At 53.3% G+C, this 275,712-nt stretch overlaps 15 protein-coding genes across 32 annotated transcripts; 11 read left to right on the top strand and 4 right to left on the bottom strand.

The window, feature by feature from the left end:
- Positions 1–40,119: 40,119 nt before the first annotated feature.
- ARHGEF18 (Rho/Rac guanine nucleotide exchange factor 18) lies at positions 40,120–97,175 on the top strand. 2 transcript variants are annotated; one of them, XM_068537121.1, is made up of 20 exons: positions 40,120–40,210; positions 71,136–71,274; positions 72,809–72,921; positions 73,079–73,219; positions 74,600–74,850; positions 75,600–75,725; positions 77,431–77,548; positions 78,441–78,689; positions 80,231–80,307; positions 81,823–82,001; positions 82,815–82,906; positions 90,619–90,801; positions 91,875–92,012; positions 92,421–92,545; positions 93,309–93,365; positions 93,456–93,506; positions 93,617–94,096; positions 94,481–94,814; positions 95,597–95,713; positions 95,800–97,175. In XM_068537121.1, the coding sequence occupies exons 2-20, from the start codon at positions 71,207–71,209 to the stop codon at positions 95,952–95,954; spliced, it is 3,054 nt and encodes a 1,017-aa protein (XP_068393222.1). In that variant the 5' UTR covers positions 40,120–40,210; positions 71,136–71,206; the 3' UTR covers positions 95,955–97,175. The 2 variants fall into 2 exon arrangements, with proteins under 2 accessions (XP_068393222.1, XP_068393221.1); XM_068537120.1 differs by lacking the exon at positions 40,120–40,210 and having other exon boundaries at positions 70,880–71,274; positions 93,459–93,506.
- A 2,850-nt stretch (positions 97,176–100,025) lies between these two features.
- On the bottom strand, positions 100,026–108,330 carry PEX11G (peroxisomal biogenesis factor 11 gamma). Of its 2 annotated transcripts, none has more exons than XM_068534976.1 (5): positions 108,172–108,330; positions 106,271–106,459; positions 103,689–103,867; positions 101,205–101,267; positions 100,026–100,591 (listed from the first exon to the last, which is right to left on the bottom strand). In XM_068534976.1, exons 2-5 carry the CDS (start codon positions 106,307–106,309, stop codon positions 100,360–100,362), a joined length of 513 nt encoding a protein of 170 aa, XP_068391077.1. In that variant the 5' UTR covers positions 106,310–106,459; positions 108,172–108,330; the 3' UTR covers positions 100,026–100,359. The 2 variants fall into 2 exon arrangements, with proteins under 2 accessions (XP_068391077.1, XP_068391075.1); XM_068534974.1 differs by lacking the exon at positions 108,172–108,330 and adding an exon at positions 107,820–107,907.
- Positions 108,331–115,996: 7,666 nt separating this feature from the next.
- On the top strand, positions 115,997–120,460 carry SAXO5 (stabilizer of axonemal microtubules 5). Its single transcript, XM_068534990.1, has 9 exons — positions 115,997–116,571; positions 116,992–117,007; positions 117,594–117,680; positions 117,820–117,920; positions 118,185–118,297; positions 118,379–118,488; positions 118,834–119,035; positions 119,627–119,712; positions 120,233–120,460. Exons 1-9 carry the CDS (start codon positions 115,997–115,999, stop codon positions 120,458–120,460), a joined length of 1,518 nt encoding a protein of 505 aa, XP_068391091.1.
- Positions 120,461–126,732: 6,272 nt separating this feature from the next.
- ZNF358 (zinc finger protein 358) lies at positions 126,733–130,667 on the top strand. Of its 6 annotated transcripts, XM_068537117.1 has the most exons (4): positions 126,776–126,795; positions 128,210–128,328; positions 128,505–128,610; positions 128,859–130,667. In XM_068537117.1, the coding sequence occupies exons 3-4, from the start codon at positions 128,538–128,540 to the stop codon at positions 130,589–130,591; spliced, it is 1,806 nt and encodes a 601-aa protein (XP_068393218.1). In that variant the 5' UTR covers positions 126,776–126,795; positions 128,210–128,328; positions 128,505–128,537; the 3' UTR covers positions 130,592–130,667. The 6 variants fall into 6 exon arrangements, with proteins under 6 accessions (XP_068393216.1, XP_068393220.1, XP_068393218.1 ...); XM_068537115.1 differs by lacking the exon at positions 128,210–128,328 and having other exon boundaries at positions 126,733–126,795; XM_068537114.1 differs by lacking the exons at positions 126,776–126,795; positions 128,210–128,328 and adding an exon at positions 126,857–127,070.
- A 1,565-nt stretch (positions 130,668–132,232) lies between these two features.
- MCOLN1 (mucolipin TRP cation channel 1) lies at positions 132,233–140,380 on the top strand. The gene is made up of 14 exons (XM_068537113.1): positions 132,233–132,440; positions 133,932–134,137; positions 134,675–134,842; positions 134,929–135,094; positions 135,714–135,822; positions 136,068–136,164; positions 136,388–136,487; positions 136,693–136,799; positions 136,904–137,053; positions 137,200–137,301; positions 137,718–137,840; positions 138,265–138,480; positions 139,922–140,052; positions 140,159–140,380. The coding sequence occupies exons 1-14, from the start codon at positions 132,410–132,412 to the stop codon at positions 140,193–140,195; spliced, it is 1,743 nt and encodes a 580-aa protein (XP_068393214.1). The 5' UTR covers positions 132,233–132,409; the 3' UTR covers positions 140,196–140,380.
- Positions 140,381–140,451: 71 nt separating this feature from the next.
- On the top strand, positions 140,452–163,322 carry PNPLA6 (patatin like phospholipase domain containing 6). Of its 8 annotated transcripts, none has more exons than XM_068537111.1 (34): positions 140,452–140,608; positions 141,787–141,855; positions 142,192–142,279; positions 142,451–142,533; positions 142,728–142,825; positions 144,586–144,726; positions 144,815–144,974; positions 145,464–145,544; positions 145,766–145,894; positions 146,247–146,327; positions 146,414–146,576; positions 146,921–147,004; positions 147,312–147,421; positions 147,563–147,718; positions 147,806–147,883; positions 152,905–153,110; positions 153,330–153,461; positions 153,550–153,673; positions 154,145–154,258; positions 154,529–154,604; positions 156,499–156,639; positions 156,857–156,920; positions 157,210–157,378; positions 157,576–157,758; positions 157,927–158,045; positions 158,233–158,389; positions 158,688–158,804; positions 158,892–158,961; positions 159,402–159,518; positions 161,111–161,412; positions 162,362–162,478; positions 162,602–162,704; positions 162,815–162,924; positions 163,030–163,322. In XM_068537111.1, the coding sequence occupies exons 2-34, from the start codon at positions 141,829–141,831 to the stop codon at positions 163,099–163,101; spliced, it is 3,972 nt and encodes a 1,323-aa protein (XP_068393212.1). In that variant the 5' UTR covers positions 140,452–140,608; positions 141,787–141,828; the 3' UTR covers positions 163,102–163,322. The 8 variants fall into 8 exon arrangements, with proteins under 8 accessions (XP_068393212.1, XP_068393211.1, XP_068393209.1 ...); XM_068537110.1 differs by having other exon boundaries at positions 147,551–147,718; XM_068537108.1 differs by having other exon boundaries at positions 147,551–147,718; positions 156,496–156,639.
- A 31,862-nt stretch (positions 163,323–195,184) lies between these two features.
- On the top strand, positions 195,185–209,697 carry CAMSAP3 (calmodulin regulated spectrin associated protein family member 3). Of its 2 annotated transcripts, XM_068534967.1 has the most exons (19): positions 195,185–195,332; positions 200,804–201,057; positions 201,357–201,479; positions 201,563–201,658; positions 201,842–201,874; positions 202,745–202,792; positions 203,052–203,190; positions 203,793–203,932; positions 204,020–204,113; positions 204,193–204,247; positions 204,398–204,471; positions 204,785–204,854; positions 204,940–206,395; positions 207,583–207,722; positions 207,801–208,057; positions 208,410–208,509; positions 208,943–209,055; positions 209,134–209,252; positions 209,338–209,697. In XM_068534967.1, exons 1-19 carry the CDS (start codon positions 195,185–195,187, stop codon positions 209,641–209,643), a joined length of 3,765 nt encoding a protein of 1,254 aa, XP_068391068.1. In that variant the 3' UTR covers positions 209,644–209,697. The 2 variants fall into 2 exon arrangements, with proteins under 2 accessions (XP_068391068.1, XP_068391069.1); XM_068534968.1 differs by lacking the exons at positions 201,842–201,874; positions 202,745–202,792.
- Positions 209,698–211,091: 1,394 nt separating this feature from the next.
- Positions 211,092–220,638, bottom strand: XAB2 (XPA binding protein 2). Its single transcript, XM_068537103.1, has 19 exons — positions 220,563–220,638; positions 219,311–219,459; positions 218,884–219,007; positions 218,453–218,650; positions 217,453–217,587; positions 217,209–217,373; positions 215,751–215,895; positions 215,145–215,296; positions 214,913–215,032; positions 214,663–214,794; positions 214,427–214,558; positions 214,210–214,323; positions 212,762–212,924; positions 212,474–212,664; positions 212,131–212,253; positions 211,875–212,046; positions 211,534–211,663; positions 211,299–211,402; positions 211,092–211,204 (listed from the first exon to the last, which is right to left on the bottom strand). The coding sequence occupies exons 1-19, from the start codon at positions 220,611–220,613 to the stop codon at positions 211,143–211,145; spliced, it is 2,562 nt and encodes an 853-aa protein (XP_068393204.1). The 5' UTR covers positions 220,614–220,638; the 3' UTR covers positions 211,092–211,142.
- A 248-nt stretch (positions 220,639–220,886) lies between these two features.
- Positions 220,887–222,412, top strand: PET100 (PET100 cytochrome c oxidase chaperone). Its single transcript, XM_068537101.1, has 4 exons — positions 220,887–220,947; positions 221,677–221,763; positions 221,915–221,947; positions 222,253–222,412. Exons 1-4 carry the CDS (start codon positions 220,921–220,923, stop codon positions 222,334–222,336), a joined length of 231 nt encoding a protein of 76 aa, XP_068393202.1. The 5' UTR covers positions 220,887–220,920; the 3' UTR covers positions 222,337–222,412.
- Positions 222,413–222,466: 54 nt separating this feature from the next.
- Positions 222,467–224,302, bottom strand: PCP2 (Purkinje cell protein 2). The gene is made up of 4 exons (XM_068537102.1): positions 224,252–224,302; positions 223,567–223,681; positions 223,194–223,318; positions 222,467–222,586 (listed from the first exon to the last, which is right to left on the bottom strand). The coding sequence occupies exons 1-4, from the start codon at positions 224,300–224,302 to the stop codon at positions 222,467–222,469; spliced, it is 411 nt and encodes a 136-aa protein (XP_068393203.1).
- Positions 224,303–228,782: 4,480 nt separating this feature from the next.
- Positions 228,783–237,231, top strand: STXBP2 (syntaxin binding protein 2). The gene is made up of 19 exons (XM_068534964.1): positions 228,783–228,847; positions 230,120–230,169; positions 230,450–230,531; positions 231,032–231,108; positions 231,236–231,314; positions 231,402–231,505; positions 231,913–232,061; positions 232,235–232,319; positions 232,407–232,537; positions 232,629–232,736; positions 233,024–233,081; positions 233,237–233,302; positions 233,398–233,478; positions 233,868–234,006; positions 234,491–234,600; positions 235,437–235,532; positions 236,390–236,475; positions 236,592–236,749; positions 237,073–237,231. The coding sequence occupies exons 1-19, from the start codon at positions 228,811–228,813 to the stop codon at positions 237,156–237,158; spliced, it is 1,782 nt and encodes a 593-aa protein (XP_068391065.1). The 5' UTR covers positions 228,783–228,810; the 3' UTR covers positions 237,159–237,231.
- Positions 237,232–249,740: 12,509 nt separating this feature from the next.
- On the top strand, positions 249,741–250,726 carry RETN (resistin). The gene is made up of 2 exons (XM_068534961.1): positions 249,741–249,858; positions 250,593–250,726. Exons 1-2 carry the CDS (start codon positions 249,741–249,743, stop codon positions 250,724–250,726), a joined length of 252 nt encoding a protein of 83 aa, XP_068391062.1.
- A 1,961-nt stretch (positions 250,727–252,687) lies between these two features.
- Positions 252,688–259,310, top strand: MCEMP1 (mast cell expressed membrane protein 1). The gene is made up of 10 exons (XM_068534989.1): positions 252,688–252,698; positions 252,815–252,916; positions 256,387–256,449; positions 257,010–257,125; positions 257,450–257,533; positions 258,110–258,232; positions 258,382–258,432; positions 258,509–258,655; positions 258,937–259,005; positions 259,127–259,310. The coding sequence occupies exons 1-10, from the start codon at positions 252,688–252,690 to the stop codon at positions 259,141–259,143; spliced, it is 783 nt and encodes a 260-aa protein (XP_068391090.1). The 3' UTR covers positions 259,144–259,310.
- Positions 259,311–260,629: 1,319 nt separating this feature from the next.
- On the top strand, positions 260,630–262,849 carry TRAPPC5 (trafficking protein particle complex subunit 5). 3 transcript variants are annotated; one of them, XM_068534958.1, is made up of 2 exons: positions 260,630–260,671; positions 262,227–262,849. In XM_068534958.1, the coding sequence occupies exon 2, from the start codon at positions 262,239–262,241 to the stop codon at positions 262,803–262,805; it is 567 nt and encodes a 188-aa protein (XP_068391059.1). In that variant the 5' UTR covers positions 260,630–260,671; positions 262,227–262,238; the 3' UTR covers positions 262,806–262,849. The 3 variants fall into 3 exon arrangements, with proteins under 3 accessions (XP_068391059.1, XP_068391060.1, XP_068391058.1); XM_068534959.1 differs by lacking the exon at positions 260,630–260,671 and adding an exon at positions 260,680–260,917; XM_068534957.1 differs by lacking the exon at positions 260,630–260,671 and adding an exon at positions 262,049–262,099.
- Positions 262,850–267,340: 4,491 nt separating this feature from the next.
- FCER2 (Fc epsilon receptor II) lies at positions 267,341–274,936 on the bottom strand. Its single transcript, XM_068534956.1, has 10 exons — positions 274,915–274,936; positions 273,735–273,854; positions 273,362–273,415; positions 270,729–270,791; positions 270,494–270,556; positions 270,306–270,368; positions 270,103–270,192; positions 268,014–268,165; positions 267,796–267,902; positions 267,341–267,479 (listed from the first exon to the last, which is right to left on the bottom strand). Exons 1-10 carry the CDS (start codon positions 274,934–274,936, stop codon positions 267,341–267,343), a joined length of 873 nt encoding a protein of 290 aa, XP_068391057.1.
- Between the last annotated feature and the right edge of the window lie 776 nt (positions 274,937–275,712).

The following is a 275,712-nucleotide window of genomic DNA, read 5'->3' as shown; positions in this document are numbered from 1 at the left end:
GGAGCCCAGGAAGAGAAGAGTACGAAGAGAGATGGAGAGAAAACCAAGGTTTTCAGGAGAGAGAGACAGCAAGAGAACGAAAGAGGAGGAAAGACAGTGATAAAGGTGAAGTGAGACAGAGAAAGATGGGCAGAGGCAGAGAGCAGCCCCTCCTGGGCGTATGATCCTGACCCCACCTTCCCCCAGCGCCGCCCTGTGACGGTGTCTGTGTGGGTCTCTGGGGCTCCCGCATCCTCTGTGCATTCAATCCCTGCTTAAGCCCCTCCAATGGTGCCCATCAATCACACCTACAGTCTGGGCTCCCAAGGTCCTGAAGGTCTGAGCCCCGCCAGCCTCACCGCCTCTGTCTCCACCAGCATCTCTCAGCCACGCTGGCCTCCCCCTATTCCTCAAACACATCAGACCTGCCTCCTAGCCTTTGTCCCTGCAGTTCCTGCCACCTGGAATGCCCTTTCCCCAGACCTTCATTTATACGCCTGGCTCCTGGGCACTCAGGTCTCAGCTCCCATGGCCTTCCCTGACGCCCTTCCCCCTGTCCCCAGCTAAAGCAGCCGCCACCCCCACCCAATCTCTGTCACATCACGATGTTTACTTCCTGTCACAGCAGTTAACAACATCTGAAGTTACCTTGTGGGTCTGTTTCCTGGTTCACAGTTTGCTTTCCCAATGAACCGTGAGCTTCCCCAGAACAGGGGCTGCTTCTGTCTTTTTCACCATAATCCCACGCCTACAAAAGTGCCCAGCATACAGTAGGCGCTCAATCAATGCGTGCTGCATTAAACAAATAATCAGCTGGTTGCAGGATGTGTCGTGCATGCAAATCTGTATGCCTTCATGTCTCCTCGGTTCCAAGTGTATCTTGCATTTGCACGTTTCTGTGGACAGTCGTGTGTGGGTCCCAGACGACGAGCACGGGGTTCTGGGTCAGCGAGGGTTTGTGTTGAAGGCCCCTGGGTCTGTGTACTTGTGGCTTTTGTGTGGGGGTGGGGAGGAGGGGGGTTGTGTCACAAGACAACCAGTGTGTCCGTGTCTCCACGTGTGTTCTCACAGGTGCCCAGCATCTGCCCTTGTGTGCATGTATGTGTGTGTGAGTCATTATGTGGCCCCATGTATGTCTAGGGGTGTGCACTCTGTGTGTATGTCCTCGTGTCCATCCTGGGTGTCCGCGTGATGGCACATGCTCACGTGTGACCATGTGTGCATGAGCACAGTGGTCTGTGTTAGTATCTCCTTGCCTGCCCCTCTCTGGATGCATCTCTGCAGGTTCATGTTTCCAGGAGTCCAGGAACCTGCTGTGCCTGTGTGTGTCTCTGGTGTCCTGTGGTGGGGGGGGCTCCTGCATTCATGTATGAGGTGTCACACGTGCAGGTGCAGTGGTGCACTAGTAAATGGCGAACAGCTGGCTCTCAAGTGCAGGATGCTGATTTGCCCATTTGCATGGTGTAAATACCCTCACTGTGTTCAACTTCAAAGTACCAATGTCATGTCACCAAATTCAGAGTTGCAGGGCTTCCCTGGTGGCTCAGTGGTTGAGAATCTGCCTGCCAATGCAGGGGACGCAGGTTCGAGCCCTGGTCTGGGAAGATCCCACATGCTGCGGAGCAACTAGGCCCGTGAGCCACAATTACTGAGCCTGCGCGTCTGGAGCCTGTGCTCCGCAACAAGAGAGGCCGCGATAGTGAGAGGCCCGCGCACCGCAATGAAGAGTGGCCCCCGCTTGCTGCAACTAGTGAAAGCCCTCGCACAGAAACAAAGACCCAACACAGCCAAAAATAAATAAATAAATAAAAAGATGAGTTTAAAAAAAAAAAAAAACAAACTTACTGTGCAAACTGCAGATCTGCTTCCTAGGAGAATTAGTCATGACTTCACTTCAGATGACGGTGAGATTGTCATGTCTTTCATTACTTCACTCACTTGGTCATCATCCTCAAGATGACCAGGAATGAGGGGGAAAAAATAAGTACAGAATTGCAAAGACACAGTCCAGTATACAAATATATATCTTGATAGATAGATGATAGATAGATCTATATAGACATATAGATATGGAATAGTGTATAACGCCTTTATATACTATTTCCATCAAGCAGTTTCAGTAGATATAAATAACCACAAGAGCATGAGTAAGACAACATAATAAAGGCCATATATGACAAACCCACAGCCAACATCGTTCTCAATGGTGAAAAACTGAAACCATTTCCTCTAAGATCAGGAACAAGACAAGGCTGTCCACTCTCACCACTATTATTCAACATAGTTTTGGAAGTTTTAGCCACAACAGTCAGAGAAGAAAAAGAAATAAAAGGAATCCAAATCGGAAAGAAGAAGTAAAGCTGTCACTGTTTGCAGATGACATGATACGATACGTAGAGAATCCTAAAGATGCTACCAGAAAACTACTAGAGCTAATCAGTGAATTTGGTAAAGTAGCGGGATACAAAATTAATGCACAGAAATCTCTTGCATTCCTATACACTAATGATGAAAAATCTGAAAGAGAAATTAAGGAAACACTCCCATTTACCATTGCAACAAAAAGAATAAAATACCTAGGAATAAACCTACCTAAGGAGACAAAAGACCCGTATGCAGAAAACTATGACACTGATGAAAGAAATAAAAGATGATGCAAACAGATGGAGAGATATACCATGTTCTTGTATTGGAAGAATCAACATTGTGAAAATGACTATACTACCCAAAGCAATCTACCGATTCAGTGCAATCCCTATCAAACTACCAATGGCATTTTTCACAGAACTAGAACAAAAAATTTCACAATTTGTATGGAAACACAAAAGACCCCGAATGGCCGAAGCAATCCTGAGAAAGAAAAGCAGAGCTGGAGGAATCAGGCTCCTGGACTTCAGACTATACTACAAAGCTACAGCAATCAAGACAGTATGGTACTGGCACAAAAACAGAACTATAGATCAATGGAACAGGATAGAAAGCCCAGAGATAAACCCACACACAAATGGTCACCTTATTTTTGATAAAGGAGACAAGAATATACAATGGAGAAAAGACAGCCTCTTCAATAAGTGGTGCTGGGAAAACTGGAGAGCTACATGTAAAAGAATGAAATTAGAACACTCCCTAACACCGTACACAAAAGTAAACTCAAAATGGATTAAAGACCTAAATGTAAGACGAGACACTATAAAACTCTCCGAGGAAAACATAGGCAGGACACTCTATGACATAAATCACAGCATGATCCTTTTTGACCCACCTCCTAGAGAAATGGAAATAAAAACAAAATAAACAAATGGGACCTAATGAAATTTAAAAGCTTTTGCACAGCAGAGGAAAACATAAACAAGACGAAAAGACAACCCTCAGAATGGAAGAAAATATTTGCAAATGAAGCAACTGACAGAGGATTAATCTCCAAAATTTACAAGCAGCTCATGCAGCTCAATATCAAAGAAACAAACAATCCAATCCAAAAATGGGCAAATGACCTAAATAGACATTTCTCCAAAGAAGATATACAGATTGCCAACAAACACATGAAAGGATGCTCAACATCACTAATCATTAGAGAAATGCAAATCAAAACTACAATGAGGTATCACCTCACACCAGTCAGAATGGCCATCATCAAAAAATCTACAAACAATAAATGCTGGAGAGGGCATGGAGAAAAGGGAACCCTCTTGCACTGTTGGTGGGAATGTAAATTGATACAGCCGCTATGGAGAACAGTATGGAGGTTCCTTAAAAAACTAAAAAGAGAACTACCATATGACCCAGCAATCCCACTACTGGGAACATACCCTGAGAAAACCGTAATTCAAAAAGAGTCCTGTAGGGCTTCCTTGGTGGCACAGTGGTTGAGAGTCTGCCTGCCAATGCAGGGGACATGGGTTCGAGCCCTGGTCTGGGAAGATCCCACATGCCACGGAGCAACTGGGCCCGTGAGCCACAACTACTGAGCCTGTGCATCTGGAGCCTGTGCTCTGCAACAAGAGAGGCCGCAACAGTGAAAGGCCCACGCACCGTGATGAAGAGTGGCCCCCACTTGCCACAACTAGAGAAAGCCCTTGCATAGAAACGAAGACCCAACACAGCCAAAAAAAAAAAGTCATGTACCACAATGTTCATTGCAGCACTATTTACAATAGCCAGGACATGGAAGCAACCTAAGTGTCCATCAACAGATGAGTGGATAAAGAAGATGTGGTACATATATACAATGGAATATTACTCAGCCATAAAAAGAAACAAAACTGAGTTATTTGTAGTGAGGTGGATGGACCTAGAGTCTGTCATACAGAGTGAAGTAAGTCAGAAACAGAAAAACAAGCACTGTATGCTAACACATATATATGGAATCTTAAAAAAAAAAAAAAAGGTTCTGATGAACCTAGGGGCAGGAGAGGAATAAAGATGCAGATGTAAAGAATGGACTTGAAGACACAGGGAGTGGGAAGGGTAAGCTGGGACGAAGTGAGAGAGTGGTATGGACATATATACACTACTAAATGTAAAATAGATAGCTAGTGGGAAGCAGTCGCATAGCACAGGGAGATCAGCTCGGTGCTTTGTGACCACCTAGAGGGGTGGGATAGGGAGGGTGGGAGGGAGACACAAGAGGGAGGGGATATGGGGATATATGTGTACATATAGCTGATCACTTTGTACACTTTGTACAGCAGAAACTAACACACCATTGTAAAGCGATTATACTCCAATAAAGATGTTAAAAAAAAAAAGAGAGCATGAGTAAGAGAAAAATGTAGCAAAATAATTAGGAAGTGATGAGTTTTTATTTTATTGCGGTAAAACGTCGTGACACAAAATATACCACTTTAACCATTTTGAAGTGTGCAGTTCAGTGGCATTAAGTACAAGGTGATGGATTTAAGTGGTTATTACTTTTGTTCTGAACAGAATTTATTTAACCATAAATTCATATCATTAAATTTTTATGATGCCTGCCTTTAAGAACTAGCTGGCAAAATTCCTAAACGTTTAAGAAGAGGCTCCTGTGAGCCAGGACAGCTGGCCCTGCCTGTCTTCACGTCCCATGACAGGCTCCTTCTAGCCTCAGCCTCCGGGTGTGTGTCCCCACGCGAGTGGTTCCCGGACTCTCCATGACTATGTTGTGTGTGCCTATGCACCCACATGTCTCTGAGTGCAAAAGAGCCTAGGTGTGCCTTGCACGTACCCAGGTGTGTCTGGCGGCAGACCGCTCTGTCTGCACATCCCCATGTCTTCGAGACCCACAGTTATCTACGCACCTGCGAGCTTGGGGGCCTGTGTCTCTCCGCAAGAATCTCCACTTGCCTGGGTACCCACTCCAGTGGCGTGCGGGAGGCAAGTCTGAGCATCTCTTCCTAACCCCACACCAAACAACCTCAGGTTGGCAGTTGAAATCAGCCACGATGGGAGTATTTACACCACAGGGATCTGCAAATGCTCACATCATGGCTCTTTTTTTTTCTTTTTCTTTTTGTGGTCAAGAGAGGTGGGTGTTAACCCTTTACCAACACACCATGGGGACCCATGTGCCCCATGTCACCTTGTATGTGCCCCCATGGCAGTGCATGTTCATGGGTGTGCATGAGTGCCTGTGTCTCCCTGGATACACGTGACTGGCGTGTCCCCGTGCATCTGTGTGTGTGTACCCACATGCTCGGGTGAGGCCCCAGCACCCCGTACCTCTTCGGCAGTTGGTTCCGCAGGAAGTTGTCTGGGTGGGGCGAGGGTGCTGAGGTCCCCCCCTGTCCCCTACCCCAGCTCCTCAGGACACCTGCATGCACAGGTCTGAGCGAAAGAGGAGGGCTCCCTCTTCTAAAACCCGGTCCTGTGCTGTACTCAGACCCCTGCCTCAGCCCCCGGCTGGGAGTAGAGGCACCAGCCAGGCAGGCGGCAATTGTGGAAGAGGAAGTTAGGGCAGAGTTGGGTCACCCTGCGGTTTACCCCGGGCTCTGGCCCACAGATGCCCCCCTCCCCGGGCAGGCTCAAAGCCCTAGCCATGGGTCCTGGGGGATGCAGGAGCTTGTAGCCGAGCTGGATACCCACAGCAGCGAGGACAAAGCTCCATCTGGTGAGTGACCATCACTGGGGAGTGCGGGACAGATGGACCAACGGGGACAGAGGGGTCTGCGGAGGAGGCCTGAGGGGCAACAGACAGACCATCCACAATTTCTGTCCACCTTCTGGTCAGCCCACTTCCCGAGTGGGTGGGGGGAGGCTGCTTGTTCTTCTGCAAAAGTCTGTGGTCGCAAGAAGTTATACCTCAGGGGGGTGGGGTCCATGATGGGCAACAAAGCCAGACAGAAAGATGGAGCCCCTTGTAGCCAAAGTCTGCACAGGGAACAAGGGACAGGGGATGAATGGGGGGTGGTGTGGATTAAGCTCCCTGTGGCAGAGTCGCCAGGGATGCTTTGCTTCTGAAACTAGAGGTCTGGGGTGAAGAGAGAGGTCACAGACCTCCCTGAAACAGAATCCGAAGAGTGGCGTTGGGGAGTCTGACATTCAAAACAAATTCCCGCTTAAGACTGAGGTCTGAGAGCCAGTCCCGAGGAGAGCCTCACCTTCATCTTCCAAGGTCATCCAAGAAGGAGGACCCTCCACCCGGGCAGCCCTCCTGGCTGGAGCCCTCCCGGTGGCCCACCGAGGGAAGCCTCACTCACCCGGCTGCCTGGGGTGGGGCGAGGTTGGGGGGGAGGGCTGTGGTTCCTTCTGGGCACACCCAGGCCTGCTGCTTCCTCCCTGCCCTGGTTGCCAACGAGGCCATCAGGCGGGTTTCAGGCACTCTGGGGTCAGGGGAAGGTGGCCCAGGAGCTGCCAGGAGGGGGTGAATTGGACTGGATGGCTGGAGCCAGGGACGATGGAGCTGGTGGGGTTAGGCTAGGGGGCACATCGGGGAAGGCCCTGAAGGCCGCACTCAGAGAGCGGACTCTCCATGGAGAATTCCACTGGCTGGGTCACCTGCGGTTCTAAGGAAAGGCTTTGACAACCAGTGACAGCCAAGGGGATGCTGTCCCTACTACCAGCCACCTTTGAGCTCCCTGGCCACCACCGCAATGAGTCTCTGTGGGAGGGCTTCCTGGCAGAGGCAGGCTTTTCACTAGACCTTGAAGCACCAGTGGAATGGCAACCGCAAACCCATCAGTGTATCCAGTCTGGGACATTCCCCACATGCGCCCTGGCCCCCCCAGCCCCTGACACAGTGCTGGACACCTGCCAGCGCTCAATACTGTTGTGGGTGAGAGGGTGACTGTGTCAGCCAGTTGTGGGTTCAAATCCCTGCTCCCCTGCCTCTGTGTGGCTGTATGCAAGTGACTTCACCACTCTGGGCTTCCGTTTGCTCCTCCGTAAAAGGGTCGTCGTAGACCTTGCATGTGAAATCATGGCGCAGTGCCTGGCACGCAGTAGGTGCCCTGAAACATTGTCAGCCTTGCCTGTTCTCTCTTATTCTGTCCCTGTCCCGAAACCTGGCTTCCCTGAGCAATCCCTGCCCATGCCACAAGTGTGCAACCTCAGAAACTTCCTGTGCCACACCTAGAAAGAGGGACTAATGGTGGGTCTCAATCTCTATCAAGTATGTGGGGTAGACTTGTAAAAATCATGGCAACCACCTCCTTGGACTCTGCTTGAGGTGGGCTCTTCCTCAAGAGGGGTGGGGTTTTAGCATCCACAGAAGCATTGGAACACAGCAGTGAGGTTCATTTTAGAAGATCCCTTGGGACCACACCCCCATGGAGAAGCAACTGGGTGGAAGGGGATATACTGGGGGTAGGGAGACCCTCTCAGGAGATGAAGGTGGCTGGACCAGGTCAGGGCAAGAAGGGTACAGATGCAGGAGGAGGACCGGGGACAGGACTTGGGGACCATTTGGTGGCTCTAGATGGTGTTCAGGCTAAGAGGGAATCCAGGACAAGGTGCTGATTTCCGCTTGAATGAGGGGATGGAGGTGATTTGAGAAGAAGCTGTGTCTAAGATGTTTGTTACTTACCCTCCTTGTGTCTCAGTTTCCTCATCTGGACAATGGGAGTGATGGAAGTGTCACTACTATCATCCCACCATAGAGTGGTTGAGAAGACTAAATGAGCTATTGATGTAAAACCTTTGGACTGGTGCCTGGCACAACATCAGCTCTTGTTAAATGTTGGCTTGGGTTGCTATTACTTCATCCCTGACCTTTAGGCTGGCATGACCCACACAGCTGGCCCCCTAGTTGGCACCACCTCCCAATGCCCATCATCTTAACCTTTCCCTACACCTGCCCACATGGACTCCAGGCCCACATGCTCTTCCAGAATCTTGCCTCTCCCCATCAAGAGGTGGAATCAAGGTGGAGTCCCTTGTGCCTGGACTTGGGCAGACCTTCATGGGTCCCTCAACTAATAAAGTCTAGCAGAAGCAATGCGAGATCATAAAAGACAAGGCCACTTATACCTGGCTATAGCTCTCTCTCTCTCTCTCTCCTTGGGAGCCCTGAGCCTCCAAGTGAGAAATCTGGCTTCCCTGAGGATGACATGCAGGAGAGACTATGAGAAAAGACCACATAGAGACGAAAAGAGATGCCCATGGAACCCCAGCTCTTTGAGTTTTCCCAACTGTGTGAGCAAAGATGCCTTCTGATGGCCTAGCCCCAGCCCATGTCTGGCTAAGATCTCATGGGTGACCCCACACCAAAACCACCCCAGTCAGGCCACTTACTTCCAAATTCCTGTCCCATGGAAACCTTGAGAAATAATAAATGATTGCTGCTGTTTTAATCCACTAGGTTTGGGGGTGATTGGTTATGCAACAGGGAATAACCAGAGCACCCTGCATTGCACCCCCAAAACACAGTAGCTTCAAACAATAGCGACTTATTTAGCTCATGGGTTTTTTTTTTTTGGTTTTTGGGTTTTTTGCCATGCCATGCAGCTTGTGGGATCTCAGTTCCCCGACCAGGGATTGAAGCCTGGGCCACCGCAGTGAAAGCCCGGAATCCTAACCACTAAGCCACGAGGGAACTCCCAAGTTCATGATTTTTTTTCTTCCAGTTTTATTGAGACATAATTAACATACAGCCCTGTCTATGTTTAAGATGTACAGCATAATGATTTGAGTTACATACGTTATGAAATGATTTTCACAATACGTTTAGTGACCATCCGTCATCTCATACAAATACAAAGTTAAAGAAATAGAAAACAAATTTTTTTGTGATGAGAATGCTTAGGATTTACTCTCTCGACAGCTTTCATGTATAACATACAACAGTGTTCATTATATGTATCATGTTGTACATTACATCCCTAGTAGTACTGATTTATCTTACAGCTGAAGTTTGTATCTTGTGACTGCCTTCATCCAATTGTTTAGCTCATGATTTGTTGGGTCAGCTGGGTGGTTCTTCTTGCCTCAGCCCATCTCTGCTGGGTTCACTAATGGATTCGTGGGACACTGTCATGGAGGCTTCCCTGGAATCTGCCCTTTCTAGGCGTCAGGACACCGTTGTGTCAAGAGAGTACCCTTACCAAGGGTACCCTTACCAAGATGGCAGTCACCATCAACAAGATGGTAAAAGACCTCACTAAAATGGCAGAGACTCTCACCAAGATGGTAGATGCCCTCACCAATATGGAGGCTATCCTTGCCAAGACGGCAGGTACTTCTATCAAGATGGGACACATTCTGGGACTTCCCTGGTGGTGCAGTGGTTAAGACTTCGCCTTCCTATGCAGGGAGGGTATGGGTTCTATTCCCTGGTCAGGAGCTGAGATCCCACGTACCTCGTGGCCAAAAAGCCAAAAACATAGAACAGAAGCAATATTGTAGCAAATTCAATAAAGACTTTTTTTTAAAAAATGGTCCAGGGACTTCCCTGGTGGCGCAGTGGTTAAGAATCCGCCTACCAATGCAGGGGACACGGGTTTGATCCTCGGTCCGGGAAGATCCCACATGCCGCAGAGCAGCTAAGCCCATGCGCCACAACTACTGAAGCCCGCACACCTAGAGCCCATGCTCCTCAAAAAGAGAAACCACCGCAATAAGAAGCCCGCGCACCGCAACGAAGAGTAGCCCTCGCTCGCCGCAACTAGAGAAAGCCCGCACGCAGCAACGAAGACCCAATGCGGCCAAAAATAAATAAAATAAATTCTAAAATAATAATAATAAAATTTTTAAAAATTAGAAAATTGTCCACATCAAAAAAAGAATCTTTAAAAAAAGAGATGGAACATAAACCATACCCTGCACCTCCATTCAAACTCTCCACCAGCTCTTTTTACTATTACCACCCAGGACCAGAAGACCACCCTTTGGCAGGCCAAGGGGCTATTTACAACTCACAGTAACTAGCACCAGGTTAGAGGAGGCAATCCAAGTGGTAAATGCCATCAGTGCCTCCTTCTGGCACAGACACAATAAAATCAGAGCACGTTAACCTGAGACATTCGAGGTCACTTGGCCCTCTGCCTCCAGTGACTCCCACCCATGCAAATCCACCCAGCCTTCCTCCTCTCCCCACAACATCACAGTCAGCTCGACACCTCAAGGTGGGAACCACTGGTTCCTAACCTAGTACTCAAGCAACACCATGTTCAACACTGGCCCTGATGAAATAAGAGAAATTGGGGGGTTAACCACAATAGAAGGCACCTCCCAATTCTACTCACTACATAGTCAGCCCTCCGTATCTACAGGTTCTGCATCTGTGGATTCAGTTAACTGCGGATCATGTGCTATGTTTATAATCTGCGGTTGGTTGAATCCATAAATGCGGAAGGCCGGCTATGGGACTTGAACATCTGAGGATTTTGGTATTCACCGCAGATCCTGGAACCAATCCCATGCAGGTACCAAGGGATGGCTGTATATCAGAACTTTCCGCTAAGTGGGTACCCTTGATACTGCCCATGGAGGGGATACCTGGAAATATCCCTTCCCCGTGATGTTTTACACCAGACCAACCCATCCCTGTGCCACATTCTCCTGTACTTTTCACTGCAGTATCTGTATCTTCTGTGGGTCTGTTGCTATTGTCGGTTTTTCTTCTGATTTTAGGTTACGAGACTCTATCTTCTGATGTGCTTCAATTTTGATTGAATGCCTGATATTGTTTATGAAAAACTGTAGATATCATTGGTGGTTCTTCATGGTGTTATTTCCCTCCAGAGAGGTTTTACTTTTGTTTCTGGCAGATAGCGAAAGTAAAGGCAGGTGACTTTAGTCTAATCAGGGATTAAGCTGACTTGAAGCTGGATTTTGGTCTGGATGAAGGTTGGTCCATTTCTGGTCTCCCCTTGCTCCTAGGGTATAGTCTTTGGTGACCCCAGCTCTCTCCTCTTTGTGAGCCCTGACTTCCAATGTCTATTTCTCCAGCCCCAGAAGATTGCCAGAAGCTACACTCAGTTTCTCAGCCCCTTTCTGGTCTGCTTCCCGCTTAAGAACTGCATTTATATCAACAATTTGCTTGTGAGGAAAAAAAAAAACCCAGCATTGCATTATGTCTACCTCACCTCTCTAGGATTCTGACACCTCAAACCTTGGTTGCCAACGCCTTCAAATTGAGGGTGTTTTTTTTTTCTTCTGCTTTTATCCAGCTTTTTTAGCTGGATTTACCCTGGTGGAAAGGTAAATCTGCAATAAGGTAGCCTGCCATCATTAGAAATAGGTATCCCTGTTGTTTTTTTTGTTTTGTTTTGTTTTTTATTTATGGCTGTGTTGGGTCTTCGTTTCTGTGCGAGGGCTTTCTCTAGTTGCAGCAAGTGGGGGCCACTCTTCATCGCGGTGCGCGGGCCTCTCACTATCGCGGCCTCTCTTGTTGCGGAGCACAGGCTCCAGACGCGCAGGCTTGGTAATTGTGGCTCATGGGCCTAGTTGCTCCGTGGCATGTGGGATCTTCCCAGACCAGGGCTCGAACCCGTGTCCCCTGCATTGGCAGGCAGATTCTCAACCACTGCACCACCAGGGAAGCCCAACCCCTGTTGTATTTTTAACACAAGATTTTTATCAAGCCTCCATTGCTGACTGTGCTTGACTCACTGTGTTTCTCTGTTTCTGGGCTCCTGGGTCCCTGCCTTTGTTGCCATCAGTTTGATGGAGGTCCCTCCTGGCTTCTCACTGCTTTTAATTTCCCTGAAGTTCTCATATCTGCTCTCCACCCAAAGGTCTGGAAGATCCAATAGGCATTTGTAGTCTGTCCAGGGAAAAGTATGTGGTGGGAGATGAGGAATTAAAACCTGGAGCACAGCAGAGGAGGTGATTTTTTAAATCTCCCTGAGCTGTTATCTGGATTTCTATGTATGTATCTGGCTGTTTGTGTATAATTGTGTGTGTGTGTGAGCATATGTCTGGCTATTTGCGTGTGTATGTTTGCCATTGTCTACATGCACTGGGAAGTGTATTGGGTGGTGTTGGTGTACAGAGTGTGTGTTTTTAATGTCTTTTTGTGAGTGAAAAATTTGAAGGCCACCTACTCATAATAGGATAGCGGAAGTGATGAGAGAGGTGCAGATGGGGTCACCAAGGCCAGTGGGGAGACCATGAAGTGGCTAAGGACAGAGCCCTGGGAACACAGAGTTTAAAGGTCAGGCAGAGAAAGGAAGAGGAGCCGAGTCAGGAAGGGAGACTGAGAAGGAACAGACAGAAGAAGAAAAGGCATGAGAGGAATGGATTTCAAGAAGAAAGTGGTCATACTTGTCCAGTAAATGTGAAACTGAAAAGCGCCCATTAGATTTAGCCCCAGAGAGAGCTAGAAGACTGGAGGGGATGGAAATAAGACTTCAGTGGATGCTGGAGTCCAGTAGGTATGTGTAGGTAAAGACAGACTTGTGGCTAACCCTTTGAGAAGGGAGGGTGGAGGCTGAGAGGTCACTGAAGAGAGAAGGGACAGCCAGGAATTTTTCAGACATTAGTGAAAATGCAAGTAAGGAGGCTTCCACCACCAGGGGGCAGCACTTGTACAGACAGGCGCTGGCTGGCACCCACACAGATGCACACAGAGACAAAGACACAAAAGTAGACACAAAGAAACCCAGGCAGACACAAACCCCCCCCCCCACAAATACCAGATGCAGATCTCCCCAAGTCCCAGATGAGTCATGTAGATACAACCCCACAGATACTGATGGGCATTCAGATACACACACACACACACACACACACACACACACACAGAGGATCACAGAGATTTTTAAAACTGCGTGGATAATATTATTCAGCCATAAAAAAAGGAAGGGAATCTTGCCATTTGTAACAACATGGATAGACTTTGAGGGCATTATGCTAAGTGAAATAAGTCAGACAGAGAAAGACAAATACTGTGTGATCTCATTTAGATGTGGAATCTTAAAAAAAAAACACCACCACCAGGGACTTCCCTGGTGGCTCAGTGGTTAAGAATCTGCCTGCCAATGCAGGGGACACGGGTTCGAGCCCTGATCTGGGAAGATCCCACATGCCGCGGAGCAACCAAGCCCGTGGGCCACAACTACTGAGCCTGTGCTCTAGAGCCCACGAGCCACAACTACTGAGCCCGTGCGCCACAACTACTGAAGCCCGCACACCTAGAGCCCATGCTCCGCAACAAGAGAAGCCACCGCAATGAGAAGCCCGCGCACCACAGCAAAGAGTAGCCACCACTCGCCACAACTAGAGAAAGCCCGCACATAGCAACGGAGACCCAAAGCAGCCAAAAATAAATAAATAAACAAACAAATTAATTAAATTAAAAAAAAAAAAACACCACCACCAAACTCGTAGAAAAAGAGATCAGATTTGTGGTTATCAGAGGCAGGGGATGGGGGTGGGGGAATCGGATGAAGAGGGTCAAAATGTACCAACTTCCAGTTATAAGATAAATAAGTCCTGGGGATGTAATGCACAGCATGGTGACTATAGTTACCACTGCTGCATGGTGTGTTTGAAAGTTGCTAAGACAGTAAATCCTAAGAGATCGCCTCAGAACAACAACAACAAAACATTATTTTCTCTTTTTTTTTTTTTTTTTGGTATCTGTATGAGATGATGGAAGTTAACTAAACCTACTGTAGTAATCATTTCACCGTATATGTAACACCTTCAACTTATACGGTGCTGTATGTCAATTATATCGCAATGAAACTGGGAAAAAAAACCCTAAAATGCTTATATACACCCCCCCCATAGACAAGTTGACACTCAAGACTTGAAAACACACACTCTCTGCTGACACACAAATGCACTGTCAAAAGCACAGAGACAATGACACACACACACACACAAACACTCAGATATTCATGCATACCCAGGTCCACCTCCGGACCCAGTCTATACTTGTTTTCTGAGGACCCCTCACTGCACCCTTCAGCTCCTCCTGGGAATGTCTTGTCCAGCCAGGGTGAAAAGCCTATAGGGCAGGGGAGGTGGGGGGTAGTACTAAGGACTTGGCCTCCTCCAAGGCTGGAGTCCCCGGGCCCCCCCCCACCCCCCGCCCCAGCCCCAAGCTCCCATCAGCTGATGCATCTGGCAGCCCCTGCAGACAGTCTCCGCCCCTCTTGCTGGCAGCCCCGTCCTGGCAGATATTCCCAGCCGATTGCCTTCGTCATCCGCTGTTCACTCACATGCTCGCACACACGGCCCCCATGGCTAGCTCAGCACTCAACCACTCCTGGCCGGCCCTCTCCAAGCTCTGGCTGAAGCGGTGGGCCTTCAAGAGAGGTAAGGGGGCAGGCAGTGAGCAATGGGCACCGGCCACCCAGGCAGGGCTCCCTGGACAGCCCGCCCACCATCCCACCCCAAGCCTTTCCTCAGCCCAGGGGCACAGAGTCTGCCTGAGACAGCCCCAAATTTCATGATCTCTGGTTCCCCAACAGAACATCACAGACTTGTGGGGTCCCTCTTGTCTCAGAGGAAACGTCTCCCCAGGCTCAGCCAGGAACATGTCTTGGGAGGTAAATCTGTAGGAGGAGAATCCACCCTAGAACTGGGGTAGCCTGGTGGCTTCCTGGGGGTTCCTGACGCTATTTGTTCCCGAATGGCTGCAGGACAGAGGTTCAGAGAGGCAGCAAAAGGAAGGAGGTTTGAGACTTCCAGAAATGCTGGTAGACACCTCCCTAGAACACACACACACACACACACACATTGGCTGGTAGCCCCCCTGGGTCCCAGGACTTCAGTTTACTACGTGGGGGCTGGAGAGACCCTTGTATCATATCCCCCAAGGTCTGGGTGAATTGCTTTTGCAAAAAGGCATTTCTTAAATCTCAGCAGGAGTTTAGTCCTGGAAGATAGCCAGATGGTGTCCAAGGCCATGGGGCATGGGGGATAGTGTGATAGGAGCCCCCCGTACCCCCTGCATAAGCCGAGTACTTGTTCATGAATGAGTTTCCATGCAGGAGAGCAGTCAATAAGAAGATTCATTAGCTTGTTCATTACATACACTCTGATTGAGGACCTGTCGTGTGCCAGGCGCTGTACTGGAGGAGCCTGGAATATCGAGAATATCGGGGGACCTGGAGGCTGGGGCTGGGGAGGGAGAAGGTGGCGTGCAGACTGAGATGCAACAGAAGAGCAGTCATAATAGTGGAAATTGCTGCCAGTTTTTGAGCCCTTGTGAGGTTCAGCTCAGAACGGAGGAGTGATGATCTCAGGGTCACACAGCAAGTACATGCTGAAGGAGCCAGGATTTGGAACCAGGTCTGTCTCAAGGCTGCCTCTGTGGTGTGTTCTGGCCAGTGAACAAAGCTACCAGTGTGGGCAGCTGGAGGGCTTGGGGAGGGTTTTTAAATCCACCAGTGGACGGTAATGTTAGAGAATTAGGGTATCAGTCACGGATCCCACCTGGGACCCAGATCCTTATGAAGGTCTACCCACTCTTGGCCGCCCAGCGCACCCTGTCTCCCTGCCCAGGAAGGTTGAAGCTGTGACTTATAGGCTGACAGGTTGGGGAGTGAGCTGTGGGAACCAGTGGTAACTCTTCAACCCTTTTATGGCTGACGCTGCAGGGGCTGCTGTTGGAAGAGTCTGCCTGGAACTTGAATACAGGCTGATAGGCAGCTCCTTAGCGAGAAGCATGGGGGTGGGGAGCAGAGAGGGACTCCCTAACCGAGTCCTTCCATTCTTTTGCCTTTCTGTGCCCTTCTTAAGCTCTGTAACTGGCTGTCTGGGCACCAGATGGGACGTCCTGGAAAAATAATGGAGTGGATTTGGAGAGGCAGACAAGACTATGGAAGTGGGGTTGGGACCTGCAGGAAGTTCCCTGGGGCAGAGCCCCACTGGCCCTTCCCCTCAGTTGCTCAATTACCCATTTCGGCCATACTTTTTCACTCATTCCTTAGTACATCATAAGTGTACATGTAATGTGTGCATTCTGTGTCTCAACTTGGTTTCCTTCTTGCCCGGCTTCTCTGCCACAATTCTGCCTCTTTCTATCTACGTTTCTCCCCTCCTCATCCCCTCAGAATACCATCTCCTGAATGCAGTGCATCACTGCCACTGGACACTGACACAGCACTTATCCCAACTCTCCACCCATTCATCCATCCCTGCACCCACACATACATCCATCCATTCGTCCATCTAACCATCTACTCATCCATCCATCCAACCACCTACCCATTCATCCGTTCAACCCTACAGACAGTCAACTATCCATCCATGCATCCACATGTCCATGCATCCATCCATCCACCCAGCCATCCATCTAACCACCCTACTATTCATCCATCTAAATATCTACTCATCCATCCATCCAACCAGCCAGCCAGCCAACTATCCATCCACGCATCGATGCATCCATCCCTCCATCTAACCACCCATCCGTCCATTTATTTAACCATCCACTCATCTAAACATCCATTCATCCAACCACCCAGCCAAACAACTTTCCCTTCAGCCAGGCAGCCAGCTAGCCAACTATCCAACCACCCATCCATCTATTCAACAATTCATTCATTCATCCATCCAACCATCCACGCTTCCATCCAACCATATATTCACCCATCTATCCATTCATCTGCTCACCACAGGATAGCTGTGTGGTTGTGAGCCCTTGCTTTGGAGCAAGAAATACCTGGGTTCACATCCCAACTCTGCCTCTTGCCAGTCTAGTATGACCTTGGATGAGTCAGTACATCTCTCTGAGCCTCAGTTTCCCCTTCCATAATGTAGGGACTCAGAGGGTTGTTGTGAGGATAGAAGAATGCAAAGAACAAGACAGGCTTAGCACAAGGCAAGGCATATTGGAACTGATCAACACACATAAGATTTTACCACTTGGGACTTGGGGGTGTAAAAGTGGGTTGGATACAGAACTTGCCTCACAATCTGGAGCAGAGGACAACAAACTTTTTCTGTAAAAGGGCAGAGAGTAAGTGTCTTCAGATTTGCAGGTCATATGGTCTCTGATACAACTACTGAACTCTGCAGTTGTAGCATGAAAGCAGTCAGACAATACGTACACGAATGGGTGTGGCCGTGTGCTACTAAAACTTTATTTATAAAATCAGGTGTTGAGTCAGATTTGGCCTGTGAAACTCCTGGTCTAGAGGCGAACAAGTAAGCCAGTTAAAGTACAACAGGGAGTAGAAAAGGGGTGCAGACGAATCCAAAGTCCTCTGGCTAAGACGGGCTGCAGAGGATCAAAGAAAGTCCTTGGTTGCCAGGGCAGGAAGAGTGGAAAAGGGTGGTGGGAACAGCACAGAGGCACACAGGAGAATAGTGAGTTAGGGGCTCAGGTGTGTGGGGCGAGTTGAGAGGGTAGACTGAAAAGGGCTCGAATGTCGTTCTAAGGGGAGTCTCGGGGTGAGGACCAGAGGAAGGGGGGTGACTCTGAAATGTCATGCCAAGAAGACATACCAGCTACTGGGACAGAAGAAGCCAATTGTGGTTGGCAATTGTTTGTGCAGGAAAATCTCAACAAGAGTTGTGGTTGTGTAGAAAGAGCTATAATGGAGACTGACATTAAGATAGTAGCAGAGGCAAAAAGAAAAGAGGATGCAGTAGAGAAATGTCGTGGAGGTGAAATTGTCAGGGCTTGGTGTCCTGAGGGGTAGTGAGGAGGCAAGGCTCATCTCCGGGTCTCTGGCAGGGTCACTGGGAAGAGGGTGCAGTCACACTGATATGGGGACACAGAAGGAAGAAGGAAAACAAGGAGTTTGGCCTTGACAGCTTGAGATTGGAGTGCGGGTGGGAATATCAGGCAGTCACCACTGGAGACAAAGGCAGAGGCCACTGGAGACAAAGTCTGGAGCTTGGAGGAGATAATCTGTCACCAGAGCTAAGACTCAGTCTGTACCTGGGGTCAGGGTTCAGCACATGATGAGGGTTGCGGTTCAGATTGTGGCTCTAGGATGGGAACTCAGTCTATGACACCAGGATCAGGGCTCAGTCCATGACACCAGGATCAGGGCTCAGTCCATGACACCAGGATCAGGAGTCAGTACATGACACCAAAGTCAGGGCTCAGTCAGTGACACCAGGTTGAGGTTCAGTCTGTGACACTGGGTTAGGGGCTCAGTCTGTGACACAAAGTTTGAGGCTCAACATGTGACACTGGGATCAGAATGGAGTCTGTCATCAGGGTCAAGCTCGGCCTGTTCCTGGGTCAGAAGCTTCCATGCAAAGAATAAACTCAGCCCTGGCCTTTCACCTTTAGCCTTTGGATCCCGGACTTTTAGGGTCACAGATGCAAGGCATAAGGTTCTGCCTTTGGCCTCTACAGGCTGCGGGAGGCCTCAGGCCTCTGTGAGACCCCTGCCCAGGAAAGCAGGCAGACCCTGCATCCTCTCCTGAGGCCCCCTGGGGCCTTGGCTGAGGGATGGGGCGGCCCCTCCAGGCGGCTCCCCCTCCCCTTCCAAGCTCCCATCAGCCTCCAGGACCCAACCCCACATCTGGCTTTTCTCGTCCTTCACAGCCTGCTTGTTGTGTTTCTACATTTCCCTGAGTCATAGAAGCTGCCTCGCGGGAGATGCAAGGTTGAATGAGGGCAGCAGAACAGAGGCTCTCAGTCAGGTTGGGAGAGGAGCTGGGCAAGTAGTGATGGTTTCTAGAATATTCGCAGTGATGGGAATTCCCTGGCGGTTCAGTGGTTAGGACTTGGTGCTTTCGCTTTCACTGCCAGGTCCGGGTTCAATCCCTGGTCAGGGAACTAAGATCCCACAAGCCCTGTGTTGTGCAACCATCACCACAATCAATTTTAGAACATTTTCATCACCCCCAAAAGAAATCTGTATCCTTTAGTCATACCACAAAGTTTCCCATTTCTCCCCAGCCTTAGACAATCACTAATCTACTTCCCGCCTCTATGGATTCACCTACTCTGAACATTTCATATAAATGGAATCGCATAACATGTGGTGTTTTGTGACTGACATCTGTGATGTCACATCATGTCTTTAAGGTTCATTCATGGTATAGCAGGTGTCAGAACTCCATTCCTTCTTTTTTTTTTTGCTGTGCTGTGCGACTTGTGGGATCTTAGTTCCCCAACCAGGGATTGAACCCCAGGCCTTTGGCAGTGAAAGTGCAAGTCCTAACCACTGGACAGCCAGGGAACTCCCAGAACTCCATTCCTTATTATGACTGAATAATATTCCATTGTATGGATGGACCACATTTTGTGTATCCATTCAGCTGTTTATGGACATTTGGGTTGTTTCCACCTTTTGTCTATTGAGAATAATACTGCCATGAACGGTCATGTACAAGTTTTTGGGTGGATCTGTGTTTTCCATTCTCTTGGGTATAGACCTAGGAGTGGAATGGCTGGGTCGTATGGCAACTCTATGCTTAATTTTTTGAAGAATTGCCAAAATGTTTTCCAGACTCCTTGAGTCTTTTATGCCCATGTGATACCTTTTCATTCATCTGTTTATGAAATGTGTTTATTTCTGCCTTAGCTATTTTCTGCTGTTCTTGCTACCTTCCAAAAGCCCCAGCAATTTTGCATTCACAATTTTGTATTCGTTTACTTAAAGAAGGCTCCCCAAATTATACAACTGTCGGCACCCCCAAAACTTGGGGCAGTGTTTGTACTTACACAGCTGGGAGGAGAGGGAACGTAAGTGGGTACAGAGAGCTCACCCCATGTTGGGCTAGAAAAGGACAGCATCACCCCTTCCCCTCTACCAGCTGCAGTGGTTATAGGCAGAGTGGCCCCAAAATAGATCACCCCACCTGTACCCTTTGGAGGGTGAAAGTGGGCTACTGTTAATCATTACTTGACTCAGTAGCATACACCAGGACTGTCCCCAGCAAGCTGAGACATGGGGTCACCCAGACACAGGGGACCCAAGCTAAGGAATGGATGAGGACCTAACTGCCACTGTCCAAAGGCATTGCCATCCCGCTCCCCACCCCCACCTTGGCCCTTCCTGAAGCTTCTATCGCTCTTACCGCAAATGTGCTGGTCAGTCTCTCTGGGTATCACCTCCATTGGACTCCTCGCCTCCACCTTCACCCATATCCTCCAGCCTCACCTCCAGGCACTCTCCCCTCAGCTCCCTGGTTTCAGCAGGACCCAGGATGTTTTTGCAGGGGGTGTGGAGGAGTGAAGGGAGTCCAGATGCCAAGGCAATGCAATGCAGTGCAGTGCAGTACAACGCAATGCAGTGCAATGCAATGCAGTGTAGTGCAATGCAATGCAATGCAGTGCAATGCAATGCGCGGGAGAGAGGCACCATAGGTGGGGGGTGGACGAAGATTTCTGGAGCGAAGAGGATGAGGTCTTTAGGCAGGCAGCCCTACAACAGGAATGGGGGGGCTCTTAGGCAGTGGGTCCTGCAGCGGCAGGGACAAGGCACAGAAGGCAGATCCTGGAGGACATCAGTGGCTGGACCAAGACATTTGACCTTCTTCCTGCAGGCGGTGGGTAACCTCCATGGGGATTCGGATAGGCAGGGGTGACGCGCTCTAGCTGCAGTGTAAGGGGCAGGGGGAGAGAGTCGGGGATGCCTGTTTCTCCCACGGCAAAAGGCTCCATCCAACACCCAAGATCAAGCCAGGGCACCCTCCTGACCTGGAGGGCAAGGAAGGTGACCAAGCACCCCAGGATCGGGCCCTGAAAGGTGGGCACCATCACACCCACCTTCCAAGTGAGGAAACTAAGGCTCAGAGAGGTGACTTCCCCAAAGGTGTGCAGCCATTAGGGGCAGGTCCAGGCAAGGACACAGTCTGGTTGACCCCAAACCCCTTGTTTTCTCCTCGATACCATGCCACCCAGGGGTCCCTGGAACTCAAAGTACAATATAGGGACAGAGACAGCCTGAAGTTCTACCATTGGAGACCCTCTAAGTGTGGGCACTGGGTACTTGCATTTGGTCTTAGGGATCCATTCTAGCAAATGAGGGCTTTTTGCTAGAGCAGGCATGACAAATCGATTTCATCTCTTGAGCTAACTCGGATCAGCTGGAGATGGCTTCCAAAAATGATGCACTGGGAAGCATTCCGAGGGGACCATGGCTCAGGAAGAAAGAGCCCTGGGACTGAATAGAAATATCTGTCCCAGGCTCAGCATGAGTGGTGTAGAGTGGTGTCATGTATGCTGGCTTAAAGAGGGAATTTCCTGGCGGCCCAGTGGTTAGAACTCATTCTTTCACTGCCGAGGGCCTGGACTCGATCCCTGGTCAGGGAACTAAGAGCCCACAAGCCACAGGGTGTGGCCAAAAAAAAAAAGATCATTGGGACCATCCTCCCCTGCCATCCCATTTTACAGATGAGAAAACTGAGGCCCAGATGCAGCACTCAGGCCCTGACTCTTCAGGCCTCCCACTCAGCCGTGACACCTTGTCCCTCCTTTCCCCACAGGCTCTGAGCCCAAGCCATGTGTCCAGCCCTTTGACTCTGGAGCTGCAGACTCAGCCACCAAGAGCAGCGGTGGACCCTGGAGGCCTGAGGACCCAGACTTCTCCGTCATGGAGGATGAGCAGGCATGTGTCTGACTGCTGAGACGGGCAGGAGCTGATGACGCCTGTGGCAGCAAGTACACTTTTTAGCACCTGCAGGAACTTTGTGTGCATTATTTCAGGGAACTCTCATCAAAACATGGCAGAGTAGTTATTATCGCATTCTACAGATGAGGAAATGAATCCTTTCTGGAACAAGAAGAGGGAGGGTGGGATGAGTAGAGGGGAGGGTTGATGGATGGATGGAAGGAAGGAAGGATTGACAAAAGAGATGGATGGATGGGTGGATGGATGGATGGATGAAAGAATGGAGGGAAGGGAGGGAGGGAGGAGGGAAGGGTGGCTAGATGGGTGCATGGGTGGGTAGAACAATCAATGAAAAAGGAAGAAAAAGCTCCCATGGGGACCTCTGAGCTAGAACAGCCCTGCAGAGTGGTCCTAAATCAGGCTGAGATGGCCAAGCCATTACGTCCCCACATCAACCAGTCGTGGCCTGTGGACTGCCCAGGAAGGGATGTCACTTCCCAGAAGGAGAATGACAGCCGACAGCCATCTGCTGGCAGCCTACCCCCGGCATCTGGGGCAGCACATCCTCACTGAAGGGGGGGTCTGGGTGGCATTTTATAACACCCACCACACTAAGGAAGGAGGGCCCATTACAGTCAAACCATATGTAGGAAATTCTGTGTATCTGCCCCTGTCATTTTATAGAAGAGCATACTGGGGTCCAAGCAGGGAAAGAATTGGCCTAGGTGTCAGGGAGAATCCAGGGTAAATAAAGACAGGACCAGGACTCAAGTTTAGTTCTGGATCCTTCCAGCGCTCTGGACCTCTTGGAATAGGAACCCTGGGCTGCAGGCAATTGGGCAGATAGGATGGCAATGGAGGAAGCGTGTACCTGGAGAAGCAGGGAGCCCTGGGTATATACGGGGAGGCTCTACCCCACCACCACCAAATAAGCCCTGCCACCGGCATCCGTGTCCTTATCTAGTTGGTCACCAGAGCTGGAAGCAGCAGAAGGCAACATCCTTGCCCTTCCCTCCCCAAGCCTTGTGAACACTACACCTGTACAACCCTCAATTCTGTCCATGTCTCTCCTTCCTTCTCCACTGCCCTGGTGGAGGCCACTGTAATTGCTCACCCAGGTGATTTGCACAGGTGTCTTCACTGCTCCAACAGCCCTGCCCCTGTCCAAGCCTATCTGGGCTCTGCATCTTGCATAATCTTTCTGAAGGCAAATCACAGCCCCCTGGCCTCCACACCACCATTGTTTGGAACATAAGAGATTAAATTCTTCCTTGGCCTACCAGGCCTGCTGATCCAACCCCATTCCCTCCCGCACACACACCCCTCCAGCCATAAGGAAATCTTGCCAGTTTTGGGGGGAAGCACCGTGAGCTCTCAAGCCAGCAGGCTTCTGAACATCCTGTTCTCTTAATGCCTGGAATGCCCTCACCCAGAGCCTCTACCTAGCTAACTCCTACACATTCCTCAGGGCTTCCCTCACTGTCACTTCCTCCAGGAAGCCCTCCCTGATTTCTTCCTTCCTTCCTTCTTTCTTTCTTCCCTTCTTCTTCCTTTCTTTCTTTCTTTCCTTCTTTTTGTCTTTTTTAAAAACATTCAGTAGGATTTTTCATTGAAAAAGATATATATACTGGTAAGATGTAAATTATTTTAAAATATATGCAACTTGACCTATATAGCCAGCTCAAGAAATCATTTACATGTCACATAGACACTATTTTATGTGGTTGGAAGTAGGGTTTGGGGGTTTTATTTTGTTACAGAAACTGTCTAAAGATGGTCTAACCTGTCCTAATTGAGTTGTCCTTAGTAGATTTTGCACACCAATGATTACCCCAGGGTTTGTCCTTTTTAAAAAAAGGAATTTTCTATATGATCTGGCTTAGAATAAATCTTATTTTTCAAACTTAAAAAAAAATTAAATTTAAGTTTAAAATAATAATAACAAAAAAGGGATTTTCTAAGTAGAACTCCAAACCAGAATTTCTGTCCCTTCAAACAGGGTCAGCTGGCCCCCCTTCAGTTCTTCTCCAGCCCATTTTCTAGAACATTCGCTCATCCTTGATTATAATCGCTGGATTTAGTCATCAGTCTACTCCAATTAGCTCCATCTGGCAGGGTCATCAATTTGCCCAGAGGAAAGGCCCTGACTCCTGAAGTATAAAAACAACAACCATGGTTTCAACAACCAATATCTGTTTCCATTGATCGAGGGCTTGCAATGTGTAAGCATCATCTCATTTTACCTGCCCAGCAATCCTACAAGAAGGCAGCACCATGCCCATTTTAGAGATGAGAAGACTGAGGCCCAGAGAGGGTTAGAAACTTGCCTGAGGTCACACTGAGCTAATAAAAGACACGCGAGGGATGCAAACCTTGACTAAGGCCTTTCTATCATTCCAACCATCGGAAAACTGTCTGTCCCTATTATTTATTTGCTCTTTTGTTTGAAATCAATTCCTTTTTTACACGATGAAATGGAACCAGAGAAATGATATGCTTGAAGTTGCTTTGGTGTGCTATTTTTTCTTAATATACAAGGAGATAAATAACTATTTACATGTTTTAAAAACGTTGATCCACGTACTATCTCAATCTGCACACAGCAAGCCCTTTGGTAGAGTAGGAATTCCTGGGACATCTCGTCTCTGGGTCTGCCATTGAGGGGGGACCCATCCCTCAAGGTTCCCCAGGGTTCCAGGGAGCAGGAGCCTGGATTTACTGTATCCTCTCTGGGGCATCAGGGCCAGCATACAAATGTTTAGGGAGATGACTGGGAAGGCCCTCAGCGTGCCAGCTCCCATTTCTGACCCAGGAAATGTTGGAGGAAAGATACAAGTTCCCCAGCAAAGGACAAAGCCCCCTCCCTCCCCCTCCATCGCTGCTACCTGCCACAGCTGCCCACCATCCCTTTCCACCCAAAGCTCTGGCGGGGTTCCCACTTCTGCCTCCTGTGAAGGAGGCCAGATGTAGGAGAGGGAGTGGAGAGGGCCCGGCCCAGGCCAAGAGGCTGTCCTGATGTATTTATATTTACAGGAGGATGAAAACCAGAGATGCAAGGAAACTTTTGGGGCCGTGGCAGAGGAGACAGGAGTTGGCAGAGGTTACTGAGGCACCAGGGATGGGATTGGAGTGATCTCGGGAAGGCTGCCGCTAAAGTCATAGGAGAACCAGGGGAACCTGGACCAGCCAGGGCCAGAGGTGTGGGTTTTTTGGACGGAGACTGAAGAAGAGGGATCCTGGTATATGAAAGATACAGGGAGGAAGCAGCAGGCAGAGAAGGAACAGCCAGGGAGGTGGGGGGAAGCAAGATAGATCAGTGGGTGCAGGCACTTCCCTGGCAGTGCAGTGGTTAAGACTCTGCACTTCCATTGCAGGGGGCATGGGTTCGATCCCTGGTCGGGGAACTTAGATCTCACGTGCCACGCAGTGCAGCCCCCCCCCCAAAAAAAGATCAGTGGGTGCAAAGGAAAGATTCAAGACCATGGAAAACAGTATGGCCGGGGCTCAAAAAGCCAATCAGAGAATTGCCGTACGATCCAGCAACCCCACTTCTGCAGATCTACCCAAAAGAGGTGAAAGCAGGGACTCAGACAGACGTTGTACAACCATATTCATAGCAGCATAATCCACAAGAACCAAAAGGTAGAAGCAACCCAAATGTCCATCAAAGACTGAATGGCTAAACAAAATGTAGTTTTGTTTATATCCATACAATATGGTCCATCCATACAATGGAATGTTAGCCTCTAAAAGGAAGGAAATCCTGATCCATGCTAAAATACGGATGAACTTGAAAACATTATGCTAAGTGAAATAAACTAGACACCAGAGGACAAATATTGTATGATTCCACTTATACGCGGTCCCTAGAATAGGCAAATTCAATAAGACACAGTAGAGTCGAGGTGACCAGGGGCTCAAGGAGGTGAGAATGGGGAGTTACTGTTTAATGGGTACAAACCTTCTTTGGAGGAAGATGAAAAAAAGTTCTGGAGATGGACGGTGGTGACGATTGCACAATAGTGTAAATGCACTTAATGCCACTGAGTTGTGCACTTAAAAATGGTTAAAATGGTGAATTCTATGTTATGTATACTTTACTACGATTTTAAAAAAGAAGGAAGGTGTCAAAACTGTAGAAAGCTCCAAGTGGCGGAGGTGAGAGAAAAAGCCAGACCCTGCATAGCTCTTCCACCCTCATTCCACAGCAGGTGTGGACACTGCCACCTGCGTCCTGCCAGCCAAGATCCGCAGCCAACCAAGAGCGTGGCTCTTGGCTGGCAGGTGTTCTCCACTTTCAATTGACTGCTTCTCTGAAAATTCCCCACACCAAGTGTTAGCAGGGACCTTCCTATTCCCCCTCCCCTAGTAAAGACTGGCCATGACCGGCCAAATGGTCCGGGGATAAATAGGGTTGCAACATTGAGCAGATAAAATTAAAGGATGCGCAGTTAGACTTGAATGTCAAATATTGTAATGTTTGGAATCTACTTACACTAGAAAAAAAATTCGTTGTTTATATGAAATTGGAATTTCACTGGGCGTCCTATATTTTATCTGTCAGTCCTATCCTGGGGGCCTCTTATAGAGCTCATGAAGGGGGCCAGGTCTTCTCAGTGGGCCCTTCAGGCCACCAATTGGGACAGTCCATCAAGGGCTGCCTGAGCTCACATAGATGTCTGGGGTCACATCTCAGGGTTGGTTTTGCATGGAGCACTGGTAGAGGACTCCCCACCTCCCCACAAAGCCCTATCTGAGGACAGTGCTAACAAAGGCCTGGAAAAGGACAGTCCCTGTCCTGCAGATCCTGACAGCCCAAAGGAGGGACACCTTATTTAGACTGGAGGAGTCAGGAAGGCAGCCTGGAGGGCATGCCCAAGCTGGGTTTTGACGGGTGAATAGGAGTTCACCAGGCTGCCTCTGGGTGGCTTGGGAGAAGAGGTTCTCCAAGGAGAGGAAAAAGCAGGTGCTCTGACTGGGGGGAAAAAATGACAAATAGAATGACTGGGAGGGAGAGAGAGGAAAAAGAAGAGTAACAAGGGTAAGAAAGAGGATAGAGCTTTGGACCCAGACAGATCTGAGTTTGGCTCTGTCTCTGCGGTTTACTGACTGTGTGGCCCAGGACTGTGTGGTCCTTTCTCCTCCCTGAGCCTGTCTACTGATCTGGAAAGTGGGACAACAACGCCCCCTGGTGGAGCTGCGGTGGCATTAGGGCTAACACCTGTGTAGTTCTGGGTGCAGATTGGTTGCTGCTTTGGTGGATGTGGCAATCATCGTCCACCCCTGTGTATCTTCCGTGTCTAACAGCGCCTGGCACATCGATGCCTCATGGGTGGGTTGCAACGTGAGGCTGCAGAGGGGCCAGAAGCGGGAGGCAGCCGACCCTGGAGCCCTTTGCACTGTGCTCACGAGCTCAGGCTTCTGCTGTCCGGGAGCGGAAGTTATTGCAGGGGATTTAGGAGTGCAGAGGTTCCAGGCTACCCTCTGGTAGGACGGAGCAGGGCCGGAAATAGGGGGAGGCAAGCGAGGTGCGGGGTCCGAAACTGTCATGTCTTAACATTTTGATAATTTGCTCATCATGGAACTCTTTGCACTGTATTGAGTTCTTTTTTTTAATATTGTATTAAAGTATGATTTTCTTGATTCCTGAGTTTTGGGGCACCCCCTACAATTTTGTGTCCGAGGTGAGTGCCTCACTTGCCTCACCCTAGGCCTGGGAGGGAGACTTAGGGTACAGGAGACCCATGAGTAGACACCCTAAGCAGCCCCGGGAAAAGACGAGGAGCCCCTTGGGACTTCCCTGGTGGTCCAGTGGTTAAGACTCCGTGCTTCCACTGCAGGGGGTGCGGGTTCGATCCCTGGTAGGGGAATGAAGATAGTGCATGCCGCGCAGTGCAGCCAAAAAAAAAAAAAAAAGACTAGGAGCCCTGACACTGCCTGAAATTCCACCAGTAGCAGTAGCACCGAGGATAATTTACCTCTGTGCAGCACTTTTACAAATTGCGTTCACAGGCATGATCTTACATGAGGCTTAAAACAAGCTGGGTGAGCCGACAGGACAGAGGTTATTTTGTCTGTTTCATAAGCCCATCAGACAGAAATTCAGTAAGGGAGGTGGAATCAGGTCTGCCAGCCCAGATTTCTGGCCCCTTTTGGGGGGATAAAACCTTGAAAGCCTGGGTTAGACATTGCACTGAGGGTACCACCCCCATTCTACCCCACCTGCCACTAGATGAGCGCTGAACCCAGGTTTGACGGGAGGGGGATGGGCAGGGTCTGGGAGTTGGGGGCCTCTGCTGCCCTCGGTCAATGCCTTTTCCCCATCCGTCTCCAGGAGGATGGAATTCCAGGGCTGCTCGGCGATGGCGAGAGCTCGGAGGACTTCAGCCTGGACTTGGGGGACCTTCAGGGCAGTGAGTATATCCAGGACCTGGGCCTTGAGGTCCCTTCACAAAACCAGTCTAGGGGGGCCAGGGGCAGTGGGCCCCCTAGCGAAGAAGTCGGAGAAGACTCGCCCTTCTCCAGCCTGGCAGGGTCCCAGGGCCTGCCTCGAAGACGCAGCTGGGAGAGGTCGCGGAGCTGCTCTGAGACCTGGCAGAGGTCAGTCGTCCTCCCCCCCCACCCCCAGCTAACGCCTTCCGGGACACACCCCCAGGGCGGCCAGGCCACGCTGTCCCCCTGCCTCTCTGTCATCTAGCACAAGGGCCACCAGAGGTGTCTGCATTGTCAGAAGGCAGCCCCAAAGGCCCTCTCCGGAGATGCAGGCCTGCACACAGAGCCCACGTGCGCACACGAATCCGTGTGCATGGGTAAGCACGCACACGCTGAAGGAGCGTGCACCAGCCCAGACTGGAACTGCGTGAACCCGGCCGGCAGGCTCGGACCTACATGTGCACACCCACCCGTGCACCCTGGGCGTACACGCCCACGCTCAACGCGCAGGCGTGCACCCTCCCCCTGCTCAAACCCAGAGACACATAAACATGTCACTTGCACATGCGTGCACAAAGCCACAGATGCACTTGTGATCAAAACACAGATGCGTGCTCAGTGCCACCCACAAACCACAGTGGCAGCCCCAAACGGTAGAGAGGGGTGCTTTAGCTGCCCCCTCCACCCCTCACAGGTCCCCCCAGATAGAAATCCAGTGTGTGTAAAATAAACAGTGGGAGGGAGGACTTCCCTGGTGGTCCAGTGGTTAAGACTCCGAGCTTCCAATCCAGGGGCATGGGTTTGAGCCCTGGTCGGGGAACTAAGTTAATACCACATGCTACTGGGCCAAAAAAAAAAAAGGTAAAAAAAACCCAAAAAACAAAAAACAGTGGGCCTGCGATGGACATGGAACTTCAGCCTCAAATCCCCCAGCCAGACTCCCCACCCACCTCTCTGGTACTGGGAGAGCTGGACCCCTCTCTGTGCCCTGCCCCCCCAGAGGGCTACCCACAGGTTCCCTCCAGGCCCCCATGCCTCACATGCTGGAACTGGGGCAGCAACCAGGTGGAAGAGACCCGACTCCCTCCCTTCCTCCACCAGGCTCAGCCTCGAAGCCCCAGCTGCAAATGAGGGGCCCTGTCTCCCTCGGACACTGGCCAGCCTTGCTCTGAACCTGCCAGGAGAGGGCCTGCAGGCCTGGACCCAAGGGTGTCTGTCTGGGGGCGGAACCCCCCCAGAGGCACCAAACAAGGTGGGTGCAACCTGAAGCCACCCCAGATGATAACACACCTGTGGGCTCAGGCGCTGTCTCTGCAGGTGCCAAGGAGTGCCTTGCCCATAGCTGGTGGGACTGCTTTATCATGGCAGGTACAGCCCGTGACTGGGGAGTCGCTGGGTCCTGAGATTGCAGCCCAGACCTGAAGGTCCTTTGCTGGGCTGGGCTCCTTGGCCATAAGTGCACCCCTGGGCTGGGGAGCAGGGGCATGTCTCCGCATCTTTGCAGCTGGAAGGAGGCCCTGCCTGCGACTGGAGTTTGGAAGTAGGGAGGGCTCGTCTGAGGTCTGAGATTTTAGCCCAAACCTGGGGAATGCATGCTCGGAGCTGTTGCCTCGGCCTGGGGCATCTTTGCCCATGACCATGACCTGGGGGGAAATTACTGGCCATGGCTGGAATTTGTGGCTCAGAATTCCAGAGCTCCAGCCCACAGCTGGGGTGGGGAGCTGGTGGTCTTTGGCAGGACTGCAGCCCGTGGCTGGGGAGGGTATGGCCCCAGCCCTCAGCTGCTGTGGAGTCCCAACCCTGTGCTCATGCCCCACGGCTGGGGGCAGCCCCTGTCTGCAGCTGAAGGCTGGGGACCCTCGACCCGGGGAGCCTGCCTGCAGCCTGGGCTGCCTCCAGGCTTAGCGAGATGCTTATTCCCTGCAGGAATGTGACAGCCCCGAAAAAAGAGTGAGGTCACGGTCGGTTCCCGTGTCCTTCGATGAGATCAGCTCCCTGGAAGTCTTTCCGGCTTTGGAAGTGCCCGCTCCAGCGGTTCAAGGTAGCCCAGCCTGGGGGTTTCCTTCATTGAAACCAAGTGGAGTAGGGGGTTTCTGCTGGAGGGTCCCCTGGATGGAGCTGGTGGAGGGGGCTTAGGGTCCCCTGGACAGCAAATGGGCAGAATGCTGGGGGAGGGGGTGGGGTGGTTCCTGCATCATCTGCCCTTCCCCCACCCCTACACCCCACCCACCACCCCCCAAGCCAGGGATCCTCCAAGGTGGACACAACACTGCAATGACCCGCAGGGCTCCCTCTTCTCCCTCTGACTCTGTCTCTTTCTTTATCTCCTTCTTTGTCTCTGAATCTCTTACCTGAAGAGCTTGTGTCCCCCTGGTGTCAGACAGACCTACAGGCCAAACCGGAATCTACCACTTTCTAGCAAGTCTCTAAGCCTCCTCAGCTTTCTCGCTGAGAATGGCACGATTAGTGTATCTCCTTAGGGTCGCTTGGCTTCGGGTCGCTTGGAGGGTTCACTGACCGCATATGTGTAAAGCGTTTAGCCAGTCGTTAAGCACTCATGACACGCCGGGGACACTTCCATCCCTGGCTCTCTGCCCTCTTTTCACCTCTCCTCCTCTGAGAGTGGCAAACCACATCTGGACAGTCTCCATTTCTGCAGGGGTGGGTTCAGGGGGCGCCATGCCGGGCTGGTCCTGCCCCAGGGCCCCCTTCACGCCTGTGCCTCTTGGGGTGGGGGCTGATTCCAGGCCTGGAGCCACCGGTGCTGGAGTGCATGGAAAAGGACCACGTGGAGCCGGATCATGTGTGAGTGTCCGCCCCTGGGTCAGGGAGGGACCCCCTGGACAGCCAAGGAGTCCAGGCTTGGGGAGGAGGGATGCAGGGTGTAGCATCACTGGCTGTAAGTGACCGGCCACTGTCCCCCTATAATAATCTCGATCTTCTCTACCACACCATCCTTCTCCCAGGAGAGGGACCCAGGCCCCTCAGAAAGGTTCTCAACAGCATGGGGAGGGGCTGGGGCTCCAGTTTAGGGGCTGCATCAGGACCCGGGAGCGGGTCGGGCAATCACGGCTCGCCTTGGGGAATGTCTGTCATGTGGGGCGACTGTGGGCTGTTTTTATCTGCCATGGCAGGCTGATTGTCCAGCAGGTGCTTCAAGAACTCCGACAGTACCATGGGTAAGTGGAAAGGGGGCTAGGTGTGAGGCAACAGGTATGTGAGGACAGATGCGGAGGACAGGTGTAGGGGGAAAGTGTAGGGGGAAAGGTGTGAAGACAAGGAGAAATGGGAGGAAAACAGCGACAGGGGAGGTGGGAGGAGGTACAGGTGAGCCCACATGTGGAGGGATGGTGGGATCTCAGACATGGCACGGGGGGCACACCTATCCACAGGAGCCCAGAGGGAGAGGGGCACGAGAGGGGGCATCTGTGGGAGGAAGGAAGGGCTGCTGTGTCTGTCCCCTCTGATCCTGCAGGGCCCGGCAGAGGGCTCGCTTGTCCATCAGCCCCGGAGGAGCCCACTCAAACCTCACCTGGTTTGAGTTCCTGTCCGAGTGAGTACGCAGAGCTGTTGGCGGGCCTCCACTGGATTCCCACAAGAGGTTACTGCGGGCCCTGAGCTGGGGGCAGGAGCTGGGGCCCCCATCCTCTCACTGGAACTGCCAGGGCAACGGTAGGGGTGGTAGGGGGGCTCCTCATATGTCCTGGGAGGGCAGAGGAAGACTTCTTGGAGGAGGTGACAGCTTGAGCTGGGTTCCGATGGAAGAGTAGGAGTTCAGCAATACGAAGAAATGAGGATGGGGAAAAGAAATCGGTGCCTTCCTCAGGAACAGTGTCAGGGTGGGGCTGGGAGGAGGGGAGGGAGGGGGAGTCAGCAGAGGCCAGATCACACCTGGGAAGCAAAGGAGCACAGCTCTGTCAGGGGTACAGACTGCAGGTACGGAATCTCCCTCCAGGGACTAGATTCTGCAGGGGCTGGGTTTCTTTGTCAATGACTTAATACATATTTATTAAGTGAGGGTGTGCCAGTCATCCAGGAGAGGCACGATCTGGGGCTGGAGCATTGGATGGGAAGAGGGAAGCCGGGTTTGACAGATATCCCACAGGAAGAATGGGCAGGATTTTAGGCTGATGAGATAGGAAGGGGGCATGAATCAGAGGGAGGAGGCTGAGATGGACACGGCCCGTCAAGGGACCTGAAGTTTGAGACCATGTCACCTTCCCCTCTGCAAACCTGGTCCCCACGGTTCCTGAAATTTGCAAACCTCTGTAAATGTTTGTTCAGTGAATGAGTGAGTGAGAGAAGGAGGGAGAGAGTTAGGGACCACAGCAGGGGTGAAACAGGATGAAGGGGCCTCAGGGAGACAGATTCCAGGTGGATCCCGGAAGCGACCTGCAGGACTGGCTCAGAAGGGCCTTCTGGGTCTGCTGCGCCCTCCTCACCAAATTTTCTGCCCCTCAGGAGCGAGGACAGAGCGGGGAAGATGGAGAGAAGTGACAGGCGTGCCAGGGTGAAGCGCAGACTTAGTTCCCTCCGATGCCGAGTCACCAGGCAGAAGGAGAAGGTCAGGGGGCCGGGCCGGGGGTAGGGGGGGAAATCCCCCTCTGCCTTCTGCAGCTTGTCAGGGTGCCCCTGGCTCCAGATCTCTCTGATTTGAGGCGAGACTGGATGCACAGGGCATTCTAAGGCCCGCCTCTGTCCCCAACAGGGGAAGAGCCCAGTGCTTCTGAAAGACAAAGGTCAGGATGCTCGAGAGCGGAAAGAATGTGTCAACGGGCACCAGCTGGCTCAAGGAACCTTCTCTGGCCACTCCAGCTGCCCGCTGTGTGGCAAACCTTTTCTGAGCTCTGGTAAGTCTGGTGGCCCAGCCCATCCCCCTGGATGGCAGCCACTTTCTCTCCTTCACTTCCCCTAAATCGCTCTCATGGCCTCCTTCGCTCTTTGCATACTCGTCCTATTTCACCCTTTCTGAGCTCGGACCAACGCTGGCTTCCTGGATGTCACCAGGGATCCATCCCTAAGAGCAGGGACCACTTGATTAGCTCGGCCCCCCCGCCGCCACCAAATTCCCTTTAAGTCTCAGCTTTCGTCGTTGCAAAAATCCTTTGGCAAAATCCAGACTCGGGCAGTATATTAGTTAGCTAGGGCTGCGTAACAAAGTAACACCATCTGGTTGGCTTAAACCACAGAAATGCATTGTCTCACAGTTCTGAAGAAGTTCGACATCAAGGTGTCAGCAGGGCCAGGCTCCCTCTGAACGTGCTAGGGAAGGGTCCACCCCAGGTGTCTCTCCTGGCTTCTGGAAGTCCGGTGGCTTGTGCCAGCAGAACTATAATCTGCACATGGCATTGTCCCTGTATGCATGTCTACGTCTGAAATTCCCCTTTTCCTAAGGACACCAGTCACATTGTATTAGGGGCCGACCCTACCGTAGTATGACCTCATTGAACTAAATAAATTGGCAATGACCCTATTTCCAAATAAGGCCACCTTCTGATGTACTGAGGGGGATTAGGACTGTAACATATGAATTGGGGTAGGTGCGGGGAGGCACGATCAGCCCATAACAGGCAATTTCCTGCCTCCCGGGGCTGTCTGGGGGGTAATGGTGTCTGCTCAGGAAAAAGTACTGGGTTCCAGAGGCCTTGGAGGGAGATGACTCTGGCCTTTTCTGAGATTTAGCATATCACCTTTTTGAAAACAAATCAGGCTTTGTAAGGGAGACAGAGGAGGCACCGGCAACTGCATGTTAGTTGCAAATTCAGGCTAGTGCAGGGTTCCTCAACCTTGGCCCTATTGCTATTTGAGGCCTAGTAATTCTTTGTTGGGGGAACGGGGAGCTGTTTTGTGCATTGGAGGATATTGAGCACCATCCCTGGTCTCCACCTACTAGATACATATTACCCCCCATCCCATGAGTCATGACAACCAAAAATGTCTCTAGATGTGGCCAAATGTCCCCTGGGGGCTAGGATTGCCCCGGTGAGAATCACTGGGGAGTGCAATAGAGAACTGGCCCCAGGATGGGCCGTGCCGTGAGAGCTGTCCCTCCACCTGCAGGGCAGGTGTCTTCCTGTGACCTGAGCCGCAGGTTTTGCATTTCTTCCTTGCCCGGCCCCACACGTGGGCGTCTTCCTTCTTCCTGATTCCTCCCTCTTTCCGGAGCACTGTTTTTGCTGGTGGTGGGACTGTTGGCCGGCCGCTCTTGTCAGGGGTGTCCCCTTCGGAGCTTTCTCTGCATCGGAAGATTTCCAACCCGCTTTCTGACACATGAGCTGTTTTCAGCGGAGGCCACCTGGGCTTTGCAAAGTCTTCGGCATCTTAAAGTCCTTTTAAGCAGCAGGTGACTTCCTGTTTCTGCTGACTTCCTAATCTCTTCTTCTGGGGGTCGGGGGGGGGGGCGGGTGAGGTCTGCTGGATACAGGGACTTCCCTGGAGGGCCAGGATCAAGCCCCACAGAGCTGTATCTCAGGCATCAAATTCAAGGGGCAAGTGGGAGGTTGGCAGGAGGAAGAATGAGGTCAAAGATCCGGGACTGGGCCGTGGACAGTACAGAAATGCATCCACGCTATAATGGCAGGGTTGAGTATTTCGCAGCATGCTCGCAAAGCTGAAAATATTTCCCTTACGGCTCTTTATAGCCAAAGTTTACCGATCCCCGAGCTAGCTTTCCCAGCAGCAAGGAAGACCCAGGGAAGTGACTTACAGTAGCCAACAGATCAATGAACCCCTTACACATCTGACCTTGAAGATGAGGTTTCCAACAGGGACTAATTTCCTGAAGGTCACTTTACAATCACAGAAGACTTTGTACAAATAGTTAGAGAGTAACATTACTATACTGAGCAGATACAATATCCCAAACACCAAGTCCTTTAAACAGATTTCCTCATTAAGCGTCACAACTCTGTAAGATAGGCACTAGTATTCCCCCTTTCTACAGATGAGGAATCTGAGGCCCAGAGGAGTTAAGTTCTTGCCAAAGGTCACACAGCAGGGTCTGAACTCAGAGCCTGAGCCCCTGATCACCAATCCACTGCCACATGATGCCATTTAATTTTTCTTTAACATTTTTTTTTTTTTTGATGTGGACCATTTTTAAAGTCTTTATTGAATTTGTTACAATGTTGCTTCTGTTTTATGTTCTGGTTTTTTGGCCACGAGCCATGTGGGATCTTAGCTCCCTGACCAGGGATCAAACCCACACCCCCTGCAATGGAAGAGGAAGTCTTAACCACTGGAGCACCAGAGAAGTCCCTATTTTTTGCTTAATAAAATTAACTTTTAATTCTTTTAGTTGTACCAAAGGCAAAATTTTATAGTTTAAAAGAAAATTAAATTACAGATACATGAAAACCAAAAGTTTAACATACCAAGGACACTCTGTTGTTTGACGTGCTTAATGTCCATATTTGGGGCAATTTTTTAAGGTTTTCCCACCAAAAAACGTCATTAATAATAGCTCTGTACAATAATATTTAGAATAATAGGAAGATGAAAACACTTTCATACCATATTTTTGCCAACTGTTCTAAAGACAGCAAACACGTGCTCAGTTGGTTTTCCTTCGCTTTGAAATAAGCTACCGGTAATCCTAAACCAGGCAAAAATGTATTGTTCCTGGATGGAATACAAGCGGTCATCCTTGCAAAAATGTTTTGCCATGAGTCCTTGGCTTCTATGAAAGCCCTAAAATAGTAAACGAGAGACTAGAGTTTATTTTCAGATTCTGTGACTGGCTTCCAATAATCTTTTATCAGTAGACTTACAGGCAAAATACCAGGTACTAAGGATCAGATTCCATTCTTTGGTATAAGCATGAAACTGTTGTGGATTGCTGTCCGTGGCTAGCATAAACCAACGAATTACCACGCGTAGAATGCAATGCAAGGCAGGCAGGAGGGATAACTTAATGTTTTGTTTGTTACTTAAAAAAGACCAGACCTGGGACTTGTAAGTGGAATCTTTAGCTGCATTTTGGCATTATACCCTAACTTAGAGTATACAACTATCTATCTGAGGACTCTCTTAACCCTCCAGCGGGCGGCAGATCCCTTTTCTCCCTGAAACTTTTCATTTTATTTTTTAACTTTTTTTATTTTTCTTCCTTTTTTTTTTTTTTTTTTTTTGGCTGCCCTGGGTCTTCATTGCTGCATGTGGGGTTTCTCTAGTTGCAGTGAGCGGGGCCTACTCTTCGTTGCGGTGCGCGGGCTTCATTGCGGTGTGTGGGCTTCATTGCGTGGCTTCTCTTGTTGCAGCGCACGGGCTCTAGAGAGCGTGGGCTTCCGTAGTTGTGGCTCGTGGGCTCTAGAGCGCAGGCTCAGTAGTTGTGGCGCAAGGGCTTAGTTGCTCCACGGCTTGTGGCATCTTCCCGGACCAGGGCTCGAACCCGTGTCCCCTGCATTGGCAGGCGGATTCTTAACCGCTGTGCCACCAGGGAAGTCCTTTAATTTTAGATTTACAGAAAAGTGCAGAGAGAGCCCCCTTACGTGGTTCACCTAGCTTCCCCTCATGTTAATATCTTATATGACCACAATATGTTTGTCACAACTTAGGAACCAACATTGGTACAGTACTATTAACCAAACTCCAGACTTTATTCAGATTTCACCAGTTTTGTTTTGTTTTTTCCATTAGTGTTCTCCTTCTGTTTCAGGATCCAATTCAGATACTACATTATCTTCAATCACCCTGTCTTCCCAGTCTCTCTGGTCTTTGAGAGTTTCTCCGTCTCTTCTTATTGTTCATGACCTTGACAGTCTTGAGAAATATTACCCAGGTGTCTTGTACGATGTCCTTTAATCTGGGTTTGTCTGACGTTTTCTTATAATTAGAAAGGGGTTATGGGTTTGGGGAACCTTCCTGGCTCATCAGATCGGGGGGACGTGCTATTGACATGACATCCCTGAAGATGTTAACCTTTAACACCTGGTTAAGGTAACATCTGCCAGGTTACTATTTTCCCGTTTCCCTACTCTCTTCTTTGGAAGCGAGTCCCTCAATCCAGCCTACTCTCGGGATGGCAGGAGTCAAGTTCCACCTCCTGGAAACATCATTTGACTTTCGGGACAACCCTTTGAGGTCAGGGAAGGTTGGAGTTCGTGTCACAGAAATGACGTGGCTAGCGCTCAGCGTGATGCCTGGTACTTAACAGGCAATGGTAGCACCTACTGACATCATCATTATTTCTTGTTGTTGAGGAGGCGAAGCTAGCATCTAAATCACAGACCCTAACCCTGGGCTCTGACCACAGCCCCACGCCTGTCTAAGGAAGCGTGTGAGGCCAGAACAGCTGTGTCTCGTTCCCAGCAGGCTGAGAGCAGGCACTGCCCAGGTATAACTCGTCACAAGCCTACCTCCCATCGCAGGTATTCAAAACCAGATGTTACTGACTTAAGGAAACAGCCCCACAGTAAGTTAAACACAACAGTGAATGAGTCACGCTCCAGGTAATTATGGAAGGTGCGTCTCCAGGGTAAAGCTGAGATGCTTTCCCAGAGACCAGCCCCGCTGATGGCACACCATTCCAGACAGTCCTGTTCCTGGCCTTGACCTCTGAGGTCCCTCCGTGGTCTGACCCTGCCTACCCCTCCACCCTTCTCTCCCACTACTCAGCCACTGGGATTGCCCAGCGCCGCCACCCTGAAGTCTTGTGGATGCCTGTGTCCCTCACCTGCGCCTTGCTCATTCAGCGCTGTTCCTGGAACTCCCTCTGCCACATAACTCTTACTCATTCTCTAAAACAAAGCGAAGGGCCACCTCCCCAGGAAGCCAGCATAAGGTGACTGTAAGTTCTGAGCGTCTCTGAGGCCAATTGCTGTCAGCCAAGGGCCATTTTGTCCCCCTAAAGAACATTTGGCAATATCTGGAGACATTATTGGTTGTCAGGACTAGGAGTGCTACTTGCATCTAATAGGAAGAGACCAGGGATGCTGTTCAATATCCTCTGATGCACAGAAGCCCCTGACGACAGAGAATTATCCAGCCCCAATTGTCATTAGTACCAAGACTGAGAAATGCAGCTATAGACATATAGCTCCTTAGCTCTTAGCAGAGTCCCTGGCCCATGATAAGGACTCAATAAAATGCAGAAAATGGTTGGATGGATAAAAGGAAGACAAGAGATACCTCTCCTTCCTGACAGGCCCCTTGAAAAGGTTTTAGGGGAGAACGTTGTCAACCTGAAGGTTTCTATAACCAAGGGGGCTACAGAAATAAGGATCATGCCATTCTTCCTGCTTACAATCTTCAATGGCTCCCCATTGCCTTTGGGATAAAGTCCAAAAGTCATAGCAATTCGGAGAGTGAACACTTACAGATCCATCGAGACCTTCAAATACCTGTGTCTGGGCTTCTGACCTCAATTGGCGGGGGGGTATCTGATGGCCTCAACTGGGGTGGGGTTCTTGCACTTCTGGACCCTCCAACTCCTTGGACATGCTCCCTCTCTTGATCATGAAGCCTAAACTTAAAGTGAAGGCAGGTCGCTTGGGGATTTTGCCACCCAGTGTCTGAACTGAGAGATCTCAACCACAGATTGTGTGTGTTTTGAGGTGAGTTTGGTTTGGGGCGACCTTGACCTGGTTGAACAACTTGGGCCTTAGGTGAAAGGTGCTTGGCCCCTCTCCTGGTTCCTGCCCACCCCCTCCACTTATGGGGGACCTGGGTTAGACAAGAAGCCTCAGGACCTGGATGGCTGATGGCACCTGAGGGGTGCTGACACTTGGAGAGACATCTGGCATGGCTATAGGTGTCTAAAAACATCTGTGTGGGGGTGTCTGGCATGTGTTTCAGACTCTGAACACCTGTTTGGGGGTATCTGATAGCATCTGTGTTGGAGGGTGTCTGAAAGTGTCCATGTGGGGTCTCTGGTATGTTTCTGGGTGTCTGAAAGCCTGTATGGGGGTATCTGATGGCTCCTGGATGAAGGTGTCCGGTACTTTTGAGATATTTGGCATGTTTTTCAGATTTTGAATAGTTTGGGGGCATTTAACAGACCTACGTGGGTGTCTGACCTATTTGCGGGTGCCTGAAAGCGAGTATCTGATGGCATCTGCCTGGGTGTCTGGTATGTGTTTGGGGTATCTGGTGGTACCTATGTTGGGGTGTCTGGGACCACCTGAGAGATATATGACTCATTTTTCCAAGGCCTGTAATCTTCACTTCCTGTAATCTATGCTGCCACTTCTTCACAGGAGACAGAGCTGTTCTCTCCATTTCTTGTACTCTCCCCTCTCAAACTTCTCGCCCCCGGACTCATCCCCCTTAGATGCCCCTAGGCTTCCACTGTACCCCAACTCCCGCCTCCAGACACCCCTAATTCCCCAAGTCGCCCCCCCAGCACTGCTATCTTCTCCCAGGAAACACCTCCCAGTCCCGCTAATCACCCAGGCCCCCGCTGACCCCACAAAACGCCCCCCAACCCCGCTGATCTCTTCTTAGGATCCCCTCTAAGCGCCCCCCAGTCCCACAGATACCCCAGCGCCCCACTGACCCCCTCCCAAAAAAGCCCCCCACCCCGCGGATTTCCCCTCAGGATCGCCCGTAGGCGCCCCCCTGCTCCACTAACCCGCCCCTCAAGGATCGCTCTCACCCTCCTCGCAAATACTCTTCAGTCCCCTGGGCCCGGGTAAACCCGAGCGAACTACCCCTGCCTGAGACCCCACGTTCAGCTTCAACCCAAGTCCTTAGTTACCGGGACCCACCGATCCTCTCGGCCACGCCCCCTTCCGGGGCCACACCCTCTGGTCCGCCCTCGGGGGCGGGGCGGCGCGTGCGCACCTCGCCCGCGCGGCTTCCCGCTTCCGGCTCCGGGCTGAGGGCGGCAGTGGATCCCGGGAGGCCGGGCGGCAGAGGCGGCCGGGACGCTAACGAAGCTGCGGGCGGCGAGTGACTTGCGGGGGACCGAGGTGAGGCCGGAGGGGCGGGGCTGAGGAGAACGGGGCTCGGGTCCCGGGGAGGCGCCGTTGGGGCCTGGGGGCGGCCTCGGGCGCTGGAACCCCGGGGCTGCCTCGGCCTCGGGCCCGGCCCCCATGGGCTCGTCCATACTGGCGGGCGGGTCCTGCAGGGCAGGCTGCCCCTTCCGTGCATGTGGGCTGTGTTTGGCGAATGCAGAGCGCAGACGATGCCCGCCGGTTCTGTCCGAGCCCCAGCGCTTGGGCGGTGCAACCTCCGTGGTTCAGCCGGGAAAGGACACGGGTTCCAGGTTCTGGAGCTCCCCGGGGTTAGGACCTGGGATGTGGCGATAACCATAACAATACCCAGCACCGGGGGACTTGAAGCCTCCGAGCAGCACTTTTTCCGCGGAGCAGACGTCCTCCTGACAATTGATCTGATCGTTGGGGTAACAAAAACATACGAAGTGTGTGTGCTTTGGGTCTTCCTTAGTTCTCTCTCCAGTTTCTCTCTTTGGGAGAATTTAGATGGTGCGGTGCAGGAATGAGAGGCTCTTGGTCTTGCACGGTTTGTTGTAGCTGTCTTCTCCTTTTCTTTTCTGCCTGATGCTCTGTTGAGATCGAAGCGGTAGAAGAGATGGCTGGCCCAAGGGGTCAAAAGTGTTCGCGAAGTTTTACCACAGAAGCGAAGAACAGTTTTTCCCCCTTTTGCCTCCGTTCTGGGAGAATGGAACTCCAGCCAGGAGCGAGGAAGGGCGGGTCCCTTCTTGTTGACTAGAGAGAGTTCAGGACAGGTGAACAGCCCTATGGCCAAGGGCGATCTCAGGATGATTTTGCAGGTATCCGGGTGAATGAGTAATTCTGGAGCTGTACGGAGAAGTGTCCAGAGCGCAGGCTTGAGTGTCAAATCAGATCTGGGTTCTGGTGCCAGTTTCCACCACTAAGTCTCAGTCAGTCTCCCCACCTTTAAACCGGGAATAAGGATTGGTTGGGGATTTGATGGGATCATATGTGTAAGGTGCATGGCACAGCGCCTAGCATATGGTGAATGCTCAATAAATGTTATATACTCCGTGCATATGGCATGCCCCCAATCCTGTATTTTAATTTTAATTTTTTTTGAAGTACAGTTGATTTACAAAGTTGTGTTAGTTTCAAGTGTACAGCAAAGTGATTCAGTTATATATATTCTTTTTCAGATTCTTTTCCATTATAGGTTATTACAAGATATTGAGTATAGTTCCCTGTGCTATACAGTAGGTCCTTGTTGTTTACCTGCTTTATATATAAACAGGTAAGTAACAGGTGTGTGTATGTTAATCCCAAATTCCTGGTTTATCCCTCCTCCCCCTTTCCACTTTGGTAACCGTAAGTTTGTTTCCTATGTCTGTGAGTCTATTTCTGTTTTGTAGATAAGTTCATTTGTATCATTTTTTTAGATTCCACATATAAGTGATATGTGATATTTGTCTTTCTCTTTTTTTTATAGATAAGATTTTTTTATGTTTATTTTATTTATTATCATTTATTTTTGGCTGTGATGGGTCTTCGTTGCTGTGCATGGGCTTTCTCTAGTTGTGGCAAGCGGGCGCTACTCTTCGTTGCAGTGCGCGGGCTTCGTTATGGTGGCTTCTCTTGTTGCAGAGCATGGACTCTAGGCGCGCGGTCTCAGTAGTTGTGGCGCACGGGCTCAGTAGTTGTGGTGCACGGGCTTAGTTGCTCAGCGGCATGTGGGATCTTCCCGGACCAGGGCTCGAACCCGTGTCCCCTGCATTGGCAGGCGGATTCTTAACCACTGTGCCACCAGGGAAGCCCTGTCTTTCTCTTTCTGACTTACTTCACTTAATATGATATTCTCTAAGTCCATCCATGTTGCTGCAAATGGCATTATTTCTTCCTTCCTTCCTTCCTTCCTTACATCCATCCCAGGCCTGTATTTTTAAGTTGACATTCCAAGTAATAAAGAGTCTGGAAAGTTTGAGCATCTTGGTTGTTTGGACTGGGTCAGAGTTTTATGCTTTATCAATAGCTTGCTAGTTCTATGGGTCAAGCCCTTTTGAGTGGGAAAGAAAAAAAAAAAGGTTGCTCTAAATCCCGTAAGAGCATACAGCCGGCGGGCATACTAAATTTAATTCTTGTAAATGTAACTTGTTTGGGGTTTGTATCACTTACATCCCTTTTCAATGGCATACCTGAGGGAAAGGAGAAAGGGATTCTTTGATTCTTTTTTTTCTCTTTTTTCCTTCAGTCGACTTAAGAATGCCCCCACGTTGAAAGTTGTGGTGGCACGTACGTTTTTCCTGGCAGAAACTGTGGTATAATTTTCATTCTTGTCACACAGTAACGATTACAGCTGGCTGCAGGGCCTGTTGCCCATGTCACCAGTGCCCGGGACTAGGGCTGTGGTCACCAGCTGTGCCTCCCTGGGTGTTTACCTTCCACGTGTTTAGCATATTTCTGATCCTTGTGTCAAGGTCTCCTTCATTTTTCTTCACTCATCCTGGGTCCTGTTTCCATTTCCTCAAATTCCATCGATGACTTTTTAAACACTTTCATCTAAACATTTTCATCGCGGCTCTCTTAAGTCATTTTAAGCCCCGAGGTCTTTGTTAGTCCAGCCTAATCACTGTTTCTTTGTTATTTGTTAGTTAAACTTTACTTTTCCCCTGAAAGTGGCAAAGAGCTGCTCTGTTTTGAAAACCCTCTCTCCAGGTGCAAAACAATTCCAAGTCACAGCTCTGGAGCAGCCGGTAGGAATTTTTCTGGAGGAGGAATGTGGCTGACGGGGGAGGGGCAGAGTGATTAAAATAATGTCCTTGTGGAGGTCTCAGGGAAAGGACCCCTGCAGCTATGCTCATTTTTTGTGTGGTTAAAATTGCCTTGGGTGTAAACTAAATTCAACTGGCGTTTCTTTGCTTTTGTTCTTAGGTAGATTCATAGTTTACACCGAGATTAAAGTAGCGTTTGGTTATGTTCAAAGTAGCAAATACACAGCTGATTTGCCATCCTATCTTGAAAAAAAAATATTCTAAAGGTTTAATTTAGAGTATATACAGTTGACGCATTGTGGGTGGTTACATTTTATTTTATTTATTTATTTATTTTTTTAATGGCTGTGTTGGGTCTTCGTTGCTGCGCGCGAGCTTTCTCTAGTTGCGGCGAGCAGGGGCTACTCATTGCGGTGGCCTCTCGTGTTGCGGATCACGGGCTCTAGGCGCACCGGCTTCAGTAGTTGCAGCACGCAGCCTCAGTAGTTGCGCTGCATGGGCTCAGTAGTTGTGGCGCACGGTCCTAGTTGCTCCGCGGCATGTGAGATTTTCCCAGAGCAGGGATCAAACCCGTGTCCCCTGCATTGGCAGGTGGATTCTTAACCACTGTGCCACCAGGGAAACCCTTGACCTGTTTTAGACTTCGGGCCTCCGGAACCGAAAGAGAATAGATTTGTGTTGTTCTCAGCCAGCGTTTGTGGTAGTTTGTTACAGAAGCAATAGGAAACTCGTACACCTGGTTTTCCTTCTCATTTGACTTGGGAGCCTCCTATACACACCCCCGCGCCATCTCATTTCCCTTTCCGTCTGTCCTTCTACCACGGAAGCTTCTAACATTCCAGGCTTTTTAACATTCCCCAGCAAGCCGCTGTCACCACACCTTCGCTGACCTGCCCTGCAGCCCCTTCTCTGCACACATAGCCGTGAGCACCGTGAACAACACAGAGGTGGCAGCAGGGAGCTCAGGTCTGCTTCCGTGGTATTGGAGGTGCAACGAAAACTCTCTAATCCTCAGTTTCCTGTCTATCAAATTAGAAACATAATACCACTCCTTATTTCCTAGGGTTGTCATTGCGTGTGGAGTGCTCCTGCAGTGTTCCGGTGTGTTCGTTCATTCATTCATTCATTCATTCAGCAGATTATTACCTGGCACCCTCTGTGAACCAGGTCCTAGGGTTACAACAGTGAACACAACTTTGCTTTTTTTTTTAAAAAAAAATAACTTCTTTCAAAACAAATATATATCTACATATATATATATATATATATATAGTTTTTTTTCTTAAACAAAGTATAACCACAGTGGTCTACTCCAGAAATCCGAGGCCCAATTATAAGTCACATCTGGTAAATCAGTGCTTCTAAATTTGTCACCAGGTTCCCCCCCCACCCCCTCCCTGCTTATGATCAAGAAGCTAAAACCTTCCTTGTGGTGTTTCTCCCTCTTCTAGAATATTCCCAGAGCTCTGATCAAAGGGGAAGGCCCCCAGCTTCCCCACCTGCTGTGCATATAATTGGGATATTATAATTCATATACCATAGCATTCACCCTTTTAAAGTGTATGAGTCAGTGGTTTTTAATATAGTCAGAGTTGTGCAACCATCACCACTAATTCCAGAACATTTTCATCACCCGAAAAGGAAATCTCCTACTCATTAGCAGTCACCCCCCATTTCCCTGTCCCCAGGCACAAATCTATTTCCTGTCTCTATGGATTTTGCCTGGACAACTGATCTCTAGTCAATAAGCAGAGGGAATTCTCTGGCGGTCTAGTGGTTAAGACTCCGTGCTTCCACTGCAAGGGGCGCGGGTTCCATCCCTGGTCAGGGAGCTAAGATCCCACATGCCGCAAGGTACGGCCAAAAGATAAACAAACAAACAAACAAACAAAAAGCAGAAATGGAGTTAAGGTGAAATCTGAAGGCCTTCTAGATGGTAAAACTAAACACCGTCCCCGGAGATTTTTAAAAACTGAGGTTGCTTTCCGTTGGTCTGGAAAGTTCGCCTTGTAGATGGGCCTGGATATGGGGGCTTCTGGGACACTATTGTGTGTTTGGTTTTGACCACGATCATGATGAAAACTAACATTTTACACAGTGATGCCATAACCATGCGCACACGCGCACAGACACACACACACACACACACACCCCCATGGGATCCAAAGTTCTACTCTGGTAGTTTCTATTCTATTTTATTATAAACTGTCTTCCCAACTCATGAATGGGCCTGGTCCTCAACTGGTCCTCAGTGTCAGAATGCCACCCTGGGGTCCCAGTGCACCAGATGTTAAAAAAATGTTTAGAAAAGGATGAAGCACTTGGTGACACAATAACGCTGACTTTTGAGGAACTGTATTAGTTTCCTAGGGTTACTGTAACAAATGACTACAAAATGGGTGGTTTAAAATGACAGAAATATATTCTTTCATGGTTCTGGAGGCCAGAAGTCTGAAATCAAGGTGTCTGCAGGGCCATTCTTCTTCAAAAGGCTTTAGGGAAGGATCATTCCTTTTGATGGACTCTTTCAGCTTCTAGAGGTGGCCAGAGGTGATCTTTGGCTTTGGCCATCATTTTTTTAATTTTAATTGAAATATAGTTGATTTACAATGTTGTATTAATTTCTACTGTACAGGAAAGTGATTCAGTTATACATATATATATTCTTTTTCATATTCTTTTCCATTATGGTTTATCATAGGATATTGAATATAGTTCCCTGTGCTCTACAGTAGGACCTTGTTGTTTATCCATCCTTCTGCCTCCATCTTTTTTTTTTTTAATAAATTTATTTTATTTATGTTTATTTTTGGCTGTGTTGGGTCTTCGTTGCTGCGTGCGGTTTTTCTCTAGTTGCGGCGAGCAGGGGCTACTCTTCGTTGCAGGGCGGTGGCTTCTCGTTGCGGAGCACAGGCTCTAGGCATGTGGGCTCAGTAGTTGTGAAACGCAGGCTCAGTAGTTGTGGCACGTGGGATCTAGAGCGCAGGCTCAGTAGTTGTGGTGCCCGGGCTTATTTGCTCCGCAGCATATGGGATCTTCCCGGACCAGGGCTCGAACCCGTGTCCCCTGCATTGACAGGCGGATTCTTAACCACTGCGCCACCAGGGAAGCCCCTGCCTCCATCTTCACGTGGCCTTCTCCGCTCTGTGTGTCTGTCTGTCTCTGTATCGGTGTGTCTCTCTGCGTCCAAATCTCCCTCTTCTTTCCCTTATAAAGACACCGTCCTTTGGATCTAGGAGGGCCCACCCTAAATCCACGATGATCTCATCTTGAGATCCTTGACTTGATTACATCTGCAAAGACCCCGTTTCCAAATAAGGCCACATTCTGAGGTTCCGGGTGGACATGAATCTGGGGGGGACCCTATTCCACCCCCCTCAGGAACTTTCTATTTCCAGTGACTTGTAAACGAGAACAAGTTTACGGGGGTTATTAGTACTTCATTCTTACATTCTTTAGAACACACTGTAATTTTCAGGTATTTTAAAGTGAAGCGTTGAACTTCAGCTCACTCTCGGGAACCCAGTAAGTAAGAAGAGGAAAGAGGAGATCTTAAGGAGAACTAGTTCCTTGCTTGGAAGCTTCTAAATCTGAATCCCCTGTGAATATAATTTGCTATAAAGTATAAATAGGTGCCTAATATATTACAGTGGGTCAAAATGTCTGGCTCTTTGCCTGTACTCTGAATAATCTGCTCCTTCTCCATGCGTTCAAATACCACCCTCATCAAATACAAAACTCTTGGACCTTAGAGAGGGAAAAAAATGTTCCGTCTGCCTAGCCCTGCACCTAGCTTACATAAGTGCATGAATGTGTTTTCTTCCTGACCTTGAGACATGAGATATATTAAAATATATTCTAGCTCACACCATTGCAGCACTAAAAGGAATACTAATGAAGGTTTTGCAAGGTTCTGGAATTTTCCTAATATAGGAGCTGGTTAGAGCTGGCATTCTTAGGACGGTGAGGACCTTGAGATGCTCAGAAACCCACCTCATACCTGTTTGCTACCAGCATGGGCTATTTCAGGGCTCTGGAATTCAGTAACGACTCCACACAGTTCAGCCACTTTGCTGCTTCCTTTATTCCATTCCCTTGTGTGTGTCGGGGATTAAAAATGGGAGCTTCCCATGCCCCATGGGCCCTGCTGGGTGCATCTTGATTGTTGGGAATAGGCCCTCCTTTCCAAAACAAACCAATGAGTTACAGTAGACCAGGGCTCAGCAGACTTTTTCTGTAAAGAGCCCGATAGTATATATTATAGTGTCTGCAGGTCACACAGCCTCGGTCACAGCTACCCAACTTGCTAAAGCAGCCCCAGACTACGCGGAAACAAGTGGGCATGGCTGGGAGTCAGTAAAACTTTATTTACAAAAACAGGTGGCTGGCCCACAGGCCAGAGTCTGCCACCCCCCGCAATAGACTCATGACTTTTCCTGTTCTCCTTCTAGGCCCATGATTCTGATCTTGTAAATTTGGTGAGGGACACAGGTGCAGGAGGGACAGGAGTTCCTCGCAGGTGTGAGTTTGCACTGGGAACTCCCCATGGAGGGTCTTGCTAAGCCTCACCTACCCCTCACACCATTTCGGTTGTCTTTTGACAGAAATGCAGTGCCCTTGAATAATTTCCCAGGCCATTGCAAGCAAACAGGTTTGTTTGTTTGTTTTTTCCTGGCATTGTAGGTGCAAGTTTTTCTTTCCTCCCTTCCGCCTTTAACAGAATGCTTTTTATCTGCTGAAAGAGAAACCCACTGGCCTCTGTCAAGTGTTTGATTTCCTCTGCCCTCCTTCCAGCCACCTCTTGCTAACATTTGCTCTGTGTTTCCTGCATTAAAGGTTTTTAAAATAGTAATAATATATAATAAGGCCAGTTGGGGTTTTCTGGAAGATTTCAGATGTGTAGTAGCTACACCTGAATTAATCTTTTCAAAATCATCTGTTTTCATTAAAGTGTTTTTCAGTCATGTCATTTTGATTTCTGGACAGTCAGTTGAATTAACATAATTGTTTAAAACACGCCAATGACGAAAAGCCGCTGCCCTTCCTGGCGGGGCCTAAGGGGGTGGAATGGTTTTGCTGGGGCCAGTACAAGCATCTGGCCTTGTACTCAGAGGGACGAGAAATACTTACCCACGAGGCATATGCTTTCTTAGGGTCTGAACTCCCAGTGGATGAGACTGAAGGTGCCTCCTTCCTGACACCAGAAAGTAGTCTGAAATGGAGCAAAGGGGAGTGGATAAGCTCTGGGACAAGCCTGGACAGTGCAGGGGTGTCCTCCTCATGTTCTTTCCCAGCTGTGTTCATGCCAAAGTGTCAGGGTCATACCTCTGTCCTCCCGACCAGATTTGCCCTTTTTCAACCTCATGTTGGAAGGCCATTTCCATTGGTGGTCAATGTCATCCTTTAGGTGTGATCCTTACTAGTTTACTCTTTTTTTTTTTTTTAAATCACTATAGAATTTCTTTTTAATTGAAGTATAGTTAATTTACAATATTGTGTTAGTTTCAGGTGTACAGCAAAGTGATTCAGAAATATATATTTGTGTGTGTGTGTGTGTGTGTGTATATATATATTCTTTTTCAGATTCTTTTCCATTATAGATGATTAGAAGATATCGAGTATAGTTCCCGGTGCTATACAGTAGGTACTTGTTGTTTACCTGGTTTACATATAGTAGTGTGTGTACGTTAATCCCAAACTCCTAATCTATCTCTCCTTCCCCCCCACTCTCCCCTTTGGTAACCATAAGTTTGTTTTCTATGTGTGTGAGTCTATTTCTGTTTTGTAAATTAGATCACTTGTATCATTTTTTTAGATTCCACATATAAGTGATATCATATGATATTTGTATTTCTCTTTCTGGCTTACTTCACTTAGTATGATAATCTCTAGGTCCATCCATGTTGCTGCAAATGGCATTATTTCATTCTTTTTTATGACTGAATAATATTCCATTGCGTGTGTGTGCGTGTGTGTGTGTGTGTGTGTATGTGTATATCTCACATCTTCTTAAGCCATTCATCTGTTGATGGGCACTTGGGTTGCTTCCATGTCCTGGCTATTGTAAATGGTGCTGCTGTGAACATTGGGGTGCATGTATCTTTTCGAATTAGAGTTTTCTCTGGATACATGCCCAGGAGTGGGATTGCTGGATCATATGGTAATTACTAGTTTACTCTTGGTAAGAAGTTCCAGGGACACCCCCGCTTCCCCGCTCCTCCCCCCCCATGCAGTGGTTAAACTTGTTCAGCAGAATGACTCAAAACACTAAATGGAGCGTTTTTTTCCCCCTTATTTCCGTGAACCATCCTTGTCAAATGCTAAGGGAGCTCTGAGGAGTGAGCACTACAGGGTGCCTTCCAGGCCACTTACAGGGCACTATGGGGGTCCCTGGGTGTCGGAACCAGTTCGTCAACGAAGCTCTCAGGGTCCCATCCATCACGCAGGACAGCTGTCAGTAGAGAAGGAGGAATGACGTTCTTAAGTGCTGTCTGAGTCTGTCTTCTGTCCCGGGGATGTCAGGTTCGTGGGAGGAGGTTGAAATCCACGATGGTTGAGCAGCACGTGCTCGCTCCGCAGGTCAAGTCTCCTACAGCTCTAGTTGTGCTTTTTTTTTTTTTTTTTAAGAAAACATTTTAACCATTTTTAAGTATGGATTCACATTGCTGTGCATCCATCCCCTCCACCCACCTCCTGGACTTTCTCATCTTCCCAACTTCTGTCCCCATTAAGCGCTGACTCCCCAGCCCCCTGTCCCCCACCATTCTACTTTCTGCCTCTAAGAATTTGACTACACTAAGTCCCTCGTATACGTGAAGTCATGCAGTATTTGTCCTTTTGTGACTGGCTTATTTCACAGAGCATCATGTCCTCACCCAGGTGTAGCAGGTGTGAGAATTTCCTTCCTTTCTAAGGCTGGATAATATTACATTTTACGGATGTAGCACATTGTGTTTATCCATTCATCTGTCAGTGGACACGTGGGTTGCTTCCACCTTTTGAGTATCGTGAACCATGCTGCTATGAACACGGGTGTGCAAATATCTATTTGAGTCCCTGCTTTCAGTTCTTTTGGGTCCATACCCGGAAGTGGAATTGTTGGATCATATGGCAATTCTGTGTTTGACTTTTCTGAGGAACTGCCACACTTTTCCATAGCAGCTGCACCGTTTTGCATTCCCACCAGCAACATATGAGGATTCTAGTTCCTCTACATCCTCACCAACCCTTGTTACTTTCCATTGTACCATCCTAGTGGGTGTGAAGTGGCATCTCATTGTGGTTTTGATTTGCATTTTCCTAGCAGTAAGGATGTTGAGCATCTTTTCACGTGCTTATTGGCCATTTCTGTATCTTCTTTCGAGAAATGTCTATTCACGCCCTTTGCCCATTTTTGAATCAGATTGTTTGTTTTCTAATCGTTAAATGGTAAGACGTCTCTACACTCATTGCATCTGACACCAGAGGGTTGTAAGAACTTAAAAGCAAGTCTTAGATACCCATGACCTCTGACATCTCCAGGCATTCCACCAGATGACTGGCGTCTGGTAAGTATGGTCCCAGGCCTGGGAAGGAAGCAGAAGAATTGGCCCAGGGCAGTCTCCCAACTAGAGACCAGCCAACCCGCTGTCATCCCCCAGTCCCCCAGAAGAGTGGGTTATCAAAGCTGAAGTCCTGAGCCTGAAAGCCAGCATGAATCATTAGGAAGAAATGGTGTCACATCAGCCTCATTTCCTCTTCTGGCAGGTGACCGTCTAGTCAGTAGACCAGGAAAACGGAGTGGAGCGTGGGGAGATGGGAAGCGTCAGATCGGGTCCTGGACATCATTCTTGGGGGCAGAAGTGAGAAGCACACAGAGATGTTACAATAATTCTGAGCTAATCACCGTTTGGCCAGGCTTATAACTAGTTGGATGAAAGTTCCCAAAGGGCGTTAATTAGTGAGTTAATTAGAGGGAGATCGCCCCCCAGGTTCCATCCTCTGCTCTGTCCACCAGTCCTTTACCATGTAATTTTTTTTTTTTTTTTTGGCTGTGTCTGGTCATCGTTGCGGCATGCGGGCTTTTAGTTCCCTGACCAGGGATCGAACCCACGTCCCCTGCATTGGAAGGCAGATTCTTTACCACTGGACCACCGGGGAGGTCCCTACCATGTCATTTAGAGAAGCAAAGATGTGGAAAGTTTGCTTATCAAAGCTGGAGGGGTGGCCTCCATCTCTGTCCTAAAATCGGGGCCCCCCAAATCTCAGCGACTGAAGTAGTTAGCTGAAGCCAGCGAGGTGGGCTTCGGGGCAAGGAATGTTTCGATCCCCATGCCTGGATCTCACTCGGCATTTCCTGGCCTGGACGCCGTGGACATTTGGGGCCAGCTGGTTCTCCGTGGTCGGGATGCCGAGTGGCATCCTTGGTGGTGACCCGCTTGACGTCAGGAGCACCCCCCCATAGCCCCTGGCAGTCATGATCAAAAATGTTTCTAGATGCTGCCAAATGTCTCCCAGGGATCTGAATCAACCACTGGTCTAAATAAGCAACTATGGACATATAGGATGGGAAAATAGGACTGAATGACAGCCTGTGAGAAAACCTATAGAGCTTTCAGTTGATAATAATAGTTTGAACTAGTGGTTCTGAGATGAACTACTCCTCGCCCCCCTTTCCTGTTCCGGTACTACTTGCAACAAAGCAGGGGCCCCTCAGGGCTGTCATTTCCGTGTCTTGTCCCATTCAGTCCCCAGGCAGCTCTGCAAAGCAGTCTCCCTAGCCCTGGAATCTCGTCTACTCCTTGGCTTCGGGTACCGTCCTCTGCCCAAATCTCCATCCCTCTTCTAAACCTGTCTCCTGAGCGCCCCACTCCTGTGTCTAGCTGCCACCTGCCATCACCCCGAGTCCTCCCAAGCAGCTTGGGTCAAACCCGCCACTGCTCCCCCTCCTGGCCCCAAGTCTGCCCTGCCCGTCCCCCACCCCCGGGTCGGTGGCCCTGGCACCCTCCACCCTCGGCCCCTTCTAGTCTGCTGCCCGGTCGCATCCGCTACTTCCAGAGGCAAATCGGAACTAATACCCTCATGCATAAACCTTTCTGTAGCTTCAGTTTCAAGGATAAAGTATAACCCCCAGGGGCCCCCTAAGGCCCACCACAGAACCGTTGCGCACAAGGCATCCCCTCCCCGACTGCCCCTCCACCCCACTTTGTTTCTCCTCGTTTCTCTCTTCCAAACCCCAGACCAGGCCACCTCCCTTACTCCCCTGCCTCTCTCTCTCCCTCCCCCGAGCAAATATTTCTTGGGCATCCACCCCACACCAGGCCCTGTGCCCATAACCAGCAACACAGAGGTCCCCACCTGCGTGGAGTTTCCTAAGTAAAACATGAAAATGCAGTACCCTCCTCATTATTTGTGGGTTCTGTATTCACGAATTCGCCTACGGGCTAAAGTTTATCTGTAATCCCCCCAAGTCAGTGCCCACAGCGCTTTCTCCGCCATTCAACAGCGCCGTTCCTGGCTGAGGTTGAACTGCACACTCCGCCTTCCCGCCTACCCCGTCTCAGCTTGTTCTGTAAACAAGCATCCTTTTTGTGGTGTATTTAGTGCCACATTTTCTGCATTCTTGTGCTTTCTGTTGGCAATTTCGCTGTTTTGAAAATGGCCCCCAAGCCTAGGGCTGAAGCGCCGTCTAGTGTCCTAAGCCCAGGGGGGCTGCAATGCTCCCTCTTGGGGAAAACACGAGTGTTCCACGAGCTCTGTGAGTTACAGAGCTGTTGGCCACGAGTTCAGGGTTAGTGAATCAGCGGTATGTATTCAGTAAGTCGCCTTTCAACAGAAACACACATCACACAAGGTTCTGTATTAATGGGTTGATGAAAATATGACTAGAGGCTCTTGGAACCTAACCCCAGATTTGCCCTAGAAGCAACGGCTTCGGTATCCACTAACTCAGCGTTCGCAACAACTTTACAGACGTAGCTACTGCACGAGTGGGTGCAGAAACCTCCCAGATTGGGCCTCCTTGACCTTCCCCTTCACTTCTGCCCTGCAGGTATGTCTTCTCTCCAACCACGTTTGTCCCCTGCACCCCAGGGGCATCTGCAGCCTGGGATCCCCAGCCACTGTGCAGGGAACTCCTCACCCCCAGCCTGTCTCAGGAGCACGCCCTTGCCCTGAATTGGAGGCCCTGCCATGCCTGCTGCAGGACAGGCATCTGTCTCCGAGTCTTACTCTCCCGACCCTTGCTCCTCCAAGCCCCTTTTCACTCAGGACTCCTCATTCCAAGGAGCCACCCCAGCTTTTCCCCATGCTCTGGACCAGCCCGCTGGAGGAGGACAGGTTCTCGTGGGACATGAATGAGTCACACGGGAGATGTGGGGCAGAGCCTGCCCTGGTGGTCCTTACCTTGTCAGTAGGGGTTTTCTGAACTCCACACGCTGCACGATAGGTGGCTGCCCGCGGGAGGACCGAGCCCAGCCCTGGGCCTCACCTCCAGCTTGTGAGTGCTCAGAGATGATCAACTCATCACAAAAGGCCAGCATTTATTTTTAAAAGTCATATGCCTTCAATAGTTAGCTTAAAGTAGATAAATGTACTTTTATTTGCCTGTCTTTTGGTGTAGACCCAACAGCCTTTTTCCACTGATGGAAATTTGTCATGTTTCTTGAAACCAGACCTATGGTAGGGACTCTGCTCTCTAATTTCCATTTAATCAGAAATTTAAAGAAACCTCCGGCCATCCAACTGCTGAATCCTTTGAAATAATTTTAGATTTACAAAGAGTTAAAAAAAAAAAAGATCATGCCAGGTATTCCCTGGCAGTCCAGTGGTTGGGACTTGATGCTTTCACTGCTGGGACCCGGGTTCGATCCCTGGTCAGGGAACTAGGATCCTATAAGCCGCGTGGCACAGCCAAAAAGAAAAAAGATCGTGCAGAGAGTTCCCACATACCCTGCACCCAGCTTCCTAGCATTAACTTTTTTTTTTTTAATTATAAATGTCATATGACCATTGCAGAAAATTTGGAAAATAGAAAAATGGGGGAAAACACCCAAAATCCCTTGCAACTACAGTTAGTTGTCATTTTGTTGTATCACCTCCCAGGATTTTCTTGCTTTACCCCTGTTTTCCTGCAGGGTTGTCCTTGGTACAGTCATTTGAAAAAGCAGTTTGGTGATGCATATCTAAAATCATAAAGCATTTCTAACCTCTGCCTCCGCAATTCTGTCCCTTTGAGACGTGTGTGTGTGTGATTGGAATGCATACGTCTGACATCTGACAACAGGGAAATGATTAAAGCAATACTTACAAAGACCATAGCAGCATGCGAAACTTGGAACGTTGGTATATTCACCGTGATGACAACTGTCGTCGTATACACCCAGGCAAATAAAGATCGGGGCACAGTGACATTTGTAAATGATGGCAAGAATATTGGCCGATTTTCATTTTCTTTTAATTTTTCCTTTAAAAAATTTTTTAAGTTCACTCCTGTTCACTATTAATTGAGGGATCAAATTCAGGTAACAGTGACATAGGTGACATTTTTTTCATGAGCCCTTACCAGAGTTTCACGAGGGCCGTTTCTTATCAGCCAGGAATCTTTGCAGGTGAAGAGTTTGTACCACATTTGTTCTTCAGGACCATAATATGCAGCTGGCTGGATTTATGCCCAAGAATGTTCCGCTTTGTTCTTTTTTTTTTCCCCCCTGAGATGACTCACCACTAGCAGTTTGCCTCAGTTAGTCCTTATCTTTATTAAAGAAGAACAATTTAGAGAAACGCCATCTTGGCATTAGATATTAATCAGACATGTGCCTTATTTATCTATGGACTAATTAAGCCGGTGCCCACCCCACCCCAAAAAAAAAAAAAAAAAAAACCTTTGAGGTTAAGGTTTATTAAGAACGCTCGCTAAGGGCTTCCCTGGTGGCTCAGTGGTTGGGAGTCCGCCTGCCAGTGTGGGGGACACGGGTTCGAGCCCTGGTCTGGGAAGATCCCACATGCCGCGGAGCAACTGAGCCCGTGCACCACAACTACTGAGCCTGCGCTCTAGAGCCCGCAGGCCACAGCTACTGAGGCCCGTGCGGCTGGAGCCCAAGCTCTAGCAGCGGGAGAGGCCACCGCAGTGAGAGGCCCATGCACCGCGGTGAGGAGTGGCCCCTGCTCGCCGCAGCTAGAGAAAGCCGCACGCAGCAGCGAAGACCCAATGCAGCCAAAAATAAATAATAAATAAATAAATAAATATATTTTAAAAAAAAGAACACTTACTAAGAATTCACTCCTAGGCAGTACACCAGCTACTTAATTGACATCTAGTGATTTGGGCACTAAAATCTAGCTCTCTGCCTGACTGTCCCATGCCAACCTCATTTTTTCCCTTATGCAAAATCAGAGTAATATTTTTCTACACATCGTGTCACCGAAATTATGCTAGACTGCTTGAGGGATCACGGGGACGGATTGGCCCATTTCTGCTGGGATAAATGTCTCCCATGAATAGTTAGCGTATATTTTGTGCCATGAAGCGTCCCTGACTCTTAGATGTCCCGGAAGAAAAAGCAGCTTCGAACAGTTTTCATGGAAGGGTGTGGTTTCTCCCCACGCATCTGAGTTTTTCTTTAGTGTGCCATCAGAACTTTTTAATCAGAGGTCACCTCGCAGTGTGGAAAGGTTCTGCAGAGCCTCCTGCATCTCTCAGAATTCTGGGGCAGGAGGAGCCCCAGGGAGACCGGGTCCTGATCTGGGGGGTTAGAGATGAGACCACCCACGGCCCCGCCCTCATCTTTCCCCTGACAAGCTAGAGGCCACCTGGCCCATCACCCCGCTTCCAGACGGGTAATGGGGTTCCGTCTGGCCTGCTTGCAGACACAGAACTTTAAAACCTGCCAGGAGGGAATTCCCTGGCGGTCCAGTGGTTAGGACTCCGAGCTTTCACTGCCGAGGGTCCGGGGTCGACCCCTGGTCGGGTGACTAAGATCCCACAAGCCACACAGTGTGGCCTAAATAAATAAATAAATAAAAATAAAAATAAATAAACTCTGCCAGGAAAGCCCACCCTCTGGGGCCAAGGGCAGTTGTGTCTGCCCAGTTCCCAAGGGTGGGAATGTCTTTGGGCACCGTGCAGAGGAGGAAAGCTGTCCTCATGAAGTCAGCCAGGGTAGCAAGAGGGCCACGGAGACCCCAGGAGAAGAGTGGGCTTGGGCAGGGGGAGGTCAACTTTCAGGGCGCACAGGACGGGACAGGTCCTGTCGGGGTGATGCTGGCTCAGTAAACGACAGGTCTGGGGGTGAGAAAGTGCATAAGGTTCTGGGGCGGGTGGGCGGGTGGGCAGGGAGTTCATCAAGAGAGGAGCCATGGGGGTTGACAGACCCTCATTTCGTTCCCCCACCTTCCAGCAGAGCCCAGTCTGTTCCGTGGAGATTTTTTTTGTTTTTTAAGTGGAAAGGTGATAAGTTGTCTTTAAAGTGAAATAGCCAAGGACGGGCTCGCACCCGACCCCTGCAGGCCTCACCCTTGGGTGTCTGCCCTTGACCTTCCTGGCAGGGACGAGGTCTTTCTGTGTACCTGTGCCGTGAGCACAGAGATGGCCGGTGATGTCACCCTCGAGGAGGTCAAGGTTTGATGAGGCCTGAGGCAATGAGATGGAAGCAGTGTGTGTAGGGGGGTGGGGGGCAGGTAACGGAAGCGCACCGGAAAGCCTAGACCACGAGGGTGGGGAGCAGGGCAGGGCAACCCAGAGGGACTCTGACCTGGCCCCAAAGCTGGCCGAGCAAAGGGGCACCTGGGCCGGGGCCCCCAGGGACTCCAGGGCTCCCCAGTGCTGCATGACAGCACACTTGGGGTACAGGGTGCAATTGGTGGCAAGAGGTGAGGCCTGGGAGGGGCCCGAACCCTGGAGAGTCCAGCACAAGCAGGCCAGGGAGTTAGGACTTTATACCAAAGCCATGGGGACACCGATCAGGTGTGCGGGAAGCCGCGCAGGCAGCAGGTGGGGAGGGACCGGGGTGGCAAGTCTGGACGGGCAGCCACCCAAGGAGGTCACAGCCTTGGCTAAACGGCCAGGACTTGTCCCGCTGGCACGGAGGGAGGGCCCTGCACAGAGAGGGGCGGAGGCTCCCGAAGAGCACGGGGAGGGGCCCCGGGGACAATGCGGGGAGAGAATGAGTGTGGGCGGAGGGGAGGCCACCTCTCCTGGGAAGTGTGTCAAGTCCAAGTTCCCTGGTGGGGGGAGGCCACGTGCTCCCAGCTCACCACAGTGCTCAGCAGGGCTCTTTTTTTTTTTTTTCTTCTAATTTTTATTGGAGTAGAGTTGATTTACAACATCGTGTTAGTTTCTGCTCTACAGCAAAGCGAATCAGTTATACATATACCTATAGCCACTCTTTTTTAGATTCTTTTCCCATCTGGGTCATTACAGAGTACTGAGTAGAGTTCCCTGTGCTATACAGTAGGTCCTTATTAGTTATCTATTTTATATATAGTAGTGTGTCTATGTCAATCCCAATCTCCCAATTTATCCCTTCCCCCCGCCCCCCCCAAAGAGCTCTTTTGAGTAGATCTAAAGTATCTGAGAATCCAGACCCTCGACCCTGCTTGCAGAGTGCGACCCACTAAGCTCCCCGGCAGCTGGGCATACAGCGCTCGACCAGACAGCGGCCTGCTCTCAGGAAGCTTCCGGACAGGCTGTGCTATGGTGGGGGAAGATGGACTGTGGAAACAAGGGGTGGGAGACCCGGCTGCTAAGAACTTATCTCAGGAGAGTATCCATTGCTGATGAAGTGTGTCACGCAGACGTCCATCACAGTTTAATTTACAACCACGGGGAACGTTGGAAATACCCCAAGAACACGACATTAGAGGAATGGTTGTGTTTAATAAGTGATTTTACAGCCATTGCAAAAGATTTCCATAAGAAAGCTGTTGTAAAAGCTTTACACAATATATTTGACAGGCTGGCAGAATGTTTATGACACATCTTAAGCAGAAAGGCAGGATGTAAAATTAAGTTTGGGCAGGAGCTCACCCGTGTATTAGGTCAAACCGTGGGAAATGGTCATTTTTGTAGGTCGCAAATGGTTGTTTTTGTAGGTCAGAAATGGTTGATGGTTGGCGACCGTGTGACCTCATTGAAATGAACCGAAATAAGAATGGAAAGGAATGTGCTAAAACAGGAGCAGTGGTTCCATCTGGTTTGTGAAATCCCAGGCGGTTGCTATTTAATTATTATGGAAAACTAGAAATCCCTCGTCTGTGTTAACGTCACCTGTTACATAGGGGAGCCCCCCAGGAGAGCCCACTTCCACGCCCACCCATGAGCCAGCCCTTCATGGGGACCGCCATCCTGGACTTCCTTTCCTCCAAGCATCACCCCCATCCTTCGGCCCCTTCCTCTCAAGTCACGGCTGGGACCCCTCAGTAGTTCTATAAGCTCTGCGGGGCATACCCCACTCAGCCCGAGTTGGCCCTCATGGGGGCCTCAGTCCGCCTGCATCCGACCCTCCATGGTACTTATTAGAACACAGCTTTCTGGGTGCCACTTCCAGCCAATGAACTCACTGAACTTGGCCCAGGCCCTAGATAAACTCCAGGGCAGGCTTGGCCGGCCAGCAGCTTGGCCCTCCTAGCTCTGGTTATCGCACTGATACTGCTGTGACCTAAGGTGACCCACCCTGTGTGCACTACACTGTTGGTTTATTGAGCCTGCCTGCAGGCACCAGAAACCCCTTTGGTTTTCTCACCTGTGCTGCTGCTACAGGTGGGAACCTCCCATGGCCCCCATCTTTGCTGAATCTCTTGCTGTTTCCTCCATAGTAGCCTATCAAGATGGTTTTGTGTTTGGGAATTCCCTGGCGGTCCAGTGGTTAGGACTCGGCACTTCCACTGCAGGCGGCCCAGGTTCGATCAGTGGTCGGGGATCCCGCATGCCACGCGGGGCGGCACAAAAAAAAAAAAAAAAAAAAAAAAAAAGGAGCTTTGTGTTACTTCATCTCTCTGTCTTTATTTCCAAACAAAATCTGAGGCAGCTTCTCTGCCCCATGTCATCTGTGAATTTGATAAGCGAGGCTCCTATGGTCTCATCTCAGGCAAGACCGAGGACAGAGCCCTTTGGCATTCCACTAGAGACCCCCTTTCTACGTAAGATCGGTCCATTACCAAGCTTGACTGTGGATGCCCAGTAAGTTTTAAAGTCGCCCAGCCTGCACTCATCAGTTCTTAATACCCCTGGAATTTACATGGATGTCATGAGGGATTCAGCCAGCACCTAGCTGATACCCCAGGGGCCCGTATCCACTCTGTCTCCCCACTGTGCCCAGAGCCACGAGGATTAGCGACCCATTTGCTGTAGTGGCTATAAACACCTTCTCTCTGTCTACTCTCCTGTAGGGCTGCAAAGCACACCTCTCAGAGTTTAGTCTTGATTTGTTCCAGGAAACGGGAAACCCAGGATTCACGGCCTATTTCCCATCCCCACAGCCCGTAAGCCATTTTCTGCCAGCGATTTAACATCGAGTTTGTAAGATTAACTTCCTTCCTCTTTTCCAATCAGGATCGCTTTGCCCTTCTGTTGTTTTCTGTCACTCTGCCCTCCCCGGCTCCCCAAAGGCACTCCACACAAGCTCAGCCAACTGTCTCCGTGTCTGACGCAAAAGTTGTCCAATCTGGTGACTTTAGTTGGTGCCACCCGTGTCCCTGGACAGCCATGTGCCAGGTACTGAGGAGTTGAGGTCAGCTACACGTCCCTCGTCCTGCATTGAGCTTCGACGCCCTTCTCAACGTGTTTTCTCTGATCCTTCCTGGTCCAAGTGCCATCTCACCAACAGAGGAGACAGAAGGAAACCACGGTTAAGGAGTCTCGTTTTTAGGCAGTTCCCTGGTGGCCCAGTGGTTAGGATCGCGGGCTTTCGCTGCTGTGGCCCGGGTTCAACCCCTGAACTGAGACCCCACGAGCCATGCGGTGTGGCCCAAAAAAATGGGGAGGGGGGAGTCTCATTTCTTCTCTGTCAAGTGGTATTATGTGGACACACTCTGGGTCCTTTAATTTTGTTTTCATCTTTAATAGAGGTAAAATATGCATAAAGTTTATCATCTTAACCATCTTTTTTTGTTTTTATTTTATTTTTAATTTTATTGAAGTATAGTTGATTTACAGTGTTGTGTTAATTGCAGCTGTACAGCAAAGTGATTCAGTTATACATATACACATTCTTTTTTATATTTTTTCCCATTATGGCTTATCACAGGATATTGAATATAGTTCCCTGTGCTCTACAGTAGGACCTTGATGTTTATCCATCCTATATATAATGGTTTGCATCTGCTTATCCCAGACTCCCAGTACTTCCCTCCCCCAGCCCCTTGGCCAACCACAGGTCTGTTCTGTGTGTCTGCGAGTCTTTCTGTTTTGTAGATAAGTTCATTTGTGTCGTATTTTAGATTCCACATATAAGTGATATCATATGGTGTTTGTCTTTCTCTGTCTGACTTACTTCGCTTAGTATGATAATCTCTAGGTCCATCCACGTTGCTGCAAATGGCATTATGTCATTCTTTTTTTATGGCTGAGTAATATTCCATTGTGTATATGTAGCACATCTTCTTTATCCACTCCTCTGTCAACGGACATATAGGTTGCTTCCATGTCTTGGCTAATGTGAACAGTGCTGCTACGAACATTGGGGTGCATGTGTCTTTTTGAATTGTAGTTTTGTCTGGGTTCATTTTCCAAATTTTTAAGACCCCCCCCCTTCCCTCTTTACTCACAGATATCAGGTCTTTGAAATAAACCCCTCTTTTCTTCTTCTTCTGAAAAGTAAACTCTTAACACAAAACCAAACAAAGGAGGAATTATCTATAATCACAATAGGCAGGCACCTACTCATTATAAAACATTACTGCATTTTGGTACCAACATATTCATTGATGTCATTGGAGAAAAGGAAACTGCCATTCAGGTGATGAACCTCCAAGTTATCTGCCAACCAACCCATTTCAGAGAGAGGAAGCTCCTTGGCCATTCATTTTTGTTATTGTTTGTTTTTGTTTTAATTTTAAGGTACATACGCTTCCTAAGTTGCAGGCCCCGTTCGGGAACGTAACATTCACAAATGTCAGGTGTATCCAGCGAAATGTCATTTCAGACCTGAGCTTTCTAAAAATCTTTTACTTGGACTAATTTTCAGCAAGATACACATGCATAAAAGATCACGCAGTTCCCTTTTCTCTAGACACAGGCAGACAATGAGTTGGGCACAGTTCCTTAGCTAAGCAGACAAGGTACAGTTGCCCACCCCCCATATCCACAGGTTCCACATCCTTGATTCAGTCAACCAAGGATCAGAAATACTCCAGAAACTTCCAGAAAGCAAAACTTGAATTTTGCTGTGCTCGCAGCCAACTATTTACCTAGCATTTACATTGTATTAGGTATGATAAGTAACCTTGAGATGATTTAAAGCATACCTGAGGGTGTGCATAGGTTCTATGCAGATTCAGCTGACCCCTGAACGGTGCGGGGGGTGAGGGGGTTAGGGGCGCTGACCCTCTGTGCAGCCGAAAATCTGAGTATAACTTTATAGTTGGCCCTTCATATCTGTGGCTCCACATCCTCAGATTCAACCAACCACGGATTGTATAGTACTATAGCACATATTTAGTGGGGAAAAAAAATCCGCTATAAGTGGACCTGCACAGTTCAAACCCGTGTTGTTCAAGGGTCAACTGTATTGATACTTTGCCATTTCATATGAGGGACTTGAGCATCCTGGGTTTTGGGATTTTGGCATCCTTAGAGGCCCTGGAACCAATGCCCTCCGGATACCGAGGGATGACCATATTTAACATTCACGCTAATAACAAAGTACATTATTCTTTTTTTTTAAATTTATTTTATTTTATTTTATTTATTTATTTTTTGGCTGTGTTGGGTCTTCGTTGCTGCGCGCGGGCTTTCTCTAGTTGCGGCGAGCAGGGGCTACTCTTCGTTGCGGGCCACAGGCTTCTCATTATGGTGGCTTCTCTTGTTGCAGAGCACAGGCTCTAGGTGTGCGGACTTCAGTAGTTGTGGCGCGTGGGCTCTAGAGCACAGGCTCAGTAGTTATGGTGCATGGGCTTAGTTGCTCCGCGGCATGTGGGAACTTCCCGGACCAGGGCTCGAACCCGTGTCCCCTGCATTGGCAGGCAGATTCTTAACCAGTGCGCCACCAGGGAAGTCCCCAAAGTAAATTTTTTCTAAGCCTTGTGGTGATGTTGGGGATTTACTCATTAAGGGCAGATTCTCCCATGAGGTCGGGGACAGGCAGGGATGGCTGGCCCAGGGCCGTCTGGCAGCTCTGTCAACCAGGTATCATTTCTTACCATCCACACCTTTGCGCATTTCTCTTTTACATGGTGGCCCCTGGCAGAGGCTTCTGCACGAAGTCCCCAGGTTTCCAGCCAGGACAAAGTCTTGTGTTCGGCCACTCTCAGTGGAGCAGCCCCACATCCCGTTGGGTGGCTCTTTTGTTGTTTTTTCTTTTGGCCGCACTGCGAAGCTTGTGGGATCTTTGTTCTCCAACCAGGCATCAAACCCATGCCCCCTGCAGTGGAAGCGCCGAGTCCTCACTGCTGGACCACCAGGGAAGTCCCTCTCATTACTTTTTATACTCTTACAGTCTCTTCTCCCAAATTATGGTGACTTGCCATGAGGTCCTCGGGCATTTCTCATTTTCACTGTAACCCTCTCTGAATGTCTCCAAGCCTGCTTTCTTATAAAGCACTATTCCCAGACCCTCCTCCTTGGCCATCAGAACTGCTCTCTGAGATCTCGGTTGAGTGTCCATCACCTTCTGCAGGAATTCTTCTTAAGAGGCTGTGCCCTTTGGCCTTCCCTCTAAGAGATGAAGGAAGGGAAGAAAGAGGAAGGCTGCTTGTTCTTTCTGCTGAGGTGTCCAGTGAGTGATAAGAGAAGCTCTGGAATTAAATGAGTTTGCAGGAAACACGGCTTTATTCACTGTGTTCTGGTCTGAATTGTGTTCCCCCCAAATTCCCATGTTGCATCCCTAACCCCCCAGCGTGATGGTAATAGGAGGTGGGGCCTTTGCAAGGTGATTGGAGTAGATGAGGTCATGAGAGTGGGGCCCCCATGATGGGATTAGTGCCCTTATAAGAAAAAACCCTAGATAGCTTGTTCTCACTCTCTCTACCATGTAAGGACCCAGCAAGAATGTGGCCATCTGAAGCCAGGAAGCAAGCCCTCAGCAAAGGCCGAATCTACTGTCACCTTAGTCTTGGACTTCCCAGCCTCCAGGACTGTAAGACATAAATTTCTATTGTTTAAGCCACCCAAATTGTTATTTTATTATGGCAGCTGGAGCTGTTTACGACTTTGGGCATGAGTGTTCTTTCTTTTTTTTGTTGGTGGTGATGCTTTTGTCTGTTTCACACTTTTTCTTTTGAAATCATTACAGATTCACAGGAAATGGCAAAGGTGGTACAGAGAGGTCACGTGTACCCCTCACGCAGTTTCCCCCACTGGTTACTTCTCTGTAACTAAAATATAATAGGGTATCAAAATGAGGAAATTGTCATCTGGACAATATGTGAGTCTGGTCCAGTGCCATTTTATTACATGTGTAGATTCCCACAGCCACCACTTCCCTCAAGATGCAGGACTGTTCCATCACCACAGATTGCCCTTGAACTTCTGCGTTATATTCTCGTCCACTCTTCACGCGCCTGCCCCGCCCCGCCCCCCACGGATAACTCCAGCAACCACAAATCTTTTTTCTATCTCTATAATTTTGTCGTTTCAAGAATGCTACATAGGGAATTCCCTGGTGGCCCAATGGTTAGGACTCCACACTTCACCTGCTGGGGGCCTGGATTTGATCCCTGCTTGGGGAACTAAGATCCCACAAGCTGCTCGGTGCAGCCAAAAAAAAAAAAAAGAATGTTACATAAATGGAATCATATGGTGACCTTTTGAGATTGGCTTTTATCTCAGTATAATGCCCGTGAGATCCACCCAGGTTGTTGTGTGTTATCAACAGTTCCTTTTCCTTGCCGAGCAGTATTCCGTGGCATGGGTGGACCGCAGTTTGTCTGACCATTTACTCAGTGAAGGACATCTGTGTTGTTTCCTGTTTTGGCCTCAAAGCAGCTTCGAACAGTCATGTAAAGGTTTCTGTCTGGACCTGAGTTTTGCATTTCTCTGAGATAAATACAGAAGAATGCAATTGTTTAGTTTTCTTTACAAACCACCCAACTGTTTTCCAGAGCGGCTGCACCCTTTTACATTCCCGCCAGCAATGTATGAGTGATCCAGTTTCTCCACATCCTCACCAGCATTCAGCATCTTCACCGTTTTTTATTTTAGCCGTTCTGGTAGTGACGGCTCACGGTGGTTTTGCATTTCTCTGATGGCTAAATGATGTTGAACATCATTTCACGTCCTTTTTTGCCATCTGTATATCTTCTTCAGTGAAATGTAGTCTTCATCTCTTATGCTCATTTTCTGAATGGGTTGTTTGTATTTTTACTGTTGGATTTTGAGAGCGCGTCATATATTCTAAATGCTAGTCCTTCGTCAGATAGGCAGTTTGCAAAATATTTCCTCCCACTCTGTAGCCTGTCTTTTCATCCTTTTAACAGATCTTCCACAAGCAAATGTTTTTAATTATGATGAAGTCGATTTAAAGATATATTTTTCTTTTGTGGATCAGGCTTCTGGTGTCATAGCAAAGAACTCTTTCACCCATCCAAGCCCCAGTTCCTGAAGATTTTCTCCTACGTTAGCTCTGAAAAGTCTTATAGTTCTACATTTTCTGTTTAAATCTGTGGTCCATTTTGAGTTCTTGTTTGTGAAAAGCATGAAGTTTAGGTTGAGGTTCATTTTTATGCCCACGGGCATGGCCATTGGTCCTTTCTGCGTTAACTTCCGGAATTATCCATAGAATAATACAAACTATTTTGTAGAATAGTGATTTGCAAGCATATCGCTTGATGGTATAACCCACATGTCCTGCATGATATTTACGCCAAAAATATATATTTGCTACCATATTATCCTTTTGCTATACGTGAGGGATTTTTCAACACAGATCTCTAGATCACTCATTATTAAACATTAATTGTCAACTTATAAATCTTCATTCCAGAAGCAATTAACTGTGGGTGGTAGCAGTACAGGTTATTTCTACTTTAATACTGTTTTGCGATTTTTAAGTCTTCTGCACACGCAGTCAAGGAGATCCCACAATTCTTTTTTAAGTGGTGTTTGCTGGGTTTGACGTAATTTGGGAGTTGGGGGGGGCTTGTGTATTTTTTTAATTTCAGGTTCACAAAGAGTATTCTTTCTGGCTCACACTTCTAAGCCCCAATATGCCTTTTTTTTTTTTTTTTTTTTTTTCTCTCTCTTTGTCCTCTGAGGCATGGGGCTAAGGTTTGGGGTTTGGGGGGTTTTTTTTCCCCCTCCTGTATTTTTGTTCTTTTTCTTTTTTATGCTGTCTTGCTTTTGTAACATCCAACTGAAGCAGGGCAGAGAAATCAATGAGTTGTCTCGGCATTGATTTAGTTTATTCCCAGGTGGCTGCCAAGCCGGGAACTGTGAACTGAAAACTTCATTTGGTATCAGATTTTCTTAATTGTCTCTCGAACACTCGCCCGCAGCCCGTGCTTGCTAGAACTCTCCAGAGACAGGTGGCACTCGCAGCCTGAGAGAAAAGTCTTCGAAGACACAAAGAATGGGGGCAGGGAGGGGGGCCTAGGACCTCGCCAAATATGAGAAAAGGGGCAGCTGTTTCGAAGCCAAGCCTTTGAAACTGCCAGGCGGCTGGTGGTTTTTTTGTTTTTAATATTTATTTACTTATTTGTTTGTTTATTTTGGCTGCTCCGGGTCTTAGTTGCGGCATGCGGACTTCTTAGTTGTGGCATGCGGGATCTTTAGTTGCGGCATGCGGGATCTAGTTCCCCAACCAGGGATCGAACCCAGGCTGGCTGCATTGGGAGCACAGGAAGTCCCCTGTGTGACCTTTTGCAGAAAACTGCAGGGACCTCTGTGCCCGGGCCCAGCTGCCTCCCAAAGATGTTTCCAGTTACTTTCCCATCGAGCAGCAGGAGGAATCTGCCATTTAGAATATAGAATTCTTTGTTTTTTTAATTGAAGTATAGTTGATTGACAGTGTTGTGTTAGTTTCAGGTGTACAGCGAAGTGATTCAGTTATAGGTATATATATCTATATATTCTTTTTCAGATTTTTTTCCGTTACTGGTTATTATAAGATATTGAGTATAGTTCCCTGTGCTATACAGTAGGTCCTTGTTGGTTAGAATATAAAATTCTTGCTTGGAAGTTGGTGTTTCTAGAAACCAGTATGCTTCTAGATTACAAAGGACAGTTTAAGCCCAATTAAGATGGTCACTTGATATGTCATAATGAGTTTCCTTGAAAAATGACTTTCAACAAGTTCTTAACTATCAAGTCTTGTTCATGGACTTCCCTCGTGCGTCCTTACATTCCCCCAAGGGCTGATGGGGTTGTGCTTGTGTATCAGAGGATTTATAGACTGCAGGTCACTCGGGAGCCTAAGTACGCTAGAAATTAGCCCCTATTAACCTGAACTTTGTGGCGTGGGGTCTGTTGTCCAAGTAAAATCCCAGAGTGGGATCATCGTAGCTGTCACACCAGTTAGTCGTCTGATTTGCTCACAGAGACCACTCTTCAAGAAACCGAGGCAAAACAGGTTTAAAAAAAAAAAAAAAAAACATGAGAAGAGGCTGCTGTCTGTTTGTGGCTGAGAACGGGTGTGTTTTTTCCTCCAAGCCAAGAACTTTTTCCATTTTCACCGTTCACTTCTCGTTGTCATTCCTGGCTCTCCTCTGGGTCCCCTCTGTGGTGGACCGGTTGCCGCAGCGGGCCAGGAGCATGCCGATCGATGGCACCTCTCAGCGGTGGGCAGACGGTGCTAATTAAGCTCCGAATCGGGTTCGATGGCTGTGCAGACAGCACAGCCCAGATCCCAGCGACCCACCACCCCCTGTCTGCCCCACCATGGCTGTCTGGTTTAGGAAAACACGAGGGCAGGATAAATACAGATTCCTGTCTGTCTCAGAGCTAGGGGCAGCATGACTAAGTCATACTGGGTGTGAAACCTACAAATCACTGGGCTTGTTCTCCTGCAGAAAGGTGACCCTTCTTCACAGGAGTTTATCCGCTGAACAGCTTTAACTGAGGTATAATTCCCATATCATACAGTGCACCCATTTCAGTGTACGGTGCAGTGGCTTTTAGTGTATTCAGAGTCACCGCGATCAATTTATTTTATTTTATTTTGTTTTTGGCCATGCTGCACAGCTTGGGGGATCTTAGTTCCCCAACCAGGGGTCGCACCCAGGCCCCCACTGGACCACCAGGGAATTCCCCCCTTTTTTTTTCCGCAATCACTTTTAGAACCCCCAAGAGGAACCCCATACCCATTAGCTGTCACCCTCCAATCTCCCCAAGTCCTAGGCACCTACCTATTGATCTGCTTTCCGTCATTGTGGATTTACGTATTCTGCATGTTTCCTATAGATGGAACCCTACACTGCGTGGTCTTGTGTGCCTGACCACTTTCACTCAGCAGGATATTTCCCGGGTCCATCCACATCGGAGCATGTTTCAGCATCTCATTTCTTCTTTAGATGAATGCTATTGCACTGTATGGACGCAGGATTCTGTCTTTGCAAATTCACCTACTGGCTAAAATGTATTTGTAACCCTCCAATCAGTACTTGTGGGGTGTTTTCACAGTCACGTGCAGAGACACTTGCGGTGAAAAATGTGAGTCACTAAGGCGCACGTTCCCAGCTGAGGTTGAACAGGCCGTGCCCTGCATTCTTGCTTCAGTTCATACTGCAAACACGTGTCCTTTTTGCAGTGTATTTGGTGCCACACGTTTTGCCCTTTTTTTTGGTGGGGGGGAGCTTTTTGTTGGTGATTTGGCAAAGGGGCCCCCAAGCATAGCACTGAAGTGCTGTCTGGTGGTCTTAAGCACAAGAAGGCTACAGTGGGCCTCACAGAGAAAATCTGTTAGACCAGCTTCGTTCAGACACAAGTTCAAGGTTAATGAGTCAACAGTATATGTTAAATGATGCGTTTTTCAATAGAAACACACATAAAACAAGGTTACAGGATGACCGGTTGGCAAAAGTGCAGCCAGAAGCTCCCCTAGGAGCCGTGGTTCCGTATTAGCTAATTCAGTCACTACCGCGAATAACAAGAATTGACTGTAACTTTTTATTCTGGAGTAGTTCAAGACTTACAAGAAGTTGTAAAAATAGACTTCCTGTGTACCCTCCACCAAGCATCCCCCACTCGTGACATCTCATATAACCATAGTCCAGTGGCAAAACCAAGACACTGATACAATGTTATCAACTCAGGGACAGACCCTATTTGGGTTTTGCTAGTTGTTACCTGCGCTCTTGTGAGGGAAAGGGGAGTGTATGTATCTTTGAAATGTTTTCCAGGTGTAGATGTCAGTAACCAATACCACAGTCAAGAGGCAGAACTATTCCATCACCCTAAATAAACAATGATTTCTTTTTTAAAAAACGGTGGCAAAATATACATAAACGTAAAAGTGACCGATTTAACCAGAGTACAGTCCAGTGGCATTAAGTACATTCACAGTTTTGGGCAACCACTACCACCATCCATCTTCAAAACTCTCCTCATTTTCCCCAACTGATACTCTGTCCGTGTTAAACAAAACTCCCCATTCCCCTTCCTCAGCCCCTGGGAACCCCCCATTCTAATTTTTCTCTCTATAAACCTGACTCCTGTTGGGACCTCCTAGAAGAGGAATCCGAGGGTATTTGTCGTTTTTGTGTCTGACTTATTTCACTGAGCACCGTGTCCTCACGTTTTGTCCACGTTGTAGCAAGTGTCAGAATTTCATTCCTTTTTATGGCTAAATAAAACCCCGTGAAACAGTGATTTCTTGGCACCTGTTTTGTGGGAGGCACTGTCCTCCATTCTACTGGGGAGACAGCCAGTGATCAGAATATGTAAATTATATCATACGTTTACGGGGCCAGTTCATCATTCTTTTAGCTGGAATTCTACCCCTTGTACCCTTTTGAGTCCAGTGGTACCTGGGGCCCCTAATCATGACCCCCAAGACATGAAAACCTCCAAGTGTCTTCCTAATCATCCAAGGAAGATCTAATTCCATTTATCGTAGATTTAGCATTACCGATCACTTTCTAAAAATTCTCTGGAACCAGTGATTCTTAGAGGGTGTTTAGGGTGACTTTTCCTCCCGTGGGCTGTTTGATTAAAGCAGAATCCATCCGACTTCAGGCAGGACCTCGGATCACAGGAGCAGTCTGTCAGCCGCACCAGGATGCCGGGCAAAGTCTTCATTTTAGCATTTGTCCCATATTTGTACATCCAGATCATAATTGCCTGGGTGGAGTTCACTGGGCGTAGAAATGCCGGGAAGTGCCTGCCCTGGACCGTGGAGGCCTCGATTTATGATTTTCACCATTGCAAACGGGTGTTGGTATGTGAGCGACAGCCTTGTCACCTTTGTCTACTATGATAATAGCCATTGTTAGCTATTTATGATCACGACGTCAGGATGTTTGAGGTCACTGACCAAATGGCATCACGTAGTCTCCGTGCTGCTCAGAACCAGAGTCCCAACTACTTTCCTTGTGTGACACAGAGAAACTGAAAAAAACAGCCTCATTAATGACAGCCTGGCTTTCCAAGAGCTGCATCTTTCCATCGATGGGGAAGGATCAGTGGGTACAATACATCTGAACATTCCAACTCTTTTTTTTCTTTTCAATACATATTTTTTAATTAAAAAAGGTAAAAATTACATTCACATTCTTTAAACACTTATTCTAATATCACATTATTTTTTTAAATAATTTGACTCTTTGTCTCTTAACTTGTGTTCAACATCCTTTCTATTCAATATCGAATCTGATGCTAGATTTCTGTTTTTGTTGTTGTTTGTTTTTGTTTTTGTTATGTGTGTGTATGTATGTGTTTGGGTGTATGTGTCTAAAGTCCAGTACAATCATGTACTTCAAGTATAATTATAATAGATCAATACTTGTCTCTAGATTATGACCTTAATAGAACATACAAACTCTTGCTAGTACCGAGTATGAAAAAAGTTGCAGATTTGAATCAGGTAGTCCTGTGAGTGATGTCATGGGCTTTCATTTATCAAATATAAGTGGCACTGGACATTGTACACATCTTCTTAATTCTCACTGTCCTTATTTATCAAGGTGAAGATAAGATTGCATACCTTGATACTTATTGAGAGGATCGAATGAATTAACATATAACATATGGGAAGAACATATTCAAGTATATGATCTGTTGGAGGTAGTTGGCATCGACAGTAATATCCCAACTCTTAATGAGCAGATGAGGGCAGACAACCCTTCGGGACCCCTGTTGTGTGTTAGGTTGGTTTACGATCACCTTATAATATAGGATCAGGGCCTCTCATCAACCTCGGGAGTCAAATTCTATCAGAGCAATTACGAACAGTGGCGCGTGCAGCCAAACACCAGAGACCCCCATGGTCTCCGCATCTCAGAATCATCCTGACAGCCGGTCTCAGATTAATTACAATCTGAGATGTGTGTGATGTCGGCACAAGCTCCCAATCCGTGATCTTAAGACTCTTTGCGGTGGGTGTAAGCTGCTCTTTGCTTTTTACCCCCTACCAAGACGGAGGGGTATGGGGTGGAGGAGTAGTCGTGCCGTTCTTATTTTACCTGCGGAGAAAATACTGTGCGATTTCCACACTAAATGGTCACAGCGGGGACCAATTTCCTGCCCTCCATACCCGAGGCTTCAGCCAATACAGTAAGAGAAGCAGCTTTCCATTTCTAGAAGGATCACCCCCGGGGCTATAAAAACGGCACAGCCCGGCTGGGTCTCGGTGCCCCCAGCGTGACCATGGGGAACGCACACTCCAAGAGCAGCGACGGGGCCAGCTCGCTCCGCGGCCGCCCCGAGCTCTCGTTCTACAGCTCTTTTCCCAGGAAGTGGAGCGAGAACGTCTTTCTGGATAACGAGCTGCTGACCTCCAAGATTCTGTCCGTGCTGCGGCCCCAGTCGGAGCGGGGCCTCCGGACGGGCCACCTCCGCTACCCTGCCCACTTCCTCAGCACCAGCTCTGTCTTTGCCTCCGTCGCAGCATCCCTGAAGGAGCACCCGAGGGCCACCCTCCTGTCCGATGGCAGCCCGGGCCTGGCCAGGAATGTCGGCATGACGGTCTCGCAGAAGGGGGGTCCACAGCCAGCACCCAGCCCGGCGGGAACGGGGACAAGACTTGGGTGAGTCGGGTACTCCCTCTGCCACAGGGGCTGACGAAGGGAGGGAGCAGGGGTGGCTTTCCTCAGGGACCCCGAGGACAGCCTCTCCGAAAGGAGACCCTCGGGGTGGGGGGGGGTGTTGGGGAGAGCCCCACCAAGCGGCGAGATTGCTGTTAACACCTGCAGCGGCGAGATTGCTGTTAACACCTGCTTTGGAGATTCACTCCTTTTCCTTTTTCAAAAATGATGTGTTCCGGGGGTCCTCGGCCATTTGGATCCAGTTTGCTTCCTGCTCTTGAAGGACCCTTGGACAGGGCTCCTTTGTGTCCTCCAGACGAGGCTGGGAGTCCACTGACGTTGCCGCGAAGTTTGTGTCCTGTTATTCATGCCTTAATCCGATTTTCCTAGGACTTTGAGGTGGTTCTTATAATATTGCATTCAGCAGCATTCAGGTAGAAAACCTCATGTAAAAAAAAAAAAAATGTCACTCATCCTTGGATGAGTCGGTGGGGAAAGGAGCTGATTTTCTTTTTCCTCGAGAAAGGATTCTCCCTCCAATCTCAAGTGGGAATGAGGCTGTGTCCAGCCTACTCTGGCCAGAAAGAATTCCAGGGGTTCCTGAGGGCTCCGGTGGCCAGGAAAGGAAGCATATAATGAATGCACCCTTAGAATGTACTTGAACATTAAATTAAAGTTAGTTTTGATGGCAGATATAGGGAACAAACTAGTGGTTGCCAGTGGGGAGAGGGAAGGGGAGAGGGGCAAGATAGGGGCAGGGGATTAAGAGGCACAGACTACTATGTATAAAATAGATAGGGCTTCCCTGGTGGCGCAGTGGTTAAGAATCTGCCTGCCAGTGCAAGGGACATGGGTTCAAGCCCTGGTCCGGGAAGATCCCTCATGCCGTGGAGCAACTGAGCCCGTGCGCCACAGCTACTGAGCCTGCGCTCTAGAGCCCATGAGCCACAACTACTGAAGCCCGCGTGTCTAGACCCCATGCTCCGCAACAGAGAAGCTACCGCAATGAGAAGCCCGAGCACTACAACGAAGAGTAGCCCCCACTTGCTGCAACTAGAGAAAGTCCACGTGCAGCAACAGACTCAACGCAGCCAAAAATAAATAAATTAAATAAATGAATTTATTTTAAAAAATAAAATAGATAAACTACACGGGTGTATTATACAACACAGGGAATATCGCCAATGTTTTTTAATAAGTATAAATGGAGTATAACCTTTAGAAATTGTGAATCACTATGTTATACACCTGTAACTAATATAATATTGTACATCAACTGTACTCCCCCCCCAAAAAAAGGCAGTTTTGATGGAAGAAGACCTGATGTCACATTGACAGATAGTCTCCTAATTTTCAAAATGATCTGTGAGTTAAGGCTTATGTTGATGGGCAGAAAGTCCTCAAATAGTATCTAATCAGATTGAGTAACAACGTGATTTGCCTTTGTAGAATGTGTGTGTGTGTGTGTGTGTGTGTGTGTGTGTGTGTGTGTTTAATGCAATTTTTTTAAATGACTGGTTTTATGATTTCCATTTAGACCAGTCACAGGAGAGATGGATGAAACCGACACATTGTCTCTGAAGTTCAAGCAGGCAGCCGATGACTCTCTTTCACTTACATCTTTGAACGCTGACTCCATCTTAATAGAAGGTACCGTCACCTCGATTCTTTCTCGGGTGTCAGGTGGTCTCCATTCACTGGGAGGCGCCAGGACCCACATCCGGGCGTCCAGGCGGCACGGGCAGGGGCAGCCCCAGGCCTGCCAGGCCCCGGGCCCCTGAGCAGCAGCCTCCTATTCTTCCCTCAGACCCCTACACTGCCTCGCTGAGGCGTGAGATCGAAGCAGATGCCCACGAGTTCGAGGCTGAGTCCTGGAGCCTCTCCGTGGACCCCACATATGTGAAGAAACAGAAGAGGGAGGTGGTGAAAAGGCAGGATGTGCTTTATGGTAAGGAGGCCTGCCACGCCAGCCCTTCGCTTCCTCCCCCTCCTCCTCCCCCTCCCCCTCCTCCTCCTTCTCCCCCTCCTCCACCTCCTCCCTCTTCTTCTTCTTGATTTTTTTTTTTTTAATTTATTAATTCCATCTGGGAGCCAGGGCTCCACTGCTGACCCTCCCTGAGACTGTGTGGCCCACTCCACCTACTCCCGCAGGGTAGCCCTGCCTTCCGGGCCGGGAAGGAGGTGGCCGGACGGGGCTTTGTGAGGACCAGTCCCCGAGGACAGGAATGGCTGAATGCCCAGTCCTGACTCGTCCTTACCTTGCTGGTGACCCCGAGAGAGAAGACCGCCTGGGCCCATCCCAGCCATCCCTGGTGACCACAGACAGGCCCGGGCGTGGTGGAGGTTTTGGAGGCAGGTCCCTCTCTGCATGTGACTGTAGCGCTGCCCCGGGTTGGGCGCCCCTTCCCACTGGCCGTTGGAGAACCTGGCCATGGGCAGCTGCTGTCCTTAGATGGGATGTTGCAGTCACCGTGGAAACCACATCTCCCAGACACCGCCCATCCCTGGGCTGGGTGCCCCCCGTGGGTCCCTCCAGGCCTCCAACACTGCTCAGTGGTGTCCACTCACCAGTGGACACTCACTTCCTTCCACATTTTACACACTGAGCTCCCTGCCAGGGCCAGAGCAGGTTGGGATGTGGGTGGGGAGGAGAGCCTGAGCCCGGCCAGGAGTCCTGCCTAGAGGGCGGGGGTGGTGGTGCAGTCCATCGCTTCCCTCTGGGCAGCCCTGTGCCACGCTGTCTCCACTGCTGGGCAAGCGCAGACTCCTTCCAGCCCCGTGGCTGACGACCCTGGCCCCGGCCGGCGCCACTGACTTCTGTTTCATCTCTAACAACTTCAAGGCCTTGACTTAAACGGCAGAGGAACTCCATCACAAAATCGAATCTTTCTTTGCCTTTAACAGTGAATTAAAATCCTCCCTGGAGCTCCGCTTTTCCCATCAGTTGTAGTCTGGGGCAGGTCTCTGACATGCAAGTTTCACATCCCTGGGAGGGGTGTTCGTCAGAACAGTCTTCTTTGTTTCAAACAGCCTGGAAACGTCTTCGGTTGACATTAGGCAGGAACCCCTCCTGTGAATTTGAGGTCCCAGTGCACATCCGGGTCCTCTCTTTCCTGATGTCCTTCCACCCCTCGCCGCCCCCTTAAGCTGGGCCCCCCAGCACTGCTGGGCCGGGGAGGACAGGAAGCCTGGCCCCTGGGCTGTCAGACCACCAGGGCGAGGGCTTCACAGAAACCTGAGAAGCCGGCCTGGCCCGTCGCGGGACAAGGGAGGGCCGAGCCGGGGCGTTGGCCCCGCACCACTAAGTCCCGCGTCCCTGTCCCTGCAGAGCTGATGCAGACGGAGGCCCACCACGTGCGGACGCTCAAGATCATGCTGAAGGTCTACTCCAGGGCCCTGCGGGAGGAGCTGCAGTTCAGCCCCAAGGCCATCAGCCTCCTCTTCCCAGGCGCAGACGACCTGCTAGAAGTGCACGGCCACTTCCTGTCTCGGCTGAAGGAGCGCCGTCAGGAGTCCCTGGAGGAGGGCAGTGACCGCAACTACATCGTCCAGAAGATCGGGGACCTCCTGGTACAACAGGTGGGCGCGGCCAGGGCGGCTCAGGGCCTGGACCAGCCCCTGCCCCGTCTCTTTCCTTCCAATGCAGAAAGAACATGCCCCCCATTTGCTGAGAGCCCCAGCCCCCGAGGACTGCAGTCCCGGCCCCTTAACAGCCACGAATCCTGCCACCAGCCTAGAAACACAGAGACCTAAATGGTGAATGCACTCGTCTAGACACTATCCAGTGGGTGTTCTGGGCTTTTGTTTGTTTGGTTGGCTGGCTTTTATTTTTTTTGGTCTTGACGGCTGTTTGGTTTTTGGACCAGAGCCATCCATGGTAGGGCCATTGACCCTGAGCTGACTTCTGAGTGGACTTCTGGGCCAAGACCTAGATTGACAGAGGGGACCCAGGACCCCTCGTCTGCCCTCGGAGTGCCCGGAGCGTCCCAGGTCAGCTAACTAGGATGCATGAGAAGAAGACGCCGTTCGCTTTTGAATTTTTCTAACATTCTTCCACTTAAATTGATTTTTCCTTCTCGGATTTCGGGATGTTTTACAAGCACGTGTGACGTGCAGACGTCTTCTCCTTTTCCCTTTCGGTACCTTGCGCTGAGACACCATGTCCTGAAGCATTTCTCTGTTCGTTCGATTGCCAGCGAGCCAGACGAGAAAGTGAAATCCCAAGTCAAGTCAATCTGCGTTTTAGCAGAGTCAGGCGAATGAGGTGAAAACATTCCCTGGCAGTTTTTGTGTTTCCTTCTAGTAACGCCTCCACGGCCTCTCTTCAGTTTTCAGGTGAAAACGGGGAGAGAATGAAAGAAAAATACGGTGTCTTTTGTAGCGGCCACAATGAAGCCGTCAGTCACTACAAGTTGCTACTGCAGCAAAACAAGAAATTTCAAAACTTGATCAAGGTAAAAAAAAAAAAAAATAGTATTTATTTATTTATTTATCTGTTTTTAAGTTTATTTATTTATATTTTTGGCTGTGTTGGGTCTTCGTTTCTGTTCGAGGGCTTTCTCTAGTTGCGGCAAGCGGGGGCCACTCTTCATCGCGGTGCGCGGGCCTCTCACTGTCGCGGCCTCTCTTGTCGCGGAGCACAGGCTCCAGACACGCAGGCTCAGTAGTTGTGGCTCACGGGCCTAGTTGCTCCGCGCCATGTGGGATCTTCCCAGACCAGGGCTCGAACCCGTGTCCCCTGCATTGGCAGGCGGATTCTCAACCACTGCACCACCAGGGAAGCCCCTGTCTCATTTTTAACCACAAACTCATTCAGAACACAGTGGTGAAAGCTCTGGAGAAGCCCCGGGTGTAAAGCAAAGCAGGCCTAGGGTTTTGTTCCTGCCGCAGCAGGTGGCCCCTGAGATGCCCCTCAATGGATGACCATGGGTCCTCAGACCATTGAGGGGACATGAGTGTCCTCACAAGGGGCCGCCCTGCCCCGGGAACCGGCCCTCCAGAGCCACTCGCTCTGCCTCGGATGCTCCGGCAGATGCAAGACCTGCCTTCCTCTAAGCCTTTGTCCTTTCGTCACCTCCTCCCCTGTCTGGTCCCCATGCATCCCCCGCAGCCCGTGGAATGACCCACACCTGTCTTCTTTCTGCCCAACAGTGTGCAAGTGCTCAGGGCCCAGGAGCTGAGTCAGTGGTCGGGCAAGACCCCGCCCCCCGCATCCTGGGAGGCGCTCCTGGGTCAAGGCTGCTGGGCGCCGTCAGCATGTGCCCTGCGGCAGCCCCGGCCCACTGCACCCCGCAACAGCTCCGCACCTGCAGCCTGTACCGCAAGGACTCTACCCTGAAGTGATATCCAACAACTAAAGGTCTAGAGTTAAGGATCCAGGGTTGTTAAATTTTACCCCAGGGAACTTCCCTGGCGGTCCAGTGGTTAAGACCCCGCGCTTCCACTGCAGGGGGCACGGGTTCGATCCCTGGTCGGGGAACTAAGATCCTGCACGCCACAAGGTGTGGCCAAAAAAAAAAAAAAATTCTAAAAAAATTTCACTCCATTATCCTGGCAGTGGATAGACATGAAAAGGAGAGGGTCGTTTGGGGGCCTGAGTCCAGTGGTTAGGACTTGGCACTTTCACTGCCGCGGGCCCAGGTTCAATCCCTGGTCAGGGAACTAAGATCCCGCAAGCCACATGATGTGGCTGGGAAAAACAAGTGACTTCAGGTGACCACTTGTTAGGCTCTTAGCCAGAAGCGTGCACCAGCAGCCGCCAGGGAGCCAGTTCAGGGAGCACCAGCCCAGCGCGTCTGGAGGGTCCCGGCGGCCATCAGCAGGGCAAGGGTCTGCGCATGTGCGTGTACACGTGGACAGCTCTCCAGGGGATTCCCAGGACCACCCCCCCACTCACTCCCGCACCCCCCGGCTGGTTTCTTCCTAACGGGTTCTGCGGGGGCCCACGTTTTATAGCAGGTGAGGCTGCCTCTGCCTTTGTGGCCTTTCTGTATACAGCAGGCAGTCCCTGCTTTCAAGTACCTGCAAAGCGGCAAGGACAAGGTCCCCGTAAGCCGAAAAGGGACCATGAACTGGATATCACTCGATAACCGACCATGAACTGACGTGGCGGGAGATTAGACACCCACGCAGCATGGCTTTGTTTTCTCCGTGTCATAGAGAATCGGCAACTTCTCCATTGTGAGGCGGCTCGGCGTGCAGGAGTGTATCCTTCTGGTCACCCAGCGCATAACCAAGTACCCCGTGCTGGTGGAGCGTATTATTCAGAACACGGAAGGTACGGTAGCTCTCCTGTCTTGCCCTTAGGTGCTCGGTGGGGAGGAGGGTCTCTGTCTCCCCACCCCCTATTCTAATAGTGGGTTAGATAATCCACTCTACGATCTGTCCCTGGTTCTCCGGATTCAGCTGGGCTCAGCAGTCACTAACTGAGCTGCCACCTTGCAGAATCCACTGTGCTGGGTGCTAGGGTTTCCAACCAGGGTGCCTGGTCTCGCCTGCCGTTACCCCCCGAGGCCCCGCACAGTCTGGGCTGGAGCAGCCCTCAGTCAGTATTGGAGAGTGGATGAAAAGACACGGGTAGTGCCCTTGCTAAGGTCACCCCTGGGTGACCCACACAGGCCCAGAGGTGACCTCCGTGTCGCGTGCCTGGTGCCATGGAGGGCAGAGAGGAAGGGCATGTAGCCCAGCTGGGGGTTCCCGGAGGCCCGGGCAGTGCTGACCACACCTCCCGTATCTCCAGGGGATTTGGGTGGTGGGAGAACGCACGAAGTTCCCCTGCCGTGAAAGCAGAGCCCTTGGAGTGGGGGGAGCCAGCTCTTGGTAATGGCCGGAGGTGGAGGGAGTCTTTCATGGAGAGCTGGAGGGCAGGGGGGCGTCTATTTACCGAGGAATGGCCGGCGGAGTTATGCAGGGGCTGTTTTTGCCGCTTGATTTGCACCTCAGCTTCTGCGTTCGACAGAAGCTCTGTCTTGGTGAAAACCAAACGCTGGGCTGTCACGTTTACTTTGGAGAAGTGTTTACATCTCAGGAAATTCGAGTTGGAAGGTGATTCTCGAGGGTCCTGTGAGCAGTGGCCTCGGGACACACCTCCTCGGCCCCGTAGCCTGTCCGCCTCCATCGCATTCGTGGATGCAGACCAAGGAAAGCGCTAACTCTGCTGTGTGTGGCAGCTGACTCCGAGGACCACAGAGACCTGACGCAGGCCCTGAGCCTCATCAAAGGCGTCATCTCGCAAGTGGACGCCAGGGTCAGCGAGTGCGAGAAAGGCCAGCGCCTCAGGGAGATCGCGGGCAAGATGGACCTCAAGTCCTCCAGCAAGCTCAAGAACGGGCTGACCTTCCGCAAGGAGGACATGCTGCAGCGGCAGCTCCACCTGGAGGGCACGCTGTGCTGGAAGACCACGTCCGGGCGCCTAAAAGGTAAAGCCCCGCTCCAGTCACCTCTGCTGGACGCCATCCTGGGTTGGTGGGTGCCATCTTGGATCAGTGGCACCATCTTGGAGTGGTAAACACCATTTGGGATTGGTAGCACCACCTTGGAGTGGTGGACGCCATCCTGGGCTGGTGGCACCATTTGGGAGTGGTGGGTGCCATCCTGGGTTGGTGGCACCACCATGGAGTGGTGGACGTCCTCTTGGATCAGTGGTGGCACCTTGGAGTGGTGGACGCCATCTTGGATCAGTGACACCATCTGGGAGCGGTGGGTGCCATCTAGGTTGGTGGCACCAGCATGGAGTGGTGGACGGCATCCTGGGTCGGTGGCACCACCTTGGAGACTTGGGTACCCTCTTGGATGAGTGAGCACTACTTTGGATTGATGGGCACCAGCTGGCACAGAGCCACTGCAGCCTGGCTGCTTCGCGGCTGAAGGGAGGTTACCTGCTGAGTCAGGTCGAGCACAGAAGTAGAGCAGGAACGAGGTGGAGGTGGTCGTACCAGCACCCTCTGTGTCCGGTGGTTGAGATGGTGTGGTGCACACAGGGAAGGCCGCCAGGTGAAGAGGGCACACTGAGTCATTGACTTCTGAACAGAAACCCGGGGTATCAGGACACCCCAGATTTAGCAGAGGCCCCAGGGTTCTAAACAACAGTCACGGGCCCCAGTGGGAGTAGAGGATGCCACCTGGGCCACGGACCTCCGTGGCCGCCAGCATCCCACCGGCTGTTCGGGGCGAGCTCCACGCCCTACTTTCAAGATCCGTGGTGTGGTTCCAGACCAGAGAGCGCCTGGGGCTCATCCCTGAGTTTCCTGTCCATTTCATGAGCCTCTAGAAGCATCCTAACCTGTCCACTGGCATCAGCCTCTTTAAAGATCTTTGGGGGGCGTCGCAGGTAGCCAGACGACAGGATGTGCTTGTTCTTAATTTGAGCAGGTAAGCAGCCAAAAGGTACAGTTTACAGTTGAGCAGCCCCTGCATGCCAGGCACCAAGGTGGGTGGCAGAGGCCCCTACCTACGTGGGGCTCCAGTTGGTGGGCAGAGGAGAGAAGTAAGCACAAAAACATTGAAAAGCACAGTAAGTGCTTTAGAGGAACCCAGCAGGCTGCAGCGCGACAGAGTTCCGTGAGGAGAGGGTGTCTGATTGGGATGGGGTGTCTGAACAAGCTCCCCGAGGAGGCGGTATTTTCGTTTCCCGCAGCGCGAGTGCTCCTGTTGGAAACACAGCTCGGGATTTGCACCCACGTGCACCAGCTCTGCCGGGCGGGTCACCGCACCATGTCCCTACAGGGACAAGGCTCCGAGCCTACCGCCACCAGGAAGCTCGGCCATGTGGGCACGAGAGTTTTGCTATGGCAGGAAGCAGGACGCGAGCATCCAGGGGCTCGGCGTTCAAAGCTGAAACCAGGAGGGTGATGGGGTGGGGTCAGGTTGAAGGGCGCCCGCGGGCTGTGGCGCCGACCTGGGATTCCTCGTCTGCCTGGCGGGACCCTATAAGATGTTTCCTTCTGCGTTCTCCCCTTAGATGTCCTTGCTGTCCTGTTGACGGACGTGCTTCTGCTGCTACAAGAAAAGGATCAAAAATACGTCTTTGCTTCCGTGGTACGTGTCCCATCCCTTCGCAGAAAGGGCTGCTCAAAGCTGCCTGCACGGGCCGGGGAGGGAGGGACTGCCCCACTGCCAGGGCAGGGGGACAGCACAAGAGCAAGGAGGCTAGAAGAGCACATCCACATGTTACCCCGTCGTCCCCAGGCCCTCCCCAGGGCCAGAAGGTGCCAGCAAGGCAGGAGTAGAATTTGCCAAGAATGGGCTCCTGTCCAGTGGCCTGAGGCGGCTTCAGGGTCGCGCCAACATCTTGCCCAGTTCCGCCCGGGCTCTGTGCTTCCGTGGCCCTTCCCCTCACAAGCGCCCAGGCTCTCACAGGCCCGGGCAACCTCGCCGGGAGAGCCTGTCCCTCCTTCCCGGGGAGCTAGCGCGTCGCTGAGGATGCGCCCTCAGGCAGCCACTGCCCTGGGACCTATGACCACGTTGGCCTCACGGCATGCTGGTCCCAGAACAGCCGCGTCACGGGAGCCAAGCTGGCCGGGAGCTCCGTGTGGACGGAGGGCTCGGAGTCAGGCTGGGATTCCGCCCATCCCACCCGGCCCATGTCCACCGGGGACTCGGCCTCCGCCCCTGCTCGCCTGGGTGACCCATGGGTACCTGCCGCGGAGGGGCTCAGCGAACCCGTTTGCCTCTGGGTTCACCTGGAGAGGAAAGTGGCCTTTGTCACTCAACTCCAGAGTCTCGCCCCTTTCCCAGAGACTTAAACTAGCTTCTCAGGAAGTTTCCAGAAATAGGTCATGCTGTCTTGCCAAACGGTGGTCTCGCCCTGACGCCAGCCCACCTCGTGTGTGCTGTGTGTCCGCTCACGAGGGTGATGCGACATCTATGATCTGCTGTGCTGTCTGCTCCCCACGGCCTCCCCTGCTCGCCCTCTGTGTGCGTGTGTGTGTGTGTGTCTGTGTCCTGATTGCCTCTCCTCAGAAAGACACCAGTCCTGTTGGGTCAGGGCCCACCCTCATGACCTCGCTTTAACTTAATCACCTCTTTAAAGACCCTGTCTCCAAATACCGTCACATTCTGAGGTTAGGACCTCAGCATCTGGATTTAGTGGGGAATGGGGGGAAATGCAGTATAGCCCATAACAGCCAGTTAAAATCGCGCATTTTACTGGTCGGTCAGAGCATTATCTCTTGTCGGGCACACCACAGATTGGGAATACTGGTTGGCTCTGGGTATTTGGGGCCCAGGGTTGGGAGGAAGATTTATTTGTCATCACAGACTGCCTGCTCTTGTATCTTCTGAGTTTTATACAGTGTACGTGCGTTAGCAATTATAGAACATTTTTTAAGCACGTTGAACAGGCACGTGAGAAGGATGTGAGGATATCATCGCGATAGTGTCCATTTCCCCCAGGTGGCAAAATCTTTCTGCTTCGAATTGTTGGAAGATAAGCAGGGTGCACGCCTCCCCCGCTCCCCCCCCAAGTCCCCTTCCCCGCCGGCTCATGGCTCCACGGCTGTGGGGCTGCAGCAGGTACAGGGTGACCCTCCCCGCCTCGTCCCACCCGTGCAGGACTCCAAGCGCCCCATCATCTCGCTGCAAAAGCTCATCGTGAGGGAGGTGGCCAACGAGGAGAAAGCCATGTTTCTGATCAGCGCCTCCCTGCACGGGCCCGAGATGTACGAGATCTACACCAGCTCCAAGGAGGACAGGAACACCTGGATGGCCCACATCCGCAGGGCCGTGGAGAGGTGAGAGGGGCGCGGGTGGGCCTTCCCTCCACCGGCGGCTGTGCCCCTGGCTTTGGTGGCTGGCAAATCAGCAGAGACCTTGGGGCGCCTGCGACGGTGCCGGGGGTCGCAGGCGGGAGACCCCTTCGCTTTTCCCCTCCCTGTCATTCCACCTCGGTGCTCTGTCCGTCCCCTCACCTAAGGGCAGACGGAGGACGCCGTTCAGCCCCTTCCGACAGCGGCTGAAAAGGCCCAGATGTCTGTGGCTGGAGGATGCGGGGCCCGCAGCTCTAACCTTCTGTATTGGTGGGCTGTCCACCTGACACGGGGGGCTGTCCTTCCTCCTCGGGCCAGGGGAGCCCTCAGGACCCCAGCCCCGTGGCTTTGAGTGACGCCTGCCTCCTGGTCCACCGACAGACGGTGGCCCGGCCTCCCTGCCCAGCCTGCTGCTGCCTCTCTTTATGCCCAGAAGCTTCTCAAAACCGTAGTCTGCTTCGAGCCCCCTCAGTACTCAACTTCGGCCCTGCTGGCCTTGCAGCCTCCTGTAGCTGGGAGGTCCGCAGGGAATGAACTGCTCTGTCTCCTCCTCCCCCCCCACCCCCTGCAAGTTGTGCCAGACATTTAAAACCTGTGGCCGGTTACGTCCCAACACCTTGCGACTGGAGGCTTGCCGACGGCTGTGTTTCTGTCCTGCACGGTTGACCGTTAACAAACTAAATCTCTCAGCACGTCAGAGATGCTCTTTGCAGCCGGACCTGCAGGCAGACCTCAGTGCTGTTTCAGAGGCGGCCAGCGCGTGGAGTGTGCTCGCCCATCTGTCCCCTCTCCCTGCAGCTGCCCGGACGAGGAGGAGGGCCCCTACAGCGAGGCCGAGGAGGAGAGGAAGGTGCTTGAGGCCCGCGCCTTGAGGCTGAGGGACTTCCAAGGTAAGGGCGGGGTGGGGTCAGTGTCACCTCCGCACCCACGACGTGGCCCTCGTCTGGTGACTTGGCCCCGAGAGCCCTCCTGGGCCCAGCAGTAGCCTTTCTGTTCTATCCCATCGGAACTGGCCGTGGACCGAACCGCCGCCCAAGTGCCCAGGAGTTTGGCTGTGGGCTGTCCCATGTCCTGCGGTTCTGTGGGCCGTTTGCCCTGGGGTAGCGATCTTCCAGAGGGCGTGTGGGAAAGGGGGGTGAGGCACTAGGGTTCCTCCCTCGGTCCTCGCTCAAGAAGGGCTCAATAATTCACATACCTTACCAGTCACCCATTTAAAGTGTGCCATGCAGTGGCTTTTAGTATATACCAAAAGGATGTGCAACCATCACAGTCAATTTTAGGCTGTTTTCATCACCCCAGAAAGAAGCCCCATCCCCATTAGCAGTCACTCCCGTTCTTTCCCTATCTCCAGCAGCTGGGAACTTCTGTCCTACTGTCTATCTGTCTATGAATTTACTTATTCCAGACACCTCGTATAAATGGGGATATTTGTCCTTTTGTGACTGGCTTATTTCACCAAGCATGATGTTTTCAAGGTTCATCCCTGTGGCAGAATCTCCTTCCTTTTTAAGGCTGAATAATATTCCATTGTGTGGATGGACCACATCGTGCTTATTCTGCTCCCCGGTTTTAACAGATTCCTGTGAGACTTCAGCGAGGTCACTGCCAAGAATCCATCTCAGTACTTTGTGGTCTCAGTCAACTCCCCTCCTCTCTCTCACTCACTGTGATATTTATGTTTAACATAGGTAACATTTGAGCAGTAAGCACATAAAATTAGGCAGTATGTATTTTATCTCTTTTTGCGGGGAGAGGTGCAAGTTTGAGGGTATTAAGGAATAAAAATGTCCAAAAGAAATCAGGGAGAGAAATCCCACTGACCCCTGAAAGTATAATGTTAACATAGTATTCATTTTATCCCGTTCTAAATTTTTTTTTTTAACATCTTTATTGGAGTATAATTGCTTTACAATGTTGTGTTTCTGCTGTACAACAAGGTGAATCAGCTCTATGTATACATATATCCCCATATCCCCTCCCTCTCGCATCTCCTTCCCACCCTCCCTATCCCACCCCTCTAGGTGGTCACAAAGCACCGAGCTGATCTCCCTGTGCTATGCGGCTGCTTCCCACCAGCTATCCATTTTACATTTGGTAGTGTATATATGTCCATGCCACTCCCTCACTTCGTCCCAGCTTACCCTTCCCCCTCCCTGTGTCCTCAAGTCCATTCTGTGCGTCTGCGTCTTTATTCCTGTCCTGCTCCTAGGTTCATCAGAACCTTTTTTTTTTTTTTAAGATTCCATATGTATGTGTTAGCATACGGAATTTGTTTTTCTCTTTCTGACTTACTTCACTCTGTACAACAGACTCTAGGTCCATCCACCTCACTACAAATAGCTCAATTTCGTTTCTTTTTATGGCTGAATAATATTCCATTGTATATATGTGCCAATCTTCTTTATCCATTCATCTGTCGATGGACACTTAGGTTGCTTCCATGTCCTGGCTATTGTAAATAGAGCTGCAATGAACATGGTGGTACATGACTCTTTTTGAATTATGGTTTTCTCAGGGTATATGCCCAGTAGTGGGATTGCTGGCTCGTATGGTAGTTCTATTTTTAGTTTTTTAAAGAACCTCCATACTATTCTCCATAGTAGCTGTATCAATTTACATTCCCACCAACAGTGCAAGAGGGTTCCCTTTTCTCCACACCCTCTCCAGGATTTATTGTTTGTAGATTTTTTGATGATGGCCATTCTGACTGGTGTGAGGTGATACCTCATTGTAGTTTCGATTTGCATTTCTCTAATGATTAGTGATATTGAGCATCCTTTCATGTGTTTGTTGGCAATCTGTATATCTTCTTTGGAGAAATGTCTATTTAGGTCTTCTGCCCATTTTTGGATTGGGTTGTTTGGGTTTTTTTGATATTGAGCTGCACAACCTGCTTGTATATTTTGGAGATTAATCCTTTGTCAGTTGCTTTGTTTGCAAATATTTTCTCCCATTCTGAGGGTTGTCTTTTCGTCTTGTTTATGGTTTCCTTTGCTGTGCAAAAGCTTTTAAGTTTCATTAGGTCCCATTTGTTTATTTTTGGTTTTGTTTCCATTACTCTAGGAGGTGGGTCAAAAAGGATCTTGCTGTGATTTATGTCATAGAGTGTTCTGCTTATGTTTTCCTCTAAGAGTTTTATAGTGTCTGGCCTTACATTTAGGTCTGTAATCCATTTTGTGTTTATTTTTGTGTATGGTGTTAGGAAGTGTTCTAATTTCATTCTTTTACATGTAGCTGTCCAGTTTTCCCAGCACCACTTATTGAAGAGGCTGTCTTTTCTCCACTGTATATTCTTGTCTCCTTTATCAAAAATAAGGTGACCATTTGTGTGTGGGTTTATCTCTGGGCTTTCTATCCTGTTCCATTGATCTATAGTTCTGTTTCTGTGCCAGTGCCATACTGTATTGATTACTGCAGCTTTGTAGTATAGTCTGAAGTCAGGGAGCCTGATTCCTCTAGCTCCGTTTTTCTTTCTCAAGATTGCTTTGGCTATTCGGGGTCGTTTGTGTTTCCATACAAATTGTGAAATTTTTTGTTCTAGTTCTGTGAAAAATGGCATTGGTACTTTGATAGGGATTGCACTGAACCTGTAGATTGCTTTGGGTAGTAGAGTCATTTTCATAATGTTGATTCTTCCAGTCCAAGAACATGGTGTGTCTCTCCATCTGTTTGTATCGTCTTTAATTTCTTTCATCAGTGTTGTATAGTTTTCTGCATACAGGTCTTTCGTCTCCTTAGGTAGTTTATTCCTAGGTATTTTATTCTGTTTGCTGCAATGGTAAATGGAAGTGTTTCCTTAATTTCTCTTTTGGATTTTTTGTCATTAGTGTATAGGAATGCAAGAGATTTCTGTGCATTAATTTTGTATCCAGCTACTTTACCAAATTCATTGATTAGCTCTAGTAGTTTTCTGGTAGCATCTTTAGGATTCTCTATGTATAGTATCATGTCAGCAGCAAACAGTGACAGTTTTACTTCTTCTTTTCCAATTTGGATTCTTTTTATTTCTTTTTCTTTGATTGCTGTGGCTAAAACTTCCAAAACTACATTGAATAATAGTCATGAAAGTGGGCAACCTTGTCTTGTTCCTGATCTTAGAGGAAATGGTTTCAGTTTTTCACCATTGAGGACGATGTTGGCTGTGGGTTTGTCATATATGGCCTTTATTATGTTGAGGGAGGTTCCCTCTGTGCCTGCTTTATGGAGAGTTTTTGTCATAAATGGGTACTGAATTTTGGCAAAAGCTTTTTCTGCATCTATTGAGATGATCATATGATTTTTATCCTTCAGTTTGTTAATATGGTGTATCACAATGATTGATTTGCATATATTGAAGAATCCTTGCATTCCTGGGATAAATCCCACTTGATCATGATTTAATGTGCTGTTGGATTCTGTTTGCTAGTACTTTGTTGAGGATTTTTGCATCTATGTTCATCAGTGATACTGGCCTGTAGTTTTCTTTTTTTGTGACATCTTTGTCTGGTTTTGGTATCAGGGTGATGGTGGCCTCGTAGAATGAGTTTGGGAGTGTTCCTCCCTCTGCTATATTTTGGAAGAGTTTGAGAAGGACAGGCGTTAGCTCTTCTCTAAATGTTTGATAGAATCTGCCTGTGAAGCCATCTGGTCCTGGGCTTTTGTTTGTTGGAAGATTTTTAATCACAGTTTCAATTTCAGTGCTTGTGATTAGTCTGTTTATATTTTCTATTTCTTCCTGGTTCAGTCTGGAAGGTTGTGCTTTTCTAAGAATTTGTCCCTTTCTTCCAGGTTGTGCATTTTATTTGCATATAGTTGCTTGTAGTAATCTCTCATGATCCTTTGTATTTCTGCAGTGTCAGTTGTTACTTCTCCTTTTTCATTTCTAATTCTATTGATTTGAGTCTTCTTTTTTTTCTTGATGAATCTGGCTAATGGTTTGTCAATTTTGTTTATCTTCTCAGTGAACCAGGTTTCAGTTTTATTGATTTTTGCTATTGTTTCCTTAATTTCTTTTTCATTTATTTCCTATCTGATCTTTATGATTTCTTTCCTTCTGCTAACTTTGGGGGTTTTTTTGTTCTTCTTTCTCTAATTGCTTTAGGTGTAAGGTTAGGTTATTTATTTGAGATTTTTCTTGTTTCTCGAGGTGGATTGTATTGCTATAAACTTCCCTCTTAGAACTGCTTTTGCTGCATCCCATAGGTTTCGGGTCATCGTGTTTTCATTGTCATTTGTTTCTAGGTATTTTTTGATTTCCTCAGTGATCTCTTGGTTATTTAGTAGTGTATTGTTTAGCCTCCATGTGTTTGTATTTTTTTAGAGTTTTTTTCCTGTAATTGATATCTAGTCTCATAGTGTTGTGGTTGGAAAAGATACCTGATACAATTTCAATTTTCTTAAATTTACCAAGGCTTGATTTGTGATGCAAGATATGATCTATCGTGGAGAATGTTCCGTGGCACTTGAGAAGAAAGTATATTCTGTTGTTTTTGGATGGAATGTCCTATAAATATCAATTAAGTCCATCTTGTCTAATGTGTCATTATTAAAACATCTTGTGTTTCCTTATTTATTTTCATTTTGGATGATCTGTCCATTGGTGAAAGTGGGGTGTTAAAGTCCCCTTCTATTATTGTGTTACTGTCAACTTCCCTTTTTATGGCTGTCAGTATTTGCCTTATGTATTGAGGTGCTCCTATGTTGGGTGCATAAATATTTACAATTGTTATATTTTCTTCTTGGATTGATCCCTTGATCATTATGTAGTGTCCTTCTTTGTCTCTTGTAATAGTCCTTATTTTAAAGTCTGTTTTGTCTGACATGAGAATTGCTACTCCAACTTTCTTTTGATTTCCATTTGCATGGAATATCTTTTTCCATCCCCTCACTTTCAGTCTGTATGCGTCCCTAGGTCTGAAGTGGGTCTCTTGTAGACAGCATATATACAGGTCTTGTATCCATTCAGCCAGTCTGTGTCTTTTGGTTGGCACATTTAATCCATTTACATTTAAGGTAATTATCAATATGTATGTTCCTATGACCATTTTCTTAATTGTTTTGGGTTTGTTTTTGTAGGTCCTTTTCTTCTCTTATGTTTCCTGCCTAGAGAAGTTCCTTTAGCATTTGTTGTAAAGCTGGTTTGGTGGTGCTGAATTCTCTTAACTTTTGCTTGTCTGTAAAGGTTTTAATTTCTCCCTCGAATCTGAATGAGATCCTTGTTGGGTAGAGTAATCTTGGTTGTAGGTTTTTCCCTTTCATCACTTTAAATATGTCCTGCCACTCCCTTCTGGCTTGCAGAGTTTCTGCTGAAAGATCAGCTGTTAACCTTATGGGGATTCCCTTGTATGTTATTTGTTGCTTTTCCCTTGCTGCTTTTAATATTTTTTCTTTGTATTTAATTTTTGATAGTTTGATTAATATGTGTCTTGGCATGTTTCTCCTTGGATTTATCCTGTATGGGACTCTCTGTGCTTCCTGGACTTGATTGACTATTTCCTTTCCCATGTTAGGGAAGTTTTGAACTATAATCTCTTCAAATATTTTCTCAATCCCTTTTTTTCTCTTCTTCTTCTGGGACCCCTATAATTCGAATGTTGCTGTGTTTAATGTTGTCCCAGAGGTCTCTGAGACTGTCCTCAATTCTTTTCATTCTTTTCTGTTTATTCTGCTCTGTGGTAGTTATTTCCACTATTTTATCTTCCAGGTCACTTATCCGTTCTTCTGCCTCAGTTATTCTGCTACTGAATCCTTCTAGAGAATTTTTAATTTCATTTATTGTGTTGTTCATCATTGTTTGTTTGCTCTTTAGTCCTTCTAGGTCCTTGTTAAACTTTTGTTGTATTTTCTCCATTCTGTTTCCAAGATTTTGGATCATTTCTGCTATCATTACTCTGAATTCTTTTTCAGATAGACTGCCTATTTCCTCTTCATTTGTTTGGGCTGGTGGGTTTTTACCTTGCTCCTTCATCTGCTGTGTGTTTCTCTGTCTTCTCCTTTTGCTTAACTTAACTGTGTTTGGGGTCTTCTCTTCACAGGCTGCAGGTTCGTAGTTCCCGTTGTTTTTGGTGTCTGCCCCCAGTGGGTGAGGTTGGTTCACTGGCTTGTGTAGGCTTCCTGGTGGAGGGGACTGGTGCCTACCTGTGTTCTGGTGGGTGGGGCTGGATCTTGTCTTTCTGGTGGGCGGGGCCGCATCTGTTGGTGTGTTGTTGGGGTGTCTGTCAACTTAGTATGATTTTTGAACAGCCTCGCTGCTAATGGGTGGGGTTGTGTTCCTGTCTTGCTAGTTGTTTGGCATGGGGCATCCAGCACTAGAGCTTGCTGGCCATTGGGTGGAGCTGGGTCTTAGCGTTGAGACGGAAATCTCTGGGAGAGCTCTCGCCAATTGATATTACGTAGGGCCGGGAGGTCTCTGGTGGACCAATGTCCTGAACTCGGCTCTCCCACCTCGGAGGCTCAGGCCTGACACCAGGCTGGAGCACCAAGATCCTGTCAGCCACACGGCAAATAGTGGTAGAAGGCCAACATCTAGAAAGTAGGGGCCCATCCACTCAGCCTCAGGGCTGTTCCAACGTTGTCAGGGCTCCGCCATTCCCTCGGGGCTGGTGCACCTCCTCTCCAGTGTGTCCCGTTCTAACTCTTATTTCTGCCGGGGGGTAATAAAATACATGCCCTGCACAGATGCATCTCCATGGATACCACAGAATCATACAGGAACGTCTCCTCATCACCCATTCCTGACAAGAGTCTTAGTGAATTCGAAATAGATGTTTCCTTCACCAAGATCTTCTTTATTATCTTGGACCAAAAGCCAATCTCATCCTTCACACTGGACCATCAGGGACACTCCCATCAAAGTCAGGAGCGAGGCAGGGCCCCCCACCCCCCCACTCTCACCATTAGTATCTTCCTCCTGGACGTTCCAGCCAGGGTAATAAAGGAAGAAGCGGAAGTAAGAGATCACGATTGGTAGGGAGGTGGCAGAATTATTTTTTGCAGGTGACGTGATTATCTGCCTAGGAAATCTTGTAGAATCAACTGGAAAACTATTTGAAGTGTAAGAGAGCTCAATAATTTAGCTGAACGGGATGTGTATATTTATACTAGCAATCACCAGTGAGAAAGTCTAATAAAATAAGTCGTAGTCATGGCAGCAAAAAAAAAAGGTATAGGGACTTCCCTGGTGGTCCAGTGGTTAAGACTCCACGCTTCCATTGCAGGGGGCCCAGGTTCAACCCCTGGTCAGGGAACTAAGATCCCGCATGCCTTGTGGTGCGGCCAAAAAAAAAAAAGTATAAAACCCAGAGACTTGTAAGGAGATTAGAAAACTAAGTCTTATAAGGCTCTGAATTTGTCCCAAACTAATAAAAATCAGCCCGTTACGGTCCTCCCCCATGCCCCCACCGTGTTTGATTTTTATAATTGAGGGAAACAAGCTGGAGACAGGGCCACACCCTTGCCTGCTTGTCGGGAATGTTGGACGAAGGGAGAGGTCCAGCTCCGGACAGGGCGTGGGTCAGCAGGGTTCCCAGAGGCCCGCCTGGCCCTGTGAGGCATCCTTACACCGGCTCCTGGGGGGAAACCACCCCAGAGGAGGCCGACCGCCACGCCCATCGCCACTTTGCAGAGCGACTTAACATTAAAGACCAGCAGATCGCCCAGAGCCTCAGCGAGAAGCAGCACATCTACCTGGCGATGGCTGAGATGAGCGGCCTCGAGGACCTCGCCCCGGCTCGCCTCCTCTTCCGGGGAGGGGACGCCCCCGAGAACCTGCAGGGGGAGCTGATTCTCAAGTCGGCCATGAGTGAGAGTAAGTGGCCTCCAGCCCTCGCTGAGCGCCGGCCCGCCCTCCCTGTGCTGCCTGGTGGGCTCCCGGGAGACCCCAGGCTGGGCACACAGCCCCGTGGGGCCCACAGGCCGCCCTGTCCGGGCACGATTCTGTCTGCCTCTGTTCTGCTTAGAGCTGGAAGGTCCTTGGACCCAGTCGGGTGCAGACCCCTCGCTGCCGATTTAAAGTACCATCTCCTCTTCACTCAACAAACACTCCCGGGGCTGGACCCGGGGGTCTCAAATTGACTGAGACGGTTCCTCTTTTCTGATGAGTGGGTCACTGATGCTGTCCCCAGAAAAATACACACATACACATTTGGAGGGTCGTTTCAGGGGCTCCTGGCCGCACAGCCACGGGAGGGCGCTGGCCCGTAAGAGGCCTGCTTCCGGGAGCTGACAGGGTCCTTGCGGAGCTCCTAGAAACTTCCACGCAGCTGCTGAGGCCCATGCTAGGCCAGGGCATGTGCTCCTGCCGGGCAGTCAGGCAGCAGGGCCAGCACTGTTCTTTCAGCGGCAGGCGAGACAGAATTTTTCCATCGGAGTGGAAAGGCCAGAGGGGCCCCGCGGGGACTGCGCTCCTGCCCGGCCTCGCTCCCTCCGGCCGTGCCTCCCACGCCTCCAGTCACCACTGTTCTTGGGCTCCCGAGACCCTCTCATGTCCTGTGCCTCGGCCTGGAGTAGTCTCCCCACCTCCTCACCTGGCCAAAGCCCGTCTGTCCTCGAGCACCTTGTGTGACCAGCCCTGCCCCCCCCCAAGGCCACCTCCCGTGGCCCCTGACCTCCTGTATGACCGTCAGCACACAGGCAGTGGCCACACCGAGTTCCCTCCGAGGCCCAGCGCAGCCCCAGGCCCAGGGCCCGGAGCGCCCCGAGGTCCGGCCTCGTGTAGATACAGATTGGCACATCCTGGGTGCAGTACCTGTGTAGGGGGTGCACAGAGTCAGAGGGGGTGACCGACACCCTGCGAGGCCGTGGCCCGGGTCCCTGCACCCTGCTCTGATGCCCACGGCAGGGCCGCAGGGTGACTCGGTTCCCCTCCATCTCCTTCCGCAGTCGAGGACATCCAGAGCCTGATCTGCAGGCGGCTGGGCAGCGCCAACGGCCAGGTGGATGACGGGGGCGGCTCCTCGGCCCCAGCTCGGAGGGTGGAGGCCTCCGGGGGCTACGACAGCGCCAGCAGCCCCGGCAAGAGTGAGTGGCGCCACCTCCTCCCCGGGCTGGGGCTTCTCGGGACCTCGGGAGGTCGGCGGGTACAGGAGGATGTGCAGTTTCTTAAAACGTTCCCTTCACAAAGCATCCTTGGCAAAGCCCAGACGTTTGCTGTTCAGCATCTCTGCTGCTGATTCCCCTCAACCTTCTATAAACTCTCCGGGGTCAGGGTTCTGGAACTTTCCAGGGGTTGCGAGTCACGTTCTGACAAGCAGCACCCAGGCCAGTTCCTGCTGCTGGTCTCTGCGCCCCAGATGCCGCCCTTTCTGCCCAGGTCGGAAGGCAGCAGCCCGGCCACGATTCCTACCCAGGATGGGGGCAGGGTGGGGAACAGGGCATGCAGACCCCTCGGGACCCGCGGCATCTCACGCGCCTGGCTTGGGGTTTCAGATGGCAGTTTTCAGAAGAACGTCTGCAGCAGCAACCCCAGCCTCCGAGACTGGCAGGGCCCCGCGGGCAGCCCGGACTCGAGGCTCGGCGACACCCCGGGGGCCTCCGAGGAAGCACCGCAGGCGGTACGCTGCCTCCTTGGGATGTTCCCGAGCTCCATACAGAGTCGGCCCCAGTGCTTTCAGTTGTCGTCAGTGAGGGTGAACAGCCTGTGCTTGGCTTGTCTGGTTTTTCCGTCTCAGGGCAAATAGTGAGCAGCGTCGTCCCGGTTGACGGTGACTAATAGTCAATGTGCAGATTGACGTGTGGCCAGGTGACCCTCCTGGTTCCTCCTGCAGGCCCCGGCAAGGGCGGGGCGGGAGGCAGGGGAGGGGCGGGCTCAGGGCGGCGGCCTCAGCAACAGGTGAGAGCCACCATGCGGGGACCACGAGCTTTCAGTCTGCACGGGTGTCCTCCCCCGCCCGCCCCCCCCCCATGCCAAGGTCACTGGCTGTTCCCTCCTCTTTTGACTCAGAAGGCCCACCCTTGCCAAGTGCTGGGGTCAGAGTTGGAGGCCGGCTGCCTCTGGCCACCTCTGAGCCTCTGAGGTCTGAGGCCTGGGCTCTTCCGACAACCACCCCCTCCCACCCCACCGCCGCGGCCAGGCTCAGAGCTTCCCACACGGCGGGCCCAGCCCGCCCGCCCGCCGCCCGCCGCCCTCGCGCCTCCCGGAGGCCACCCTGCACCCACCCTGCGCCCTCATTTTCCGGACACCAAGGCTGGCACAAGTCAGACGAGCAGGCAGGGGCCTGTCCCGTGCTAAGGGGATGCCTTAGCGATACTGCGGGTCCCGCTCGAGTTGGATTGGCCCTTAGAAGCTCTCTGTGCTGTGACGCCGTGTTTCCACAGGCGGAGGCACCAGGTGCTGAGCCCAGCCCCCGGCTGCCTGCCCTCCTGGAGTCGGAGGTAAGCGCGGGCTTGTGCGTCCCCCCGGGGCCGGCACGCACGCCCGGCGGGGCTTCCTGCAGAGCGCCAACGTCCCTCTCCCTCTCTCAGCAGCTCGTCCGGCGGATCCAGACACTGTCCCAGCTGCTCCTCAGCCTCCAGGTACGCGGCTTGCGGGGAGCGTGGCAGGCCGCACGTGCCTTTCAGTCCGGGTTGGGGGGAGGCTGGGCTCTTCCTCAAGCCGGCCGCTCACCGGCCCTCCCTTCCCCCAGGCGGTCATCGCCCAGCAGGACAGCTACGTGGAGACGCAGAGGGCGGCCATCCAGGAGCGCGAGAAGCAGTTCCGGCTGCAGTCGACGCGCGGGAACCTGCTGCTGGAGCAGGAGCGGCAGCGCAACTTCGAGAAGCAGCGGGAGGAGCTGGCGGGCGTGCAGAAGCTGCAGGGCCAGCTGCGGCTAGAGCAGCAGCGCTGGGAGTGCGAGCGGGGGCGCCAGCGCCAGGAGCTGGACGTGGCCGCGGCGCGGCTGCGGCAGCGCGAGAGCGAGTCGCTGCGGGTGCAGGAGCAGCTGAGCCAGGAGCGCGAGGAGCTGGAGCGCCAGCGCCAGGCCTACCAGCACGACCTGGAGCGGCTGCGCGAAGCCCAGCGCGCCGTGGAGCGGGAGCGCGAGCGGCTGGAGCTGCTGCGCAGAGTGAAGAAGCAGAGCACGGTGCCCGGGGCGGCCGGGGCGCTGCCGCCCGAGGTGCTTGCAGAGGTGAGCGCTGGGGGTGCGTCCTGGGCCCGTGCGGGCGCGGGCACGTCTGTGAGTTGTGAGTGCGTGAGCACACGCGTGGGTGTGTATGTCTGTGTTTTCGGGACAGGCGGTAAATGGCAGCTCCGTCGGGCCAGCGTCAGCCTCTGCCCAGATCTGACCCTCCCAGCTAAGAAGCTTCCGTTAAGCCACCCCTGGCCCGGGAGCTGGGCGGGCAGGCAGGCCAGGTCCATCCATCTCCAAAAACCCCGCCCCACCCGGGAGCCGGCAGAGTGCGGGCGAGGCTGGCCCGCGGCGCCATGCAAATCTGCGGGGCGCGGCTCCTTGGCGGGACACGGAAGGGCTTCCCGCAGGAACCACCGTTGGTGTCTTCTGTCGCTCTTTCAGGCCCAGCCCCCCAGCCACACTCCCAGCTTCAACGGGGAAGGGCTGGAAGGGCCCGCGGCCCTGGCTAAAGCGCCAGGGCCCCGGGTGAGCTTGCTGCTGTCTGGTGCCGGGCCTGAGTACGCAGAGCGCCCCGAGGTGACCCGCAGGGACAGCGCCCTGGCTGAGGGTCGGCCAGCCAAGAGCGACGTGCCCATCCAGCTGCTCAGCGCCACTAACCAGATCCAGAGGCAGGCCGCCGTGCAGCAGCAGATCCCCACCAAGCTGGCCGCCTCCACCAAGGGCGGCAAGGACAAGGGCGGCAAGAGCCGGGGCTCCCACCGCTCGGAGAGCTCAGGTGAGTCGGGGCCTCCTGGCAGCCCCTTCCCTACCTTGCCCAGGGCCCACCTGGCCCCTCGCCTCTGGAGGGGGCATCGGGAGGAAACCCCAAGGCACAGCTGGTGATGCAGCTGAGGCTGCCCCCTCCCCCCACCCCCCACGTGGAGGTCTTTCATCTCAAAGAGCAAAAAAATGGAAACATCAAACCTCAGCTCCTGTTCCCGCCTTGGCCCTCAAACTGGGATCAGGGACAAGGGAACGTGCTGGCGATTCAGAAACGAGCCTTGGAAACCTTTGCGCAGTTAGTCGCCCGGAGCGGGAAGTCGGGCAGGAAGTTGCGCAGTGATCTACGCTCCCGCTCCGCCCCCAAGCCCCGCCCTGCGCTGGCCCAGGTGCTGCCAGCTCTGCTGGTGGCCTTGCTCCACCGACGGCACACTCAGCCCTTGCACCAGAGCACCCTGCAGCCAGTGGTCCCCGGTAGGGCAGGCCCAGGGGGAGCGTCCCTGGGACATTCCTGGGGAGCACGGCCTGTGTCCCAGGACCACCGGGCAGCAGGGTCACAGGGCCTCTCGTCCAAAGGTTAAATGACTGCAGGGCCTTCTGTGGTCGGGCAGGGGTGTCTGCCCTGGATTTTGTCACTGAATTTGGGGCCTAATGTCTGAGTGGGGTCTCTCCCTGGGAACGGGCGCTGGGGAAAGTGTGGGCGAGAAGTGGGATGAGGCCCTGGCCCGGGTCCGCAGAGCGCTCCTGTGCCTGGAGCGAGGCCGAGCGCCCCAGCCGGTACCTTCCTCCCGCTTCCAGCCTCATTTGACCTGAAGCAGCCACTGCTTCTCAACAAGTTCATGGGCAAAGAGGAGAACGCCTCTCGGAGCCGCCGCTCGCTGAGTCCCGTCCTGCGCAGCTCCACACCCCCCCCAGGTGAGCCGGCCCGCACCCCACCCCCACCCCCTGGCACCCACGGTGCCTGGCAGCTGGTGACACCCACCACCCCCTCTCTCTTCCAGACTCCTGCCTCCCAGCCTCGACCCCGGTCCCGGCTGATGTCCCCAATGAGTACTTCACCTTCAAGGCCTGGGGGGCATCCTTCCCACCCGTGGCCCTGTCCTCCACACCACTCGACAAGGAAGAAGCCAGCAAGGAAGATGTCATCTTCTTCTAGGGGGCGTGGCTCGGGGTGCAGACCCCTCCCTGTGCCGCCACCGTCCGTGCTCTCTGGGGACGCGCCCCCCGGCCCTCTCCCATTCCCAAGTAGGCCTCTGCCAACCACCACCAGGCCGGGGCAGCGCTGGCCTGCCATCTTGAGGCTCTCTGTAGGATTAGCAGTGGTGCCTGGGCAACTTTTAAACCTATTTTTTCTAACACAAAAAGGAAAGTTTTTAACGGAAGGTTGAACCAAAGCTAACCCATGGAGCTGTCATCGTAGCGCCCCATTTGGGTAGAGAGACCAACTCCAGGCTGTGTTTCCAAGGTAGTGACCAACTGTGGTGGTTCCACCTAGAGCATGATAACAGGCCAGACCCCGGCCTGAGGAGATGCTGGCCCAGGCTGGGCTCCATGGCCACCAGGAGACCCTGGAGCGAGTCATGATGGCACCAGAAGGGGCCCAGTGGTGTTGGCTCTGTCCACAGAATCAGGCAGAATTGACTTCCATGAGTGGGTTCATGGTGAACCTCCAGGCCAAGACATGAGCCCAGCCAGGGGTGGCACACAGCTCTCCTGGGACAGGGCCACAGGGCTGGGCAGCCAGAGAGGTTGGCTGATGGCTTGCCTGGCGGGTCCTACAGGTGCAGAAACTCGTCCTTAAAGGGGCTGACCTGGAAGGGACTGACCGTAGCTCATTTTAATCTGGTGGAGGTTTTTAAAACCTGCTCCTGTCAAACTCGGTGCTTTCCCAAGGCGCCTCACCAAGGCAGCGTGGTTCTGTGGGCCTCTCGAACACCAGGTGCCCAGGAAGCCAAGTCCAGAGCTTCAGCCAGGGCTGGCACACACCTGAGGGTCCCAGCCCCGGGTGGAGGGTCCTCCATCCCCATGAGATGGGCCAGTTGTTCCAGGGCTGCCAGGGGGTAGTCCCTATAGGGCTGGTGTCCCGAGCCGATGGGCAGATGCTGGGACAAAGGGCAGTGGCGCGGAACGCTGGAGGGACCCATGTGGCCTGGGTGGTGACAGTTGCCAGTGAGCGCACAGACGGCCGCCTCGCGGGCACCTCACGTCCAGTGAGCTGTCGCAGCTTATTGTCAGCAAACACCCAGGAGGAGGGAGAGGGCCACCGGTCCAGCCTCGAGGCGAGGCTGTAGGTGTCGGGGATGGCATCGCATGTCCATGAACAGTCCCAGGGTGGCAACTGGGTCAGACCCACGTTCCAGCTCTGGCCAAGTGCAGGCTTGGGTGCCTGGGGCGGTGGGGGGGGGGGGGGGGGGGCGGGGCATTCCAGCCTTTTCCTGCACCCCAGGCTCCCCAGTGGAACCCACAGCCCAGTGCCTCCCGAAGCGTTGGCGGGAAGACTGAGTCCTGGCGGAACAGGAGCCCGGGCACCCGGGGCGAGGTGACACAGCCAGCAGTGACAAGGAACTGACAGTGGTTCCGGACCTCTCCCGAGCTGTTTCCTGCTCCTCTGGGGACCTCCCTCCCCCCTCGCCCTTGCCCGAGGGCCTGCGGCACCAGCGAGCAGCAAAGAGCAGCGGCCTCCCTGCCCCGGGACACGTCCAGGTCATCTGTGCCACGTCTGTAATCAGTGTTTGTGTTTTGTACTGAGACGCATCAGAGCACTTTAGAAAAGTTGACTTTTAAGTTCCTGTCCTGTTGTGGAGAGAACATTGCTGGGCCGCGAGCCCCACCCACAGATCCGCTGTGACCCTCCCAGAGGATCCTCGGGCGATCCGTAGCTCCAGGCCACGTGGATATCAGCCGAGGAGGTTTCCGGGTGGCGCCAGCAGCGGGGCAGCACCGTGGGCACATCTCACCAGGACCCCGAGGTCACTCCCGGGTAGAGCCCCGTCTTATTTGTAAAGTTAGGGGTCCAGCAGATGTTCCTATTTTCTGTGGGATCTGTGCACGTTCATCGTGACCATGACCTTAGTCCACCCGACAGTTACTTTTACAATGATGGCAGCATTTCCTCACTGTGATATATGTCGGAACCGCCCTAGAACTTAAGACCTGATTCTAGCAATAAACGTGTCTGAGATGAGCTGACCGGAGTGGCGGTTCTTCGGAGTTTTGTTTTAGGATCACCTGCCCAAAGGTTGGCGCTGCAGTGTGCTTTCGGGGCGGGGGGCGGGGAGGAGAGGAGCCTCGGGCCCTCTGCTGCACTAGGAGGCCTGCACACCAGGCCCAGGGCCTGCCTGCCAACCAGGCTGTGGTGCCCTGTCCCTCCCATGTGGGCCCAGGACACCACGGCAGTGCCCGCCGCCGCTGTCACCTCTCCTGCTGGGCGCACTGCTCCCCCTGCCCCGAGGCTGGGGCGAGGAATGTAGGGAGGCGGGGACACCTCCCAGGCGAGTGACAGCACCTTCCCCCCCCCCCCCCGCTGGGCACCAGCTAGACCAGGGGTTGGATGGACTGCACAGAGAGCCCAGGCCAGGTAGCCTGCTCTGTTCCGGTGAGGAAGCCCCAGACAGTGACTCCATCTGGACAAAGTTGGAGGCAGTGCCAGTGCCAACGTGGCTACGGCGGCCCCCAGGGGGAGCGCTGACGAAGCCAGGGTGCGGAGAATGCCGCCAGGTCCTCCCGCCCTGGCCGGTCCCCTCCCACTTAGGCCGCCCCTGTGGTCCTGGGGTGTCAGCCTCCTCGACAAGGTGGGGCCCCTCAGCCTCCCTGCTCCCTGACGGAGCGTGTGCCCCCCGAGTCCTGCATGACAGCTGGAGATCCGCTGGGGCCCGGTGCCCTGGAATTGTCTTGCTTCACCCCAACCTGCAGCTGAGCTGCCAGCCCAGGGAAGGGCACGGGGCAGGGGGTGTGGCCACACGACAGTTGCAGCCGGTTCCTCCTCACCAGCCCACCCAGCTGTGCCTGAGGCCCTGCAGCTGCGTCCCCGCCCCGCTGCCCCGCTGCCCAGGCCCGGGGGACGCCAGCCTCCTGGGGCACCTGTGACCTGCCGTGTTACACATCCAGGTGTTCACGTGATCCCCTGACAAACACGCTGCCTTCCAGGTGTTAACTCACTGAGTCTCCTGACAGGCAGGTGCTGCTCTGACCCCCACCCTAATGTCGCTGGTGCCCCTGGGTGCTGGGAAGGCCAAGCGTGCCCCCCCTTTACCAGAGGGAAGAGGGACCCCCTCCCTCCTCTTCCCCCTCCCTCCTCTTCCCCCTCCCTCCTCTTCCCCCTCCCTCCTCTTCCCCCTCCCTCCTCTTCCCCCTCCCTCCTCTTCCCCCCTCCCCTAGCCCAGAAGGAGCCCCCCCTCATTGGATGGGGCAGTGGCTCCAGCCAGGGTCCAGGTGGGGTCCCTGCACCCACCCCAGCTCTTCCCGGCCACGTACCTTCTTTGTAAAAGAACAAAATGTGGTTGAAACCACATGAGGCCTTAGGGACTATAAACACGGCCAGTTCATTGGCTCTTCCCGGTGCTTCTGAGTTGTGAGGGAGAGCGCCGTTCCCTCCGCTTTCCCGCCAGGACTCAGAGGTGGAGGGTCACAGGCAAGAGCGAGGGGCAGATGTGGGCCGCCCACCACCCACCGAGGCCACATGCGTGTGGCCTCTCAAACGTCAGACTGGAAAACAAGCTCGTCCTGTCCTGCCTGCCGTGCTCTCCACGAGCTGGGAGACAGGAGCTTCGGGCGTCTCCGGAGATGCTCAGAGCCCGCGAAATGCTCAGACCAGCCCTGAACGGACAACGGCAGCTCTGGGTCCAAGCGGTGGCTGTGCGATGCTTCGGCCATGACAGGCACCCCGCGATGCCCAGGAGCACGAGGCCCGGGCACAGCCTGGTGGAGGCAGCATCCACGGCCGGCCGGGGTGCCCGAGCCCGCGGGGAGGGAGGACCGCCCTCCGTGGCTGAGGGCCACTCAGGGTCGGCGGGCTGCGCTTGGCAGCGTCGGAGGGGACCACCGGCCGAGGATGCTACAGAAGGCGGGCGGGGACGTGTGGTTTCCCACTGCGGCTCCGGCCCGCGGGGGCACCTGCACACCCTCCCTAAAATAAGGCCCAGGGGCACCCCCGCCCGCCCGGGAGAGAGGGCGTGTGAGTGAGCGGACAGGGGGGACCGGGGCATTAGGAATAAGCTCCCACACCTGGCCTGGCACCCGCACTGCCACCTTTAATTGATTCTCATTTCACTTTCTTCAGGCCCACCTGGCGCTCGCCGTCCCAGCCCAGCTCCCCCGCTCGCCTTCTGGATACAGGACTCCGGCCTGCGGGTGCCTGTTCCACTGCACCGAGTCTCCGGGTCTACCCACTCCGCCCACACACACCCGCCCCTCTGGGGGCTCGTGCCCCAGGCTGCTCTGCGCATCCTCTGGCCGAGCTCCCCACACCTGGCCTTGATCTGCTCAGTTAAAGACCTGGCCCCTCCCGGGCGATCGCTGTTCCGCGGGAAGGGCCGCCGTCAGGGTTCCGGCTCCCCGGTCCGTCAGGGGGCGGCGTAGGCCTGGCCGCCGGCCCCGACTGCCTGGTACATGCTGAGGAGCGAGGAGATGGTGCCCAGGAGGCCCACCAGCCACGGGGGGAAGCGGCCGGCCCACAGGACGCCCAGGGGCAGCCAGTGCACCGCGTTGGCCAGGTCAGCCAGGTTGCTCAGGAGGGTCAGCGCCTCCGACCGGATCTGGGCCTCCACGGCCCTCCGCTTGCCCTGGGGCAGCCGGCTGTGGGAGCAGAGGGGGGTGGCGCTCAGAGAAGGCCCGGGCGCCCCCCACCCACCCGCACGGGCAGGGCAAGGAGTGCTGGGGAGGGAGGAGGACTGGCCGGGCTGCGTCCAGGTCACACTCGCCAGAGGGAGCCCACGGCGGGAGCGACAGTCTCAGGTCCACACCTCCGTCCTCCTGAACCCTGGAGCTGGGCAGGGGGGTGGGCAGCTTCTGGGCCTGTGCTGGGCGTGGCCCTACCCCGTGTTCTCTCCCAGGATGAGACAGTGACTGACCTTGGTCCTCAGCAAACGGACTCCATCTCCCATCATCCTCCCTGATGGGGGCACGGCCGTGAAGGCTCAGCCCTGGAGTCCTGGCTCTGCCACTTCCTGCCTAGGGGGCCTCCAGCTAGCCTCAGTTTCCCCATCTGTAAAAGTGCTACATCCACCCGGAGGCAGCAGCGAGGCCCCTCGGCGTGGCACACATCATGCCCCCCCAGCCACGGGGCCTGCACAGGGCAGGGCTGATCGCTGGTGACTGAGCACCTCCCTGGCCTGGGGAGACCCTCTGGGGGACCCAGCCTGCAGGAAGAAGTCGGCCTGTCTGCTGGGCGAAACCCCGGACGTCGCACCTGGTGAAGGCTGCCAGGGGGCTCCTCAGCCTCTGTCTCAGCTTCAGGACCATCCACAGGGACCTGCAACACCACAGAGGACGGGGTTGGGGAAGCCGGGTGGGGTGCGCAGGGGCCTGAGGGGAGGCTCCCCGCCTGCCGCGGTGGCCACAGGTTCCCTGTAAAGTTTGCCAGCCTCGCCAGTGGGTGGCTCCATCTGTCACGCGCCCTTCTGGAGCCCCAGAGCAGCCGTGCCTCAGAAGCTCCTGGGGACTCATCCCTAAGGCAGGCCCCCCACCTATTTGGGCTGCAGGTTCCGGAGCGTCCGGTGCTTCTGACCTGGCCAGTCAGGGTCCAGCCCAGCCCCTGTGAACCACTGGCCCCAGGACCACAGCTCAAAGGAACACTGTGCCACGTGCAGGGGTGATGGCCCAGCCGGGAAGCCACCCCTCTGTGGATGAGGACACCGAGGCTGGCCCACAGCTGGCCTGGGAAAGCTGTTCCCCTCCCTGCGCCTTGGCTGGCTCACCAGGGAAATGGGGTCCAGATGGGTGCCAGGCCTGTCCCCTCCCCACACATACACACACCCTGGACACTGACCAGACCTGTGTGAGGTGAAACTAGATGACCTTCTGGGCCCCGAGGGCTGGCGTCTGCAGACTGAGGAGGCGGCCATCAGATGGGCATCCTCTAGTGCTCCCTGGGGACTCGGGGGGCCCTTGTGGTGTCCAATCAGGCTGCTCTGCACGGCCCTTGCACCCTGCAGCCTGGGCTGTGGGGCGTGCAGGGACGTGAATGTGCCGAGTCCCACCAGTTGGAAGGCTGACCTCAGCCAGACTTCCTGACTCAGAGGTCCGTCCAGGGCCTGATCACATCTTCCCAGCCACTGTGTACCCATCCAGGTGACATGTCCCCTAAGGGGAGGGGACAGAGGGCAGCACCTGCAGTGAGGTCAGCGGCTCTGCATCAGAGCCACCAGGGGGGACTCAGGCAACATGATGCTTCCTGGGCCCCCAGACCTGAAGAATCAGGACCTCTGGGAGCCTGGGCCAGGCACCTACATTTCAACAACCTCCCACATGACTTTCCGGCACCCTGGGGTCTTAGGAACCCCTGGTCATGATGAGCACCCACTAAATGCTTCCCAAGCCCCACACCCTTGCTCACATCACATACAGAGAAATGAGGGGAAAAACAGAAGCTCTAAAAATGAATGGAATAACAGGCAGAGCATATTCATCCTAAAAATGGGATTTTTAGGGCAGTGAAAATATTCTGTATGATACTTCACTGGTGGATACACGTCATTATACATTTGTCCAAACTTATAGAACGGGCAACACAGGGAGTGAACCCTGATGTAAACCATGGACGTGGGGTGATTATGCTGTGCCAGCATCGGTTCATCGACTGTAACAAATGTCGTGCTCTGGTGCCGTGTGGATGGTAGGGGAGACTGTGTGTGTGTGTGTAGGGGGTACATACATGGGAACTCTCTACTTTCGGCTCGGTTTTGCTGTGAACCTAAAACTGCCCCCAAGAAAAAGACTACTAAAAAAAATTAAGGGAACCAAGGCAGCCCCTTAAGCAAGAACGGGAAGTCTCTTGGGGCCGGAGGTCACAAGGCAGCCTGAGGAGACACTGCAGCCTCAGAGCAGCCAGAGCCCAGCCCAGGCAGCCCAATCACGCGGGGAAGGCCAATGCCCAGAGAGACGGGCCAGCTCCACGACAGCCACTGTGGCTGCGAGGGGAGCTTACATCTGAAAGGAACCGCAGGCTTCCCTGGTGGCACAGTGGTTAAGAATCCGCCTGCCAACGCAGGGGGCACAGGTTCGATCCCTGGCCTGGGAAGACCCCACATGCCACAGAGCAACTAAGCCTGTGCACCACAACTACTGAGCCTGCGCTCTAGAGCCCGCGAGCCACAACTACTGAAGCCCGCGAGCCACAACTACTGAAGCCCGCGTGCCTAGAGCCCGTGCTCTGCAACAAGAGAAGCCACCGCAATGAGAAGCCCGCGCACTGCAACAAAGAGTAGCCCCCGCTCGCCGCAACTAGAGAAAGCCCGTACGCAGCAACAAAGACCCAACGCAGCCAAAAATAATAAATAAATAAATAAGTAAAATTTTGAAAAATCAAAAAACAAAAAACAGATGGAGGACGGGGCCACGAGCCGAGGGATGCAGGCAGCCTCTAGAAGCTGGAAAAGGCCAGGAGACAGGTTCCCCCCTGGAGCCTCCAGAAAGGAACTCAGCCCTGCCCACACCTTGATTTTAGCCCAGTGAGACCCATTTTGGACTGCCGACCTCCAGAACTGTTAAGATGATCAATGTGTGTTGCTTAAAGCCGCCGAGCTTGTGGAAATCTGTTTCAGCAGCAATAGGGGGCGGATACAGTGAGGTGGTGAGGAGGCAAAGACCCCCGCGCCTCCAGCCTGTCTTCCCGTCCGCCTGGGGGGTCTCAGGTGTTCCCTTGCGGCCCCCGGCGGGCGGCAGCGCTGCTCACCTAGCAATCCCCAGGAGCAGCGAGAGGCCCCAGAGGGCTATGCTCAGCGTCCACCACGGCGCAGACTCCACGTGGAGGATTTTGGCGTCGGCAGCCCAGGCGACGTGCTCGCAGGGGTAGTAGAGCTGGTCAGCCAGGTTGCCCAGGACAGACACGCAGCGGACAAAGATGGCCTCCTCCTGCGGGACCGGGAGAGGTGGGGGAGATGGGCCTGGGATCAGACCTACCCACTGCCCATGTTAGGGGCCCGGGCCATGCCAGGTGGCAGTCACAGGGCAATGTCCAGGCCTGGCAGGCTGGCCTGTAGCTGGCACTGCAGGAGAAAAAAGGCCTGATTTCTCAGCAGCGTGGTCAACGTTGCCCAGTGGAGTGGCGGGTCTCAACTCAGCCGCTCAGTGGAATCCCCCAGGGAGTTTCAAAAACGCCACACCCAGCCCCCAGCCCCCAGCCCCAGGGATTCTGCGTCACCAAGGCTGGGGTGGGCCCCAGCACCAGGAATTTTTTTTTAAGTCCCCGGGTGATTCCTATGTAGGACAAGTTGGGACACCCTGCATCAGAGCCTTCCTAGTTCCTGTGCGTGGGTGTCTGGTACAGGACCCTGAGAGGGGAGCAGGGGAGGCAGCCCCACAGAGAACCCTGAGCAGGCAGATCGGGATGGCCGGGTGGGCTGCCACACACCCGGTGCCCACTTCCAGCAGGCACTGCGCTGCAAGGCCTGGGTCACCTCCCCCAAAGCAGAAAGGGGTCACCACCCCTGCAAACAGGCAAACTGAGGCTCTTAGAGGAAGCTGCCAGCTGCCCCGTCTCATACAGGGATGGGCCTCAGGCTGCTGAGTTGCAAATCCCATGCCCCCCAGCCCTGAGTCCTGAACCCCTGCCTGCACCCAGCGAGGCAGGGCCAGTCCAGGCTGCCAGAGCCTCTACCCTGGGCTCCGCCCCTCAGGGTCCGGGCCCCTCAAGGCCTCCAAGCTGGTCGGGTCGCCAGCCAAGTCCTTCACTTCTCTACCTTTAACCTCGTCATCCTCACTGCCTGCCATACCCTCTGCCTCTTCTCTGTCTTCCCAGGAACCCCGCCCTCCCAGCCAAGGCCCCACCAATGCTCGCTGCCCGCCTCCTTCCTACTGGCCAGCTGTGATCCTGCCTCCCTCTGGGTTCTGAATCCCACTCCAGCTCCGCCATCCTGTCTGGGGCCTTCTGGGGTGTTCTGGCACACTTCACCCCTCCGTGAGGACGGGGCCTCCCACCCCCACCCCAACGTGCTCATTCTGCTGGTGTTTCCTGAGAAGCAGCAAGGTCCGGGCCCTATGCTGGGGAGGAGATTCTCACCGGGGTGGGAGGTGGGAGCCGGGGGGGACCAACAAAAGAGGTTCTTGTTCTGGCCAAGGGACACAGGAGATGCAGGGAGCCCCCCACCCCTTGCCGGGGGACTCAGGGGAGTCCTCACAGAGGAGATGGGGGGATGCACGGGAAGCTGAAGAGATGGGTGTCAAAGCAGGAGGAAAGTCCAGGGAAACACTTGAGATTGGGGATGATCAGGCCACGGGCACTGGGGCAGAGGGGGAGCATCTGAGTTAAGTGGGTCAGAGAGGAGACCCTTGGAGAGCAGTGAGGAGGGGCAGGGCAGCCCAGGAAGGGGGCATGACTCAGCCAGGCTGGCCCAGGGCAGCTTCTCATCCCATCCCCTGGGGGGGACAAGATCGTACCACCACCCCAGCCGGATGAGGAACACTGCTCTAGACCCACTGGTGAAATGATGCGGTTCTGTTGTAACGGCAAGATGTAACTAATCTACATGCCCAACAGGGGGTCAGTTAAATAAATCACCATCTGGCTATATATGTGTACTATGTGGCCATAACGAAGGAAGGAAGGAGCTTCTTTTGTTTTTTGTTTTTGTTTTTGGCTGCACCATGTGGCTTGCTAGGATCTCAGTTCCCCGACCAGGGATGGAACCTGGGCCCTCGGCAGTGAAAGCATGGAGTCCTAACCACTGGACTGCCAGGGAATTCCTGGAAGGAGCTTCTTTTGGATTGATATGGAATGACCTCCAAGTTGTACTGTTACGTGAAAAAAGCAAGTGGCAGAAGAGTGTAAATGGCGTGCAACTATTTATGTAAGCAATGTGTATTTGCCTGTGCAGGTGCAGGAGATCTCATAAAGGAAACACAAGAAGCTGACAACAGTGGCTGCCTCTGAAGAGGAAAATTGGCGGCCAGAGGGTCAGGAAGGAGAGAGACTTTTAAATTATGTAGTCTTTAGGGATGTGCAAACGTATGAGCTAATTTTTTTAATTAAAACTGAAATGAGAACATCTGATTGTCTCCAAAAGAAGTAAAACTGGGGACTTCCCTGGCGGTCCAGTGGTCAAGACTCCACACTTCCAATGCAGGGGGCGCAGGTTCCATCCCTGGTCAGGGAGCTAAGATCCCACATGCTGTGCAGTGTGGCCAAAAAAAAAAAAAAAAGTAAAATTGAAAAAAATAATAAACTGCCCACATGATTGCCTTTATAAAGACCAGTCCATAAGACGCTGACTTCCCGGGGTCCACACCCCCTCCCTTCAGCCCAATGCGCCCTGTTACCTCTGCCCCCAGGCCGTACTGCTTAGTGTAGACAAACATGGCCACGTCATCAAAGAGTCGCAGGACGGTCCTGCAGTGGCTGAGTTGGGAGGACAGTGCCAGCAGGCGTGTTCCCACTTCTGACCTGGCAGGACATTGTTCCACCAGGACCCCGCCCACCAGCTGGCAGCAGTACCCCAGCGTTCGGATCTGTGGGAAACCAGAAGCAGTCAGCATGGCCCTGCTGCAGGACTGAGCTGGATCACCCCTGACCTGGCCGTGGACCCCATAAGATCAAGTGGAAGGACAAGTCTCAATCAACAAACTTCCAGTAAAAGCCAAAAGTTGAAAAGGATACCTGTAGGTGGGATAAATGGAGACACATGACATCACTGTCCAAAAGGCATTGGGAAACTAACAGAGTATTGGCTCATGTCACTGAATGGCACAGTCTTTGGAGACATATGTGATGGGGACAAGAAAAAGAAACCTCCATTTCCCACCTCCTGGATCCTCCTTTTCCCAGCAGGTAGGAGGGCTAGGTGGAAATGTATTGAATATATTTGCATCTACTTGGCTGTACCAAATTCTGTGGCTGGGCTGACTGGGAAGGTGACCAGGCCTCAACCCAGTGGACAAAAGGATAATTTGTTTTTATTACTTTAGTGAGAAGGAACCCAGTGGTGATTTGGGAATCAGTGGGTGATTTGGGGCACGGGGAACTGGGTCTGCACCACCACCCTTATATCTTTATTTCATCTGCTTTTCAGAAGTTGCTTTTTCCTGTTGTTGTATATATTATTTTTACTTGTAATTCCTTTTCAGCACCTTTGTAATGGCAAAAACGCTGCAATTTAAATGTCCAGCTCGGGGGCATTTGTTAAAACCTGCACACCCAATCATACGGGATTTGGTTGGAACCTGAATGCCCAGCTACTGGTACACTCCCTGGTACAACCTGAATGCCTACCTGTAAGAGACTGATTGGGACAAGCTCAGAGTCTGACCTCAGGGGCCTGGAAGGAACAATCTAAATACCCAACCAGAGGGGATGTGGTCAGACCCTAAACATCCAGCCATAGGGAAAGCCCTGCAAAATCTTAAATCCCCATATGAGACTGTTTGGGACAACTCAGGGACCACCTACAGTGGCCTAGTCCGATCCTACATGTCCAGACGTGGATTTGTTTGGCATGGAAATGTCCAGCCAGGTTGAATTGGCCAGAACAACCTAAGTGCCCGACTACAGGGGATTTTTCAGGATCCAAATGTCCAGCCAGAGGGGACCCTGCAACATCCTAAATCCTCATACGATATTGTTTGGGCCACACAACGCCCAGCTACAGTGATCCGGCCGGATCCCAATGTGCAAACGTGAGGATTTGGTTGGTCCTGTAAATGTCCAGTCACGATGGGGTGGCCGGAACAACCTACATGTCCACTACTCGGGGACAGGGCCTCTGCCCTGGGGGATCCTGAGTGACCCCGCTCCCTCTCTGGCCTCAGTGTCCGGGTCTCGGGGCTTTGGCCCGACTCCGAGACCTCTAGCCGCGCTCCACCCCAGCCTCACCAGGCGGTCGCGGCCCCGATAGGACTCCAGCGCCGACGCCAGACCGCTCAGGGCCACCATGGCGACTCCGCCGTGACGTCACCGCGACGTCAGCGCGCCGCGCCGGGGGGCGGGCCCGGCACCAGGCTGCGCGCTCCCGGGAACGTCCTGCGCAGGCGCGGCCGCGACTGTTTGTCGGGGCCGTGACCCTTTTGTCTGCTGCTGGGCGGGACGGGGTTTGCAGCCTTGGGCCAGCCACGTGTGCGCTCTCAGGGCCTGTGCCCCCAGGTGGACCCTCGGAGTTAGCGACCCGTGTTTTCAAAGGTAACCAACTGCCCCCCCACACACAAATATTCCAAGCAAAAGCACCAACCTGTTTGCCGTGGTCCAAGAAGGGAGTTCTCTAATTTTCCTGCGTCACCCTTTCTGCATTGTCTGCTTGTCTGTAGGGAGCATGGATGGCTGTTGTCATATCATGTAAGGCATTTTTAGAAAGTCAAGGAAACTTTGGGGAATTCCCTGGCGGTCCAGTGGTTAGGACGCTGTGCTTCCGTTGCAGGGGGCAAAGGTTCAGTCCCTGGGACGAAGGTCATGCATGCATGAATGCATAAATAAATAAATAAATAAACTATTCCCCTTTAAAAAAAAAAGTCAAGGAAACGCATAGAACCGTTCTGGAAGAATAGACAAGAATCTGATAACTGGAATTGCACCAGAGAGAATAACTAGGTGGCTGGTATTGACTGAAATAAAAACGCACACCGTGAGAGCTGTGAGTTTCGGGGGTTTTTTGTTTGTTTTGTTTTAAAATTTATTTATTTATTTGTTTTTGGCTGTGTTGGGTCTTCGTTTCTGTGCTTTCTCTAGTCGGGGCGAGTGGGGGCCACTCTTCTTCGCGGTGCGCGGGCCTCTCACTATCGCGGCCTCTCTTGTTGCGGAGCACAGGCTCCAGATGCGCAGGCTCAGTAATTGTGGCTCACGGGCCTAGTCGCTCCGCGGCATGTGGGATCTTCCCAGACCAGGGCTCGAACCCGTGTCCCCTGCATTGGCAGGCGGATTCTCAACCACTGCGCCACCAGGGAAGCCCGAGTTTCGGTTTTATTGAGGGATTTACTGAGGACTGTAGCCCTAGAGACAGCCTCAGACAGCTCTGAGGGAAAGGTGGGGGGAAGGTCAGTATATGTGTGATTTTGGAGAACGGTGTGTGTAATCACACATCTCAGGAGAAGTTTGCTTCTGGTCACAAGGAACAGATACCGCAGTTAATGATTTTAGTGCTTTCCTTAGTTTGGAAAGATGCAAGAATCCAGGCTCATAAAAGATCTGTCCTGAAAATATCTATCTGAAGTCCTGCCAGTTTTCCCCGAGCAGAGAGAGCCTCATTCCTGATCTTCCGCCCTGAACTCCTGTCAGGGTGTGATGAAGGTCAGTGACTGCAGTTGCCAATGACTCAGTCCTTGTAGAGCCAGACAGTGAGCAACGTTCTTTGGTTGTCACTGGGAAGAGATTAAAATGTTCACCTTTGTACTGTTTTGTAGCTTTTGAATTTTGCTCAGTCTGCATGGACTAGCCGGTCAAAAAAATCAGACATTTTCTCAAAAAGTTAGCATAGCCTGTTTCCTTTTTTTTTTTTTTTAATTGAGGTGAAATTCACATAACAAAAAGTTCACCATTTTAAGATATACAGTTCAGTGACTTCCCTGGTGGCACCGTGGTTAAGACTCTGCACTCCCGGGGCTTCCCTGGTGGCGCAGTGGTTAAGAATCCGCCTGCCAATGCAGGGGACACGGGTTCGAGCCCTGGTCCGGGAAGATCCCACATGCTGCGGAGCAACTAAGCCCGTGCACCACAACTACTGAGCCTGCGCTCGAGAGCCCGCAAGCCGCAACTACTGAAGCCCGCGCGTCTAGAGCCCATGCTCCGCAGCAAGAGAAGCCACCGCGTTGAGAAGCCTGCGCACCACAACAAAGAGTAGCCCCGGCTCTCGGCAACTAGAGAAAACCCGCGTGCAGCAGCAAAGACCCAATGCAGCCAAAAATTAAATGAATGAATAAATAAATAAATTTATTAAAAATAAAAAAAAAAAGACTCCGCACTCCCAATGCAGGGGGCCCAGTTTCAACCCCTGGTCAGGGAACTAGATCCCATATGCGTGCTGCAACTAAGAGTTCACATGCCACAACTAAGGAGCCTGCAAGCCACAACTAAGGAGCCCACCTGCTGCAACTAAGACCCGGAGCCACCAAATAAAAATAAATAAATATTAAAAAAAAAAAAAAGATGTACAATTCAGTGGCATTTAGTACACTCACATGTTGTACAGACATCCCACCTTTAGAGTTTTAAAATGTTTTCATCACCCTCAAAGGAAACTCTGTCACTCTTTTGAGCTGTCACTCTATTCCTCCTCTCCCTAACCCCTAGCAACCACCATCTGCTTTCTGTGTCTATGGACTTACCTATTCTGGACATTTCATATAAATAGAATCATACCATATGTGAACATTTGTGTCTGGCTTCTTTCACTGACCCTGTTTTCGAGGTTCATCCACGTTGTGCATGTCTCAGTACTTCATTCCTTTTGTGGCTGAATAATATTCCATGCTCTGGCTCTGTCACATTTTGTTTATCTGCTCATCGGTTGATGGACACTTGGGTTGTTTCTACCTTTTGACTCTTGTGAATAGTGCTGCTATGAACGTGGTGTACGTGTACTCATTCTAGTCCCTGCTTTCAATTCCTTTGGGCATATACCTAGGAGCAGAATTGCTGGATTATATGGTAACAATGTTTGACTTTTTGAGAAGCCACCAGACTCTTTTCCACAGTGGCTGCACCATTTTACATTCCCACCAGCAATGCACGAGGGTTCCAGTTTCTCCACATTCATGCCAACACTTGGACTCTTAATTTTAATAATACATTTTAACCCAGCATATCCAAAAATACTGTCATGCCAGCATGGGATCAGCCCGGACTAACGTACGTACGTCTTACCACCTACTCCCCCCACCTCCATCCTCTTCTCATAGTGCATCAGCTTTCTTCTTTCTCTTCTTTGTCAGCTGAGGAGATGCCTGCACATACTTTCCTCCTTTGAAAGATTGCATCTGCCCTCCCATTTTTCCTGAGGCTAAAATAATAAATAGAGGTCAGGGAAAGATAAGCTGGCTTACCAGTAAGGAGAGACAGACGGCACATCTCCTACTGGCTGTGAAGTGGTATCTCACTGTGGTTTTGTTTTGCATGTCCCTAATCACTAATGATGTTGACTGATTTCCTTTAAAAAAAAAAAATGTCCTCTTGATTTCGACTCCTATTACTCTTCCAGCCTCATTCACTCCTATCCAACCACACTGCCCTCCTCCTGTTCCTTGAAGTTGCAGCCCATACCTGACTCAGGACCTCTGCATGTGCTGTTGGCTCTGCCTGGAAGGCTCTCCCTCCAGATACCCACATGGCTCCCTCCCTCACCTCCTCCTCACGTTTACTCAAATGTCATCCTCTCATGGGACCTCCCCTGCACACCCTCCTGGGCACTTCCTGCCCACATTTCTTGCTGTCTTATTTTTCTGCTTAGTTGGTAACACTACCTAACGTAACTGTCTATGTTGCTGCTTAACGTAGTCATCTAGTTATTTGTCTGGTTGTCTAGTTATTTGTCCCTCCTCAACAGAATGTGAACTCCACCAGGGCAGGGCTTTTGATCTGTCTTGGTCACAGCTAGATCCCCACAGCGTGGCACAAAATAGGTTCTCAGTAAGCGGTGTTGCCTGGGGGGGCTCAGCGCCCTGTCAAAAGCTCACCGTTTCTGCTCCATCCACGCTGTCCTGGGAGATCCTAATCACTCCCACGATTTCCCTAGCCACCTCTTTGCTGGCCTCTCCCCCATCTCTCTCCAATCCTGCCCTGGCTCCTGCTCCCACCTGCCCCGTGGACAGTTGCCCTGCAAATCCTACAAGCCCGCTCACACTCAGCTACTCCCAGACTGACATCAGACTGACATCAGCAACATCTTGCTCTTCTGTACTCAGATCTCGAGGCTCCCCTGCCCATCACCCAGGCACAGACCTGGATGTCACTCTCACCTCTTTGCCTCAGTACGCCCCTCCCATGTCCCAAGAGCCACCAAAATATCCCTGGAATCCATCCACTTTTTCCCAGCCCACAGCCTCCTGCATAGGCAGCCCCCATTCTCTCTCACCTGGACCCCAAGCCCCAGCCTCCTCCCGAGGGCCTGACTTCCCCGCGACATCCAAGAGACTCTTTAATCCTCACATTCGACCACAGCCCTCCTTGCTTAAGACTTGGGTGCGGGGGTCTGTGTGCTCTCCAACCCCCTAACTGGGGACACTTCTCCATCAGCAGAAAAAATCCAGGGACTTCCCTGGGGGTCCAGTGGTCAGGACTCCACGCTTCCACTGCAGGGGGCCTGGGTTCGATCCCCGGTCGAGGAACTAAGATCCCGCAAGTCGCATGGTACAGCCAAAAAACCCCAAAAACTATATACACACACACACACAAAGCAGAAAAAGTCCAAGCCAAGCCCAAGGCCCACAGAGGGAAGGGGGCCCTTGGGCTGTGGAGCGACTCCATGAGTGACCGGATCCCTTCTCTTGAGCCTGTACTGTCCCCATGGACCTTGTAAAAACACAAGGCATTTCTCTGATGCCTACTGTGCACCAGGCTCCGTTCTAGGCACCAAGGAGACAGCGGTGAGTCTTGTGGGCAGGGCCCCGCCCTCCCAGCGTCTGCCACCATCCGGTTAGGGCTGAGCTTGACCTTTAGGAAAGAGACAGGAACTGGCCTGGCATTCACAGCTGGCCTTGTGGTTGCTAGGGCCTGGCCTGGTGATCACAGCTAGGCGCTGGTGTTCTCCTGCTGGACACAAATAATTTCACAGAACGCCCACATCGGACAAGGCCGCTCTGTGACCGTGGTGGAACAAGACAAAACAAGCCCACTCCATCATGGTGTCTGAACACAGACAAAACATGAACATTGTCCAAATCACAACAGCGACCAGACGTTTGCTGGCTAATCTAAATGACTTCTGCGTCTTTGCCAATCGCTGCTTTAATCTTACTTCATTCCTTAGACTTCGTGATCAAAATGATTGTTTCTCTGTAAGAGTGTTACCTCTCCCCCTTGCTTCCTGACAGCAGCCAGGATCTACACCCTCCTGGGTCCTCCTTTTCCCAGCAGGCAGGGAAAATGTATATTTGCATCAACCTGGCTGGGCCAAAGCCCTCAGCAGAGCCCTGGGCTAGGGAGCAGGTGATGGGACCTCAACCCAGTGGACAAAACAACACTTTGCTTGAATTTAGTGAAAAGGAACCCACTGAGTACATAAGTCCTGGAGCTCAAATTCAAAGTACAGGGACGACAGACCAGAAGACTGTATTATAAACATTAAACCCGCCAAGAGACCAGATGTTAATTGTTGCAGACACTAGAAAAAAGTGATAGTTATGTGACACCATAGAGGTTTTGGCTAAGGCTACAATAGCAACCATGTTGCAATAGAAATGTATCAAAAATCGGTATGTTGTATACCTTAAACTCACACAGTGTTATGTCAACTATATGGAAAGGAAAGAAGAAAGAAAGAGAGAGGGAGAGAGGAAGGAAGGAAGGGAGGGAGGGAGGAAAGAAGGGAGAGGAGAGGGAGAGTGGGAGGGAGGGAGGGAAGGAGGGAGGAAGGAAGGGAAGATCCCATTCAGTAGGTGATTTAGGGCACCATGAACTGGGACAGGTTCACCACCCTTACATTTTTATTTCATCTGTTTGTTAGTTTTCTTTTTAAGAAATTGCTTTTTCCTTTAAAAATTTTTTTGTATTGTGGTAAAATATACATAACACTGACCACTTTAAACATCTTTAAGTGTTCAGTGGCATTAAGTGCATTCACACTGTTGTGCAACCATCCCCACCATCCACCTCCAGAACTCTCTCATCTTCCCAAACTAAAACTCTGTCCCCATTAAGCATCAACTTCCCATCTCCCCGCCCCCTCTTCCCTGTCCTGATGTTTTTGTATATTATTTTTATTTGTCAGAACATCTCAAAAAAAGGAAGTCATATTTCCAACCGGTAAAAGCATCCAACACAGAGCAAAGCCCCGCTTACTGAAACCTCCCAGGAAGCACCTAAGACAAGCCCAAGTCTGATAGGTCCATAGAGTATGCCTTCCCCACTGCAACAAGTAACAAGCCCTATGTTTTCAAATACATGTGTGTTCCTGGCGGTCTTGGGGCTGGAGGTGGAGAGCACAGAGGTCTCTAAGGCTACACTGGAGGTATATGAGCCCTGGAGTGGCATTAAGCGGTACAGTGACTCAGACAGTTTGGCCTATCCTGTGCAGAAGAGTGTTAGAAAGCAGACAAGGAGGAAAACCTGGGGAAATGGGGATAATGGACATCAGCGGCCTCTGACATCAAATCCTCCACACTGAAGTGGTTGCCATTCCCAGCGCCACTTTCCAGATGATAAAACTGGGTCTTCGAGAAGTCAAGTCACTGGCCAGCCTCCCTTGAGCTCTCAGGAGGCAAGATCCTCTGGCCTTGCTCCTGATTTTCCTCCCGTTGCCCACCCCCCCGCCAGAGTTTCTGGGGGGCCATTGTGATAGCGTTGTCCCAGGCAGCTTATTGGGTCACAGTGGGCAGGGCTGGACCACACTTGGATGCAGACTCAGATGGAACATCTGAGCATGCTCTGGGAGACCGGGGACAGAGGGAGTCTCAGGGGTCAGGCCCATGCCAAGCGCGTCTTCTAAGACTCATTAGCCCCCTTCCCCCACCTCGAGGTAAATACACTCCCCTCATCCCTGATCAGGAAACAAAATGAAGCTCACAGGAGCCCAGTTACTTATTCCAAGGTGACCCGGCTAGTCATTTCAGTTGCCAGATTCTCCCACAGACTATCTGAAATCTTCTTGACCCTCAAGTATTTTATTTTAGGTGGTGAAATGATAGAAAAAAGAAAAAAACCACTGTGGTTTCGTTCAAACCTTTGATATGTGTTTTCTAAAGAGATTGACATGAGCAAATAGCTGTGGGCTGAAGTGATCCAGGAGGGCCTCCCGCAGGAGGTGAGGCTGAGCCAGGGGTGCTGGTGGCATCCAAGGGTCTGGTCTCTAAGGTGCAGAGAGGAGGGTGAGGGAGACACCTCAGCTCTGAGCAAAGACCAGAAAGTCGCAGTCGGCTAAGTGGGGTGCTGGGAGCCCGGAGCTAAAAGCCCAGAGAAATGAGTAGGAGGTGTGTAAACCTCAAACAGCTTGAGGACAGAAGGAATAGTCAGGACCTGGGACAACTGCAGAGGGCAGGAAAAACAGTGTGGGGGTGTGTGGCAGAGATGGGACAGTGGCCAGTGTTGGGCAGAGAGACGGAAGTGGGTTCCCAGACATGAAGGAGCGGAGAGCCATGGCCTTGACAACTGACTGAGAGTGAGTAGAGTGGGTTCCGGCAGCAAACTGTCAAATGCAGTGGTTAATTCTACAGCTCGTCCCGTTTCTCTGCACCAGCCTCAGGGCCTTTGCACCTGCTGTTTCTTCTGCCCAGAATGCTCTTACCCCCAGATACCAAAATGCCCCGCTGCCCCTCCTTCCAGGTCTTTGCTCAACTATCATCTCAGTGATGCCTTCCCTGACTATCTAAAACTACAACCCTTCCACCCGAAACCCCATCCTTCTACCCTGTGTGACTTTTTTCCCCACAGCACTTATCAGCTTGTAACTGACTCTGCAAGTTATGTGATTACATTTATACATTATTGTTTGTCCCCTCTGGGCCCCATTACCATCTCCACAAAGGCAAGGCTCTTGGTCTGTTAATGATGGACCCCCTCTGGGGGCCTGGAACCGTGCCTGGCACACTATAAGTGCCATACGAGTGATGATCTATAGCTCTACTTTCCCTGGGAGCAGGCAGAGGGGCTACACCTGTTTCTTTTTTTTCTTTTTTCTTTTTTTGGCCGTGCCAACCGGCTTGCGAGATCTCAGTTCCCTGACCAGGGATTGAACCCGAGCCCCACAGTGAAAGCCCGGAGTCCTAACCATTAGGCCACCAGGGAATCCCCTACACCTGTTTATTATGATGTCCAGTGCCTGGCACAGAGAAAGGAGTAAAAGGCAGCACTGACCCCGCGGGCACCTGCTCAGTCCCTTCTCCGCGCCCTCACAGGTGGCGCTGCGTCCCGCGATGGCCGCGGGACCCCTCCTGCCGTGCCCAATGTCCTGGCTGGAATTCCTCAAGGCCTCGCACTCTGCGCTGGGGCCCGACCCGCGGCTGCACGTGGACGCCAAGCAGTCCACGTCGCACCGGGATTTTCCCGCCTACCGGAACGTTACCCGTGGGCCGCTGTGCCAGCCGCCGCCCCGCGCGTCCCTCTTCCAACAGGACGCGCGCTGGGCCGGCCAGGAGCTCCTGTCGGAGACGCACTGCGCGTATGCGCCCGCGTCGCCGCTGCTGTCGAGGGAGCGGGAGCGGGAACTGGCACGGGAGCGCACGCTCGCCATGCAGGCCAGCAAGCTGCACGCGCACGCGGACTCGCGCGCCCGCACCGGCCTCTCCACCGCGCGCGCCCACTTCGGCTGTCCGGCGCTTCCGGAGCGCGCCAGCGAGCAGATCCGCGGCGCGCGCCTCGTCTTCGACCGCGACTCGGTGCCATCCCGCGACCGAGCCAAGCTGCCCATCCCGCCCACCGCGCACCAGGAGTTCTTTCCGCTCCACGACATTTGCCCGAAGCCCCGCGAGCCTTCCTGCCACTTCGGTGAGCGCGCGCCCGGGCACCCTAGGCAATTTACCCAACACAATGGTTCTCATGGCGAGCGGGGATTCTGCGCCCACCCCAGCGGACATTTGGCAATGCCTGGGGATCGTATTTTGGTCTTCACGACTGGGCGTGGGGGTGGGGGGAGAAGGTGGTACCGTCAGGGAGCGGCTGGAGGCCAGGGATGCTGATGAACATCCTACCACGCACAGGAGAGCTTCCCGCAGTAAAGAATTATCCAGCCCCAAATGTCAATAGTGCAGAGGCTGAGACACTGGAACCTCCTCGAGCCTCAGTTTCTGCATCCACACAATGGGCATGTCTCCCGAATCTCTCCAGGGTGCTGTGCGGTGGCCCGAAGTCATGAAAGCTGGTTTGGGGTCAGACAAATCTGCTAAGTGTCCCCCCCACCCCACCACCCCAGCCCTGCAACCTTAGTAGTGTGACTCTGAGCAAGTCGACCTCTCCCAGCCTCAGTTCACTCATCTGCGAAGTGGGTGCAACAACAGGGCCCCACTTTATAGTTACTGGTGAAGCCGAAAGAGCCCCGAGTGCAGAATACGCCTGTCAAATACTGAGCACTCAACAAAGGGTCGCTGTCATTCATATGATTTTCCAATTCTGTGGTACAGAGGACCTTCTGGTAGACATCACTGGTCAGAGACCCTCCAAGCTGGGTTCACGGATTGTCAGTTGGCTTTGACTCCACCTGGTTCTGAATTTCTATTATTTCTGGCAGGTTATTTGACCTCTCTGAGCTTCAGGGAGGCTTCAAGTGGGGGGGGGGGAATAATATCGGCCCCCCAAATGAGGTGGAAAGCACTTAACCTAGGTACTGGGCTCAAAACTTGGTAGCTATTCTTGTTGTCATTATTATTATTATTATTGGCCACACCACGCGGCTTGCAGGATCTCAGTTCCCCGACCAGGGATTGAACCCGGGTCACAGCATTGAAAGCCCAGAATCCTAACCACTAGGCCACAAAGGAACGCCCTTGTTCTCATTATTTTTTATTATTTTTGGAGTGGGAACACAGGAGACAGGATGACAGCACCTCCTACCAGAGACAGTTCCAGGCCCTTCCAGGCCCACCTGCCTTGACGTGTAAGAGGGTAAATCCAGGCTGGGCTGGTGCTGCTGGTGGGGAGGGGGCGGTGGGAGGAGAAGAGGTGCTGCTGGGGGGGGTGGGGGTGGGAGGAGCAGAGGTGGGCACTGGGTGGTCTTGCCCTTCCCACCCCTGTCCTCCCACAGGCCTCCTCCAGCATAGAACTGGGAGACTTCAAGATTGGCTATGGGCCCATGTGTGCAGAGCAGAAACAAGCCTACAGGCCCCAGGTTCTGCCCCCAGACAGGTACGAAGGGGACCATGGCCTACTACTAAGATGGGGCAAACGGCTCTCAATGACATGTGGGATGTTTCACCTGAGGCTCTAGGGCCAATGCTGTGCCTTTGAATTCTCCATCACCCACAGGCAAGACCCACTATTATGCCACACTTCCCACGACTAGCACCCCACAGCTCGGCCGTTAGAAAGCCTGTCCCTCTCTCCTTTTTCCTGGGAGTTGAAAGGGACAAGATCAGATGGGTCCTCCTTCTCCCACCTCCTTATCTGCAGGTATGACAAGGCCCAGGCCTCAGCCCACATCCACTGCGTGAATATTCGACCTGGAGATGGCCTCTTCCACGACAGGACCGCCAAGGGTGAACACTTCTATGCCCGGGAGCCAGGTGAGAGCCTGCTGCCTGCCCCGCCCCTCGCTCCCACAGCAGCCTCTCAGAGCTGCCCAGGACCTACTCTGCCACTGGCACAGCCTTTTGTTCTTCACCACGACCGGACTCTGGAGTCGCACATCCTGGAAGGAAATGGGTGCCCTGGTCCGGGCAGCCTCACCACCTCCACGCACTTCTTCCGCGGCCAGGTCAGCAGGAAGGGGATGAAGGCAGCAGGGCTCATCAGGGAAAAGGGCTTCCCAAGCAGAGTGAATAACAGCAAGTGCAAAGGCCCTGAGGTGGGAGGGAGCTTGACATGTGTGCGGGGATCTCCTGGATCTGTTTGCGTGACGTAGGGTGAGTCGCTTAACCACTCCAAACCTCAGTGGCTCTGCCTGTAAACTGAGATAACAGTACCAACTCCCAGCGCCATCACGTGGGACCCAGAGAGAGTGTGAGCCGTCCAAGGTCACACAGCGCCCACTTCTGCCCTCCGTCCTGGCCATGGGACATCCCTGACACCGGAGCTTCCCAGATGCCATGTGGTCCTACAGCCGCTGCCCGCGACCAAGCCACCCAGCCGCCACGTGCCTCATGAGAAATTGCAGAGTCACATAACCCTAGGGGAGCCGTCGCTTCTTGGACAGTTCTTCCAGACCTCCATGGGCACAGACTATTTAGCCCCTGGGATGCAGAAGCCGCCGAAAGCGCTCAACCTCCACTTGCTGCAGAGCAACCTGCCCCAGGGCACAGGCGGTGAGCGCGGCCCCACCTCGGAAGCCCCGCCCTTGCCACAGCTGTGGTCCCGCCCCCGGCCAATCCCGCCCCGCCCCCTGCCCTAGTCTGGCTCCGCCTCCTGAAGGGCTAGATCCCACCCCATGAGCCAAGATTACCAACTCTGACCCTGAACAACCCCACTCCCTCGTGATCGTGACTCCCAACGCCCACCCCCCACCCCGTCATGGCCCCACCGCTGCATGACTCCGCCCCTCTGGTCTGGCCCCGCCCCTCTCCATATCCGCTCTCTCCTGACTCTTACTCCTCCTCTTCTGCGACACTCTGGATCCGAGCCGTGACCAGCTAGCCTATTCTTCCTGCCCACCCCTCCCCCCCAGGCCCCGACCCTCGCTAGTCTACCCTTGCCCTGCCCCTGGCGTCCTCAGCCCTACCCTGGCTGCCCCGTCCTCCCTGCCTCATAATCCATCCTCCTCCCCTGACAACTTAGGCACTAGCCCAGGCGTCGCCCTTGAACCCTGACCCCATCCTTAGTCTCCCGTGTCCCTTCCCCCTGGGCCCTGCCTTTCCTCCCTCAGCCCCTCAGCTCAGCCACCCCTCCCAAATCTCCAGAAACAGAGTTTTCAACCATGAACCAGAAGATGCTGAAGCCACACGGAACAGCTCCAGCCTCCATGACTGAGGAGGTGCCACAGCGGGTGAGGGAGGGGGAAGGGGTATCTCTCTAACCAGGTAACCCCCGAAATCAGCGTAGAGTTATCTCAGGAAGATTATACCATCAACTCAGACTCAGAGTTAGTGTCAAGTCCGCTCAGGGTCACTCTAGGGTCACCCCAGGCTCAGGGTCATCTTAATGTCATCCCAGCCCCAGGTCATCTCTAGCGCAGCCCCAGGGTCATGTCAGGGTCATCTTCGTATCACCAGCCACAGTTATACTCCAAGCCAAGGGTTGGCTCAGAGTCACCTAGGGTCAACCCAGCCCTGGGGTCATTCCAGGGGCCCACCTGCTTTCTCTCCAGCTTCTCATCCAGATCCTGGGTCAGCCCAACCTGGGGTTCCCTTTTGCCCACCTCCCCAGGACCCAATCATCAGCCAAACTGCGCTGAGCCGTTCCCCACTCATTGATGTTGCCAAGGTGGTGAGGGAACTACAGGGGGGCCAGGGTGGGCCAGCCATCCTCCAGGCTGCCCTGCCGGGCTCCCCACCCTGACTCCACAGTGCAAGTATAGCCACTTGGAGCCCCCGCTGGGTAGACAGCGCTTCTTCTCAACCCTAAACAAGGATGAGTTTGCTTTCAAGTACCAGGGTCCAGCAGTGCTGAGATGGGACGACCTCCAGGAGAGTCATGTGCCCCTGGGCTCCCCTCGCCAGTGGGGCTGTGGGGCTGGGAAGGTGGACCCTCGGGCCCCCCAGACCCCTACCTACCCAGGCCGTAGCCAGCAATAAACACCACTTTGGCAACATCCCACCACTTTCCATCAATCAGCCATGAAAGAGGATAGGGTGCCTGTGGGCTTGGTGAGAGAATGTACAGGAGAGAATGACTCCATGGAGAAGCCCTGAACTTCTGCAGACCCTGGGTGTCATCCCACTCTGGGCAGGGAGGCCATCTCAGTTTGTGCAAAAGCTTGGTGGTCCGACGCTTGTAAGGTGTTCAGGTGATACCACAAGTTCTTTCTTTCTTTCTTTCTTTTTTTTTTTTTTTGGCTGCGCCACAGGGCTTGTGGGACCTTACTTCCTCAACCAGGGATTGAACCCAGGTCCACGTCAGTGAAAGCGCCGAGTCTTAACCACTGGACCGCCAGGGAATTCGCGCTGCCAAAAGTTCTGAATGGTGTGGGAGGATGGAGTTGCAGTGTTGAACGGAGGCAGTGTGGCGAGAGGTTGAGAATGTAGGCTCCTGGGGCTGAATGGACAGAGTGCAAATCCTGACTCCTCCATGTCCTGGAAAGTAGTCTTGGGCAAGTCATTTGACCCTCTGAGCCTCTATTTGCTCATCTGTAAAATGGAGATAAATAATAGCTCTCTCTCATTAGATTGTTATAAATGAGAAATGTACACACTGGTTAGTGTGCGTGGCTGGGGGTCAAGAAGGGAGAGCTTCCTTTCCAAGGATGAAGGTAAGGAGGGTGTAGGATGGAGCTCAATCACTGAGAGACTGGGTGAGGCTCAGAGGGGGCATGAAAGGGTGGACATGCTGAGAATGGCCCAGCAATGTCCCCTATTGTGAGCAGAGGCTGGAAGCTGAATGGTTGGTGCACTGGCTAGCTGGGCAGCTGGCCCCCAGATCACAGCTGGCTCCAGGGGCAAATGAACAAAAGTCATCAGGATGTGATCAGGCCCAAGGGGATAGGTGTTCAGCCAGAGACAGAATGAAAAGGGTGGAAAGGAGGAGTATGGGGTGGAGTCTTGAAGCTGGTAAGTATGGCAAGGACATCAAGTATGTCAAGGACTAGTACCTTGGACAGCACCCCACCTTGAAAGTCTTGGGGTCTGATGAGATCAGCACCAAGAAGCCAGATCTGTCTGGAACGATAAGATGGGCCTTGGTGGCCGTGCCTGGGCCCTGCCTCTGCAGGCTGTTGAGAATCTGGTTTCAGGGAATGAACACAGCTCCCTGACCCTGTAGACAGACTTTTAAAGACCAAGGCCCCCAATCCAATGGGCCACTAAGAGCCAGCCTCAAGCCTGTCCGGGAGCCCTTTCCCCATGGGCAGCAATTCTGTGAGGCCAGCTTGTCATTTCCACAGGAAGGCGAGGAGTCCAGTTTTGGGTCCCACGGGGACAAGATGGACCTTTTGGCTGCAGACATGGTATCCATGTTGATCATGAGAGGGTCTGCTAGGTGCAGAACACCTCTTCTGCTTGCTTCCACTAATGATGTAGATGACACTCGTCTGAATTACCTCATGATAAAACAAGCTTTCTCAGTCTCGGCACTATTGACATTCTGGATAGGATCATTCTTTGCGGTTGGAGGCTGTCTTGTGCATTGTAGGATCGTCATCCCTGACCTCTACCCACTACATGCCAGTAGCACATTCCTTCTCCCCCGCCCAGTTGTGACCACCAAAATTGTCTCCAGACATTGCCAAATGTCCCTTGGGGGGAAAAGTTGCCCCTGGTTGAGAACCACTGCAATAAACCCTTCCTACAATGATTCCTAGGATAAAATTAGGCTCTCCTGGTAAAGCCAGTCTGCTTGTTTACCAGACTACATGTACAAAAAGCTTTTCATTTTTGCCTTGCCTGCCAGGAAGCTCAGAAAGCTTGCTTTGGTTCCATGTAGCTTCAGTTGCAGGATTATGTGTACTCCTGCCTGGTTCTAGGAATGGTTTAAACAACCGAGGCATCAGATGAGAAATAATGGGTAGGAGTTACAAGGAAGCAGTTTTCAGCACAACTTGAAGCATTTTCTAACAGTGGAACCGACCAGCCCCAGGATGGGTTGCCAGGAAAAAACAAAAACTTTACTCAAGATGTCTTCAGTACAGAAAGACATTACATTATGATGATTCTGAATGTATTCTATGGATTTATGTCTATCCCTCCTATATCCCACTTACCCCCCAGAAAAGGCATTTCACATGAACTACAAAAACTAAAAAGACTTATGAAATAAGATGAGTAAAATAGGATTGAACATGGGAAAACAGATTAATTTTTAAAGGAAAACACTTTGTCAATGGTAATCATTGCTAAGCAGCAGGCTTGTCTTTTTCTGTCCCTAGGCAAATGATTTCATGCTCTGACCCTCACTTTCCTCATCTGTAAAATGGGGATGGCAACAGTTCCTCCTTCATGGGGTGGTTACAAGGAGTAAATAAAATGTGCGTGTACCATTCTTTTATATATATATATATATATATATATATTTATTTATTTATTTATTTATTTATTTTATTTTGGCTGCGTTGGGTCTTCGTTGCTGCGCGCAGGCTTTCTCTAGTTGCAGCGAGCGGGGGCCACTCTTCATTACAGTGTGCAGGCTTCTCATTGCGGTGGCTTCTCTTGTGGAGCACAGGCTCTAGGCACGTGGGCTTCAGTAGTTGTGGCTCGCGGGCTCTAGAACACAGGCTCAGTAGCTGTGGCGCATGGGCTTAGTTGCTCCACGGCATGTGGGATCTTCCTGGACCAGGGCTCAAACCCGTGTCCCCTGCATTGGCAGGCGGATTCTTAACCACTGCACCAACGGGGAAGCCCGCGTATACCATTCTTAAAACAGGGCCTCGCACTTGGCAGCAGCTCAATGAACAGTGCCTAAATTTTGTTAATGTCTTGGGTATTTTTGTCGCAAGTGTCAGAAACCCAGCTGTATCTGCTCAAGCAGAAAGGGATTTTATTGACTTAGAAACAAGAAAGTCTGTAATTAGGTCTAACATCAAGGCTGCTAATTCCTCATCAGGCATGCTCTCTCCCTTGCCCCCTCTCAGTCCAAGCAGTGGCAAAAAACAAAAGCAAAAACAATACAAAACAAAACCCAAATCCTAATGATTAAAGCCCCAAAGGAAGGAGTGAAGGTCTTCCCCGCAACTCCTCACGTTAGAATTTAACAACCCTCCGACTGGCCCATTTGAGTCATATGTCCAGCTGTGAACCAATCACTGTGCCCAGAGGGATGGAATGCTGTAATTGGATGCCTGGGTGATTTGGTTCCCCAAACCTCACCAGGATCTTGGAGTCTGGAGCCCAATCTTGCTGGATCCTGTCTCCTAGCAACAGACCTGTGCCTGCCCAGCCCCACAGCATCTATCTTGCCCCAGGTTACAATCTAGAGGGCAGAAAGACTCAGCCAATAGGCTCTTCCCAATGAGGGTAATTGTGCCTTTATAGACAGGCAGTGTTCAGTGTTCAATGCTTGAAAGGCTGAGGCATTAAGAGCCCACCAGGTCTCTGATAAGCCCAATCTTATCTCCCCATCTCAGTACTAACTTCCTCTTTTAGCTTGGGGCAGAGAATTCAGCCCTAGCAATCTCACAAAATTGAGCAGGTGCTAGACTCTGCTTTAAGAAGGTGCTCATAGGGACTTCCCTGGCAGCACAGTGGTTAAGAATCTGCCTGACAAGGCAGGGGACACAGGTTCGAGCCCTGGTCCAGAAAGATCCCACATGCTGCGGAGCAACTAAGCCCCGGTGCCACAACTACTGAGCCTGTGCTCTACAGCCCGCGAGCCACAACTACTGAAGCCTGCACACCTAGAGCTCGTGCTCCTCAACAAGAAAAGCCACCGCAGTGAGAAGCCCATGCACCGTGACAAAGAGTACTGCCCATGTGCAGCAGTAAAGACCCAGTGCAGCCAAATAAATAAATATAAATAAACTTATTAAAAAAAGAAGGAGCACATAGAGGTAGCTTGTGTCTATCTTATAAGACCTTGCCGAAGACCTCATGAAAGCTCCCACGTGTTCCAACATCCTGATATTTTCCTCCAAAGCTGCTCGAGCCACAGTCTCAGGTGACACACAGAGTGCGAAGATAAAATGGGCAACAATTTAATCGGCTATTTTTCTTCCACATAACAGATTTCTGGTTTCCTGAGCAAGGCCCTTTTACAGGGCTGCCATATATATCTGGGGAGGTTGTGCACTGCACAAATCTTGAAGCCCTATTCACATTATAATGAATATATATGTCAAGGTGGCCCTGGCCCTCTACTTCACCTTTGTTCAGCCAATTTCACATTTTAAGTTATTTCCTTCAATACCCTTCCCTTTTCTGGAGATCATGTCTAAATTAGTCAAGACTGTCATGACTGCAAGAGACAGAAACCCACTAAACTAGCTCAGATACTCAGGAAATTTGTTGGCTCGTGATATTGAAAAGACTGTGGGCTTCCGGCTTCAGGTACGGCTATGTCCAAGAGCTCAACCAATATAGCTAGAGCTTTCTCTCTGTCTCTCACCTCTACATCCTGGTATAGATTGGCTTCAGTCTGCAGACTGTCCTTCCAGACAACTGAGGAAGGTGGGTGCAGGCAGAACGAAGCCTATAAACAGCTCATGATCCCAAAGGAAGAAAGAGATTCTCCAACTTCATGGCTTCGTCCCAGACCTCATTGTGGCCAGGGGGTGGGGTTCTCGGGTTGGTATGTTTAGATCGCATGGTACTGGGGGGGCTGTGTTAGACACGGGTCCATCTGGAGTAGTGGAGGGGGCTCCACAAAGGGAAAGCAAGGTGCTGAGAGACATACTGGGCAGACTGAAATGACAGCTGTCATTACAAGTATTATTTGTAATGGGATCATCCAGCAGGATGAAGAACAAGCAACATAATCCAATTGCAGTCTCAAGTCTCTCAGATCTGCTGCTGGCTTCTCCACAGAGAGCTGGAAAGCAGGTCTCAGGCCATAAGTTCAGCCCAGATCTAGAAGTTTCTGGAAGGAAGAGCGAAGTCTCCTGGAGGCCTGATTTGCATGCAAGGGTAGGTGTTGTCAAAATTCACCAGCCAAAGACCATCAGAAGCACACCTGTAGTCAAAAAAAATTTTTTAGCTTGTGCAGCAAGGAAGATCCCATAGCGGGGAACCATCGGGCATCTCCAGAAGAGTTGGGGGACGGGAGGGCATCTTATAGGATTCAGGCTTGTGCTGGGTAATTTTAAGAAGAGGAGAGTAGAAGCAATTCTAGCCTGGTGCTGTCAGGAAGCAGGGAGCAGATCGGCGACTAGGACTGGGTATTTTGGTGATTCTTATCTCAGAAGTGGGAGGATGAACATGGGGCAGTCATTGGGAAGAAGCGGCGGTCATCTGAGTTAGTTGGCGGGGGGAGGGGGGGTGTGTATTCATTTTTGTGGTTGCAGAGTGTCCTTGTGTCTATCTCGGCTCAGACGCGGTCACAGAGCGGCCTTGTGTGATCATTGTTTATATTCTGGGATCGTTGTTTATGTTCAGGGAAGAACATCACACAGCCCAGCTGCCAGCTGCCGGGGCTCTATTTCACACCCTCTTCACAGGGATCTGTGTCTCCAGGTAAAGTCTGCCCAGAGTGCTTCCCAGATCTGGTCTAGGCTTCAGAGGGGGCATCAGGCACGGGAAGTCCACCAGTGACAGCGGTGCGTGACCAGGGAGGAGGAGGAGGAAACACTCAGTATCCCCAACTCTTTTCCTTGGAGGAGGAGTCTTAGAGGGAAATGCTGGACTGAGCAAAGATACACAAGTTTGTAAATTCTCAGCGTCTTGACTATGCTGATGTGCGTTGCCAGTCTGCAAGACAGAGAGAGAATGTTCGGTGTTTCTTGAAACCAGAGAGAGTCAGAGACCCGGGCAGGAGGCAGAGACAGGGAGAGAGAAGAGGATAGAGACACAGAGGGACAGAGGTAGAAAAAGTGCGGGCAAGAGAGGCAAAGAGATTGAAATGGAGAGAGACATAGAAATAGAGGGACAGAGCGACAGAGAAGGAACAGAGAGAGAGAGAGGAAGAGGCGGAGAGGGATCGAGAGCGGCTGAGAGAGACGCAGAAGAGGAGAGGCCGCGGCGGGGACAGCGCGGGCGGGGCGCGGCGCAGACAAAGGCGCGGCCGCGCGGCCGGGTGGCCGGGCCGGGACAAAGGCTGGCCCGGGGGGAGGCGGGGGCAGCGATGGCGACGGCCGAGGCGGACGCGGGCGAACTACAAGTCCCAGCAGCTCCCGCTGCGGCCCTCGGCCGGCCCCTCTCGCTCCCTGGGAGCGCTTGGCGGGGCCGCAGGGCCGAGGGGGCCGCCGGCGGGGCTGGCGGGCGGGGGGCTTCCTGCGGGCCCCGGGGGCGCCGGCGGGCGCGGCGGGCCGGGCTGGGGCGAGGGGCGCCGGGTGAGTGTCCCCGTGAGCTGGTCGGGCGGGCGGCGGCCGCGATGGGGCGGGGGTGAGGGGGGCGGGCGGACGGGGGGCCCCGGCTCGGGGCGCGGCCCTGGGCGACCTCTGTCCACCCCCCTCCCTCGCCTCGCGCGCCGCCAGCCCCGGCCCGGGAGAGCAGAGACGCCGGCGCGATGGGAGGGGGCCGCGCGACCCGCGGGCCTAGCGCGCCGGTTCCGCCGCTGCGGCCCCGGGGGAGGGCCCAGCCCGAGCTGGGCGCCGTCAATCGGGAGGTATGGCGGGGGCGGGGGGGGAGAGAACCCCTCAGTTGCGGTGGGGGCGGGAGTCCAGGACGCCCGCCTCCCCTGGAGGCGATCCAGACCCCCCGCCCCAGGAACCCAAAAGTGGCCCCAGGTATTGTTCTCCTCACCCTTCAGCCTGGGGTAGGGAGTTCAGGAGGCCCATCCTCAAGAGGGGGATCCAGGGGTTCCCTCCCTCCCCCAGGACCCCAGTTATTGTTCCCCTCACTCTCCAGTCTTGGGGTCCAGAGTTCTGGAAGCCCCTTCCCCAGGAGGTGATCCAGGGTTCCACCTGCCCCCGAGGAACTCAGAGAAGGACCCCAGTTATTTCTCCTCCCAGCCTGCAGCTCAGAGATGGGAATTCAGGAGCCAATCTAAGGGTCCCCCTGCCCCCTGGGAATCCAGGAAGGGACTCAGCACTGTCCCCTGACCCTCCATCGTGGAATTTAAGGAGGTGAACTAGGAACTCAGGCCTCTGTTTGCGTACCCACTCCCAGCTCTGGGGTTGTGGCTCGGGAGGTCCCCCTCCCCAGAAGGAGAGCCAAAGGTCCTCCCCTGTCTCCCAGGAACAGATCTATTTGTTGTTTTCTCCCCAAGGCCTAGCCATGTGCTGGGCATCACCTCCCCTTCAGGTAATCCTGAGTTCCTCCTGCTCCCCTGAAGCGGAGCTTCCCAGCTTGTTTCTCTGCCCCCCTCCCTACCTCTAGCCACGGAGCTAGAATTCAGGATGTTTCTTCCAGGAGGGGACCAAAGTTCCTAACGCCCATTCCCGTACGTCGGTCGTGGGGTCAGTCACTCAGGAATCTCCCCTTCCTAGGAGATGGCCCAGGGTCCCTCCAGTAATCCAAGAGGAGCCCCAGGTATTATTTTGCCCACCCCAGCTAGGGGTTAGAATTCAGGATCTTCTATCTACTCGGGCAAACAGGTACACCGACACCTGTCCCTACCCTCCTGGCTAATGGATCCATGGGTCTCCCTGCTCCCTCCAGGGGTCCCACATATTATATCCCCACACTCACTCTAGCTTTAGAAATCTGCATTCAGGATCTTCTGTCTAAGATAGAATACAGGTGTTTTGACTCAGTCCTACCCCAGAATTGTAAGGTTTGGAATTCACGTTGTCTCTTCCCCAGGAAGCAAGCCAGGGGTCTTTCTGCGCTCCCCCAGTGAGGAGTACCAGTTATTGTTTGCCCCCGCCCCACTCATCCCCCAGATAGAGGCTTCAGAGGTCAGGATGCTTCTTCTCTAGGAGGTGAGCCAGGGGTCGCCCTCCCTACTAGGAACCCCCAAACATGCCACCCCCAACTATGGGACTGGAATTCAGGCCATGTACTTAGCGGAAAGCACGGGAACCCAGACACCCACCCTCTTCCCCATGAAGGGGCCGTGGTCAAGGGGATAGGTATCTAGACTCTCTCTCCTCCACAGGACCCAAGCTGCCCACGAGAGGAGGAGCCCAGGATGGAGAGAGGGGCAGAGCCATGGAGCTGGGTACTGGAGACCTCTAGTGCTGGGTCCCACGACTTCTATCCAGGTGTGGGGCTGAGAAGGGAGTTCCCTCCCCCCCAACCATGTCCCACCAGGGTCCCTCTTCTCCCTGCCCTGGCGGGGGCGAGTGCAAAATCTCCCTGCAGTACAAGACAAGAGGGTGATCCATGTGTGTGCCCCGGAGTGGGATCTGGGGCATGGTCTGGCCCCCTCTCCCTTCCCTGCTCAGGCTCCAAAAGAGACCCCCGGTTCCCCAGAACCTACCTCCACTCACCTTCTGCCCTCACCCTGTAGATCCTGCCCCGGAAGCAGCCAGCACTTCCACACTGGGGATGCGGCGGTCCGTCCTAGTGAGGAACCCAGGCCACAAAGGCCCAAGGCCCAACTATGAAGAGCTTGACTCCGACTCAGAAGACCTAGACCCCAAGAGGGAAGAGCTGGACCCAGTTTCTGAAAACCCAGAGCCTGAGCCGGAGGACCTCAACACTGTCTCTGAAGATGTGGACCCCAGCTATGAAGATCTGGAGCCTGTCCCCAAGGATCTGGATCCCGATGTGGAAGCACCGAGCTCCATCTCGGGCATCCGTGACTCGGATCCCCAAGATCTCGACCCCATGTCTTCAAGTTTTGACGACCCAGACGTCATCGGCCCCGTCCCCCTGGTTCTCGACCCTAACAGCGACACCCTCAGTCCTGCTGCCACCCCAGACCTGGACCCCCTCTCGTCCGACCTCACTGCCACCCCCGAGGTCCTGGCCGCCGGCCCCGCGGTGCTCCCTGCACCTGCCAGCCCGCCCCGGCCCTTCTCCTGCCCGGATTGCGGGCGAGCCTTCCGCCGCAGCTCGGGTCTGAGCCAGCACCGCCGCACCCACAGCGGCGAGAAGCCTTACCGCTGCCCCGACTGCGGCAAGTCGTTCAGCCACGGCGCCACACTGGCCCAGCACCGCGGCATCCACACGGGCGCGCGGCCCTACCAGTGCGCGGCGTGCGGCAAGGCCTTTGGCTGGCGCTCCACGCTGCTCAAGCACCGCAGCAGCCACAGCGGCGAGAAGCCGCACCACTGCCCCGTGTGCGGCAAAGCCTTCGGGCACGGTTCGCTGCTGGCGCAGCACCTGCGCACGCACGGCGGCCCGCGGCCGCACAAGTGCCCGGTGTGCGCCAAGGGCTTCGGGCAGGGCTCGGCGCTGCTGAAGCACCTGCGCACGCACACGGGTGAGCGGCCGTACCCGTGCCCGCAGTGCGGCAAGGCCTTCGGCCAGAGCTCCGCGCTGCTGCAGCACCAGCGCACGCACACGGCCGAGCGCCCCTACCGCTGTCCGCACTGCGGCAAGGCCTTCGGCCAGAGTTCCAACCTGCAGCATCACCTGCGCATCCACACCGGCGAGCGGCCCTACGCCTGCCCCCACTGCTCCAAGGCCTTTGGGCAGAGTTCGGCGCTGCTGCAGCACCTGCACGTGCATTCGGGCGAGCGCCCCTACCGCTGCCAGCTCTGCGGCAAGGCCTTCGGCCAAGCCTCCAGCCTCACCAAGCACAAGCGGGTGCATGAGGGCGCGGCCGCTGCAGCTGCTGCAGCCGCCGCCGGTTTGGGCCTCAGCCCCGCTTCGATGTTGAGGCCGGGGCAGGTCTCCCTTCTGGGTCCTGATGCTGTCTCTGTGCTGGGTTCAGGCCTGGGCCTCAGCCCCGGCCCCAGCTCTGGTCTTGACCCTGACCCTGGCTCTGCGCTGGGCTCCCCCCCCAATCCCAGCCCCAAACCCATCCCTGGCTCTGGTTCTACCCCCACCCCTGATTCTGTCAAATCTTCTGACCCTGAGCCTGGGCACAATGCCAATTCCGACCTTGTGGCCAGCCCTGGTCACAGATCTGGTCCCAGCCCCGACCCGGATCCCGCGCCCAGCCCTGACCCCAGCTCTGAGTCCCACCCTGACCCCGGCTCTCCCACCCATGATACTGTCAGCCCAGTCCTCCCTACCGGCGAGAGTCCCGAGTGGGTGCAGGAGCAAGGGGCACTGCTGGGGCCTGATGGCTGAAGGGCATGCTGGCACCCCGCAGGGGCCTGGGAAAGTTGTGTGTTGTGCAGTTAGTAAAATCCTCCCACTCCTCCTGGCTCTGTGTTGTGGTTCTCCTGTTGCTGTTTTTTCTCTAATGCACAGCCTCTTCTTCTGGAGATGGGAGGGTATGGCCAGAGCCAAACATACAAATAGAAACTCAATGTCCTGGCTCCCCCCACAATATCCTCCAGGCTTCCTAGCTTCCCCGACAAGGTCTCACACTGGTCCATCCCAGCAGTTGCCACTCTGCTCCCCGAGACCTGGCCACCCCAGTCAGGGGCAGACTTATCCTGTGGGTGGTCTAACTCCCTTCGTTTTGGAGTTGGCTTTCCCAGGAATGGTGGGATTTCTGGCATGTTGACCGTCTAGCAGGCTGATAGTGGAGGCTGATATGAAACCATGTGGGCGGCCCTGCCCCGTCTGCTCCCCTAACTTACCCCTTGCCCTTCAAAGCCCACGTTGCAGGTACACCACGGGACAAAGGAGGTCACTCATTTATGCATTCAACAAACATCTGTTGATTGCTTGGGTCTCAGCAGGGAGCAAGATAAGCATGGCCTTGGCCCTCACAGAGCTCAGAGGCCGAGTTCAGAAACATTTAAAAAGTAATTACAGAGTATGGTACATTCAACAAGAAGCATAACAAGACTTCTGATTTAGATGGCGGACAGCCTTCCCAAGGAAGGACTTTATAATCCCAATAACCTCTAATTTAATCATCAGTACTGTTTGCCCAGGCTTGTGCTATGCTCTAGCGTTTTCTCATTTAATTCTCTCAGCAGCTCCATGAGGCAGGTAACTATGAGTATTCCCATTTTGCAAATGAAGACACTGAGGCACATGGAGTTTAAGGGACTTTTTGGAAGACCCAGAAGTGGTGGTTGGGAGCACCTAGATTTAAACCCAAATTGTCTGCCTTCCAGAGCCTAAGTTCTTAACCTTTATGCTCTAGGGCAAGATTGTGCAAAGGCCCTGGGGCCGCTGAGAGATGAGCTAGGGGAGGAGTTAGGCGGGGCCAGAACAGAAGGCCCTGGGAGACTGAAGTGGGGAGTTTGCTTGTCATCCCAGAGAAATGGGAAGCTACCAGCAGGTTCTGACAGAGGACTGATGTGAATTATTTTTTGAAGATGCTTCTGGCTGCTGGATTGAGAGTGGAGTGGAGGGGATCCGGAATGGAAGCCTAAGATCAGGGAGGTTGTTGCAGTGGTCCAGGCCATAGGGAATGTTGGGGGACTCTGGGTTTATAGCCATAGGAGTGGGGAAAAGTGGTCCTATTTGGGATGTAATTAGGAAATGAAGTAGGATTTCATGATAGTTCGGATGAGAGGGGGTTGAGAGTAACACAGAGTTTCTGGGAGGATGGAGCGGGGCAGCCTTGAGATGGGATCATCATCCGACACCGCGGAGGGAAAGGGGTCAAACACTGGACATGGAAGTCAAGAGGTTAGCACTGGACTGGGGCATGACAGGGAGCCAGGACGGAGCCAGCAGCCAGCCCATCCCCCAGCACATTTCCGCCCGTCGGCGCTAGGACCTCGGGACCGCCTAAGGGCAAGTCGCCAGCTGAGGCACGCATGCGTGCTGCTCCGGCAGGGGTCGTCGTGGCGCACGGGGAGGGACCGGATCCCGTCACCTGCCTCCAGGGCCGCGCTGGTCACGTGACTGGGGCTCCAGTCAGCTGACGCGGGAGGGTTTGAAGCTGCACCGCGAGGGAGCGAGGCCGCAGTGACAGCAGCGGGTGTTCGGACGCAGGTTGTACCGCCGCGCCCGCCGGCGTTCGGCGCTCCCCGCCCCGGCATGGCAGTGCCCGTAGGCCCGCGCGGCTCAGGTGAGGGCGCGGGCGGCCCCGCAAGTCCCAGAACGCGTGCGGCGGACGGGCGGGCGGCTTCTCCGACCTGGGGCGGCGGACCTCCCGGTTTCCCTTTCCTCAACTCCGGTGCTGACCTCTCAGCGTCCCCTTGGCGTAGATATGGGCAGACGGCTCCTAGAACCTGAGCGGCGGGTGGGCATCAGCTTCTCTGACCTCGGAGTGGCGGGACTCCGACCACCGCCCTTTCTGAACCCAGGCTCTGCTCTGAGTACCTCAACTCAGGCAGCTGGCGAAATCGCCAGCTTTTCCGACTCGGGCGGCGAGGGTCCCAGGATTTGCATTCTGAGCCTAGATTCGGATTGCTCAGCTTTGCTGGAACCCCGACAGCGGGCCCCAGCTTCTCCAACTCGCACGTCTGACACCCAGGCTTTCCTTCCACAAACCAGGAGGCAAATGTTCAGCTTCTCTAAACTTAGGCAGGAGTGCTGGGGGCGGGGTTGCCACTTTAAGCGCAGGCGCCTAACTCAATTTCAGATCTCCAAACACAAGGAAGCTCAGTCGCTTCTCACAGGGCAGCCTGGAGGAATGCCCTTTGTGTTGATCTTCCCTTCTTAAGCTAGCTGCAGACACCTGAAAGATGTCCTGGCTGGTAGAGTCTGGGGTGGATTAGCTGTGATCCCAGCCAGGGAGGCGGCCTCCCCTTTGGCTTCCCATCCAACTATCTTGTAAACAACCACGACAGCATCTGAGCTCCAAAGGGACCAGCGGCTGGCCCTCACCTGCCGGACAGGTTCTGACGGTGCCTACATTTCATCCTGGTGGCCATGCCAGGCAGGGGGCCAGCCAGACCCTGGAAGGAAGCGGGGGTTCTCCCAGTGGGGATGGTGGGTTGTGTCAGGAACAGTTCTGGGCTGCTGTGACCAGCTATGACCCGAGCCGTTGCTGAAAACTTGGGCTTTCCTCCTGGACTGGTCAGGATTGAAAGGAATAAGTGGTTCTTAGAGTAGCCTCTATTCAGGAGTTCCCTGGGGGTCCAGTGGTTAGGACTCAGCGCTTTCACTGTTGTGGCCTGGTTCAATCCCTGGTCGGGGAACTAAGATCCCACGTGCCGCATGGCACAGCCAAAAAAAAAAACCAAAAACAAACCGAAAAAATAGAATAGGCTCTATTCATTGAGGAATTATTGAGACTCAGAGACCGAATGCTTTGTAGGTGTCAAATCGTTAGCTTCTTGGTGAGAGATTTTATTGCCCCATTTTGCAGACGAGGTCGCTGAGGCTCAGGGAAGCTGAGTGCCCTGGAGCAGGGACAGGAATCAACTCAGGCCCTTTTGAGTAACTTGAAACCGCTGAGCCAGCACTGCTGCATAGATCCCTAAAATGTTACGGATTTTCTGGTTTTCCTTAGATCTCTCAGAGTTCTTTCTTGGCTGGAGCTTGGGACTTGCCTCCCCTATTGGCAGGTGAACCTGCCTAGGCCTGGGCCCCACTGCCCTCTCCCATCCCACAGAGACTGAGCGCCTCCTGACACCCAAACCTGGGTATGGGACCCGGGTGGGGCCTTCCCCAGCCCCTTCAACCCCTCCAGAAGAGGAGGATCTCCGCCGTCGTCTCAAGTACTTCTTCATGAGCCCCTGTGATAAATTTCGGGCCAAGGGCCGCAAGCCCTTCAAGCTCATGCTGCAGGTGGTGAAGATCCTGGTGGTCACCGTGCAGGTGAGACCTTCAGGGCCCCCTCCCCTGCAGAATGCCACCTGTGGTCGCTGTTTTCCTTGAAGGGGACTCTTGGAGTCAGAGCCTAGTCCTGACCCCACAGCCCCATAGCATGATAGTGACAGTGGCACTAATCCGCCAGGAAGCCCTCTCGGATCTGCACGGGAGCAGCTCCTTTAAGCTTCACAAATGCCCTCTGAGGTCCTAGCCGCTGCTCCTGCCCCTTTCTATAGATAGGACAGCTGAGGCTCAGAGAGGTTAAGGGACTTGTCCAAAGTCACATAGCAGCTGAGCCTTGGAAGGTGGCACGCGGACCTTGGCAGTCTGATGCCGTGCTGACTCTCGAACATTCATCCGGTAAACATTTCATGAACATTAGTTGTTGCCACGAGTTCTGTGAGTGGCCACTGTGGGCTGCGCCTTGGGGACGTGTGGTGGTCACGCCCTCACGGGGTGGGCCCTCTCTTTTCTCTGCCTCCACTCATGCGCCGTGGGAGACCCCGTGCCGGCAGTGCCAATCCTCCCCGTCCCTCCCGCCAGCTCATCCTGTTTGGGCTCAGCAACCAGCTGGCGGTGACTTTCCGGGAGGAGAACACCATCGCCTTCCGGCACCTCTTCCTGCTGGGCTACTCGGACGGGGCGGATGACACCTTCGCGGCCTACACCCGGGAGCAGCTGTACCAGGCCATCTTCCACGCCATGGACCAGGTGCGGGTGACCAGGAGCAGGAGGGCAGGTGGGCCCGCCTGGGAGAACGGGCAGGGCTGACTGACCCTCCCCTCCTTTGCCCACAGTACCTGATGCTCCCCGACGTGTCCCTGGGGCGGTATGCTTACGTGCGGGGCGGGGGCGGGCCCTGGGCCAATGGCTCGGCCCTGGCCCTCTGCCAGTGCTACTACCACCGGGGCCACGTGGACCCAGCCAATGACACCTTTGACATCGACCCGATGGTCATCACTGGTGAGTGGGCCGGGCAGGGCTCAGCTGTCGGGATTAAAAAAAAAAAAAAAAAAAAAAAAAAAAATCCCACTTCAGGGACTTCCCCGGCGGTCCAGTGGTTAAGACTTTGCCTTCCAATGCAGGGGGTGCGGTTTCGATCCCTGGTGAGGGAGCTAAGATCCCACGTGCCTGGCAGCTGGAAAAAAAAAAACAAAACAAAACATAAAACAGAAGCAATATTGTAACAAATTCAATAAAGACCTTAAAAATGGTCCTCATCAAAAAAAAAAAATCTTCAAAATCCCACTTTGCCTCCTGCTCGTCCAGGAGACGGGGTGGTCACGATCATTAATAATTTGACGATTAGCAGAACGCTTGGCACGCGGAAAGGGCTGAGTGTTATGTTTCACTCCATTCATTCCCTAAACATTTGGGGGCCCACTGAGCGCCAGGCACTAGGGTCTGTGTAGGGAGTGAGACAGACCAGGCCTGACCCTGGGGGAAGACAGCAGGAACAAACGACAAATGTCGAAGTATGAAGAGGGAAGGAAAGCAGGGAAGGGGTCTGTCGGGGACTCTGGGGAGACCTGCCTGTGCCTCCCCTGTCCCCAGTGTCCCTTCCCTGACTCCCTGTCTTCAGACTGTATCCGGGTGGACCCTCCCGAGAGACCCCCTGTGCCCCCCAGTGATGAGCTCTCCCTGTTGGATGGCAGCACCAGTTACAAGAACCTCACGCTCAAATTCCACAAGTACTGCCCCATGAAGGGGGCCGAGGAGGGTGGGGGGGCAGGACTCCAGGCATCTTCAGGGGCGGGGGTGGTGGGAGGGGCAGCCGCTTCCCCACAGGCGGGGGCAGGGGCGGGCCATGCCGATGCTGCCATTTGAGCACTTCCTCTGCCAGCTGCAGAGTCAGCGTGGGGCAGGAGTGCTGGCACTCGGGGCAGGAGGGATGGGAAGAGCCCCCTCCCCCTCACCCAAGCCTCCCCCCACCCAGGCTGATCAACGTCACCATCCACTTCCAGCTGAAGACCATCAACCTCCAGAGCCTGATCAATAATGAAATCCCAGACTGCTACACCTTCAGCATCCTGGTGAGCCCGCAACGCCTGGGGTGTGGGGCGAGGGGCCGGCCAGTGATGGGGTGGCATGGGGGGCATGGGACTTCTGAGTCCTGGAGCTGGGGACCCTCGGCCAAGGGCAGCGTGGGGGTGATGGGGGAGGCCGGGGCTGGAGAGACCATCCATCCTGCGCCTCTGGGAGCCTAGGTCTGCTGAGGTTTACTCTGTCCCGTCCCGCCCCGCCACACCCCTGCAGATCACATTTGACAATAAGGCACACAGTGGGCGTATCCCCATCAGCCTGGAGACCGAGGCCCACATCCAGGAGTGTAAGCACCCCAGCGTCTTCGGCCATGGTGAGCCCCCAAGCCCCGGACTAGCACTGACCAGGGGCCCCAACCTGCCCAGGAATTCCCCAAGCCCCAGAGCAGCACGGACCAAACTCCCGACTTACCCAGAGAAACCCATGAGCCTGATGACCAACCCAAACCAGCCCTGGAGCCCCCTAGGCCTGGCCCAGCTGCCTCACTCCTGGCCCTGCCTTCGGCCCCCTCCCCACAGGAGACAACAGCTTCCGGCTCCTGTTTGATGTGGTCGTGATCCTCACTTGTGCCTTCTCCTTCCTGCTGTGTGCCCGCTCGCTGCTCCGAGGCTTCCTGCTGCAGAACGTGAGCGCCGCCCCCAGCCTTACCCAGCTCTGGGACCGCCAAGGCCGGGGTGGCACGCCTCCTATGTCCGGGCCGGCCCTCACCCCGCCCACCTCCCCCTGCAGGAGTTTGTCAGGTTCATGCGGCGGCAGCGGGGACAGGTCATCAGCCTGTGGGAGCGGCTGGAATTTGTCAACGGCTGGTACATCCTGCTGGTCACCAGCGACGTGCTCACCATCTCAGGCACCATCATGAAGATCGGCATCGAAGCCAAGGTGGGTCCTGCCCACGCCCTGCCCCCGAGCCCCAGGGTGTCCTTCCAGACCCTGGCCCCCTCTCCCACCCCTGCTGATGCCTGCCCGGGGCCCCATTCCCAGGGAAGGGCCAGGCTGGGTGGGGTTGACGGTGCTCCTGCCCCTAGAACCTGGCAAGCTATGACGTCTGCAGCATCCTCCTGGGCACCTCGACGCTGCTCGTCTGGGTCGGTGTCATCCGCTACCTGACCTTCTTCCACAAGTACAACGTAAGCCTCCGACACGCAGGCGGGGCCCTCCCAGCGGAGGCCACGTGTCCCGTAATCCCCACCCCCACCCCCAGATAAATTGGTACACGTATCGCCATCACCAGCCCTTGCAGATGACCCGCCAGGAGCCTCTTCCCCACACCTGCCCACACCAGGCCCACCTGTCACTCCACCTGGGCAGGGGTCACGTGAGCCGGCTCCTTCATACTCCTCCCCCGAGCGGAGTCCAGCCAGGGGGTGCCCTCGGGCCTGCTCAGCGCCACCCTGCCTTGTCGACGGTCATCCCAGCTTCTGTGGTCACCCCATCATGCCCCTGGGCAGGCTTCACCCCATCCGCAGGCTCACGGCCCACCTGGCTTGTGGTCCCGCCCCCATTGCTGACACCTCCCCCCACCCCAACCCCCGCCCCTCCGCAGATCCTCATCGCCACGCTGCGGGTGGCCCTGCCCAGCGTCATGCGCTTCTGCTGCTGTGTGGCCGTCATCTACCTGGGCTATTGCTTCTGCGGCTGGATTGTGTTGGGGCCCTACCATGTGAAGGTAGGGGCTGGCCGGGACCTGCGGGTGGCGCTCGTGACCCACAGGTGAGGGATCCCTGGCTCCCCATCTTACTTCCCGAGCCCCCTGACTCCTGGTCTATCTTTTGTTGACTTGGTGACACTGAATGACCCACCTTGACCCCTGGGTCCTTACCAGCAAGTTTGCAGCAGTTCTACCCACTGTCCCCTCTGATCCCCGGTGACCCTAGCCTTGACTCTATGACCTTGTCATTCTTCAGTGACCCCCCCCCCCCACCAGCTGGCCCTATCGTGACTACTGGTACTCTGTACGCTGTCCCCTCTGACCCCCAAAGCTCCCAACCCCAGCCCCCAGCCGTGCCCGCAGCTCCCTCTGACCCCCCAACCCCGGCCCCCGGCCGTGCCCGCAGCTCCCTCTGACCCCCGACCCCCCTGCCCGCCGGCAGTTCCGCTCGCTGTCCATGGTGTCCGAGTGCCTCTTCTCGCTCATCAACGGCGATGACATGTTCGTGACGTTCGCGGCGATGCAGGCGCAGCAGGGCCGCAGCAGCCTGGTCTGGCTGTTCTCCCAGCTCTACCTGTACTCCTTCATCAGCCTGTTCATCTACATGGTGCTCAGCCTCTTCATCGCGCTCATCACCGGCGCCTACGACACCATCAAGGTCAGCTGCCGGTCCCCCCGCGCCCTCCCCGGCCTGCCTTCCCCCTGCCTCCCCGTGGGGCCGTGCGTGCGTGCGTGCGTGCACGCACGGCCCCAGACTCGGGCTCGGAGTCCCTCGTGGTTGGCCACGGCGGGGTGCGGAGAGGAGGACCCAGGGAGAGAATGTGGGAGACTCTACGAGGCCAAAGGAGAGGGTGGCTCGGAATTGGGGGGCCCAGGAGGGACCCATACCGTCCCAGTCACAGCTGCCACACTCTCAGTTTTATCAAGGTGTGGGGCTCGGGCCAGGTAGGGTTCCTGCGTCTGCTTTCACTGACAGGGAAACCAAGCCATAGAATTTCAGTGACTCGCCCAAGGTCAGCTACCAAGCATGTGGTGGAACCCGGCTCAACCTACGACTGTCTCATTCCGGAAGCCCCGCTCCCAGACCCTCTGTTCTGTGGGTCTGGGGAAGGGTGGTTGTCCTGCAGGCTGCGAGGGTCAGAGCAGAACATGGGCGTGGCAGATAGACAGGATCTTTTAGCAAACACATGTGACAGCCTACTGTGTGCCAAGCCTGGTGCTGGGTGCCAGGCATCTGAGGAAACAGGCATACATGGTCTGTCCAAGACTGGAGGGCAGGATGAATGATGCACAAACGGGAGTATAACAGCCAACTGATGAGAGGTGTAAAGGAAGTATGGAAGGTTACACAGAGGCCCCTGCTTTAGACTCGTATCGGGCTGAGTCCAGGAAAGTTGCTAGAATGTGCTGTCCAATAGTAGTCTCTAGTAGGAAAATGAAATACAATTCCAGATTCAGTTCCTCCCTCACACCATCCACAGAGCAAGCGCCCAAAAGCCAATGTGGCTAGTAGCTACCAGATTTGGACAGCATAGACGTCACACCTTTCCATCCTCTCAGGAAGTTCTGGATTGATGAGACAGGAGCCCAAGAGAGAGAGCACCAGGGAGAAGGAACAGCCAAAGCAAAGACCTAGAGCCAGAAAGGACTTGGAGAGGAGATATTGGCCCCGTGAGGTTGGGAGAGATGAAGACAAGGCTAAAAGCCAGAACATTCACTGCTGCTGGGAATGCAGATGTTTGCACCCCGCCCGCCCCCCGCCCAAGTGGGTGGTTGTCAGGCACCCAGATTGGGTCAGGCACGGCTCGAGGCGCTGGAGCCACAGCGGAGGGCACCGACTGACCAAGGTTCAGGGTGTGCACACATTCAGTGGTCAGGGAATGTCTCCGGGTGAAGCAAACCACGAGGAACAGCAGGTGGAGGGCACAGCACGGTGCAGAGGCCCGGAGGTGGGAGCCTGGTTGGTCCACGAGGACCGGTGAGAAGATCCAGATGACTGGAGAGGGGATGGGGGGAGGAGGGGGAGGGGAGGGCGCATCGCAAGGGCCTCGAACGTCAGAGGCCACTTTCATGCCGGGCCGCCGGGCATCTCTCCCCAGCACCCGGGCGGAGCGGGCGCAGAGGAGAGCGAGCTCCAGGCCTACATCGCGCAGTGCCAGGACAGCCCCACCTCTGGCAAATTCCGCCGTGGGAGCGGCTCCGCCTGCAGCCTCCTCTGCTGCTGCGGCAGGTTGGAGGCCGGATGGGCTTGGGTTTGGGATTGGCTCAGGGGAAGGGAAGCGGGCCTGAGGGAACTGATGCCTTCCGCCTCCGCTGACACCGACCCTCCCCTCCAGGGACGCTTCGGAGGAGCATTCGTTGCTGGTGAATTGACTCGGACCGGGACCGTCATAGGACATTAGCCCCCGGACTGCGGAGACCCATGCTTATTTATTTTAGCCTTTGCTTTTTAAGGACCGGCTCCCTGTCGCGCCCTGTGAGGGCCTGGGCTAGTCGGGTCGGACATTGGAGTGGGACAGGGAGGGTTAGAGTGGGTGTTAAATAAACGGGAAAATTAACTTGTTCTCATTTCTAGCGGGAGGGGTATTCCCTGCGCCAACTGGTCTTCGGTCCCTTTAAAGCGTCGCCACACTCAGTGTGGCTGGCTCAGCGCGACCTTCCAAACATGGCGGGGGGCGGGGCCGTGGCGCACCCTGTGGTGAATAACTTAAAGGGGCCGCGCCTGCGGCGCTGGGCAGAACGTTAACGGAGTTGGCGCAGAGTGGATCCCGGCTGCGGCCCTTTGGGTGAGTCCGGGTTTTCTTCGCCCCGTCCCTTCGCGGGTTGTTAGCGAGCCCTCGGCTTTCCCAAGGTGTGTCCTCCGCCGATTCCCGGTAGCTCCCGACTTTCTGACTCTCCCGTCTCCCCCATGCCCCAGCTTCCGGCAGGTGTTTTCGCACCGGTAGCCAGGTGCACCCTCGGTTGGAAGGGGACTAGTCCCCCGTGAATTTTACAGGTAATGTCTCAAGGACCCAGTGACTCCCCCAAATTTCCATTAATACTCGAATGGCGCCAGAAACAGCCTCAGCCTCCCAGAAAAGTCTCAGTAATATTCCAGCATTCCTCAGTATCATGCTCGAACGACTCCAGGGACGTGCCCAACCAGCTCCCGGTTTTCCCAGTAATAGTCCTATAGTCCTCAGAATCTCTCGGTAACTTCCTAGTCACCCCCCCACCCCCCCCCCCCAACCCGTAATTCCAGCGTCCCTGGTTACGTCTCCCAGCAATGGCGCCAGCATCGTTCCTGGAGTCCCAGTGATAATCCGCACCATCAGAGACCCCATAACTTTACTATTACGTGACAGTAAATCTCCAGCATCACCCAGTAACACTTTGCGAGCCCACCCCACTCCGAGCGTCCCAGGATGCTACTGAGACCTCGGCATTGCACCACGACCCCTTGGGAAGGAGCTCCTGGCTGCACTCCCCCGTGCCCCAGCCTCTGTCTCCCCGGGGCCAGGCTTGGGCCGGGAGCCAGGCATCTCCCCGGCCCCATGACTCGGGCCCAGTTTTCGTGGGGTGCGGGCATCCAGTCTTCGCAGGGGGTGCTGGGGTGCGACCTAGGGCTCGGTGGATCAGGATTGATCCGTGCCCCTTCAGGGACTTGTTCGCTGGCTGCTAACAGTGGGTGCCCGGCCGGCTGCCCTTTGGCCCCGGGGTGGGTCTGGATAAGTGGGGCATCAGGTCGGCCTGGTGCGTAGGTAAGGGGAGCCTGGTGGGGACCCGGGGACCCACCTTACTCCCTAGCTCGGGCCCCGAGGTCAATTTGCCCCACCCCTCTGCTCCGCAGCGCCCCTTCAGTCGCCCCCAGGCCTGCGGAGAAGCCGCCCCGGCAGTGGGTACGAAGGGGGCAGGGCTTGCAGCAGGGGAGGGGCGGGCCCAGAGTGATGACTTGCCCGGGTTCGTCCTGCTTCTTTCTCCCCAGGAGTCTGAACTACCAGACCTGCCGCCCAGCCTGAAACAACTGATGGAGGCGCCGCTGCAAACCGGAATGGTAAGGGTTGGGGGTTTGTGCGGCGCCGCGGGGACTACAATTCCCGACGTGCTCAGCGCGCATCATCGCGGTCCCGCGAGAACCAGTCTGCGTCTGTTCAGGCGGAACTACGTTTCCCGGTGTGCACTGCGGGCCGCCGAGCCTCCAGACAGCGTTGCTCCCCAGGGGAGGGAGCAGCGCTGGCCCACTTTGCAGATGGGGACGTCGAGGCCCGGGCCGACTGCGATCTCGGAGGCGGCCTTGGCTCAGTGGGATGAGGTCCCGGGCGTCCCGGCCCCCGGGGAAGGCTTGGCGGAGCGGGTATGCGATGCGCAGCCAGTGCCGTTCGTCCCGCAGGTGCTGGGTGTGATGATCGGGGCTGGAGTCGCGGTGCTGGTCACGGCCGTGCTCATCCTCCTGCTGGTGCGGAGGCTTCGAGTGCCGAGTGAGGACCCAGAGGGCCTTCTGGGGGTGCTGAGGGATGGGAAGCTGAAATGTCCGGGCCCCTGAGGCGGTAGAGATGGGATTTGCTGGAGCCTGTACGCAGCGTCCCCATCTCTGGCCCGTGCGGAGTGTGCGTGGAGCTCAGAATGCCCCTCTCCGCACTTATCCCCAGAAACCCCAGCCCCGGATGGCCCGCGGTATCGATTCCGGAAGAGAGATAAAGTGCTTTTCTATGGCCGGAAGATTATGCGGAAGGTGAGTCTGGGACCCCCTGGGGCTCCCACTGGCCACACAGAGACCCTGCCCTTTCCCTAGTTACACTTCGTAGTAAGCCGGCCGCCCTCCTTGATCAAGGGCCTCTGGATCTGCCCCCCTTCTCTTCCCTAGGGTCTGAACTGGCAGTTGACGCATTCCTCCCACCTCCCCCCCCCCCCCCTTAATCCTCCCAGGTATCACAATCCACTTCTTCGCTGGTGGACGCCTCCGTCTCCACCACTTCCCGGCCACGCATGAAGAAGAAACTTAAGATGCTCAACATTGCTAAGAAGTAAGGCTGTGCTAGGTGTGCTTGGGGCTGTCCAGGGCTTTTTGAGTGATCATCCCACACCGAAGGGTGTATCTCAGGCTTCTTTGAACCCCACGGACTGTCTTAGGAGTCTTTCCATGTCAGTGGGACTATCTCAGAGCTCTCCCCCACCAGACAGGCTGTCTCTATCACCTGAGGGCTCTCTCAGTGATGTCCCCTGCCACAGGGGCATCCGTGAGTTATTTAATCCCCAGGCACTATCTCGGATGTCTTGTCATACCCTTAGGGGTCAAATCTGGGGTCCTCACACGAGAGGGTTTATTCCGGAGTCTCACTGGAGTTATCGCAGGTCTTTCTGGGGCCTGCAGGAGGGGCTATCTCTGGCTTTTGTTCCCTAGGGGTTATCTCAGCAATCTCTCTGCATCAGAAAGCATCTCTCTGTGTCACCTCCCTTGGATTTTTCCCACACTACACGGAGGCTTTGTGAGGGGGTTCTGTTCCCTAGGAGTCATCTCAAGAATCTTTTGGCGCTAGAGACACAGGAAGGGCATGTCAGGGCATATCATCAGCAAAGGGCTCCCTCAGGGTCTCTGAGAAAGGCTCTCTCAGGGATCTTTCCAAGTTAGGAGCTGGCTCTGGGGTCTCCTGACATCACAGAGTCTATTTTGGAGGTCTGTCTCAAGTGTTTCTTCGCACTGAGGGGCCATTCTAGGGATGTCCATGGTCAACAGGTGTGCTATCCCATGGCTTTCTATGACTTGAGTAGGAGGGCTATCTCTAGATCTTTCACAATTAGTTGAGGGTCTGTCCACCTCCTGGGGGCGGTTTCAGTGTCTGCACACCCTTAAGGAGCTACGCTGATGGTGCCGTGACCTTGAGAGAGCTATCTCAGCTCTCTGTGACCTGGGCAAGGGCTAGCCCAAGGATCTTCCTGATCAGAAGAGGAACTATTTCTGGATTTCTCTGTAATGTGGAGTTGAACTCAGTTTAAGCTCATTCTAGAGGGTCTATCTTGAGCATTTTGTGACTAGTGGAAGGACTGTCTTCAGTAGCAACTGTGACTCCCAGGGAGGAGCTCTCCTAGGTCCATGGTTAGCAGAGGGGCTGTATCTGGATTCTCTGCATGTAACCAGGGCTATCTCAAGAGTCTCTGTGACCATCAAAGAGGCTATCTCAGGGTTGTCTGAGACTGGGGAGGAAGGGTTATCTCAGGGATTTTTACAAGGATCAGAGAGGCTGTATCTGGGGTGCCCTGATATAATGGAAGCTACCCCAAGGCTCTGCCTACATGACAGAGGCTACATGATGGAGGCGTGCAATATGTGGGGTCCCATGATGAACAGAGGCACTTTTCTGGGGTCTGCCCATATCTTGGAAGCTGTGTCAGGGATCCACTTAATGAGAGGGTCCATCTAGGGAGCCTGTGACTGGTGAAGGGTGACCTCAGGGTTTTATTTCAGGGGTCAGCAACTTTTTTCTTTTTTGGGCCACATCTGGGGCTTTGCAGGCTTCACGCAACGCTGCTGCAACGACTCAACCCTGCTGTTGTAGCATTAAAACAGCCTCAGACAATATGTAAATGAATGAATGTATTAATAGCTCGTGCCAATAAAACTTTATTTACAAAAGGAGGTGGCTGGCCTAATTTGGCCAGCGGGCCAGAGTTTGCTGAGCCCTGCTCTGGTGACCCCAGGGAAGGGCTCTGTGGGGGAGTCTCAGGTCTTCCTGAGCCCTCTCCCTGCTTTTCACCACCCCTCCTCGCTCCCCTCTCCTCCCACCAGGATCCTGCGCATCCAGAAAGAGACGCCAACGCTGCAGCGGAAGGAGCCCCCGCCTGCGGTGCTGGAGGCTGACCTGACCGAGGGCGACCTGGCCAACTCCCACCTGCCCTCCGAGGTGCTCTACATGCTCAAGAACGTCCGGTCAGTGTCAGGGTGCAGGCAGGGGGCTGCAGAGCTGGGGCTGACCTGACCTCCTGCATCTCTCCGCTCACCGGCCCCTATCCAACAGGGTGCTGGGCCACTTTGAGAAGCCGCTCTTCCTGGAGCTGTGCCGGCACATGGTCTTCCAGCGGCTCAGCCAGGGTGACTACGTCTTCCGGCCAGGCCAGCCCGATGCCAGCATCTACGTGGTGCAGGATGGGCTGCTGGAGCTCTGTCTGCCGGCTCCTGTGAGTGGGCTCCCCCTCCGGGGGGCACCACGGGGAGATGGGCGGCAGGGATGAGCAATGGTGCAGCGGTCACTGGGGACAGGCAGTGCTTTTGGTCAGCAGGGTTGGTGGGCTTTTTTTTTTTTTTAATTTTGGCAGTGCCGCGAGGCGCAGCTTGTGGGATCTTAGTTCCCCCACCAGGGATTGAACCCAGGCCACGGCAGTGAAAGCGCCAAATCCTAACCACTAGACCACCAGGGAACTCCCAGGGTTGGTGGTCTTATGAGATGTGCAGGCAGGAGTTGGGAACGGGTGTCCAAGGGCATCTGGGGTGGTCTGCCCAGTCACCGGTTATGGTTAGTGATGCTGGCCGGAAGGTTCAGTGGGGTCCGGGTGTCAGTGATCACCGAGGGAGAGTGAGGACCAGTGGCGTGGTCGGGGGGCAGGATGTGGGCTGGCAGGGCAGGGGCAGCGCTGGTCAGTGCGCCCCTCCGCCACCCCGTGTCTCAGGATGGCAAGGAGTGTGTGGTGAAGGAAGTGGTTCCTGGGGACAGTGTCAACAGCCTGCTGAGCATCCTGGATGTCATCACCGTGAGTGACCAGTACGGAGGGGGCTGGGGAGGCTGGCTGGGAGGCCACAGCCACCAGGCTGGGCTGGAGAGGGTCACCCTCAGGGCCCCCATCTCTGATGCGTCCCTGATGTTGCCAGTGGTCCCTCAAGGCAGTGGCATCAGGAGGGGTCGGGGGGGAGCGGGAAGGGGGGCTCTCACAGCCCCTGACCTTGATTCTCCTTGTGCCCCCTGCACCCCCAGGGTCACCAGCACCCCCAGCGCACTGTGTCCGCTCGGGCGGCCCGAGACTCCACGGTGCTGCGGCTTCCAGTCGAGGCCTTCTCAGCCGTCTTCACCAAGTATCCCGAGAGCTTGGTGCGGGTCGTGCAGGTCAGCGGGCCGTCCACTTCCTTCCATAACCCCCCACCCGTCACAGGCTCCCGGGGCTGGGACCCAGCAGCCAGCAGGCACTGAAGCTGTGCTTATCGGCCCTGAGCAGCCAGACCTCCCTGACTCCTCCCATGAGCTGCCTCCACCCCGTGTCCCCAGGTTTCTGCCGCCTGATTGTCGGTTTCTCCCTGGCTCCTAGGGCCCTGCCCAGCCCCTTCCTGCTCCGACCTTGACCTTCTGACCTTAGCTCCATCTCCATCTCCCCATCCACGGCCTCACCCCCTTAGTGCTAAGTCCTGTGGCTCACCCTCTTTCTCCCTGGCCCCCTCCTCTGACGACCATGTCCCCAAAGATCATCATGGTGAGGCTGCAGCGGGTCACTTTCCTGGCACTTCACAACTACCTGGGCCTGACCAATGAGCTCTTCAGCCATGTGAGTTACGTGGAGAGCACCAGGGGCCGGAGGGGTGTGTGGCGTGTGCCTCCCCGGACACGCCACAGGATCCCCTCTGCCCCCAGGAGATCCAGCCCCTGCGCCTCTTCCCCAGCCCGGGCCTCCCAGCCCGCACCAGCCCTGTGCGTGGCTCCAAGCGGACGGTCAGCACCTCGGCTACTGAGGAGCCGAGGGAGACGCCTGGCCGGCCGCCTGACCCCACCGGGGCCCCAGTGCCTGGAACTGCAGGTACCCAAGATGGCCCCTGCCTGACCCCCAGGAACCGTAGGCTGGCCCAGCCCACTCCCAAGAAGCCCAGGCTCTGCCCCTGAATGCCTGTCTCAGTTCCTCAGATACTCCCACCTGACCTGCCCAGCCCCCCAGGGACCCGCTTAGCTAGGTACCCAGGTGTGACTCCTGTTTGGTTCCCCCAGGAGCCCTGGCCTCAGTCCCACGGGCCCATTGGAATCACTTTTCCTAGTCCCCCAGTCCCCAGGGACTCTGAGATGACCCCTCCCCAGGCCCCCTTCAGCTCCCCACCCCCAGTCCTGGGCGCTCTGAGGAGCTGGAGCCTGAACACACGTCTCCCCCAGGGGACCCAGTGAAGCCCACATCCCTGGAAGCCCCCTCGGCCCCCTTGCTGAGTCGCTGCATCTCGATGCCCGTGGACATCTCAGGTTTGGGGCACCAAGTGGAGTGGGGGGAGGCCATCGAATTTCTGGGTTGGATGCAGGCCTGCCAGTCTTGATTTTTCTCATCCGTGAAATGGGAATATCGGCAGCACTTTCTCATGTCTTTTTTTTGCGGGTAGTCGTTGAGATGGTGCCCTGCCAACTGTGGTGAGAAGGGTTGCGAGGGACAGAGCGGTGATCGATTAGTCATGTCTGTGTAGCCATGGCCTCGGGTGCATAGGTAGTGCTTGCTTAGACTCCAGCTATGGTCACTCTCATCTTTATTGCATTTATTGCCCCCTGCCCACTGCAGGCTTGCAGGGTGGCCCTCGCTCGGACTTCGACATGGCATATGAGCGGGGCCGGATCTCCGTGTCCCTGCAGGAAGAGGCCTCAGTGGGGCTCCAGGCAGCCCTGGCTCGGGTAAGGACCTGCCTGCTTCCCCCACCCCACCCCAGTCCCCTCCTGGGACCCTGGTCTGGCCACAGGTGGAGTCCCCCGAGGAGGAAGGTCGGGTGGGAGTAGGGAGGTCACAGGCCTTGCCCCACACAGACCCCTACTCAGGAGGCCCGGGAGCAGCCAGCCGGCGCCTGTGAATACAGCTACTGTGAGGACGAGTTGGCCACCGGCGGGTGCCCCTTCGGGCCCTACCAGGGCCGCCAGACGAGCAGCATCTTTGAGGCGGCGAAGCGGGAGCTGGCCAAGCTGATGCGGATTGAGGTGGGCAGCTGAGGGCGTCTGGGGGACCAGGTTGGGGGGTGGGAGGCCTGGCTGGGCCAGTCTCAACCCCCTTTCCTTCCTCCCCAGGACCCCTCCCTTTTGAACAGCCGTGTCTTGCTGCATCACACCAAAGCTGGCACCATCATTGCCCGCCAGGGGGACCAGGTGAGGCTGAGCCCTGGACGCTGATCATGCAGCCCGACCCAAGGCCTCTCTCTCTGATCTCTGATCCTTGCCTTTACACCTTAGGTGTAGACCTCCCAGTATATGATTTCCAACCCCTGACCTTTGGATCCTATGACTCTGACTCACAGCCCTCCCTCCCCATGTTCTCTGGACATATTGACCTTTCTCCTCTAATCCCTGAACCTTTTACACTAGGACCCCCACCCCTATATTTCTCTTCCCTGTCCTTGCATTTCCTGCAACCTCCATTTTCTGACCTTTCAACTCTACAGCATACTCTGATGCTCTGTCTGCTTCTCATTCCTGGGTCCCTGCTGGGATGGGGCACTCAGTAAACGGGTGCAGGTCAGAATCTGGACCTGGAGGCCGGGAACTAGCCCCACGAGCTGGATTTCAGTGCCTCCTGGCGACACACAGGCGTGGGAAACTGTGCATCCCACTAAGCCGTCCATTCTCCAGGCGGGGAAACTGAGACCCGTTGTGACGTCACAGCCCAGGAGCACAGAGGAGGAGGGTTAGGGAGGAAGCCAAAGGTGAAATCTGGACTCTGCCTTGACTCCCTGTGTGACCTTGGGTGAATCATCTAGAAACTTGTCATCTTCCTCGCCTGCGCAATGAGGGTCATAACTCTCTGCTAGAATTGTTGTGAGGATGAAACAGGAAATACCCAGTTCGCAGCTACTAGGGTTTGCAAGGGTGACAGGCCAGGGGGGGGTTGGAGCAGCCGCTCCCAGTCGGGGGATGGGGTGGGGGTGACAGTAGGGGTGACATGACTTAGGCGTTGAGACCACAGCACCGCCCCAGGCTCAGGGGAGGAGCCCTGGGCTTGGGGGAGGGGCTGGGGGTGGCCCAGCTATTAGCTGGCTGGGTGGTTATGGTTGTTGTTTTTAATTTTTATTGGAGTATGGTTGACTTAAGGGTTGCTGTCATATCACGTGATCAGTTGACTGAGCTGCCACGTCGAGCTGCTCATTGCAGGGTGGGCTCCTTTCTGCAGAGGAAGTTTTGTGCCAGCTGTTTGAGGTACTTGAGGGACTGGCTGAGGAAGTGTGGTCACACCATAGCCCTTGCAGGGGCCCCGGGCCCCTGCTTATCTAGGAGCCTCTGCCGGGCTCAGCCCGGCCCGGCCCCAGCCCCAGCCCAGCCTGCTAACACACCAGGCTCCTTGGGGTCTTCAGGACTTTGTTAGGGACAAAGCTGGTCTGCTGTGCCTCCCTCTGAAACTTTACACCAATAGTTTTCAACGTCGTTGTCAACGACATTTGGCAACGTCGAGACATTTTTGATTGACTTGGGAGGGTGCTACTGTCATCTAATGGGTTAGAGACCAGGGATGCAAGACTGCGTGGGCCAGTCCCCCTACAACAGAATTATCCAGTCCAAAATGTCAGTGTTGCCAAGGTTGAGAAACCCCGCTTTCCACAAACATTTCCCAAAGTGTATTTCATGGAACAGCCATATCACAAGGGGTCTGTGTGCAACATGTTGGAGAAATGCAGGTTATTTTACCCCTTCTTGGCAGCTCCCAGTTAGCATTATTAGCATATTCAAGGCTCTGAGAAGTCCTGCAGTGGAAAAAAACATGCTTCCCAATCTGAGGACAAATGGCAGCCTACTATTAATCACTCCCATTTATATCCCAAACCCAGTCTGGGAATTCTATCTTGGAAGGTCCCAGCGTGTGTGTATGTCTCCTGGGCCTGTGCCTCTCCCAGGGATCCTTGCAGTGTTTTGGCAGTCATTTGGGGCTTTGTGGGGTGTCAGACAGGTTTGTGTAATGAATGAGGAAGGAACCTTTCTGTCTCTGGGCGGTTTCAGTTCCTTATTTGAAAGGGTGGGACAGAGAGGCATCCACCTGGGCAGGCTAACCAGAGGGGAGAGGGGCGTTTGCTGTGTCCCAGGGTTGTTGCAGAGGCAAGAAACACCAGTGGGGTCCCCTGCCTGTGGGAAGCTCATAGTTCTGACAGACATTACAGTCAAAGGATTACACAAATGGTTGCTAAATCATATGTGCTTAGTGCTACAAAGGAGATGTTCTCAGCTCCACAACGTCTGGTTTAGTCAAGGCAGTGTCTCTGTGGAAGTGACCTCCAGAGAAGGAGGAAGGATGAGGACGAATTAACTAGGTGCAAGGGGAAGGAAAGAGCATTCTATGCAGAGGGGACAGTCTGTGCAAATGTCCTGTGGTAGAGCTATTCCATCTGTAGGAAACAAAAGGAAGTCAACAGGGATGGAGTGGAACAAGGGAACTGGGAGCAAAGGGGATTTTTTTTTTTTTTTTTTTTTTTTTGGATGCACTGCACGGCTTGCAGGATCTCAGTTCCCTGACCAGGGACTGAAGCCAGGCTCCGGGCTCCAGCAGTGAAAGTGGTGAATCCTAACCTCTAGATCACCAGGGAACTTCCCAAAGGGGATTTTTTTTTTTTTTTTTTGGTGATAGTTTTAGAGACGTAATTCATGCATTATACAATTCACCCATTTAAAGAGTACAATTCAGTGGTTTTTAGTGTATTCACATAGTTGTGCAACCATCACCACTGTGCATTTTAGAGGATCACCTTAAAAAAGAAACACCATACCCTTAAGCCATCAGTCTCCTACCTCCTAAACAGCCCCAGCCCTAAGCAACGACTAATCTTACGTTTCTATAGATTTGCCCGTTCTGGACATTTCATATAAATGGAATCATACAATACGTGGCCCCTTGCGTCTGGGCTTCTTTCACTTAGTATGATGTTTTCAAGGTTCATGCATGTTGTGGCATGTGTCATTGCATCATTCTATTACGGCTGACTACTGTTCCATTGTATGAATGGACCACATTTTGCTTCTTAATTCATCAGTTGATGGACACTGAGTTATTTCTACCTTTTGGCTAGTAGGCATAATGCGGCTATGAACGTTTATGTGCAGATGTCTTTGTGGACACGTTTTCATTTCTGTCCGGTAGATACCTAGGAGTTGAGTTGCTGGGTCATATGGCAACTCTATTTTTTTTCTTTCTTTTTTTTTTGGCTGCGTTGGGTCTTTGTTGCTGCATGCAGGCTTTCTCTAGTTGCGGTGAGCGGGGGCTACTCTTCGTTGCGGTGCACGGGCTTCTCATTGCGGTGGCTTCTCTTGTTGTGGAGCACAGGCTCTAGGCACACGGGCTTCAGTAGTTGCGGCGTGTGGGCTCAGTAGCTGTGGCTCGCGGGCTCTAGAGCGCAGGCTCAGTAGTTGTGGCGCACGGGCTTAGTTGCTCCGTGGTTTATGGGATCTTCCCAGACCAGGGCTTGAACCTGTGTCCCCTGCATTGGCAGGTGGATTCTCAATCACTGTGCCACCAGAGAAGTCCCCGGCAACTCTATTTTTAATTCTTTGAGGACTTTAAAAATTTTTGCCAGATTGTTTCCAAGTGGCTGCACCATTTTACAGTCCCACCAGCAGTGTGTAAGGATTCCAGTTTCTTACATCCTCTCTAACACTTTTTGATTCAAGCCATCCTAGTGGGTGTGAAGTGGCGTCTCATTATGGTTTTGATTTGCATTTCCCTAATGATTCATGATGTTGAGCATCTTTTCATGGGCTTACTGGCCATTCATATATCTTCTTTGGAGAAATGTCTATTCAGAGCCTTTGCCCATTTTCTAAAAATTTATTTTATTTATTTATTTTTGGCTGCAGTGGGTCTTCATTGCTGCACGCAGGCTTTCTCTAGTTGCGGCGAGCGGGGACTACTCTTCGTTGCACTTCGCAGGCTTCTCATTGCGGTGGCTTCTCTTGTTGTGGAGCGTGGGCTCTAGGCACGCGGGCTTCAGTAGCTGTAGCACGGGGGCTCCGTAGTTGGAGCTCGCAGGCTCTAGAGTGCAGGCTCAGTAGGTATGGTGCACGGGCTTAGTAGCTCCGTGGCATGTGGGATCTTCCCGGACCAGGGCTCGAACCCAGGTCCCCTGCATTGGCAGGTGGATTCTTAACCACTGTACCACCAGGGAAGCCCTTGCCCACTTTTTAACTGAGTTATTTGTCTTTTTAGTACTGAGTTGTAAGAATTCTTTACATATTCTGGATACCAGACCCTTAGCAGATATATGATTGGCAAATATTTCTCCCATACGGTGTGTTGTCCTTTCACTTCCTTGATAGTGCCCTTTGAAACTCAAAAGTTTTTAATTTTGTTGAAGTCCAGTTTATCTATTTTTCATTTTGTTGCTTGGGCTTTTGGTATCATATCCAAGATTCTGTTGCCAAATTCAGTGTGACCATGATTGACCCTTATATTTTCTTCTAAGAGTTTTATGTATGTATGTATATATGTATTTGGCTGCGTTGGGTCTTCGTTGCTGCGCATGGGCTTACTCTAGTTGCTGCGAGCGGGGGCTACTCTTCGTTGCGGTGCGCCGGCTTCTCATTGTGGTGGTTTCTCTTGTTGTGGAGCATGGGCTCTAGGCACGTGGGCTTCAGTAGTTGTGGCACGTGGGCTCAGTAGTTGTGGTGCACGGGCTTTGTTGCTCGGCGGCCTGTGGGATCTTACCGGACCAGGGCTCGAACCTGTGTCCCCTGCATTGGCAGGCGGATTTTTAACCACTGCGCCACCAGGGAAGTCCCATCTTCTAAGAGTTTTATAGTTTAAGCTCTCAGATTCATGTCTTTGATCCATTTTAATATGGCATAAGGTGAAAATCCAACTTTATTCTTTTCCATGTAGCTATGCAGTTGCCCAGCACAAGCAAAGAGGCTCTAAGCTCAGCCATGCTCCTGTGTAGCCAGCCTTCGTAGGCTCTTGCTGGCTGTGTTGAAAAGAATTCATGGGCCTTAATCTGGGCTGAGTTGGGTCATCCATTAGCAATGTCTGCTCTGGGTGCTGAGTGGGAATATAGATACATATGCTGCTCAGCTCAGTGCTATGGAAAGCCTTCACTCCCTCCAACTTTTCCTTCCTTAACCCTTCCTCTGGAATGCACTGCCCTGAGTTGTGGGTGAGGTGGTGCCCCTGTGCCCATCTCCTGGCCCTTGCCCTACAGGATGTGAGCCTGCACTTCGTGCTCTGGGGCTGCCTGCACGTCTACCAGCGCATGATCGACAAGGCCGAAGATGTGTGCCTGTTCGTGGTGCAGCCCGGAGAGCTGGTGGGACAGCTGGCCGTGCTTACCGGCGAGCCCCTCATCTTCACGCTGCGAGCCCAGCGTGATTGCACCTTCCTGCGGATCTCCAAGTCCGACTTCTATGAGTATGACTGGGCCCGATACTGGGGTGGGGGTGACGCTCAGGCAGCCCTGACCAACTCCATTCTGCCCTGCATGAGGCCATCCCTCTGAACAGCCAACAGTTTTCCAGGGCAGCTTTGAGCCCTTCCTGTCCCACCTCCAGGCCATCACCCACCCTCTCCACTCCCTAAGGGCCGTTCTAGGGCGCCCCCGGCCCATGCACCCCCGCCCTTCGCCTACAGGATCATGCGTGCACAGCCCAGTGTAGTGCTGAGCGCCGCGCAGACCGTGGCCGCGAGGATGTCACCCTTCGTGCGCCAGATGGACTTCGCCATCGACTGGACAGCGGTGGAGGCGGGACGCGCACTGTACAGGTGCAGGCCCCGCCTCCACCTCTCCCCTCAGGCCCTGCCTACGAGGACCCCTGCCCTGTCTGACCCGCCCCTCCCACCGCCACCCCAGGCAGGGCGACCGCTCCGACTGCACCTACATCGTGCTCAATGGGCGGCTGCGAAGTGTCATCCAGCGTGGCAACGGCAAGAAGGAGCTGGTGGGCGAGTACGGCCGCGGGGATCTCATAGGAGTGGTGAGCTCGGCCCCACCCACTGACCTCTAACCTCTCCCAGTCCAGTTTCCCCCCACGCCCAACATACACTTCATCCCGGCTAACCCGTTGGGGGTAGTGAACGCTCCCTCCCCAACCTATGACCTCGTGCAATCCACTTTCCCCAGCTCCTTTCCATGGGGCGGGGCGATGGGGGCAACCTCGATGGGGGCAACCTCACCAGGGTGGTGAGTCTGATCTGAATCGGTCTCCAGACCTCTCTCCATCAGAAGAGGGGACCCCCGCCGGTGTGGACCCCTGTCCTCCTGTCCGCTCCCTTTCCTCAGAGCCCCGAGATGGGTAGTGAGGCTTGGTTCTCTCCACCCCCATCTGGGGGTTGGGGCGGGGTGGGGGGGATTCGGTACCGCCTCCTCTCTGCACCCATGGTCGTCCTCCCCCTTACCTATCAAGCTCCTGGCTCACGCAGCCCTGGTCAGGCACGCTGTCCCCTAGGTGGAGGCGCTGACCAGGCAGCCACGTGCCACGACGGTGCACGCGGTGCGCGACACAGAGCTGGCCAAACTCCCCGAGGGCACCCTGGGCCACATCAAACGTCGATACCCGCAGGTGCAGCTCGCTGGGTTGTGGGCTGTTCTCCTAATGGGGGCTGGACAGATGGGAGTGGGGGCGGGTACCCAGAGAAGGCAGGGCCTAATGTGTGGAGAGGGGGGTTAGATGGGGGTGGAGCCCTAGGAAGGAGGTGAAGCCTCCAAGTGAGGGCGGGGCTCATGGGGTGGGGCTCAGGTAACAGGGACCCAGGCGCCCTGGTAGAGGAGGAAAAGATGGTGCAGAACTGCTCCTCCAGTCTCACTGGACCGCCGGCCTCCAACGCCCCAGGTCGTCACCCGCCTCATCCACCTGCTGAGCCAGAAAATTCTGGGGAATTTGCAGCAGCTGCAAGGACCCTTCCCAGGTGAGAGCTGGCCGGCGCCCGCGAATGCTAAGGGATCTAGTCCAACGCCCAGAACGAGCTAGGAGAGGGAGCCATGAACCCAGGGCATGCTGGGAAGTGGAGTCCCGCGTATAACCTGCTCTGGGCGGGGCTTCAAGCGGGAAGTGGGAATCCGAGTTCCGAGTTCCGGTGCATGCTGTGGGCTGCAGTTCGGGTTGCTGGGCATGCTGGGAAACGGAGTCCTGGACCCAGGGCCGGCTTGTTAATGGAATCTGAAGTATCAGTGGTGCTGAGAGGTGGAGTCTTTAGGGCAAGCTTGGTTCTGGGTATCAGGGTTGGCTGGAGGATGGAGTCCACGTACTAGGAAGGGGAAACCTAGACTAAAGTGTGCTGGTAAGTGTAGTCTATGGGGTGGTGTTTGGGGCCCAGGGCATGTTGGAAAGTGGCTTTGTAGGTTACCAGCCTACAAATCTGGTGGTGGGGGTGACGCTCAGGCAGCCCTGACCAACTCCATTCTGCCCTGCATGAGGCCATCCCTCTGAACAGCCAACAGTTTTCCAGGGCAGCTTTGAGCCCTTCCTGTCCCACCTCCTGTCCCATCTCCAGTGGGAGATGTGGTTCCTGGTCCCGGTGAATGCTGGGAGATGGTCCCTGTCCCAGTGCATGCTGGGGGTGATGGTGGTGTGGGTCCCTTCCCAGGGCATGCTGGGAGATGTGGTTTCCGTCAGCTAGGATACACTGGGAAATTGAGTCAGATTCGAGATGTGCAGAAATATGGACCTGAGGTTCTGTGTTATGGTGACCTGACCCTGGACCAGCCTGGCAACCTCTACTCTCCTTTTCCCCCCAGGGGCTTCTGCCCCATCAGCCCTGGCACCTGGATCCTGAGGGTAGGAGGCGGGGGGTGAGCCGTGGCCAAGAACTGCCCCCATGCCCAGGGTCTTCCCCAATAAACTTTTCCCCCAGTCTTGCACCAAGCACACAAATACACGTTCTCTCCCACCCAGCTGCCAGGACTGCCCTTGGTGTGATTCTGGGGCAGATATAGGGGCAGGGACTTTAAAATCTCAGACCTCTGGGAACCTGGAGAATGCACAAGACAGACAAAGCCCCTAGAAGGGTTTACAGCTTCGGAAGCAAGATACAGTTTTTAAAATACAAAAAGTACAATGTCGGATAATGTACTGTGCAGAAAACAAAATAGGGTCTTGATGGGGTATGACTAGGGGAGGGAGGGAGGCTTTTCTGAGGACAATGAGCTGAGACTTGATAAATGAGATGGGGCCAGACGCTGGCAGAACTCTGAAGGCTCTGCACACAGGGTTTGGTGGTGTTGAAACACCTCAAGGAGGAAAGTGAGTGAGGGGGAGGAATAGCGGGGGTGGGGGGGCAAGTCATGCAGGGACTGGGAGCCGTGGAAAGGCATTTGAACTTGTTCAGACTGTTATAGGAAGAACTGAAGGAGAGGAGGCAGGGAGAAGTCCGGTCAAGAGATGGGGGTTGATGGCTTGGTCTAAAGTGTAAGTAGAGAAGCTGATAAGCAATCAGTGCATCAAAAATACATTTCCGTCTAGTTTTGTGTCCAAGTCCCTTTAGTGGACAGAGGCCCCAAGGCCAGAATGGGGTAGGGGCACAGATCAGTCCACGCAGGTGGAGTGGAAAACAGAAATGGTTATACAGTTGTGTAATGGAGGCCACTGAGGAGATTGGGCCAGAACTGAAGGTCAGATAGCCAGGTCTTATCAAGGACAGTGGTTGAGGCTGTGAGGCTAGGATCGAGGCCATGACCTTCACTACGGCATCACTAAGCCTCAGCTGAGGAACAAGGAACAGGGATTTCTGAGAAGGCAGAGGAGAGTTGACCTTTCCAGACACAGGACTGCACAGCAAATACCATCCTTTGGGGTCTCAGCAGGTTCGGGACTAGGTGTTCCCCCTCACTCGGAGCTCACCAACCCAGCCAGCAACCTGGCAACAGTGGCAGTGCTGCCTGTGTGTGCCGAGGTGCCCATGGTGGCCTTCATGCTGGAGCTGCAGCATGCTTTGCAAGCCATCGGTCAGTCGTGGGCAAGGGCAGGCTTTCGGTCTACATGGGGCAAGGCGCACGTGGGTGGGGGCATTGGCCAATGAATGGAGACGCCTGGGTGGGTCAGAGGTGGGGCTGGGGGGCTGGAGCAGGGCTGTGGGAGCGGAGTGGGTGGTATTGTCTTATAGGAGGGCCCTCCAGCTCCGTTGACCTGGGTTCCTAAACACCCTTCCTCACCCATCCCCAGGCCCCACACTTCTCCTCAACAGTGACATCATCCGGGCGCGCCTGGGGGCCTCTGCGCTGGACAGGTGTGTGTTGGGGGTGCAGGAGGTTAGGGTGGGGCGCGAGGGATAAGCTCAAAGCGTAAGATTCTTTCAGATCTCATTTGAGATCTAGGCTGTGAAACAAGGAGCATGCGCCCCCCCATCCCTCTGGTCACTGGGGAGACAGTGGAGTGAATCCGCCCCTGGAGGATGCAGACGTATGGGGCTTGGATGTCCAGGTCCCCCTCCCCAGAGCAATGGAGCTACATGGTCCCTGAGGGCAGGGACCCCTGACCAGCCCCAGGGTGACGCCCCCCCCCCACCCCCATCCTAGCATCCAAGAATTCCGGCTGTCGGGGTGGCTGGCCCAGCAGGAGGACACGCACCGCATCGTGCTCTACCAGACAGACGCATCGCTGACGCCCTGGACCTTGCGCTGCCTGCGCCAGGCCGACTGCATCCTCATCGTGGGCCTTGGCGACCAGGAGCCCACGCTTGGCCAGGTCCGGAGACCATTCACAGTGACCCCATCCCTGGGATCCCGCCCCCTGCCCTCCGGTGCCTGCGCCGGGCCGCGTGCACCCTCACCGGTGGGGCTAGGTGACCAGGAACTACGGGGCCAGGTGTGGGAGGGGCAGGGAGGAAACCACGGGTGAGAGTGACTTACGTGCTTCCCCCTTCTCCCCCCCGCCCCACAAAGCTGGAGCAGATGCTGGAGAACACGGCAGTGCGCGCCCTCAAGCAGCTGGTCCTGCTGCACCGCGAGGAGGGCCAGGGCCCCACGCGCACAGTGGAGTGGCTCAACATGCGCAGCTGGTGCTCGGGGCACCTGCATCTGCGCTGTCCGCGCCGCCTCTTCTCGCGCCGCAGCCCCGCCAAGCTGGTGAGGGGCCCTGCAGGGGACGGGTCGGCTCGCAGGACCTTTCAGGGGCGTGGCTACTGGAGGGGCGTGGCCTAGAGACCAGAGGGGCCGGGGCAGTGTCTTGGAGGTCCAGACGCCGCCTCCTACACCCGCATCCTCATGGGCCGCGTCTCTCTCCTTTCACACCAGCACGAGCTCTACGAGAAGGTTTTCTCGAGGCGCGCAGACCGGCACAGCGACTTCTCCCGCCTGGCGCGGGTGCTCACAGGCAACACCATCGCCTTGGTGCTGGGCGGGGGCGGGGCCAGGTGAGGGGCGGGGTCAGCGCTGGCAGGGGCGGGGCCAGGGGCCCTGAGGGGTAGCGCTGATTCCCTGGGCGCGATCCCATAGGGGCGGGCCGGCACCACCTGCCTTGCAGGTGAGGGAGAAGGGATAAGATTCCTGGGGGTGGGGCTTAGGGGATCCCCAGAGGGTCACTGGGTCTCCACCTTGCAGGGGCTGCTCACACATCGGGGTGCTGAAGGCATTAGAGGAGGCGGGGGTCCCCGTCGACCTGGTGGGCGGCACGTCCATCGGCTCCTTCATCGGGGCCCTGTACGCCGAGGAGCGGAGCGCCAGCCGCACTAAGCAGCGGGCCCGGGAGTGGGCCAAGGTGTGTGTTGCGGGGAGGGGGTCCCCCCACCCCAGGAGCACCCTGAAACCTCACCCTAGAGGGGCTTCTGGGTTTCTCCTGACCCTCCCCGTCTTAATCTGTGAACCCCACCTGGATCCTTTATAGAGATACCTCCAGGACCTTGGATGACCGCCCCCCCCCCCCCCCCCCGTGACTTCCCGGCTAGTGGCCCTAGTTTCCAGCTCCCAGCTGGGGAAATCAGGCCCCTTAGGGACTGCCTAGTCAGTGACCCCCAAGTGACTCCTGTTTGACCCCCCGCTGGCCCATTGCCCCCTAGAGCATGACTTCAGTTCTGGAGCCCGTGCTGGACCTCACCTACCCCGTCACCTCCATGTTCACGGGGTCGGCCTTCAACCGCAGCATCCACCGTGTCTTCCAGGACAAGCAGATCGAGGTGCGCTCTTCCCCTATGCCTGCCCCTCCCCTGCCCCTCCCCACAGGAGTCTCCACTCCTCCTGGACCCCAGTCCCTGTCCCTGTAGGACCTGTGGCTGCCGTACTTCAACGTGACCACGGACATCACCGCCTCGGCCATGCGTGTCCACAAAGATGGTGGGTACCCCAGCCGGCCCCACCAAAACCACTGTAGCCACGTGGGGAATGGGTGCGGGGGAGGGGCAGCCGAGCATCTGGGACGTTGTTAACATGAGTGACCATCCCTCCTGGCCTGAGTGCTGAGCACTAATCGTCACCCACTAATGCCCCAGAGGCCCCAGGTATGTCTGTCCTCGCGGGCAGGAGGCCGAGAGACTCGTCGGGCGCCTCACCCCCTCACACCAGTCCCCGCAGGCTGCGTGTGGCGCTACATCCGGGCCAGTGCCTCCTACTGCCCCTACCTGCCCCCGCCTTGCGACCCCAGGGACGGGCACCTGCTGGTGGACGGGTGCTACGTCAACAACGTGCCGGGTCAGCGAGCCCCCCGGGCTGGCCGGGCCTCCAAGTGTGTCTGAGTGTGCCTGTGCGTGTCTGTGTCTGTGTGTCCCGCCGGGCAGGCTCCCTGTGGCGATACGTGCGTGCCAGCATGACACTCTCGGGATACCTGCCGCCACTGTGCGACCCCAAGGACGGGCACCTCCTCATGGACGGCGGCTACATCAACAACCTGCCAGGCAAGTAGCCGCCTGCTTGTCCCCGTGCACAGACACGCGGGCAAGCTCATGGCAGACGTGTGTGTGCAGGTGAAGGATGCGCCCACGTGCTGTATTTGACACGCACACACACAGGGCAAGCATGGACACACGCAGGTGAGTGGGGCACCTCCACGACGAGCTTTCTTTCACACCCACTCACTTGAAGCATGCAGATGAGAGGCAGGGGGGTTGCAACTTAAAATTCCACACACCCAGTGGCGTGCAAACACAAGTAGACACCTACGCTGGCTACACAGGCGCTTGAGGTCCCATAGATCAGGGATCCGCACACTGCACCCCACAAGCCAAATCTGGCCCCCTGCCTGATTTTGTAAATAAAGTTTTATTGGCACACAGCCACACCTAATCGTTTATCCTTTGTCTGTGGCTATGTCTGCACAGCAGAGTTGAGTAGTTGCAACAGAGACCATATGGCCTGGAAAGCCGAGATTATTTTTTCTCTGGCCTTTTACAGACAGCTTGCCAACTCCTGCATAGGCGTTCTGTACAGATACTTGCACTCACACAATCTCATGCGCGTGAGCAAGTGTGTACAAACTCACAGGTGGACGGGCACACTTGGACGCACAAAGAAACATACTTAGACATTGATCTAGGGACACGGGAAAGGAATACAAACAGTCCTGGGTGTGTGTACAGAGGCATAGCATACCCAGAGGTGGGTGTGTTCACTAACATACAGACAGGACATGCACATACCTGATAGGGGTGCGTACAGCGCACACAGACACACACACACACACACACACACAGACAGACAAGCTTGTGAGGGACACGGGCAAAGTCTGATGGAGACTTAGGTGTCTTTGGGGACTGGACCTGGCTACAGGACTCTGTCCATGTCCCCCCAGGCACCCCCAGACCCACTCAGGGGCCCTCAGTGGGGCACACAGACCCACGGCTACAGCACCCTCCTCACCGCGCCATCACCCCATCCTTCACCCCATCCGTCCTGCTGCCTGAATCTCCTTGATCCGGCTCTTTGCTCTGTGTCCCTTGTCTCAGCCTCAAGATCCCTCTTTCCACCTGGATTCTCTCTCCTTCCACATCTCTGGTCCCTGATATCTCTCTCTCCGACGAATCTCTGTTGCTGTCTCTGGTCCCCTGCATTTCTCTCCCCGCAGCTCTGTCTCCCGATGTCTTTATTCCCACATCTCCCTGCGTCTCTGACCCTCCGTCTGTTTCCATGACTCTGATCCCTTCATCTCTGCCTCCTGGTGTCCTTACTATAATCTGTCTCTCCGTGTCACTCTCCTTCCATATCTTTGTCCCCCATGTGTCTGACCTTGTGTCTCTTTCCCCAGTGACTTTATCCCTCTGCCTCCATCGTCTCCATTCCTCTGGCCCTGGTTCCCCAGACCTAAAAGCTCCAACACCCATCCCCTCCTCCACATCATCGGCCTCTACAGCCATACCCTTTGCATGCCTGCATGTTGTTCGCATGGTTTTTTTTTGCGTGACCACGTGCATGATGGTGTTTGTGGGGCTGGGTTGAACTTCCCTGCCTCAGTCCTGGTGGAGAACAGCCCCCTGACCCCCCGGCCCCACAGCGGACATTGCTCGCAGCATGGGTGCCAAGACGGTCATCGCCATCGACGTGGGAAGCCAGGATGAGACGGACCTCAGCACCTACGGGGACAGCCTCTCTGGTTGGTGGCTGCTGTGGAAGCGGCTGAACCCCTGGGCAGACAAGATCAAGGTTCCAGACATGGCCGAGATCCAGTCTCGCCTGGCCTATGTGTCCTGCGTGCGGCAGCTGGAGGTCGTGAAGTCCAGCTCGTACTGCGAGTACCTGCGCCCACCCATTGACTGCTTCAAGACCATGGACTTTGGGAAGTTCGACCAGATCTATGTGAGCGGGTGGGAGCCACTTGGTGCCAGTGGGGTGGGCCGGCAGAGCTTTACTACTGAAAGCCCAGAGCAACATGAGGGGAAGGATTCTAGGGCTCCATTTGGGATCCGTGGGGAATAGAACGGTAATCAATCAGTGATGTCTGCAGTGAGTGTGGCAAGGGGATGTACATGTGTATGTGCGAACTAAGTTTCTTAATACGTGCCAGCTGCACTGCCTGAAGCACGCCGTAGAGATTTCTAATGCCATTTCTGGGATACTCTGGATGGAGCCCTGTGTAATGTGCCACTGACCCAGAAAAGTGTGTCATAGCCCATGCCAACTGAAAATGATCAGTAGCTGGGACTTCTCTGGTGGTCCGGTGCTTAGGACTCCGTGCTTCCACTGCAGGGGGCACGGGTTTGATCCCTGGTCAGGGAACTAAGATCCCGCATGCCGTGCGGCGTGGCCAAAAAAAAAAAAAAAGAGAAAGAAAGAAAAGAATATGATCAGTAGCTGCTGCCCAGAGCCCTGAGTAAACATGTCTGATTCCCTTTCTGGGCTCACTGGGAAGACATGCCATGCTGGATTAGCGATGTCTGTTATGGGCATGGGAGATGGTGATATTTACGGGTATACCGCATATTTGCAGACCTTGAAATAAGCCTGCACGCCGCCATCTCGAATCATTTGGTACTTGGCACACTGCATGGGGCTGAGTGGGAAAGAATGTGCAAAGAGTGATTGGTAATGTCTGGCAGGGGCACAGGATAGAGGACATGGGGGTGAGTGTGCTGCGTATGGCCGACTCTGAAATCAGTGTAGTCTCAAATGCCAGCTCCCCCCGAGCATCAGGCTTTTGAGGGGCCAGGGCAGGGGCAGGCAGGGTGGGGATAAGCAGAGAAGATGAGGCAGAGAAGAACACCCCCGGGGGTTGCAGACATGGCCCCAGCCCCCTCGTTTCCTGCAGGATGTGGGCTACCAGTACGGGAAGGCCGTGTTTGGGGGCTGGAGCCGGGGCGACGTCATTGAAAAGATGCTCACGGACCGACGGTCTGCAGATCTTAACGAGAGCCGCCGTGCAGACGTAAGCCTGTGCCCTCCTTCTCCGGCGGGGCCGCTCTGACAACACATCCCCCGCCCCCAGTCCCCTCTGGGTCGCCCCCAGACCCCAGACGACCCCGAGAGCCTCACCCACGCCGCCCCGCAGGTGCTCGCCTTCCCCAGCTCCGGCTTCACCGACTTGGCGGAGATCGTGTCCCGGATCGAGCCCCCCACGAGCTATGTTTCTGTTTCCGACGGCTGTGCAGATGGTGAGGGGGTTGAGGGCGTCCCCAGGAGGGTGGGGCTGGGGTCGATGTACTGGTGGCTGGAGAGGTCAGCCCAGCCCGAGCGCCCTCAACTTCCCCCACTGCCGTTCCAGGGGAAGAGTCGGACTGCCTGACGGAGTACGAGGAGGACGCGGGACCAGACTGCTCGCGGGACGAAGGGGGCTCTCCGGAGGGCGCGAGCCCCAGCACTGCCTCCGAGACGGTGAGAGCGGGCGGCCCGGGCCCCCCACAAGGTGGGGAGACCCGGCTGACTGTGCCGGTGTCCCGGGCTGTGTGACACGTGTGGGGGTCGCCCCTGTCCCTGCAGGAGGAGGGCAAGTCGATCCTCCGGCACCGGAGCTGTCTGCCGCAGAACCCCCCCAGATCTGCGGATGCCTGAGGACCTCGAGAGGGGTCCCACCTTGGGCTGGACTAGGGGTGGGCCCTCTGGGGGCGGCTCACTCCCCCTCTGCCTGCTGCTATGCCTGTGATCCCCCGGGGTGCCCCTTGACCCCCAGCCCCCAGGGTCCACACACTGGACTGGCTTGTCCCCCGGGGGACGGGCAGCACTGCACTGATGACCCTTGATCAGTCACACCAATAAACCTTCCCCTCTCGGAAGCGGCCGTATCTCATCTTTGGGTTCAGGGGGCACCTCGCCCCACCTTCCATGCTCAGGATGGCCCGGGCTGGGGCCGGAAACAGCCTTGAGCTTGTCACCATGACCTGCGCTCCCAGCCTCGGGCTGAGCTTCCCCCACTGGGAGTGGCCATCCCCACATTCACCTGTAGGCCCACACACATATGTATGTATATATATGGCATAAAATTTATCATTTTACCCATTTTTAAGTGTACAGTTCAGTGGCACCAAATAGATTCACATTGTGCAACCATCCATCCCCAGAAGTGTCTCACCTTCCCAAACTGAAACTCTGTCCCCATGAAACACTCAGTCCCTGCTCCCCTCCCCCAGCCCCCAGCCCCCACCACTCTACTTTCTGTCCCTAGGAATTTGACTTGTTTGTGGACCTCACGTGAGTGGAATCATACATTATTTGTCCTTTTGTGTTTGGCTTATTTCACTGAGCATAATGTCCTCAAGGTTTCTCCGTGTTGTAGCATGTGTCAGAATTTCCTTCCTTTTTAAAGGCTACATAGTATTCCCTTGTATGGATGGACCACATCGTGTTTATGCATTTACCCGTCAGTGGACACTTGGGTTGCTTCCACTTTGGGGCTGTTGTGAATCGTGCTGCTATGAAAACAGGTGTACAAATATCCCTGCTTTCCAGTCCTTTAGGTAGATACCCAGAAGTGGATTTGCTGGACATATGGTAATTCTATGTTCAACTTTTTGAGGAGGTGCTAAACTCTTTTCCACAGCAGCTACACCCACTTTATGTTCCCACCTGCAATGCACATGGGTAGTTTTTAAGCAAAGGAGAGAACGGTCAGGTCTGTTTCTGGAAGCGGATGGATTGGAGGAGGCGGAGGCAGGGGGCCAGAGACCAGGGAGAGATGACAAGGCCGAAATTAGGACAGTGGACACGGAGACGGTGGGGAGGGGACAACACCCAAGAAATGTGTACAAGAAAATATGGCAGAACTTAGAGATTAATGCTCGGTGGGAGCTCGGGGCAGGGGATGCCAAGGAGGACGAAGGGACCTTGGCATAGGTGACCAGGGAAGGGCATCTTTTTTTAAAAATTCACATTTATTTATTTTCAATTAAAAAGAATATTTTTGGCCACGCCACACGGCTTGTGGGATCTTAGTTCCCCAGCCAGGGATCGAACCCAGACCCCTGCAGTGAAAGCACGGAGTCCTAACCACTGAACAGCCAGGGAAGTCCCTTTTCTTTTTTTTTTTTTAAATTGAGGTATAGTTGGTTTACAATGTTGTGTTATGTTCAGGTGTACAGCAAAATGATTCAGTTATACACACACACACACACACACACATATATATGTATATACATATATTCTTTTTCAGACTGTTTTCCCTTATAGATTACTACAAGATATTGAATAGAGTTCCCTGTGCTATACAGTAGCTCCTTGTTGACTATCTATTTTACATATAACAGTGTATATGTTAATCCTAACCTCCTAATTTATCCCTCCCCCCACCTTTCCCCTTTGGTAATCACAAATTTGTTTTCTATGTCTGTGAGTCTGTTTCTGTTTTGCAAATAAGTTCATTTGTGTCATATTTTAGATTCCACATGTAAGTGATATCGTATGGTATTTGCCTTTCTCTGTCTGCCTTACTTCACTTAGTATGATAATCTCTAGGTCCATCCATGTTACTGCAAATGGCTTTATTTCATTCTTTTTTATGGCTGAGTAATATTCCATTGTGTATATATATCACATCTTCTTTATCCATTCATCTGTCAGTGGGCAATTAGGTTGTTTCCACGTCTTGGCTATTGTGAATAGTGCTGCTGTGAACATTGGGGTGCATGTATCTTTTCGAATTACGGTTTTCTCCAGATACATATATACGGTTTTCTCCAGATACACATACAAGAGTGGGATTGCTGGATCATATGGTAGTTCTAGTTTTAGTTTTTTAAGGAATCTCCATACCGTTCTCCATGGTGGGTGCACCAATTCACATTCCCACCAGCTGTATAGGGGGTTCCTTTTTCCACAGGGAAGGGCATCTTGACTGAGATGAGGGTGAGGGGAAAGGACCAGGAGCAGGGGACAGTGGTGCTGGGCTCTGTTTTGACCATGTTGAGTTTGGGGAGCCAGAGGAACCATCCAGGGGAGACAGCAGGGGCTCTGGACATTTGGGATGGGAACTGAAGAGAGATTTGTGCCGGGAGCATGTCTGGAGGTGTCAGGACAGTGGTGGAGACAGGTGCCGTGTGGATGGGTGAAGTTGTCCAGAGAGGATGTGACAGGCAAGCACAGCCCTGTGGCCCATGTGTGTCCTGACTCTAGATGGTCCTCTGAAGTCCCCTCCTCACCTCGAAATAGCTCGTGATTTGAACCAGCTGGGATGGGTCTAGCATCCTAATTCTGGTGCCTCTGTGGGTTTGGGGGGTGCTACTCTTCAGGGGGCTTAGGTTAGGCCAGAGATGGGGTGCAGCTTCCCAGAGTCCCCAGGTATGTTGCTTTGCTGGGGCTGCCATAACAAAGTACCCCAGACTGATGGGCTTAAACAACGGACATTTCTCACAGTTTTGGAGAATTAGAAGTCAGAGACCAAGGTGTCAGCAGGGTAGGTTCCTTCTGAACCTTCTCTCCTTGGATTGTAGATGGCTGTCTTCTCCCTGTGTCCTCACATGGTCCCCCTCTGTGTGTGTCTGTGTCCTGATCTCCTCTTCTTATAGGGACACCAGTCACTTGAATTAGGGCCCACCCCACTGACCTCATTTTAACTGAATTGCCTCTTTGAAGGTCCTTTCTCTAAAAACACACATTCTGAGTTACTGGGGTGTCTTAGTCCATTCAAGCTGCTCTAACAAAGTACCATAGGGACTTCCCTGGTGGTCCAGTGGTAAAGAAGCCGCCTTCCAGTGTAGGGGATGAGGGTTCGATCCCTGTTCGGGGAACTAAGATCCCACATGCCACGGGGCAACTAAGCCCGTTCCACAACTAGAGAGAGAAGACCCACATGCCACAACTAGAGAGAAGCCCGTGCGCCGCAATGAAAAATCCCGCATGCCACAACGAAGACCCAACGCAGCCAAAAAAAAAAAAAAAAAAAAGTGTAGAGTTGTACAACCATCACTGCAATCAAGTTTTAGAACATTTTCATCACCCCCCTCAAATTCCCTCAAGCTCATTGCAGCCCCTTGTCTCTCCCCCAACCCTGCCACACCTGCCACCTACCCTGCTTTCCTCTACAAATTTGTCTTTTGCAGGGGTATTTCATATAAGCAGAATCATATAAAATGTAATCTTTTATATCTGGCTTCTATCACTTAGCAACTTGTTTTTGAGGTTCATCCATATTGCAGCATGGGTCAGTACCTTGTTCCTTCTTACTGTAAAGTAATATAAACAACGGAAATTTATTTCTTGCACTTCTGCAGGCCAGAAGTCCAAGATCAACATTCTGGAGGAGGCCCTTTTCTGGGTTACAGACTGCTGACTTGGTGGAAAGAGGACAGGAGAGCTCTCTGGGGTCTCTCTTATAAGGGCACTAATCCCATTCATGAGGGCTCCACTGTCATGACCTAATCCCCTCCGAAAGGCCCCATCTGATACCATCACATTAGGGGTTACAATTTCAATGTATGAACTGGGTTGGGGGGGGGGCACAAACCTTCAGTTCATTGCGTGGGGATTAGAACTTCAACATACGAATTTGGAAGGGAGGGGGCCACAGTTCAATCCATAACACCAGGGAAGATATTTTTAGCATGGTGAGGTAGTGAAGGACATTAGCCTGGAGTCAGACCACTTGGTCCGAATTCCCATTTCTTCCAACTCCTAGATTTTGAGAGGAAGAGACCTGGCTTTTCCAAGCTTCGACTCCTTCCTGAGTTCCCTACTGCTTCTGTAACTGATTACCATAAACTTGGTGGCTTAAACCAACACGCATTTATTACCTTACAATTCTGGAGGTCAGAAGTCTGAAATGGGTTCCACTGGGCTGAAACCAAGGTGTCAGCTGGGCTGAGTTCCCTTCTGGAGGCTCTGAGGGAGAACCTGTTTCCTGGCCTGTTCCAGCTTCGAGAGGCCACTTGCATTTCTTGGCTCATGGCCCCTTCCTCCACCTTCAAAGCCAGCAATGGCTGGCTGAATCTTTCTCATCCTGCATCACTCTGACCTGTGTTTCCATTACCCCATCTTCCTCTCTGACTCTGACCTTCCTGCTTCCATCGTATAAGGATCTCGTGACAACATTGGGCCCCCCTGGGTAATCTAGGATCATCTCCCATCTCAAGATCATATCTGCAAAGCCCCTTTTCTATGATTAGGTTGTTTGTGGATATTAAGCTGCATGAGCTGTTTGTATATTTTGGAGATTAATCCCTTGTCGGTTGCATCGTTTGCAAGTATTTTCTCCCATTCTGTAGGTTGTCTTTTCATTTTGTTTATGGTTTCCTTTGCTGTGCAAAAGCTTTTAAGTTTAATTAGGTCCCATTTCCTTATTTTCATTTTTATTTCCATTATCCTAGGAGACTGGTCCAAAAAGACATTGCTGCGATTTATGTCAGAGAGTGTCCTCCCTATGTTTTCCTCTAGGAATTTTATGGTATCCAGTCTTACATTTAGGTCTTTAAGCCACTGTGAGTTTATTTTTGTGTATGGTGTTAGGGAATGTTCTAATTTCATTCTTTTACATGTAGCTGTCCAGTTTTCCCAGCACCATTTACTGAAGAGACTGTCTTTTCTCCATTGTATATTCTTGCCTCCTTTGTCGTAGATTAATTGACCATAGGTGCGTGGGTTAAAGCCCATTTTCTATGTAAGGTGACGCATTCACAGGTTCCAGGGATTGGTACACATAACATATTTGGAGGGGAGTAGACATTATTTTGCCAATCACAGCTCCCTCCCAAGTTCAGGGGCTGAGCCAGTAGGAGGCGCTCCATGAATGACGGTTGTTACTAGGATGATCAGCTGGTCATTACTGATGTTCTGACTATTTGTACCTGGAACTTCAGCACCTCGAGGGTAGGTCTCCATTGTTGAATCAATGGCTTCTTCCTTCTGGAGAAACAGGTCTCAGGATGTCAGCACCACGGACAGCAAAGGGCGCTATCCAAGGTGCTGCTTAAGCCCCCCCTCTCTACATCCCCCTCCGAGCCCCCGACATCCCTGCCCCTTCCAGATTCTGGGGGGCACATTAAGCTGAAAATTCAGCCCAAGTGTGCCCCCTGTTGACGTCTCCACCCTAATTGCCTCCCGCTTCACTCTCACTTGCTCCTCAATTCCACTAGCATTTCTTCTGTTACTCAACTCTCCGTAGATTCCTGCCTGGGAGCCCTTTGCTCTTTATTCTGTGTAGCTGAAATGTTTGCTCTCAAATATCCCGCCTTCAGATTGTCTGAAGCTACTGTTTAAAGCATTTCCCCCACTCCCACTGCCCCGTTTTCTTGCCTTTTATTTTTTATTATTTTTTAAAAATTTTTATTTATTTATTTTGGCCTCTTTGAGTCTTCGTTGCTGCGTGCAGGCCTTCTCTAGTTGTGGTGAGCGGGGGGCTATTCTTCGTTGTGGTGCCTGGGATTCTCATTGCGGTGGCTTCTCTTGTTGCGGAGCACGGGCTCTAGGCGTGCGGGCTTCAGTAGTTGTAGCACACGGGCTCAGTAGTTGTGGCTTGTGGGCTCTAGAGCACAGGCTCAGTAGTTGTGGCACACGGGCTTAGTTGCTCCACGGCATGTGGGATCTTCCCGGACCAGGGCTCGAACCCGCGTCCCCTGCATTGGCAGGCGGATTCTTAACCACTGTGCCACCAGGGAAGTCCCTTTCTTGCCTTTTAATCATGCTCGCTAACCACAGTTGCTTCACTTGTTTGTCATCTGTCTCTTTGAGACATGACCAGATATAAGTTCCAGCACTGGTAGAACCTTGTGTAGAAGAGCTTCTGGCCCATAGTAGGTGCTCAGTAATGTTTGTCAAATGAGGTCAAGCTCTGAAGGTAAAGCAAAGATACCTGAGATGTCTCCCACTCTCTAGGAATCTCGAGACCCCCCCACCCTGAAGCCACATAATGTCCTCTTTCCCTTAAGCACATATGAGCGCCACCAGCGGCAATAACAATAATAATTCATTTTTGGAGAGATTGACATATATCAGGCCTCGTGCTGATGCATGCATATTCTCTCTTCGAATTCTCACAATAGCTCTATGGAGAGCATATTATTATTATTATCCCATTTCATAGATGAGATAACTGAGGCTCAAAGAGGGGGTTAAGTTACACAGTGGCTAAGAGATGCAGCCGGGATTCATATTCATAAGCTTACCCACCACCCTATGCTATCTCCCTGGGAAGTGGATTTATTGAGGTTTCCATGCTAGGCTGCATTCCTGTGGACAGCACTTGATCCTCAGGAAAGAAGCCTTCCATGGATCTAGAAGGAGCCCCCTGGTCACGCAGCATCAATGTCTCTTACCTTCTCTCACTGATGCTGGGAAGGCTGGGACCCCTGGCACCTTGGAGTTGGAATGGAGCTTGTTATGGGCTGAACTGCATCCCCCCAAATTCATATATTGAAATCCTCATCCCCAGTACCTCAGAATGGGACTTTATTTGGAGATAGGGTCTCTAAGAGGTAATAAAGTTAAAAGGAGGTAATTCAGATGGGTCCTAATCCACTATGACTGGCGTCCTTATAAAAGGGGGGATTTGAATCCAGACACACATAGAGGGACAGCGATGTGGAGACACAGGGAGAACATCATCTACAAAGCCAAGGAACACCTGAGACTTTAAGTAGCTAGGAGAGAGGCACAGAACAGATTCTCCCTCACAGCCCTTAGAAGCCACCAACCCTGTTAACACTTTGATCTTGGACTTCTAGCCTCCAGAACTTCTAGCCTCCAGAGACAATAAAAGTTGTTGTTTAAACTACCCAGTCTGTGGTCCTTTGCTATGGCAGCCCTATTAAACTAATAGAGAGCCCTTGGCTGGACCCAGGTACCATGATGTAGATGGGTTGGTGTATCAGTCAGGATAATTTAGATTATGCTAACCTGTGGGCCTAAAACAATACAAAATTAATTTCTCACTCCCAGGACATGTCCATCACAGGTCACCTGGGGATTCTTTCCCACGTGCCACACTCCATGACCCAGGTGATGAAGCAGCAACTATCTGGAATGTTTCAGGTCACCATAGCAGAGGAAACTCTCTGGCGGGCCTCACACCAGCAATGAAATACTCTGGCCCAGGAATGACACAGCATTTCTGCTCACTTCTTATTGGTCAGAACGAGTCACATGGTCCTACCCAACCAAGAGGGGGCAGGACAGAACAGCCCTACCATGTTCTCTCAGAAGAGAGAGCATTGGAAACATTTGGTGAACATTCATCACTAACAGAGTTAGTTGGGCTTTCACTGGAGCTTCAGACTACCTCTCTCCGAGACTTAGCTAATGCTAAGAAATCTTGGGGTTCCAGTGAGGGCCAGGGTTCTGGGTTGAGGGTCTGCCCTTCAGCCCACAGGAGCTGGACAAGAGTGGAGTCAGAGGAAGCTGATGTAGCCAGGCTCACAAGAGGGGTGTGTGTTTGTGTGTGTGTGTGTGTGTGTGTGTGTGTGTGTGTGTGTTTCTGGCCAGGTCTCTGGAAATGGCCATATAGAGATCAGACAGGGAAGTGACAACAATGTTGGACCCCAAGACATCTGGGAAGCTGAATTAAAAGACCTCTTATACATAGAGTTAAAATATGACCCAGCAATACCACTCCTATGAAAATATATGTCCACCAAAATTTTGCACATGAAATTTCATAGCAGCACTCTTCCTAATAGCCAATCAGATGCCCATCAACTGATGACTGGATGAACAAATTGTGGCATATCCATACAATGCAACGTTATTTGGACCTAAAAAAGAATGAAATACTGATACATGTTACAATGTGGATGAAACTTGAAAACATTATGCTAAATGAAAGAAGCCAGATACAAAAGGCCACATACTGTATTATCCCATCTGTATGACTGCTTCCATTAATATGAAATATCTAGAACAGGCAAATTCCTAGAGAAAGACAGATTAGTGGTTGTCAGGGGCTGGTGGGAGGGGGAAACGTGGAATGATTGCTAAGGAGCACAGGGTTTCTTTCTGGGGTAATGGAAATGTTCTCTTTTTATCGAGGTAGAATTGACAAAATTGTAAGATATTTAAAGGGTCCAATGTGGCGATTTGATAATGGACACAGTGGGAAAGGACACCTCCCCATCTAGTTCATTAATACATCCATCACCTCACATGTTTACCTTTCCCCCTCTCTCTTTCTCTCCCATTCTCTCTCTGTGAGAACACTTAAATTCTACTCTCTTAGTCAATTTCAATTATGCAATACAGTGTTATTAACTGTAGTCACCATGTTATACATTAAATCCTCAGACCTTATTTGTCTTCTAACTGAAAGTTTGTACTCTTTACCAACCTCTCCCTATTTCTCCCACCCCCAGCCTCTGGCAACCTCTTTTCTTCTCTCAGTTTCTATGAGTTCTACTTTTTTCTTTTAGATTCCACGTACAAGCGATTGCAATATTTGTCTTTCTCTGGCTTATTTCACTTAGCATAATGCCCTCCAGGTTCATCCATGTTGTTGCAAATGACAGAATTTCATTCTTGGGACTCCCCTGGTGGTCCAGGGGTTAAGAATCTGCCTTCCAATGCAGGGGACACGGGTTCGATCCCTGGTCGGGGAACTAAGATCACACATGCTTTGGGGCAACTAAGCAACTTCTGAATCTTCGCACTCTGGAGCCCACACGCCACAACTAGAGAGAAGCCCACGTGCCACAATGAAGATCCCACGTGCTGCAACTAAGACCCGATGCAGCCAAATAAAAAATATATATTATTATATATTAAAATTTTTTTCATTCTTTTTATTTTTTTAATTTTTTTAAAGATTTTTTTTGATGTGGACCATTTTTTAAAGTCTTTATTGAATTTATTACAATATTGCTTCTGTTTTATGTTTTGGTTTTCTGGCGCCAAGGCATGTGGGATCTTAGTTCCCCGACCAGGGATCGAACCCGCACCCCCTGCATTGGAAGGCGAAGTCTGAACCACTGGACCGCCAGGGAAGTCCCCTCATTCTTTTTAAAGGTTGATAATATTCCATCACACATACAGTGGAATGAATATATATATATATATATATATCACAGTTTCTTTATCCATTCATCTATCAAGGAACACTTAGGTTGTCTTCATACCTCGGCCATTGTGAATAATGCTGCTATGAAATAGGAGTGCAAATATCTCTTCTAGATAAGGTTTTCATTTCCTTTGGATGTATATCCAGAAGTGGGATCACTGGACCATATGATAGTTCTGTTTTTAATTTCTTGTGGAAACTTTATACTGTTTTCCATAGTGGCTGCACCGATTTACATTCGCACCAACAGTGCACAAGTTTTCCCGTTTCTCCGCATTCTGTGATGGAAATGTTTTCAGATTGACAGTATGATGGTTGCACAACTCTGGGAAGACACTAAAACCCACTGAATTGTACACTTTCAATTGGTGAATTGTATGATATGTGAATTAGATCCACAGACAGGGCAGGGGCCCTTTGGGAGCAGAGGACTTGGTGATTAAAAACAGGGGCCTGGGGGGAATTCCCTGGTGGTCCAGTGGTTAGGACTCTGCACTTCCACTGTAGAGGGCACGGATTCGATCCCTGGTTAGGGAATTAAGATCCCACAAGCCGTGTGGTGTGACCAAAAAGCAAAACAAACACACAAAAAGCAGGGACCTGGACATTTCTCCACGTGGGGTGGGGAGCTGCCCCTTGCCAGCTGGGTGACTCAGATTTCTCACCTGTGTCTTTTACATAATTTTAGTCCCCAACTCAAAGGGTTGCTTTGTGATTTAAGTTAAATGGAACAAAGCTTCTTACAGGAGGACGCGCATGTGTACGTACACACACACACACACACACACACACACACACACACACACACACTCCTTCTTGGATCAACTCATCTCTTTGCCACCAGGGGGCGGTCCTGCTATAATGTTTGGCCGCCTGGTCCCAGGACTGGCGCCGTCAGGGGTGGAGCTTTCCTCTGGTGGCTATGGGTGGGGTTAAGCGTGGAGTCCCAAGCTAACTGCCTCCTTTTTTTTTTTTTTTTTTTTTGTCCTTTAAGGTAAACAACATTTATTGGGCGGGGGCAGGGGGGTGCTTTTTCTCACTATAAAATGATTACCAGTGTGCTTAGTATAAAATTTTAAAACAGATAAAGCATAAAAATAAAGGTAATATGTGTTCATTTGGAAATATATACTCATGATATGTGCTCATTAGAACATTCAGAAAACATAGAATATAAAAAAGGAGCATAAGTCATCTGAATTCTATCGCCCAGAGGTGAACACTGCTAATATTTTCTTCTCTTTTCCCAGTTTCTTACTCTATGTTCAGTTTAAATGTCCCAGTTTTGCTTTTATTGAAACTCAGAGCCATGAATGAAAAGACAGATTTGCTGATATGGAAACACGCTGAACAAAGACAAAAGGACCAACAAAGCAGCAGCCTGGAAGGAAATACTTGCAACATAAATGATAGGCAAAAGGGCAATAATTGCTAATGTTTTATTAACTGCTCACTGCATACTGGATACTGTTCTAGGTGCTTTATATACACAAAGTAATTTAATCCTCAACTCTGTGAGATGGATACTATTATTATCTCGATTTCACAGATGAGAAACAGAGAGGTTAAGTGACTTGCCCAAGGTCACACAGCCAGTAAACAGCTGAGCTTGATTCAAAGCAGCTTGGCTGTGGGGTCCATACTCCTAACCCCTACATCATCTGGACTGTGTAAGCAGGCTAGAAATATAAATAGCAGAAAAAAGAAAAAGAAGACAGCAACATGCTCTGTCTCACTAGTAATCAGATAAATTTTAGTCCTCATTCTTTAACTTGGCAAACATTAAAAATATTGCAAGCGTCAGGCCTTATGGAGAATTGGATGAATAATAAGCATTGCCACACTGTCAGGAGGGGGAAATGTAAATTATTGCAAATTTTTTGGAAGGGAGTTTGACTGTGATCGAACAAAATATTTAAAGCACATCACCTTTGTTCTAGCCACTCTACAGCCAACAACTGATCCCGTGAATATACGTTCCCAAAGATTTGTGCTCATCGAAGACCTGCTTGCAATGATGCCATTGCTCGTAAAAGCAAAACATGGAAAACAGTCTTGATGACTGACAATAGGGGCATAGTTAGACAAATCAGGGCACGGCAGACTGTGGGAACGCAGCACAGCCATTAAAAAGAATGAGACAGACCTACATTACTGACGTGGAAAAATCCCTGTATATATTACTGGTATATTGCTCCGTGGGAAAAAGAAAAACACATAACATTGTATACAGTCTGATTGCATTTATATTAAAGAACACGAATGATACACAAGTATGTACATGCATAAGACGCCCTGGGAACCTATTCCAAAAAATTGACAGTGGTTCCCTCTTCGGAAGAAGTGGCAGGGTGACAGTTAAAGGGGGAACTTCTGTATCTTCACTTTTTGTATTGTTTGACCCTTTTTACAATGAGATTGTACTATTTCAATAATTTTTAAAGCCCCCAGAAAATAACTTGTTAAATATTCCTCTAAAACAGGACTCCTCCTCCTCTCCCCTGCCAACATGGCTACAAAATTATTTAACCAGTTCTTTCCTGCTGGGCATTTAGGTTGGTTCTAACTTTTCACTGTTACAAATGAAATTGGGATGAATATCCTTGTATGTTCATCTTTCTTTGCCTCTGTGATGATTTCTTTATGCTACTCCCAATTCATTAGTGAAGAAATAAATAGACAACACATATTTATTGTTTCTTTGCTTTTGCTCTTAGGGAAAATAATCCCAGATGTGGAAATACTGGATTAAAAAATAAGTGGTTGGGGAATTCCCTGGCAGTCCAGTGGTTAGGACTCCGCGCTTTCACTGCTGAGGGTACAGGTTCAATCCTGGTCAGGCGAACTAAGATCCCACAACCTGTGCTGTGCAGCCAAAAAAATAAATGAAGAAAAAATTTAAAAATAATAAAAATAAGTGGTTTTGTTAAAGTTCTTGATGCATTTTGCCAAGTGGCCTTGGAAAAAATGATCCTCACCACCAGCAGTGGATGAAAAATCTCACTCCGTAGAACACTTGAGGACAGGATCACAATTTTAAAATATCTACTGATGCAATTGAAAACCAGGGCTTCCCTGGTGGCGCAGTGGTTGAGAATCTGCCTGGTGACGCGGGGGACACGGGTTCGAGCCCTGGTCTGGGAAGATCCCACATGCCGCGGAGCAACTGGGCCCGTGAGCCACAACTATTGAGCCTGCGCGTCTGGAGCCTGTGCTCCGCAACAAGAGAGGCCGCGACAGTGGGAGGCCCGCGCGCCGCGATTCAGAGTGGCCCGCGCTCGCCGCAACTAGAGAAAGCCCTCGCACAGAAACGAAGACCCAACACAGCCAAAAATAATAAATTAATTAATTAATTATTTTTTAAAAAAAGTTCTATTAAAAAAAAAGAAAGAAAGAAAACCGAATAGCTCACATCCATGTAGTGTATTATGTGCCAGGCTCTGTTTTAAGCCTTTCATAAATCACTTTTTGATTTATTCCTTGCAACAATCCGACTTTGCCCCTTACTTTAAACTGAGGCACAGGAGGATGGAGTGACTTGGTCAGCGGTCTGAGTTTTTGAGTAAGAAGCCCAGAGTTGAACGTTGAACCTCTGACCAGAATGGCTTAAGGTTCTGTGTTCATGGCTTTTCTAATATCAATGCAATCTTAACTTTTTTTGCAAATGGTAAGTTAGTAACTATTTTCAGCTTTACGGACCATAGTTTACATCATGACTACTCCACTCTGCCCTTGTAACTCGAAAGCAATAAGACAAGATGTCTATGAGTGGAAGTGGCTATGCTCCGATAGAACTTATTTGTGGACACATGAAATTTGAATTTCCTATAATGTTCAGGTGTTGTCAAATAGTCTTCTTTTGATTTTTAAAAAACCATTTAAAAATGTCAAAATCATTCTGAGTTTGCAGGCCATACAAACCCATGCAGTGGGCCAGTTTTGGCAAGTGAGCCATAGTTTGCCCAACCCTGTTTTATTTTTATTTTTATTTATTTATTTATTTATTTATTGAACGGCGACGCACCCTGCAGGATCTTAGTGGCCTGACCGGGGATCAAACCCAGGCCCACAGAAGTGAAAGCACGGATTCCTAACCACTGGACCGCCAGGGAGTTGCCAATGCCTATCCCCGTTTTAGATGTTCACATAAATCAAAAATATTAACCCACTGTAATTGATGTTGCAAATATTTTATACCAACTTACTTTATGGCTTTTTTTTTTTTCCATGCCACACGGCATGTGGGATCTTAGTTCCCAGACCAGGGACCGAACCCGCGCCCCCTGAAGTGGAGTACGGAGTCTTAACCACTGGACCGCCAGGGAAGTCCCTTATGGCTTCATTTTTTTACTTTTAATTATTTTATTGATCTGAAATTTATTTTGTCGCATGATGTATGGTAGGGTTTGAACTAAATTTCTTTCCCAAATGGTAAACCAGTTGTCTAAGTTACGTCTATTGAATATTCTATCCTTTCCCCACCAATCTGAAATGCCATCTTTATTATGAATTATTATTGAATATTTTTAAAATAAATTATGCTACATTTTGTAGATAAGAAGAGAGATATATAGACAGTTGAAAACTAGAGTCTATTCTTTTCTGTTAATGTTTATTTATTCTTATAATAGTACCACACTATTTACATTGCTGTCATTTTATAGTGGGTTTCATTCTTCTTTTCCAAAATTTTACTGTGATATTCTTGCCTATTTATTCTCCCAGATATATTCTAGGTCACTCTTCAAGGTCTTTTTCCAAGTGGCTTCCCCCAAGCCTACTGGAATGTTTATTTGTAAGTTTTTTAAACCTATAAGTCAATGCAGAGAATGTCAGCAACCTTATAACATAAAGTCCCGCGTTCAGGAATAGGTTTTAGTTCTCCATTTAATTCAAGCCCTCTTGAGTTATATTTCACTTGTCCTGCACATTTCTTGTTGGTTTTATCTTAATTTTTATTATTATTGTGAATGAATGTATATTTTTACAAGTTGATCATCTCTGGCATTTAGGAAAGCTATTGAAGGGAGGAGATATGGGGATATATGTATATGTATAGCTGATTCACTTTGTTATAAAGCAGAAACTAACACACCATTGTAAAGCAATTATGCTCCAATAAAGATGTTAAAAAAAAAAACGCAGGAATTTGGGTGATATAATAATGAACTCCCAATCTGCTCACATTAATCCCTTGGAATAAATTATGGGGAAATCTGGATGACAGTCTTTCTAAAATGTATTACATGGAGTTAACTTTAATAAATTTATATAGTATTATTCCAGGTATGACTGGAAGGCATTTAAAAAAATTTTTTTAATTAAAAAAAAGAAAAGCTATTGTTTCATATTTTTATTTTGTAACTGGCCACATTCATTAGTTCTAATAATTTTCAGTTAGTTGTCTAAGTAGACAATCATGCCAATGATGGATTGTCTCTATTTCCTATTAATTGCATGTCATTTCTGATTCCTGCCTTGTTGCATTGGCTAGCAGTGTTAGAAATAAAGCTGAACAATACAGGTGATATTGGCCATCTTCATTTCTTTTAAATTTTTGTGGGAACTCACCTTGAGCATGGTGTTGGCTTTGATTTCAGAGTTTTTATCAGGAAAGAGTGTTAAATTGACTGACCCTCTGTAATGTGCATTGACAGGTATGGTAGGTAAGCTGGGCTATTGAGATGATGATTGCCATATGATTTTTCCTTTTTAATTTCTTGATATGACATATTACATTGATTTTCTAATGCCGAACCAGCCTTGCATTGCTGAGATAAACCCCACTTGATCATGATGTGTTTTCTTTTTAATATATTGCTGGACTCTATTCGCTAATATTTTTTAAAAGTTGTCTGTGTCCATATTCATGAAAGATATTGGTCTGTGGGATTTTTTTTTTCTTGTAATATCCTTATCTGGTTATGGTATCAGGATAATGCTACCCTCATAGAATCAACTGGGAAGCATTCCCTCCTCTTCTTTTCCTGTAAGAGTTTGTTTAAAATCAGTATTATTTCTTTCTTTCACTTTTGTAGAATTCACTGGTGAAGCAATCTGGGCATGAAGTTTTCTTTATGGGAAGGTATTTAATCGCAAATTCTATTTTTTAATAGACACAGGGCTATTTAGGTTATCTATTTCTTCTTCTTTTTTTATACACACATGTATATACATGTACATGAAATATTTTTATTGTTAGTTTTACAAAAACAGGGTCATATTATTCACACTTTTCTGAATATTGCTTTTCTTTTTGTTTGAATTTTATTTAATTTATTTTTTTATACAGCAGGTTCTTATTAATCATCCATTTTATACACATCAGTGTATACATGTCAATCCCAATCTCCCAATTCATCCCACCACCACCACTCCCCGCTGCTTTCCCCCATTGGTGTCCATACGTTTATTCTCTACATCTGTGTCTCTATTTCTGCCCTGCAAACCGGTTCATCTGTACCATTTTTCTAGGGTCCACATATATGCTTTAATATACGATATTTGTTTTTCTCTTTCTGACTTAGTTCACTCTGTATGACAGTCCCTAGACTCATCCACGTCTCTACAAATGACCCAACTTCATTCCTTTTTATGGCTGAGTAATATTCCATTGCATATATGTGCCATATCTTCTTTATCCATTCGTCTGTCGATGGGCATTTACGTTGCTTCCATGATCTGGCTATTGTAAATAGTGCAGCAATGAACATTGGGGTGCATGGGTCTTTTTGAATTATGGTTTTCTCTGGGTATATGCCCAGTAGTGGGATTGCTGGGTCATATGGTATTTCTGTTTTTAGTTCTTTAAGGAACCTCCATACTGTTCTCCATAGTGGCTGTATCAATTTACATTCCCACCAACAGTGCAAGAGGGTTCCCTTTTCTCCACACCCTCTCCAGCATTTGTTGTTTGTAGATTTTCTGATGATGTCCATTCTAACTGGTGTGCGGTGATACCACATTGTAGTTTTGATTTGCATTCTCTAATAATTAGTGATGTTGAGCAGCTTTTCATGTGCTTCTTGGCCCTCTGTATGTCCTCTTTGGAGAAATGTCTATTTAGGTCTTCTGCCCATTTTTGGATTGGGTTGTTTGTTTTCTTAATATTGAGCTGTATGAGCTGTTTATATATTTTGGAGATTAATCCTTTGCCGGTTGATTCGTTTGCAAATATTTTTTCCCATTCTGAGGGTTGTCTTTTCATCTTGTTTGTAGTTTCCTTTGCTTTGCAAAAGCTTTTAAGTTTCATTAGGTCCCATTTGTTTATTTTTGTTTTTATTTCCATTACTTTAGGAGGTGGATCAAAAAAGATCTTGCTGTGAGTTATGTCAAAGAGTGTTCTCCCTATGTTTTCCTCTAAGAGTTTGATAGTGTCCGGTCTTACATTTAGGTCTCTAATCCATTTTGAGTTTATTTTTCTGTATGGTGTTAGGGAGTGTTCTAATTTCATTCTTTTACATGTAGCTGTCCAGTTTTCCCAGCACCACTTATTGAAAAGACTGTCTTTTCTCCATTGTATATCCTTGCCTCCTTTGTCAGAGATTAGTTGACCACAGGTGTGTGGGTTTACCTCCGGGCTTTCTATCCTGTTCCATTGATCTATATTTCTGTTTATGTGCCAGTACCATATTGTCTTGATTACTGTAGCTTTTTAGTATAGTCTGAAGTCAGGGAGTTTGATTCCTCCAGCTCCGTTTTCTTCCCTCAAGACTGCTTTGGCTATTCAGGGTCTTTTGTGTCTCCATACAAATTTTAAGATTTTTTGTTCTAGTTCTGTAAAAAATGCCATTGGTAATTTCGTAGGGATTGCATTGAATCTGTAGATTGCTTTGGGTACTGTAGTCATTTTCACAATATTGATTCTTCCAATCCAAGAACATGGTATATCTCTCCATCTGTTGGTATCATCTTTAATTTCTTTCAACAGTGTCTTATAGTTTTCTGCATACAGGTCTTTTGTCTCCCTAGGTAGGTTTATTCCTAGGTATTTTATTCTTTTTGTTGCAATGGTAAATGGGAGTGTTTCCTTAATTTCTCCTTCAGATTTGTCATTATTCGTGTATAGGAATGCAAGAGATTTCTGTGCATTAATTTTGTATCCTGCAACTTTACCAAATTCATTGATTAGCTCTCGTAGTTTTCTGGTGGCATCTTTAGGATTCTCTATGTACAGTACCATGTCATCTGCAAACAGTGACAGTTTTACTCCTTCTTTTCCAATTGTATTCCTTTTATTTCTTTTTCTTCTCTGATTGCCATGGCTAGGACTTCCAAAACTATGTTGAATAATAGTGGTGAGGGTGGACATCCTTGTCTCTTTCCTGACCTTAGAGGAAATGCTTTCAGTTTTTCACCATTGAGAGTGATGTTTGCTGTGGGTTTGTTGTATATGGCCTTTATTATGTTTAGGTAGGTTCCCTCTGTGCCCACTTTCTGGAGAGTTTTTATCATAAATCGGTGTTGCATTTTGTCCAAAGGTTTTTCTGCATCTATTGAGATGATCATATGGTTTTTATTCTTCAGTTTGTTAATATGGTGTATCACATTGATGATTTGCATATATTGAAGAATCCTTGCATCCCTGGGATAAATCCTACTTGATCATGGTGTATGATCCTTTTAATGTGTTGTTGGATTCTGTTTGCTAGCATTTTGTTGAGGATTTTTGCATCTATATTCATCAGTGATATTGGTCTGTAATTTTCTTTTCTTGTAGTATCTTTGTCTGGTTTTGGTATCAGGGTGACGGTGGCCTCATAGAATGAGTTTGGGAGTGTTCCTTCCTCTGCAATTTTTTGGAAGAGTTTGAGAAGGATGGGTATTAGCTCTTCTCTAAATGTTTGATAGAATTCACCTGTGAAGCCATCTGGTCCTGCGCTTTTGTTCGTTGGAAGATTTTTAATCACAGTTTCAATTTCATTCCTTGTGATTGGTCTGTTCATATTTTCTATTTCTTCCTGGTTCAGTCTTCGAAGGTTATACCTTTCTAAGAATTTGTCCATTTCTTCCAGGTTGTCCATTTTATTCGCATAGAGTTTCTTGTAGTAGTCTCTTAGGATGCTTTGTATTTCTGCGGTGTCTGTTGTAACTTCTCCTTTTTCATTTCTAATTTTGTTGATTTGAGTCCTCTCCCTCTTTTTCTTGAGTCTGGCTAAAGGTTGATCATTTTTCTTATCTTCTCAAAGAACCAGCTTTTAGTTTTATTGATCTTTGCTTTCGTTTTCTTTGTTTCTATTTCATTTATTTCTGCTCTGATCTTTATGATTTCTTTCCTTCTGCTAACTTTGGGTTTTGTTTGTTCTTCTTTCTCTAGTTTCTTTAGGTGTAAGGTTAGATTGTTTACTTGAGATTTTTCTTGTTTCTTTAGGTAGGCTTGTATAGCTATAAACTTCCCTCTTAGAACTGCTTTTGCTGCATCCCATAGGTTTTGGATCATCGTGTTTTCATTGTCATTTGTCTCTAGGTATCTTTTGATTTCCTCTTTGATTTCTTCAGTGATCTCTTGGTTATTTAGTAACGTTTTGTTTAGCCTCCATGTGTTGGTGTTTTTTACGTTTTTTTCCGTGTAATTGATTTCTAATCTCATAGCATTGTGGTCAGAAAAGATGCTTGATATGATTTCAATTTTCTTGAATTTACTGAGGCTTGATTTGTGACCCAAGATGTGATCTATCCTGGAGAATGTTCCATGCGCACTTGAGAAGAAAGTGTAATCTGCTGTTTTTGGATGGAATGTCCTATAAATATCAATTAAATCTATCAGGTCTATTGTGTCATTTAAAGCTTGTGTTTCCTTGTTAATTTTCTGTTTGGATGACCTGTCCATTGGTGTAAGTGAGGTGTTAAGGTCCCCCACTACTATTGTGTTACTGTCGATTTCCTCTTTTATAGCTGTTAGCAGTTGCCTTATGTACTGAGGTGCTCCTATGTTGGGTGCATATATATTTATAATTGTTACGTCTTCTTCTTGGATTGATCCCTTGATCATTATGTAGTGTCCTTCGTTGTCTCTTAAACATTCTTTATTTTAAAGTCTACTTTATCTGATATGAGTATAGCTACTCCAGCTTTCTTTTGATTTCCATTTGCATGGAATAACTTTTTCCATCCCCTCACTTTCAGTCTGTATGTGTCCCTAGGTCTGAAGTGGGTCTCTTGTAGACAGCATATATATGGGTCTTGTTTTTGTATCCATTCAGCAAGCCTGTGTCTTTTGGTTGGAACATTTAATCCATTCACGTTTAAGGTAATTATCGATATGTATGTTCCTATGACCATTTTCTTAATTGTTTTGGGTTTGTTTTTGTAGGTCCTTTTCTTCTCTTGTGTTTCCCACTTAGAGACGTTCCTTTAGCATTTGTTGTAGAGCTGGTTTGGTGGTGCTGAATTCTCTTAGCTTTTGCTTGTCTGTAAAGCTTATGATTTCTCCATTGAATCTGAATGAGATCCTTGCCAGGTAGAGTAATCTTGGTTGTAGATTCTTCCCTTTAATCACTTTAAGTATATCATGCCACTCCCTTCTGGCTTGTAGAGTTTCTGCTGAGAAATCAGCTGTTAACCTTATGGGAGTTCCCTTGTATGTTATTTGTCGTTTTTCCCTTGCTGCTTTCAATAATTTTTCTTTGTCTTTAATTTTTGCCAATTTGATTTCTATGTGTCTCGGCGTGTTTCTCCTTGGGTTTATCCTGTATGGGACTCTCTGCGCTTCCTGGACTTGGGTGGCTATTTCCTTTCCCATGTTAGGGAACTTTTCGACTATAATCTCTTCAAATATTTTCTCAGGTCTTTTCTCTCTCTCTTCTCCTTCTGGGACCCCTATAATGCGAATGTTGTTGCATTTAATGTTGTCGCAGAGGTCTCTTATGCTGTCTTCATTTCTTTTCATTCTTTTTTCTTTATTCTGTTCCATGGCAGTGAATTCCACCATTCTGTCTTCCAGGTCACTTGTCCATTCTTCTGCCTCAGTTATTCTGCTATTGATTCCTTCTAGTGTAGTTTTCATTTCAGTTATTGTGTTGTTCATCCCTGTTTGTTTTTTCTTTAATTCTGCTAGGTCTTTGTTAAACGTTTCTTGCATCTTCTCCGTCTTTGCCTCCATTCTTATTCCGAGGTCCTGGATCATCTTCACTATCATTATTCTGAATTCTTTTTCTGGAAGGTTGCCTATCTCCACTTCATTTAGTTGTTTTTCTGGGGTTTTATCTTGTTCCTTCATCTGGTACATAGCCCTCTGCCTTTTCGTCTTGTCTATCTTTCTGTGAATGTGGTTTTTGTTCCACAGGCTGCAGGATTGTAGTTCTTCTTGCTTCTGCTGTCTGCCCTCTGGTGGATGAAACTATTTAAGAGGCTTGTGGAAGTTTACTGATGGGAGGGACTGGTGGAGGGTAGAGCTGGCTGTTGCTCTGGTGGGCAGAGCTCAGTAAAACTTTAATCCACTTGTCTGCTGATGGGTGAGGCTGGGTTCCCTCCCTGTTGGTTGTTTGGCCTGAGTTGACCCAACAGTGGAGCCTACCTGGGCTCTTTGGTGGGGCTAATGACAGACTCTGGGAGGGCTCACGCCAAGGAGTACTTCCCAGAACTTCTGCTGCCAGTGTCCTTGTCCTCACGGTGAGACAGAGCCACCCCCTGCCTCTGCAGGAGACCCTCCAACACTAGCAGGTAGGTCTGGTTTCAATCTCCCCTGGGGTCACTGCTCCTTCCCCTGGGTCCCGATGTGCACACTACTTTGTGTGCACTCTCCAAGAGTGGAGCCTCTGTTTCCCCCAGTCCTGTCAAAGTCCTGCAATCAAATCCCACTAGCCTTCAAAGTCTGATTCTCTAGGAATTCCTCCTCCCGTTGCCGGACCGCCAGATTGGGAAACATGACGTGGGGCTCAGAACCTTCACTCCAGTGGGTGGACTTCTGTGGTATAAGTGTTCTCCAGTTTGTGAGTCACCCACCCAGCAGTTATGCGATTTGATTTTATTGTGATTGTGCCCCTCCTACCATCTCATTGTGGCTTCTTCTTTGTCGTTGGATGTGGGGTATCATTTTTGGTGAGTTCCAGTGTCTTCCTGTCGATGATTGTTCAGCAGTTAGTTGTGATTCTGGTGTTCTTGCAAGAGGGAGTGAGAGCACGTCCTTCTACTCAACCATCTTGAACCAATCTCCCCTATCTATTTCTTCTTAAGTAAGCTTTGGTAGTTTTGCATTTCAAGGAATTTGTTTATGCCATGTAAACTGTCAAATTTATCAACATAAATCTGTTCATAAAAATCCCCTCATTATCCTTTTAGTGTCTGAAGGGCCTATAGTGATATCCCCTCTTTTATGACAATGTGAAAGTTCTTTACAAACCTCTGCTTCTGTCACATTTGCTATTGTCCCGCTTGCCAAAACAAGTCGCATGGCTAAATCATTACTTCGATAATCTGGCACACGGTTCCTCTTTGTGGTAAGTTTCTGCCCCTAAGGAACAGATTTGTTCATATTACTGGCTTAGTGATTTTGCGTGACCAGTTTTATTTATATAGGTGTAACGCGATTATTGGCCATACATCAAGACTGCTTGTTGTATGGTCTACCTCTCCACACTTCACCCTACATCTCTTCCTCTCAGAGTGCTCACTGCAGCTGTAATTAATGAATTGTGTCTGCAGCTATTCAATGTCTGTTCCCACCAGAACATAAGCTCCACAAAGACAGAGACTCTGTCTGTCTTTGTCTGGCTTGAATCCCCAACTTCTAGGGCCGCGTAGATGCTCTTCAATTAATAGATTCTGAATGAAAGCCTACAATGCTACACATGACTCACACCTTGACAATTATCTTCATGTCTTGGATACATAATTTAATGGGGAAGCTGAGCAAGTAGGTGAGGGGGGGAGTGAAGCAGATTCCACAAGCATGAATTGAGGACCTACTACATGCATGATTCTGCTAAAGGAATGACTCTGTGGCCAGCAGAGCTAGAAGGGGCTGCTTCTCTCAGAAGTGAGTTCCCTGTTCATGGAAAGAATCAAGGATAGGCTGGATGAGAGGAGACAGAGATGCTCTGTGTGTGTCTGGGGGGGGGGTTTGTTTGAACTCTGGGTGAAGATTTGTACTAGCCAATGTTTTGAGTTCCTTTCGTGTCTAATATTCTTTTTTGTTTTCCCCAGAGTTTTTTTATCTTCCAGTTTTATTGAGGTATAACTGACATACAGCACTGTCTAAGTTTAAGGTGTAGAGCATAATGACTTGACTTACATACATCATGAAATGATGACCACAGTAAGTTTGGTGAACATCCATCATCTTATATTGATTCAAAATTAAAGAAATAGAAAATGTTTTGTCCTTGTGATGAGAACTCTCAGGATTTATTCTCTTAACAACTCTCATATGTAACATACAGCAGTGGTAATTACATTTATCATGTTGTACATTACATGAGGTACAGAAGTTTGTACCTCTTTGGTTTCAAATAGTCTACAGTTCTGCTGCAGGGATTAAGTTTGGGGAATGATAGGAAGTGGAAAAGGAGCACAAAGGGGGAATGCTAGGAGGAGGAAGGATGGAACTGTGGGGGGAGAACAGCTTTGGAGAGAGCAGAGCATAGGCATGGATGGTGGCTGGGAAATTTTAGGTGAAGTTTCCACTCTCTCTCATCTCGCTTCTCCATCTGACTCCCTCCCTTGGGCCTCTCCACACAGATACCCTTGAGACCACTTTCCCCAAGGTCACCATTGATTGCTATGTCCTTGTATCTACTTGTGACTGCTCACTTCTTCTCCCGTGGACCCTCCAAGCCAGCCCTGAACACTGGGGATCCCTCTCACCTTCCAGAAGCTCTCACCTGCTTTGTCCTCAGCCTGTGTCTCATTTTCTTCGGGGCTTCAATTTCTCTGACTCCACAGGGTATCCCCAGCCCTGACCATGACTCTTGAGGGGCTCTCACGCCATGGGATCATAGCAGATGGGGCCATCACAAGACCCCAAAGTTTGTGTGATTTGCTTTTTCCAGTGTGTCCCTTAGCTGTGCCCTTGGAGTTGAAAAGGGTGGGTGGGCACAGCAATGAATTCAGAGGATGATAACAGAACCTTCATTTGCTTTGAATCCCCACAGTCTTCACCAATGTCCAAAGAGCAATCAGATCCCCCTTCTCTCTCCCCCTCTTCCTCCTTCCCCTACAATCACCTTAGACCTTGCTTTTCTAACCTGCGAAGTCACTTCCTCCCTTCCGTCTGCCCACAGACCTCCTCCTACCAGAGGAGGGAAAGAGAGAAAGGAATGAAGTGGATAGAAAATTTCTTCCCATCAAGGACATGCAGAGGACAGAAGGCACACTTGAGATAATCTCTTTCCCTTGACCTACATCAGTAACGAGTATGTGCATGAATGTGTGTGTGTGTGTGTGTGTGTGTGTGTGTGTGTGTGCCTGTACAGATACTTGCATTCATGAGTGTGATCGTGTGGGTATTACTGGGTATTTTAAAAAATTTTATTGGAGTATAGTTGATTTACAATGTTGTGTTAGTTTCAGGTTACAGCATAGTGATTCAATTATGCATATACATGCATTCATTCTTTTTCAGATTCTTTCCCCATATAGGTTATTACAGATTTTTTTTTTTTTTTTTGGCTGCACTGCATGGGCATGTGGAATCTTAGTTCCCCAACCAGGGATCAAACCCGCAACCCCTTCATTGGAAGCACGGAGTTGTAACCACTGAACCACCAGGGAATTCCCTATTACAGAATATTGAGTAGCGTTCCCTGTCGGTTATCTATTTTATATATAGTAATGTGTGTATGTTGATCCCAAGCTCCTGATTTATCCTCCACCCCCCGCCCCCGCATGTTTCCCATTAGGTATATTTTAAATGTCCAAGTATGTATTTATGGATATTTATTTAGTACTTATATATGTGTCCCATTGCATGTGTTTATTATAGACTAATTTTTAGAGCAGTTTAAGTTCACAGCAAAATTGAGCACAGAATACAGAATTCCCATATACCCCCTCCCACTCCCATGCATAGCCTCCCCCGTTATCAACATCTCCCACCAGACGGTGCATTTGTTACGACTGACGAACCTACACTAACACATCAACATCACCCAGAGTCCATAGTTGACATTAGGGTTCACTCTTGGCGTTGTACATTCTATGGGTTTGGACAAATGTACAATGACATGTATCTGCCATTATAGTATCACACAGGGTGTTTTCACTGCCCTAAAAATCCTCTGTGTGCCACCTATTCTTCCCTCCTTCCCCCCGTAACCCCTGGCAACCACTGATCCTTTTACTGTCTCCATAGCTTTGCTTTTTCCAGAATGTCCTAAAGTTGGAATCCTACAGTCTGTATCATACAGCCTTTTCAGATTGGCTTCTTTCATTTAGTCGTGTGCATTTTTCAAAGTTCCTCCATCTCTTTTCATGGCCTGATAGCTCATTTCTTTTTAGCACCAAATAACAGTCCACTGTCTGAATGTCCCACAGTTTATTTATCCTGCTGAAGGGCATTTTAGTGACTTTCAAACCCTGTTGTGGGACTTCCCTGGTGGTGGAGTGGTGAAGACTCCGTGCTCCCAATGCAGGGGGCACCAGGTTTGATCCCTGGTCAGGGAACTAGATCCTACATGCGTGCCGCAACTAAGGAGCATGCCTGCCGCAACCAAATTAAAAAAAAAAAAAAAAAGTTCTGCTGTGTTTTTGTGTGAGGAGCAAAAGGGGCCAAATTATCCCTTTGAGACTATTTTACATTCGTGGAAGCACACGGGGCATCAGCCATCGTGATCTGTAAAAGATTATGAACTTCTGCCCTCTTTACATCCCTCAACCTGTCCAAGATGAAACTCATCATCTTCCCCTCCCTCACCCAACCCGGCCTCTCATCCCATGTCCCCATCTCAGCCCATGACTCCACTGTCTACCCAGTTGCGAAAGGTAGAGAGATCTGGGCATCTTCCAAAACTCCTCCCTCCCCCCTCCCCATTATTAAGCAAGTCCTGTCAATTCTCTCTCTCTCTCTTTTTTTTTTTTGGCCTGGCCGCATTCAGGATCTTAGTTCCCGACTAGGGATTGAACCCGGGCCCTTGGCAGTGAAAGCACCAAGTCCTAACCGCTGGACCGCCAGGGAATTCCCCAATTCTTTCTCTTAAACACATTCTGAATGCTTGCTTTCTCTCTAGTCCCAAAGCCACACCCTAGGATCGGCCTCCTAAGCCACGCACGCTTCTGTGGTCCGCCTGGCACAGGTAGGATTGTTTTGGAGATCCCAAGGCCCTCAAAGGCAGCCTTGAGTCTCGCACACATGCCTAGGTCATTCTGGACTAAGTTTCCAGGTTTGACCTCATCACCTGCACACATGCATGGTTTTCAATGGGAGAGTGATTAATTCAGGCTGCCGGGGGACCTTTGGCAATGTCTGGAGACATTTCTGGTTGTCACAGTTGGAGGGTGGTTGCTACTGGCATCTAGTGTGTAGAGGTCAGGGGTGCTGTTAAACATCCAACAACGCACAGCACAGCTTCCCACAGCAAAGAGTGATCTGTCCCGAAATGTCAATAGAGCCGAGGGTGAGAAACATTGTCCTAGAACCACTCAGATCCATCCACAGACCAGTGCTGGCCCCATCCAGCTGATTACCCATCCAGATAAGCGAGTACAGAAAATAATAAGCGTTTAGAAATTTTCTAGTAACTTGGCCTCGTCATTTATGGACTATTGGGCTTGTGATTTGCATGTTTTATAAATTCCTTTCTTTTTAACCATTTTTTATTTTTTTAAGATTTTGTTTTTGTGTGGACCATTTTTTTTTTTTTACAAGTCTTTATTGAATTTTGTTACAACATTGCTTCTGTTTTATGTTTTGGTTTTTTGGCCACGAGCCATGTGGGATCTTAGCTCCCCGACCAGGGATTAAACCCTCACCCCCTGCATTGGAAGGTGAAGTCTTAACCACTGGACCACCAGGGAAGTCCCCTTTAACCATTTTTTAAATTGAAGTATAGATAATTTACAATGTTGTGTTAGTTTCATGTGTACAGCAAAGTGATCCAGTTGTACATATATACACACATATGCATATATGTGTGTATATATGTGTATTCTTTTTCAGATTTCTTTTCCATGTAAATTCTTTTTTTAATTAATAGACTTTTCTAGAAGAAATTTAAATTTACAGAAAAATTGAGCTAATAGTACAGTTTCCATATAGTCTCTCCGCCAACACACACACATACAGTTTCCCCTATTAGTAACATCTGACACTAGTCTGGGACTAGTGAACCAATATCAATACATTATTATTAACTAAAGTTCATGCGTTATTCATATTGCTTCGATTTTCCCCGAATGTCCTCTTTCTGGTCCAGGATCGCACATGACATTTAGTTGACACGTCTCCTTAGGTTTCTCTTGGCTGGAACAGTTTCTTGAGCTTCCCTTGTCTTTGATGACCTTGACAGTTTTGAGGATTATGGTCAGGTATACAGGAGGGTGCCTCTCAACTGGAATTTTAAAAAATATTTCCCTCATGTTTAGACTAGGGTTATGGGTTTGGGGGGAGACAGATCACAGAGGTAAAGTGCCCTTTTCATCACAACATCGCAAGAGTACATATTATGACTTTGGTGTTGACCTTAATCACCCAGCCAGGTGATGTAGTGTGTTTGGCAGTTTTCTCCACTGAAAAGTTATTCTTCCCCCCCGCCCCGCCCCCTTTACTCACTGTTCCTTTTGGAGGGAAATCACTGTGTGCAGATCTAACCATCCCTCAGGGTGAAGCACCTACATAAATTATCTGGAAACCTTCCATACCTGTCCTTCATTTGTTAATGTATTCGATCATTTCTTTGTATCAGTGCAAACTCATGGACATTTATTTTATTCCTGGAGTTATAATCCAATACTATATTAATTTTTTTGTTCACATGGCTCTGGCTTTGGCCATCGGGAGCTCTTTCAGTTGGCTCTTGTGGACCCACAATATACCCCCATCCTTGATCCTTGTCAGCTGTTCCTTGGTTTCTGGCACTATGCATGTCTTTTTCTTATTTGGCCTCACCGCGCGGCTTGCGGGATCTTAGTTCCCCGACCAGGGATTGAACACATGCCCTCTGCAGTGGAAGCGTGGAGTCCTTATTACTGGACTGCCAGGGAAGTCCCATGCATGCCTTTTTCAGTCTTACTTTCCTATTGAAATTCATTTTTATTGCATTTTAGGGATTGGGGGAAAAAATTGGTCTGCACTGGCAAGAATTTGAGAAGCACTCCAAAACCTTCCAGCATCTTCCTCTATGTCCTTCACTCACACCCAGCTACAATGACCCATCCCGAGCGCCAAGCTTGTGCCTGCCCCAGAGCCTTTGCCCTGGCAGCTCTCTCTGCCTGGAATGCTCTCCCTCCAACTGTTCCAGGTCATCATTCCTGTCTCTGCCCATCTCCCTCTCCTCAAAGAAGCCTCCCTGTTCCAAACTAAAGCAGCGCCACCCTGGTTATCTCCAGTACACTCGCTTTGTTTTGTTACGATCCCAATAGTTTGTCCCTTTCTGAAATGATGTCTTTGATGTATTTGTTTATTGCCTCTAAATGGGAGTGTCATAAGGACAGGGACAACCCTGGGCATGCACAATAGTGTTTTGGTTTTTAAAAACATTATTTTGAAATATGTTAGAAATGTTTCCCTGAGGTCCCTGGGGGTCTGATAATAATCTCCCTCTACTCTGGCCAAACTTCAGAGGGGCCACCATGCGATACTGTCGGGGTGAGGGGGACAGGAACAGTGGCCATACCTGAATCCCATCACCACAGCTTGCTTTGGGCTAGAGGCACAGAGAGGGGACCCCCAACCCTCCTCCTCTGCTCTTAGATCCCCACAACCACAGGCCTTACCCAACCCCATTTGAAGTTCATAGATATTTAGAGAAGGTGGGCCAGCCTAGGGATGGAAGTTTCAGCGGGTGGAACTTGGATCCAGGTGACTTGGGCTCAAAGCCTCCTTCCATTCTCCTTGCAATGTGACTTCCGGGCTCTTGGCTTCAGTTCTTCTGTCTATAAAGTGGGTATAATACTCACTATGCTGGGGTGGCGGTGAGGATTAGATGAGATTGTGCTGGGCATATAATACTCTCGAAAATTGTTACCTGGTAGCATGATCCCCGAAGTGCACACACGTGCAGAATTTTGCAGATGACTTTTTGGGGGTTCATACAGTTCCCTAAACCTAGTCCTGAACCCTTGACCTATAAAACCTCTAAGTCATCCCCACCCCCAGCTTAATAAAACCAGGGCCCATCGAATGAGTTAGGAGGCTTGAGAGCCAGGCCCCCGGGTGAGCGAGGAGGCTGGAAGCAAAGATGCCGGGAAGACGAAAAGGGGACGGCGGGGAGGGGGCCACCCGGTGCACACAGGGGAGCCAGTGTGTCCGGAGCTGCCTGGGCCCCAGGAACAGGCCCCCTGGGAGAGGTGGGACGTCGATTCCAGCAGGCGTGGGTGGGGCGGTCCAGCCCAGCAAGGCATTCCAGTCCGGCCGGTGTGGGGCTGGGCTCCAGGAGGCCCCCGGCTCCTGCTCTGACGCCGCCGGAAGTCCCCTGGCTCTCGCCTCCGAGGACGGCTGAGTGCCTGCGGGGAACCTCCCAAGGCGAGAAAACCTTTGCCTGCGTGGTCACAGCGCGTCACCCGGCAGAGTGTGCCAGCAAGCGGCAGGCACCGTCTTCACCCATGTTTGCCCTTGGGGTTCACAAAGGTCACGAGAATCTCCCCAGGGAAAGCAAACACACGTGTGAGCCGGCAGGACACGCCACGCTCCCAGGAGGCGATGGGCACGAAGGCATGCCCTTTCCCGCCATGTCACCTCCCCATGCCCTGAGCCCCAGATCCCCCGACAGAGCCGCAGATGGGGACACAGAAGCCCAGTGCGAAAAGGACTTGTCCAGGTCTTTTGCGGGGGGCGCTGGGACACAGGCCAGGGCACACGCACCACACACATCCCACACGTGCGCTCAAACACATCTACACTGGCCCCTTGGTGCGTGCGCCCACACCTGCTCCTGCACGGGCACATCCAGACAGGAGGGCCCACGCCCCAGCTCCCCTCCTTCAGGCACACCCACCCACTGCCCCGCACCATGACACCCACACCTCAAACACGCCTGTGCAATGCATGTGGGATGGGGATGGGGAATTTCTACAAAGGCTGGGGCTGAGGGGCCACCATGGGTGGGGGGGAGGGGTGGTTCTCAGGAGCCTGACTTCCTGTAGTGATTTCTCATCTCATAAAATTTTTTTTTCATTTACTTTCTTTTTTTAATTAATTAATTAATTATTTTTGGCTGCGTTGGGTCTTTGTTGCTGCACGCAGGCTTTCTTTAGTTGTGGCGAGCAGGGGCTACTCTTCGTTGCGGTGCGCGGGCTTCTCATTGCGGTGGCTTCTCGTTGCGGAGCATGGGCTCTAGGCACGCCGGCTTCAGTAGTTGTGGCACACGGGCTTCAGTAGTTGTGGCGCACGGGCTTGGTTGCTCCGTGGCGTGTGGGATCTTCCCGGACCAGGGCTCGAACCCGTGTCCCCTGCACTGGCAGGCGGATTCTTAACCACTGCGCCACCAGGGAATCCCTCATCTCGTAGAATTTTATACAGTCAAGAAAACACTGTTCTGTGTGTGTGTGTATAGATTGAAACCCCCGCCGTAGTTGTAAAAATTCACCCACGTGGTCTCACTTATATATGACATACAAGTGCATCTAGATGCACACAAATACTTACCCTTACACACCCACAAAGCCATTCAAAACACAACTCCTTACACATGTACACCTACTCACACACTACAGCCATATGTTCACAACCAGGCACCCATAAATGCACTTACACATAAAGAGATACGTTCAGGTACTCAGTTTACATTCAGAAACCAGATACACAGACTCATACATGTGCACCTTGTCAAACTCACACTCACAGATCCGTGCAAATATCCACAAATCCACACAGATGTAAACACCAGCTTCACACACACAAATACACAAAATACACTCAGCGATACATGTCAACAAATAAACAGATAACATATAAACCCAAACACATACGTACACTTATTATACACACGAAACTACACTCAGGTATACACATCGGGACATACACAAGGACCTAACACTCACAAACACAAACACTTGTGCATTCACAATTACACACAGTTAAGAGGCACACAGTAGATATCTTGACAAAAAAACACCATGGAACACACAAGCATATATTGAATATCCACAAATAGAGGCTCAGACATTTACAAGTATACCAGGTAACATCCACACAGTTGCATCATGTACACAAATATCTGCGTTCACACACACACAAATATATCTCTCTCACACACACACACACACACCTCCATAGTGACGTACACAGTCAAGCTCATACCACACATAGATTTGCTCACACAAATATGCAGTTCCTAGAGAAACAGGCACACTTGCACTCTCATAAATGCATCCAGAAATGGACATTCTTCCACAATTATACCCACTTCCACTGTTTACACACCCTGTCACACCACCTTAGCTCACACCATATACCCAAACACAGTCACCCACAAATACACTCACATGTAAATACACATATATGAGCAAAACACATTCCACAATCGCTCCCCCCACACACACCCGTGTGCACACAGTCATACTCATAGACTCATATACAAATGCTCTTAGATACAAATTCATCATCCTCACTTACACACAATCGGAGCCCGGCCCCCAACAAATTCTGTTGATACCACAAATGCACACACACACCTTTGCAAATATACCCAGTAACAGCCATTCAACCACACTCACAGATACAAGCAGTCACACTCCTGCATAATTACACACACTCTCAATTTCTCGCACATACCCCTTCACTGACGTTCGTCACACCCTGACACAAAAGAGAAGTACATTCAGATGCTCGCAAATAGGCAAACTCACAAATGCACTGACAAAACACAAATACACACACACTCCTGAATCCTCAGGACACCAACACCTACACAGCACAGATCCTTCCTTGTACACACAACACACATGAAAAACAAGGACACCCAAACGCGCGCGTTGTCACACTCGCACAGATACGGACACACAGACACCCTCACACTCAACACCCTCCTTCGCCACCCAAACACGTCCAGAGATGCACACACTGATGCGAACACAGACACACGTTCTTGCACGCTCACAAGACACAATGAGAAACAGGTGCACACGCGCGCGCGCTGCCTCCAGGCCGGGGATGACAAGCTCACGCTCACATCTAAGGAAACACTTCGGCAGGCACACACACCCGCAAGCAGAGGGTCCCTCATCCTCCCCGGCGCGCGCGCGCACACACAGGCGCGCGCGCGCACACACACTCCTCCGCAGCCTCCCCCGCCACCACCGCAGTCTGGGCCCGCCCCACCCTGCGGCGGCGAGGGGCCGGGAGAAGCGAGGGGACAGGGTCGGGGGCCAGGCCCGGGGGCGGGTCGCACCTGGGCTCCGCCCCGGGGCGGGGCCGACGCAGCGTCGCGAGCGCGAGCGGCCGCACCTGGCTCGCCTGCGGCCGCGGCGGTGACGGTGGTGGTGACGGCGGGCCCGGCCCGGGTGCTAGCGCGGCGCAGCCCAGCCCAGCTCAGCCGGAGCGAGCGCAGAGCCGGTGCCCGCAGCCCCGGCGCCGCCATGGTGGAGGCGGCGCCCCCCGGGCCCGGGCCGCTGCGGAGGACCTTCCTGGTGCCCGAGATCAAATCGCTGGACCAGTACGATTTCTCGCGGGCCAAGGCGGCGGCCAGCTTGGCGTGGGTGCTGCGGGCCGCGTTCGGGGGTGCAGGTACCAGGCCGGGGGAGAGGGGGCGGCAGGTGCGGGGGGCGGGGCGCCGCGCCGGGGAGGCCGGGGCCGTGGGAACAATAGCGCCGGTCGCCGGGGGTCCCCGGGCCCGGGCCCCTGCGCGCCGGGCCTCTGGGCTTCCTGCTCGGCCCAGGCGGTGGACTTTGCCCGGCCGGCTGCGGGAGCGCGGTGGGGGTGGGGCCGGCGGCCCAGCTCCGCGCCGGGACCCGGGCGTCCCGGCCCCCAGGTGACCCGGGCAGGGTGTGCGGGCCGAGTGGTGTCTCCCACTGCGGGCCTCGCCTGGCCGCCCTCCCCCCCTTTACACACTCACATCGTGCGCGCCCGCGAGGACCCCCGCCCCCGTCCAGCCCGGACGCACACCCCGCGTCGGCCCTGCCTGCTCTGCGGGCGGTGAGGGGAGCGGGAAGCCCCTGTTTCGCCTCCACGGCCCCGGCCGGCGGCTGGCAGCTGTGACTTATTGCCCCATTTTGCTTAGGAGGCGGGCGAGCCCAGCAGAAGGGAAATGGCTTATCCAAGATCGCCGGGGGTGGGGGCCCAGGTGCAGGGCGTTCTCCCACTTCCTCCCCCCGGTCCACGTGTGTGAAGAACTCAGGCCATCCCACCGGGGAGGATGCGAATGGGTCCCTAGGATTTGCGGCCCAGGGAAGGCTCCGTAATGGCTCCATGCCAGAGCTGAGAGTCAGGGCCTGGCCGTGGGGAAGACGAGTTAATTAATTAAGGTCTGGGCTTTCTGGGGGGACGCCCTGCCCTCCCACTGGTCCTGCCCACTGGTCTTGGCACCAGCTGAGCACAGCCCATCCTCCCTTCAGTGGCCTTCCCAGATCAACCTGTTCTGGGTGTGGGTCTTGGTGACAGCTGTCCGTCTCCTGGTTCCGCCTGAGCCTGTCTTTCTCCCAGTCTCTTTCCCTGCACCCTCCCAAGCAGGGCCCACTCTGGGGCTCACCTACCCACAAGGATCTACTTGAGAAAGGGGGTGGGGGGTGGGGGGATGGTTGGCGGGGAGACACCCAGGTCTGCCCCAGCCCCTCGCATCCCAGGTTACGAGGCCACAGAGGACTCAACTTTGAGAATCAGAATTGGCTTTGAGTCCCACGCTCCACCAGAATGTGGACGAATTAACCCAATTCTCTAAGCTTCTGTTTAGTCCTCTATAAAAGAAGGCATTTGTTCACTTTGTTATCCATTTCACAAATGTCTGCGGGGCACCCACTAAGTGCCAGGGCAGTGCTGGGGTGATTGGGGTCCCAGTTCCTTCTTTCACAAGGTGAGGGAGACTGAGCACAGGATTATTCTGTTTCTGGCACACAGTACATACTAAGTGGTTGTTGCTATTCCTGCTGCCGCGACCAGTGGTATTTTTATTAATGATAATATTATTCATCATCTGGTCAGGGGACAGAAGAGAAATGACTATTCCATTTCCCAGAAAGAAAAGTCAGGTCCCTGGGGGATGCCCTGACTCACCCGGTTCTGTTCTCACTGACCCAGCTCCCCTGCGTTGTGTGACATCCTCCCCGAAGTTCACGTTGCATCTGTCCCCCACCCACATTCTCTAAACAGAGGGGGACTGAGGAAGGTGGGACCCCAGGCTCTGAGCGGGAAGTGGGGAGCAGAGCCCTGCTTGGTTCATGAACTCTGGGACTCTTTACTGATGCCTGTTGGGTGCCAGGCCAGTGCTGGGCGCTCAGGATGGAGAGACGAGGATGAGACTTGAAACCAGATCATTGCTGATTAGAGTGATAAAGTCGGTGATGTCCAGTTAATGTCGAGGCGTGCTGCGGGCCTTCCAGTGAGCAGGCTGGGGGAGGAAATCCCTGAAATCTTCCAGGGAGGGGAGGAGAAAGGAAGGCTCCCAGGAGGAGGGAGCATTTGAACCTTGAAGGGTGTGTAGGAGTTTGCCAGGGGGAGGAGACCAACAGCGAGTTCTCCGAGAAGAGTGTACAGGTCCCAGTGGTGGCCAGGAGTGGCCAGGGAGATGAGGGAGTCTGGTGCAAGTGATGAGGGCCTCTCAGGCATTGGATGGGGAATCTGAGGGCCCTGGGGAGCCATGGAAGGTGTTTGGGGACTGACCAGATGAGATCAGATATGCAGTTGCCCCGGGGGAATAGCGGCTGGGGGAAGGGGTAGTTCTGATGGCCCCAGGGTACAGGCGTGAAGAGGCTGGGCAGGAATGCAGGCTAGTGGGCTCCACAGAACTCAAGCTCAGAGATAAGGAAGGGTGGCATCTTCATGCAAGTTTGGGAAACACCACATGCAGTCCCTTAGGCCGCCAGAACCTCCAGGTGATGCTTAGGGAACTAGGGTCCCATCGGCTCTGCCCCTTACTAGCTCTGTGATCTTGGCCAAGTCATCTTAGCTCTCTGGGCCTGTACAACAGATAAGAATAAGTCTCGGAATAATGCAATGAGCAAATGCACACAAGGCGGTGGTGGTGGTGGTCCAAGGGCTAGCTGCGCTTTAGCTGTGCTGTCCAGTGTGGTAGCCACGAGCCACGTGTGGCCTGTCTGAATTGCGAGGTGCTGTAAATGTAAAATACACAGTGGCTTTGGAAGACTTTGTGTCTTCCAAAAAAAAAAAAAGAAAGTGAAATATCTCGTTAATAATGTTTTTATGTTGATGACGTGTTGAAATGATGATAGTTTGGATATATATTGGGTGAAGTATATTACTAAGTTAATGTTACTTGTTGCTACTTTTTTAATGTAGCGACTAGAAAATTTTAAACTTCCTGTGTGGCTCACATTCTGTTCCTATCGGACAGGACTGCTGTACAGTAAATGCTCAATAGAGCACTTTATAGTATAGAGCGGTGGTCCTCAGCCAAAGATGAGTTTGTCACTTAAGGGACATTTGGCAGTGTCTGGAGACATTTCTGGTTGTTGCTACTTGAGAGGACAGTGCTCTTGGCATCTAGTGAGGAGAGACCAGGGATTCTGCTAAACATCTTAACAATGCACAGGACAGCACCCGCCCCTGCCCCAATTCCCCACACCTCAGCCCCACTAAACACAAAATTATCCAGCCCCAAATGCCAATTGTGCCGAGGTGGAGACAGACTGGTGTAAAGTAAGGAAGGACTTGATAAACATTAGCTATCGGTAGCTCTAGCTCAAGTTGTCATCTTCAAGGCCCTGACAAGCCCTGCAGGAAAGAAACTTTAATTTTGCCGATGGGAGCAGGAAGCAACCAGGAGCTGGAAAGAGGAGGAGGAGGGTTTGGCTTCAGGGGATGCCAGGAGCTGAAACCAGATGACTGATTGGATGTTGCAGCGGGGAGGGGGGGGGGAGAGAAGGAGAGATGGTGATCTCTCACTGTGATGGGAACAGAGAGAGGGAGCACGTTTGGAGTAAGACGCTGAGCATGATGGGCGATGCCTGGGTTTCGGCAGGTGGCAGTGCTCAGATGGCCGTGGAAGCCATCATAGTAGCGGGGGCAAGTCCATTGACAGGGCTGCTCAGACAGAGCTGTTGGGAGCCCAGCATCAAAGAGGCATGTCAGGAGGTGGCCTGGCTTGAGTGGTGGGAGAGAGAGAAAAAGATGCCAGGGGGAGGAAGTTTTCCGGAAGAAGGAGGTACTCGGCAGAGAGCCCAGGCAAGATAGTGGGCGTTGGAAGGCCACTGCTGGCCTTGGGGAGGCCGGGAGCTAGGAGGGCAAGGGCAGATCAGGGAGGTTGGGACGGGCGTAGGGTGGAAAGAAAGAAAACCTGGAGAACTTTTTTTTTTTTTAATTGACGTGTAGTTAATTTACAATGTTGTGTTAGTTTCAAGGGTACAGCAAAGTGATTCAGTTATACATATATGTATTCTTTTTCAGATTCTTTTCCAGTATAGGTTATTACAAGATAATGAGTATAGTTCCCTGTGCTATACAGTAGGTCCTTGTTGTTTACCTGTTTTATATATGGTAGTGTGTATATGTTAATCCCAAACTCCTGATTTATCTCCCCCGCCCATCATTTTTGGTAACCCTAAGTTTGTTTTCTATGTCTGTGGGTCTATTTCTGTTTTGTAAATAAGTTCGTTTGTATCATTTTTTTTAGATTCCACATATAAGTGATATCATATTATGTTTGTCTTTGACTGACTTCACATAATATGATAATCTCTAGGTCTGGAGAACTCTTCTTTCAAGGGGCAGAGAGATGGCCCAACTCTACACAGGGTTTGGGTATTAAGTAGGAAGGTCAAGTGTGAGTTTAGGGTGTAGGAAAAGAGCGGGGGGGGGGGCAGGGAGGGGCTGAAAGCCAGGGTGCCTGGGTCCTTGTAGGTGAGGGCAGGGGCCTCTGGAGAGCATCGCTGTGAATTCAGGCACCTGAGGAAGGCCTGGTACGACACGTTCAAATGTTTTTAAGCAGTAGAATCCTGCCCCCTCCCATCCTTTCAAACACACGCAGAACCCCAGTATACAAAGCAGCAGCTCTGATTGGGATGAGTTGGGGCCTCCCTGGAAGACCCATAAGGGCACATCCGAACGCGTTGGCCTCTGTTGCCTCCTGTCTACCTCCCAGATCTTCCTGGTGGCTTATTCTGACCTTTCTCCTCCCCACCCTTGGGTCCCACTTGGTTGGGGCTCTGCCACCCCTCCTCCCTCCACATGGGGCTTCCTCAAGCCTCTTCCTACGCTGCCCCTCTGTTTCAGGGTTTCTGTGGCTGCCTCAGCCCCAGCCCCTCCTGTACCCCCATCTCAGCCACCACCCTCTTTCCCTTGCCTTCCGCCTCCCTGTCTCTCTTCCCCCTCACTCCCAATGGGGCCCTGGGTGCCTCTCCCCCGCTCCCCTTCAGTCACCAAGTTCAGGCCATTCACCCCCCCACAAAGTGTCTGCAGTCTGTCCCCCTCCCCCATTGCATGCCCTGCCAGCCAGCCCCCCGACTCCACAGCTCATCCCACCCCCTGCTTAAGGCCTGAGTTTGAATCCCAGTCCAGAGCTGTGTGGCCTTCTTGGTGCCTAGGTTTCCTCATCTGTAAAGCGGAGTTACCACGTGTGCCCTGGCTGCTTCTTCCTAGGGTTGCCTTAAGGCAAAGCGAGTCCGTTGGGGTGGTGTAGGGCACCCAGGGAGATCGATTAAGTCACATTGTCCATTGTCGTGCAGTCCTTAGGTGAGGGCGAGAGGGGTGGCTACAAGACCCCGCCCATCTGGCCTCCGCCGCCTCTCCTCCGGGTCTGAGAGCCCGCCATCTCCCCGAGGCACGTGCTCTCTCCCACCTCCTCGCCTTTGTATGCAGACCCCCTGCCTGGAATACCGTCACCCCTTCCTCTGGCAAACTCCCCCACACCTGCGCCTCGTGTCTCAGCCCAGGTGCCCTATTCTCCCGTCCCGGTTCCATCCTCCCTGGTCCACACCCGCAACGACCCCCTCCCTTTAATTGGGTCCATGTAATTGTATGTATGCGGAGGGCTTATGTCCGGTGGCCCTGACCCGCCATGATCCACCTCCCCCTCCTCGCCCCGGCAGAGCATGTGCCCTCGGAGCTGTGGGAGCCCTTCTACACCGACCAGTATGCGCAGGAGCACGTGAAGCCCCCGGTGACGCGGCTGCTGCTCTCGGCTGAGCTCTACTGCCGGGCCTGGCGCCAGGCGCTGCCGCAGCTCGAGACGCCCCCCAGCCCCTCTGCGCTACTGGCCCTGCTGGCGCGGAGGGGCATGGTGCCCGCGCTGCCCGAGCGCCCGGTGCAGGAGGCCGACCTGAGGCACCAGCCTATCCTCATGGTAGGCCACGCCCCTACCTCGTTAGGTCCCGCCCACCAGGCCTGGCTCCTCTCCTCATGGCTGCTCCCACCAGGCCAGGCTCCTCCTACCAAGCCTGGCGCCTCCCAAAAGGCGCTAACTCTGGCTCCTGAGGACTTGCCTACCCGGCCCACCAGATCCCTAAGGCCTAGTTTGTAACCTCAAAGCTTGGACTGCCTCCCAAGCCCCTCCCACTTCGAGCCCCTCCCACCGCCAGGTTCTTCCTCTTTCTTCTCCCTGGGAGGCGCTCTGGTCTCACCCTTCAGCTCTTGCCTCCACAGGGAGCCCACCTCGCTGTCATTGATGCCCTCATGGCTGCCTTCGCCTTTGAGTGGACAAAGACACTGCCTGGTCCCTTGGCCCTGGCCAGCTTGGAGCACAAGCTCCTTTTCTGGGTGGACACGGTAGGTGGGGCTTGGGCCAAGGTGGGCTGGCGGGGGCCAGGATCACCCAGTGACTGGAGCACTGACCTCTCCCTGCTCCCCAGACCATCCGGCGGCTGCAGGAGAAGACGGAGCAGGAAGCTGCCCAGAGAGCATCTCCCACGGCCCCTGCCGATGGGGTGGCCCCAGCGCAGACTTCGGTGAGCCTGGGGCGATGGATGGAAGGAAGGAAGGAAGGGCGGACCCTCGAGGGCTGGGTGGGCAGGTTGGAGCTGTGCCTCGAGGCCGTTCCTGCACTGGGGGTGCTGGAGGTGACTCTCTCTCTCTCTGCCCTCTCCCCTCTGCCACCCCTGCCACTCTCCTCTCTGCCTCTCTGGCATCAGTGTCCCACACGCTGGTACTGGAAGCTGGTTCCTGTAAGTGGGGCTGTTTCTCCGCCCCGTCTGCCTGCCCCGCTTGTCGCTGTCTGTCTGTGTGTCTGTTTCTGCCTGCCTGTCCTGCTCCCTCTCCTATCTCTCCCCAGATATGAGCAAAGGAAGTAGGACCCCAGCCCTGGGGGGACAGAGAGAAACCCTTTGGGAACCAAGGGAAGGGGGGAATCTCTGCTGTTCCTGAAAGGACAGACTTCTCCCCAGTACATGACTCACCTCCCAGTAATCAAGAGGCTTGTCCACTTGAGCCAAGGTGGGGAGAGGGAGGACCCCAGACCGTCAGACACATGGATCTTGACCCCAACAGGCAGGGCACATGGAGAAGACCCCTCTAGCCAAGAGAAAGATCCTCAAACCCAAAAGAGGGTAGAAGAACATTCCTAACTGAGACTCCAGCTTCCCTAAGGACAGCTCCCTGGTCTCAGTTTTGGGGGCAGTGGGGTGTCCATCCCTGAAGTACAACAAGGGGAAAGTGACCACTGCAAGTGGCGGGGGTAGGTTTTGGGCTGAAGTCCCTGCCTTTGCTCACTTCAGGGCCTCCTTCCCCCCACACTAGGGCCTGGGTTGGGGGTTCCTCTCCTGCCTTCCTGCTTCCTCTGCATCCCCTCCCCCAGCTGGGACCTGGGTCTTTTGTTGGGGGGAGAGGATTCCCTGCATGAGTGGCTGCTCTGTGGGGTCCCTCCTGGCTGGGAGGAGCTGGGGTCCCCAAAGCCAGCCAGGGCGCAGTCAGGGAGCTGGATGGCCAGGGCTCAGGACAGGGGTCAGGGCTATCTCCTCCCCCGCCGGAGGTGTGCTTGGGGGCCCAGCAAGTCAGCACCCCTCCCGCCCCGCTGACAGCTGCTCCTCTCCCCCCAGCACGCAATTGCCTTCTGTTTGAAGGAGTCGGGGAGCAAACCCCCCATGGTAACGTATCCCCCACCCCAGGGTCCCAGGAGTCCCTGTCCCCAGCCCCCGCTGCTGGCCTGGCTGCTCGCAGACACCTCCTCTGCCTCTTGCTGCTACCCTTCCCCTGCTCCAGGCTGGCCCCCCCACTCTGGCTCTGGGACCCCCGGCTTCACGCCCCCTCGTGGCGGAAACCCCAGGCCTCCCCGCCCAGCCTGCATGACTGCTGACCTGGGGGGGGCCAGCTTGACCTCTGACCTGACCCGGCTCCCACCCACAGATCCGATATCGCAAGGACCGCGCCGTGGCCCGACGCGCCCCCTGCTTTCCGACCGTGACCAGCCTCCAGGACCTGGCAAGTGGGGCTGCGCTGGCCGCCACGATCCACTGCTATTGTCCCCAGCTCTTGCGACTCGAGGGTGAGTGAATGCGCCTGAGCCAGACCCCGTCCTTGCAAGCCTGGCACCCAGGCATTGGCGTCTGTCCCCAGAGTAGTGCAGCGATTATAAGTGCAGCTCCCAGAACTGGCAGACCTGGGTTTGAACCTCTCTCTTCCCGTAATGAGCTGTGTGACCTTGCACAAGTGTCTAAACCTCTCTGCGCTTTATTCAATTCACTCCTGCAGCAAATACTGATAGAGTACAAACTGCCAGATCCTGTTTTAGGTGCCAGAGATCCAGCCAGAACAATACAGACACGTTCCTGACCTCAGGCGGCTCACATCCTAGTTGGGAGAGAAAGACAATAAGTTCAAGAGGAATGTTCCGGATGTTAGGTGCTCTGAAGGGCACTGGGTAGTCAGGATTAGCTTTCTGAGTTCTTGGGGGAGTAGCACTCCAGGTGGTGGGAACAGCAGATGCAAAGGCCTGAGGAACAGCCTGTCACGGTGCACACCTTGTGAAGGGGGCCTTGCCTGGCTCGTCAGAGGTCCTCTGTGCATGTTGGCTGCTGGGCCCCCGCTTCCCCGGGGCCCCATCCTCCTTCCCTTAGAGCTGGGGACGCAGGCATCCTGTCCTTACAGAGGTGTGCCTCAAGGACCCCATGTCTGTGGCGGACAGCCTGTACAACCTCCAGCTGGTGCAGGATTTCTGCGCCTCCCGCCTTCCTCGGGGCTGCCCGCTCTCTCTCGAGGACCTGCTTTATGTCCCACCGCCCCTCAAGGTAAGGCCATCTCGGGGCCCTGTGGGCCGAGGGGGGGTGTGTCGGGTGCCGTGCGCCTGGTTGGCTGACCCTGCTTTCCACCTCCAGATCAACCTGATGGTGCTGCTAGCGGAGCTGTTCATGTGCTTTGAGGTGCTGAAACCCGACTTCGTGCAGGTCAAGGATCTGCCTGATGGTCGTGGTGAGGCCCGACCCTGGGTCCGGGGGGCATGGGGGCGGGGGAGGCCAAGCCCTGCCTGACCCTCCGCTCTGTGCTGCAGCTGCCTCCCACAGGGCCACGGAGGCCTCCCCACCTCAGAACAACAGCGGCAGCAGGTACCACTCCCCTGTTGGGTTGAGACTACACAGCCACAATGGGCTCCTCCTCCTGCGGGGACGGGGAAGGGAGATGATCTGGTCTCCACTCCCAGGAGGGGCGAGGGAGGGGGAGAGGGGGCCCCTCGGCTGATGCGCATCTCTTGGCAGTTCTCCTGTCTTCAACTTCCGCCATCCACTCCTGTCGCACGGCAGCCCCCAGTCCCCACTCCGAGGATCCACAGGTGAGGGCAGGGAGATGGCTTGTCACTGGAGACCCCCATCCAAAGACCACCCCAGCTGACCTCATGTTGTCCCTCTAGACCCCTCCATTGGGTCCCTCTGGCACCTGAATGACTCCTTGGTGACACTCATTGGCCCCCACAGTGACCTCCCCAGTGGCTCCACAGGACCCCCTAGTGACACCACCCACAGTTATCCATCCGCATAATGACCCATCAGCGACTCACCCATTGACAACCCGTGGCTGACGCCACCCAGGGTCCCCAGTGACCCCCCAGAGTGAGCACTGAGTGACCACTCACTGCCCCTCCCCAGGCTCACTGAAGTCCTCCCCGTCCATGTCCCACGTGGAGGCCCTCGGCAAAGCCTGGAACCGTCAGCTCAGGTGAGCGCATCGCAAGGGCCCGGGCAGTGGAGCGGGTGGGGCCCAGGCTTGTCCCAGGGGCTGACCCCTCCCTCCGGCCGCCCAGCCGTCCCCTTTCCCAGGCCGTGTCGTTCAGCACTCCCTTTGGCCTGGACAGCGACGTGGATGTTGTCATGGGAGACCCCGTCCTACTCCGCTCCGTCAGCTCAGACAGCCTGGGTCCCCCACGCTCCGTGCCAGCCCGGACCCCCACCCAGCCACCCCCGGAGACTGGCGACCTGCCTACCATCGAGGAGGCCCTGCAGATCATCCACAGTGCCGAGCCCCGGCTGCTCCCGGATGGGGCTGCCGACGGCAGCTTCTACCTCCACTCTCCCGAGGGGTCCTCCAAACTGCCACTGGCTTCCCCCTACCCACCCGAGGGGGCCTCAAAACCACTGCCCGACGGGCCCACCAAAGCACCCACCTACTCGGCCCACCCCGAGGGCCTCTCGAAACCGTCTCCCTGCCCAGCAGGGGAGGTATCGAAACCGCCAGCCCTGTCTGAGGGCTCCCCGAAGGTGGCGGCTTCGTCCCCAGTGGCCAGCAACTCTGAAGTGAAGATGACCAGCTTTGCTGAACGCAAGAAGCAGCTGGTGAAGGCCGAGGCTGAGGCAGGGTCCCCGGCAGCCACGCCAGTGGCACCAGAGGCCCTGAGCTCGGAGATGAGCGAGCTTGGAGCCCGGCTAGAGGAGAAACGCCGGGCCATAGAGGCTCAGAAGCGACGGATCGAGGCCATCTTTGCCAAGCACCGCCAGCGACTGGGCAAGAGCGCGTTCCTGCAGGTGCAGCCGCGGGAGGCCGGCGGGGAGGCAGAGGCGGAGCCGGGCCTGGCCCCTGGTGGGGAGCGGCCGGCAGGCGAGGGCCAGGGTGAGCCGTCGCCACGGCCGAAGGCAGTGACCTTCTCGCCGGAACTGGGCCCGGCGCCCCCCGAAGGGCTGGGGGAGTATAACCGGGCGGTGAGCAAGCTGAGTGCAGCGCTGAGCTCGCTGCAGCGGGACATGCAGAGGCTCACGGACCAGCAGCAGCGGCTCCTGGCCCCGCCAGAGCCCTCCGGGCCCGCCCCGCCTCCCGCCGCGTGGCTCATCCCTGGTCCCACGACGGGCCCCAAAGCCGCGTCCCCCAGCCCCGCCCGGCGCGCTGCAGCTGCCCGGCGCAGCCCCGGGCCTGGCCCCAGCCCCACACCCCGGAGCCCGAAGCACGCGCGGCCCGCGGAGCTGCGGCTGGCGCCCCTGACGAGGGTGCTCACGCCTCCCCACGATGTGGACAGCCTCCCCCACCTGCGCAAGTTCTCGCCGAGCCAGGTGCCCATGCAGACGCGCTCCTCTATCCTTCTGGCGGAGGGGCCGCCTCCCGAGGAGCCCGCGGCCCGGCCTGGCCTCGTCGAGATCCCGCTGAGCAGCCTGGAAGAGCCCACGGCTGAGGATGAGGGAGACGGGAGCCCCCCTGGTGCTGAGGATTCCTTAGAAGAGGAGGCGTCTTCAGAGGGAGAGCCCCGGACCGGGCTGGGATTCTTCTATAAGGTGAGAGTCACCTGAGCAGGCGGGGGAGGGGCCGTGGGTGGATGGATGGATGGTCAGGGATGGGGCGTGTGGATGGGTGGGCGGGTGGCTAGACAGGTGGACGCATGGATAGGGCTTTCCCAGTGGATGGACCAACAGATGGAGCTGGTGGGGGAACAGAGGTGGATGGGTGGTTAGCCAGGTGGCGGCTGGCAGACAGACAAGGCGTGTATGTCCAGATGGACACATAGATGGGGTGGGTGGATAGACAGAGGGAGAGCAGGTAGTAGACAGTTGGACAGGGGTGGGTGGATGGATGGATGGGTGGGTGACGGACAGATGGACAGCAGTGGGTATACAGACAGATGGGGCTAGGGTCCTCTATGGCATCCCCTCCCTCCTGCTCCCTCCTTCATCCCCTACCGGCTCCCCTTCCTGACTCTTCCGTATCCAATCACTCTTCTTCCTGTTGGCATCCCCAGCCTGGGCCACCACCTCTTACCTGGACACCTGCAGTCACGTCCTGATTGGTCTCCACTGCCCACCCCTCACCACACACCAATCCCTGGCCATTTTCAACTGAGCGGTCAGCAAGATTTATTTAAAATGTAAATTGGACCTTGTCACCCCCTTATTTAAAACCCTTCTGTAGTTCCTCTTTCCTCTTAGAATAAAAGTCTTTCCCATGGCCGTAGGCTCTGCTCGCCCCTGACCTCATCCTATGGCATCCTCCCCAGCTCTGCATCCCAGCCACACTGGCCTCCCTGCTGTTCCACACCTGCTAGGCTTGTTCTGGCCTCAGGGCCTTTGCACTTGCTATTCGCGCTGCCCAGAATGCTCTCCTCACTGCTCACCCCTACCCAGTTCAGTCCTCATCATCCTTCTCCGAGGTTGCTTCCTCCGGGAGGCCCCTCTCGGTGTCCCCAGGCCAGGATAGGTCCCTCCCCACAATGTAGACTGACAGCAGCCTCTGCTGGTGTTCACCAGTGTTGGTGCGATACCTGATTGCCTTCCTCGCTGGGTTAAGCGCTTGGTGTGCCCAGAACCCAGCATGGGGCTGTGCGCACAGCAGGTGCCCACCCAGTGCCTTCAGACCAGTTACAAAAACTCAAGGACAGGTGAGTGGCTGGCAGGCTGGGTCGACACAAGATCAGACTCCAGCCGAACCAGGGGAGGGACAGCCAGCTACACTCGGTGCCTGCCCCCAGGATGAAGACAAGCCCGAGGATGAGATGGCCCAGAAGAGGGCCAGCCTGCTGGAGCGCCAGCAGCGGCGGGTGGAGGACGCGCGGCGGCGGAAGCAGTGGCAGGAGGCCGAGAAGGAGCAGCGGAGGGAGGAGGCTGCCAGGTGAGGCTGGGCCCAGCCGGGGGAGCCCTGCCACTGGCGTGCCCACAGCCCGACCGCTGCAATCCCCTCAATCTGCAGGCTGGCCCAGGAGGAAGTAGCCCCTGCCGGCTGGGCCCCAGCCGAGGAGGAGGTGGGCCCCCGGCGGGGGGACTTCACGCGGCTCGAGTATGAACGCCGGGCCCAGCTGAAGCTGATGGACGACCTCGACAAGGTGCTGCGGCCCCGGGCGACGGGGAGCGGGGGGCCGGGCCGGGGCGGTCGGAGGGCCCCCCGGCCACGCTCTGGTTGCTGTGATGACTCGGCCCTGGCACGGAGCCCAGCCCGCGGCCTGCTGGGTGAGGCCCCCGTGGGTATGTGGGGCGGGCGGTGCAGGGTACGTCCGCAGGGCCAAAGCGTGGGCTCACAGGGGTCAAGGCTTCCACAGGGATGTGGGGCCGCAGCGGGGTGAAGGCCGTGGGCAGAGCTGGCCTGGGGTTCTCTCCACAGCGTAACAGGTGAAGGGCCGCTTTGCACAGCCTGGCGTGGTGGGGTGAGGTGGGGTGGCCATTCTCCAGCGAGGCCGCGCAGGGCGAGGGTCTTGGACAGGGCTGACCGCACATCCCTCCCCAGCCGCCCAGCTAAGGTCCCCTGGGCGAATGTGGAGGCGGGGGGACTCGGGGGGGCCTGACCCGCCGCCCTCTGCTCCAGGCTCTCGGCTCAGCAAAGTCTACTCCCAGTCCACGCTGTCTCTGTCCACCGTGGCCAGCGAGGCCCCCGGTAACCTCGGTGTGAGGAGGCCCACGTCTCGGTGAGTTTAGCCTGGGCGGGCAGGCGTCTGTGTCCCAGGTGGCCTCTCAGAGAGAGAGAGAGAGAGAGAGAGAGAGAGAGAGAGAGAGAGTGTGTGTGTGTGTGTGTGTGTGTGTGTGTGTGTGTGTGTGTGTGTGTGTGTGTGAGAGTGCCTTAGGAGGCTGATAGGGCACGAGGGAGTGCATCTGCCACCAAAGATGCAAGGATGCACACCTGAGAGACGGGACCCGAGGTCGTGCCTCTCTGCTCCCGTGTTCAATGTGCCCGGGGCCGGAAGAGGGCCCTGCGTGGACTTGGTAGCCCAGATGATGTCAGTGGACGCGTCCTGCCTGCTCGGCTGTGTCCTGGGCTCGCCCTTCCCGGGTCCCACCGCGTACTGATTGGGAGGCTTCGTCCGCCGCTGACCGCACCCCACCCCACCCCTCCCCCCGCAGGGCTCCATCTCCATCCAGCCTCATGTCCCCAAGCCGCCTGCCTGGCAGCCGAGAACGTGAGTGGGAGAACGGCAGCAACGCCTCCTCCCCGGCCTCAGTGCCTGAGTACACGGGTAGGTGGGACTTCGGGGGGTGAGCACCGGGCCCCACCGGCGCCCCACGTCGTCCCTGCTGACCGCCCCGCCCCCTAGGTCCGCGGCTGTACAAGGAGCCGAGCGCCAAGTCCAACAAGTTCATCATCCACAACGCCCTGTCGCACTGCTGCCTGGCGGGCAAGGTGAACGAGCCGCAGAAGAACCGCATTCTCGAGGTGGGCCTGGGGCGGGGCTGGGGCATGGCGGCGGGCGGGTCGCCGGGGCCCTGCTGGCCTGGCTAACTGCTTCCGCCCCCGCCAGGAGATCGAGAAGAGCAAGGCCAACCACTTCCTGATCCTCTTCCGCGACTCAAGCTGCCAGTTCCGGGCCCTGTACACGCCGTCCGGGGAGACGGAGGAGCTATCGCGGCTGACGGGCTACGGCCCCCGGACGGTCACGCCCGCCATGGTGGAGGGCATCTACAAGTACAACTCGGACCGAAAGCGCTTCACCCAGATCCCCGCCAAGACCATGTCCATGAGCGTGGATGCCTTCACCATCCAGGGGCACCTCTGGCAGAGCAAGAGGCCCACCACTCCCAAGAAGGGCAGCAGCACCCCCAAGTAGCCCCGTCCCGGGTGCTCCGCGGGCCAGGCCCCGTGTGCTCTGGCCACCGCCCTCCTGGGGGACAGCCCAGAGGACAGTCCGCCGGTATGCCCGGGTCCTGTCTGTCCCCCCGTGACCTCGCCTGGGTGGGGCTGGAGTCCCCAACCCCTAACTTTGGTCCCGTCCTGCTGTGGGGGCTGAGCTGGGAGGTTCAGGGACTCAGGGCTCGGCTCAGTCCCCCGTCTGTCCTCCCCACCTTCTCGAATAAAGTAAAGAGAGCTCGACTGCTGGCGTCTCCCCAGGCTGGCTGGGGTGCCCGGTGACATCTCTGCCCGAGACGGGTTCCCACGCTCGCCGGCCGTTCCCCGTCTCCCGCTCCCTCTTGGACCTGCTCCAGCCTCTCCTCTGCCCCCTCGACACGAGCCGCCCCCCAGGGCCCCGTGGCCGCTTCCCAGCTGCCTCTTAACTGACTTCTGGGCACCTGAGGCCTCTGGCCAGCCCTCCCCGCCCCGCTCGCTTCACTCGTCTCCTCAGTGCGGCTGTTACTATCGGCCCCTCCTGGCATTTGGTCCTCGGCCAACTGCTAAACGTGATCTCTCCTCCAGCTGTCTGCCTACGTTTCTAGGCTCCGTGACCGCCTCTGGGCCGGGGGTTCCTGTTTCCCTCCTCTGAGCTCCACGTCCGAGGGTCTGGTTGCCGCCTTGGCACGGCCGCTGGACGGCTCAGGTGGAGGAGCTACATCACAAGCTCGAGCCGGGCAGAGCTCGGGTCTCCCTGCAGCTCAGCCTCTCCAACGCCACCGGATCCCGCACATTCTCCTCCCGAGGGCCTCTCTGGCTCGCTCGCCTCTCTCTGTGCCCGTGACTGCGCCCCCAGTCACCTCCTGCCACAAGCCGGTCCCCACAGCAGCCTGCCTGGCCTGTTCAGGGCACAAATCTGATTAAGTCCCTGAATGCTTAAAATCCTTTACTAGCTTAGAGCCCGCTAATGGCTTCCCAGAGCTTAGGACTAAGGACCACACCTAGGCCACGGCCCATGGCTGAGGTCTGGCTCCTGGCAGCTGTCCAGGGAGAGAAGCGCCTCGCTAAGATCACAGAGCTGGCTGGGGCCCGCCTGCCTCCGGAGCTCTCAGCCCAGTCTCTGCCCAAGGGGAGGGGGTGCCCTCACCCAGGGAAGAAGGGTTAGTGGTGGGGAGGCTGAGTATCTCTACTTGCTGATAGGGAGGGGGACAGGGGCCCCCTCCAGGCTCAGGGCCTCAGGCGGCAGAGAGACTGGCCTCTCAGAGCCCAGAACTGGCTCTGCGGGGTTAGGGTGGAGCGTGTGCCCTGGCCCAGAGCCCAGCTGCCCCGCCTCCCCACACCGGCCACTCTGGGGGGTGGGGTGGGGGGCAGGGCGGCACTGAGCTGGAAATCCCACGGGCACCTAGGCAGTAGGAGAGGTCGGGGAGGAAGGAGGCTCAGACCAGAACGTACGAACACAAGCTTCACTGGGGGAGCAGTGGAGGGGGTAGGGGGTGGGAGTCAGTCTTCCTTCAGGCTCCCGAACACGGCGGCCGGCACGCTCTGCTGCTCCAGACGCACCTCTGGGGGTGAGGCGAGGAGAACTCGGTCACCTTCCAGGAGGGGGTCCTGCCCCCGCCTCCGCCCACCACCCCGCCTGGCCAGCCGGCCTCTTACCGTTGGGCTCCAGGTCCATCTCGTCCTCGTCCTCGCCCAGTTCGATCTCCTCCGGGTTGGCCTGCTGGGCCAGCTCGGCCAGCTCCTCCCGGGAGGCGTCACTCCTGGGGAAGGTAGGCGGCCGGGGGAGGCGGCCACACTGCTCAGCTGGGCCCGGCAGCCCCCCAGCCTCCCCGCGCCTCCCCTGCTGAAGAGCTGGCTCGCTCCCAGCCCCGCTCCGCCGCCCCGCCCTCACCTCACAAACAGGATCTTGCTCTGGGCCCGCGAGGGCTGGTCCTGCTCGGCCTCAGCCGCCAGCTGCTCGGCCCGCTGTTCCAGCAGCTTCATGTCGTCCATGCCGCTCTGCCCGGGGGCCAGGTCGGACACTGCGGGGGAAGCGTGGGGGTCGGATGCCGTGGGCAGGCTGTCCTCAGACACTGCCTTAGGTGCCTGCGTCGGCCTGGGTGCCGCCGGGCGCCCCCCGACCTGGGCCTGAGGCCCCGGCCCTCGAGGCGTTCCCAGCCTGAGGCACGGAAGGCAGAGGAGACCCTGATGCTCCCAGACCCGGGAGACCCGCACTGGGCCGCAGCTGCTCACCAGTGCCCGTGGCGCTGCCCGACACCTTGAGCATCTGGGAGGCCATGAAGTTGACCTGAGTGTTGTACGTGGCCTGCACGCTGCGGCGGATCCGCAGCATCTCCCGGATGGTGTCCTCGTTGCCGTGCCGGACCTCGAAGTCCTTCCACGTCTGCCAGAAGGCCCCGGTCGTCTGCGGAGGGGCGGGGCCGGGGGACGTGAGCCGGCTGGCTCAGCCGCAGACTCCCACACCCACGGGCCCGGGACCCGTCCCTACCCGGGGGTCACAGATCTGCGAGCAGAAGCTGTAGATGGCCCGGGCGCGGTCGATCTCCCCGAGCTTGCACTCCATGTCCGCAAACCGCAGGCACATCTCCCGGGCGTGCTCGTCTGACAGCACCTGGGCGGGGTCGGGAGGGATCAGGGAGGGTGGGATGTGAGGCGGAGGGGGCCGCCCCTCTCGGGGAGCCCCGGTGGTTCCCAGCACACCAGGCCGGCCCATGGGCGGGCAGGCCTCCCCACAGACGCATCGCGCAGGCTCGCTCGGATCCCTCGCCTACAGGACCCCTTCTTCCCCCTCCCTACCCCCAGCTCCCCACCCCACCCCCTGCGGCGGGCACCTCGATGGCCTTCTGATAGATGCTGCGGGTGTGGGTGACCCCGTAGATCTCGGCTGCCCGCTTGATGTAGATGTTGAACATGTCGTACTGCTGGGCAGGCTCCACGGCCCTGGTGGCACGCTCGTACACGGCCATGGCGTGCCGGGCCAAGCCCCACTCCTCCTCCAGCTGCGCGTACAGCAGGTACAGGGCTGTGACGGGATGCAGCGGGGTGGGGGGGTCAGAGGTCAGTGGCTGGGCCCGTGATCCCCCCCCACCCCCACACTGAGCCTGCCTGGCCCTCCTCACTCTTTGCGTATTTGGGAGGGCAGCCATCCAGCGCCTGCTCAAAGAGGTCCCGTGCCCGCTCCAGCTTCTGGCCCCCGTAGCGGGCGATGAACTTGGTCAGGTAGGTGCTCCAGATGTCGGACACGTTGGGCCACTTGAACAGCGAGATGCCGCGCTCGTACGCCTGCCCCGAGGGGGAGTCGTGTGAGTCCGCAGGGGGAGACTCCTTAGGGCTCAGCAAGTGGGCCCCTTGTCTGCCCACCCCTCCCCATCCCACTTCTCCCTGTGATCACGCGATCAGAGCGCAGCCAGAAGGGTCTCTGTGCTGCCTGTCTCCCTGGACAGACTGCAAGGACCCCAAAGACAGAGCTGGACTAGGACTCACTGAGATCAGTCAGTGACTTTGTGGCTGAAGAGGCGCGTGGAACCTCAGCTCGGCAGACACTGGAGCCCGGTGTCCTGGAAGGCGGTTCACCACCCAGGCAGAGGGGCGGGGCCTGCCACTCAGGCAGCGGCGGCACTCGCGTGCGTGCATGACCTCCCCGTCCACGTATGTGCACAGTCCCCACGTGTACACGACAAAACCTCAGACAGTGGGGCAAAGCCCTGCCACACGTACACATGCACGTGGAAAACACCCCACGTGCCTACAACCCGTAGCCTGAACAGCAAGGCAGGGACACCCCCACACACAGAGGCAGAACTCCGTGCCTGTGACAGGCTGACCTGTGTCCCCCCAAATTCAAGTTGAAACCCTAACTCCCCGTACCTCAGAACGAGACTGTGTTCTGAGATAAGATCTTTAAAGGAGTAACTAAGTTAAACTGAGAGGACTTCCCTGGTGGCGCAGTGGTTGAGAATCTGCCTGCCAAAGCAGGGGACACGGGTTTGAGCCCTGGTCCGGGAAGATCCCACATGCCGCGGAGCAGCTAAGCCCGTGCGCCACGACTACTGAGCCTGCGCTCTAGAGCCAGCGAGCCACAACTACTGAGCCCGTGTGCCACAACTACTGAAGCCCGTGTGCCTAGAGTCCGTGCTCCGCAGCAAGAGAAGCCACCGCAATGAGAAGCCCGCACACCGCAACGAAGAGTAGCCCCCGCTCACCGCAACTAGAGAAAGCCCGAGCCAACCAACAAAGACCCGATGCAGTCAAAAATAAATAAATTTTTAAAAAAAATGAGATCGTTAGGGTAAATTTCATTCCAATACAACTGACAGCCTCACAAAAGCAGATCTGGGCACAGGAGGGACACCAGAAACGCACAAAAAGGTGTCCATGTGAAGACACAGTGAGAAGGCAGCCTCTACAAGCCAAGGAGAGGGGCCTCGGAGGAAACCAGCCCTGCCGACACCTTGATCTCGGGCTTCCGACCTTCAGGACTGAGAAAACACATCTCTGTTGTTTAAGCCTCCCGATCGGTGGTGATGGCAGCCCGGGTAGGGGACAATGCCATCCAGGGTCCCCTCACCTTGAAGCTCTCTTCAAAGTACTTGTGCTCCTCCAGGAACATGGCGTAGTTGATGACGATTTGGGGCGTGGCGATGCGCAGGTCCAGGATGCGGTCATAGACGGCTTTGGTGGACTGTGGGGCAGGGGGCCGGTCAGAGCGTGTCCCGGGGGCGGAGTCAGCGGCCCCCCGCGGGGCGTGTCCCATCCCACGCTCCCATCCCATCCTGGCAGCTCACCTGGAAGGTGCCGAGGCTCTCCTCCAGGTCGGCCAGCATTGACCACACCTTCAGAGACTTGTATACGCGGTTCTGCACGGGCTCCGAGCCGTCGAAGTACTCGGCGCGGCGGGCGGGCAGCGCCGTCGCCTTCTGCACGGGCAGTGCCAGCAGGGGGAAACCCACGGCGGGTGTCCAGGACCAGATCACACACCCTGAGGCTCCCCCACCCACCCCCATCCCGGGCTTGTGTTTACTCGCAGCAGCCGCAAGGCCTGGTCGTAGTTCTCGTGCCGCAGCTCCAGCTCGCCACACTCGCACCACACGCTGGCCAGGTCGTCCACCTGCTTGAAGCTCACCTTGGTGGCTTTCTCCAGGATGACGCGGGCCTGTGGGGCGGGCAGAGGCCAGGCTGAGACCCTGCCCGCCCGCCCCGCCTGTGGGCGCGGGGGCGGAGGACCTGTAAGTACTAGTACATGCGAGACACACAGGCGACACAGCACTCACGTCATCCAGCTGCCCGTTGTCCTCGTAAAACTTGGCGAACGCAACCCACAGGGTGTGGGGCTTGCCAGTGGCCTTGAAGGGGTCCACCGTCTGCACGGCCTCCGTGTACGTGTTGATGATCTGGGCAGGAGGGGTGGGCTCAGGCTGGGCGGGGCCCTGGTCGGGGAGGGCGGGGCCTGGGGACGGAGGGCGGGGCGCGGATGATGCCCCTGGGGGCGGGGCCGCCACGTACCTCCCTCGGGCGGCCCTGGTGCAGGGCCACGCGCTTGTGCCACTCGTGCACGTGGTGCGGGTTCTGGCGCAGCAGGACGCTGTTGAGGAGCAGGGGCCGCCGGCTGATGAGCTGCTCAAAGCGAGCCAGGCGCAGCTCCAGGTCCACGTCGTCTGGGACCCGTGGGAAAAGCCGGGAGCAGGGGGGGAGGCCTCAGCACACGGCCCCCTGGCCACCTCCGTCTCTCAGCTCTCTCTCCCTTCAGCCCCCAGCTCCCCCGCACTGTCCATCCGGGCACTCCCTCCCTGAGCTGCCCCAGGGCCACCCTGACCCCATGCTTGCCCCGGGGCCAGCCTACTCTGGAACCCCCTCCAATCCCCACCATGCCCCCCAGCCCTTCTTCCCGGCCAAGCTCTGGCCCAGGCCCCCCTCCCCACCCCTGCTGTCCACCCAGCTCTCCCTTCCCGCCAGTGTCTGGCCCAAGCCCCACTGAGATGTGTTCCCAGTCCTGGCTACCTGCTGACATGCCACCCGCACCGCCCATTCAGACTCCCTCCCTGCTGGCCTCTGACTCCAAGACCCACGTCTCCCCTGACCCAGCCCCTGCGGTCCACCCCTCCTGCTCACCCTCCTCCTCCCGCCCCAGCTCCGAGGCAGTCTCCATCTTCGCCGCGATCATGCTCTCCTCGAACTGGGCATAGCTGTCGAACACCTGGGTGAAGTCCCGCACGGTCATCACGGTCCGGATGGCCTCCTCGTACACGTCCCGCGCCTGTGGGGATGGGGAAAGTGCTGGCAGGGGAGGGGCACGTGTGCCCACCGCATGGACACAGGGCATCCGGCAGCACCGCCCTTGGCACCAGTCCCAAATCGGCACCGCTGCAGGGCCTTCCCCGGGCCCACCCAGCTCCGTCAGTGCCCAGCCATGGTCGGAGCTCCCCTCCCCTCCTCTGCCAGAGTGAGCTGGGGGCCTCGGCTCCTCATCAGTAAACCAACGGTGACAGCCCCTCATGCAGACTCACTGTGGGGCTCGAGTGAGATGCACAAAGGGTCTGGCCCCAGTGAGACCCAACAGGCGACCAGCCACCCTGCAGGGACCCTAACCTCAGCTTGCCATGGAGTGCTCAGTCGTTGCTACAAAGTACCCCTCACGCCTGCCGGACCCCCCTTCTCCAGCTCACATTCTCCCAGTCACCCGCCCACCAACCCCCGAGGGCAGCATGAAAGGAAAGTGCTGGCATGGGCGAGGCGCATCCCCACCAAGGGCGGGCCCGTCACTCTGCCCCTGTCCCTGGCTGATCCTGCCCCTCTGCCTCTGCCTGGCCGCTGGCTCCAGCAGCCTCCTGGCCGGTCTCCTGCTGCCGGCCTCGGCCTGTGCGTTCTGCTCAAAGTGTCAGCCTGAAGGGTCTTTGTAAGACACACACCTGGTCAGGCCTATGTCCTGCTCGCGGCTGGCTGGCTGGCGGCTCCCCGCAGCAGGACACAGCCCGCCCCTCCTCAGCCTGCAGGGCTCCCCCTTCCCAGTCCTTCACCACCCCCTCTGAGCCCCGACTGCAGCCCCTCCCTCTCACTCTGCTCCCCCCGGCCCACCCCCTCCCCAGCCAGTCCCAAGCCAGCCCCTCTGGGGACCTCTCAGAGCTCCACACCCCGCCCCCGCCCGGCCCCAAGCTCGCCACTCCATGGCCCGATGAGAAGAACAGCCAACACGGACACTGACAGAAACACCAACGCCTCAGAGGGACCCTCACACCGGACACCCGCTCGGTGCCTGAGTCCCAGCAGGCAAGGAAGTGACTGTTGCTCTCATTCTGCAAATGAGGCCACCCAAGCTGAAGCAGGTCCAAGGCCAGAGCAGAGAGATCCAGGTCTGGCTGGCCTGAGGTGGGTGCACTCGCCAGCAGGGCCGTGACGCCTGCCCCTCCCCGCCTTCAGAAAGGTAAATGTGCACGGCGCACACACGCACACGTGTGCCCAAGCGGTCCATGTGCACGTTTTCTGCTCACATGCGTGTCCTCAGGCATCCCCCAATACTATGTGCTGGAGGCAGACCCCGCCCCGCTCCCGGAGCCCCGCGTGCTCAAGCACCTTCTCGAAGTGACCGCTGCGGATGTAGTAGTCGGCCAGCGAGCACCAGAGCTTGCCCAGTTGGTCGGTGAAGCGGGTGAGGCCCCCGCGGATGATGGCGTCCACACTGAGAGACTGCACCTTGTCTGGGTTCTGGGAGATGAGGTCGCAGAGCTCATGCCACAGCTGCAAGACACGGGAAGAAGCGTCACCCTTGTCCCTAAGGGGGCGAGCCCTCCCGCCCAGCCGCCACCCCGGGGCCCACCTGGTAGTTGGACTTGCCGGCCTTGGACACGAAGCGCTCGTCGTTCACCACGGTGGCCAGGCGCTGTGCGGCCTCGTCCAGCCGGTCGCTCGACTTGAGGTACTCGATGTACTCCTCGGCACTCTCGGGGCTCAGCTGGGAACCCACCCACCCGCCAGCTGTCAGTGGGGCCACGGGGCCATGCCACCGTGCCCCCTCCCACTCTGGGCTCTCTGTCAGCCGCCCACCACTGTTCCGGGCAAGAGCTCGCCCCGCACACCCACTCACAGCCACACCTGTCCAGCCTGGGCCGCACTGGTCCAGCTCCAGCCCTGACTGGTCCAGCCTGGGCCCCGACTGGTCTAGTTTCAGTCCTGACTGGTCCAGCCTGGGCCCCACTGGTTTAGCGCCAGCCCTGACTGGTCCAGCCCCAGCCCTGACTGGTCCAACCTGGGCCCCACTGGTCCAGTCTCAGTCCTGACTGGTCTAGCTCAGACATCAGTGGTCCAGCCTGCACAGGCCAAGACTTGCTTTCATCACAAGCCCCTAAACAGTACTATGCTAAGCATTTCACGACGCATAAGAGACATTATAAGTTCAGGAAAACTGCACAATGCCTCCCCGCTATTTGCACCTCGACTCTCAGCCCTGCCTGTTATCTGTTTCCCTAGTCGTTTATCTCCTATTCCCTGCCCTCCCATGGTTGCACTTTTACTCTGATTTGTGTGGTCAGGTCATATGCATCTGTCTGCAAAGTTAGACTGAAAGCTCCGTGGAGGCAGCGACTGTCTTAGCCACGCTGTCCCCGGCACCTGTCTTAATGCTTGATGTGGTAACTAGCAAACTGTCTGGAGATTAAACACAGAACTCGCAAATAAAACTCTGTCTTAAGAAGCCTTGTTCCCATATTGTCTGTTAGGGCAGACAGTGTCCCAACAAGCCAGTTTCTGGAAAGTCTTGACCTGGGGGAACTGGCCCACCTGCCTGAGCCTGGTCCCATCTCGCCCACTGAGGGGCTTACCTTGAGGAAGCGCCGGTAGCCCCGCACAGCGGTCTCAGGCAGGGGGTGTGAGCGCAGGAAGCGCAGGTACAAGGGCCAAATACGAGAGTGCTGTGTGATGGGCAACGCTCGGAGGGCACGGTCGAAAGTGCGGCGCGTGTGTGTGACGCGTCCCTGGTCCATCAGGAACTGGCAGTAATCTAGCCACAGCCGGGGCATCTGGAGGTGTGGGGAGAGGCAGGGTCTGAGCTGTCAGCACCACCACCAGGCCATAAAGACACCAGATGTCCATTGCAGCAGGACCCGGAACTCCCGTCCCCCTGGAACCAAGTCTCGCTCAACCCTGAGTGCACAGAGGCCACAGGACTCCAACCCCCTGCTCTGTCCACCTCTGTGGACTCTGAGCCCCACCTCCCCACTCACCCCCTGGCCCAGCCAGGCCCCCTCCCCACCTTGTGCATGAACACAAAGGCCCTCTCGTGGCAGTTGTTGACATCTTCGTAGGCAGGGTCGGTCACACAGCGATGCTTCACCTGTGCCCGGCGCGCCTTCAGGTAGCGGTACCAGAGTTTGTAGCTGGGGGGATGGGGGGAGAGGGGAGGGGCAGACAGCGATTGGTCAGCTTTATGGACCTCGGGACCCTTCATTCTGCCCCACGAGACAAGTGCTGGGAGAAGGGGCCCAGGGAGGGGTGACAAGTCTCTGCGATGGGAGAATGGCCGGGACGTCAGGGAAGGTGTGCTCACTGATCAGGGGATGTATACTCGGCGACACAACACATAGCAGTCACGTGGGACCTACTAGCAGGTTCTGGGGTGACTGGATAAGGCGGGGTGGGTGTGGGGCTGCGGCAGGCAGGGCAGCTGCAACCAATCTCACCTGCAGGGCAGCAACTTCAGCGCCCGCTCATACAGCTGATTGAGTCTGGGCTTCGGGGCACCCTGCTTAAACTCAATGTAGCGGAGCCAGCATTTGACGGAGAACTGGTTCCGCATGATTTCCTCCTCATAGGGGAGGTCCTCCTCCTCCTGCCAGGGCCGGGGTACGGGGAGAAGACAGACCTGTTCTCAGAGCCTGCGTGCAGCACGACTCCACTCCAAACTCCAGACCCCTCCCCAGGTCCCAGATCCCACTCCCCACCATCGGGAGCCCGGTCACCAGACACCCAGATACCAGGAATCTGGTCCAGACCCTTCAGAATACTACTGGCTACAATCTGACCCAGACCATCAGACTCCTTGGTCATAGCGTTCTAGGCCAGATATGAGACTGTCACCCAGACATCACTCTTTTGGCCTTCCTAATCAAGCTATCCACTCTCTGGCCCAGATCACCAGACTCTTTTGCCACCAAGACCCTGGTCCGACGCCAGGCCTCTGCCCTAGACGTCAAGTGTCACCTCCTCACAACATGGCTCTTCCCAGACACCAGACGTTTGGCACCTCAGGCCCTCGCTAGCCAGAGTCTAGCTCAACTCTGCCCCAGAACTTAGAAGCTAGACCCTTATCTCAAAAAGAAAAGTATGTACAAGATGCCTAGCCTTTAACTCGAGACACCAAGAATCTAGTGAAGATGCCAGGCTTCAACTTCAAACACCAAGCCTTTGGCTCTTCAGGATTCCACGGGCCATCGCCTGATCAGCTCCACATCACCCGGTCTTTACTTCTGATTCCAGGGTTCTCCCGGTCCAGACACCATGCCCTTATCCCAGAAACTATAACGCTCAGGACCAAACCTAGACCGTTACCCAAGACACCAAGATTTTACCACTGAAACCAGAGACCTGGACTGGTCGTCATGCCTTTACTTCAAACACCAGGCCTCTCAAGATTGAGCTACGCGAGTCTCCCTTCTCGCCCACTCCCATTTCCGCCCCAGGCCCAGGACGCCAGGCCCTTAACTTCAACCACCTGCTCTTTACTCAGGTCACCTGGGCTCTAGCACCAGACCTTTGCTCCTGACCAGCCTGGTCCGTACATCATGATCCGGTCTCTGGCCCGTAAGGGTCCTCCTGCCCTCAGACCGGCATAACTTTGGCCTAGATCCCCCGGGCGGCCAGGCCCGAATCTCCTGAGGCATCTAAGTCCCAGTGCCCCCAGGCAGGCCACCCCCGGGCCCGCCGCGGACTCACGAAGACAAGGTCCGGCCGCTCGGGCCTCGAGAGGCGCGCCATCACCACCATTTCCCTGGCACTCCAGGTACGCGCAGGAGTCGCGTTATAATGACGTCTCCGGCTGAAGGCCCGCCCCCTCGAACCAGGCCCATTTCCTATTGGTTGAACCCTTCCCGATTGCGCGCCCTGCGTTGTTGACTTTCACGTAGACGTCCAGCTACCGGAAGCAGAGAAGAAGCGCCCGAATATGACGTCATCACGAAGCTCATCGGACCAATCAGGTTCAGCAGTGGAACCCTCGGACTCCCAATGAGCTGCTGTCTTGCTGGATGGTTGGCTTTGGGCGGAAGTGGCTTTGAAGCCTGAGAAGAGCGAGATGGGGGTGAAGCTGGAGGTGTTTCGGGTCAGTGAGGAATGGAGCGGTTGCAGGCCTGAGCGCGGGGTCTTCCTGGTTGAGGAGGAGGCTCTGAAAACGGGGACCTCTGAGAGAGGGAGCTCTGGAGCGAAAGCTCCTGAGATTTGAGAGGGACCTTTACGGTTGGAACCCCATAGAAGGGGGCACAGGGTTCGGGGCTCTGGGAGGGCTGGTGTGAGGAAAGCCTTGTGAGAAGGGTGATCTGGGGAGGGGGCTCTAAGAAGGAAGGCTTCAGGTTCTGGGGGAGCTCTCGGGGTCATAGTGGGTGTGCGTCTTTCTCGTAGGCATACTCCTAGAGTTAGGGGAGTAGACTGAAGAATGAGGCCTAGGTCTGGATGTGCTCCGGGATCTAACTGGGGGTGGGATAATGAGGTCTCAAAGAGATGCCTTTACTGTAGTACGAGATTTTCTGTTCCTGGGGCGAGTGTGTGTGTGTGTGCGTGTGTGTGAGAGAGAGAGAGTGTGTGTGTCTTTCTTTGAGAGGGAGTCTCCCAGACTCGGAGGGGGCTTTTGGAGGGGGCTCTTGGATTATGGAGGCTAGGCTTTAAGGTGTGTGGCTTCTGTGCCCTTGATGGGAGTTTTGGGGTTCTGGGGGCGCTGGGGAAGCACCACTGGTCTCTGTCAGGGGATGGTCCTCCAGGCTCTAAGCAGCCTCTGCACAGTTTTGGGGGGTGGGGGTGACTCCTGGCTCTTCTTATCCCACCCCTGCCCTTCCAGATGACCATCTACCTCACCTTCCCTGTGGCTATGTTCTGGATTGCCAATCAGGCTGAGTGGTTTGAGGACTATGTCGTACAGCGCAAGGTGGGCACATGTTCATTCCGGGAGTGGGGGAGGGTATGGGGCACCAACCTGATGGGGACCAGTGTCTGCCTCCCCTGAGCCAACCCTGCCCCGGATGTGGGGCTCTGGAGGCTCCTGGCTTGTGTATCCAGCTGTGACTTTGTCCCTACAGAGGGAGCTGTGGCCCCCTGAGAAGGAAGACCAGGTAAGCAACCTACTTTTTCTCCCATCAGAGGAGGGAGGAGCCTGGGTTCCTGTGGCCAGGATGGGACCCTCAGTCATGGGCAGGGAACCGAGAGTGGAGGGACACGTGATTTCCTTACTGCCCTCTCCCTGAAGGTTGAAGGTAATCCCACTTGGACCCGGGTTATAATTGGCACAGGCTTCCAGTGTAGACACTGAACTGTGAAGTGGTGGTCTGGGGGATTAAGGGGAGGGGTGCTGGGAAAGAGGTCCAGGCCCTGAGGTGTGTACGCCCCTCCTTCGTTCCCATCCCACTCCCTTACCCAGCGCCAAGAGCTAGAAGAATTCAAAGAAAGGATACGGAAGCAGCGGGAGGAAAAGCTCCTTCGTGCTGCCCAGCAGAGGTCCTGAGGCCTCCAAGTGCCTGAATCCCTGCCTCTCCGCCCACAGAATGACACACATACACGGTTCTTCGTTGCTCGTGGAAGTGTTTTATTGTCTGCTTTGGGGGGCCAAGTGGGGCCCAGGACGCCTCAGGCCCTCATGGGGCTTGTGTCTGGGGCTGGGGGCTGCTGTTTCGACGGAAGCTGAGTGCAGTCGGGTCCTGAGGGGTGAGGAGGGGTTGGGGGCTGAGGGTCCCAGCTCGTTTCTGCACTCCATCCTGTGGATGCAGAGGGGTCAGCCAGAGGGCCAAGGGCAGTGCTGGCCAGTGCAGGTGGCAACCGGAGTCCCACCTCCCCCCATCTGCCCCCACCATCCCTGAGCTTCTCCACTCCTCAGTTACTCAACATTTAGGGTGGTATTTGGGAGCTGATGGGTCTTGGGGACATCCCTGGGATCTTGATCAGAACCCAAGCTGTGGGTGAGTACGTGTGACATGGACACATGGGTGTCTGGATGTGTCCTGGGCATGAGCTCGCGTGCCCTCCACCCTCAAGGTGTCTTCCCAGGAGCGGGTCTATTCTCTCTCGCCTCCTTGAAGTTCTCAGACTTGGGAGCAGGAGCCACAAGTTCTGGCCACAGCTCTGACTTTAACAGGCCCCCTGCATGATCTTGATCTCTTCCCAGCCCTGTCTGGGCCTTTGTCCTACCTCTGAACTGGGGTATTGGATTGGCCGGGGTCTTGTGACTGGCACGTACGCAGGGTGGGCGCTCCTACCAGGCGTTCATCCCCAGGGGCAGATGATGGACAGGGGTGGGGGTGGGAGGCAGGGTTAGAGGGATCAGTGTGGCTGGTCTCTCCTCAGCCCTGGCAGAACATCACCTACCTTGGGGCCCACAGGCTGGAAGCCAGGCAAGGCGCTGACTGTCACACGCTGGTCATCCATGCGGCGGCCCTGGGTACTGGCCAGCATGTCCATGAGACTGTCCATCTCGGGTGCAGGGCCACTCTCTGCATGAAGCAGAGGCCGTGGGGAAGAACTCAGACAGCCCAGCTGGAGGCCCCCAACCCACCCCTCCACCCCCACTCACACCCTCCAGGAAGCATGCTCACATCTGCCCGCAACCCACAGGCATCTCTGTCCCCACTTGCCTGCTCACTTTCTCAGACCCTTGCCCACTGGTCCCCCAGGTGGCCACTTGCCCCATGCACGCCCCCCCATCACACCCACTTCCGCACACCTCCCTGCCCACTCTCACGGCTCTCGGAGGCTGGGCCCGGCCCCGCCTGCAGTGAGCAGCGCTGCTCCTCCATCCGGCCGCCCTGCACGTGGCTCAGCAGGTTGAAGAAGCCCTCCTGGTCTGGGGAGCCTGCCTGGGGGGCAGACACACTCAGTCCGGCCGGCCCCTCAGCTGGAGGAGCCCTCAACTCCCCTCCTGGCCGGCCAGCTTCCCCCCGACCCCCGGGCCTGCCCTGCCCCTTCTGTGGCTCTCACCATGGTGCCCGCCGGTGTGCTGCTCTGCAGAGCTGCTCCAAATGAGACATGAGTGTCCTTCTCAATCCCGGCCCCCGCCCCAGGGGCCCCACCAGCAGTGCCACGTCACGTGGTGCTGCCCCGAGGGAGAGGGCCACCGTCCTAGATTGGGGCCTGACTGTGGGGTGGCCCGGGGGCTGGGACAGGAGCCAGGGGAACGTCCCCCTGACAGCTCCTAAATCCCAGCATCCCTCACCTCACAGGAGGTCAGCACTGAGAGCCCTGACCTCTGCCCTGGGGTTGGGTTAGGCACTCGGACCCTCCCGCCCACCAGCACCTTCTTGGGCGGCAACTGGGTCGGGGGTCCCAGGAGACTCACTTGCTAATTAGGTGCCCTACAAACTAATTAGCCTTGTCATTCATGGGTCCTTGAGTTGGCGGTGGGGGGGGGGGGGGCGGGGCCTGCTCACCTTGTCGCAGGAGGCCGAGCCCCCATCCTCCTTCTCTTCCTGGTCCATCATTGTCCCTGCTCCCCTCCCCTGGGTCCTGTCCACCTCTCCACTGGCCTCTGCCCTGGCCCCGTGCCAGAGAAGGCTTTGTAAGAGACTGGGACATGGCGGGGAGTGGATACCCAGCCCCAAATCCCCAGTTCACGCCCCATCTGCTCCCACCCAAGCTTAAGCCCCATAAAGATGATCCAGATGATTGTTTTTGCAGCATGAGGCTGGGGCTGCTGTGGGGGGTAGGAGGCAGGGTGACCTGGGTTCGGACATTGTTGGCCCAGCAGGACTCGCTGGGCCCCAAAGACTCTCAGGTGGGGTGCAGCAGTTGGCCAAAGCAGCGTCCCCACAGTGGGGAGCTTGGGCTGGCTGGGTCCCCTAGGGAGAGGACAGGGCCATAGGGCAGCCGAGGTGAGGTCTGAAGCTGCCCAGCTTGCCCACCCATATCTGCCAGAAAGGCAGTTGCCATCCGCAGGTGGTGGGAGGAGGGGAAGCTGGGCCCGAGGACCCCTGAGGCACCACCAGCTGGCCTCTGTCTCCTGGCCACCCTTCCTCTACTCACTCTCCCCTGGTCTGGTTGCCCACCCCCGACTCCCAAAACAAGAAGGTCTGGTAGCTCCTGTCTCCCCACCGCCAATGCCAAGTTGGTCTGTCTCCTCTGATCTTTCCCCCCAGCCCGGCCTAGGGACTGGAGGCTAGACTCCTGGGGAGGAAAGCCCCTGCCCCCTCCGCTGAGCAGCTATGGCTCTCCCTCAGCGCCCCGTGAGAGGGTGCTGCTGGGAGGATCCCACCTGCACCCCACCCCATCCCCAGGATGCCTTTCTGGAAACCAGTTAAAGTTTCTTCTCGGAATACATGGGCCACGCTCTCATCACCTCTGCTTAATTGAAAAGCTTGGTCCTCCTCCCCAGGCAGCCCTCCACCATCCGGAGCCCCCATTCACACCCTCTCCATGGCCCCAAGACCCAGATGCCAACGTGATGTCCTGCTCCTCCCCGGACATATTAGTTTCCCAGGCTGCCTTAACAAAGTGTCCCAAACTGGGTAGCTTAGAGCAACAGACGTTTATTGTCATACAGTTCTGGAGGCCGGAAGTACAGAATCGAGGTGTTGGCAGGGCTATACTCCTGTAGCATGGAAGAGAGGGTCTTTCCTTGCCTCCCCCTGGGTTCTCGTGGCTGCCGGCAGTCCTTGGTGTCCCTTGGCTTGTAGCAGCAGGACTTCAGTCTGTGCCTCTGTTGTCACAGATGTCCCCCTTGTGTCCTTCACATGGCTGTCATAAGACATGGACACCAGTCACGTTGCTTTAGGGATTCACCCTCCTGCAGCACGACCTCATCTTTACTAATTGCACCTGCAGAAACCCTATTTCCAAATAAGGGCACGTTCTAAGGTTCTGGGGGTTAGGACTTCAACACGCTTTTTTGTTCCGTGGGCAGCCTTGAGCCCATAACAGCAGAAGACCTTGGTCACCCTCACTGAGTATAATGAGAGGTGGCAGACCCTACAGAGCCTCACCACCAGGGGACAGGCTGAGAAGCTAGAGGTGGTCCCAGCTTCCTCAGGGTCTCCCAGCTCCCTCCTTTGCCCCTGCAATCCATCCTTCCTCCCAGGAGCTGCAAGGGTCCCCTCCTTCCCCTGCTCAGAACACTCTTGGCCCCCATTGTCCTCAGGAGAAAACCCGAGCACCTTGGGATCACGGGAATGTTCTAAACTTGACTGGTTATGCTGGCCATCATTTAAAATTCTACAAATAACAAATGCTAGTGAGGGTGTGGAGAAAAGGGAACCCTCCTACACCATTGGTGGGGATGTAAATTGGTGCAGCCACTATGGAAAACAGTGTGGAGGTTCCTCAAAAAACTAAAAATAGAACTACATTATGATCCAGCAATCCCACTCCTGGGCATATACCCAGACAAAACTATAATTTGAAAAGATACATGCACCCCAGTGTTCATTGCAGCATTGTTTACAATAGTCAAGACATGGAAGCAATCCAAATATCCATTGACAGAGGAATGGATAAAGATGTGGTAAATATATACAATGGAATATTAGTCATGAAAAAGAATGAAATAATGCCGTTTGCAGCAACATGGATGGACCTAGAGATTATCATACTAAGTGAAGTAAGTCAGAAAGAGAAAGACAAATACCATATGATATCACTTATATGTGGAATCTAAAATAGGATACAAATGAACTTATCTACAAAACAAAAATGGACTCACAGACATAGAGAACAGACTTGTGGTTGCCAAGGTGGGGAATGGGGGATGGATTGGGAGTTTGGGATTAGCAGATGCAAACTATTATACATAGAATGGATAAACAACAAAGTCCTACTGTACAGCACAGGGAACTATATTCAGTATCCTGTGATAAACCATAATGGAAAAGAATATATACATAGGGACTCCCCTGGTGGCGCAGTGGTTGAGAATCCACCTGCCAATTCAGGGGACACGGGTTTGAGCCCTGCTCCAGGAAGATCCCACATGCCCTGGAGCAACTAAGCCCGTGAGCCACAGCTACTGAGCCCGCACTCTAGAGCCTGCAAGCCACAACTACTGAGCCCATGAGCCACAACTACTGAGCCCGTGTGCCACAACTACTGAAGCCACCACTCCCAGAGCCCTGCTCTGCAACAAGAGGCCACCGCAATGAGAAGCCCGTGCACGGCAATGAAGAGTAGCCCCCACTTGCCGCAACTAGAGAAAGCCTGCACGCAGCAAGGAAGACCCAACGCAGCCAAAAATAAATAAATAAATAAATTTAAAATATATATATATATATATATACACATATATGTATATTCTGAGAATCACTTTGCTGTACAGCAGAAATTAACATTGTATATCAACTATACGTCAATAAAATAAATTTAAAAAAACAAAATTGGTGATGGATACACAACTGTGAATATGCTAAAAGCCATTAAATTGTATGCTCTTCGTGATCAAATTGTATGGTATGTGAATTATATTGCAATAAAACTATGAAAGAAAGAGGGAAAAGGAGAGGATGGGAGGGAGAGGGAGAGAGAAAGAGAAGGTGAGCAAGAAAGAGAAAGAGAAAGAAATAGAGAAAAGGAAAAAGGAAAGAAAACCCCAAACTCCTACATAGAGAGAACAGCCATCCTGGTTTGCCCAGGACTGTCCCAGTTTTAGCACTGAAAGTCCTGGGTCCTGTGAACCTCTCAATCCAAGGCAAATCGGGTTAGTCCTACCATGTCCCACAGAGGTCTGGCCTCCGTGGCCCCTCCAACCTCACCTCACTCCAGCCACTCCTCTGAGCTCATCCCTCCCTTCTCTCTGCATGGTTGCTCCCTGATGTCATTCAGGGTTAAGCCTAAAGGCCACACCCATAGAGTACCCCTCTGGCACCACCCTCAATAAAGCGCCCCCCACCGGGGCACTTGTTATCAGGTCACTGTTTATTTCCTTAAGGCATAACCGATTATTTTCTATCCCCTCCTCCTCCATTCAACTTTAAGTGCTGCCTGGCAGGCTTTCTGGTCTTATTCACTGTGGTCAGTCCCACGCCTGTCCCATGAAAGTGGCAGAGGACCTGGCACCTGGCCGACTCTTAAGAAACACCAAATAAAAGCACGGGTTCAGGACTGAACCAGCTTAGGACTCTGCATTCACACACGTGTGTCACACTTTAAATCCTCATTTAAATGATGAGGTGCTGCTGGACTGGGCCCTTTGCAATGACAAGGTGTCAACCCTTTGCTGGTGCACAGCAGGGGCAGGCCCTGAAATTTCTAGTCGAGCGTGAATTGAGGGGTGTGTGTGTGTGTGTGAAAGAGAGTATGCAAGCGGTTGAGCATGCCACTGAATCCACGTGCGTATCAGCAAGGCCATGACCAGCATACCTCCTGGGACAGACTCGTGTTTCAGATTGCAATAGGCCTACTCATCACGTGGCCTTGGACAAGGGTCCGGCCGAGCCGCTGTTTCATTGTCTATCCCGCATCTCCCGTCAGGGTCTCTGGCAGGATCGACCTGGCACAGGTCCCTAGCACACAGTAGGTGCAGGCTTAGCTTCAACCAGGCCTCCTCCCCAGTTTATCAAGTGTTGCCCAAGCCCGCTGCTGCTGCTAAACTCGGGGACATTACATAAGTGGGTCACGGGTTTGTGGCCCTGCGGCTCCGGGTGGGCACACAGTATCGTGCAGACAGAGAGAAACTTCGGGCAGGGTGGAGCTGTGCCTGGGAAAGATGAAGAGGTTATTACTGCCTTGCGATCCCACTTTCTCGCTGCACACAAGCTAGGGAAGTGTGTCTGAGCTCACGTCTGTGAGTGCGTCGTCCGGCGACTTGGTGCGCGTCTGCGTGGACTCATTCGCGGGTCGGCTCCACACGGAACCCGTCTTCCTCTCTGAAAACCGACGGCGGGGCGGGGCCAGGTGCGCAGGGGGCGGGAGCCAGGCCCCGCGGGGCGGAGTCCACGTGGATGACGCTCAGGGCCACGCCCCCACCTTGGAACAGACCCGGAAGCGGCGGCGCCCTTAGGGGAAGATGGCGCCCTCGGGGCTGAAGGCGGTGGTGGGGGAAAGTGAGTGCCGCCCCCTGGGGGCGGGGGGCCGGGTGCGCACGGACTCTGGGACCCAAGCGGCGGGGAGTTGGGGGCCTGGCTGGGCGTCGAGCACCTGACGCTCGAGGGGGCGGACGGGGACTTGGCCTCAGCTGGATGTCCCGTCTCTCCCTGGAGGGAGCGGAACAAAGTTGGGAGACAGAACTCCGGGGACCCAAAGGAATCAGACTAAGGGTGGCGTAGACAGGCGCTGGGCAGGGACTCCTGGGACCCCTAGGGTGCCAGCTGGGGGAGGGCACAGCTGGACATCCAGACTCCCGGATCTCTGAGCCGGGCGAAGTCCGGCGAGCTGGACTCTTGGGGCCCCATGGTGCGGACGGGGGCCGGGCCTGGGTGCGCTGGTCAGCGACCCCAGGTGGTGAGAGTGCTCAGGGGGCGCGTCCGAGCCCCTATCCAGGTCCATGGGTGGGGGACGCCTTCCTCCTTGCCCGGTCGCTAAGAGCCCCATGCAGCGTGAGGACCCAGGCATCCTGGCCCTGCAGGCTGGGTTCTTGGGGGAGGGGTGGAGGTCGCCCCCTCCCCCACCTCCGGTAGTTCCGGCCTCAGCGGCTCCTTCCGCCCTGGCCGTCATGATAACTGTGGACACGGCACTCTTGCCAGGCGGGGCTGCCTATCCACTCCCTCCACTAGGCAGGGCCCAGTATGGCTCAAACCCCCAAAACCCCAACTGAAAAAGGAGCCTCCTACATAGGAGTTAATGGGGAGACAGGAGAATCGCTGATTCCATTTTACAGATGAGGAAACTGAGGCTGGATGTTGGGTAATGGGATGACCACAGCCAGGCATACCTCAGACCAGGGATCCAGGGGTCCTGCGTTCTGGTCCAGGGGAAACTGACGGAGATGGAATAAGGGTGTGGCTGAAATATACAGGCCAGGAGTACTTGAGTAGCAGATAGGGAGGCTGAGAGCCCAGCTCTGGAGGCAGGTAGACCTGTTATGTGAGTCTTGGCTTTCCACTTATTCGTTTATCTAAAGCATAGTTATCCAGTGGCTACTTATGCCTCAGGCACTCGCCACTTAAGTGCTGAGGATGCTTATGCAACTTACTTCTCTTCTCTGAACCTCAGTGGCCCTGTCTATAAATTGGGGGTGACTAGGAGCTACCTCACAGGACTCGGGGGAGGAGTAAATGGGAGTTCAGATGGAGGTCCAGCCCGGGACCCAGAAGGTTTGGGGGCACGGTGGGGCCAGAGGACCTGGCATCCTGAGCCTGCCCCTCACTTCCCTGCAGAAATTTTGAGCGGAGTCATTCGGAGCGTCAAGAAGGATGGGGAGTGGAAGGTAGGGCTGAGACTTGGAATGCCTTGTCCAAACCCATGTGGGGGGCCCTGAATGTGGGACTCCCTCCAACTCCTTGAGGAGGTTGCTGGTCCACAGAGGTGGGGTCAGGTGGGCCAGTCTGGGATGGGGTGGAGTGGGGATGGGGTCCTGGGTCCTCGTGTTCAACCAGCTCTTGAAGCTGTCAGGCCTGCCCACTGCCCCAGCCCCTCCTCAGGGACAGCTTCAGCCTCTCCCGCCCCCTTGTCTGTCCACCGGTCCATCTGTCCATCCATCTGGACAGGTGCTCATCATGGACCACCCGAGTATGCGCATCTTGTCGTCCTGCTGCAAGATGTCAGACATCCTGGCTGAGGGCATCACCAGTGAGTGGACACTCCCACCCCATGCTGCCCAGATGGGACCTGAGTGTGGGATCCCCTCAAATTCTCCAGAACTCCCAAATATGCAGCTTACTGCACAGACAGCCCTGATTTGGGAGCCCATGATAGGCAGACTTCCCATGCAGGGCTCCCTGGCTGTGATCTCTAAGGGGTCAGCCTCCCTGGCTGTGCAGCCCCTGTGTGTGGAACCCCATGTAGGACTCTCAGTGCGTGACCTCCAGAATGGATAACTTTCTGTGGGCGATCCCCAGGGGGTATGACTGTGTGACCCCCCGAATGTGCAGAACCCTGCCCATGTAGCTCTTAGCCGTGTGACCCATGGGTGTGCACCTCCTGCTTAGGACCCTTAGGGGGTGCAGTCCCCCTGCTTCACCCCAGGATCTGACCCTCCTTCCCAAGTGTCCAGCTCCCTGAGTCAGAGACTCCCCATGTGCCCTGGCCTCACTGCCATCCACATGTGCCCCTTCCTCTGTTCCTACTAGTTGTGGAGGACATCAACAAACGGCGAGAACCCATCCCCAGTCTGGAGGCCATTTATCTGCTGAGCCCCACGGAGAAGGTGCCTATGTGAACGGGTGTGTGCGCGCATGTCTGCAGTGTAGGGGGGGACAGGCAGCTGGCTGGAGGCTGGGGCAGGGGATGGTCGGTCTAGGGGCCAGGCCTGGAGAGTGATCCGCATTCCTCAGTCGGTGCAGGCCCTGATCGCAGACTTCCAGGGGACCCCGACCTTCACCTACAAAGCGGCACACGTCTTCTTCACCGACAGTGAGTGAGGAGAGCCAGTGGGGTGGGGGTCAGGGCGAGGGGGTGTGTGGGCTGCCCTGGCCTGATGCCCCCTCTTGCTCACCCCAGCCTGCCCCGAGCCCCTGTTCTGTGAGCTGGGCCGCTCCCGGCTGGCGAAGGTGGTGAAGACGCTGAAAGAGATCCACCTTGCCTTCCTCCCATACGAGGCTCAGGTACAGCCCAGCCTAGTCCTGGGCAGGGGTGGGGGTCTGTCACTAAACGTCCCAGGTTCCCTCAGAAAGAGGCACCGAGACAAGTAAAGGGGACACTGAATCAGAAAGCAAAGGAGCCAACACCGGGCAGAATGAGCTCGTAGCGCTGTGGCACCCGGAGTTCTGTCCCACTGGGCAACGGCAGGGGGCAGCATAGAGCTCACCTCAGCGTCGTCCCACCCAAGTTGGAGGGGGCTGAGGTATTTCTCCACCTCCTCCTCTAGACAGGAGTTGGGGGCTGCCCCAGGCCTGCCTCCTAGATGGCAGAGCAGGCTCCAGAGGCCAGAGGAAGCCCCGGGGAGTGGCAGATGGCGGCTGCTGGAGTTGGGCAGGGGTACACCTCCAGCGGCGGCTCTGTGCCCTCCCAGGTGTTCTCCTTGGATGCCCCGCACAGCACCTACAATCTCTACTGCCCCTTCCGGGCCGGCGAGCGGGCACGGCAGCTCGAAGCGTTGGCCCAGCAGATCGCCACCCTGTGCGCCACACTGCAAGAGTACCCGGCCATCCGCTACCACAAGTGGGGACCCCACCTGGATGCCACCCTCTGACCTTGACCCCATCCTGTTTCCAACCCCAGCCCCAGTCCTCACCCTGGTCCCTAACCCCATCCCCGACCCCCAGTCTGTGCCTGGCCCTCCCCAACCCCAGGCCCTGAGCTCCCCCACACACATCTGCCCACCCCACCCTCAGGGGCCCAGAGGACACGGCCCAGCTGGCCCACGCCGTCCTAGCCAAGCTGAACGCCTTCAAGGCAGACACTCCCAGTCTGGGCGAGGTGAGGGGGCTTTCTGGGGAGGTGGGGGGAGGGCCCAGCCAGGGTCAGGGTCAATGTCCTCATCCCTGCCCACCCCCTCCACCCCAGGGCCCTGAGAAAAGTCGCTCACAGCTACTCATCATGGACCGGGCGGCCGACCCCGTGTCCCCACTGTTGCATGAGCTCACCTTCCAGGCCATGGCCTATGACCTGCTGGACATCGAGCAGGACACGTACAGGTGGGTGGACCCCAGGACTCGCCATCTGCCATCACTGTGGCCCTGGGTCCTCAGCCAGTGCTCCCGACCCTCATGTCTCCTGCTCCCCCAGGTATGAGACCACGGGGCTCAGTGAGGCCCGGGAGAAGGCCGTGCTGCTGGACGAGGACGATGACCTGTGGGTGGACCTACGGCACATGCACATCGCAGATGTGTCCAAGTACGTGCACGTGGTGGGCGCGGGGGGTGTGGGCTCTTCCGCACGCGGTCCCCGCCCCCTCCCCCCGCTTTGTGGACCGGGCACGTGGCCTCCCGCTCTGGGTGAGCGCCCCTCGACGAGCCACACCCCTCCGCTGGCCTCCCCGATGCGTCCCCATTGTGGGCTCGCACGTGGCCTGTGTCTCCTGGCTCCCATCCCCTGCCCGTGCAATGCCCCTCCCACTCTGCCGTCAAACTGCGGTCTTGGCAGCCGTCCCCACCCTCCTCCCTGCCCGCTCTCACCGCCAGGAAGGTCACGGAGCTCCTGAAGACATTCTGTGAGAGCAAGAGGCTGACCACAGACAAGGTAGGGTGTGGGCCTGTGTCAGGGTGGGCAGCTTGGGAGAAACGCCCCTCCCACGCCCCCCCCAAAGATGGGGGCGGGGCCTCAGTCTGGATCCCTAGCCTGCAGCAGGGGCCTCCGGTAGGCAGGGCCTGGCTCACGTCCCTCCCTGTCCCCAGGCCAACATCAAAGACCTGTCCCACATCCTGAAAAAGATGCCACAGTACCAGAAGGAGCTGAACAAGGTGAGCGGGGGCGGGGAACCTGCCCCCTCCAACTGCCACCCCGTCTCCACCCTGACTCAACCTCTGTTACCCCAATTCCCACCCCTGCCCCTCAGTATTCTACGCACCTGCATTTAGCCGATGACTGCATGAAGCACTTCAAGGGCAGTGTGGAGAAGCTGTGCAGTGTGGAGCAGGTGGGGTGAGCCCGGGGCAGGGGTGGGGTCTGTGGAGGGGAGGCTGGGCATGTGGGGGCGGGGTCTGTGGAGGAGGCGGGGTCTGTGGGGAGGCGGGGCCTGCGAGGGAGGCGGGGGCTGTGGGGGCGGGGCCTTGGAGGGGCGTTTTCTGGGGTAGAGTATGGCTTGTGGGGGTGCCAGGCCCATGGAAAGGTAGGACCAGGGTAAGGGGCGGGGCCTATGGAGAGGTGTGGTCTGTGCGAGGGGTGGGACCTCTCTGCGAACACGTGTAGAACCTTCAGAGACCTGGTGGTAGGATGAAATGAAGCCCAAAGATCTTACCGAGGCCCCTGGGATGTCCCTGCCCTGCCCTGTCCCCCAACATAGTGGCTGACCCCCATGCCCCACAGGACTTAGCCATGGGCTCTGACGCAGAGGGCGAGAAGATCAAGGACGCCATGAAGCTGATCGTGCCGGTGCTTCTGGACGCCGCGGTGCCAGCCTACGACAAGATCCGGGTTCTATTGCTCTACATTCTTCTACGGAACGGTGGGTAGGGGGCAAGGGGGCGGCCTTGGTATACCGCCACTCACCGCAGTCTCCAGTGATCCTGGGACTCTCTAAACCCCACAGTTGCCCTGTCCTCGGGATGCCCCCAAACCCCACAGATACCCCTCTGGACCCTGGGCCTCCCTCCATTGGCCTCCGTTGGCATGGAGAGCCTGCAAATCTATGACGTCTCCAAATTTGGCCCCCTCAACTGATTCCAGAGGATCCCCCAGTCTACTACCCCCTCTGGGATTCGCATCCAGAATTCTAACATCAGGAATCCCCCCGCGCCAGCCTGGGTGGCTCCGCTGGTCCCGAGGGCCTCTGAACTGTATGCTGCTCATGGTTCTGGCACCTCCTCACCCCACCGCAAGCCCCTCAACCCAGAAGCGTGCATGGCCACCTCTGTCCCCCCACCCTCCCCTCCCCCCTGCCACCCCGTGAGCGTCCCATCCACGTCCGCCCGCCCGTCGGCCTCCTCCAGGTGTGAGCGAGGAGAACCTGGCCAAGCTGATCCAGCACGCCAACGTGCAGGCGCACAGCAGCCTCATCCAGAACCTGGAGCAGCTGGGGGGCACTGTCACCAACTCCGGGGTATGCTGGGTCAGAGACTGGGAGGGGGAGGCGGATATGGGGGTGGGGCCGCCTGGGGAGCGGGCACTGAGTCAGAGGGCAGTGACTGGGGGCGGAGGGCACATCACCAGGGCAGGGATACGCAGGGCATGATGTGGTTCTTGGAGGACAGGGAGGCTTGAGTGGGGGGTCTGGGGACCGGGGGGCACCAGGGCTGTCCCCAGCCTCGGCGGTCATAGGAGAAACAGGGCGGGTGAGGCGTAGCCAGAGCCCCAGTCCGTGTGGTCCGAGTCCTGGGGGCGGATAGCCGGGTCACCAGCATGGGGCACACAGTTGACCCTGGGCTCCCAGAGGTCTGAGGGCCACCAACCCGGCCGGGACACACATGGCAGCTTCCTGTGCTCCGATCTCCACACATCCCACTTCCCCTGACCCTGCCTCCGCTTCTGGCCGCGCGCATCTCTCATGTTCTCCCCTCGCCGGTTGGTCCTCCGTCTCTCTCCCAGGCACCCGTCTGTCGCCCTGTCCGCCACCTCTCAGTTCCCTTGTTTCTGTGTCCTCCCACATCTGTCTCCATCTTTCTCTCTTAGTCCTGATCTCTCTCTTTGTCACATCTTTGTCTCACTGCCTCTGTATTTCTTCCTCCCTCTCTCTCATTTTCCCTTCCTCGCTCTCTCTGTGTCTGTCTCTCTCTCTGTCTCCCTCCCTCCTTCTATCTTTCTCTCTCGTTCTCTGTTCCCTTTCTCCATCTTTGTCTGCAACCTTCCCAAGTCCGACAAGCCCCCAGCCCCATTTATGACCCGCCTCCTTCTCCCTGATTCCCCCACTGACCCTGCCCCGCCCCACCCCGCCTGTAGGGCTCTGGGACCGCAAGCCGGCTGGAGCGGAGGGAGCGCTCGGAGCCCACCTATCAGCTGTCCCGCTGGACCCCGATCATCAAGGATGTGATGGAGGTACCGCTGGTGGGGGGTTGGGGCCTGACCCCCACCCCCCGCCCCTATCCAGGCAACGCCCAGCCCTCTTCCTGCTCACCGTCCTAAGCCCCCGGGCTTAAGGGGAAATCCTTCATTATGGGCATCCCTGTGGCATCCGATTTGCTGTGTCATGGGGGCATCCCAAGCCCACACTGGAGGAAGTGGGGTGTCGGAGGGGTCCCCCATAGGGGAGCTTCATTTCCTCTCCACCTGCTGGTCCCCTCCTCTGTCCCCCTCTGTTCGCTCCTGCCCCCCCAGAAAGCCCCCTGGGTCCCCCTTTGCCCTCCCCATGCCAGTCCCTGCCCATGCTGGGAACCAAAAGCAGCGGCAACAAAGAGGACCAGGCCAGGGACCTGGCTTCCTGGCTTCCTGCCGTCTGTGTGGAGTCCTGGCGCCTCCGCCTGCTTGGAGGCCAGTGACCTTGGCCCCCGTATCCCCATGGACTCTGGATGCTGAGACTCCTGGGTACCTGAGAGGCAGGGAGCTCAGAGTCCTGGGTTCCCATGAGTCTGTGGGTCCACACTCCTGGGTCCCTGAGGAGCTGAGCGGGAGCAGGGTCCTTAAGAAGCTAGGGGCCCAGGGTCCTGGGTACCTTAGGGGCAGGGAGCTCAGAGTCCTGGGTTCCCAAGGGTCTGTGGGTCCACACTCCTGGGTCCCTGAGGAGCTGAGCGGGAGCAGGGTCCTTAAGAAGCTAGGGACCCAGGGTCCTGGGTCGCCAAGGGGCTGGAGATACAGATGGTGGCTCCTGTCTGCCAGGACCTTGGCCCATGAACACACCCTATGGAGGGGGCTCCAGACCCTGGGCCCCTCTCTTCAGCCTCCTCCTCTGGCCCCAGGATGCCGTGGAGGACCGGCTGGACCGGAAGGTGTGGCCCTTCGTGTCTGACCCTGCACCCACGCCCAGCTCCCAGGCTGCCGTCAGGTGAGGCCCAGGGATGCCCCCCCCTTCACTGTGCCCAGGCCCGTGGGAGGTGAGGCTTGGGTATGGGGGTGGTGGTCTGCTGTTGAGACTGACCTTCCCCTGTCTCCCCCGGACAGCGCCCGCTTCGGCCACTGGCACAAGAACAAGACGGGCGTGGAGGCACGGGCAGGGCCCCGGCTTATCGTCTACATCATGGGCGGTGTGGCGATGTCAGAGATGCGGGCCGCCTATGAGGTGACCAGGGCCACTGATGGCAAGTGGGAGGTACTTATTGGTGAGTGGCCAGGACTGGGGCCCCTGGGCTGGGGTGGGGCCGGGAGCCTGCCCCTGTGTGTGTGGGTCCCTGGGGGACTGACAGCTGCGTGCCTTCTGGGTCCCCAAAGCCTAGAGCCTCCGCAGGGCCTGGATGAGAGGATACCGGATACCTGAGGGGCTAGGGCTTGGCTTCCCAGGGAAGGGGTCACCTAGGAGTGGAGCCCTCTCTTTCCAAGGGGTGAGCCTTCTGAGTCCTTAGGGTCAGGGCCTGGTTTCCCGAGCACCCCACCTGGGGGGTGTCAGGGGCCGAGGCCGTTCCCCCAGCCCCATCCTCCTGCCCAGGCTCCTCACACATCCTCACCCCGACCCGCTTCCTGGATGACCTCAAGACGCTGGACCAGAAGCTGGAGGACATTTCCCTGCCCTGACCCTCCCACCCCCGCCTGACCCGCCCCCCTCCCTTTTCAGAGAAATAAACTCCCATCTTTCTGCCAGCTGGCACCCACCTCACTTTCTTTCCATGGGAGCTAGATGGGGACTGCCACCCTTGGGTCCCATTCCCTGACCTGTGCCTCAGGCCCCACCCCACCCTGTGGTCCTTCCAGAGGGCATCCCAAGCTCTAATTTGAATATTGGCTCCAAGATCTACTAGCTGCTAGGTTTTGGCCAACTTCTTGGGTTCCCCTTCCAAAAACGTGGGGGCCAATGATGGCAGTGGCTTTGCAGAGGAGGTGAAATGGCGCCGAAAGCTGACGGCACGGGAAAATGACAGCAGCTGCTCCCCTACTGGTACTAGGGTTATCTCGGCTGCTCCGATGGGACCATCAGTAGTAGTAGTAACAAGCAGAACAGGCCCTGTATCCCAGCACCCCCAGCCCTTCCGGAACTGTCTCAGTGGGGCCTGGAGCCACACAAGGCCGGGGGTCTTCTCAGCCTCCTAGGATCAGAATCTGCATTTGTGTGAGGATAGGAACACAGCAAACGATGCCCAGTTCCTGCCCCAGAGAGTAGGAACTCCCCCTGCTTATCCTCCTCCCCAACCCCACTTTCTCCAGGCTGTTCACAGGGGCTCCTAACTGCAGGACTTATCAGACCCTTCACTGGGTGTGTTAGTTTGCTGAGGCTGCCATAACAAAGTGCCACATTCCGGTGACCTACACAACAGAGATTATTCTCTCACAGTTCTGGAGACCGGGAGTCCAAGATCAAGGTGCCGGCGGGGTTGATTTCTTCTAAAGCCTCTCTCCTTGGCTTGTAGATGGCTGTCTTTTCCCTGTGTCCTCACATGGTCTTCCCTCTCTGTGTGTCTGTGTCCTAATCTCCTCTTCTTCTTTTTTTTAAAAAATTTATTTATTTTAATTTATTTTATTTTCGGCTGCATTGGGTCTTCGTTGCTGCACGCGGGCTTTCTCTAGTTGCAGCGAGCGGGGGCTACCCGTTGTTGAGGTGCACGGGCTTCTCATTGCGGTGGCTTCTCTTGTTGTGGAGCTTGGGCTCTAGGCGTGCGGGCTTCAGTAGTTGTGGCACGTGGGCTTCAGTAGTTGTGGCGCACGGGCTTAGTTGCTCGGTGGCATGTGGGATCTTCCCGGACCAGGGCTTAAACCCATGTCCCCTGCATTGGCAGGCGGATTCTTAACCACTGTGCCACCAGGGAAGCCCCTAATCTCCTCTTCTTATAAGGATACCAGTCATATTGGCTTAAAGTCTACACTTATGACCTCATTTTGACTTAATTATCTTTTAAAAGTCTCATCTCCAAATACAGTCACATTCTGAGGCATGGGGGTTAGGATTTCAGCATATGAATTTTCTGGGGACACAGTTCAGCCCATAACACTCAGCTAAAGTGAGATGTGAATCTCACGGCCTGAATAAGATAGATGAAGGCCCTTCTCTCTGGGGCACAGACACACAGCCAGGCCGGCAGTCTGTGGCACAGGTGGCTGTGGGAGCCCCAAGAACACGGTAATCCACTCAGTCAGGGGCAGCCGGGGAAGGCTTCCTGGAGGAGGTGGCACTTACGAGAATGAAAGTGAAGAGAAGTCTGGGAAGGGAGGGGAGGGCACAGTGGAGGCAAAGGCAAGAGAGCGGAATGGAGCCAGAGGGAAAGGTCTTGAGGGACGACAAGGTCTGAGAGCCACCTGGGGCCTGAGTGAGGATTTGGCCCCTGCTGGGGTGATGGGAAACTACAGAAAGGATCTGAGCAGGGTCAGGTGGGCACCCCAAATCTAATGTTGGCGATGGGGCTCAGCTGGAATGAGTGCCTGGGGAGGGGGCCCTGGTGGGCGGGTAAATTGGGTATAGCGCCCCCCCAGTGGAGCGCTACTCATTTCCATCCTGTCACCTCTGGAGTTGTGGCCCCTCCAAGGCTGGGACCAGGGTGGCGTGGGCAGACACAGGACACCTGGGGCCCTGCTTCCCTGCCCACGGAAGACTTGGCCCTGATTTTGAGGTCACCTATCCTTTTGAGACTTCAGAGAAATCTAAAGACACTCTTCCCAGAAAAATCACACGGACAGTTTTGCAGGTAGGGCCTTGGAGAAGCAAAAACCCTTCCGATTCAGCAATTCTACTAAGATTTATGCGAAACGCCTAATAGGGCAGAAAGATGGACGTGCAAGGCTGTCGAGTAGATGGGGTGCAGGGGAGAAAGTGGGTCATCTCAGACCACTGAGACGGCCGGCCCTGGATGACCACCGCCCCACTTATGGCCTTGGCAGGGAAGCCTTTCGACTGGGAGACGGAGTGGGAGGGAGATGGTTTTAAAAGTTTAACTTTTAGGGACTTCCCTGGTGGCGCAGTGGTTAAGAATCCGCCTGTCAATGCAGGGGACACGGGTTCGATCCGTGGTGGGGGAAGATCTCGCATGCCACGGAGCAACTAAGCCCTCGCGCCACAACTGCTGAGCCTGAGCTCTAGAGCCCGCAAGCCACAACTACTGAGCCCGCATGCCTAGAGCCGGTGCTCCGCAACAAGAGAAGCCACCGCAATGAGAAGCCCGCGCACCACAACGAAGAGTAGCCGCCACGCCACCACGCGCAGCAAGGAAGACCCCAACGCAGCCAAAAATTAATTAATTAATTAATTAATTTTTTAAAAAGTTTAACTTTTAAACTCGCCTCCTTGGGAAGCCGCGGTTTTCCTCCGGAACCCGCTTAAGGTAGGTCAGCGCTCTGGGCGCCAGGGGGCGCTGTGGCTCAATTTGCCGGCTGCTTTGATCTTTAGCGTCCGTAACCCGAGCTTGGGTGACCCTAGTTAGAGACGGCGGGGGTGGGGGAGGGGGAGAAGGTCATGAGTTACTCAATAGTTCTCAGCGCCAGCGAAACTCTGTTGCTTAAATCGCCTCGGCCTCTGGCCCTTATTTGTACGTGTAGATGATGTTGTAAAGTCTCCCACCTCAGGACATTTTGATTGTACAAATATTCACAGACCACCCCCATCCCCGCCCCCGCAAATGAGCCACAGCAGCCGGTAGTGTCAGGCCCTGACCACGTCCCAGGCATCCTGCCAAGCCCTCCACACGCATTACACAGAATTCTCAAAACCCTCGTGTGAGAGTAAAATCCACCCTCTCTCTCTGCATCCTATGAAGCCTCACGTCAGGAGCTCCATGATGTCATGTCCCTACGATTGGTCGGTGGGTTGGGGGCCGGGGGCAGGTGTCCCTGGTTTCCAGCAACTCTCCACATAAAGGTTTTAGCAGCCATGGATTCCCTCCGATCTCTCCTTTTTTTTTTTTTTTAATTTAATTTTATTATTTTTTTCCCCGACGCTGCGAGGCTTGTGGCATCTTAGTTCCCCAACGAGGGATTGAACCCAGGCCACCGCAGTGAAAGCGCAGAGTCCTAACCACTGGACTGCCAGGGAATTCTCCAATTTTTTTTTTCTGTACTTTAAAATTTTATCTATTTATTTATTGCCAATATCTCTTGAAGATTATTTTCAAGCTTGTCATTCCTCCCACTGGAATCAGCTGGGATCCTTCTTGAAAGGACTCTCAGCAACTACTGAAGTTGGTTCGTATGGAAAGTTACAACCTAGCGCGTTTTGTTACGTGTTATTGTGGGTGTGGATTAGGTCGCTGAATCCCTGGGAGGCAGCTGGACACACGGGCTCATCGGGGAGGCCTGGGGTGGGAACAGACCCCAGAGTCACCGGTGGTCATGGTATAAGCTTAGAGGCAACATCCAGGAACCACTGACTGCCACAATAATAATACATTAATATAATATTAATATATACCACGATAATATAGTATTAATATAATAATACATCATTATTATTTAATACTGTAAAATGGTCCTGCCCCGGCTGGGCGGTGGTTCTCAGGATGTGCTAAGAAGGAGGACTCCACAAAGTGAGAAAAAAGGATTCCTCAGGTCAGCATCAGGGCTTCGGAAGGTCAGGAGGGCACCCCTGGGGTCGTGAGCACTGATGTTCTTGGTTGTGGGGACATGGGGACACGTCATAGCAGGGAGAGTTCTCAGCCCGCGCTGTGCAGGGCAGGGGGCTCTTCTAGGACTATATCTCATCCAAGTTAACAGGAGGGAAAAGTTTGTGGTCTTGAATTTGCTCTACTTAAAAAAAAAAAAAAAAGTGAGCAGGGGAGATAAATTAGGAGTTTGGATTTCTTTTCTTTTTTTTTGGCTGCACTGTGCAGATCTTAGTTCCCCTACCAGGGATGGAAACCCGGGCCCACGGCAATGAAAGTGCTGAGTCCTAACCACTGAACCACCAAGGAATTCCCAGGAGTTTGGAATTCACATAGACACACGACTATATATAAAATAGGTAAACAACAAGGACCTACTGTATAGCACAGGGAACTATACTCATTATCTTGTAATAACCTATAATGGAAAAGAATCTGAAAAAGAATATATATGTGTGTGTATAACTGAATCACTTTGCTGTACACTTGAAACTAACACAGCATTGTAAATCAACTCTACTTCAGTTTTTTTTTTAAATTTATTTATTTATTTTTATTTTTGGCTGTGTTGGGTCTTCGTTTCTGTGCTAGGGTTTTCTCTAGTTGCGGCAAGCGGGGGCCACTCTTCATCGCGGTGCGCGGGCCTCTCACTATCGCGGCCTCTCTTGTTGCACAGCACAGGCTCCAGACGCGCAGGCTCAGTAGTTGTGGCTCACGGGCCTAGTTGCTCCGCGGCATGTTGGATCTTCCCAGACCAGGGCTCGAACCTGTGTCCCCTGCATTGGCAGGCAGATTCTCAACCTCTGCGCCACCAGGGAAGCCCTTCAGTTTTTTAAAAAAGCTAAAAAAATAAAAGTTTAAATACTTCACGGTACATTTAGACAATGGAAACTGACCCTGCATTAAAAATAATTCACCCAAGAGAAAGGAAAATATACATCCACACAAAGACGTGTCCAGGAATGTTCATGGCATTATTCATAATAGCCAAAAGGTGGAAACAATCCAAATGCCCATCAACTGGTGAATGGAAATCAATGTGGTACATCCAGGCGATGGAATGCAGCTCAGTCAAGGACCAAAATACATGTTACGACATTAATGAACCTCAAAACACTATGCTAAGTAAATAAGCTTGATGCAAAAGACCACATAGTGTACGATTCCATTTATATGAAATGTCCAGAATAAGCAAATTCACAGACAGAAAGTGGTTGCCTAGGGGTGGGGGTGGGAATAGAGAGTGACTGCAAAGGAGCACAAGATTCCTTTTAGGGGTGGTAGAAACTTTCCAGAATTGGATTGTGGTAATGGCTGTGCAACCCTGTGAAACTTACTACAGATCATTGAGTTGTACAATTGAAATGGATGAATGTGGAATGTAAATTATACTTCAATAAAGCTGCTTTAAAAAAGAACGAAAAAGTGAGGGTCCCAGACATGGTGGAGCTGCCGGCTGGGCGGAGAGGGGTGGAGGTGGGATGGTGAAACCCCCAGGACCCTAGCAAAGCAAGAATTGCCTGAGGCCTCTGGGGGAGGGGCTGAGTGGCCCCGGGGAACCCAGCAGACGTTAAGGAAGCAAGGCAAGCTTCCCCCCTTTTTTTTTTTTTTCTGTAAAGTTGCTCAAAATCTGAAAACACAAGTTAACCAACAGCTACTGCCAAGAATATTGTGAAAAGACTCCTGGAGGTGAGGAAATAGCCCTGAAAGTGGGAAAGTTCTGTTCCTGTTGGGCTGAGATGGGGTCCCCAGGGCTGAGGTATTGAGGGGACAGGACAGGAAGAGGAAGTCCTGGCTGGTGGCCCCTCCACATTGAATGACCACTCGGAGCCTTGATCCCTGTCTGTGGCTGGGGAAATTCTGGGAAAATATTGATCCCCCCCCCCCCCGGAAAAAAAGCGACGTTTGAAGCATCCACTACATACCGTGCCTCATTCTGTATCGTCTACATAGACTTACATAAAGTACTTGCTGGATGAAATAAGTCAGATGGAGACAGACAAATACTTAAATGTAGAATCTGTTTCTCCCCCGGCTTTGTTGAGATAAGCTTAAGGTGTACAACGTAGTGATTTAATACATATATACTGATCAAAGAAATGTTCACATATTGAGATATAGGGAAAGTCATTCTGGCTTATACATGAGTTAACTTGAATTTTACGCTAACTAGAACAGCCTGTTTGTGGCCTATGAAAACTACATTGTGCATCTGCTTTAATTATTAAAGAAATGGGCACACTGACCAGAAGTCAAGAATGTCCGTGTTCAAAATAAAGATTAAATGCCTCCCTTCCTGGGATGCCAGGGCTGGTCCTCCTTTGATGATAAGACTCCCTTCCCAGGCGCCGAGGTCATACCGACTCGCTGTGTACATGCTGATCTGTTTTTTTTTTTGAAACCTTGAAGGAGTGTCTCCATGACTTGTTTGATGTTCTTTGTTCTGACAAGATATAAAACTGCGCTGAAAACCATGCGTCTCTGGGGCAGTTCCTCAGAGTAATCAGAGAGGCTGTCTTCCAGGCTATAGTCCTCAGTTTGGCTCAAATAAAACTCTTTTCTGGGACTTCCCTTGTGGTCCGGTGGTTAAGACTCGGCGCTTTCACTACTGTGGGCCCGGGTTTGATCTCTGGTCGGGGAACTAAGATCCCACAAGCCTTGTGGCGCGGCCCAAAACAAAAACAAAAACAAAAAAAACTCTCTTCTCTATTCCTATTATAGATGGTTTATTGATTATTTTCGTCGACAACACATTGCAAAATGATAACCTCAATGAGGTCAGATAGCAGATCCATCCCCTCACATAGCTGCCGTGTGCGTGTGGTGAGAACTTTTAAATTCTCCTCTCGCAGCAACTTTTCAATATACAATATACAGTATCGTTAACCATCGTCATTATGTTGTACATTACACCCCCAGAATTTATTCCTCCTATAACTGGAATTTTGTTCCTTTCGACCACCTTCACCCATTTCTCCGACCTCCCAGCCCCTGGCAACTGCCAATCTCTGTTTCTGTGAGTTTGGTTTGTTTTTTGGGGTTTTTTTTTTTTTAAGATTTATATGTGAAATCTAAAAACGTTGAGCTATAGAAGCAGAGAACAGAATGGTGGTGACCAGGACCTGGGAGGTGGGGGAAATGGGGAGATGTTTGTCAAAGGAGACAAAATTTCAGTTAGATGATGAATGAATTCTGGGGAGCTAATGGACAGCATGGTGATTACAGGTAACACTGTATTGTGTACTGGAAAGTTGATAAGAGAGTAGATCTTCAGTGTTCTCACCACACACGCAAAGAGGTACTTATGTGAGGTGATGGAGATGTTACCTAACCTTATGTGGTAATCATGTTGCAACATAACACATGTATCATATCGTCACGTAATACACCTTAAACGCACACAGTGTTATATGTCAGTTGTGTCTCAATAAAGCTGCGGGGGTGGGAGTACTCACTTAATTGTCACCCAGGCCCCGTGAGGTAGTCACTGAGAATAATCCCATTTTACAGATGGGGAAACTGAGGCGCAGAGGTGCTTTAGCCACTTGCTCAAAGTCATGCAGCTAGTCAGTGGCTGAGCTGGGACTCCCAGGAAGGGGGTTGCAGCCTCCGCGGGCATCACCACCAGAACATCCCTGAAGCCCCTTGACATCTGCTCTTGTTGCTTGGATATGCTGGGCAGGGGAGAGTGGGCAGGTACCACAGGAAGGGGCTGGGGAGACAGCTCATCCTGGGTGGTCAGGGTCCCAAGAGCTGGGCTGGTCAGAAGGGGTTCTAGGAAACTGTGCCTAGCTGCCCCTTACTTTGCCCTCCACGTGTTCTCCCCCCACACCCTGCCTACTCCATGTACCCCCCACCTCATGGTACGGGTGGAAAAATGCCTCGGTTAAAAGTAAGGACTTTGAGGGACTTCCCTGGCGGTCCAGTGGTTAGGACTCAGTGCTTTCACTGCTGGGGGCCCAGGATCAATCGCTGGTCCGGAAAGTAAGATCCTACAAGCCAAGAGCTGCTGCCAAACAAACAAACAAACAAACAAACAAATAAATAAATAAATAAGGACTTCGGCATCCAACAAATCTGGATCTGAAATCTCCCCTTCGGGAGTGACTCAGCCTCACCCAACATCAGTTCTCCCATCTGTGAAATGGGGCACGAGGTGAAGGCTGTCAGGAAGCTGTGGTCAGACTCTCCCTCCCGCCTCCACACCATTCCTCTTTCTTTTTAAATTTTTTTTAACATCTTTATTGGAGTATAATTGCTTTACAATGGTGTGTTAGTTTCTGCTTTATAACAAAGTGAATCAGCTATACGTATACATATATCCCCATATCTCCTCCCTCTTGCATCTCCCTCCCTCCCACCCTCCCTATCCCACCCCTCTAGGTGGTCACAAAGCACCCAGCTGATCTCCCTGTGCTATGCGGCTGCTTCCCACTAGCTATCTATTTTACATGTGGTAGTGTATATATGTCCATGCCACTCTCTCACTTCGTCCCAGCTTACCCTTCCCACTCCCTGTGTCCTCAAGTCCATTCTCTACGTCTGCGTCTTATTCCTGTCCTGCCCCTAGGTTCTTCAGAACCCTTTTTTTTTTTTTTAGATTCCATATATATGTGTTAGCATACGGTACTTGTTTTTCTGTTTCTGACTTACTTCACTCTGTATGACAGACTCTAGGTCCAACCACCTCACTAGAAATAACTCAGTTTCGTTTCCTTTTATGGCTGAGTAATATTCCATTGTATATATGTGCCACATCTTCTTTATCCATTCATCTGTCGGTGGACACTTAGGTTGCTTCCATGTCCTGGCTACTGTAAATACAGCTGCAATGAACATTGTGGTACATGACTCTTTTTGAATTATGGTTTTCTCAGGGTATATGCCCAGTAGTGGGATTGCTGGGTCGTATGGTAGTTCTGTTTTTAGTTTTTTAAGGAACCTCCATACTGTCCTCCATAGTGGCTCTATCAATTTACATTCCCACCAACAGTTTTTTTAAATTTTTAAATTTTATTATGTTTTTTATTATTGAAGTATAGTTGATTTACAATGTCATGTTAGCTTCAGGTGTACAACACAGTGATACAGTGTTGAGATATATAGATATATATAGATATAGATATATATATATATATATATATAGATATATATATATATAGATATATAATATTTATTGTTTGTACTTTTTGATGATGGCCATTCTGACCAGTGTGAGGTGGTACCTCACTGTGGTTTTGATGAGCATTTCTCTAATAATTATCAAGGCTTTTACTTTTATTTTCTGTCATTCTTGTGGGACAGGAAGCAAGTGTCAATGATTCTTTTCTGATTGGCAGAGCTACCTGTCATTGCGACATCATCACTAGTCCAAGTTATGTAGCAAGGCAACCAATCGGAAGCGTAGGTTGCCTCTGGAAGTCAGCTTCACAAGAAGTGGCAACAGTTTCCAGTCCTCTGAGTGATACAGGCCTCTTTGTTCAAAATTACTTCAAGGACAGATGTATATTAACAGAGGTGAGAACAAGCTGGTAACACTTATGAATATTCACAAGATCTGCAGTGCACAGGAAAACCAGTTGTATGGGTAGAAAAATCTCCCTCTCTGTGACTTCAGGACACAGTTTTCCTTCAGATCTTTGGGAAACTTCTTTTTTTTTTTTTTTCCAATTATAATTTAAATTATAAGTATTTGGTGGCAGTGGTTACACAACTGTATGCATTTGTCAAAACTCATAGAACTCAGTAAAAAGGGTGAATTTTGCTGTATGTAAATTATACCTGATTTTTTAAAACAGCAATCCTTGGGAAAAACAAAACATTCATGCAGTATGCAGGTATATAGACTTGTCAAAATGTATCCAACTGAACACATAAGATGCATTTTATTATATGGAAATTATACGTCAATAAGATTGATTTTTAAAAACTGTAGGTATGTGATTGCCCTATTGTACTTTTTAAAGCCCTGGTTCTAGAATTTTATTAAGTAGTATTAGATGTAAAAGGTCACTAGGGCTCAGTTTTGCTGGTAGAAATCAGGAAGAATAAAGGAATTTTTTTAAGAGAATTAAGGGGCTATCGATGACAATAATCAATAAACAATCAATAATAGTAATAGAAAGAGTTTTATTTTAGCCAAACTGAGGACTATAGCCCAGAAGACAGCTTCTCAGAGGAAAACTCTGAGAAACTGCCCCAGAGACGCATGGTTTTCAGCGCAGTTTTATATCTTGTCAGAACAAAGAACATCAAACAAGTCATGGAGACACTCCTTCAGGGTTTCAGAAAAACAGATCAGCATGTACACAGCAAGTCAGTATGACCTTGGCACCTGGGAAGGGAGTCTTATCATCAAAGGAGGACCAGCCCTGGCATCCCAGGAAGGGAGGCATTTAATCTTTATTTTGAACACGGACATTCTTGACTTCTGGTCAGTGTGCCCATTTCTTTAATAATTAAAGCAGATGCACAATGTAGTTTTCATAGGCCACAAGCAGGCTGTTTTAGCTAGCACAAAATTCACGTTAACTCATGTATTAGCCAGAATGACTTCCCCAGACCTCAATATGTGATCATTTCTTTATCAGGCCATATATATAACTCTTTCCTGCTACTGAACTAAGGGTTTTCAAACTGAGTCCCTGGGGAGCCCCAGGGGGGTTCCACACATTCTCTCTGCTTTTCACCCTGCCTGTAGTTAGAGCTGCCCACTTCTTTTGCATCCTTCAAAAGCTTTTTGTAAAAAAATTTTTTAACATATTTATTGGAGTATAATTGCTTTACAATGTTGTGTTAGTTTCTGCTGTATAACAAAGTGAATCAGCTATATGCATACGTATATCCCCATATCCCCTCCCTCTTGCGTCTCCCTCCCACCCTCCCTATCCCACCCCTCTAGGTGGTCGCAAAGCACTGAGCTGATCTCCCTGTGCTAGGCAGCTGCTTCCCACTAGCTATCTATTTTACATTTGGTAGCGTATATATGTCAATGTTACTCTCTCACTTCGCCCCAGCTTACTCTTCCCCCTCCCCGTGTCCTCAAGTCCATCTCTACGTCTGTGTCTTTATCCTGTCCTGCCCCTAGGTTCACAGCAGTATCCTTCACAATAGCCAAAAGGTGGGAACAACCCAACTGTCCATCAACAGATGATACACGAAATGCGGTATGGACATAAAATTGAATATTAGCCTTAAAAAGGAATGAGGTTCTGATCCATGCTACAACATGGATGAGTCTTAAAATGTTATGCTCGGTGAAATAAGGCAGGCGCAAAAGGATAAATATTGTATGATTCCACTTATTTGCTATATGAATAGGCAAATTCACAGAAATAGAAACTAGATTAGAGATTACCAGGGGCTTCAGGAAGAGGAAGTGGGAGTTAGTGTTTAATAGGTAAGGTTTCAGTTTAGGATGATAGAAAAAAAGTTCTGGAAACGGACAGGGGTGATGATTACACAACACTGTATGGCTGAAATCAAGCCATACTCCCTCTAAAGACTAGGGAAAAGTCGGTTCTTTGCTTCTTCCAGCTTCTGGTGGCTTCTGGCATTCCTTGGCTTGTGGCCACAGCATTCCAGTGTCTGCCTCGGTGGTCACACTGCCTTAATGCTGCTGAATTTACACTTGAAAATGGTTAAAATGGTATATTTTATGTTACGTGTGTTTTAACACAATTTTAAAAAATCCATCCATATTGGAAACAAAACAAACCCAAACAATGTGAAAACCATTCTTAGCTCATGAGTCGTACAAAAATAGGTGGTAGGCGGGACTTCCCTGGTGGTCCAGTGGTTAAGACTCCGTGCTTCCATTGCAGGCGGCACGGGTGTTCGATCCCTGGTTGGGGAAGTAAGATCTCTCATGATGCTCAGTGTGGCCAAAAAAAAAAAAAAAAAAAAAAAAAGATGGTGGGCTAGATCTGGCCCATGGGCCGTAGTTTGCACACTTCAGTTGTTGATTATTCTATCGAAGGAATAAACCATGATTTTATCTATCTCTTCTATGGTGATAGGTATTTGGGAATGAACATGCATGCAGTTCTCAAACAAGGACATTATTTTGGTCACGTTTGTGTGCCCCCTCCCCTCCGTGCAAGCTCCTGTATCTCTCCCTGCCCCGTCGACTATGGTTCCTGGAATTATCCCGCAGGTTCTACCCTCTGGACCAGTCCCAGCCTGGATGTGGGAAGGGAAGGCTCTTGAAGGAGAGGCTGTGGCACCACTAGGTCCCTGGACTCTACCCGGGGGGCTTCCTCTTAGCCCCGGATGTGGGAAGGGAGGCCCAGGATGCCAGGGGTCTTAGCCAAGACAGGAAGCCCCACACTTGGAGGCCTTAAAGAGAGAGCTGAGGCAGAGGCATGTCATTCGTGTCCAAAATTTGGCCTGCTGAGTCCACGGAGAGGGTAAGTGACAGTGGCTCCCGCCTTTAGGGGCAAAGCTGGGCCTCCAGCCCCATCCCCCATGGGGACCCAGGGTTTCAGATCCCACACATTCTGTGGGCCTGACCCTTCCCAAGTTGGAGAGGGGCTGACCCAGCTGGGGTCTCTCGGTTCCCTCTTGCAGCACCTACAGGATGAAGGCTCTCTCCCTCCTCCTCCTCCCAGTCCTGGGGCTGCTGGTGTGTGGCAAGTTTCTGTGTCCCATGGATAAAGCCATCAGTGAGAAGATCCAGGAAGCCACCAGCTCCCTAAGTGAGCGCCCTCGCATCCAGCCTCGGCAGGGGCCTCAGGGGCCCCCCTGATTCCTGACATGGAGCGAACATCAAGCCAACCCCAACTCCAACCCCAACCAAATCTCAACCCCAAACCCAACCCAACGCCATTTCCCACCCAGCTCCACCTTTAACAACAGCTCCAAGCCCTCCTCCCTCCAAAACACCCACCTCAAAACAGAATCTTGGGAGGTGATGCGCTCCCGACCACCTGGGCCTTCCCCAGGGGCGTTTTCTTGAGCCCCCTGCCCATCTCCAAACCACCAGGGCCTGGGCAGCATGAGATTGGGGGAGGGGCAGCTCGGGTTCACAGCTACCTCCGTCACTCCTTCCATAGTTCCTGAGGCAATAAGGAACATTGGCCTGGACTGCAGGAGTGTCACCTCCAGGGGGGACCTGGCCACTTGCCCCTCAGGTGAGCACAGAACCCGTTGTCCAGGCTCCCAGTTCTGTTCTCAGTACCCCATAACCCCCTCCCCTACGTCCAGCCTCTATCTCTCTAGGACCACGGAGTCTCAGCCTCTACTTCTGCAATGTCCTGGTCTGCACTCCCAGCCTTGTCCCTTCCCCCAACTCCCGGACCCCATTTCCTCAGGACACTGGTGTCCAGGCCCCCGGCCTCCCCCGCCGCCCACGCTGTCAGCCCCCTGGAACCCCAGGCCCGCAGCCTCTGACTCAGAGTCCAAGCTCTCTCCTCCTCGCTCCCCCTCGCAGGTTTCGCCGTCACCGGCTGCACCTGTGGCTCTGCCTGTGGCTCGTGGGACGTGCGCGCCGAGACCACGTGCCACTGCCAGTGCGCCGGCATGGACTGGACCGGAGCTCGCTGCTGTCGCCTGCGGGCCGAGTAGCCTAAGGTTGCGCTTGCCGGGGGGAGCGCCGCGGGCCTGGGGGCGTGGCCAGGCCTCGGAGGGGCGGGGTCCTGTCTCAGAGGGGCGGGGCTGGAAATAAACCTCCGAGAAGATGATGGAGAAAGCCCGGGCCCTGTGCTGTGTCTTCTGTGGGGTGTGGGTGACTGAGCTGGCATCTTCAGAAAGAGCAAGGCGCATAGGCGCCGGAGGGAGGGAGGTGGGGGACAGCCGTGACTTTCTTCTGCCCCATTCCCCCCTCCTCCCTTGTCCGCCACTTCTACTTCCGAAAATGGGGCCTTAACTTCCTGTAATGACAAGCACATCCAAGGCTCATGGCCTTCTTCAGGAGGGGAAGGGAGTGTAGCCTTTATTTATTTATTTTTGGCCACACCGGGTGGGCATGTGGGATCTTAGTTCCCCGACCAGGGATCGAACCCGCGCCCCCTGCATTGGAAGCACGGAGTCTTAACCACTGGACCAGCAGGGAGGTCCCGAGAGTGTTACCTTTGAGGCCACCTTGACAGTCACCCTAGGGTCTCGGGCCTCCTGGGAAGTTGCTGGGCCATTCTCCCCCGCTGCTCACAATGAAGCCTCATCTGGGATCTGGGTCTGGACAGGACAGGAACCCCCCCGCCCCCTACCCCACATACACTCCAGGGCCTCAAGCCACCAGCAGCCCCAGGGTCAGGGTGCATCCCTGAATCCATTGCTGAGTCCAGAGTCTGGAGCTCCATCCCTCACTCCCCACCTGCATCAAGGGACATGCGTACCCCTCATGAACACTCAAATATGAAAACACAGGACAGGGGACTTGTTTGCTCTTTGGTGCATCCTGGTGCTTAGAAGAGAGCATGGCACATAGTAGGTGCTCAGGAAAGTGTCTTGAATAAATAACCACACACACACAGGTGAATACACCACCTAGGTACACACACTACACGTATGTACACAGTTACACACGGCCATGTGCACACACAGTACACAACCCAGTTACCACTGTCACACAAAGACACCACACCCACAGACACACACATGCCCACTGTGGAGAGGGACCTGGGGACACATAGACACATGTATGCCTTGGACAGACACTCGTGCTTCCAACATCAAGTCCCCACCCCAGCTTGGATGACGTTGGTCTCTGTCTGGAGTCAAAGCCCTAGAAGGCAAATCCTCAGCATTGCTGCGGGCACAAATCCAGGTGATTCAAGGTCCGGTTTCCTGAGAATCTTAACCCAGGAGTCTCAAAATCCAGCCCCTGAGAGATGCAGACAGAGACTTCAGAACACTTAGCGCCCAGTCTTTTTTTTTTTTTTAATTATTCTTTTTTTTAAAATTAATTAATTAATTTATTTATTTTTGGCTGCTTTGGGTCTTCGTTGCTGTGCGCGGGCTTTCTCTAGTTGCGGTGAGCGGGGGCTACTATTCATTGCGGTGCGCGGGCTTCTCACTGTCCTGGCTTCTCTTGTTATGGAGCACGGGCTCTAGGTGCACAGGCTTCAGTAGTTGTGGCATGTGGGCTCAGTAGTTGTGGCTTGCGGGCTCTAGAGTGCGGGCTCAGTAGCTGTGGCGCACGGGCTTAGTTGCTCCGCGGCATGTGGGATCTTCCCGGGCCAGGGCTCGAACCCGTGTCCCCTGCATTGGCAGGCAGATTCTTAACCACTGCACCACCAGGGAAGCCCCAGTGGCCAGTCTTAAGAGGGGCCCAAGACTTAGACGTCACAGACCCCAGCAGCACACTCCAGAGGCTGGAGAATGGGTGACAGGGTGGGTTTGTGGTTTTCAGGATGTTTTGGACTCTCTTCCCACTGACAACCACCCCCTATGATGGTACACCCACCTGTCTGATCATGGTAGTCGTGAGCTGAGATCACACAAACACTCCCCGTGCCCATGGAGCCCACCAGACCCCAATCCAGGGATTCCCCTCCCAGGTCCTCCCTCCTAACCCCACCTTGGCCATGGGGTTGGAGTAGGACCACTGCATCAGAAGAGTGTTAAGGACCAGAGAGGGTGAGTGTAGTACCTTGCCCATCCCGCTCCCTCACTGTCCCCTGACCCTGATGAGAATGCCTCTTTGTCTCCAAGACCCACAATTGTCCCCCTGTATCTGGACCCCAAGAAGAGCCTCTTTAGAGGTCTCAGTTCCAACACAGTCATCCTCCTGTCTCAGAGTGCAGACTTCGGCAGGCAAAGCCCCTTCTTAAGCCTCTTTCTTCATTTGCCAGCAGCCCAGCCCCCTGTAGTAGCCAAGATTGTGCTAGTTGCAGGTGCCGCACACCCCCCCCCCCCCGTCAAGCTAGCTCGAGCTAAAGTGGAAGGACATTTCTGGATTATGTAACTGAGAGGCTCAGGGTTAGAACAACAGACTCAGGTATGGCTGGATCTAGGGTCTCAGATAATGTCTCCGGGACCCAACTCCCTGTCAGGTCTGCTCTCCTTAGTGTTGGCTTCACTCTCAAGCAAGTTCTCCCCTGTCACAGCACCAGGCTTATATCCTGGCAGTCTGACAAAGGGGAAAAAAGAGAGACTGCCCTTTTTCCTGGTTAACCCAATAAAAGCCTCAGGCTTGGGGACTTCCCTGGTGGTCCAGTGGGTAGGACTGCGTGCTCCCAATGCAGGGGGCCCAGGTTAAATCCCTGGTCAGGAGACTAGATCCCGCATGCATGCTGGCACAACCAAAATAAACAAGCAAACGAAAGAATCCCAAAAGGCTCCGGCCTGAGTCTCATTGGTTGAGTCTGGCTCATTTGCCCACCCCTGTGCCAAATTTTGGACTTTGATTGGCTGGGCCTGGATCATGTGCTCACCCTAAACCAATACCTGGTTAGGACACATTTTCTTTCTTAAAAGAAAATCGAGACTGTTGGTCCATGAAAGGATCTGGTCAGGCAACCCCATGGAGCCCTCTTAGGCCACCATGACATGGTTGCTTGTGGGTTTCCAGTTCCGGGACTACCTTTTTCTCAAAGTCCAGAGGGCTGGAGCCTGGTCTTAGCCTCAGCGGAGCCAGGGAAATGTGTAATGCCACGGCCCCGCCCCCTATGCCTGTCCATCAGAGCAGAGCCAGTTCCCCATTGGTCCATCTCTTCTGTGGCTATTACATCAGCAGGGGCGGGGTCACATTTCTCAATGGCTGACTTCTTTGTAAGAGGAGATGGAGGAGCTGGCATCTAATCATTATTAAACTGATAGTCCTTGAACAGACAGGATTGGCAATACTTTAGGAAAGAGAACATTATCCTCACCAGCCAGATCTCGGGGACCATTCCAAAGTTATCTAGAATTTAATCACATATTTTAAACCTAAAACATACTCACTTTCCACACATAGAAAGTTTTAAACTTATTTTTTCCAAAGGGAGTGTAACAGAGCAGGACCCTACGGGGCCTTCCCAGGACAGACACCACCTCCCCCCATGTCCTCTGCCTGCCTCTTGTCTGTAGAAAAACTTTAGCCAAAGAATGAATTTAATCAGAGAAATGAAAAAATGCAGAAGCAAAGGAAAACAGTCAAACAGGACAAAATAGTAGTCTTGCCATTAAGCAAAGTCAGGACCTTTAGTTCCTCCTCAAGGGCTATAGATAATATTCTGAGCCATAGGCTTTGAGCTGCTTAGTGGATACCAAAACCCCTACCAGGTGGGGGAAGTTAACTACGTGATGACCAGTCTGTAGCCATGACATAAGCTGCCCCATCTTACACAATTTTGAGAACTGGCCTCAAGGAAATGGGAACAAACCAACCCTGGAACTGAAGATTAATTGTACTTAAAACAATCCAGATGACATTGATTGGTCACTGCATGACCAACTTCAAGGTGATTGTCGGAGCCGACTCTACTGTTTCTGCACGTAGCCCCCTCCCTCCATCTATCCACCCCTGAAACTCCCCTTTAAAAGCTTTTGCCCCCTGATCGGCAGCTGGGAGATGTCTTTTGGACATGAGTCTGCCTTCTCCCCAGGTTGCTGGCCTCCTGAATAAAGCAACCTTTTCTTTTCAACCAACACTTGTCTCTCGAGTATCGGCTTTTGAGTGGCGAGATGCCGAACCAGAGTTCAGTAACAGGAGAAAATTATAATACTCTAGACCAGCACTGTCCAATATGGCAGTGAAATGTAGCCAGTCCAAGTTGAAATGTGCCTTAAGTGTAAATACACGTTTGGTTTTGAAGACTTAGTAACCCCCCCAAAAAAGGTAAAATATCTCAATAAACATGTGGTTCACAAACAACTGATTAAAAAATAGTCCAAAAATCTAAACAGACATCTTTCCAAAGAAGACATAGAGATGGCTAATGGGCACATAAAAAGATGCTCAACATCACTAATTATTAAAGAAATGCAAATTAAAACCACAGTGAGATATCCCCTCAACTTATCAGAATGGCTTTTATCTAAAAGCCTACAAATGACAAATGTTGGCGAGGATGTGGAGAAAATAGAACCCTTATACACTGTTGGTAGGAATGTAAATTGGTCCAGCCACAATGCAAAACATTATGGTGGTTCCTCAAAAAACGAAAAATAGAACTAATATATGATCCATAAATTCCACTCCTGGGTATATATCCAAAAAAATGAAAACACTAATTTGAAAAGATAAATGTACCCCAATGTTCATAGCAGCATTATTTACAATATCCAAGATATGGAAGCAACCCAAGTGTCCATCAACAGATGAATGGATAAAGAAGATGTGATATATATGTGTGTATATATGTATATACATATACATATATACACACATACATACGCACAGTGGAATATTACTCAACCATGAAAAAGGATGAAATTCTGCCATTTGCAACAACATGGATGGACTTGGAGGGTATTATGTTTAGTGAAATAAGCCAGACGGAGAAAGACAAATACTGTATGTTATCACCTGTATGTGGAATCTAAAAAAAAAATTTTTTAATGAATGTATATAAAGAAACAGAAACAGACTCACAGATACAGAGAACAAACTAGTGGTTACTAGTGGGGAGAGGGAAGAGGAAGGGACAGTGTAAGCTTAAGGGATTAAGAGATACAAACTACTATGTATAAAGTAGATAAGCAACAAGGATATATGGTACAGCACAGGGAAATATAGCCATGGAGTATAGTCTATAAAAATATTGAATCACTATGCTGTACACCTGAAACTAACATAATATTATAAACCAACTATACTTCAATTTTTAAAAACCCTGCCAAAAATCCACGTGTGTTTCACATTATACTTCTATCAGAAGGCACCACCCTAGACTTAAAGAAAAAATTCCTTACATACTTTGTCTCATTTTAATCCCCAGTTCTCAAGGTCAGGTAGACACAAAGAGAGATTTAAGACGCCTAGACAGAGTGGAGACAGTGTGCGTGCATGAATATGTATAAGCATGCAAATGAGCATGCCACGTGTACACGTGAGCAGATATGCGACTGGGGGTATTCAGGAGTGTGTGTGTGCAAGTGTGTGTGTGGGTCTGGGTAGGCGAGCAGATGTGTGGATGAGGGTGAGTGTGTTTCTGAGTGTTTCTCTGTCAGGGGTCTCCAGCTGGAGGAGGAACTACTTCCAGGGTTAGGTCAGTGTGATGTCTGGCGTCAGTCCCAGATGTAGGGGTGGAGCTCCAGTGGTTAGTCCCATTGCCTCATATCCGTTCCTCTCCTCCAAGGGGCCTTGAAGAAGTAGAACTTCTCAGGGTGGAGCTGAAGGGTGGGACTAGGGCAGCGGGAAGGTAGGTGTGGGGACCTAGGAATCCTGCCTCCAAGGCTGGATGCCCCTGCCCCCAAAGGTGGGACTCTGGGGTACCACAGCATCTCCCGTGAGAGCAAGAGGAGATGGGAGGATGAGGTTTACCCAGGTAGACACACACACACACACACACACACACAGCTTCCTGTAAAGTTCCTGACCATCCTCTTTTTTAAAAAAACTTATTTTATTGAATATAATTGACATATGACATTGCATAAGTTTATGATGTACAACATGTTGATTTGATACATTTGTATATTGCAATATGATGATCACCATTGCATTAGTTAACACCTCTACCCCAAGTTCCTGACCACTCTATTCTGTTTCTGGGTCTATGGGCATCTCTTCTTGGTCCTCCCTGAGACCTCTGGTCTCCTAAGATCCCTCTCTAGCCGGGGTTGGGGTGAGAATGTCCCAGGGTGGGAGGGTCCTGCATCCCTGAAAAGAGGAGGCTGACCTCTCCTTCCTCTCCTCCACCCCAACCCAGAGATTTCCTCATCTGCCCAGACACTTTCTGGTGGGTGGGGTTGTGTGTAGACAAATTGGCAGGCTGGGGACTACGGAGGCCGAGGAAAGCTACGTGAACCAGGAGATCAAGATGCAGGCGGCAGCCTTCAAAGACAAGAAACGGGGGTCCCCAGACAATAAAGAAGGTTAGACACCTTGGGTGGGGAGGGGAGAGGTCAAGAGGGAGAGGTTCGGATGGGAGAGGTAAAGAGCTGAAAGTGGGGGCCAGAGGGTGCCTTCCCCCACCCAAAGTGTGTGTGTGTGTCTGTTAATCACCCAAATGTTCACTCACATCCTCTCCACTTAATCAAGATGTAGATCTTAGTTCCCCACTCCTTATCTTTACACCCAGAAATTTGTTGTGTGCAGGGCTCCGTGAACCAAGACGTCTGAGACCCCTCTCCCACCCTCACCCTTGCCCCAGCGCTCTCGGCAGCTTTCTTCAATCCCTCTCACTGACCTGCCCACAGGTGCAGATGACCCTGCCTATGAGAATATCATCTTCAAAACCCAGCAGCAGCCAAAGGGCAGTCATTCACCAGCCAAGAATAAGGGTAAGCAGCCGCCCACAAGCCCACATCACACAGCCTTCGGAGGGGCCCGTGGGAGGGACAAGGGGCGGTGTGTGGAGGTCAGGGTCAATGGTGTGGGGTGTGGTGGCATCAGGGCTTGTGTGTGACAGCGGTGGGGGGGGGTAGCTTTGAGGAGGTGGTGGTGATGATGGTGTGATTGTGCCGGTGGAGGTGCTGCTGAAGGTCTGGGTGTTGGTGATGGTGAGTAGGGGACCACGTGGTGGATCGGGACAGAACCACCTAGACGGAGCTGATGAGGGTGCTGATGAGGTCCTGGTGATGGAAACAATGCTGGCAGCAACGGGCATTGACGTTGGTGGGTGTTGGTGACAGGGATGTTAAGGGGGGCGTGATGGTGACAGCGTTAGGCATAGTTGCTGGCGGCACTGGCCGGGGTGCATGTTGGCGTCAGTGTTGTTGATGGCCACAGCTGCTTACGGTATCGGGAACAGTGGGTGTAGGTGAAGAGCTGTCGCCGGTGTTACAGTCAGCGCTGATGGTCTGAGTGGCAGTGTTGGGCCCTGGAGATGACCTGTCCTGCCTCTACCCCCGTTCCAGCCCAGTCCAAGCCACCCTCCGACCCTGCCCAGGTCCCCCGTTGGTTGCCTAGAGCCATGATGAACCTGTATGTTGTCCTCGCTGTGTCCTGCGTCATCCTCTTAGTCTTGGTCCTGGTGAAGAGTGAGTGTTTTGTTTTGTTTTGGTGGTGGAGGAAAGGGCTGGGGCAGTGCGGAGGGGTTCCCAGGAGCTGGGGCGGTCCAGTGCCGCTCTCAACTGCAGACCTGAGGCGATTCTAAGGTTTTCTGGCCTCCCCACCCCATCCTGAACAGATTCCGAGATGTCCCAGGAGCTGCTGGTCTTGAAAAGGGAGCTCCAGAACGGTGAGGGAAGGACCTGGGTCGGGGTGGGGGTAGGGAGAGCAGAGGTGACACAGACAGCCCTTATCCGCACCCGCAGTCTCTCTTTCGGTGGGAGAGTGCCAGGAGGAGGGGAAGAAGCGCTGGAGCGATGTCGATCAGAGCATCAAGGCGGCCAAGCAGAGCATTGACATGGTCAAGAGCAAGGTCCATGAAGGGAACCAGAAACTGAGGACGCTGGCGACAGGTGCCCTTATAGACCTCCACTGGGTGAATTTGCCTCCATGCCCAATACTGGGCTGGGTGCTGGGGAGTCGAGGGAGGGGACAGCAGGGGTCCTGCCCTTCCAGAGCACAAGGTTTGGCGAGGTGATGGATGTCACCCTCCAAGTCACTTGGGGAGTATATAAATGCATGGGAACTCCAAGTACATGGGCTGTGTGGCACCCCAGGTTGGGGGCCGGGCAGGGAGAAGGCTTCCAGTAAAGCTAAGAAAGCCCCACCTCAGCTTTTTCCTGTCTCTCCCCAGTCTCAAACATAAACGAAATCAAGACTACATTACAGGAAATCCTCCAGATGCTGAAGATGTCAAATCCAAGTAAGTTGGGTCCAGGGGAAGCGAATGAGGGGCCCCCTTGGATTTGGCCCCAGATTCTCTTTCAAGAGTGGAATCTGTCTGACCTCGGGTCTCCACCCTTCACCCCGCCCCCACCCCGCAGAGCCCACACCTCAATAAAAGAAAAGACATCAGAGCCCTGGCTGCACCTCGGAGGACAAGATAGCACCTCTCGGTGAAGATGGAAAATGGGGGCCCCAGCCTGGTCTGATGCTGTGCTTCATCCCACGTGTAGAAAATCATGTGTCTTGGTGAATGTGTTGTGGAGTTGCGTGTGGGCATGTGTGCTCGTGTGTCGGGGTAAGCACTTCATGGAGGGTGGGTATTTCAGTGTTTCCCACAGGAAGGTGTTATGGGTGAATGTTGAAGGTGGGAGTCATAGCGAGTGTGGTGTGCACCCCTATGTCACTGTACATGTGATGCACATGTGTATTGCGGCGTGTTGTGAGTGTAATGCATGTCTCCGTGGGTGGCTGTGACACAGAAGTGTGTCACTGTGGGTGTGGGTATTGGTGACACGTGTTGCACGTGCCCATTTCAGCGTAAACACATGTGTGTCCTGCGGGATGTTGCGTGATGGAGGCGTGAGGGGGTGGGGTGGGCACACCATGGGAATGTATCACTGTAATTGTGGGTATGTGCCCTGTCACAACCACCTGTCACGCTGTGCTGGCCTGAACAGGTGTGTGTCAACACGAGTGTGCCTGATTATGCCACCGAGGGTGTTCAGAGCGTGGACCCGCATGTGTCCATTTGTTTCTGCACTCACGTTCCGTGATTCATGATGATAAAGGCCAAGGGGAAACAACGCGTCTTTCAGATCTGTTATTGGTGTGGCTGGGGAGCTTTGAAACCTGGTAGGGAGGGTCTGTAAGTGTTCCGACTCGGAGAATGAGAAAGGTCACACGGTGAACACGTGGACGTATGCCAGGAACCCTGGGGGCACGAGGAGGCATGAGAACCAGTGTCCCCAGTGGGTCCCAGTGTGTCCATGAATGTGTACCCTGGGAGCGACTGAGTCTCTGCGCCGCTGAGTGTGTGCCCATGAGGGTCTGTGGCCTGAGATGTCCAATGTCTCCCTAAGTGTGCATGGGCCCACGGTGTATGAGCCCCTGAGTATGTACCGTGCTCGTGAATATATCTGTCCACAGGGCATGTATTCATGAGCGCACATGCCTTTAAGTGTACTATGCCCACGGCTCATGGATGTACGTCCTCTGAGAACTTGTGCCCACGGACATGCGCATGGACCCTAAGACAAGTGGACATGTGCGCATGGACGTATGTGTGTCCCTAAGACCGGTGAGTGTGTGTGCATGGGCATACGTGTGCCCCTGAGACAAGTAGACATATGCCCGAGGACGCACATGTTCCCAAGACAGAGACATGTGCCCATCATCAAATGTGTGCTCCTGAGCAGATGGACGACCCGTGCCACTGTCCCCTTGATCACGGGCCAACCAAGGCCAGCGAGGTCCCTGGCCCGGGCCGCACCCCTCTGTAGGGCCGCACGGACACGCGCGCCCCCGTGCGGCCACTCTCGGGAATCACAGAGCGCGCCCCGCCCGTCCCGCCTCGGCGCCTGCGCACGCCGGGCCTTTTACGGCGCCGTAAAGCAGCTCGGCCGAATCGGCTGCCGCAAGTCCCGGTGAGACCCCGCCCGCCACCGCCCCTCGCGGCGCCGTGCCGCGTCCGGTCCCCAACCCCTTTCCGCGGGTCTTTGGGTCCTGGGTCAGGGTCTCGGCGTCCACGATCCCCGAAATCCCTCTTCGGCCCACCCCGGGGGACCACGAGGAGGGTGGGCTCCTTCCCTGTTCCTCTGCCTGGTCCACGCCGGGGCCGGGGTCGCGGGATCCCGGTCTTTCCACGGCTTAGCTCACCAACCCCATGGCAGGTGGGTGGAGGGGTCTCAACACTCCTCCTCCCCTCTCGCGCGCTGGGCAGTCCCCATGTAGGCAGCTGCGCACCGGGGCAGGGGCGTCCTGTAGCTCCTGAGATTCCCCTCCCGTGGTCTTTTCATCCCCCACGTAGACCTGGTTGGGGCCCTCTCAGCATCCCCAGACCCTTCCGGCTTCTGGCCCGGTCCCTGCGTAGTGGGGGCGGGGTTCTCAGTTACCCCTCCCGACCCCACCCTTAGCAGGGGTCTGTGTGTCTCAGAGCCCTTGGGATTACCCCCCGCCCCACCCGCTGCCATTCCCATCGCTGATCCACATTTTTTTTTTTTTCTTTTTGGTCTCAGCACCCCCTAGGGATTTTCCCAGCAACCCCCTTCCGGGTCTCTCGCCACCGACAGCTGTGGCTTCACGCCCTGGGATGGGAGGATCACTGCGCCCCTTCCTGGCTCCCCTAACCCCCGGGTCCGACAGTCCGCCCCCTCCCTCTTTCCACGGTGCAGCTACCTTTCTGTAAAGCACGCGGGTGGGGGGGGGGTTCCCAACGCCTTCCCTGGCCGCCCCTCCAGTCTTTTTACAAACGCAGGCCCACTCAAAGAGGCATGCTTCGTGCATGACAAATTGGTGCTGCCCGAGGGTGCGGGTTTGGAAGGGTTCCCAGCATCCTCTCCTGGCTTCACCCATGTGTCTTGCCTGTTCCCCAAGCCCCCAACCCTCCTGGCCGTTGGTCTCCACACACCCCCTACTCCTCTCTCCCAGTTTCTCTGACTTTCCGCAGGGGAGAGGCAGGGAAGTTCTCTTCACCCAGGGAAGTCAGCGCTGTCGCTGCTGGAGCGCACGGCGAGGGGAGGGATAGTTGCCAGTGTACTCTCACGGCCCCCCATCCTCGTCCCCTTCCTGCCCTAGGTCTGACGCCCCCCTCCCCACGCACTAGTTTTCTGGTTACTCGTACAGGCGGCGGAGGGCTTAGGACGGTGCTTTGAACGCACAAGGATCACCTGGAACTCGAGGGTTGAGGGGGTGGTTTCGAGCGCCCCCTTCTGGTCCCCCTCTTGTCTCTCCTCCCACCTTCCCCCTCCACCCCCCTCCCTCCCAAATCCTCTCCTCGCCTAGGGTACAAGCCTACCCCCTCTCCCGTTTGGCCGTCGCTGGCTAGGCGTAAGGGAGGTATGCTTTACGCGCAGGTGGGTACCTCCTTTCCTTCTACTCCTCTCTTCCCACGTGGGAAATCACTGATGGAGCGCACAAGGGAGGTGGTTGAGAGGGGCTCCTTCCCGCCTCTGACACCCACGTTTTCTCGTCTCCTCGCAGGGCAGCGGCGGCATGGAGGCGCGCTTCACGCGCGGGAAGTCGGCGCTGCTGGAGCGCGCGCTGGCCCGGCCGCGCACCGAGGTGAGCCTGAGCGCCTTCGCGCTGCTCTTCTCCGAGCTGGTGCAGCACTGCCAGAGCCGCGTCTTCTCTGTGGCAGAGCTGCAGGCTCGCCTGGCCGCGCTAGGCCGCCAGGTGGGCGCCCGCGTTCTGGATGCGCTGGTGGCTCGCGAAAAGGGCGCCCGGCGGGAAACCAAGGTGCTGGGCGCCCTGCTCTTCGTTAAGGGCGCCGTGTGGAAGGCGCTCTTCGGCAAGGAGGCCGACAAGCTGGAGCAGGCCAATGACGACGCCCGCACCTTCTACATCATCGAGCGGGAGCCACTCATCAACACCTACATCTCCGTGCCCAAGGAGAACAGCACGCTCAACTGCGCCAGCTTCACGGCTGGCATCGTGGAGGCGGTGCTCACGCACAGTGGCTTCCCCGCCAAGGTCACGGCGCACTGGCACAAGGGCACCACGCTCATGATCAAGTTCGAGGAGGCGGTCATCGCCCGAGACCGGGCCCTGGAGGGCCGCTGATTCCGCCCCCCCCCCTCCCGATAAAGGATGCAGATAGCCCCCTTCCCAAGCGTGTCTTGTGTCTTGTGTGAGGACCTCAGAGATCGGCTCAACACCTTGACCCGGGAATTCCCTGGCGGTGCAGTGGTTAGGACTTGGCGCTTTGGCACTTTCACTGCCGAGGGTGCGGGTTCAATCCCTGGTCAGGGAACTAAGACCCCGCAAGCCCCGCAGCGTGGCCAAACAAAACAAAAACAAACACCTTGACCCAGACCCCTGCCTCAGGCTGCTGAGGGATGCCAAGGCCCAAGCGTGTTTATTTATTATTTTTTTTTTTAAAAATATTTATTTATTTGGCTGCTCCAGGGTCTTAGTTGCGGCATGCGGGATCTTTTAGTTGCGGCACGTGGGACCTAGTTACCTGACTGGGGATCGAACCCGGGCCCCCTGCATTGGGAGCGCGGAGTCTTAACCACTGGACCACCAGGGAAGACCCCCAAGTGTGTTTATAGTACAATGGGGAGGTGGGGTGAGGGCAGAGGGAAGATAAACCAGGCCCAAGGAGCTGCTGGTATGGCTGCAGTAGGGAGAATGCTGGCACCTTCCGGAATCGCAGTTGGAGGGCATCCCTCGGCTGAGGAGGTGCGGAGCGGGGTATCAAGGTGGAGGGATCAGGCCAAGGGAGGCTCCTTTAGACCAGGGGCTGGCACACTTTTTCTGTAAAGGACCAGAGAGTGAATAGTTTGCGCCCAGCAGCCTCTGTCCAACTACTTTGTGCTGTAGACGGCAGTAGGTTAAGGAGTGGGAGTAGCTGTGTGTCTAGAAAACAGACAGAGGGTGGTGGTTTGTCAACCCCTCCCCCTTTTTTAAAAAATTTATTACTTATTTTATTTTTGGCCGCGTTGGGTCTTCGTTGCTGCCCGCGGGGTTTCTCTAGTTGCGGCAAGCGGGGGCTACTCTTCGTTGTGGTGCGCGGGCTTCTCATTGCAGTGGCTTCTCTTGTTGCAGAGCACGGGCTCTAGGCGCGCGGGCTTCAGTAGTTGTGGCTCGCAGGCTCTAGAGCGCAGGCTCAGTAGTTGTGGCGCACGGGCTTAGTTTCTCCGCGGCGTGTGGGATCTTCCTGGACCAGGGCTCGAACCCGTGTCCCCTGCCTTGGCAGGCGGATTCTTAACCACTGCACCACTAGGGAAGTCCACAACCCTTTTTTTTTTTTTTAGACCCTTGCTACTCAAAAGTGTGGTCCCGGGCCTCGGTGTCAGCATCCTCCAGGAACCTGTCGGAAATGCAGACCCTCAGGCCCACCCCAGACTAACCACTCAGAGTCTGCATTTTAGCGAGGTCCCCAGGGGAATCCTGTGTGCAAACTGGGGCGGCTGCCCCCCTCCACCCCCCAAGAGTTTCCAATTCTGCAGATCCGGGGTGAGCCGGGGATTTGCATCTCTAACAAGTTCCTAGGAACTTCTGATAACTCCAGGGGCCGCACTTTGAGAAGCCTGGCCTTAGAGACCTGGTTCTCAAGGGGAAATAGGCGGGGTCACTTAAAAGTCATCTGGGTGCTTAAAATAGTTTGCGGTTCATCTCTAAACGCATGACCACGTTACCTGAACACACGTTCCTTGTTGAAAAAGGAAAACAATTACATTTCGGGCAAACTGCCCTTTTGCCCACCACCCTTGGTCTCTTGATCACTCCTCACACTTCCCGCCAGCCCAATGAAAGCCCTTCAGGACTTTGGAGGGGAAAATTTCTTCACATTTTCGCTTCCCCCCCGACGCCCCTGGCCAAGACCTGAACAAGTGTGTTTTGAAGGGGAATCTCAGGTGCTTTTGGCTGGGTCCCCCTCACTGCTTATGAGCAGGGTTTAAGGGTGGAGTGGGTGCAGCTTTTCAACTTGCTGTTCGGAGGGCAGCACGAGATGGGGAGATGGGGCGGCGAGGGGGGTGGGCGCCAGGCTTGGTCAGGGGCATTTTCAGTCATCTCAGCAAGAGGTGGGCCTCAGCACACTGCAAAGAAGGTAGTGTGTGTCAACAGGATAAATGAAACTACCACTGTGTAGTGCACAGATGATCAGGAAATGGCTGTTGGCTGGGGGCCGGGGGGGTGCCCAAGGCAGCTGGGAGAGGGGGTGGCCAGGGTAGCAGCGTGAATCTGGGGTGAGGGGGCAGTGTCAGTACAGAGACAGAAGCCACAGGCCTAGAGGATGTAAAGCCAGCGGCTGTGGTACCTGGGAAGCTGGATTTCAGAGGGAGCTGAAGGAGTCACCTTTGGGTTGAGCAGCCCGAGGTCCTCAGGGACCCTAGTGAGAGTGGCTTCCGGGGCCCCCTGGGGCAGGGGCCAGATTGCAGGAGCGAGGGGCAGGAGGTAGGGATGGCAGGACCAGCTCCATCCAGAGTCCCAACGGTAAAAGATGCCCTAGAAAAGGAGGGCAGGAGGGGAGGAGAGGTGGCTGGTCCCCAAGGGATGCTCGAGAGCTTGGGAGCTGCTAGAGGAGGGTCCAGGGTCCGTTGCTTCCTGTAGAAGATGCGAAGGGACTCGTGGAGAAGGGAGATGGTTTGGAACAAGCTGTAGGATTGTGTAGCCAGGCACCTGTTTAGGGCAAGGGGAGGACCGAGAGAGCGAACCGGCCGCCGTGGTCCTGCAGGTTCCCATCACAGCGGCTCTGACTTCGGATGCTTGGGACTGAAGCCCCCAGATAGGTGGGGTGGGGGGAGTGAGGAGGACGAACCCAGCACCAGCCCTCTGTGAACCAGTCAGGCAGCATCCCTTGTTTCACAGGCCCCCGAAGCAGGTTCCGAGAGAAGGTCTCACATTAATTTAATTCAACAAATATTTATTGAGCGCCTACTATGTGCCAGGCTCTGGGGACACAGCTGAGAACAAAACAAAGGCCCTTGCCAACCTGAAACAAACAGATCGGTAAATTACACATTCTGTTGAAAGGAGAAGAGTGCTGTGGTGAGAAAATACAGTGGGGTAAAAGGGGTGGGGAGTCAGGAGGTGTCATTTTAAATGGGAGGGAGGGGGAGGCAGCATGTGCAAAGGCCCTGTGGTGGGAGTGAGCCTGAAAGTTGAAGGAAGAGTGAGGAGGCTGGTGTGGGTGAAATTGAGGAGCTATGGCGCATGGGAAGGGTTCACACGATCACAAAGGATCCTGTAGGACTTTGGCATTTTCTCTGAGCTGGAAAGAAACTTCTGGGAGGTTTGGGGCAGTGAATAGGGAGACCTGGGCAAGCGAGGACAGGGGCTACACCAAGGCTGCAGCAGGATAGGCAGCTGTGTGCTGGCTTGGAGTTCCGAGGAGAGGTCTGGAGGGGGAAAAAAATCTGGGGGTGGGGGTTGGAGAGAGCTAACAGGTGCCTGGGGGTTCTAGCCCATGTTTCACTGCAAGGGGCCAACTCGGTCCCCACCCCATCCTGGTCCACGTGGCTGGGGCTTGGCCTGGCCCTTGACGCCCAGAGTCCTGGGTGGTCCAGCATGGTTCTCTCCTCGTGGATTCCTCTTTCTCGAGTGGGCCCGAGAATCACGTGAGCATGTCTGGCTCTTCCTTTTCTAGGCCAGGAACTGGGGGTGGGGTGGGCAGCGAGGCACTTAACCAGGGGCATCCTGAGATCCTGGTCTGCCTCTTTCCACAGCCTCCCGGAGGTGTGGGGCTGACCTGGGCCAAGCCTGGAGCTGGTGCTGCCTGAGCGGGGGTGGAGCCGGCAGCTCAGGACCTGAACTGGCCGCCAGGTGACCTGGCCATCTCCCCATTGGCCTCTCCAGCCTTCTGTGTACTGGGCCCTGTTCTGGGCTGGGAACTAGGTTCAGGGCGGTCCACTGCCTTGCCCTGCAATATTCCTGGGGGTCTAGGGGTGTTCTCTGCTCCATCAGACCCCAGAGTCTTCATCTCCAGGCCCTGCCTAGTAAATGCTTCTTGTAATAAAGTAGGGAAAAAAACCCAAAAAACTAGGGAGGTATAAATGCCGCTTCAGTTCCTGGTGCTCAGAGGTGGCCTCAGACACCAGGCTCTGGAACTCCCAGCTCCCATGTTCCATGCCTGGAGACCAGAGCCAGTGAGGAGGGGCCAGTGTGAGGGGCCCTCATCGCCCCATTTCATGATGCAGGTTGGGCGGGGAGCACTGGCTACCTGAAACAGAAGTCTCTGTCCTCTGGTGCCAAGAGATGGCGAGGTGGGGATGGAGGAAGCATGCTGGGGTCTGAGGTGTCCTCCGCTGCTCCCTGGAAGGCCGGGCTGCCAGGCGAGGAGGGGGCTTCTAGCCTCCAGGCTTGCGGGCAGAGGTTCTCACGGTGGGAACTCCGAGCACTTGAGGGCAGGGCAGTGGTGACGGCCAGCTGGGCTGAGGGGCAAGGGACAGGCCCTCCGGGGTGTTGGCGGGGATCCAGGGATGAGTACGCTGCTTCCGTTTGTTGGGGGTCCTCAGGGTCCTGCTGTGGGCCCGGCCATTCTCGTGTTCGAGGTGGGAGAGGGATGCAGAGGGGTGCAGCTGGCGGGTGGGCAGGGGGGCTGTGAGGGTCCACAGCCCAGGGGACCCAGGGCCGGGTTGGCGGGCGGGCGCTCAGCACGTGGCCAGCCGGTCACACACCCAGCTGTTCAGGTAGCTGCCGCAGAAAACGTCATTCCACTGCCCCGAGCCCTGCATCATCACGCAGTTCTCGCCCTGGCCCGCGTCGTTGGGCTCCCCCGGCTGCCAGTTGCTGGAGCAGGAGGCTTCAGGTCAGAGGACGGGGTACGGGGAAGGGTCCCCACTGCCTTCAGCCTTGACACACCCCTCCAAGCCTGGGCCCTCCCCACCCCATCCCTGGATTCCCACCCCAAGTCCCTGCAGACCAGAGACACCCTCCCCCCAGTCTGAGCCTGCATATCCAAACCCTGACCATCTCCCTCGGTTGCCATCCAGAAGCTCCCCAAGACCCAGCCCGGGGGGACGCATGCCCCCAAATACCCTCCCCTCGCATCACAGAAAGGTCCCCCTTCTCCGAGGGCCCCTCCTCTGCGTTCCCCCCTCTTCACCTGTAGCCCAGGGGGCTACTGTCCATCCAGATGAACTCCCCCTCGATGTCCAGGTCCCGAAGGCCAATCCAGGAGCCCCTCTTGTTGGAGTGTTTGGTCAGGAAGTCCTGGGGAGCAGGACAGGGCTGGGGAGATGTGCCTGGGTCCCCCCCCCCCCCCACCACCACACAGGAAGTCAGGGCGGGGATCTGTGTCCTCCCCGCAGAGCCCAGGCCCACCTGCTCCTCCTGGTTGCGGACGCTGACCAGCCGCCCGTGCAGTTTGCTGCAGGCGTTCCGGGCCTGGATCCATTTTTTGGTGCCCTCACCGAAGTAGTAGCACTTCTTTTGGAAATAGATCCACTCCTCGGGGCAGATGTTGCACACAGAGCCTGTGGAGGAGAGGCTGAGGGGGGCAGCGGTGGGGGGGTACCACGGCGGGTGCCGTGGCGGGTGCCGTGGCGGGTGCCGTGGGTACCATGGGCAGGGCGGGTGGCAGCGTCTCTCCTGGGGTCTGGGCTGAAAGCAGATCCACCCCAGGGCCTAACAGAGGGTCTCCCAGGTTGCCTTCTTCCCTGGACGTCTGATGCCGACGTCATCATCACTGCAGCTGCCCACGATGGCCCGCAGCATCTCTGCACCACCAACACCACAGCCAACACCACCTTTACCAACACCAGCTCAGCCATGCTTAGTCACCGGTGCCGGCGGCAGGGCTGAGGCCAAGACCGCCAGCATCACTTTCCCCATCGCTGTCCCCACCGACAGCCGCGTCCCCCCAGTCATAGCTCTGGCCGCTGTCGCTGCCAGCACCCCCCAAACCAGCACTCTTGGACGCTTTCTGGGAAATTGAGACGATTTTCTTCTAGTTGGCCAGGGGAGCCTGTGGTGGGGATGGGACGGGGTAGGAGGAGACTGGAGGGCTGGGTCCTGACGGCCTCCATAAGGGACCAGCTTGGTCTTTCTCCCCTTGCCCCAGACCCAAGGACACTCTCAGGCACCGTCATTGCCACCACTCCCAGGTGGGAGGCTAAAACCACTGTTACTGGACTGACTCACTCGTGGTTTAAAATAGATTTTCTTAGAGTGAAGTTCGTGGAGGGCTCCATAGCTTGGGTGGAATTTTTCTAAGGGGTCTGGGGTCCACAGCAGTTGGAGGAGCCCTGGGGAGACTTCTCCCACATCAAACAGTAGCCAGTAGGCAGCCCTCTGGGGGAGCAGCATGAAAACATAAGCAAGCATCTGAGGACTTCTCGTAAGTCTTAACCACTGGTGGTCCAGTGGTTAAGACTTACGAGCTTCCACTGCAGGGGGCACGGGTTCCATCCCTAGTCGGGGAAGTTCCACGTGCCTCAAGGTGCGGCAAACAACAACAACAAAACAAAACAAAATCACAAAACCACAACAGAGAGCATCTCTGGTCCCTTCAAGAAAACTTTGGGGCTGGTGCCCTGGCTCTGTGTCACACCGTCACCGAGAGACAGCCACAGAGCTGGACCCAGACCCCAGGCCATGGGGGCCGGACTTTGGGGGAGGAACTCAAGGACTGACTGGGGATCAGGGTGAGCGAGAGCCAGACCACCCCTCCCCCTCTCCCGGGAGGAGCACAGCAGGGTTTCTTGCTGGGACTCCCAGAGCCACACTGGGTCCCAGGAGACAGCGCTCCTCCACACGGAGCAGAGATCCTTCCTCTTCTCTGATCCAGCTGGGGCTTCCCACAGGTGGGAGGCCAAAAATCAAGGGTAGATAGGGGCAAGGGGGTGGGGACTTCAGGCAGTAATACCCAGGTCCCACCCGAGGTTAAAGGCACAGTGATCGAATGTCTGCTCTCTCTGCAGCCTGCTGGCGCCACCCCCACGACCCTCGGAACTGCCAGCATTGCCTCCATCACGGCCGCCCCTGGGGAAGATGTCATGGCCCCCCTGGTCCCCACTACTGCAGAGGTGATCCCCCCGTCCGCCCCCTGGTTGGGTCAGACAATCCTCCGGAAGGGCTGTGGCTGAGGGCATCCTACCCACGACCCTCCCCCGAGTGGAGACGGGCAGAGGCGAGATCAGTAAAGAGGACCCCAGCAATGGTGAATGCGAGACAGCTTTTCCTGGAGGAGGGAAAAAGCGTGGGAGCCCCGCACCCAGGTCGGTGGAGGGGAGCTGTTGGAATCAGAAAGGGCTTTCTCAGGTGTCGCCCATCGGCCCTGCCGCACACGTGAGCACACACCATCCACACTGTCACGCTCACACCTCTACTGCACTTTGGAACACACTGCCACACACCCATGTTGTCACCCGCATGCACCGACGCCCCCACGGGTACAGACGCAATTGCTCACCGACGGACTCGCGTATCTCCATCCACAACTTCCCCACCTCTTCCTGGAGTCTCCCCAGTGAATCCAAGGCCTCGCGCCTCTCATTCAAGCCTTGGGTGGTTAGGTCGGGGGGGTGGGGAGTGGGCAGGGGTCAATGTGTTTGTTTTTAATTTGGGGGCCACAAATCCAGGCATACCTCCCTGCCCCCCTCCCCTGAGGCTCACTGTGGGACTTCAAGTTGCTCAGGTCAGCTCGAAGACCATCCAGGTTCCGGGAGAGCTCAGATTCTGATGGGGGTGGGGGGCAGGGCTGGTGTCAGGGATCATACTAAGAGTCCCGGAGCCTGGCCCCCAGCTCCACAGCCCCCCATGGCTCTAGGACCAAGCCCCCCAACCCCACCCCCATCTCTCACCCTGAGATTCCATTCTCTTCTGTTCAGCTTGGATTCTCTCCATGTCCTGCAGCATCTGGGCAGCTGATTGCAGGGGAGGGGACTTGGTGGTAAGAAAGTTCTCAGACTCACCCCCCAGTCCCCCCTTGGCCTCTTCGCCTGAGTCTTTAGGGTCACCTGCCCATTTTGCAATTCATGGTGGTCTGGAGCCCTGTGTCCACGTGTTCATTCATCCACCCTAGCTCAGCTCACTCACCCTGGGATTTCTGGGCCATCTGGTCGCCCTTGTGTCTTTCCAAGTCCTTGGACACCTGAGAGACTGGGGAGGCAGGAGAGAAGACTGGTCCTCAGGAGCCAGGAAGACAGGTCCGAGAATCCCCCCTACCCCAGGCCCAAGCACAGGGACCCCTGTCACATAATCACAATGGCCACAGCCATTGTTTAATTTAAAAACAATTAAAAACTGTTTTTAATTTCAGGGGCACAAGTACAGGCAGATCTGGTTTTATTACACTTTGCGGATATCACATTTTTTACAAATCAAAGGTCTGTGGTGACCCTGCATTGAGAAAGTCTATCGGTGCCATTTTCCCAGCTGTGTTTGCTCACTTCGTGTCTCTGTGTCACATTTTGGTAATTCTCGCAATATTTCAAACTTTTTCATTATGCTTGTTTCTGTTATGATGACCTGTGGTCAGTGATCTTTGATGTTACTCTGGTAATTGTTTCAGGGCACCATGAACCATGCCCATATATGAACTTAATGGATAAATGTTGTGTGTTCTGACTGCTCCACCGACCGGCCGTTCCCCCACGTCTCTCCCTCTCCTCTGGCCTCCCTATTCCCTGAGACACAACAATATTGAAATGAAGTCAGCGAATATCCCTACAGTGGCCTCTAAGGGTTCAAGTGAAAAGAACAGTCACACGTCTCTCACTTTAAATCAAAAGCTAGAAATGATGAAGCTTAGTGAGGAAGGCATGTCAAAGGCTGAGACGGGCCAAAAACTAAGGCTCTGGTGCAAAACAGCTAAGTTGTGAATGCAAAGGAAATGTTCTTGAAGGAGATTAGTAATGCTACTGCAGTAAAGACACAAATGGTAAGAGGTGAAACGGGCCCATTGCTGATAGGGAGAAAGTTTTCATGGTCTGGATAGAAGATGAAACCAGCCACAACATTTCATGGAGTCAAAGCCTCACTCATCCAGAGCAAGGCCCTAATATTCTTCAATTCTATGAAGGCTGAGAGAGGTGAGGAAGCTGCAGAAAAAAAAATGTGAGGCCAGCAGAGGTTGGTTCATGAGGTTTAAAGAAAGAAGCCGCCTCCATAACATAGAAACGCAAGGGGAAGTAGCAAGTGCTGGTGTAGAAGCCGCAGCAAGTTCTCCAGAACATCTAGCTAACTCACGAAAGTGGCTACACTAAACAAGAGATTTTCAATGTAGATGAAACAGCCTTATATTGGAAGAAGATGCCATCTAGGACTTTCATAGATAGAGAGGAGAAATCAATGCCTGGCTTCAAAGCTTCAACAGACAGGCTGCCTCTCTTGTTAGGGGCTAATGCAGCTGGTGACCTTCAGTTGAAGCCAATGCTCCTTTCTCATTCTGAAAATCCTGGGGCAATTAAGAACTATGCTAAATTTACTCTGCCGGTGCTCTATAAATGGAACAACAAAAGCTGGATGACAGCACATCTGTTGACAACACGGTTTACTGAATATTTTAGGCCCACTGTTGAGATCTACTGCTCAGAAAAAAAGGTTCCTTTCAAATTATTACTCTTCATTGACAATGCACCTGGTCACCCAAGAGCTCTGAGGGAAATAGACAATGAGATTCATGTTGTTTCCATGGCTGCTAATCCAACACCCGTGCTGCAGCCCATGGATCAAGGAGTCGTTTCGACTTTCAAGCCTTATTCTTTAAGAAATACATTTCGTAAAGCTATAGCTGCCATAGATGGTGATTCCTCTGATGGTTCCGACCAAAGTCAACTGAAAACCTTCTGGAAAGTATTCACCATTCTAGAGCCATGAGGAACATGGGTGATTCATGGGAAGAGGTCAAGCCGTCAACATTAACAGGAATTTGGAAGAAGTTGCTTCCAACCCTCATGGATGACTTTGAGGGATTCATGACTTCAGTGGGGGAAGGAACTGCAGATGCGGTAGAAACAGCAAGAGAACTAGAAGTGGAACCTGAAGATGGGACTGAATTGCTGAAATCTCAGCATAAAACCCTCCACCAGCAAAAAGATTATGATTCACTGAAGGCCTAGATGATGATTAGCATTTTTTAACAAGAAAGTATTTTTACATTAAGGTATGTACACTTTTTTAGACCTAATGCTATTGCACACTTAATAGACCACAGTGTAGTATAAATATAACTTTTACATGTACTGCAAAACCAAAATAGTCGTGTGCAATATTTATTGCGATATTCGCTTTACTCTGGAACCAAACCGCACAATATCTCCGAGGTCTGCCTGTACTCAGGAAAGTGCAGGCAAGAATCCAATGAACGTGTGTACCCCTCCCCCAGCCAGAATGAAATAAAAAAGCAGCAGGCGTTTCTCGAAAACTCACTGGACTCAGTTCTGAGCCCTTTGAAAGTCTTAGCTTCTTTCTGCCTCTGAGCGCTAAAATGATGCCCATTTTACAGGTGAGAAAGCTGAAGCACGGAGCAGTTAGGTACGATTCCATCAGGCACTTCTCAAAGCCTCCCCTCCAAGAGTCTCTGGGTTTTCACACCCCTGCGGGGCATAGACTGACCCTTAGATCCCGGGAGGACACTGGAGCCCAGACCTTCCCTCTCATCCCACAGCAGTCAGTGGCAGAAGCAGGAGAAGAGCCCGGTCCCCCTGCCCCCCTTGGCCCCTCCGTACCCTTCTGGGCAGTGGCCTCCTCCAGCTGTTTCAGATTTCGTGCAGTTTCCCAATCTGGGGAGAGGGAGGGAGAGGAGAGGAAGGATATTTCAGGTGCTCCATCCATCCACACCCCACCTGCCAGCGGGGGATGGAGACCTTGGGTATACCGTGTGGGAGGTGCCGAAAGGGGGGGAGACTGGTGTCCTGGGGCAGGGCAAGGTGCCCTCGAGGGAGGGTGGGAGGGCCATGGGAAGGGGCTGGTGGGGACACGGTGGGAGACACGATGGGGAAATTGGGTTCTGAGGGGTATGTTGGGCTCCCCAGGATCTGAGAGTGGGGGTCTGTGAGGGAACACGAGAAGGGGGCCCTGTGGGGCTGAGGGTGTCCTCACGCCACAGGAGAATCAGAGCCAGCAGCCCAGCGCATAGAACTGTGACCACCAGCCCCAGCAGCAACAGCTGTATCCCTCTCCTGCAGCACTGCCTCCGCCTTCTGTGAAGTTTCAGAAACTCTGCCAGGAGTCGGGGGGAACAACGAGGAACGCAGGGTGAGGCTAGGCTCCGGCTCTGCCAGCTTCCCAAAACCCAGAAAGCCAGAGTCCTAGGAGCTTGTCCAGAGCCCACACTGAAGCAGAGGGTCTCAGTGGACCCCCAGCCTCCTCTGGACACTTTCTCTACATGCCGCATTCATGTCCATCGGCAACCATAGCCCCCGATCTTTGTCTGTCCATCTCTGTGTCTGTGCATCTCTGACTCTGTCCCTCTGCTGGTCCAGCCCAATGACGGCCGCTCCTTATGCCCACACTCCAGCGGCCAGCGAGCCTGACTTGGGGCCAGAGAAGACACTGGCCATAGAGACAGGTCTGGGGCCAGGAGGTGAGACCCCCTCCTCCAAAGGCTCCCTCCTCAGGTGGCTGACCCCGACCCAGCTCTCACCTGTGCCCCTTCTCCCTTGTGTGGATTCAGTTACCCCCCGCCAATGCTGGGTTCCCAGCATCACCTCAGGAAGACTGGGTCCCCCTTCCCCTGCCCACCCCCCGACCCCCAGCCCTCACCCTGTTGCCTGCTCCCTGCTTTGAGCTCCTACCCTAAACACCAGACACTGGGTCTCAGTTCTTCCCCATATCTGAGCTCTTCCCTCACCCCACTCCAGGGCCCCCCAAAGCTCTACCTTGATGCCCCACTGCAGCCACAGGCCGCCTTCCCTCAGCCTGGCTGTGAGGAGTCATCATGCTGAGTTCCACTTGTTCTGAGTCCCCTTCACGTGGTCTTCTCTCTCTCAGGTTCCTAGTGCACCAACTGGAGCTGGTGTTTTTTGTTTTTTGGGGTTTTCTTGTCGTGAGCGTGTTGAGTCAGAGAAGGGAGGGACCCGCAGCTTCCTTCTCCTGCCTTCTCTTGGCTCTGTGCCGGGAAACCCAGTCAGGGCTCACCTCCTTCCAGTGCTGGGCTTTTGCTAAAAATTCACTCTTCTTCACAGATAGGGACCCAGGAGCCCTTTTCCCCTCCTAGGTGGGAGATCAGGAGGTCAGGTTTCTTGCTTTTGCCAGGGTCAGCTTCAGAGAGTTCTCTCACCTGAGTATGAAGTTTCCTCCATTACAGCGCTGCTTGGTTTCTCCCAGTGATGGGGTGCTCACTATCTGTCAAGGCAGCCCACTTGGCGGGCACAGTCACCGCTCTGCCTGGGATCTGGGTTTTAACGAGGGTCAGGGTTAGATGTCAGACTCCAGTTACTGGCACAGGACAGCACCTGGGACTTGAGGAACTCCATGACCATTGGCTGATTTTGTTTAGTCCGTGACTGGGAGTCAATGTTGCGGTTAACTGGGGGACGCAACTGGTGTGGAGGACCAGAGGCCTGGGACCAGAGGTGGGCGCCCCAGAGCCCATCACATGCGATGTGCACAGCAGGTGTTCCATGAATGTGCACCTGGGTGATATTGGCAAGTGGCTTAACCTTGAAACCAATTTCCTCATCCACAAAATGACCATATTAAGGATACCTACACGGTAGAGGAGGGTGGTCTGCTCTATATGAATGTGCTTTGAACAAGTCTTGGGACACAGTCAGAACCAAAAATATTATCAGCTCTTGTTACTCTTGCTGCCTGTGCCACCTTGGCCCAAGAATCAACCTTTCTGAGCCTCAGTTTTCCCTTCTGTAAAATGGGGGTGATGATAGTACCCAACTCATGAGGCCGGGGTAGGACCAAATGAGATAACAATGGACATGAGGCTTGTGGCACAGCGCTGCACACAGTGGGTCTTCAGATCTCAAATGTTTATCAAGCATCCCAGGTCCGCTGGGAAATACAGACTCCATCAGCCAGGCCTCAGTTTCCTCCTCTGCCAATGTGCCCAAGGAGTCCTTAA

The sequence above is a fragment of the Eschrichtius robustus genome, chromosome 2 (genome assembly GCF_028021215.1).
Source record: "Eschrichtius robustus isolate mEscRob2 chromosome 2, mEscRob2.pri, whole genome shotgun sequence".
In the NCBI taxonomy this organism is placed as follows: Eukaryota; Metazoa; Chordata; class Mammalia; order Artiodactyla; family Eschrichtiidae; genus Eschrichtius; species Eschrichtius robustus.
The sequence above is the reverse complement of the archived record's forward strand: the minus strand, read 5'-3'. Positions and strand labels throughout refer to the sequence as shown.

What these genes read in the sequence shown, in the direction of transcription:
- PET100 (XM_068537101.1), top strand. Translation starts at nt 220,921, where the DNA reads ATGGGGGTGAAGCTGGAGGTGTTTCGG. An exon ending in TGAAGCTGGAGGTGTTTCGG is followed by an intron (nt 220,948 to 221,676) that starts GTCAGTGAGGAA and finishes CTGCCCTTCCAG; the next exon opens with ATGACCATCTACCTCACCTT. An exon ending in ACTATGTCGTACAGCGCAAG is followed by an intron (nt 221,764 to 221,914) that starts GTGGGCACATGT and finishes TTGTCCCTACAG; the next exon opens with AGGGAGCTGTGGCCCCCTGA.
- MCEMP1 (XM_068534989.1), top strand. An exon ending in GAAAAGGGAGCTCCAGAACG is followed by an intron (nt 258,433 to 258,508) that starts GTGAGGGAAGGA and finishes CCGCACCCGCAG; the next exon opens with TCTCTCTTTCGGTGGGAGAG. An exon ending in ACTGAGGACGCTGGCGACAG is followed by an intron (nt 258,656 to 258,936) that starts GTGCCCTTATAG and finishes GTCTCTCCCCAG; the next exon opens with TCTCAAACATAAACGAAATC.
- ARHGEF18 (XM_068537120.1), top strand. Translation starts at nt 70,895, where the DNA reads ATGGGGAACGCACACTCCAAGAGCAGCGACGGGGCCAGCTCGCTCCGC. An exon ending in TGACTCCATCTTAATAGAAG is followed by an intron (nt 72,922 to 73,078) that starts GTACCGTCACCT and finishes TTCTTCCCTCAG; the next exon opens with ACCCCTACACTGCCTCGCTG. An exon ending in ATCCGCAGGGCCGTGGAGAG is followed by an intron (nt 82,002 to 82,814) that starts GTGAGAGGGGCG and finishes CTCTCCCTGCAG; the next exon opens with CTGCCCGGACGAGGAGGAGG.
- CAMSAP3 (XM_068534967.1), top strand. Translation starts at nt 195,185, where the DNA reads ATGGTGGAGGCGGCGCCCCCCGGGCCCGGGCCGCTGCGGAGGACCTTC. An exon ending in ATGTCCCACCGCCCCTCAAG is followed by an intron (nt 203,933 to 204,019) that starts GTAAGGCCATCT and finishes TTCCACCTCCAG; the next exon opens with ATCAACCTGATGGTGCTGCT. An exon ending in CAGAACAACAGCGGCAGCAG is followed by an intron (nt 204,248 to 204,397) that starts GTACCACTCCCC and finishes ATCTCTTGGCAG; the next exon opens with TTCTCCTGTCTTCAACTTCC.
- PEX11G (XM_068534974.1), bottom strand. Translation starts at nt 107,879, where the DNA reads ATGGTGGCCCTGAGCGGTCTGGCGTCGGCGCTGGAGTCCTATCGGGGC. An exon ending in CTGCTCCTGGGGATTGCTAG is followed by an intron (nt 101,268 to 103,688) that starts GTGAGCAGCGCT and finishes GTGGTGTTGCAG; the next exon opens with GTCCCTGTGGATGGTCCTGA. An exon ending in CCCCTGGCAGCCTTCACCAG is followed by an intron (nt 100,592 to 101,204) that starts GTGCGACGTCCG and finishes CTGCTCCCACAG; the next exon opens with CCGGCTGCCCCAGGGCAAGC.
- RETN (XM_068534961.1), top strand. Translation starts at nt 249,741, where the DNA reads ATGAAGGCTCTCTCCCTCCTCCTCCTCCCAGTCCTGGGGCTGCTGGTG. An exon ending in GGAAGCCACCAGCTCCCTAA is followed by an intron (nt 249,859 to 250,592) that starts GTGAGCGCCCTC and finishes TCCCCCTCGCAG; the next exon opens with GTTTCGCCGTCACCGGCTGC.
- ZNF358 (XM_068537114.1), top strand. Translation starts at nt 126,972, where the DNA reads ATGGGAGGGGGCCGCGCGACCCGCGGGCCTAGCGCGCCGGTTCCGCCG. An exon ending in TGGGCGCCGTCAATCGGGAG is followed by an intron (nt 127,071 to 128,504) that starts GTATGGCGGGGG and finishes TCTCCTCCACAG; the next exon opens with GACCCAAGCTGCCCACGAGA. An exon ending in GTCCCACGACTTCTATCCAG is followed by an intron (nt 128,611 to 128,858) that starts GTGTGGGGCTGA and finishes CTCACCCTGTAG; the next exon opens with ATCCTGCCCCGGAAGCAGCC.
- FCER2 (XM_068534956.1), bottom strand. Translation starts at nt 274,936, where the DNA reads ATGGAGGAAACTTCATACTCAG. An exon ending in GATGGCCCAGAAATCCCAGG is followed by an intron (nt 270,557 to 270,728) that starts GTGAGTGAGCTG and finishes CCCTGCAATCAG; the next exon opens with CTGCCCAGATGCTGCAGGAC. An exon ending in GAGCAACTTGAAGTCCCACA is followed by an intron (nt 270,193 to 270,305) that starts GTGAGCCTCAGG and finishes TAACCACCCAAG; the next exon opens with GCTTGAATGAGAGGCGCGAG.
- PCP2 (XM_068537102.1), bottom strand. Translation starts at nt 224,302, where the DNA reads ATGATGGACCAGGAAGAGAAGGAGGATGGGGGCTCGGCCTCCTGCGAC. An exon ending in GCTCGGCCTCCTGCGACAAG is followed by an intron (nt 223,682 to 224,251) that starts GTGAGCAGGCCC and finishes TCTGCCCCCCAG; the next exon opens with GCAGGCTCCCCAGACCAGGA. An exon ending in GGGCCCAGCCTCCGAGAGCC is followed by an intron (nt 223,319 to 223,566) that starts GTGAGAGTGGGC and finishes TGCTTCATGCAG; the next exon opens with AGAGTGGCCCTGCACCCGAG.
- XAB2 (XM_068537103.1), bottom strand. Translation starts at nt 220,613, where the DNA reads ATGGTGGTGATGGCGCGCCTCTCGAGGCCCGAGCGGCCGGACCTTGTC. An exon ending in CCGGCAAGTCCAACTACCAG is followed by an intron (nt 217,374 to 217,452) that starts GTGGGCCCCGGG and finishes CGTGTCTTGCAG; the next exon opens with CTGTGGCATGAGCTCTGCGA. An exon ending in GATGGACCTGGAGCCCAACG is followed by an intron (nt 211,205 to 211,298) that starts GTAAGAGGCCGG and finishes CCTCACCCCCAG; the next exon opens with AGGTGCGTCTGGAGCAGCAG.
- PNPLA6 (XM_068537104.1), top strand. Translation starts at nt 142,051, where the DNA reads ATGGGGACGTCGAGGCCCGGGCCGACTGCGATCTCGGAGGCGGCCTTG. An exon ending in GCTGCAAGGACCCTTCCCAG is followed by an intron (nt 154,605 to 156,495) that starts GTGAGAGCTGGC and finishes TTGGGGTCTCAG; the next exon opens with CAGGTTCGGGACTAGGTGTT. An exon ending in CTACATCAACAACCTGCCAG is followed by an intron (nt 159,519 to 161,110) that starts GCAAGTAGCCGC and finishes CCGGCCCCACAG; the next exon opens with CGGACATTGCTCGCAGCATG.
- STXBP2 (XM_068534964.1), top strand. Translation starts at nt 228,811, where the DNA reads ATGGCGCCCTCGGGGCTGAAGGCGGTGGTGGGGGAAA. An exon ending in GAAGGCGGTGGTGGGGGAAA is followed by an intron (nt 228,848 to 230,119) that starts GTGAGTGCCGCC and finishes ACTTCCCTGCAG; the next exon opens with AAATTTTGAGCGGAGTCATT. An exon ending in AGCTCCCAGGCTGCCGTCAG is followed by an intron (nt 236,476 to 236,591) that starts GTGAGGCCCAGG and finishes TCCCCCGGACAG; the next exon opens with CGCCCGCTTCGGCCACTGGC.
- SAXO5 (XM_068534990.1), top strand. Translation starts at nt 115,997, where the DNA reads ATGGCCGCGGGACCCCTCCTGCCGTGCCCAATGTCCTGGCTGGAATTC. An exon ending in CTTCTATGCCCGGGAGCCAG is followed by an intron (nt 118,298 to 118,378) that starts GTGAGAGCCTGC and finishes TGCCACTGGCAC; the next exon opens with AGCCTTTTGTTCTTCACCAC. An exon ending in CCTGCCCCAGGGCACAGGCG is followed by an intron (nt 119,036 to 119,626) that starts GTGAGCGCGGCC and finishes CCAAATCTCCAG; the next exon opens with AAACAGAGTTTTCAACCATG.
- MCOLN1 (XM_068537113.1), top strand. Translation starts at nt 132,410, where the DNA reads ATGGCAGTGCCCGTAGGCCCGCGCGGCTCAG. An exon ending in CGTAGGCCCGCGCGGCTCAG is followed by an intron (nt 132,441 to 133,931) that starts GTGAGGGCGCGG and finishes CCCATCCCACAG; the next exon opens with AGACTGAGCGCCTCCTGACA. An exon ending in TGGGGCCCTACCATGTGAAG is followed by an intron (nt 137,841 to 138,264) that starts GTAGGGGCTGGC and finishes GCCCGCCGGCAG; the next exon opens with TTCCGCTCGCTGTCCATGGT.